The 288358-nt window shown below is 38.0% G+C and overlaps 4 protein-coding genes and 3 pseudogenes across 27 annotated transcripts; 3 read left to right on the top strand and 4 right to left on the bottom strand.

Annotated features, from left to right (window-relative positions):
* The first annotated feature begins 8218 nt into the window (after positions 1-8218).
* Positions 8219-66633, top strand: RNF2 (ring finger protein 2). 2 transcript variants are annotated; one of them, XM_031003771.3, is made up of 7 exons: positions 8219-8567; positions 51972-52060; positions 56011-56171; positions 57498-57713; positions 62481-62753; positions 64199-64370; positions 64610-66633. In XM_031003771.3, exons 2-7 carry the CDS (start codon positions 51974-51976, stop codon positions 64709-64711), a joined length of 1011 nt encoding a protein of 336 aa, XP_030859631.1. In that variant the 5' UTR covers positions 8219-8567; positions 51972-51973; the 3' UTR covers positions 64712-66633. The 2 variants fall into 2 exon arrangements, with proteins under 2 accessions (XP_030859631.1, XP_063566165.1); XM_063710095.1 differs by lacking the exon at positions 8219-8567 and having other exon boundaries at positions 51971-52060; positions 55997-56171.
* A 15850-nt stretch (positions 66634-82483) lies between these two features.
* On the bottom strand, positions 82484-121992 carry TRMT1L (tRNA methyltransferase 1L). Of its 2 annotated transcripts, none has more exons than XM_019027958.3 (15): positions 121893-121992; positions 116284-116394; positions 114844-114957; positions 111663-111727; positions 109919-110048; positions 108360-108483; positions 107806-107885; positions 104426-104675; positions 103820-104032; positions 102063-102253; positions 93101-93179; positions 89375-89541; positions 88274-88336; positions 84789-84915; positions 82484-84677 (listed from the first exon to the last, which is right to left on the bottom strand). In XM_019027958.3, exons 4-15 carry the CDS (start codon positions 111717-111719, stop codon positions 84425-84427), a joined length of 1734 nt encoding a protein of 577 aa, XP_018883503.2. In that variant the 5' UTR covers positions 111720-111727; positions 114844-114957; positions 116284-116394; positions 121893-121992; the 3' UTR covers positions 82484-84424. The 2 variants fall into 2 exon arrangements, with proteins under 2 accessions (XP_018883503.2, XP_004028097.2); XM_004028048.4 differs by lacking the exon at positions 121893-121992 and adding an exon at positions 120936-121547.
* Positions 121519-257042, top strand: SWT1 (SWT1 RNA endoribonuclease homolog). Of its 21 annotated transcripts, none has more exons than XM_055367546.2 (20): positions 121532-121622; positions 125326-125418; positions 131075-131155; positions 132858-132916; positions 138871-139612; positions 144881-144940; positions 146433-146544; positions 148729-148830; positions 149230-149418; positions 155032-155125; positions 167136-167281; positions 169178-169341; positions 171110-171248; positions 178993-179141; positions 186322-186509; positions 196380-196511; positions 236837-236903; positions 242117-242181; positions 250462-250546; positions 250687-250922. In XM_055367546.2, exons 2-19 carry the CDS (start codon positions 125335-125337, stop codon positions 250499-250501), a joined length of 2613 nt encoding a protein of 870 aa, XP_055223521.1. In that variant the 5' UTR covers positions 121532-121622; positions 125326-125334; the 3' UTR covers positions 250502-250546; positions 250687-250922. The 21 variants fall into 21 exon arrangements, with proteins under 21 accessions (XP_063566136.1, XP_063566129.1, XP_055223521.1 ...); XM_031013058.3 differs by having other exon boundaries at positions 146433-146565; positions 250687-250713; XM_055367549.2 differs by having other exon boundaries at positions 121616-121776; positions 250687-250713.
* Positions 135839-136213, bottom strand: LOC109024894 (large ribosomal subunit protein eL22-like; annotated as a pseudogene).
* Positions 191627-192556, bottom strand: LOC101141447 (large ribosomal subunit protein uL18-like; annotated as a pseudogene).
* LOC129528060 (26S proteasome non-ATPase regulatory subunit 7-like) lies at positions 245137-250715 on the top strand (annotated as a pseudogene).
* A 4904-nt stretch (positions 257043-261946) lies between the features above and the next one.
* Positions 261947-284403, bottom strand: IVNS1ABP (influenza virus NS1A binding protein). Of its 2 annotated transcripts, none has more exons than XM_055367581.2 (15): positions 284305-284403; positions 276593-276820; positions 274889-275017; positions 274509-274678; positions 274306-274381; positions 272999-273172; positions 272566-272691; positions 271088-271195; positions 266994-267123; positions 266532-266756; positions 265997-266118; positions 265777-265903; positions 265562-265693; positions 265272-265445; positions 261947-263846 (listed from the first exon to the last, which is right to left on the bottom strand). In XM_055367581.2, the coding sequence occupies exons 3-15, from the start codon at positions 274997-274999 to the stop codon at positions 263593-263595; spliced, it is 1929 nt and encodes a 642-aa protein (XP_055223556.1). In that variant the 5' UTR covers positions 275000-275017; positions 276593-276820; positions 284305-284403; the 3' UTR covers positions 261947-263592. The 2 variants fall into 2 exon arrangements, with proteins under 2 accessions (XP_055223556.1, XP_004028099.1); XM_004028050.5 differs by lacking the exon at positions 284305-284403 and adding an exon at positions 282422-282879.
* Positions 284404-288358: the final 3955 nt, after the last annotated feature.

The raw sequence follows: 288358 nt of genomic DNA, 5'->3' as shown, positions 1-288358 counted from the left end.
CTGCTAACTTGATTTTTTACTTATTAATATATCTTTAATATTTTTCTATGTTAGTGCTTGTGGCTCTATCTTGTTCTTTTTGACAGCTATATGATGTATTCTTTATGGAACCAAAATTTACTTAGCCAAAAAAGTGGGTTATTTTCAATATTTTACAAATACAAGTAACACAAAAATTAACACCCATGTACACATTTCTTTGCACACTTGTGTGGGTACTTCTGTGGGAGAGAGTTCTAGAATTGGACATTTCTTAGGCTAGAAGATATACATATTTAAAATTTTGAGAGGACAGGCACGGTGGCTTATGTCTGTAATCCCAGCACTTCGGAGGCTGAAGTGGGAGGATTGCTTGAGCCCAGGATTTCAAGACCAGGCTGGACAACATAGTGAGACCCTGTCTCTACAAAAATTTCTTTTAAAAAGTATGTTTAAAAGATGAATTTAAAACTTTTTAAAAATTTTGAGAGATAACCACAAAATTGCCCTCTTAAAAGGTTGTATCATTTTTATGAACATCAGTAATGTATGCAATATCTGTGTTTATAAACATTGAGTATTATGATTCCTTTAATATGGTTAAGTAGAGGCCGGGCATGGTGGCTCACACCTGTAATCACAGCACTTTGGGAGGCCAAGGCAGGCAGATCACCTGAGGTCAGGAGTTCAAGACCAGCTTGACCAACATGGTGAAACCTTGTCTCTACTAAAAATACAAAAATTAGCTGGGCACGGTGGCAGGTGCCTGTCATCCCACCTACTAGGGAAGCTGAGGCAGGAGAATCACTTGAACCCGGGAGGCAGAGGTTGCAGTGAGCCGAGATCACACCACTGCACTCCAGCTTGGGTGACAGAGTGGAGTCACCCCCCCCCCCAAAAAAAAAAAAGGTTAAGTAGAAAATTGGTCCTATTTAAATTTACATTTTCTAAATGTTATTGTAATGTTTAATATAAAGCAGATATTTTTAGTGACTGCTTTTTACAAATTGGAGTTATTATTATTACTCAAAACCATACCAAAAGTATCTTGGGGATAAGATATTTGTGTGTGTGTGTGTACACACATATATGCACACACACAGAAAGGCACATATATACATATATTATGTAAATGTATATTGCATTGTGTCAACTGCTGGGACCCATATAAAGATGAATAATGACTGGTGTTGAAAGATGAATAACGACATAGTATCCTCATGCTAGGATTAGTGATATACTACTAATGTATGTTTGCTTGGACTAGTAGTTTGTGGCAGGGCAGGGATGTATTTGCATACTACTAATCCAAGTGAGTGAACAGGGGAAAAAGACAAATGCTAAATGTGGTCTAAGAATAGAACTAGTCGAATTTCAAGTTCCAATTGGAATATAAGGATTAATGTATAGCATTTTAAACTTTTACTTTTAAATGATAGTGTATTTTGATAGGATTCTTTAAAATCAACATCCAAATACAGTTCTACATGTTGATAGTTCACCAAGAATAAACTTTCCTGTTGGTCATTATTTTCCTTTAGGTAGTTGCAACATTATCACGTAACATCACATAGTGACCCAAAATCCTGACCTAAAATCATTCCTCTAGTATTCAATACCAATGATGACAACCTCATTGCTTCTCACTTCTTTTTTCCCACTTCTTTCTGCATTTGTTGATAGAGAAGAAGGTGCTTTTTTCCGTGCCATGAATGGCATAGAGAAGAAGGGTTTTTTTCTGTGCCATGAATGGGAGTACCATGAATTATGTTTGTGACACACGCTTGTAATGCAGTTTACATATACTATGTGTCAAACCCCAAGCTAAAGGCTGGGTTGAAGATATGGCCAAATCAAATTAAAGGGCCAAGTCAGAAAGTGAATAGGTTGGCAACTAGCTAAGAACTGATCATGTGGAAGAAGAGACAGCTGCACTAAGAACAGGCCCACAGCAGTCTTTAAAATTTTAGGAAAGGGTCCAACTAGGGCAGCTAATGTGATAACATCCAAGAACGAAGAATGATAGCTAAGGATGTGTACATGCCAAGAAGTTATGGAATTGGAAATCCGCTAACTGAATATAACACTGTTACAGAACAAGGATTAGTTATAGTTACATCAGAGGAGAAGTGTTAGAGAGGGACACAAGGTGGTGCATTAGGCCCCCATATACCCGTAACAGGACACTATGACAAGAGGAGACATTTACAGCTAGCTTTATGCCATCTTACTCCTTATGTGTTAGTCTTCATAATACATACAGAACGACAGTCAGTTCTGATCTTATAAGCATGACCTATGAAATGTGTTTATTTTTTAAAAAATGATAAAACAAAAATTTTCTATGGAAAGACTACAAGTATAGCACACAAAACCTTAGTATTATAGGTTGACCAGAATGGTTTTTCAAATTCACCTAGATTATAACCTACTTTAGCATGTTTTTCAATATATATTTAAGTGGTTTGCTTTTGTGGGTTATGAAATGCTAATGTCTCAGCAGATGGATACTGCAAGAGTTTCCAAATCTTGATATAGTCTAAAATAAAATTAAATTATCTTATATGGGCGAGATTTGGCAGTTCTTTTAAATTATTTACTAAAAAATATTTCTACGAACTGTATTAGATAGGAGATGTCTTTACCCTCCATTCCCTCACCTCACAAAAAATCATTCTGGCACTATGCTTCTCTTAGGAAGGGAAAAACTAAAATGTCCACAAAGGCAGTCTGAGCGAACCGTAACTTGATTTAAATATTTTGCACTCTTCATCTGTACTTTCCCATTGGGATCTTCTATCCTTCTTTACTGGAGGAATTTCCACTTCAGTGCTGAGTTTCAATCTGAATCATCTATTCCTTATTAACTTCCAGAATGATTGTTGATGTTCCTAGATCAACGCCAAAGCACAAAGCTCATCTCTCACAGTAACCATTTTGAAAGAAAAAAAAATCTGCAAAGGTTTGTGTGAATGGAATGAACTTTCTTCGTACTAGAAGCCAGTAATTACTGAAAGCCAGTAATTATTAAATCATACTTTATTTTATATTTGAAAATGGATATCACAATAGTATACACTTCCATTATGAACTATGAAGAAACAGCTATCCATGCTGCATCAGAATGAAAACTTTAATTCACCCTTTTGGCTTTTCAAACACGTTAGTTCATTATTTTAATAAAATGCACTAACAGATGTTAGGCAGAATGTGGCCACATCTGGGACATATAAAATACCATTCCAAATCTCCATGGGAGGGAAATAGCAATATTGTTTAGTTTTCCTCAAAAGTCTTTCTTACTAGCCCATCTCATTTAACCTGTTTAACTCCTTTAAGTTGGACAGTTAGCAAATAAAATATCACCTATTATTTTGGTTGTTTGGGGAATAGAAAAAGGAATTAAAGTGCCAAGGGAAGTATCACAAATAGAAATGCACTGTGCTGAAATACAAATAAAACTTCACTAGAGCTTGTGGCTAGAGCTATATTTTTTCAGCTGAAAAGGTCGTAAATCTTAAGTTGCCTGCTTCCTGGAGCCACCCTGAATTATAGGTCTCTCTAGGCCTTTCTACAATGTCCCCACTTAACTTGGTTCTTTCAAAGAAAGCACAACACATCTAAAAGATGGCAAATAAAGATTTTGGTAGAGGATATATTTCAACAATAGTATCTATACATAGTGGTTAAATCCCAAGCTCCTCCAGTCTTCTAGCTTACCTTTTACTTTTATTTTTGTTTTTTCTCTAAAAGTAAGTTTTCTAAGAAGATAAAACCAACACCTGCTAGTTTCCTATTAATGTATCAGCTTCTTGAAAATCATCTTGGCTGGGCATGGTGGCTCACGCCTGTAATCCCAGCACTTTGGGAGGCTGAGGCGGGCAGATCACTTGCGGTCAGGAATTCAAGACCAACCTGGCCAACATGGTGAAACCCCGCTTCTACTGAAAATATAAAAATTACCCGGGTGTGGTGGCACATGCCTGTAATCCCAGCTATTCGGGAGGCTGAGAAAGCAGAATCGCTTGAACCGGGGAGGCAGAGGTTGCAGTGAGCTGAGATTGTGCCATTGCACTCCAGCCTGGGTGACAAGAGTGAAAGTCTGTCACAAAAAAAAAAAAGAAAAAAAAAAAAGAAAATCATCTCTAGCTTCTTGAAAAAATACTACACTGAGGATTGGGATAAATAATAATGTTGAGAGGAAACTCCAGAGATGTTTGACTCATATACCACTTACTAGAAAGAAGAAAGATACTGCAGTTGTGTATGCAGCACAGAGTGGCAAGGCAGATGTGGCAGAATGGAATATATCTGGCACTTGGAGTCAAATGACCAAGGTCTGAGCCTCAGCTCTGCCACTTACTAACTCAATGTTTGGGAGAGTTATTGAGCTGCAGAAGTCACATTTCTGTCCTCCATAAAGTAGGAATAATACCTTGGAAAACTGTTCTGAAAATTCATGAAATAACGGATCTAAAGTTTCTTTATAAACTGTGATGCATACACAGCTTAGCATTAACAGGTGATTGGTGGCCTGCAGTCTTCATCTCAGATGAGCTGATAACCATTAAATACTTCGAGCATGGCTGAAAATAAATGTATATGGTAGAGATAGAATAGGCAAGTGTGAATTTCCATTTAAGATACACTGCCTAAGCAGAGAAAGCCTCTGGAGAGACTAAACAAACTCTTGACAGAAACTTCCTCTGTTAAGTAATGAAAGTGAAGCAAACCAAGCTCATATGTGCTATTCTATTTCATATACACACTGGAGTCAAAGAATCCCATTCTTTCATTCTCTTAACACCTATTTATTGAGCATCTACTAAGTGCCAGCACTGTGCTAGTCTCTAGGTATCTGCTGGTTAACAAGATTTTTGCTTTCAAGGAACTCATATCCTAGTTATATTAATGTTTTTATTCCAAGTACTTAACAAAGTGCTTGGCACATACTAGATGCTCAATAAAAGCTGGTTGAACTAAACTAGTTTTAATTTTGTAGCCTGACTACAGCAGAATACCAGTTAAGAGGTAATTTTTTCTTTCTTTCTTTTTTGGATATGGAGTCTGGCTCTGTCACCCAGGCTGGAGTGCAGTGGCATGATCTCAGCTCACTGCAACCTCAGCCTCCCAGGTTCAAGCAATTTTCCTGCCTCAGCCTCCCGAGTAGCTGGGATTACAGGCGCCTGCCACTACACCCGGCTAATTTTTGTATTTTTAGTAGAGACGGAGTTTTGCCATGTTAGCCAGGCTGGTCTCAAACTCCTGACCTCAGGTGATCCACCGGCCTCGGCCTCCCAAAGTGCTGGGATAACAGGCCTGGGCCACCGTGCCCAGCCAAGAGGTAATTTTTATGATCACTTAGAGATACCTACCCAATTCACCATGTAGTTAACCTGATACTACTTCTGAACTGTTAAAGGAAGACAATTTTTTTTTAACTAGAATTCATCTAGTCATCACCCATAATATACTTCTGTTATGTAGTGTTAATTTAATGTTCCTCTACTTAAAATACAAATATCACTTCCAATTAGTACATTTAACATGCAGATAGAGTGTTACTAGAAAATGTTTTTTAGAAAGATATCTGTTATGTCAGGTCAAAACATTAGCAAAAATAATGTGGTCTGGATATGTGAATCACTACTGATATATTTACTATGGAGTTTACATCGATATAATATACGATTAAAACAACAGGGAAGAAAATGGAAAGTCCACTCTATTTACATGACAGTCAACTCTTAATAAGTAAGAGAGTTTACTTTTGAACGCATAACTTTCTTGGGATCACTCAAGAGAACCAGTGTTACAGAGTAAAACCTCTTAGAATTTTCCCATGGCATCTGGAAACCTAGTGGTGAGGTCAGGGTGGCTGACGTTAGCATTGTTCACCAATGTCCCCACTTCTCTTTCTGAACTCAGTTCAAGGACTCAGTCCCTTTGCAGATGTGTGGGGCTGTACAACTAGTTCTGGGCAATGAAATGTGATCAGTGTTCTCTTTTCCAAGCTAAGGCTACGAAAAATTCACAGGGATTCTTTAGCCATTTTCTTCCTCTGCTGCAGAGAATAAGTTTCTGTGTTCCAAGGTGGTACAGCTACAAGATGGTGGTGTCTCTATCAATCTGGTTCCTGGAGTGACCAGAACAGAGTGAGTTGGATCCACATGAAGCATGAAGCATAACCAAACAATAACTTTTGTTGTGTTAAGGCATGTAGATTTTGGAGATGTTTGTTACTATACCATAACATAACCTTTCCTGATTAATATAGTCAGAGAAGATCCAGTGCCAAGTTTCTGAGTAAGAGATAAAATAGATAAAATGAGTTCCATTAATTTGTCCGTAGTGTTTTTCATATTAAGGATGTTAGCCTGAGGTCTAGCTTTTTAATCACATTTAATCCAGATATCCCATAAGTTTTCCGTTTTTCCACTAATTCTCCTGTGAGTCTTTTTTAAGCACTATATTTAACTTTCATCCATAAAGTTCCTGCGCTTTCTACAAATCATCACTTTTCTCAACATCAGTTGAATTGCTTAATCTAACCACACATCATGATTTTCAAAGGCATTTTAATTAGAGCAAAAGTTCTAAATTATGAACACCTGTCTTCCTTTAATTGAACTACACGTGCACTCGTCATGAAGGAAGAAGGGAGATGCTTCTGCAACTGCACTGTTTCTAGAAAGTGGACTTTCACAAGAAGGGAGAAGCAGAGCTTCCCTGATTATTTTGATTTTGTTGTTGTTGTTGTTGTTTTGTTTTGAGACGCAGTCTCGCCGAGACACCCAGGCTGGAATGTCATGGAGCGATCTCGGCTCACTGCAACCTCTGCTTCCCAGGTTCAAGCGATTCTCCTGCCTCAGCCTCCCGAGTAGCTGGGACTGCAGGCGCGTGCCACGACACCTGGCTAACTTTTTTTTTGTATTTTTAGTAAACACAGAGTTTCACCATATTGGCCAGGCTGATCTCGAACTCCTGATCTCAAGTGATCCGGTGGCCTTGGGCTCCCAAAGTGCTGAGATTACAGGCGTGAGCCACCACACCCAGCCTTTTTTTTCCCCCCCACATTGGTGGAAGAGTTTAACCTTGAAGGGCTTGTAGAGTCAGATAATTGTCACTTGTTATTTAAAGTTATAGATAGTAGGCAAAAGTTTTCAAGCCACTGAAAAGGAATAATGCTTGTTTTCTTTGATGGATTGTTAGGTAGCATACATAATGTGCTGTATGTATCACCTGTCCTTTTTCTTTCCACCCATCCAAGGCGTCAAAGACCATCTTAAATCCCGGCTCCTCAGGAAATCATCCCCAAACACACCAGCTGGAATTGATATTTTTCTTTTCCAAATTCCTATGTAAATTCATGTCATTTATTTGGAATTGCTTATAGAGAGTTTCAGAGCGTTAAAGAACTGGAAAGGACCTAGGATTCAATACAATTCTCTCATCTCGCAGACGAAGAAAATGAAGTGCACAGGAGCTACGCAATCTACGTAAGTCACATAGACACACATTGGAGGCTATGAACCTAGTTTGCCCAATTCCCACTGCAGTCCATTGGTTTATGCCTCTATGCCTTCAGATTTACGGTCTGGTATTGCTGGTTATCTTCTCAAGAGAACATGACATCTCAACAATAGTACATAGAGAGATCAGGGAACTTTCAATTCTTCGTTACTTCTTCAGCTCATAATTTATATGCATTAAATGTCGGATAATTTACTGGAGACTAACTGGCTGTGTTTTAGGTAATGATTACATCTATTAATCTATTACTTCGTAAATCCTCAAGTTCAGAAGATAACACTGGAAGGGGCCAAGGAGGTAGGAATAAAGCAGCAGCAAGGTAAATAGTAAGAGCTGATGACCACAATCAGAATGTTAAGCTAAGTTTAGAGTGGAAGGTCATTTTCCCAGGAGTAATTACACTTGCAGTTTTATCCTGCAAGGATGAAAAGTGTATGTTTGTTGTACGAGAGCGGAAGGGTGCCGAAGTTCATGTGAAGTTCTGCAGACCAAAAGCCTGATGAGGATTTCCGCCGGGTGGGATAGGTTTAAGAGGACGAACTAATGAGAAAGAAGTCTGAGCCCAAACCCCAGAAGCCGGCCAGGAAGGTGTAAAGGGTGGGCCGAAGCCAGGGCAGAAGAACCCAAGCAGAAGGTTGAGCACGAGGTGGCGGCGCCGTCATCCGGGCGTTGCCCGGGGGCTACGTCGGGCCGCGGTGGGCGCCGGGGGGGCGTGGCCGGCCAGCCCAGGGCGGGGCGGTGGCGCGGGTTCTCCAGGCCAACACGCGGCGGCGCACCCTCCTCTCGCGCCGCGGGCCTCCCCGCGCCGTGCACGTCCTAGTCCCGCGCCTCCGCCCCTCGCTCGCTCGCTCCTTCCCGCCCTCCCCGCAGCGCCGGCCGAGCCGGCTTCCCCTCAGTCTCTCATGAATATTGAGCGGCCCCTGTTGTATTTCCCGAGCTCCATTGCGGAAGCTGAGGCTCGCCATATTGTGCGGCGGCGCCGGCGGCCGCGGCAGCTGATACCAGAGTCTTGCTCCGGCCGCGACCAGCGGAGCCCCGGGCTGGGGCAGGAGCCGGTGAGTGGGGCGGGCGGGGAGGCGAAGGGCGCGGAAGCGGCGGGCCGGGACACGCGTCTGCTCGGCCGCGTTGCAGGCGACTGACGGGGGCCCCGGAGTGTGGGGGGGGGGGTGTGTGTCCGCGGGGGTGTGAGGGGACATGGCGCCGCCGCCGCCCCCGGCTGCTCTCGCGGCGGAGACGGCGGGTGAAGCGGGTTCTCATTGTTCCCGTGTCTTCGAGGGTCGTGGGAGGGAAGGGAGCTGGTTTGCGGAGGACCCAGTCAGCGAAGCGCCGGGATCCCTTCCTTCGCCGTGAGCTTTCGCTGCCCTTTCCTCTGCGCGGAGGCCGGAGCTGCGGCGCGGCCCCCTCGCCTCCGGGGGCGGGGGCCCCAGCGTCTCTGCAGCCCTACTCCGGAGGCGGACGGAGTGGAATGCGGGTTTTTTCTCTGGGCTTTCGCCTCGCAGCTAGGGATGTGTGTCTGCATCGTGGGGGTGGGGTAGGGGGCACTTTGTGCAGATATCGCTCCTTCCTTCTGGGGGGTCGGAGTCGGGGTTCCAGTGTAGAGGAGCTGCTCGACGTCGGGGTTCCTCGGGGAGACCCCTTCTGCTTCACACATTCCCGGAGTGCCGCCTCCTGCTCTGGAGTATCTGTTGCTGCTTTCTAAAGCCGTGAGCTTACCCAGGAGGAGTCGTGGGGGGAGGGGGTGTCTTGGTTAGTTTCTGCGGGAAGCTTCGCGTTTTGAACCGTGTCGTTTACGCTGAGATGCTAGTACCCACTTTTGCCGGGAGCCCACGTCCTGCTGGTCAGAATCGTTTACCTTCTACAGAAGTCGCCTTCTTGCTTTCAGAGATGGTGTTAGTAAAAATTGATCTCAAACTTTGAGGTTCATTCCAGTTATTTGCCCGCTAAGATCAATTATAGACTCATCTATTTGAAGCCTCTTTGGGTATCTTTTTCGAGGCTGTCGGAAGTTTTAGAGAATGTAACTTTACATTGTAAAATGATTTGAAGATGTCAGGTTTCTTTGAAGTGCCGTGAAAAGGATATAGATATGCACTCAGTATTTTAGTAATACGCTGTTTTTCAATTAAAAAAATTAAGGCATGGTTTCAGTGTTTTAAACCGAGGATATGTTTAAAACGAATGTACGAGCGATTTGCATTACATAATCTACTTTTGGTAATTCCAAGATGATCAGCTGGAATACTTAGTCTAATTGGTAGCTAATCTATCTGTTTTGTATTAAGTGCAGTTGTTGAATATTCTAATAACTGAGGTGGGTGTGAGAGTTTGCTTCTTATAGTGAAATTTGATCCTTGGATTTATAAAGTATTTAAATAGCAGCGATATGACTCTTGGTTATTCCCTTTTTCCCCTGAAATTTCTACTTTTCACAATCAACAAATATCTTTAAAAATCTTGATTGTACTCTTAAACTACTTTTTAGCAAAATAATAGGTAGTTATAGGTGACTCCTTTTTCTAGGGGTAGCACAGCAAATATGGTCCCTCACTTTTTGTAAGGATTGTAGTTATTTTCCTCAGGTATCCTTGCGGCATCCACATTTGAGGTTAATTATAGTAGAGGCAGATTTACGAAGAAAAATTGCCCGAGTCAGCCAATCCGTTTGAGTATTTGAAAAATAAGCTAGTTGTCCTAAAGTGTGTTGCATAGAAAAATTTCCAGTTACAATCACTAACATAATGTAGACCATGCAGATTTTCAGAATACTGGGAATTTGGAGTTTTTCTCTGCCTGTGTGAAGCTCCCAGGTTTGAATGGATAGAAATATAGACCAGGTCAGCAAACATGTTTGGAATTTTATTAGTGACCTACAGTTTGTGGTGTCACGTGTGTGTCTCTAATCTGATTTATTCATGATTTGTGTTTATATTGTGCAGACTTTGGAGTAAAGGTGATATATATGCCTAATGAATAATATATAACCAGATGTTTCAGTGACAGTTTCATTTCTATACATTAGCAAAGAAGCATAATTTCTTCCAGCAAGAGAAATGAGTTAATATTAAAACGCACTTTATTAAAATTATGGCAGTGTTTCTAGTATGACTTAAAGCGCTTCATAATTTTGAAATGACTCATTAAATTCTGGATAAACTAAAAATCCATCAAAGTTTGCAGCTTTTAAAAGAAAAGAGATTATGTACTCTGCGCACGTACAGATCTACAATTGGTTTTTAATTCGTGTTATTGCACACACTGTAGAAGACAGACATTGTCATCAGACAATGGTTAATTTCTCGATTGATTCATTTATTTGACATCTAAGCTGTCATAGTAACTTACTGTTTATTTGCATTTAATACTGAGTAGGTGCCCATATAATTTGGGGTACAAAGGTATAATAGCATTTACACAGTCCATTCCTTAAGGGTCCAGATATCCTGACTGTTTGCCTACTGGTCTTCTACCCTTTCTACCTAATGTGTTTACTGGGTCTTCTGATATTTCTTGTGGGAAGTGCAGTTTGATTGGTCTTACATAAATATTTTGACTGTGGTCATGGGACTCTTGGCATTTAAGTAGAAGCTAGTGTTAGTGTGTTGCCAGGCAGGAGCTAGGTGATGAGTCCCTGACTATAGGTGCTAAGAGCATAGGTGTGACCCATTATCCAGTTTTATGTTGTGTGGAGCAACTCCGGTAGAATTGGCCATGTTCTTAATTCTCCTTTGCTTTACGGTTTTTAGACAGCTGAGGCAGAGTGGTATGATTAGGCTTAGTTATATATCTTGTTGGATGCTCAAGGAGCTATATACATTACTAAAAATTCTAAGATTTCTATTGCTTAAATTTACCTTCTCCTATTTCATTTTGAGAATTAACATGTTTGCCATTTATCATAATTTTTAAAAATCAGTTTATCTGTATTAAGTACAATGGTGAAAAGTTATTTTTGAAATTAACCTTGGGTTAAATTTTCTAATGAGAGCATACTATTAAGTGAAGTAACCAGCCAAATGAAAAACATGTAAGCATTTTGGTCATTTGTTTTCAAAAGATATGTTACTTACGGGCTCTTCTGCAAGGGGGATTTCTTTTTGTTTCTATGCTATAGAGTGGAGTTGTATGAAGAGGTTAGATTCTAAAGTCGATGCATAGAATGAAAATCACATGTAGTTAAAAAAAAATCATGCTTGAAAATCCCTCAGGAAGCAGAACAACATAGCAATAAGTTCAGCTAAGCTTTGGTGTTGGAACACATTGCAGTTTCTTGGTGTTTCTTTGAGCACTGCGTGAAGTAGTTAGCTTGCATTTAGGGACCTTGCATTTGGGGCGGGGATGGGGGAGGTGCGTTGGGAGGGGAGTGCCTTTAAATGTAAGAATCTGGATCCCTTGGGAGGCCGAAGTAGGTGGATCACGAGGTCAAGTGTTCGAGACCAGTCTGACCAACTTGGTGAAACTTCGTCTCTACTAAAAATACAAAAATTAGCCAGGCATAGTGGCGCGCGCCTGTAATCCCAGCTACTCAGGAGGCTGAAGCAGGAGAATTGCTTGAACCCAGGAGGTGGAGGTTGCAGTGCATGCCACTGCACTGCATCCGGGGTGACGGAGCGAGACTCTGCCTCAAAAAAAATCAGGCTCTCATGCCACACTATCAGAGGATGTGAGAACTGGGACCACTGGGGAATAGCAGAACATTTACTTTATCATTTCACATTATTTCTAGGATATGTGCTACATGAAAGGAGGTGAGTGCGTGTGTTTGGAATAACTTGCACTTTTAAAATTATTTCTCATTTTCTCTCATTTAAACAGTGTAGTAGTTTAAATCACAAAAATTATTTTTATGCTGCAGCTTAACAGAAGCAAATTTAGAGGGTTTCACGTTATCCTTTATGAAATAGTTTTTATGAAATAACCCAAATTTTGTTTACTTTCCCCTTCAGTGAAGCAACAAGATATCTGAGAGCAGTTAGAATTATTGTTTTACAATGTGCTAGGGTACAGTAGAGAAAACGGAGACTTTAGTAAGAATTTCAACAGAAAGGATTTAATATAGGGAGTTGGTTAGATGAGTGTAAAAAAAAAAAAAGCGGGGGAGGGGGGAACATTACAGTAATTAGAACCTAAGAGCTCAGAGAAGAGGTTCTATGGACCCGGTGCTGGACTTTTGAGTAGGTCAGCATTGTGTACTTGCTGCTAGTACTTATAAAGGCATGTGTTATTGCTGGTTCTGGGAGAACCACAAAAATCTGGAGACTGGAACCATTTGCTAACTGCCAGGGTCAGGGGCTGCATTTGCTACTGACAGGAACTGGAAAGATGTCCCGTCTCCCATCTTCCTGTTTTCCAGTCTTCACTTACTGCTGCTATTGGCAAAGCCTAAGGAGATCCCAGCTGGCAAAGGAGTTGGTGAAATATAGTTGCGGTCTCAGCCATAACAACATAGAGTCTGGGAGGGTAGTTTTGGAGTTGAGAGACAATAAGTAAATGATCTGGATGAATAGTGTAGGTTAAGATGTAGTAATTTAAATAGGGAATTCTGTGTTAACGTTGCCTTTCAAAAAGTATTTATCTTCTGTATGCCAGACCCTGTGCAAGGGATTAGGAATAGAAAAATGAATCGAAAAAGGTCTTTGTCCTTGAGGAATTTATAGTGTAAGTGGCAATGACAAATAAACTACTGTACAGTGTTTTCAGTGCAATAGCAAATGAGTGCTATGTTTTGGGAGCCCAAAAGACAGCAACCAACTTGCCTCTTCTCTGCCTACCTAACTTTATCACTACTCTTTTTATCTTCTATCCTGATTAAATCCAATTTCATTCTTTCTGACTGCTATGTTCAACCCAACTCCTGTGAAAGCTTTTCCTGAGATGTCTCAATTTCGTCACATAATTATTATTTTGTATTTCTCTGTGCTTTATTCATCTAGATTATAAAGACCATTGCTTTCTTTGCACTTTTAGCTTAGTACTGTGCACATAGATACTTGAGAAATACTTTTTTCAGTGGCTGATGGAAATAAAATATTGATCATTACCTTTTTAGACATCATTTCTTCCTTCCAAGGTCATTAGAAAATAGTCTGGGTAAAGTGTTACTTGATTTTACAGATAGAAAAATTGAAAGGGTAAAATAGTAAATTTAAACTGCATAGCACCAATAGGTGATCTAAAAATGGGGCTTTGGATTTCTGATCAGCTATCTTTCAGAGCCAGCAATTTTGACAGGCATTCCTTTTGATGGCTAAATAAAATTCTCTCCTACTTCTTAGTATTTTATAAACTAATGTTCTCAATCTCAAGGTATTTCGGTGTGGGATGGGGAGAAATTCCTCATTTCAGTTCCCAAAAATGAAACATTATGTAGTTTCTTAATTGTCCACTCTTTGTTGTCTTTTTTTCTCCTTCCTGTATTGATGACCACTACCTCTATTCGCTATTGCGAAATGTGCAAATCGATAGTACTTCATTTTGACTTCTTTTTAGAAGAGTGTTCTGCTTGTTTCCCACACCATTCACACACCATGTTGATTTACTTTAAAACCAACTAATTCTTCACTTAAAAAAAAAGATGTATGCCTCCATGCCAGTAATTGCATTAAACCCTCACTATTTACACTGTTTGCTATATAGAGTCTTATTCAGTCTGGGACGGCTGTCTTGGAACCCAGCCAAATGTTTTCTAGAAGGCTTTACTGTATTACAGAAGGGGTAGTATTGTGTATAGTAGGAGTTGCAGAATTGAATGCAGGAGACTTGGTTTCTAGGTCTGGTTCCACTACTAGCAAGATTCTTGGCCTTTCTGAGTCTCTTTTCTTTTGTTAAAAAAAATAAAAAATGCCAGCCTCACTGACTTTACAGATTATTTGAAAAGATATAAGAAGTAATGTACGTAAAGTGGTCTTTGTAAAGAGTAAAGCACATGGTAAGTGTAAGGGGTGTATGTGAAGAAAAAAGTGAGAGTGAGATCCATTGGTCCCTGGCTTGGATCCTGGGGATTGTTTTGTGTCTATTTTCAAGTTGTTGAGTTTCTATATTTAAAAAAGTGTTTAGGGTGGTAATGGGGTGTGGGAGGAGTTGTGGGTGTCCTATAACCCTACTTGTCACAAATCTGGTTGGTAGTGTAGCATTCCCCCTCCTTAAATAATTCTTTTTTTTCATCTTTCAGAATTTTTTATTGAGGTATAACAACTGTATACAAAAATACACACCAATTTTTACATATATACACACATTTTATGTATATATGTATATACATATTATATATACATGTATATATACATGTTATATATGTACATATTATATATACATGTTTATATATAATATGTATATACATGTATATATAATATGTATATTATAATATATGTATAAATACAAATATGACTTTTTACATACACACATTTTTACATATATATACATACATATATATATATATATATATATATATATGCATGCACCCATGTAACACTTCTCAAATTAAGAAGTGGAACATTCTGTTACCCAGGAAAGTTTCAGTGTTAGCCTTCCCTGCCAATCCTTTTCCCTCACCTGTGACACCCCCCATTATTTTCCTCCTCGTTTGATCTGACATCATGGAATATCTGTTCTTCCTTCAGACCATTTCAGACTCATTCCTTCCTCCCATTCCTCTTCGGAGACCTTTCCTAATAACTGCAGCACTCTTGACCTCTCCTACCACTAAACCGGAGGTATCCAAAGTAGGGCCAGGCAATCTAGCATGTAACACACAGGTTCCTAGCACCGCTATTCATGATACCCCAAAAATGGAAACAGCCCAAATGTCTGTCAACAGATGAATGGATAAACAAAATGTGGTATGAACTTACAGTGGAATATTATTCAGCCATAAAAAGGAATAAAGTACTGACACATGTTACAATGTGGATGAACCTTGAAAATATGCCAAGTGAATGAAACCAGCCACAAAAGGCCACATATTACATGAGTCCATTTCTGTGAAATATCCAGAATAGAAAAATCCATAGATTGGTGGTTGCCAGAGGTTTGGGAGATGGGGATGAAACTGCTTAATGGGTAAGGAGTTTTACTTTGGAGTAATGGAAATGTTTTGGAACTAGGGTTAGTGGCTGCACAAGACTGTGAATGCACTAAATGCCACTAAATGTTCAATTTAAAATGGTTCATTTCACCCCAGTAAGTTTTTTAAAAAAATGAGGTGACCATCGTTTTAGGTGAGCTGAAAAGTTTGAATGAGGCATAGGCTCCTTGAATTTTTAAGCTGTAAAGTGCTGGGCAAATATCAGCTGGGGATGCTGAAGGAAGGAACAACCAGAGGGTCAGCAAGTGTGGCTTCAAAGCTCTGCCTCAAGTAATGACGGTGATAGTAAGAGATGGCTGTACTACAGCTACAATGCTTAATATGAGCCAGGCACTGTTATAGGTACTTTACATCTAAAACTTACTAAATCCTTAACAACTCTAAGAGGTGGTATGACATCACATTTCCATTATAGACAAGGAAACTGAGGAATTAAGAAGTTTAAATGAGGTCTCCAAGACACAGGAAATGCCATAGTCCACATTTGAACCTAGGCAAGTCAGGCTGTAGACATTGAAGTCTCAACCACCAGGCTCTGCTCTAGGAACTCTCCAGGTTTTATCTCATTTAATCCTTTATTAAGGAAGGTAGTATTGTTATTATTCCCATAAAAAAATCCCCTTCATAGTCTCCCCACATTCCATGCCTTCTAGTTTTCCCCCTACATTTATTTTTATGTTGATCCACATACTCCTGTCATTATTTTCTCACTTTGCTTCATTTTCCTTTTTTTCTTTTTCTTTTTTTTTTTTTAAGAGACAGGATCTTGCTATGTTGCCCAGGCCAGAGTGCAGTGAGGCAATTATAGCTCACTGCAGTCTCCAACTTTGGGCTCAAGTGATCCTCCCGCCTCAGCCGCCTTTGTAGCTGAGATTATAGGAGTGTGCCACCATGCACTAATATTCTTATTTTCTTTCTTTCTTTTTTCTTTATTTTTGTAGAGATCGGGGTCTCATGTTGCCCAGGCTGGTCTTGGACTCCTGGTCTCAAGCAGTCCTCCCTCCTTGGCCTCTCAAAGTGCTGGTATTACAGGCTTTGGCCACCACATCCAGCCTGAATTTTATTATTTGCATTTTCTTTTGGTCTCCCATTACTAGAAGGCAGGGATTTTAATTACTGTTGATTTCCCAATATCCAAAACAATGTGTGGTACGTAATAAGCTCTCAATAAATATCTAAAAGGAATAGTGCACGTGACATTAAGTAGTATTAGGTCTTGTGTGCCTGTGTTTTAATAAATAAGATTATATAATGTGCAGTGTTCTGCTTTTTAAACTTAATGTCTTGTATTAAAAAAAAAAAAAGTCAGTACCTAGATGTAGCTCATTCTTGGATGGATGTTAGTAACCCAGATTGGATGTAGCAGCGTTCACTTAACCAGTTTCCTGTTAATCTACATTCCCCCCTCCCCCCCGTGTTTCTCTAGCACGCAAACAATATGGCATTAAACATCTTCACAAATGACTTTTGTATACGTGTACTTTATAACTAGTGTCTAGAAGTGAAACTGCCGGGAAAAAGGATATATACTTTAAAAATGTCTGTAGGTAATGCCAGGTTTTACTCATTATCCACTCCTGGTAGAGCTGCTAGGGCACGCAGCGGGTTTCAGTATGCCTTGGACTAAACTGGATATTATCATTCATTCTTTTTGCTAATCTGATGGCGGAAAATGAACCCCCAGTTTACAGTTAAGGAAATGGCGGCTTAAGTTCAGGAACTGTTCACATACATAACCGGCAAGTGGCAGAGCCGTGTTTTGGCATCAGAAGCGACTCTGGAGAGGACGTGTCAAGGCTGGACACTGTGCTCTGTGTCCTGGGGCACGTCTGGTGATAGCTGGGCCTTGCAATACTGGCAAGCAGGCCTTCTTCTCCCATCTGGGTCTCTGGCCCCTCCGGGCCGGCCGAACGCCGGCTCTTCTCCATTACGAGTGCTCTTCCTGAGAGCGGGTTCCTCAGCTCTGAAATGGCGGCCGCCAGGACCCCGAGGCCACGCCTCTAGAGGCGGGGCCTGAATTGCTAAATAATTGTCTTTCAAGATTGACATGTCGCCTCAGTTTCTTTTTAATCTCTCTTTCTTCGTGGGTTTTAAAAAATTTATTATTTTTTTTTCTATTTTAAGACAGGGTCTCTTTCGCCGGGGTTGGAGTGCAGTGGCGCGATCTCAGCTCACTGCATCCTCCGCCTGCCGGGGTCAAGCGATCTTCCCACCTCAGTTTCCTGAGTAGCTGGGACCACAGGCGGGCGCCGCCAGGCCCGGCTATTTTTTTTCTATTTTTGTTAGAGACAAGGTTTTTCCATGTTGCCCAGGCTGGTCTGGAACTCCTGAGCACAAGCAGTCCGCCTGCCTCGGCCTTCCAGAGTGCTAGGATTACAGGCATGAGCCAATGCACCGGCTGTTTCTTTTCACCAGGGTTGCATGTGTTGATTGTATCTTGAGAGAATACCCCAAAAGTTTCATTACACATGTAGGAGCAAAACTATCACTTTGCAGATTGTTTAAATGACTAGGGCCTTAGGGAGTAGGGAAAGCATGCTCTACAGATCGAGTATCCCTTAACCAAGATCCTTAGGACCAGAAGTATTTTGGATTTCAGATTTATTTTTCCGGATTTTGTGATATCTGCATTATACTTACCAGTTGAGCATTCCTGATTCAAAAATCTGAAATCAGAAATGTTCCAATGAGCATTTCTTTTTAGCATGATTTTTTGAGCATCATGTCCATGTCCAAAAAGTTTTAGATTTTCTTATTGGGGCGATAAACCTGTATCGTTTATTTTGGCTAGAAATTACTGTTGTAGGTTTTTGTTTGTTTGTTTGTTGTTGTTTTTAAATTTAAATGGGGTCTCACTTTGCTCCTCAGGCTGGAGTGCAGTGGTGCTATCTCAGCTCACTGCAGCCTCCGCCTCCCAGGTTCAAGCTATTCTCCTGCCTCCTGAGTAGCTGGGATTACAGGCGAGCGCCACCACGCCCAGCTAATTTTTGTATTTTGAGTAGAGTTGAGGTTTCACCATGTTGGCAAGGCTGGTCTCGAACTCGAACTCCTGATCTCAAGTGATGCATCTGCCTCGGCCTTCCAAAGTCTGGGATTACTAGGTGTGAGCCGCCGTGCCGGGCCTGTAGTTTCGTTTTATATGAGAGTTATATCAGATTCAGAAAATATCTGCTTTTAAAAATATACTTGGTAAGATTGGAAGTTATATCTGTTGTTTAGTTTTAATGAACCTATCCTTTTGTCCTTGATCTTAAAATTTTTAGTTAGCATATTTGTGAAGAAAACAGGGCTCTTTGAATTAGTGCAAAAGTGCTTTTTTTTATGTAGATAGCTGTGGGGTGCTATCCTCTAGTAACATTTCCTCAAATAATTGTAAAGTAACGTATGTTTTTAAAGGCTCTCAAATATTAAAGTACTATCTAGAATAGTAAGTCTAAATTTCTTTATTCTTAATGTTATTAGAATTGTTACAGTTGCATTGAAATGTAGGTCCCATTTATCAGTTTGGATTGCTCTGTGATGATTTGTTAGTCTTCTGAAATATTTTTTTCAGGAGTTCTCCATTACTTGAAGAGTTCTCCATTACTTGGAAAGATAATATTACAGTTGTGTATAGTGTAGATAACATTATTAATGTCAGTTTAATTTGTTCTGAAAGCTTTTGGGTAATCTTTGGCATAATTGATTTAGGAAAATTAAGAATATTGGTTTGCCAGTGAAAAAAAATTTTACAAGGTAAATTATCCATGGTTCTTTTTTTTTTTTTTTTTCTCATTTTTTTTAGAGACAGGGCCTCCCTCTGTTGTGCAGACTGGAGTGCAGTGGCGCGATCATAGCTCACTGCAGCCTTGAACTCCTGGGCTCGGGGGATCCTCCCAACTTAGCTTCGTGAGTAGGTGGAACTATAGGCGTCTACCATCACACCTGGCTCATTTATTTTATTTTATTTTTTATTTTTGTAGAGACGGGGTTTAGCTATGTTGCCCAGGCTGGTCTCAAACTCCTGGCCTCAAGTGATCCTCCCTCCTTGGCCTCCCAAAGTGCTGGGATTACAGGTGTGAGCCACTGCACCTGGCCTATCATTCATTTCTTAAATGGATTGTTTTTATTTTTAATCCCTATGTTCAATATGTTACTTAGTCCTTTTGGAGGTAGTTTAAGAGCTAAGAATGGGGATAAATTCATAAATTATTACTTAAAATGTCTTTGAATACAATATTATAGTATTCAGTTGTTGCTTTATTCATTTTTAAAATTTATTTTTTAAATTTAGGAAATCGAAGAAATAGGAAAAAATGCTTTTGGTACTTAATCAGTCTTATATTTTGCTCTATTTCCCTTTGGAAATAAATTTTAGATTTTGGTTTGATTTTGTTTAAAACATAGTTTTAACTGTATTTTATATGTAGATCTAAATTTATGTGTGTTTTAAAACCTGGGCTGGGTGCAGTGGCTCATGCCTGTAACCCAGTACTTTGGGAGGCAGAAGCAGGAGGATCACTTGAGACTAGGAGTTCAAGACCAGCCTGGGCAACATAATGAAACCCTGTCTCTATAAAAAAGAAAAATAAAATTAGCTGGGTGTGGTGGTGCACACCTGTAGTCCCAGTTACTAGGCAGGCTGACGTGGGAGGATTGCTTGAACCCAGGAGTTCGAGGCTGCAATCAGCCATGATCACACTGTTTCACTCTAGCCTGGGCAACCCTGTCTCAATAAATAAATAAATAAATAAATAAATAAAATCTAAATATAATTAACATTTTCTGTGCCATAGCTAGTTTGTTAACATTTTTAATGATTAATATTTCAGGTGTATGAACCATAGTATATTTAATCATTTCATTGTGGTTCGTTTATAAGTTTTTTTTTAAGATTTGTATTTATGTTCATGATAAGGACGTCCATTATTCATGTGGCGGTGGGATGGAAGTAAAGCAGTACCTGTTGTCCCCCTAAGTTTACCTTTCCAGGAATGAATCTGTAGCTGTCTTTGATGGCAGTAGCTTGTTGTGCAGTAGAGCTGAAGAAAGCAAGGAATGAAAGAAGATAGCCTGTTTCCCCATTTAGGCTTGAGAATTCTTTTTTAGGTAGTGCAGAGCATATGTTCTTGACCTTCAGTCCAGGAGTCTCTAAGGATCCACGAATACAGTCATCCGTCTGTATCCATGGTTTCATATCCTTGGATTCAACAAACTGCAGGTAGAAAATTACTCTAAAGGGGAAAAAAAAAACAAAACAGTAAAACAGTTCAAAAATAATACAAATTTTTGGCCAGGCAAGGTAGCTCATGCCTATAATCCCAGCATTTAGATGGATGGGTCACTTGAGCCCAGATGTTTGAGACCAGGCTTGGCAACATGGTGAGACCCTGTCTCTACAAAAAATACAAAAATTAGCCAGGCTTGGTGGTGCACACCTATAGTCTCAGTTACTCAGGAGGCTGAGGTGGGAGCATCACCGGAGCCTGGGAGGGTTGAGGCTGCGGTGAGCCTTGATTGCACCTTTGCATTCCGGCATTGGTGACAGAGGGATACCCCATCTCAAATAAAAATAGTAATACAAATTTTAAAGATGCAGTCTAGCAACTAGTTACATAGCATTTATATTGTATTAGGTAGTATAGGTAATCTAGAGATGATTTAAAGAATATCAGAGGATGTGTGTAGGTTATGCAAATATTACCCCATTTTATTTATGTAAGGGATTTGAATATCTGTGGCTTTTGGTGTCTGTGGTGTGCGGGGTATCTTCAGAACCCCATGGATACTCAGGGAGGACTGTACTCTGTAATTTTGTGTGCATGTGCTTTTGTATGTCTTTTTTTCTCCCAGAGGTGAGAGTTCCTTACTTTCATCAGATTCTTAAGAGGAATATAGACCCAGAAAAGTTAAAAACCATGGACTTAACAGGAATTTTGTTAAAAGTGGAGGTAGAGGGAAAACTGTAAAAAGTATTTGAAACAGTATCTGTTGTCTTGAATTAATGTTGGTTTTCTTTCCTCTTTATTGTTCGGTAATGTGGAATGAGTTTTGCTTTTGAGAGAATGGATTTTGCTACTTTAACTACTTAAGTTTTTCTTTATTGTGTTATGGTTTTCTCTTTTTAATATTGATTATTTGAAGAACTCACATTAAGATTATCAAAGTCTAGTTGCTTATAAGTAGCTTTGCCCTAATGGGCCTTTCGGTATATGTATTTTTATTGTTTGGAGCTCTTTGCAATATTTCCAGAGCGATAGATTTTTTTTAGATATCACTTAAAACATGCTCATTTTATAGATAAAGAGGTTTAGGTCTGTATATTGACTTGGTTAAAGTCATGTTGATTTCCAGTATATATGAAGTGTGCCATACTTTTGCTGCTTTTGTGAACCTAAATATTGTGCTAATTTTAGATTTATCAGAGCTATAAAACTTCTGCTAGTTTCTGGTTTCTTGTTCTAGCTTCCTCTTCCTGGTCCCTGGCTTGCTTTCAGCCTTTGAAACCTCTGGAGCTACTTCTGCCAGGATTAAGCTTTTTTGTTGCAAGTTGCAGAAATCTGGCGACAAGGCCAGAAGAGAAGAGAGAGATTAAGTTAGTCTACCTTTTGGAATTATTTCAAGAACGAAAAATGAGAATAGAAGTCTCCTGAATCCCAGTCTGGATTAAAAAAAAAAAAACCTCCATAATAGTTTTCCTTTTTCTTTTTCTGCAAAAGAAAATCTACCTATGTGACGGGGGACACAGGAAACACATTCTTTGCTTATCTGTTCTTGGCTATTTTTGCCTTAAAACTGCTAAAAATCTGTGCTTTATTGTAATATGGTAACAATAATAGTGGGAGTTGAAATACTGAGCGAAAAAAGTACCGAGTCCATATCACCTTCTAGAACGTAACTTTTACGTAGCTGTCCTTGTAGTGCAGATGCAAATTAGTGTTATCTCTAATCACATTACCTTACAAGTACTTCCAGTCATTACATATGGTATTAATTGTTATATTTAACGACTGGAAAAGTGTCCTGGTTGCAGCAGACATCTTCATGTTAATGACGTTGTTGTAGTAGCAGTAGTAATAATCATATGTTTGGGGGCTAAGAGCATGGCCTTCTCACTCAGACCTGGGTTTGAGTCTTGCCTCTGACATTTACTATGAGACCATTAAGCACGTTAATAGCATTATTTTCCACAACTGGGATTACTTGGACAAAGAATATGAAAATTATATTTTTATCTCTAGAAATGAATTCCTTAGCTGGTTTTTGAATGGGTTATTCCAGTTCCTGTTAGAAGAGTGTAGATGTATTAGCCTTCAACTTTTCTCTCTCTTACCTTTCTGAATCTGATTATTTTCTTAGGTCTCTACCTGACCACAGATTTAATTTGCCAACAGACTGTGGCCTTCCCAGAAAAATAGAACTTGTTAGTATATTTCCAGTGACACAAGGGAATGTTACTGTGACTTCTTGCGTTGCCACTTGCTAAAGCTAACATTGGCACTTGATGAACATTTCTCTACCCAGGAAAGGATAACAATCTTGGAATATACCACTTTACAGAAGCTGCTGACTTATGCTGTGGCATATGAGGCCCTGGACTAAGAGTCAGTAGTTAGACTTCTCTTTTTGGTTTGTCTTTAATTCAGATCTGTGTAAATCTTTTAGCTTTGCTTTATGCCTTAGTTGTGTTTCACATATCCCTCACAAAGATACAGATAACTGATCTGTGTCATTAAGTCTACAGGTTTATCTATTGGGGCCAGTCATGTGTGGTGTCAGCATAGAGTGGCAGTCAACAGTCAGTAGTAACCTGGATACTGCCACCACATCAGTATACTCCCTTGTTTAGAGGCTCCTATTATCTGAGTAGGGATATGAACTGAAGTTGGTAGTTTCCCTTGCTCACTTAAGGACTCAAAATTTTTCTGTTCTGCTTAGGAAATTATTGACATTCTTTGTTTCTCTTGGTCTGAGGGCACTTGGAGAATTAAAGGTAGTCCTTTATAAGAATGTGATGAATTTAGTGTAGAGTTGATATGTGTTCAGGACTGAGAGCCTGGGTTATGCCAAAGTCTGAGGTTTAGTTGACTAATGGGTCTCTAGATTTAAATAAATTGGATGAATCAGTAGACTGGAAACCCTTTGGCAAGCAGAGGTTGAAACATTCTTGGAGAAAATGAAAAAATCTAGCCTGGCAGATGAGAACCAGGAGGAATGAGTACCAGTGTAAGGAATATGTCTTGTCAGAGGGACAGACAGTTAAGAATTGAGGAAAGGCTGGGCAAGGTGGCCCACACCTGTAATCCCAGTGTTTTGGGAGGCTGAGGTAGGAAGATCACTCGAGGCCAGGAGTTCAATACCAGCCTGGGCAACATAGCGAGATCCCATCTTTATGAAAAGTTAAAAAAGTAGCCAAGCGTGGTCATGAGTCTGTAGTCCTGGCTGCTTGGGAGGCTGACATGGGAGGATCGCTTGAGCCTAGGAGTTTGAGGTTACAGTGAGCCATGAGTCACTGAGCCACTGCACTCCACTCTGGGTGCCAGAGTGAGACCCTATTTCTCTCTCTCTCTTTTTTTTTTTTTTTTTTTTTGAGACGGAATCTCGCTCTGACGCCCAGGCTGGAGTGCAGTGGCGGGATCTCAGCTCACTGCAAGCTCTGCCTCCAGGGTTCACGCCATTCTCCTGCCTCAGCCTCCCGAGTAGCTGGGACTACAGGCGCCCGCCACCATGCCCGGCTAATTTTTTGTATTTTTAGTAGAGACGGGGTTTCACCATGTTAGCCAGGATGGTCCCAAGACCCTATCTCTTAAAAGGGAGAAAAAAAAAAAAAAAAAAAAACGGGAAACAGAAATGAAAGCTTCTGATCTCAGGCAGAAACCAACCCACCAAACAAAAAAAACACACAAGATCACAAAACCCCAAATGTGCAGCCTTTAGCACCAAGGCCAACAGTGTAGAGGAAAACGATAGCTAGCTCATTGTTTCAAATACATATGCAATTATGGCAGGTGGATGTGGAGAAGTATGGAACTAGCTATTCTCTTTAAGACAGAGTGGGAAAAAAACGGCAGGAATCATTAGCTATGACTTGGGGGAAGCTAGATGTGTGAATTTTAATATGCAATATACCTCTTTTTGACTTAGAAGATAAAAGATTAGAGGAAACAACTGGTTGCTGGCTGAAGCATTCAAGTTGAAAGACTAAAGGTAGAGTATTTTCTTAGCTCAGGAGAACAAGACTGTTTTTAGGCAATGTACTGTCAGAAACATTTAGCATGCTTCGATCCACAGAATGTTACAGTTTAGAGAGCTCTTGATGCTACTTAACATAAAGGTTTAAATTTACAAATGAGGAAACTGGACCCTCAGCTATAAGTGACTAGCCCTGTGGTTCACCCAAGAATATAGAAGCAGTGCTTCTTTACCATTCAAGTGTATTTGTATAATAGAAAATTTGTGCTTACTCCTGTTTCAGTAACCAGTATTCCTGTAATCAAGTTATCTCCACCTTGTGGCAGCAAATATTTTACAAGGCTGAGTACAAACATGGAAGAAAACTGCTAGGGAGAACTTTTAACTGCTTTTGAGAAAGAAAGAGGCAGGTAGCTTTGTGACAGTTGTGTTGCTTTTTCAAAGGCAGCTGTGGGGATAGTGTTCTCATTGCCATGTTCATATTTTGTAACCTTATTAAGGAATTTATACACTGTGTATACCTGAATCAGGCAATCATTTATTGTTGACAGTGTAGGAAGTTATAGTGTATTAAGCTCATGTTTTACAGTTTTCAGATAGACACACATGCATATTATATACACATAAAATATATGTGTATATATTCACATATACACATATTTCTCTCTTCCCATCTTTGTCATGAATTAGAAGATAGCATGCTAACTTATCAGTGGAGAAGAGAGAACTAAACAATGATGTTGGGAAACTTGCCCATTACGTGGAATGGAGTAGCTAGATCCTATCCTCTTTACATGTAAAAAAAAATTGCAAGAAAGTATAGGTGGTTGTTTTTTATAATTTTAGAGTATGGCTTCCAAAGATGCCATAGAAGAAAAGTACACTAAAAATATATAAAAGATAAAAGTTGTGTACTGAAGAAGTCAAAGACAAAAGACAAAGCAGCAAACTGGGGAAAATTAACACTCATGACAGGCAAAAGGTCAATTTCCTTAAAAGAAGGAGTTCTTACAAGTTAACTTAAAAAAAAAAAAACCTGACAGAAATGGATATAAATAATTGGTAGACCCCCCCCAAAAAAAAGGCCAATAAAGCTGTGAAAAGATACTGTTTCACTCATGATTGAGGCTTGCCAATTAAAACAACAAAGAAGTATCATTTCCCTCCCACTTATCAGATTGGGCAGGGTTTTTTTTAAAAAATGTTGCTCTTCCCTAATTGGTAGAAATGTAAATTGGTATAATAATTTAGCAGTATTTGTCAGAATAAAAAAATGTACTTGCCCTTTGATCCAGTAATTCCACTTCTAGGAATTTGTCCTGGACAACTTTTTGCCAAGGGTAACTTCTTACTGTTAAAGTTAGCAAAATATACACTAAACCAGTAACTGTAAATGAGTGAATTCTGAGCAATGTCTTTATTTGGGGAAGTACCATTTGGAAATGCCAGATGTTTCTTAGGTCACTGAAACAGTAATTTTTACACAGAATACGTAGAATAGTGGTTCTCAAAACTGGCTGCACATTAAAACCATTTGGCTGGCTTTTAAACTGGTGGTGGATGAGGGGTAAAGATACTGATTCAGTGAGTCTGAAATGCAACCTTGGTATCAGAATTGTTTAAAATTTCATCCAGATGAAAGATGATTCCTTATATATAGCCAGATTTGAGAACTACTTCTCTAGAGGAAGACTCTTTTCCTGTGAGTGCATTTAGTTTTCTTTGGCAGAAGATAAGACTGTTGAGCAAATAAACCGAAGTTCGTGTTTTTTTGTCACCTTCTCCCACTCTTACTATCTTCTGGTAATTAGGGTTCAACTGGTGTATAAGTTTCATATCGTTGCTGTAACAAATTACCAAAATGTAGTAATTTGAAACAACACAAACTTACTGTTTTACAGTTCTGGCAGTAAGAAGTCCAAAATGAGTCTTACGGGATTGAAATCAAGGTGTTGGAAGGTCTGTGACGTTTCTGGAGTCTCTAGGGGAGAATTCATTTTCTTTCATTTTCTAACTTCTGGAGGTTACCTGCATTCTAATTTGCAGCCCCTTCTTCCATCTTCAGGCCAGCTTCCCAGTGTCTTAGATTGCTCTCTTGGACTACTACCCTGGCCTACTTCATCACAGCTTCTTTGACTGTGCTTCTGAGATCACATCGCTTTGTCTGCCTCTTAAGGACCTTTGCAATTACATTGTGCCAAACCTGGATAATCCAGGATAATCTCCCCATCTTAAGAGCTGTAATTTAATTGTATTGGCAAAGTCCATTTTGCCATGTAAGGTTAACATGCACAAATTCTGGGGATTAGGACGTGGACACCTTTGGGGACCTATTATTCACACTGCCATAGTTAGAGACTTAATTCAGAAGGGCATTTAAAATTAACAAATGGAATATTTCAGTCTGTCTTAAATTTATATCATATTCTAGCCCTAAATAAATTAGCTTCTATATAGTAAGTTATGATTAATGTTTATTACCTCAGGAACAATCTTCAATTTCTACTTTATTCTTGGGAATGTAGGTTGGATAGGATAGGGTAGCTAGTCTTATTGCACCAATAATAATAGCTGTTGTTTATTCTTCATAGAATCCTACTGAATAGGTACTTTATTTCAACACTGGCAGGATTTCATACTCTGATTTTTTTGGTAATGCTTTGGATAGTCTAGATGGTCTCCAATTTACAGTGGTTCGACTTACGATTTTTCAGCTTTACAGTGGTACAAAAGCAATATGCATTCAGCATGCTCCTTGACTTGTGATGGGGCTGCATCTGGATAACCCATCTTAAATTGAAAACATTGAAAGTTGAAAACACTTTAAGCTTATATTTTCAACTTACTGTGGTTTCACTTTAGACTTAAGATATTTTCAATTTTTGATAGGTTTATTGGGACGTAACCCCATGTAGGTCAACGAGCATCTTTATTGTTATCTTAATAATATTTTGTCTTCAAGTCCATGAACATGGGATGTCTTTCCATTTATTTATGTCTGTAATGCCTTTCAGAATGTTTTGTAATTTTCAGTATACAAGTCTTGTGCCTCCTTGGCTTAAGTTTATTCCTAAGCATTATTATTTTATGTTGTTGTATATGGAATTTTTTTTTAATTTCCTTTTCAGGTTGTTCATTGTTAGTGTATATGAATTAAACTGATTGTTTTGTTTTTTTTCTTGCAACGTTGCTGAATTCATTTATTCAGCTTTTTACAGTTTTGTGTGTATGTGTGGAGTCTTTAGGGCTTTCTGCATATAAGATCATGTTGAGAGATGAAGCCAGCTGGACTTCTGGGTTGGGTGGGGACTTGGAGAACTTTTCTGTCTAGCTAAAGGATTGTAAGATGCACCAGTCAGCACTCTGTAAAAATGCACCAATCAGCCCTCTTTGTCTAGCTAAAGGATTGTAAACTTACCAATCAGCCCTCTGTGTCTAGCTAAAGGATTGTAAATGCACCAGTCAGCACTCTAAAAATGCACCAATCAGTGCTCTGTGTCTAGCTAAAGGATTGTAAGTGCACCAGTCAGCACTCTGAAAAAATGGACCAATCAGCACTCTGTAACATGGACCAATCAGCAGGATGTGGGCAGGGCCGAATAAGGGAATAAAAGCTGGCCACCGGAGCCCCCAGTGGCAACCTGCTCTGGTCCACTTCCATGCTGTGGAAGCTTTGTTGTTTTGCTCCTCACAATAAATCTTGCTGCTGCTCACTCTTTGGGTCGGCACTACTACCTTTATGAGCTGTAACACTCACCATCAGGGTCTGCAGCTTCATTCCTGAAGTCAGCCAGACCATGAACCCACCAGGAGGGCCAAACAACTCCAGACGCGCCACCTTTAAGAGCTGTAACACTCACTGCGAAGGTCCACAGCTTCACTCCTGAAGTCAGTGAGACCACTAACTCACCGGAAGGAAGAAACTCCTAGACACCTCTGAAGGAACAAATTCCGGACACACCATCTTTAAGAGCTGTAACACTCACCGTGAAGTTCTGCGGCTTCGTTCTTGAAGTCAGTGAGAGCAAGAAACCACTGGAAGGCATGAACTCTGGACACAATGTCATCTACAAAGATACTGTTTTACTTCCTTTACAATTTGGATGCTTTTTATTTCTGTTTCCTTTTTTTTCCCCCTACTTGCTCTAGCTAGAACTTCCACTAGTATGTTGAATAGAAGTGATAAAAATACTACTTTCTGCTATACTGTCTCGTTTTTTTTTTTAGTATCAGCATCTACACAGCCACAAGCTTAGGAGTCCTTTTTTTTCCTTCCTTTCTCATTTCCTATATCCGATGTATTGTTATTTTTGAGCTCTGCCTTTTCTAATTTATTCTTATTAACAGCTCTACTGTAGGCCTTTCTCATCTCTTCTTCAGATTATTACACAGATTAGGATTCTTGATTTTCTCAGATCCATCCTTTACTGTTGGCCAAAGGTGATCTCTTCGTCATTGCACTGTGGATCTTTGTTGATACCTTTGTATTGCATACTAGGCCTCACTGATCTAGTTCACATTTAAATTTTTCAGCCTCACTCTGTGCTGAGGCTGTACTCCCTACCTTCTTTTCCACTCATTTAATAGTGAACTACTTGGAGTTTCCCAGACATGCCATGCTGAGTGACACCTTTCCTTATTATGTTGGTCCTTAGGACTGCTTTCTTTCCTCTCTTGGTTAACTTTCACTTCATCTTAAACTCTTCCTCCAAGAATGAGTCTCTTTCTCCAGGAAACATTTTCTGATTTCTGCTCTCCCATTTGACTGCTTATTTATGCCTTCTTAGCATTTATCAAATCATATTGAAAACATGATCAAGGATTGTCTGCCTCAGTAGCCAATACATTGTTAGAGGTTCTCATTTTCTATCACATGATAGCTCAATAAATGTTTCCTAAATTGTTGAACTCAACTGGTTTTCATTATGGATCTGTTAGCTTCTAATATGGGTAGGCAAAGGGACAGAAAGAAAATAAGGCTGCTGCTGTTATAATTAGTGTTGACTCATATTAGACCTTGATAGGTGTATCTTAAAACCTTAAAAACAGATTAAATTGGGCTATTAAAGTATCTATGTCTGTGGTGGGGGCAGGGGTAGTAGAAGTGTTAGAGGAGATGAGATAGTGATTGATGGCTGATGGGAGAAATGTGGTAGGAAGCACAGATCACACTAAATTATCTAGATCTGCATTTTAAGGGAAGCTTTAAAAATCTTAAAAACATTTCCTTGTAAGACAACTTAGTTATAGAGAGTCTAGAAATGTTAAGTTTATTACTAGTATTCAAAAACTTAAGACCGGATAATGGAGATTTGGCAAATTACCTTTAAGTGCTTTCTGTTGTATGTTCCATATTGTGGAAAAGATACAATCAAATTAGGAATTGGTATTGCTTCTTTAAATAAAGAAGCTATTAGGTTACCAAGAGTAATTTAGATGAGTATTCCAGATGTTTAGTACAGTGACAAGCTTTTCAATAAAGAACACTTTGTGTCTTTAGAAGCTTACAGAAATTAGTGTCTGTCTTACAGCTGTAGTTTTAGATTGAACTGCGGAAAGTGGTTTTTATGAGGTGTTACCGCAGGCAGTGTTATGATGGCAGTTGGATTGCTTACTCAGAATTTATTATTTGCCTAGTCTTGGGTAAATTTCTAAAATATAACACCTGTATCCTGTAAGCAAGCATTGCTTTAATTAAGGAAATTATTTGCTCATTTACATGTTGTGTAATATAACATAAAAGGAAAAGAAAAATGCTAAAGATTGAGAGTTAATTTGATGTGACCTTTATTTTACTGTGTTCAGAAGGGACAGTAACTATGAGAGAAAAACATATCTCATTAAAAGAGAGAGAAGGCATCTTAGTTTTTCTTTGTTTCATAGTGCTTAGGGAAGTGTATGTCAAACAAATGAAAAAAATGCTTTGTAGGGAAATGGGATAATTAAGTAATTTAAAAGTATCCTTTTTTATTTTTTGAGATGGAGTCTTGCTCTGTCGCCCAGGCTGGAGTGCAGTGATGCAGTCTCGGCTCTCGGCAACCTCTGCCTCCCGGGTTCAAGCGATTCTCCTACCTCAGCCTCTCGAGTAGCTGGGACTACAGGCGCCTGCCACCACGCCCAGCTAATTTTTGTATTTTTAATACAGATGGGGTTTCACCGTGTTGGCCAGGATGGTCTTGAGCTCTTGACGTCATGATTCGCCCGCCTTGGCCTTCCAAAGTGCTGGGATTACAGGCATGAGCCACAGCGCCCGGCCTTTTTTTTTTTGGAGACAGAGTCTTGCACTGTTGCCCACGCTGGAGTGCAATGGTGCAATCTCGGCTCGCTGCAACCTCTGCCTCCCAGGTTCAAGCGATTCTCCTGCCTCAGCCTCCTGTAAAGTGGTTACATTTTCTGAAATGTATTTCACATTTGTTGAAAAACAAATTAAGGAAACAGCATGTATGCAGGATAAAGACTTAAGTGTTGTCTGTGGGTAGTTGGTTATATTCATTGGTGGGTTATAGTCACTCTTACCTTTGGTCAGTGTGGTAGGCTGAAAAATGTCCCCCAAAAGATATCTACATTCTAGTCTCTGGAACCTGTAAATGTTAATTTACTTTGAAAAAGGGTCTTTGTATGTGTAATTAAGTTAATGGTATTGAGATGAGATTGTCCTGGATTATCCAGGTAGGCCTTAAATGTTACCACATGTAACTTTATAAGAGAAGGGGCAGAGAGAGATTACAGCCACAGAAGAGCATGAAGCAGTGTGACCACAGAGGCAGATTGGAGTGATATGGTCACAAGCCAAGGCATACTGGCATTTACCCCAACCTGAAAGAGGTAAGGAACAGATTCTCGCCTAGGGCCTCTGGAAGCCAAGTGCAATCCTGCCAGTACTTTTATTTTGGCCCAGTGATATTGAATTAGGACTTCTGGCCTTCAGAACTGTGAGAGAATAAATTACTGTTGTTATAAGTCTTCAAATTTGTGATAATATTACAGTAGCCATAGAAAACTAATATAGCAATCATTGTTCAAAATGTAAATGGACATTTCTAAGTAACTCAGTTTACCTAAACTCTTTCTCCTTTTGGGGAGTATAATTTATAGCTCACTCATATTAAACTATAGCTTTATTTCAGATACTGTCTATAGACCAGAAAAGTTTTACGATTAAAGCAGCTGTTAAACATTTTTAGGTGCAGAACTCTTGACAGTTTTGCTCAAAATGTTATATTTAAAGTTCCTTTTTTGAGTAAAATGTTTCATCCAATTTGGAAGCTCCCTTATTGCTGCCTTCTCCCTCATAACTACTCTGGTAAGAGTACAATTTAGGCTCCTAAAATTTTACAACATAGTGTAAGCTCTTTTGCCTGTTAATCTGCTATTTATTATGAATTCCTCGTTCACCTATACTATTGAAAATATACATTTGGCTGGGTGAGTGGCTCATGCCTGTAATCCCAGCACTTTGCAAGGCCAAGGCTGGCGGATTGCTTAAGCCCAGGAGTTCGAAACCAGTCTAGGCAACATGATGAAACCCCATCTCTACAAAAAATACACACAAAAACCAACTTGGCATGGTGGTGCATGCCTGTAGTCTCAGCTACTTGGGAGGCTAAGACGGGAGGATTGCCTGAGCCCAGGAGGTCAAGGCTGTGGTGAGCCATGATTGCATCACTGCACTTCAGCCAGGGTGATAAGAGTGAGACCCTGTCTAAAAAAAAAAAAAAAAAAAAAAAAAAAGAAATACAGAACATACACATTTGAGGCTATTTATCTAAGAGTTGAGCTATGAGTTCACAGTGATCCAGCACATGCTAGGGTCTCACTTGAGACTTTGGTTTATTGAGAGTCTGACCAAAGAGTAAAGGCCATGTAGATTCTGTATACTTTAGCCCTATACTCTTAATCATCAGACAGCAGTGTGCCTAGCCTATAATATCTTAATCCTCTCAAAGATTGGGTATGTGTTTGGAGCTAGGGAGGAGGGTAATCCAAGAGACATTTTATAAATAATTTGCTAATTTCTAATGAAATTTAAGCCCGAAATATCTCTGTTCAGTATGCTTCTTTTTCCCTTAAGCTTCCAGGAACTGAATATTTAGCCACATACAGATTACTAACAGTTGACAACTAATAAAGAAATCTGCCCTTTCTGGCAAATTTTGTTTGTTATAGAATAAGCCTTAAATGAGTAGTCTTGAATCAGCCATTGATTTTCTGCTTATGAGGCACATTAACCAAAGATTTTAGTACTTTCAGTATTTTCTTCTCTAAAATAACTTATTCTTTTGACAGAGTATTAATGTAAAATTCTCGGTAAGTTGGGGGTAGCTAAATAATTTTCTCCCTGGTCTTTTACATGTTAGGGGACTAGGAAATAGAAATGCTTCTTCAAATTGAAATAATAGAGAAGATGATATCACCTGGTTTATGACTGTCACGTATGGAATGTGCCAGGTACTTCATATGAATATCTCATTCAGTTTTGCTAGTGAACCTGAAAATTTTTATCACTTTGCAGATTAAAAAAAAGCCTTAAGAGGTTGAGAAATTTGCCTATGAATCCACAGCTAGTGACTGCTAGAGCAAGGATGCAAATCCAAGCTGATCCAGTTCCAAAGATCATTTACTGTGCTTTCTGACTGTCTCATTTGTTGTTTTATAACATAAAGGGATCCCTAAAATAGTTCTCTGCCTTTACTCTGGGGGAATTTATGGTTTAATGGATCCGTTTTTCCTTGAATGGTCTTGGGAACAAATGTATGGCCCAGTCAGAGGATTATTTGAGAGCCTTGGGATCTCAAAGAGTTGAATGGGAACCTCAATTAGTATTATCCTCAGTTTTTTTCACATGAACCTTATTCTTTGCTACATCTAACTTCTGTAGACTGCAGTATTTTCTTTTCTTTTTTTTTTTTTTTGAGACCGAGTCTTGCTGTATCACACAGGCTGGAGTGCAGTGGCGTGATCTCAGCTCACTGCAAGTCCCGCCTCCCGGGTTCACACCATTCTCCTGCTTCAGCCTCCCGAGTAGCTGGGACTGCAGGTGCCCGCCACCTCGCCGGCTCATTTTTTTATTTTTAGTAGAGACTGGGTTTCACCGTATTAGCCGGGATGGTCTCGATCTCCTGACCTCGTGATCCGCCCGCCTCGGCCTCCCAAAGTGCTTGTGATTACAGGCGTGAGCCACTGCGCCCAGCCAGACTGCAGTATTTTTATTCCCTCAACTAACTTAAGGATTGTATCTTAAGAGTGGGATAGAAATGGTGTTTTAGGGAACCTCTGCATAAGTATACTTTGTTTGCCAAGTAATACAAAGTGAGTATTTGTGTGGAAATAATGTTATAATTACTGGCAGGTAGGTCCTTAGACTAGTCTTCAGAATATTAACCTGTAATATAATTGAACTAGTATACAAATACAGATTTTTGTACAGTATACAAATACAAATACACGTTACTTAATTTTTTTTTTTTTTTTTTTTGAGATGGAGTCTTGCTCTGTCGCCAGGCTGGAGTGCAGTGGGCTGGAGTGCAGTGGTGCGATCTTGGCCCACTGCAACCTCTGCCTCCCGGGTTCAAGTGATTCTCCTGCCTCAGCCTCCCAAGTAGCTGGGACTACAAGTGTGCACCACCATGCCCAGCTAATTTTTTAATTTTTAGTAGAGACAGCGTTTCACCATGTTGGTCAGGATGATCTCGATCTCTTGACCTCATGATCCGCCTGCCTCAGCCTCTCAAAGTGCTAAGATTACAGGCGTGAGCCACTGTGCCTGGCCAGGTATGTTTTTAATGGAAAAATGTAGAATGAAAATTTTAGTTTCTAGTAGACATACAATTTCTGGAGCAAGGACAGAGTAGTTATTACAGCAATAACTGCACCAGTTCTCCTCTGCCCTAGTTCTTTCCCAGGACAATGTGATGAGAGCGGGATATTCGTTTGATATGTGAGGAACCAGAAAATATTAATCTGGAAACTTGTATATATGTTGTTCAACCCCCCGCTCCTGAGAGAGGGAGATAGACCTTTGCTTCCTAATATAAATCTTAATCCTTAGAGCAGAAGGTGGAGGAGGAACCTAGGTTCTTAATCTTTGGAATATAAATCAATGTTTGGGGTGAGGAGGGAGATCAGACTAGTTTCGGAATTTACAGCCCCTGGAATGTCTCCATAGTCTGAGGTTTCATCCTCTTTGAAATGTAAACACATAGCACCAGAGAGGTAAGTCTCTTACTGTCTACTGTTTAAATTTCCAGTTTTGTCCTTTGAGGGATAGATTTCTTTGCTAAGAAATAACCTGACCATGCAGAAATGTGGAAAATATTTTCTCTTCATATAGAAAATAAACTAACTGTTAAATCTTTCTTTTCTCTTACCCTTTCCCATGTTTTGGCTTGGGGTTTTTTTTGTGCCAAAGTTCTTTATTTGAAGTAATGGTACAAATGAAAGAATTTAAGTGGGTATTTTGGTACGACTTACAGAACAGTTAGGATAACCAAACATGCATGCCTTGCCCTGGTTACCAGGGAAGTCACCCCCATTGGCTATGGGGAAGTGAGCCTAAGGATTCGCTCATCATTTTTAACCAAAAAGTGACTTAAGGCAGGTCTCTGTCATTAGAGGTTTATTTAACCAAAGTTGAGGATGTACCCTGAAAAAAAACAGTCACAGGAGCATCAGTGACCTGTGCTTTTTCCAAAGGGGGTTGGGGGAACTTGATTATTTAAAGGGGAAAGAGCAAGCAGGAGGAATAAAGGAGGGAGGGTAGGCAGTGAGGCAAATGGTTACATTCTTATGAGGCTCTGGTTAGCCTCAGTAAATCTATACTTTACATATGAAAAGAGGGAGTAGAGGAAAAAGTCAATTACGCATTCATCTCAGGGTAGGCCAAGGGATGATTTCTGGTTTTTATCCTTGTCTTCTACCTGTGAAGATAAGCTGGTAATTGACATTGTTAAGGTGAGCTTCAACAGAACTCAGTTTCTGGGCTAGTTTATAGGGAAGATATGTACCCTGAAAGATTAAGATGAGGGAAGCCATCTTGGGAGATACGTGACCCTCTATTGTTGTGGGAACATGGCTTATGGATGAGGCTACGTATGTCTTGGTTGTGAAATTACAGCTATCTGTTTGGGAACAAAAGGAAAGTAGTATTGCCTTACTTAGTTCCTAAGCTTAACTTCCCCTTTGGCATCGTGCGTTTAGAGTCCCGAGATTCTATTTTCTTTTCACATCATTACTGTCTTCCAGGATGTACTTTAACAAAGAGTTACTCTGCCATGCTAGATTCAGACCCACATCCCCGCCAATCTTGGACAAGTTGAACATGGTCACCCAGTTCTTTGATAGATTTCACCTGCTCATTCAGGTAATGCATCTCAATGAAGTCACACAGTGTGTGTGGTTTTGTCAATGGCCAGTTCATACATTTTCAGTAGTGACTGATTCATGCTTTTTTCCAAGTGTAATACATGCTCCATTGTCTTCAACCTGCCCTCCCATTCATTATGGTCTGGTTTCTTGATATCCCGAAGGAATATTAGGCCTCTTTGTTGGTTGTGCAGCTCTGTCACTTTCTCATTATATTTTCTCTCCTCATGACATTGGTGAAGAAATGTCATGGCAAAGCCATATCATTGTGGACAAAGTAGTAAGACATGAATAGGTAGATGTGGAGACAAAGCTAGAGATTAATCTGGCAGTTGATGGTCATGGTGGTAGGGGTTGCTGTCATCATGGGAGGTGGCTAAGAAGAGGTAGCACTGAAGTGGTGGCAGGAGCCTTGGGGCTGCTAGAGGGTGCTGCGAGGAGGTAGCAGGGGGCTGACTCTGAGGTGCTGGCTAGGGTGGGGGTTCCAAGCACAGTTGAAGCAATAAACCAAGGTGACTGTGAAGAATATCTGGACTCTCATGTTGAGGGGTTTTTGGTTATTTTTTTAGGCATGAAAATGTGAAATGTTGAGGTTGCCTAATTTGAACTCCTCTTTTTATTTATTCATCACCATTGATGAGTTCTTAAGCAAATATTTATTGAATGACTACTATATGCCAGGTACAGTGCAAGGTATTGGGGATATTGTAAATAAGAGATAACTACTCTTAAAAATCTTAGAGGCTATAAAAGTGCTATGGTTAAGAAAAGAGAGAACATGAGATAAAGAATTACAAGGTTAGAATTTCTTTAGAATGCATGAGGGAGCTAGCTATGGGAAAATCTTGGGGGGAAGAAATCATTCCTTTCCAAGCAGAAGGACAAGCTAGTGGAAGGACTCTAAAATGAGAATGATCTTTGCAAGACTGATGAAGAGAAAGATGGCAGATGTGGCTAAAACATACTGAACAGCTCATGCCTGTAATCCCAGCACTTTGGGAGGCTGAGGCGGGCGGATCATGAGGTCAGGAGATCGAGACCATCCTGGCTAACACAGTGAAACCCCATCTCTAATAAAAATACAAAAAATCAGGCGGGCATAGTGGCACGCTCCTGTAATCCCAGCTACTTGGGAGTCTGAGGCAGGAGAATCGCTTGAACCCACGAGACGGAAGTTGCAGTGAGCCGAGATTGTACCACTGCACTCCAGTCTGGGCAACAGAATGAGACTCTGTCTCAAAAAAACAAACAAAAAAACGTAGTGAACAGAACTCAGAATGACATGTTTAGGTTGTTTAGATTTCTTTTTTAATTGCTTAAATAGGATGAAATTACACATTTTGCTCTACAACTTGCTTTTTTTTTTTTTTTACTTAATGTGCGTTGTATACATATATTGAGTTCTGTGTCAGTGTTTATAGCTACGTAGTATTCTATACTATGGACATTTCCTAATTAGCCATTTTTCTATTGACATAGATTTTTATGGGTTTTTTGCTACTACAAATAATGCTGTGATGACCATTCTTATGCATATGCTTTTCTATCCCTGTGTGAGAATTTGTGCTGGGTAAATTTCTTTTTATTTTTAATTTTTTTAAATTTTTTTGCTGGGTAAATTTATTGAGAGTTATTACAATGTCAAAACTTAGGAGCCATTTGACAGACACAGGCTGCTTTGAGAGGTGAGGATTCAGCTAAGACAGTAGAGTGACTGTTATTCTTTTATTCAGCCAAAGAGCAGAGATACTTAGCAATTTTTAGAGAGTATTCCAGTCTGTTCTTTTAGTGTATTCTGTTTCATTGGCATCTATTTTTCAGATACTGTCTTTTGATCTACAGCAGTTAATTTTTTGAGTTTTTTAAAAGGATACATAAATGTGATTGTTTTATAGTTTAAGGTACCTGTGTATGTTAAAATGCATATTATACTGTGGTTCTAAGGGCTGATGTGTCTACTGTTACTTATAAGGAATGCAGGTAAGACAATTACATCAGCCAGTACATTTTTATTGTATGTCAATCAAAGATAATAAAAGGGAAATGCATCTACTTCTGTAATCTGTTTCTTCTCACAACATTTCTGACACTAAATATGTGGGTTTTTGCTACACTAACAATTCTGCAACTCTTTAGTCACCAACTGGGTGTCCAACAGTTGATTCAGTTCAGTGGTTACGCTACTCAGAGTGAGTGCCAGACCCCACACATTAAGGGATCAGTCCCACAAGAGACTGCCTCCACTTCAGATGCCATTAAGCCCATGCCTCATGTACTTCTGACCAATTGGCTATAAGTTGGGGATTTCTGCAATCCCCTTCTCAGGTTTGATAATTTGCTAGAATGGCTCACAGAACTCAGAAAAGCATTTTACTTAAATTTATCAGTTTATTATAAAGGACACTATAAAAGATACAGCATATTAAGAGGTAGAGAGAGTGAGGTCCATTGGGGTTCCAACCATAGGAGCTCCTGTCCTATGGAGTTAGAGTGTGTATCACCCTTCTGGCACCCTGACCTTCCACGAGTTCCATCATTTAAAAATTTAATGGAGATTCCATTACATGGACATGACTGGTTAAATCATTGGCCATTGGGAATTAGCTGGATCTCCAAACTCTTTTCCCTCTTTAGTGGTATGGGTAGGATGGGACTGTAGGGGTAGGATGGGAATGAATGTTCTGACCCTCTAATCTTGTGGTTGGTTCTCCTGAAAACCAGTCCCTGTCCTGAATCTATCTAGGGGCCCACCTAGAGTAACCATATTAGCATAAACTTAGGTATGGTTGGAAGGGGCTTACTATGAATAAGAAAAGTGGCTCCTCTCACCCTTATGACTCAGGGATTCCAAAGGTTTTAGATGATCTGTGCCAGGAACCAAGGACTAAGACCAAATACAAAGAAAAAAAAAGACCAGATACAGTCTGCCTTCCTGTATCAGTGGTTTCAACCAACTACAGATTGAAAATATTAGGGAAAAAAAATGGTATGGTTGCATCTGAACGTGTACAGATTTTTTTCTCGTGTCATTCTCTAAACAATACCATATAACAATTATTTACATAGCGTTTACATTGTATTGAGTATTGTAAATAATCTAGAGATGATTTAAAGTACACAGGAGGAGGGTATGTGTAAGTTATATGCAAATGCTGTGTCTTTTTATATAAGGGACTTGAGTATCCATGGATTTTGGTATCAGGGAGGGGGTGCTCAGAGGGTGTCCTGGAACCAATCCCCCTTGGATACTGAGGGACGACTATATTTAGTTCTGTGTGTGTGTGTGTGTGTGTGTGTGTGTGTTATTTATTTATTTTTGAGATGGAGCCTTGCTCTGTCGCCCAGGCTGGAGTGAGTGGCCTGATCTCAGCTCACTGCAACCTCCACCTTCCAGGTTCAAGCCATTCTCCTGCCTTAGCCTCCCTAGTAGCTGGATTACAGGCACCCATCACCACACCTGGCTATTTTTTTTATTTTTAGTAGAGACGGGTTTTTGCTGTGTTGGCCAGGCTGGTTTCGAACTTCTGACCTCAGGTGATCCCCCCGCCTCGGCCTCCCAAAGTGCTGGGATTACAGACATGAGCTACTGTATTGTGTATTTCTTATAGCATGTCCATAGAGATTCTGTAATGGCCCCATATAGCTTGATTCAACCATTTTCCATTTCAAGAAATACATTCCTTATGCTAAATACTGTAATTATGCCTTAACTGCCAAATTGTTCTGTTCCCCAGAACTTTGCCAATGGTTTGACAATTCCTGTTTCTGCACACACTTTTAAACACTAGTGTTCTTGCATTGCTGTGTAACTCCCTGAGACCGGATAATTTATAGAGAAAAGAGGTTTAGTTGGCTCAAGGTTCTGCAAGGCTGTACAGGAAGCATGGCTGGGGAGGCCTCAGGAAACTTACATTCATGGTGGAAGGTGAAGGGTGAGCAGGCAGGTCCTACATGTCTGGAGCAGGAGGAAGAGAGAGCGGAGGAGATACTAGACACTTCTAAACAATCAGCTCTTGTGAGAACTCATTCACACGAGAACAGCAAGGGGGAAATCCACTCCCATGATCCAGTCACCTCCCACCAGGCCCCTCCTCCAACACTGGGGATCATAATTCCACATGAGATTTGGGCGAAGCCACAAATGTTAAACCATATCAACTCAATATTAGTCATCTTAATCTTTGTCAATATCACAGACAAAAAATAAAGCCTATATAGAACGCATTGTTTTGATTTGCAGTTTACTGATTATTAGTGAAGTTTAGCACAATTTAATTTTATTGGTTATGTATCTGTTAATTACTCATCATTTTGCTTATATTGAGTTGTCTTTTAAATTGATTTGATGTAGTACTCAGTATATATTATCGTTATTGGCCTTTGTTAATTTACATATGTTGCACATATTTTTTTCCTAGCTATTGCTTGTCTTTTAAATTTGCTCATGGTGTCTCTAGTTGATTTTGTATGCAGGATTTAAAATTTTGTGAGGCGAAATATGAACCTTTCAGTCTTCTGGGTATTGTATCTTGCTTTTAGGCTGCCCTTCTCTTCTTCTAGATCTTTTATGGGTTGTTTTTTTTTTTTTTTTTTTTTTTTTGAGACAGAGTCTCATTCTGTCGCCCAGGCTGGAGTGCAGTGGCGCGATCTTGGCTCACTGCAACCTCCATCTCCTGGCTTTAAGTGATTCTCCTGCCTCAGACTCCCAAGTAGCTGGGACTACAGGCGTGTGCCTCCATGCCTGGCTAATTTTTTGTATTTTTAGTAGAGACGGGATTTTACCGTGTTAGCCAGGACTCGATCTCCTGACCTTGTGATCCACCTGCCTCAGCCTCCCAAAGTGCTGGGATTACAGGGGTGAGCCACTGCGCCCGGCCTTATTTTATGGTTTTTTTTTTTTTATGTTAATCCTTCCAGAATTTTAAAATTCGCTTATTTGTTTAGGTATCTGATTTATTTGAAAAGGGTTTAAATTTTTTTTGTCATCCCTCTGATTTTAAAATACCCTAAATTCACATATCTGTTTTTGAGCCCTTTGTTTTGTTATATTGATCTGTTTTTCTTTTTCTTGAGATCATAGTGTTGCTTTCTATTAAGCTTTAATGTTTGTTTTAAGGTAAACTCTCTCCTGTTTTTCTTTAAAAATACTCTGGGCATTTTTTTGCATCCTCCAGGTAAACCTTAGAATCATTTTGTCTGCTGGTATTTTGATTGGGATTGCATTGCATTGAATTTATATACATATGTGTACATTAATTCAGTTCATATCCTCTTTAATGTACTTCAGTTAAGTTGTAGCGTTTTGTCTTTTCAATATTTTGTGAAATTATTTTAAGGATTTTATAAACTTTTGTTGCTATTGTGAATGGGATCTTTTAAAAAATTTATTTCTGAATGGTAATTCCTAGTTTATAGGAAAACTGTAGCCTTTTTGGCATTTTTTTATCTTCATTCCACCATGTTACTGCTTTTTATTAGTTCTAATAGTTTTGCATTTGATTTTGTTGGATTTTATAGTTAGCTATCATTATTTGCACTGATACTTTGATCACTTCCTTTTCCCATGTTCCTCTCCCCATCCTCCTCCCCCCTCCCTCCTACTTCTCTCCCTCCCTGTCTATTTTTTTTTCCTACCATAGCATGAGGTAGGACTTTCAGCAGAGTGTTGGGTGGTCTCATTTTGCTCCTGACTTTTTTAACAGGAATGTGTCAAAAGTTTTAACATTGATTGTTTTGGGACTTCCGGTAGATTTTTCATGAGGTTAAGAATGTTTCTATTTATTTCTAACTTATTACGACTTTTATTAGAAATAGTTTATTTATTGGTACAGAGTTGAAGATAACGTTCTCTGACTTAATTTTTTAAATCTCATATCCGTACATATGTGTGGTTTTTTAATTGTTAGGAATTAACTTGTTTTTTTTTTGGCTAGAAATTTAGCTATATTATTGGCTGTACCTGACAACTAAATTGTACTTTCATGAGCAAATCTGTTTTGTTTTTGTTTTTTTTTTTTTTTTGGGCTGTTGTCATTTGATTTCAGCTTTTATAGTGATTATTTTCCCCTTTTACTTTGTTTAGGTTCATTTTCTAATTTCTAATACCTGATTCATTGTTTTTTTTCAGTCATTATTGTTTTATTATTTTAAAATTGCAGGTTATAAATATTTCTAAGGGACATTTTCTCTCACTACATATACCATACATTGTGATAAGGTAGTATTTTCGTTTTATTCATTTATAAAGGACAAGTAAGGGGCCGGGCGCGGTGGCTCATGCCTGTAATCCCAGCACTTTGGAAGGCCAAGGCCGGCGGATCACCTGAGGTCTGAGGTTCGAGACTAGCCTGGCCAACATGGGTGAAACCCTGTTTCTACTAAAAATACAGAAATTAGCCAGGTGTAGTGGCGTGTGCCTGTAGTCCCAGCTGCTTGGGAGACTGAGGCTGGAGAATCGCTTGAACCTCGGAGGCAGAGGTTGCAGTGAGCCGAAATCTTGTCACTGCATTCCAGCCTGGGCGACAGAGTGAGACTCCATCATAAATCAGTCAATCATGTAGTTTCAAGTTTGATTTCCTCTTCAACCCATTCTAACATGTCTTTTGCCCCCAAATTAGTCTTACTTGATTCTTATGAAGATTACCATCTTGGCTTCTCTTTAGCTCTGTAACCTCTTCTTGTCAATGTTCCCCTTTATTTACTAGCCACACTGACCTGCTTTCTTTCCTTCTCTAATATGTCTATTTTGAAAGTTATTCCTTGGTTTCCCTATCTTACATGGCTCCTCTTCTCCCCCTTGATTGAAGGTCCCTAGTTTAACTCATAAAGTATCAGGATTAGTAAGCAGTAATTCTTTCTGAGTGATGTACTTAGTGATCTTCCATATGAATATGAAGGTGGCCTGGCGCAGTGGCTCACTCCTCCACTCATTCCAGCTGGGATTTTACAAATCCCAGCACTTTGGGAGGCCGAGGTGGGCGGATCACCTGAGGTTGGGAGTTCGAGACCAGCCTGGCCAACATGGTGAAACCCCATCTCTACTAAAAATAGAAAAATTCGCCAGGCATAGTGGCTCACGCCTGTAATCCCAGCACTTTGGGAGGCCAAGGCAGGCGGATCACCTGAGGTCAGGAGTTCGAGACCAGCCTAGCCAACATGGTGAAACCTCGTCTCTACTAAAATACAAAAATTTGCCAGGCATGGTGGTGTGCACCTGTAATCCCAGCTACTTGGGAGGCTGAGGCAGGAGAATCGCTTGAACCCGGGAGGCGGAGGTTGCAGTCTCTAAAAGATCATTCTGAATATCTTATTGATATTTTCCCTTTGAGTATTGAAGCTGCCAGCTTTCACGGTCTACTATGACTAGATCTTTTCTTTTTTTTTTTTTCGGATTTATTTTGTTTCTGCCTATGCAGCTAAAGTTATCTCATTCAGACTAATGCTTACTTTTCATTTATACATTCTCTCCACAGATTTGAGCACCTACTTTGTATAGAAGCATTTCTGGTGTTTCGGATATATCTTTTTTTCAGAAGTATAATTAATGAGCTGTAACTGGAAATTGGGCCTGTGAAACAACATTTTTGGGAGGCTGTTGTTCTAGACTAGCCTCTTGCACTGGACCCCACCAGACCAGAACAAACCAGAATGGAGTCACTTATCCTAAGTGCCACATAATCAAACTTGGAAATAGGCCAGTTTTCTAGAAAATAGGAGATTATAGTCAGCCTGAGTCTTCGTAATAAGGAAGTCCTCCCTGTTTTAACCTTTTAAAGGAAAGCATCTTTGAAACAACCAGTCTGCTTTTTGTTCTGTTTCTGCTTTCTTCAGCCTTTTTCTGCTTTTAAAGCCAACCTCCTCTCCTCTCATTGGAACAGTCATTTTATTTTATAAAATGAGATGTTGTCCAATTCCAGGAGCCCAAATAAAAGCCAATTGTGGGCTGCTTGTGGTGGCTCACGCCTGTAATCCCAGCACTTTGGGAGGCTGAGGTGGGCGGATCATCTGAGGTCAGGAGTTTGAGACCAGCCTGGCCAACATGGCAAACCCCGTCTCTACTAAAAGTACAAAAATTAGCCAGGTGTGATGCTGGGCGCCTTGTAGTCCCAGCTACTCAGAAGGCTGAGGCAGGAGAATTGCTTGAACCTGGGAGGTGGAGGTTGCAGTGAGCTGAGATTGCGCCACTGCACTCTAGCCTGGGCAACAAGAGCGAGACTGTCTCAGAAAAAAAAAAAAAGCCAATTGTGTCTTTAAACTTGTTATAATTTTGTCTTTTGATAGGCCCCCAGTAGACCTAGATCTTGTTCAGTTGTGTTGACAAGGATCTTTAGGCTGTTGGGATCTAGGGAGCACATTCTTGTCACTGGAAAAAATCCTTAAGATCATTTTGTGTGGCACCTCACTTCGTATCTTCTTTGCTGGCTTCCACTCTACTCTTCAGCTTTTCAGACTGTATCTTGGCTATCCATTCTTGTTCTTTTCCTCTTTGTCTACTCTGTGTATATGTTAGTATCTATACATAGGTGACTCTCAGATATTGTTCATTGAAATCACTTTTCATTGAGATCTGAAAAACAGAAGCTAAATGTATTTCACATTCTTGGCTTGGGCAAGGGGGAACCACAGGCAGAAATGTAGCTTCTCACTAAACAGAAGAGAAAAGATTAAATCGATTTTGGGGCAGGGTGAATTTAGATTAAATTTAAATGAAGATGTATATTGATCTAAAGCAAAGAGACATTAATTCTCAAGAGTATATCTGTTCAGTGACATGTTCATAAGAATTGAGATAATGATTTTGGCAGTCTGCAAGACTTTGCCCCTATTTTTGGTCTCAGGATCAACTACTGTACTATCTGGTAAGGTAGCATCCATGTGGTAGTATTTAAGACTGTAGATACCAGAGAACATATTACTGTAATGCAGACTTAACAGAAAGATAAGGAAGACTAGAAAATTCTGCAAAGTCATGAAGATTGTAGTTTTTCCAAATGGTACCAGGAAATTCTGGAAATGCAACTAACTTGTCAATCACTCCTAAGTCTTATTTGCCACAGGAATACAGATACCCAAATCAGATATAATTTGGTTATGTGCAAGATAACTAGTATCTCTAGAAATATAATACTTCAGCATAATGTTTTATTTGATAGTTCCTATTAATTTTCCAGGGTAGCGTTCAGTAGGCAGAAGGAGTGTTCTGCTTATAATTAGTCCTAGGGTCACAGTTACAGGTTGGGACATGGGTTAGCATTTGGAATTCTTAGAAATCTCTCCAATGGATTTTTAGAAATTCCTCCTGAGTAGTTTTGGTTCTCTGAAAGATCTGTCTAGGATATATGTTAGAAATAATGGCACATGTGTTAGTTTGGTACAAAAGTAATTGCGGTTTTGGACTGTGAATTTTAAATAATCAAAACTAGGCTCAAACACATCTTTATTAATCAAAATAGGAACCATTACAATCAACACATTTTTGCCAATGAGAAATAAGTTTGTTTATTCCTGTAGTGTAAAAATCCATGCTTTGGGATTCGATGAACTCTTGGAAAGTATTTTCTGCATCCTGCTAGTTGTGGAAGTGTCTTCCCTGCAAAAAGTTGTCAAGATGCTTGAAGAAGTGGTAGTTGGTTGGCGACAGGTCCGATGACTATGGTGGATGAGGCAAAACTGTAGCCTAATTCCATCAATTTTTTTTTTTTTTTTTGAGGTGGAGTTTCGCTCTTGTTGCCCAGGCTGGAGTACAGTGGTGCAGTCTTGGCTCACTGCAACCTCTGCCTCCTGGGTTCAAGTGATTATCCTGCCTCAGCCTCCTGAGTAGCTGGGATTACAGGCGTGTGCCACCATGCCTGACTAATTTTTGTATTTTTAGTAGAGACGGGGCGGGGGGGCGGGGTTTCACCATGTTGGCCAGGATGGTCTTGAACTCCTGACCTCAGGTGATCACCCGCCCCAGCCTCCCGAAGTGCTGGGATTACAGGTGTGAGCCACCGTGCCTGGCCTCTGTCAACTTTTGAAGCGTTGGTTGTGTGACGTGCATTTGAGCATTGTTATGGATAAGAATTGGGCCCTTTTTGTTGATCAGTGCCAGCCGCGGGCATTGCAGTTTTCGGTGCCTCTCGATTTGCTGAGCATATTTCTCAGATGTAATGGTTTTGCTGGGATTCGGAAAACTGTAGTGGATCAGAAAGCTGTAGCGGCAGCAGACCACCAGACAGTGACCATGACTTTTTTTTGGTGCATGTTTGCTGTTGGGAAGTGCTTTGGAGCTTTGGAAGTGCTTCAGTCCAACCACCGAGCGGGTCGTCACTAGTTACCAAATAAAATCCACTTTTGTGGCAAGTTGCAATCCAATGGTTCATTGTTGTTGCATAGAATAAGAGAAGACAACACTTAAAAATGGCGATATTTTTTATTTTCACTCAGCTCATGAGACACCCACTTATCGAGCTTTTTCACCTTTCCAGTTTGCTTAAAATGCTATAACCATAGAATGGTAGACATTGAGTTCTTTGGTAACTTCTAGTGTAGTTATAAGAGGATCAGCTTCTGTGATTGTCCTCAGTTGGTCGTTGTCAACTTCCGCTGGCTGGTCACTATGCTCCGCATCTTCAAGGTTCTTGTCTCCTTTGCAGAACTTTTTTTTTTTTTTTTTTTTTGAAGACAGAGTCTTGCTCTGTTACCCAGGCTGGAGTGCAGTGGCACGATCTCGGCTCACTGCAACCTCTGCCTCCCAGGTTCAAGCGATCCTCCTGCCTCAGCCCCCCAGTAGCTGGGATTACAGGCACATGCCACCATACCTGGCTAATTTTTTTATTTTTATTTTTTTAGTAGAGACAGGGTTTTGCCATGTTGGCCAGGTTGGTCTTGAACTCCTGACCTCAGGTAATCTACCCTCCTTGGCCTCCCAAAGTGCTGGGGTTACAGGCGTGAGCCACCGCACCCAGCATGCAGAACTTCTTTCTTGGACCACCACTGCCCTGTACGTTCGTTAGCAGTTCCTGGGTGGAATGCATTGTCGATGTTGCGAGTAGTCTCCACTGCTTTACGAACCATTTTGAACTCGAATAAGAAAATCACTCAAATTTGTTTTTTGTCTAACAACATTTCCATAGTCTAAACTAAACATAAAATGAACAGCAAGTAACAAGTCGTTAGCAAAAAAACATAAAGTGAGAAATGCCCATTAAAATGATGTATAACATAACCACATTGAAGAATGTGTTCCAGTATCAAATGGTGAATTCCAACAGTGCAAAAACCACAATTAATTTGCACTAACCTAATATCTACAAAGAAGCTGGCCATCTATATTTATACATGGTTCACCTCAAATTCAACAACTAGAGTCATCTTCAAAGCAGCATCATTTGGATAGGCTCTGGCCATTGTTTTTTTCCCCTGCTTCTTTGTTTGCTAATATGGAACAAAGCCTCTTATTTTTCTGCTTGCTTTATCTACTAATATCTTACGAGTAGGTCTTTAATTCTTAGAGGATAAAATATCTTTTGATTTTTTAAAATTATTTTGATAGCTAGATTTATTCGAAGGATTGTATGTTTGTTTTAGTTTGTATTTTGTCAGTTTTCTCAGGTTCTTTGAATGTTTTTAGCTACATGTTGGAGATTGTCCAAATTTGCAATTTTCCACTTTAATTTTATAAGTCCCGTATTGTGTTTTAGCCTATGAACAAGAAGACAGGCTGGGTTTTTATTATACTAACTTGGGTCTGTTCCACAGTATAAAGTCTTGATGGCAGTTTCTCATGTCTCTCCCCTCCACTCTTCACTTTCTCTCTCCTTCCGTCTCCCTTCCCACTCAGGGTCTCTCCTGCAGCCTTGAACTCCTGGGCTCAAGCATTCCTCCTGCCTCAGACTTTTGAGTAGCTGGGACTACAGGCCAACCCTATTTTTCTTACTCTAGTCACTATTATTAGGCGTATTTTTGTTTTTTGGAGACTCGAGCTCAGTCTGTTGCCCAGGCTGGAGTGCAGTGGTGTGATCTCAGCTCACTACAACCTCAACCTCCTGAGTAGCTGGGACTCCAGGTGTGTGCCACCACTCCTGGCTAACATTTTGTATTTTTTGTAGAGAGGGGATTTTGCTGTGTTGCCCAGGCTGGTCTCAAACTCTGGGACTCAAGTGATCTACCTGTCTCGGCCTCCCAAAGGGCTGGGATTACAGGTGTGAGCCACTGTGCCTGGCCTACCTTTTTTTTTTTTTTTTTTTTAAGTCTTTTCCTTAAAAAACAAAAAAAAAACTAGGGGTGGGGTCTCACTCTGTTGCCCAGGCTGGAGTGCAGTGGCACAGTCGTACCTCACTGAAACTTTAAACTCCTGGGCTCAAGCAATCTTCCAGCCTTAGCCTCCCAAGTACCTAAAACTACAGGTACACACCATCACACCCACCTAATTTTTAATTTTTTTTGAGGAGATGGCTTCTTGCTATGTTGCCCAGAATGGTCTTGAACTCCTGGCCTCAGGCAGTCCTGTGAGCCACCATAGCCACCCAGTCTTTAAGTCTTCTTCTAGCTATCTGTTGGCTTTAACTGTTAGCTCAGCCTTAAACCATGCCTTAATTCAGTTTCTGTTGTCTTACCACTCGAATCAGCATTGTAGCAATTTTCAATGAGTATTAGGTCATTGGTTGTTTGGGGGAGAAGACCTTAGGAAAGGATAGTTCATTTAGGATTTTGGGGGAGGGAATAGAGAAGAACAAAAGGAATATGTGCTGATGGTGATGCTAAAGCATGATAATGTTAGATGCATAAGGAGGACACGTTTCAGATAGTTTGAGGGGTTTTGTTTCCCCCTTCTTACTTTTGCAAGAGAATCTTCTAGGGATGCTGTTTTCAAGTCAGTTTTATTTTGAGACCTTGGCATGCTGGTCACAAAAGGCCATTGCATATTTGGTACTTTTTTTCCTTTCCTTTCTAGAGCTTCTCTTAGCTGTATTATCTTTGATGTGCCCCACATTCTTCATAATAGCTGAGGTAACTAGAAACCATCCTTGGAGAAATTGTGCCATCTAGCCTACTAAGCGCAATAATTTAGGATTATAATAAGAATGCATGTAGCAGGAATTCTACCAGGAGAAGCTTGCAGCTTTCACTTTGATTCACAAGAGAGGGTTGCCATAGCAGGTGTCTAATAATGCTTATAAAATGGTGGCTAGGGCCTATGACTGAATAATCAAACTCTGTGATTACCAGTCTGTTAACCATTAGCTCCAGAGTACAGGAATGAGGGACATGTTATGTCTTCAGGGAGGTGTGGGAATTTTTTTTGCCCACATCGTCTGCTGGACCACTCTACCTTAGTGGTCCCTGAGTAGCTGGAACTCAGTGTGTGTAGCAACTGTACTGCTCTTCCAACGCATATTTTTCTTTCTGTGTTCTCTCTCAATAAAAAATGGTGGTTGCTTTCTCAGAGCCATATTTGACCCTTCTTTCTTTTTTTTTTTTGAGACAAAGTCTCACTCTGTCACCCAGGCTGGAGTGCAGTGGCGCGATCTTAGCTCACTGCAAACTCCGCCTCCCGGGTTCACGCTATTCTCCTGCCTCAGCCTCCCCAATAGCTGGGACTACAGGCACCCGCCACCGTGCCCAGCTAATTTTTTGTATTTTTAGTAGAGACGGGGTTTCACCGTGGTCTCGATCTCCTGACCTCATGATCCGCCTGCCTCGGCCTCCCAAAATGCTGAGATTACAAGCATGAGCCACCGTGCCCAGCCTGACCCTTCTTTCTTATACGAGTGTTTTGTATATCATTTAGTGCTCTGTCTAATTCCGTCTCTGTGTCCATGTTTAATTGCTTTAGTTCACATAGTTAATATCATGCAGGTTTTTAACAACTTTCTCTCACTGATTTTATTGTTAGTTGCTTTCTAGTCTTCTACCTTCTATACTACTTGAGTTTTTGTAAACGATTTGATCATGTTACTCTCCTGTTTAAAACTTTTTTTTTTTTTAGACTAAGTGTCGCTCTGTCACCCAGGCTGGAGTGCAATGGCGCGATCTCAGCTCACTGCAACCTCTGCCTCCCGGGTTCAAGCGATTCTCCTACCTCATCGTCCCACATAGCTGGGATTATAGACGCACACCACCACACCCGGCTAATTTTTGTATTTTTAGTAGAGACGGTTTCACCATGTTGGCCAGGCTGGTCTCGAACTTCTCAGCTCAGGTGATCTGCCTGCCTTGGCCTTCCAAAGTGCTGGGATTACAGGGGTGAGCCACCGCACCTGGCCCTGTTTAAAACTTTTAGTATCTTCCAGTCACAAGCATACCCATACATGGTGCTGTAATTTGCTTAGAACCCGCTTTCTTTTGTACTTCCATTCCACTGTAGTAATCAGTATTAATGTATTTTTTTCCTTTAAGCTCTGTTGGATTGATAATCTCTTTCTTTTTAAGGTTTATTTCATCTCTACCAAAGCGTCCTTAACTCCTCAAATTCCCCAATCCACCTCTATAATTCCATATATTTTTGTCTGTACTCCTGCTTAGACTTTGTCTTATCGATTGTTGTTTATCTATTTGCATGCATTTCCTTCTAGACAAGGACCCTGGGGCAGTTCTGCTTGACTAGTGATAAATATTTACTAAATATTAGGATGACTGGGGTCACTTCATTTTTCTGTGCCCCACAAGAGTGAGTTTTTTTTTATCTACAACCCTCTTTCCCATATTTATACTAGATGTCCCCCTACTCAAAGACAAGCAGAGAAGTTGGTCTTATGCTCTTCAGTTCATTTATATCGGGAAAGGAGGCAGAATTAATCAGTGTGGTGAGGAGACTTTGAAATGGTGTCAAATGGGGAACAATAGGAGGAACTAGGATATTTAGCCAAAAGTAAAGGAAAATCAGGTGGGATATGATACCACTTTCCAAATATTTGAAAGGCTGTCATGTAGAAAAATTATAGACTAATTGTTATTATTAGTTTGTCTTCAGAGGGCAGCTATAGGATGAATAGGTAGCAGTTTGGGTCTCAACATTAGGAAGAGCTTTCTGAACATGAGGTCGGGAATTTTTCATGAGTGAAGCTGTGAAAAGAGGCAGAATGACTAGTGGTTTAAAGTGCTCTAAAGTAGATTTTTTAACTTGGACAGCGTTGGACTAGATAGCTATGCTGAAGAATCTGAAGTTTTCCTGATTTAGTTCTAAGTTCCATGACCATGAATTTCATAAAAATATTTATTGTTTTGGGTTAAGACAATCTTCTATACATTCAGCAGTAATTAAGCACTTTTGATATGTTAAGTACTTCCTGTGTGCCAGCTCTTGGGCATTTGGAAGTCAGTAGTAGGCTTTTACTGTCAAGTAGTTCGTATTTATAAGTGTAAAGATTTTGAGTTTTTCTTCTTTTTAATTTTTGAGAACCAGTGAATAATTTGTTTTTATTATTCTCAAGATTAACAGTTCCTAAAAATCAGTTTTGAGATTTACTTCCTATCTTAATCCATTTAGCCTGCTATAAAAAATACTTTAGGCTGGGTAATTTATAAGCAATAGAAATGTATTACAGTTCTGGAGACTGGGAATTCCAAGATCATGGCACCAGCAGATGCAGTGTCTGGTGAGGGCCTATTCCTTATAGCTGCTTCTCTGTGTCAGAACATGCTGGAAGGGCCAAAAGTTTCCATCAAGCCTCTTTTATAAAGGCACTAATTTCATTCATGAGGGTGGAGCCCTCATAACCTGATCACCTCCCAAAGTCCCCACCTCTTAATATTACTGCATCGAGATTAGATTTCAATGTAGGAATTTTGGTGGGACACATACATTCAGACCATAGCACTTCCCTTCCAAATACTAAAATTGTTTTTCTCTCTTCTTTATTTCCAGCAATGTCTCAGGCTGTGCAGACAAACGGAACTCAACCATTAAGCAAAACATGGGAACTCAGTTTATATGAGTTACAACGAACACCTCAGGTAATGACTAAGATGACTGCCAAGGGGCATATGAGACGTGTAAACTGGGATACATTTTTAGAACATGAAAACTTAAATAGAACATACAGTAATAATAAATTTATATTCAAGCATTCCTGACTTCTGTATGTTGGCTAACACTTTATTCATTGATTGAACAAATAATCTGAATACTCTATACAAGCTTTTGTGGTAGGTACTGGGTGAACAGTGGTGAATAAAACAGATGTAGCACCAACCATGGACTTTATAGACATTGAAAAAGTACATATCTATAAAATTCACATGTGAGAAGTTGTAGAAAGTTGGGCAAGTCCTCCTTGCTGTAATAAGTACTGATAAGGCACCAAGGAAGACTGTTTTGAGATGATGGCAAAGACTAGGGGAGGAGCAGGTTTGAAGGCAACAAACATGCTTAACACTGGATTAATTTTGAGATTCCTATACAACAGGCAGGCAGAGATGCCAACTATAGATGATTTTTATATTAGTCTTAACTAAATACAAAATTTTAGGGATTGACAGCACATTTTAAGCAATAAGAATGGTTAAACTCATCCAGAGAGATGAGCAGAGGACCTATAACTTCATCCAGAGCTGTTTCAACATTTAGAAATTAGGTAATGGACAAGGAGCCAGTGAAGGAGACTGAGACGAACATCCAGAGAAAAGGAAGGAAAAACAGGAGATTGAGAGAGAGGGGGGATTTAAAAGCTAAAGGAAGCCTTACCAACATGGAGAAACCCCGTCTCTACTGAAAATACAAAATTAGCCAGGCATGGTGGCACGTGCCTGTAGTTGCAGCTACTTGGGAGGCTGAGGCAGGAGAATCACTTGAACCTGGGAGGCGGTGGTTGCAGTGAGCTGAGATTGCGCCATTGCACTCCAGCCTGGGCGACAAGAACGAAACTCCGTCTCAAAAAAAAAAAAAAAAAAAAAGCTAAAGGAAGTATTTCAAGGAGGATGTAGTTAAAGTGTTTAACACTAGTGACAGGCTTAATAAGATGAAGGTTAGACAAGTGTAAATTAGACTTAACAATACAGTTGGCCCTCCACATACATGGGGTTCTGCATCTGTGGATTCAAGCAACCACAATTGAAAAAATCCAGGAAGAAAAATTTTCACAAAGTTCCAAAAACCAAAATTTGAATTTTCCATGTGCTAATAAGTACTATGTTGAATCCATGCAAGTGAGGTGCTGTATGGGCATTGTATTAAGTGTTAAAGTAATTTAGAGATGATTTAAAGCAGCATGCCCAGGGACCAGTTTCATCCATGTGCTAATAAGTACTATGTTGAATCCATGCAAATGAGGTGCTGAATGGGCATTGTATTAAGTATTAAAGTAATTTAGAGATGATTTAAAGCAGCAGTCCCCAGAGACCAGTTTCATGGATGATAGTGTTTCCATGGATCGGAGGTGGGTGGGTGGGTGGGTGGGTGGGGGATGGTTTCAGGATGAAACTGCACCACCTCAGATCATCAGGCATTAGATTCTAATAAGGAGCATGCAGTCTAGATCCCTTGCATGTGCAGTTGTCAGTAGGGTTCGGACTCTTATGAGAGTCTAACGCCACCACTGATCTGACAGGAGGCGGAGCTTAAGCAGTAATGCTTACTTGCCTGCTGCTCACCTCCTGCTGTGTGGTCTGGTTCCTAACAAGCCAATACCTGTCCATGGCCTGAGGTTCGGGACCCCTGATTTAAAGTACGTGGGAGAATATGCCTAAGTTATATGCAAACATCATGCCATTTTTTTATAAGGGACTTGAGCATCCAAGGATTTTGATATCTGTGGAAGTTCCTGGAGCCAATCCCCCATGGATACCAAGGGTCGACTGTATATACTTGGTGACCTTGACAAGAGCAAGTTCACCTGAGTAGATTGTACAAGTTTGAGGGTTGATTGGAATCATGGTGCATTCTCATCATTGGTTCACGTGATGAATCAAGGATATGATAATTATATATATATGCTCCAGTAAGGGGAGGGTAGAAGTGACAAAAGATGAATAGGCAATTCTTCAGAGAAATTCAGCTATGCAGGGGAGCAGAGAAATGGAGCAAAAACTGGAGACCAATGTGAAATTGAGTTTTCAATTGTGTTTATAAGATGGAGATAGAGGCCAGGCGTGGTGGCTCAGACATGTAATCCCAGCACTTTGGAAGGCCGAGGCCGGTGGATCACCTGAGGTCAGGAGTTTGCGGCCAGCCTGGCCAACATGGTGAAACCCTGTCTCTACTAAAAATACAAAAAATTAGCCAGGCCTGGTGGTGCACACCTGTAATCCCAGCTACTCGGGAGGCTTTTTTTTTTTTTGAGACAGAGTCTCGCTCTGTCACCTAGGCTGGCATGCAGTGGCGTGATCTCGGCTCACTGCAACCTCTACCTCCCAGATTCAAATGATTCTCCTGCCTCAGCCTCCCAAGTAGCTGGGATTACAGGCGTGTGCCACCATGCCCGGCTAATTTTTGTATTTTTCGTAGAGACAGGGTTTCACCATGTTGGTCAGGCTGGTCTCGAACTTCTGACCTTGTGATCCACCCACCTCGGCCTCCCGAAGTGCTGGAATTACAGGTGTGAGCCATCGTGCCTGGCCGAGGCTGGTGAAATTTTTAGTTACACCAAGGTGGTTTTCCCTTTTTCTTTTCCCCTACAGTGCTACACATCTGCACAGGTACAGCCCTGGAGGAGAACATAGATGGTTGAATTTATCCAGGGTTGGGATTTTGTTAGGCATGTTCTAAAGAGGCAGAGGAGAACAGACCTGATTACTCTCTGGGTCATCAATATACTCTGAGTGATAGTTTCCTAAATCAAGTTTGTCTAAGTGTTAAACTAAGGGAAAAATGAAAATTTTTTATTTCATATTTATATAGAGAGGCTGAAATCTAACAAACATATTTTATTAATACTTGAGTCCTTTATGAACAATAGCTATAATTTCTATATTTTTCGTTGTGGAGTAATCCATCTTTGACCATATAAAGAAAGCACAAGTATGATGGACTGCCAGTGGAAACAGGAAGCACAGGAGCGTATTGAAAGCCACTTATTTATACCTGCATCTTCCTTTACAATTCTCGCCATACTAGAACTCTCCTCAATCCATAGGAGTTGATATTGGTGGCATTAGAGCTGAGTAATCTATGTTCTCACTGCCAGCTTGTGGAGAGGGTAGTGAACCAAGTAGGATTCACTAATCATTCTGCAGCAGGGGAGATATGTCCTGAAATTTTACATTGGAACTCCAGATGCATTTTGGAGAGAGACATTTTTAGGCATGACAGTTAGATATAGCAATACATTTTATACTTTGGATATATTCTGGTTTAAATCAGCTCCTGGGTTAGCGTGAGAAGCTACTTTGTATAAAATTGCTCTGTGGAAAAGAATTTTCGGGGTTCAAAAGTATTTTAAAATGAAATTCTGTTAAGCTGTTTATAAACTAGAGAAACTTATTGGAATCTTGTTTTAATGGGCAGCATGAAACATAATTTATTGTGAAAATGGTGTAACTTTTGAAGGTGGATGTTTTCTGAGGGTTAATTTAGCCCTAACTTTCTCATTTTGCAGGTAAGAAGACAATGTTAAATAATTATTTAGACTCAGCTAGTTAATTTGACTAGAACTAGATCTAACCTAAGGTATATGATTCCAAATTCAAATTTTTGTATTATACCAGGCTAATTTCCCACTAGTAAGCTTTTAAATACATTAATATGTTATATTTAGCATTAAAGCAAGAGCATTTTTATAACATAGTGGTGGTGAGGCTGAGGGGAGCTGTAGGCGATTATAGTTGAAACAAAATTAGCTGTGAGTTGACAATGGTAGTGGCTGGGTGATGGGTACATATATGTTTGTTTTTACCATTTCCAGTACTTATATAGCTTGTCCATAATAAAAAATTTAGTAGCTTTTAATTTTAAAGTGACTCTTTTACAGGAGGCAATAACAGATGGCTTAGAAATTGTGGTTTCACCTCGAAGTCTACACAGTGAATTAATGTGCCCAATTTGTTTGGATATGTTGAAGAACACCATGACTACAAAGGAGTGTTTACATCGTTTTTGTGCAGACTGCATCATCACAGCCCTTAGAAGTGGGTATGTTGAAAAGAGTTGTCATACTAGGTACTTAATTGTACCACGAAAGTGCTTTCCAGGGTTTGAGAAATACATTTTCTTTTTTTTTTTTTTTTTTTGAGACAGAGTTTCGCTCTTCCTGCCCAGGCTGGAGTGCAATGGCACGATCTTGGTTCACTGCAACCTCTGCCTCCTGGGTTCAAGCGATTCTTCTGCCTCAGCCTCCAGAGTAGCTGGGATTACAGGCATTGCCACCATGGCCAGCTAGTTTTTTTTTTTTTTTTGTATTTTTAGTAGAGACGGGGTTTCAACTTGTTGGCCAGGTTTCAGCATATTGAACTCCTGACCTCAGGTAATCCACCCGCCTCAGTCTCCCAAAGTGCTGGAATTACAGACATGAGTCACTGCACCTGGCCGAGAAATACATTTCCTTTCCTTTCTCCTTTTTCTTCTTTCCCCTTTCCCCTTTCCTTTCCTTTCCTGAGATGGAATCTCACTCTGTCACCCAGGCTGGAGTGCAGTGGCACGATCTCGGCTCACTGCAACCTCCACCTCCCGGGTTCAAGTGATTCTCCTGCCTCAGCCTCCTGAGTAGCTGGGATTACAGGCGTGTGTCACCACACCTGGCTAATTTTTGTATTTTTAGTGGAGGGGGCTTTCACTGTGTTGGTCAGGCTGGTCTCGAACTCCTGACCTCGTGATCCACCCGCCTCGGCCTCCCAAAGTGCTGAGATTACAGGCGTGAGCCACTGTGCCTAGCCGAGAAATACATTTTCTGTAAGTGTTTGATTGAAAACTAGAAATCTTTCTAAAGCCTAAGTTTTAATTGTAGGAAAATCTTTGTATTGAAATCGTTGATTTTTAGACACTTCATAAGATGAGTATTTGTTTTGAGGAAATTACAACGCATAAAACCACGATTTTTCCACTTAAGTATATAAAATAATATCCATATGAAAGTATTATTTCAGTAAAATAATTTATTACATATAAATTAACATATATATATTAGTGGGTATTTTTTCCTTGCAAAGCATGGATATCAGAAAGGGGAAATTTAAATTAGAAAAAATAGATTTTTATTTCTAAGATGGTTATATATAAATTATCTTGGGAAATACTCAAATTTTTTCTTTCGACGAGTGGTATAGAGGGTTTGAGGTTTCCAAAATCTTGCTTACCCACTAGTCAGATTTTCAAGGAAATTCAGGATAATTGGTTTACATTTCTGTGACTTATTAAAGGTATTGGAATAAAGGTGAATAACTATCCAGAAGCTGGGTATTTTTGTCTTTAGCCCAAAGATACTAGCATTGTTTACATTTGCTTTCCCCTCCTTTTATTTAGCAACAAAGAATGTCCTACCTGTCGGAAAAAACTAGTTTCCAAAAGATCACTAAGGCCAGACCCAAACTTTGATGCACTCATCAGCAAAATTTATCCAAGTCGTGATGAGTATGAAGCTCATCAAGAGAGAGTATTAGCCAGGATCAACAAGCACAATAATCAGCAAGCACTCAGTCACAGCATTGAGGAAGGACTGAAGATACAGGCCATGAACAGGTATATGGGAAAGAGGGTCAGAGAGGGTAGCTATTTTTCTGAATACTTTATTAACAATTAAATTTACTTTTTGAAAAAGGTAAAATACAGTAACAAATAGTAGTACTGCATGATTACCTTTCGTGCAGGTATAATACATGCCTCCAGGCATAATAGGGTATTTCATTTAAAATACTAGAATATCTGTTTTACCTACTTTTTTCTCAACTTATTCTATTTCTTCTCTTCTTTTTATAGCAAAATTCCTTGAAAGAGTTGTAACTCCAATTCTTTTCCTATTCTTTTATGAACCCCCTCCAATCAGACATTCATCCTCACCACCCCGTCATATTGCTCTTATCAATGTTATTAGTGATCTCTTCATTGTGCCATCTAACGGCTGATTCTCAGACCTCGCGTTACTTAGCAGCATTTGACACAATTAATTTCTCCCTTCTGTTTGAATACTTTTCTTCACCTGGCTTTCAGGAGGCCATAGTCTCTTGGTTCCCTTTGTATGTCATTAACTGTCCTTTACTTGTTTCTTTTGTACTTTTTATTTCAATTTCCCCAACTGTGAAATATGTCGTGTCCCAGAGACCAGTGTTTGTTTCTCTTTTCAATACAAAATCTGTCTCCAAATTATCTTACTCAGTTTCATAGTTTTATTTACCATCTGTATGCTGATGACTCCCAAATTTATATATCCAGCCCGGACTTACCTGAATTTTAGACATTTCTCCGTATGGGTATCTAATACGCATCTCAAACTTAACATGATGAGTACTGAACTTACTCCCTACTTCTCTTCATTCTTACTCATTTTGGTTAATGGCAATTCCATCATTCTACTTGCTTAAGCCAAAAACTTTGGAGTCAGTTTTTTTTATTTTTTGAGATGGAGTCTTGCTGTGTCGCCCAGGCCAGAGTGCAGTGGCACCATCTTGGCTCACTGCAACCTCTGCCTCCTGGGTTTCCAGCGATTCTCCTGCTTTAGCCTCTTGAGTAGCTGGGAGTACAGGTGCACGCCACCACGCCCAGCTAATTTTTGTATTTTTTAGTAGAGACGGGGTTTCACCATATTGGCAAGGCTGGTCTCAACTCCTGACCTTGTGATCTGCCTGCCTCAGCCTCCCAAAGTGCTGAGATTACAGGTGTGATCCACCACGCCTGGCCTTGGAGTTGCTTTTAAATCTCTTTTACACATCCTGTATTCCAGTCTGTAAATAAACAAATATTTTTTCCTTTCTCCATAGTATATCCAGATTCATTCAGGCCACAACAATCTTTCATTTGATGTATTGAAGTAAGTTCCCAACTGGTTTTTCTGCTTCCCATGCTTACTCCCACATAGTCTATTCTCAGCGCAGCAGCCAGAGATACTGTTAAATTGAAAGGAAGATCATGGTTTTCCTTTGCTCAGAGCCCTCTAATAGCTTCTATTCACATTCAGGCTAAAAACTAAAAGACTTTAATGATGGTTTTTAAGACCCTATATAAGGTGGGCATTTCCTCTCTGACATTATCGTCTGATTTATTCAGGCCTCAAGGAGAATCATTATTTTCCATAGAAGGAGATAATAGTAAAGTCCATCTCAGTCGAGTGGTTTTCGCCTTGGCTGAACATCAGACTCACTCAGAAAACTTTTAAATCTCATGGCTTTAGGCATCATCCCGGTCCCAGTAATCAGCGTCCAGGCATTTCTGCTTTTAAGTTTCCATAGATTATTCTGGAGTGTAGTCAAGATCAAAAACCACTGGCTTAAAGGTTAAAAGATGTGCTCCATTCTAACAGTATTAAACTGACCTACCACTCTGTTTACCAAAGTATAATGTACTAAATGTTAAATGTATTTATTTTTAAAAGAATTTTACATTCCTAAGCGTTGGAAGGACTTTAATGGTTGTTCAGTTTAGCCTTTTACTAAAAGCAAGACTCTCCTTGTAAATATTCTTTTGGTTTTGCTTGTACATTTCTAGTGGTGGGGCTGTATGATAGGCACTCCTTTCTTTTGTTGGCAACTTTATTACAGCTTCCTTACTGTTCTTCAGACTCACCAAGCATGCTTCTGCCTCAGAGCCTTTGTACTTAGACTACTCTATTTCAGGAACCTTCTTCCAAATAATCCACATGGCACACTACCTCACTTTCTTAGCAGGTATCTGCTTAAGTTCTCATCTTCCATTCTAGGACTCTGTAATTCCTTACCCTCCCTGCCTCATTTTTTTTCCATAGCACGTATCACTCTCTCATGTGTTACGTGCTACACTAGAATTATGACCCCTAAGAGGGAAGAGACTATGTCAGTATCATTGATTCTTATTAACACCATTATTTAGAACCATGCTTGGCTTAAAGTAGTAGCTGCTCAGTAAATATTTATCGATGTGTGAATTTTTAAGTTCTTCCTTTATATTGAATTAAAATTAGTCTCTTGTGTGCAGCAGTCTGGGTTTGTCTTATGTTGAAATACTTATGTTGACTTTTACATACATTTCAGATTCTACTTCTGTGTTTACAAATATTTTTATGTAGGTATATGTTCGTATATGTCCCTCTAAAGGCTTAATATTCACATTCCTCATTTCTTTTTTGTTCCTCATATGACACTCAAGATTGGTGTCATTCTTAAAATGCTACCATCAGGACAGTATGCAGTATTAATAGACGTGATTTGATAAATGTAGGATATAATAGACTTAATGTTCTTTATATGAACATATTCTTTAAACGCTGCCTGCAGTTACATTAATATAGCTCTGTCACATCAATCCTTTTTTGGAAAGAGGTGTGGGATAAAAATAAATATATTGAGTCTTAATAAACCTGTTAGGTCACTGTAATTTATGGTCAACTAAAATAACTTTTCATTTGCTTTAGTTGTGGATTTTAGAATATATTTTAGTCCTTATGTTGTGCTATTAATTTTTTGTCCCATTATTTTAGCCTGTTCATACCTTTTTTTCAAAAATTGTGGTAAAAGACATATAACAGAATTTTCCATCTTAACCATTTGTAAGTGTAGAGTTCAGTAGTGTTAAGTACATTCTTTTTTTTTTTTTAAATGATTGGCTCCTCAAAGCTGAACACTCACAATGTTGTGCAGCCAATCTACAGAACTCTTTTCATCTTATAAAATTGAAACCCTGTATCCATTAAGCACTAACTCCTCATTTCTCCCTCCCCGCAGTTCCCGGTAACTGTCATTCTACTTTGTTTTATGAATTTGACTTCTTTAGATACCTCACATAAGTGAAATCATGCAGTATTTGTACTTTTGGGGTTTTTTTGTTGTTGTTATTTACTGTTATTTATTTCTCTTTTTACTTGACTATAGGCCACCAAGTTACGCATTTGTACTTTTGTGCCTGGTTTATATTACTTAAATGACCTCAGCATGTCTATTCATGTTGTATGTGGCAGGATTTCCTTCCTTTTTAGGACTGAATAATCCATTGTGTGTGTGCTTATGTATTTTTGAATCATAGTTTGTTATTTAACATACTAGTCATCCCCTCTTGGTTTTGCAGTGATCTATGAATTTTATACGCAGGATTTTTTTTTTTTTTTTTTTAAAGCATGAGTTCTTGAGCATCTTTCCTAACCATTGGACTGTTATTTCTTTGTTCTGGCAATAAACATAATGACAGTATTCTTACAAGTGCAAGGCATTCTTTCATATTTCTTTTTCATTATATATTCCTTTTTTCTTATCTATACAGGTAGGGAGACAGGCAGTGTGGTAGGAGGAATGTGGTCTGGTTCACATCCTAGCTCTAGCTCTGGCACGTATTAGCTGTATAACTGTAGGCAAATTATTTAATCTCGTACCTGAGTTTTCTTTGCTTTTCTCAACTAGAAAATGACATTAGTGGTAACTGCCTTGACAGGTTGTTTTGAAGAGTAAACAAGATTGTATGTATAAAGTGCCTTGCCCGGTAATTAGCTTTAGTATCTGAGCTTGTTAGAGAGCAGCTTCTGTATCCACATTGGTTATTTAGATACCATCACATTTTCCTCAGTCATTTTGTATCGCCTTAGCTGACTTGGCGGAAGGTCAGCAGGGAGGAAGTACTTACTATTCTTCTTAACTTTTGTTTCCTTAAGAATTTCTTTAAAGAGGCGTAAATATCTTCCCTAAGAACTTTTACATTTTCATATTTGAATCATGCCTTTCTTCAGACCTGTAACCCCATGAAAGAAAATGATCAGAATATAAAGATTTGTCAGTTAATTCGTATAGTCTTTTGTTTAATAAAGAAAATTATTTTTAAGAGATAGCGTCTTACTCTGGCCCAGGCCAGAGTACAGTGGAGCCATCCTAGTTTACTGCACCCTTCAACTCCTGGGCTCAAGCCATCCTCCTGTCTCAGCCTCCTGAGTAGCTGAGATGATAGGTGCACCACCACGCCCAGCTAATTAAAATTTTTTGTTGTTGGTAGAGACAGGGTCTCACTTTGTTGCCCAAGCTGGTCTCAAATTCCTGGCCTCAAGCTCCTCCCATTTTGGCCTCTCAATGTGTTGGGTTTACAGGTGTGAACCACCGTGCCAGTAAAATTATTAAGTGAATAGAAACATTCGTTAAATTATTTAAATGTTTGCCTGTGAGCAAGAGAGATTTTTTAGACCTTTCAGGAACATGTGGGAAACAATATCATCCAACTCAGAGCAAATTCAGTTACCAGTATTTTTTGGAATTCTAAAGTTCAGTAGCAAACATGCTTCAGATTTGTTGCTTTAAAGGCCTAAAAGTAAATTTTATGCATCCTTTTTTCCCCCTTGACTAGACTGCAGCGAGGCAAGAAACAACAGATTGAAAATGGTAGTGGAGCAGAAGATAATGGTGACAGTTCACACTGCAGTAATGCATCCACACATAGCAATCAGGAAGCAGGCCCTAGTAACAAACGGACCAAAACATCTGATGATTCTGGGCTAGAGCTTGATAATAACAATGCAGCAATGGCAATTGATCCAGTAATGGATGGTGCTAGTGAAATTGAATTAGTATTCAGGCCTCATCCCACACTTATGGAAAAAGATGACAGTGCACAGACGAGGTAAGTGTGTGGATTAGTTTCAGATTATCTAAATTCAGAATGTTTAATTTGGAGGTAAAAGGCAGTCTTGTATAAGAAGTAGGAGCGATATTTGTCATCCCATTGATTGCAGGGGTTCAGTTACTAGCTGCCTAGATTGTTGTTTTCTTCCTTCCTCCCTCATGTGCTTTCCACCCAAAATTGCACATCTGAAAGGAATGACTCTCCTTGGTAGAGAAGGTAAAGGGGCCTATTCAAATTTCTCAGCAATGATACTAGAGTACCAATAGGCTCTAAAACTCATGCTGGCAAGAATGGCTACTTTACCACTGTATCTCCAGCACACTGCCTGCCGTTGAGTACAGATAAGCATCAAATATTTATTGAATGAGGGATTTAATGATATATTATGTTTTAAAAATCCTCAAATTAACTTTTTTTTTTTTTTGAGATGGAGTCTTGCTCTATCGCCAGGCTGGAGTGCAGTGGCGCGATCTCGGCTCACTGCAGCCTCCGCCTCCTGGGTTCAAGCGATTCTCCTGCCTCAGCCTCCCGAGTAGCTGGGACTACAGGCTCACGCCACCAAGCCCAGCTAATTTTTGTATTTTTAGTAGGGACAGGGTTTCACCATGTTGGCCAGGATGGTCTCGATCTCTTGACCTCGTGATCCGCCTGCCTTGGCCTCCCAAAGTGCTGGGATTACAGGCCCAAGCCACTGTGCCCGGCCTCTTTTTTTTTTTTTTTTGAGATGGGAGTCTTGCTCTGTCTCCCAGGCTGGAGTACAGTGGCACAATCTTGGCTGACTGCAACCTTTGCCTCCCGAGTTCAAGCAATTCTCCTGCCTCAGCCTCCCAAGTAGCTGGGATTACGCTTACCACAACACCTGGCTAATTTTTGTATTTTTAGTAGAGATGGGGTTTCACCATGTTGGCCAGGTTGGTCTCAAACTCCTGACCTCAAGTGATCCACCTGCCTCAGCCTCCCAAAGTGTTGGGATTACAGGCGTGAGCCACCACACCCGGCCCAAATGAACATTTCTATGGTTAGTCTTAAAAGACATTTTAATTCTTAGACAATAAGAAATTTGCTTCTATTCTGTTTCTGTTGCTGCTATAGCCAGCAAATTCTGGTCATTAGGGTTTGGGGGGTATGTTCCTTTTTCCCCCTTAGTACTTTGTGTATTTCTGTTTGATTTTTGTCACTGTGTATCTCATTTTGCAGAAGGTAAGGTAGGTAAAGCTTTTGTGACCTGACAGTAAGATATTGAGTATTTACTTTCCCCTCTTGTGTACCTCTCAATAAGAAATTTAGATTGTAGAGCAGTAAATTTCTGATATTATTTTGTCAATAATTGAGACATTGCCATTTTACTTAGTTTTTAAGAAATGTATTAGTTCCATAATTTAAGTACATTTTTCTCATTGGCATATTCTAGAAATGAAATTTTTAATGATTTATTCTTCTAGATACATAAAGACTTCTGGTAACGCCACTGTTGATCACTTATCCAAGTATCTGGCTGTGAGGTTAGCTTTAGAAGAACTTCGAAGCAAAGGTGAATCAAACCAGATGAACCTTGATACAGCCAGTGAGAAGCAGTATACCATTTATATAGCAACAGCCAGTGGCCAGTTCACTGTGAGTATTTAAAATAATAGACTGTTGAAACTGGGAGCACACTGACCAACTAACTGAGTGGCAAGTGGTGGGGTAGAATCTAATAAATAATGTAAAAAACCGTAACAGTGTTAAGTGACGAGTAGTTATTCCTAAGATTTGAAAAAAAAAAGATTCTGTGGACTTCCATTTTAGTTTCATTTCATTATTATTGTGGTTTGTGCAGTTATCATAATTTTTTTCTTTCTTTTTTGTTTTAGGTATTAAATGGCTCTTTTTCTTTGGAATTGGTCAGTGAGAAATACTGGAAAGTGAACAAACCCATGGAACTTTACTACGCACCTACAAAGGAGCACAAATGAGCCTTTAAAAACCAATTCTGAGACTGAACTTTTTTATAGCCTATTTCTTTAATATTAAAGATGTACTGGCATTACTTTTATGGACAGATCTTGGATATGTTGTTCAATTTTCTTTCTGAGCCAGACTGGTTTACGCTATTCAAATCTTTTCCCCTTAATTTAAGATTTCCTTTTTGGAAGGGACTGCAATTATTCAGTATTTTTTTCTTTCCTTTAAAAAAATATATCTGAAGTTTCTTGTGTTTTTTTTTCCCCACAAAGTGTGTTTCCACTTGGAGCACCCTTTTGACCCAGGAATTTTTCATAGTTTCTGTATTCTTATAAGATTCAGTTGGCTGTCCTTTTCCTGCTCCCCTCAAAAGATTTTTAGTCATACAGAATGTTAAATATTATGTATTCTGACTTTTTTTTTCCCCCGGAGTCTTGTATATTTATAGTTTTCTATATAAACTGTAGTATCTTCATGAAGACCCAAGGCTCAAATTTACTGTCCTTAAAAACAATTCTCATAGGATTATTCTTTTCATGGTATTTTCTTCCATAATATCTCATTTTAAAAAGAAGTTCTTTATGAACTTAGTGTCCACTGTCATGCAATGTTTTTTTTTTTTCCATTCTTTTTCCCTGTAATTTTGGAATTTTTGGTCCTGGGAAGAATCAAACAAAATCTTAAGTTCTATGAGAACTTGGTTCATTGACAGATTTTGCTGAAGAAAGAAAAATTAAATTGGTAGTAAAATATAGTCTTCAAGTATACGTTTGAGAGTGCTTTTTTTGTATTAGTCCTGCTGTCACTTCATTTCCTGTATTATATGTGATGTTTTTCCCCATTAAAATACCAGAGATAATGGAGATATTTTGCACTTTAGCCTTGATGAAAAGTACAAGATATGTTCAAAGCTTCCCTAATTTTTTTCTTATTTGTAGCCCCATAAGTTTCAAGAATAACATGGCACACAGAACAATGGAAAAAAGTTTGTTTCCATTGGAAAATGATATCATTTTGGGTTGCCACATCAGTTTATAAATTTGGCGCTCTTTTAATTACACTCTGTAGAAGGTTAATAGAGCTTGAGCCCTGCTTTAATATGTAGTGCAAGATAATTCTGTAGAAAAACGTCAGCCAGTAGGGTAAAGTCATTCTACTGTTCTTAATTTTTATATTGAGGAACAATATTGGGTGTTTGGGAGCCAGAAAGCTTTGTTGACAGATCAGAAATAAGATTGACTTGGGTGTTATATTTCATCTCTCTCCAGACTCTAGGTATATTTCCAACTTTATATATCACAGTATTTAAAAAGACATGTTTGCATTGAGAAATTAACCCTAAAGGGTTTTCAATAGGAGGGTGTAGACCTCCAGTACCTTTGTAACTAAAGTCTGTCTAGTCATTGTAAATATTTATCTGTCAGTTTTGACAGATTGGGGCCAGCTTGATGTTTTAAATCTTCAGCCCGGTATGAAAACTTAAAGGTATATATTCAATTTTTTACCATTTTATGGAAAATATTTAAAATCTGTTTTTAGAGGGTTTTTTTTTTTTTTTTTTTTGGTAATCTGTGCCATGAAATTTGAAAACCACCAAAAATCAAGGGAACTTTTATATATTCAATTCCTTTTCTGGTGTAATGTTAAAGTTGTATAGATTATTAATGCATGCCCACTGAATATAACCCTGGTTTTGTGATAAAACTGCTTAGATTTTGTTGATGACATTAGATTAGTAGTTGCATTAAATAACTAAATTCCCATTGTGATTAATTGAAATTTTGTCTTTAAGCAGAGAGTTATTTGTGACTATAAGCTTTGTGCTTAGAGAATGTATGTGTTTTTATCTGTCAGTATGGGAGGATATAAACTGCATCATTAGTGAAATTATTGGTTGTGTAATCCTTTGTGAAATATAATTCTAGGTATTTGATAGGGTATTGAGTGTATTTTGTGTGTGTGTGTTGGGGTACGGGGAGAGGCGATGCTATTGGCCATCACTGCCAACCAGGGTTTCAAAAAGTATTATCTAAGTAATTTCTTTTATCACTATCTCAACTGAGGAACAAAAGGCTCACCACAAGTGGTTGAAGGCTTTGGGTACTTAGTTCTAAATTTTTTTATGGTAACATATACATAACCAAATTTACAGTTTTAACCATTTTAAGGCATGTAATTCAGTGGGGTTAGGTACATTCACAGTGTTGTGTAATGATCACCGCTGTCTACTTGTAAAACTTTTTCATCACCCCAAACAGAAACTCTGTGTGCAATTAAAGTAATGCATTTCTCTTCTTCTTAACCCCTAGCAACCTCTATTCTACTTTCTCTTTTTGAATTTGTCTATTTTAGATGCCTCATATTAAGTGGAATCACACATTATTTTCAAGGTTCACGTGATAGCATGTATCAGAATTTCATTCCTATTTATGGCTGAATAATATTATATGTATATGCCACATTTTGTTTATCCATTCATCTGTTGATGGAGACTTTTGGTATTGTGAATAATACTGCAGTGAACATTATTATAGAAGTATATAATTGAGTTCTGCCTTCTGTTATTTTGGGTATATATGAAGGAATAGAATTACTGCATCATATGATAATTCTATGTTTAATTTTTTGAGGGACTCCAAACTGTTTTCCATAGCAACTTCATTATTTTATATTCCTACCACCAATGAACAAGTGTTCTGGTTTTTCCGTATCCTCTGTAACACTTGTTACTTTCTTTTCTTCTTTTTAAAATAACTATACTAATGGGTATCCTTATGATAGCTGTCTTATTGGATGTCTCCTTTCATTGTGGTTTTAATTTGCATTTCCCTAACAGCTTGTGATGCTGAGCATCTTTTTCTGTACTTACTGGCCATTTGTGTATTTTCTGTGGAGAATTGTGTATGTGTATTCAAGTCCTTCACCCATTTTTGACTGGGTTCTGTTATTGTTGAGTTGTGGGCATTCTTTATTCTAGTTAGTAATCCATTATCAGATACATGATTTGCAAATATTTTCTCCCATTCTTTGGGTTTTCTCTTGATTCCCTTGATAGTGTCCTTTGATGTACAGAATTTTTTTATTTTGGTGAAGTCTAGTGTATCTGTCTTTTTTCTTTTGGCTGTGCTATTGGTGTCATATTCAAGAAGATTGCCAAACCCAATGTCATGAAGATTTTCCTCTTTTAAGAGTTTTGTAGTTTTAGCTCTTAGTCTTTGATCCATTGTGAGTTTTGTATATGTTGAAAGGTCAGTGTCCAGCTTTGTTCATTTGTATTTGGATATCCAGTTTTCTTAGCCCTTTCTCCACTGAATGATCTTGGTGCTCTTGTTCTAAATCATATGTGAGGGTTTATTTCTGGGTGTTGTATTCCATTGGTCTATATGTTTGTCCTTATGCCAGTACTACACTATTTTGATTACTTTAGCTTTGTAATAAATTTTGCATTATATCATTTCTAACCCTTTGAACCTTAGGAAGACAGTATTTCCTTTGTGTACATTTGAGAAGACAAAGGCTCAGGATTCTGATTTGGATAACTAAATGTGAAGTAACTGAAATGCCAAGTGAGAAAAGGCATCTGTTAAATTCCCATTTCTATTCAGAAAAGTTTAAGTTTCCCCCAAAATAGCCTCAAAACTCCCCAAAAATCACACTCCGGTGAATTATCACTCTTGGCCTTTCTGGAACCTCACTGAAAAGCTCTTTTTCTCTGAGCGTGTCTTTGACTGGACTCAGCTCACTTTGCTTAAAAAGCTCTATCTTCATGGTGTTTGTAAAAAATAGTTCCTGCCGTTGTGTAACACAGCAGTTGCCTGAGGCGTGTGGGACTAAAAAGCCGCTGACTAAAAAGTAGGAAATGTAGAGGGCTTTGAAAAGTTCCATTATGTTCCTGGGAATCTCGAAGGCCACGTATTTGTGCAAGACTGTTGGCATGCCCAAGAAAAAAATATAAGGCACTAACCTCACCTGTAGCAGACACTGAGGCTCTGTACCAGCAGGAAGTGAAAGGTAAGCCACAGTTGTAAACTACATGCTGGAGTTTTGAAGGCATATCCCAGACAGAGCACTTTAGCAAGACGGAGACCTACTGGTTCAAAGCATTTGAGGAAATCTGTCTAGTTATTAGCTGACCACTAAGCTAATGAAGCAGACTTCAGTGGTCACAGCAGAGAATGCAAACATTACAGAGTTAGTCAAAAGAAGGCCACTAAACAGCAAACACAACAAACCCTGGGGACCTAAAGGGATTCTGATTTCCAGAGTTGCCACATTGTATTATAGTCGTCCCCCATTATCCAGTTTTGCCTTCGTGGTTTGTTACCCATGGTCAACCGCACTCTGAAAATACTAAATGGAAAATCCCGGAAATAACTCATAAGTTTTAAACTGTACACCGTTCTGAGTAGCCTGAGGAAATCTTGTGCCATTCCACTTGGGACATGAATCATCCCCGTGTCCAGCATATCTTTGCTGTATATGCTACTCGTCCATTAGTCACTTAGTACCTGTTAACGGTTACCAGATTGATTGTCATGGTATTGCAGTGTTTGTGTTCATTTTACTTAATGGCCCCACATTGCAAGGGTAGTGATGTTGACAATTTGGATATACCAAAGAGAAGCCATAAACTGCTTCCTTTAAGTGAAAAGGTAAGAGTTCTTGACTTAATAAGGAAAGAAAAAATAAATTATGCTGAATTTGCTAAGATCTATGACAAGAACAAAGCTTTTTTCTATGTCAAAGTTGAGACAGATCTCATGAAATTGTGAACAGTATATTATGATTGTATATTATTAGTTGTTGATCTCTTACCATGCCGAATTTATAAACTTTACCATATATGTAGGTGTAGGAAAAAAGAAGTACAGGGTTTGGTACAGCCTGTGGATTCAAGGATCCACAGCGGGGTGGGGGGATCTTAGAACATATCCCCAAGGATAAAGGGGGGACTTTTAAAAGCCTAGTTTTCAACAGAAAATACAAGACCTATAAAGAAACAGAAGTGTCTGTGAGGAAGTCCAGATGTTGGACTAATTAGACAAATACTTTGTCAGCTTTTAAAAACATGTTCAGAGAACTAAAAACCATGTCTGAACTAAATATGAGAGGAATGTCTCACCAAATAAATACCAATAAAGAAATTACGAACAAACCAAATGGAAATGTGGATTGAAAGATAAAGGAATCATAATTTAAAGTTCACTAGAGTCTCAACAGCGGATTTGAACTGGTAGAAGAAATAATCAACTTGAAGACAGGCCAATTGAGAATATCCTGTCTAAAAAACAAGAGTGAAAAAGAGTGGAACCTCAGAGACATGTAGGACACCATCAATTGTACTAGCACCCAGAATTGGAGTTCCAGAAGGAGAGGAGGGAAAGGGGCAGAAAGTGTATATTTGAAGAAATAATTGCCAAAAGCTTTAAAAATTTGATGAAAAACATTACCTGCACACTTAAAAAGCTCAACGAACTACCATATAAATTCAAAGAGATCCGCAAAACTAAGAGTACTATGAACAGTATGAGAAAATCAATTCATAAACAAGGGGTCCTAAATAAGATTAGCAGCTCACTTCTCACAATAAGCTATCACAGAGGCCAGGATGCAGTGAATGACATTCCCAAGTACTGAAAGAAAAAAATAGCCAAGAAATCTGTATCAGTAAAATTATTCCACAGAAACGGAGAAATTAGACATGCCCACATAAACAAAAACAAAGACTATCACTAGCAAACCTTAACCACAAGAAATACTAACGGGAGTTCTTTAGGCTGAAATGAAAGATCAGATAGTAACATGAATCCACACAAAGCAATAACACTGGAAAAGGTAACTGAATAGTTAAATATAAAATACAGTATAAATGTGTTAGCTCAGGCTGCTATAACAAGGTATAGACCAGACAGCTTAAACAACAGATACTTACTTCTCATTCTGAAAGCATGGAGGCTAGAAAGAAGTTGCAGAATATTTTCCAGGTGCTGAAAGATAACTGCTAATCCGGGTACCTTAGCAAAAGTATCCTTCAGTAATGAAGGGGGAAGAATTTGCTGCCGGCAGACCTGCCCAAAAAAGAATGGCTAAAGGAAATTCTATAAACAGGAAGGACATGATAATAGAAGGAACTCTGGAACATGATATAGAGAGAAAGGACGCAATGAGAAAAAAAAAATGACTAAGTTGAATACACCCTCCTCCTAAGTTCTCTAAACGTTGCTTGATGGCTGAAGTAAAAGTTACGCCATTGATGTGGCTCAAAACGTATGTAGAGTTAATATTTAATTATTATAAACAGGAATAAAGGGAGGTAGGTTTTCTATACTTCACTTGAATTGGTAAAATCAGTAGACTGAAAAGTTATTTTTATATAATAGAGCAACCACTAAAAGTGGTTTTATAGTGTTTACAGAGAGATACACTAAAAGTATAATTCTGAAAAATGTTCAAGTAACACAGGCAGAAAATGAAAAACAAGTACAAAACCAATAAAAGCCCACTTAAGCCCTAATATATCAATAATTACATGAAATGTAAATAGTCTATACCAATTAATAGATTGGGAGATTAGTTCAAAAACATGACCCAGCTGAGGCTGGGCGCAGTGGCTCACTCCTGTAATGCCAGCACTTTGGGAGGCTGAGGCAGGTGGATCACGAGGTCAGGAGATTGAGACCATCCTGGCTGACATGGTGAAACTCTGTCTCCAGTAAAAATACAAAAAACATTAGCCGGGCGTGTTGGCGGGTGCCTGTAGTCCCAGCTACTCGGGAGGCTGAGGCAGGAGAATGGCATGAACCCGGGAGGTGGAGCTTGCAGTGAGCTGAGATCTCGCCACTGCACTCCAGCCTGGGTGACAGAGCGAGACTCCGTCTCAAAAAAAAAGCAAAAACATAAGCTAACACAACACACCTGATATTAAAAAGGTAATTTACATAGCCCTCTAGTATTAAGGAAATTGAATTCACAAATCAGTAACTCCTCAAACCTTCAAGCTCCAATGATTTCACTGGAGAATTCTACCAAATGTTTAAAGAGGAATTAATGCCAATTCTACACAATCTCTTTCAAAATATAGGGGAGGAGGGAACACTAACCAATTTATTTCATGAAGTTATTATTGCCCTAAACCAAAACCAGACAGTTAAGAAAATCACAGATCTGCATTTTTGATGAATATAGACTAAAAATCCAAAAAAAAAATTGGTGAGTAGAATTCAATAATATATACAAAGAATTATATGACTTGGAGTTTATTCCAGATGCAAGGCAGTTTCAGTATTCAAAATTCAATTAATCTACCATATTAAGAGGCTAAAAAACAAAATCACAAATCAATTGATGCAGAAAAAGCAGCTGATGAAATTCAACACCCAGTCACAGTTTATAAAACTCTCAGAGGCCTGGCATGGTGGCTCATGCCTGTAATCCCAGAACTTTGGGAGGCCCAGGCGGGTGGATTGCTCAAGCCCAGGAGTTTGACCAGCCTGGGCAACATGGGGAAAACCTGTCTCTACAAAAATCAGCTGGGTGTGGTGGCACGCACCTCTAGTCAGTCCCAGCTGCTTGAGAGGCTGAGGTGGGAGGATCACCCAAGACTAGGAGGTTGAGGCTGCAGTGAACCCTGATTGCACCACTGCACTTCAGCCTGGGTGACATAGTGAGACCATGTCTCAATAAAAACAAACAAAAAAACTTTCAGAACATTAGGAATAGAGGGCAACTTCAACTTGACAAGCAGCATCTACAAAAAAAATTCTATAGCTAACATTTAATTGTGAAACACTTCAGTTCTCCCTGTGATTGTGAACAAGTATGCTCTCATTACTTATTCAACATGAAAATTCTAAACAAGAGAAGAAAGAAAAAAAGAAAATGCATACAGATCAAAAAGGAAAAGCTGAAACTATCCCTATTTGCAGATGGCATGATTGTCTACATATAAAATCTTCAGAAATTTGTAGAAACACTTTTAGAACTAATAAGTAAATTCAGCAAGGTTGAAAGATACTAGATAAACATAGAAAAAAATAATATTTCTATATATTAGTGATTAACACATGGACACTGAAATTTTAAAATATCACTTATAAATTTTTTTTAAAAAAAAGACTTCTTTGTAAATATACAAGTAAAAAAAAGAAAGTAGCTTTTAGCCCAGGAATGCAAGGTTGGTTCAACAAACAAGTCTACTGATGTAATCTACCAATAAAGTACAAAACTGACATAATCATCCATTACAGATCCAGAAAAAGCATTTGAAAAAAAACTTCAGCCTTTTATGATTAAAAAAAAACTCAACAGTATAGGAATAAAAGGAAACATATTTAAAAAAGGGACATTTAAAAAAAACCAGCTAATTTCATACTTAATGGATGAATGTTTACATCCTATCTTAATTTTCTAAGGTTTTCATAAATTATTCCAAACTTGGTGGCTTAAAGTTATTCTCACAATTCTGAAGGCCAGAAATCTGAAATCGAGGTGTCAGTAGGGTTGATTTCTTCTGGAAGCTGTGAGAGAGAATCCATTCCATTATACTGTCCTAGCTTCTTGTGGCTGCTGGCAATTTTTGGCATTCCTTAACTTTTGGATGCATCACTCCAGTCTTTGCCTCCATCTATTTTTTTTTTTTTTTTTTTTTTTTTTAGATGGAGTGTTGTTCTATCACTCAGGCTGGAGTGCAGTGGCATAATCTCAGCTCACTGCGGCCTCTGCCTCCCAGGTTCAAGCGATTCTCCTGCCTCAGCCTCCCGAGTAGTTGAGACTACAGGCATGTACCACCATGCCCAACTAATTTTTTGTACTTTTAGTAGAGATGGGGTTTCACCATGTTGGCCAGGCTGGTCTCAAACTCCTGACCTCAGGCGATCCACCAGCCTCAGCCTCCCAAAGTGCTGGGATTACAGGCATGAGCCACCACGCCCAGACTTTGCCTCCATCTTCACATGGCCTTCCCCTCTGTGTCTATGTCTTCTTTCCTGTCTAAGGACACCTGTCATTGGATTTAGGACCCACCTTAATCCAGGATGATCTCATCTCAAGATCCTTAATTACATTTGCAAAGACCCTTATTCCAAATAAGGTCACATTCTGAAGTCTGGGTAGACATGTCTTTTGAGGGCCACTATTCAATTCATTATAGTACACTCTCAGATCCCTCAAAATTCAGGTCTGTCCCACATGCAAAATACCTTAATTCAATCCAACATCCCCCTGAATCAACCTATTCCAGCATCAACCTGTACATCTAATACCTCTTGTAAATATTTTTAACTCAAAAAGTCCCAAATCTTATCTAAATCAGGTATGGGTGATACTCTGGGTATGATCCATCCTAGGGCATAATTCCTTTCTAGCTGTAGACCTGTGGACTAGAAAACCAACTGTCTGCTCCCTAAATACAATGGTGGGACAAGCACTGGATAGCCAATCCCATTCCAAAAGGGAGAAGGAGGAATGCATAAAGGTATCACAGATCCTAAACAAGTTCAAAACCCAGCAGAGAAAATCCCATTAGGTTTGAAAGCTTGAGAATTACCCTCTGCAGCTTAATCCTCTGCTCTCCAGAATCAGTGTTCCACACTCTGGGTCCATGGAGGCTCCTTTGGCTCTCCAGAGGGGCCAACTCTCTGCCCTCTGCTTCTGCACCTGTGCCTCTGCTTTTGGAGTCATTCTTTTTTTCTCTCAAAAGGTAGCACATGTTTGCAGTTGAGTAGCCCTATCAGCCTGCTCCTGCCTGTAGAATTTTGAGAATCTAACAACCTTTTTTCATTTTGTATAGTCTCAGTCTCTTTCATTCTAAGCCAGCAATGTTTCTGCTGCTATAACATTCTCAAAATCCTTGTCTATCTCCCATGTCTCATCCCATGGAGGTCCATGCCATTAGATAAGAGAGATCTTGTCTTGATAGATAGACCTATCTATCTCTTGACAGATCCTTCCTGGATAACCCCATCTCTATTCCTGGCTTTTGCTAAGACAGTTGATTACATCCATGAGTCACACACCTAATCTCTTCAGCAACAGGTTGTCCAGTCAGTCCCTTGGCCCTCTTTCCACAGCATGCCTTTCCAACAGTAGATTTGTTACTTAGCATACTCTGCAATCAGGATAGGATGAGACTCTTGAAAATCATCAAGTGCTGGTTGCTTTTTGCTTAATAACCTCTTCAATTTATCTCTTTCCTCTCACATTTTACTCTAAGCAGCAAGGAGAAATCAGGCTGCACCTTCAACACTTGTTACTTGAAAATCTCAGTTAAATATCCAAGTTCATAGCTTATAAGTTCGTTTTTACCCAACAGTAAAACATAACTTAGTGGGTTTTTCTGGTTTTGTTTTGTTTTGAGACGGAGTCTCGCTCTGTCACCCAGGCTAGAGTGCAGTGGTGTGATCTCAGCTCACTGCAACCTCCGCCTCCTGGGTTCAATTCTCCTGCCTCTGCCTCCCACGTAGCTGGGACTACAGGTGCACATCGCCACGCCTGGCTAATTTTTTGTATTTTAGTAGAGACGGGGTTTCACCGTGTTGCCCAGGCTGGTCTTGAACTCCTGAGCTCAGGCAATCTGCCCGCCTTGGCCTCCCAAAGTGCTGGGATTACAGACGTAAGCCACCGCACCCCACCTTGTTTTTTTGTTGTTGTTGTTTTGTTTTTTTAAGAGGGTCTCACTATGGTCCCTCTTAACTATAACTATTGTGCAGTAGCTATTCACAGGCATGATCATGGCATGCTACAGCCTCAAACTCTTGGGCTCAAGTGATCCTCCTGCCTTAGTCTTCTGAGTAGCTGGGACTACAGGTGCACACCATCATGCCCCACTAATTTAGCCAAGTTTTATGCCACTTTATATCAAGGATTGCCTTTTCTCCAGTTTCCACTATTATGTTCTTCATCAAAGACCTCACCAGAAGCACTTATTAATGTTCATATTTCTACCAACATTCTGTTCATGAGAATATATTTATTCTCTAAGATAAAAAGCTTTTTATGACATGTACCTCACTTCCTTTTTAGCCCTCTCAAGAGTCACATTTAACATCCATATTTCTTCCAATTTTTTCTGTCTTCAAGGCAATCTAGGCAGGAATTCAAGACCAGCCTGGGCAACATAGTGAGACCGTGTCTCTACAAAAAATAAAAAATTTAGCCATATATGGTGGTGCACACCTATAGTTTTAGCTACTCAGGGGGCTGAGGTGGGAGGATCCCTTGAGGCCAGGAGTTCCGTGCTGCAGCGAATTATGATTGCACCACTACACACCAGCCTCGGTGACAAAGTGAGCCCCTGTCTCTTAAAGAACAAAAACAAAACTCAAAGTGGATTCAAGACTTAAGACCTGAAACTATAAAACTGAACTGAACTACCTGAAACTGTAAAACTAGTAAAAATAAAACACAGGGAAAAGTTTCTTGACACTGCTCTGGGCAGTGATTTTTTTTTATATGACCTCAAAAGCACAGGCAACAAAAGTGAAAATAGACAAATGTGATTGCATCAAACTAAAATGCTTCTGATACAGCAAAGGAAACAATCCACAGAGTGAAAAGACAACCTAAAGAATGGGAGAAAATATCTGCAACCACACATCTAATAAGGAGTTAATATCCAAAACATATAAAGCATTCAAAAAACTCAACAGCAAGAAAACAATCTGATTAAAAAATGGGCAAAGGACTTGGATAGACATTTCTCAAAAGAATACATACAAGTGGACAATAGGTATACGAAAAAATGCTGAGTATTACTAATCATCAGGGAACTGCAAATTACAATGAGATATTATCACCTCACATTTGTTAGAATGGCTGTTGTGCAAAAAGACAGGAGATACGTATTGGCAAGGGTATGGAGAAGAGGGAACCCTTGTACACTGTTGGTGGGAATGTAAATTAGTATAACCCTTATGGAAAACCATATGGAGGTTCCCTACAAAATAACAATAAAGCTGAGTTTGGTGGCTCAGGCCTCTAATCTCGGAACTTTGGGAGGCAGGAGGGGTGCTTGAGGTCAGAAGTTCGAGGTAACAGTGAATCATGATTGTGCCCCTTCATCCCAGCCTGGATGACAGAGCGAGACCCTATCTCTAACAAAACTATATGATCCAGCAACCTCACTCTTGGTATTTATCCAAAGGAAATGAAATCATTCTGTCAAAGAGATATCTGCACTCCCATGTTTATTGCAGCCACTCCCATGTTTGTTGCAGCATTATTCACAATAACCAAGATATGGAATCAACATAAGTGTCCCCTGATGGATGACTGGATTAAGAAAATGTGGTGTATATATACAACGGAACACTATTCAGCCTTTTGAAAGGGGAATTGTCATTTGTGACAACATGGATGAAACTGAAGAATATTATGCTAAGTGAAATAGGCCAGACATAAACGAATACTGCATGTTCTCACATGTGAAATATAAAACAGTCAAACTCATAGAATCAGAAGAATAGTGGTTGCCTGGGGCTAGGGGTTTGGGCATAGAGTGGGATTGGGAGATGTTGTCTAAGGGTTTAATTAAAAAAACTTTTTAAAAAACAATGAAAGATGAAAAGATGAAAGAAGAGATAATGCAATGCCATGGACTAAATGTTTGTGTTCCTGCAAATTTGTATGTTAAAAATCTAAGCTCCAATGTGACAATATTTGGAGTTAGGGGCCTCTGGGAGGTGATTACACATTGTATATACATGTATCAAAATATCCCATGTACCCCCAAAATATGTACAATTATATCAATTTAAAAATACAAAATAACCCTAACAGAAGTACTAGAATGTAATGTGAAATGTATCTCTTAAGTAATAATAGGCCAGGTGTGGTGGCTCACCCCTATAATCCTAGCATTTTGGGAGGCCGTAGAGTCAGGAAGATTGCTTGAGCCCAGGAGTTCAAGACCAGCCTAGGCAACATAGGGAGACCTCATCTCTACAAAAAATTTAAAAATTAGCCAGGTGTGGTGACTCATGCCTGTGGTCCCAGCTACTCAGGAGGCTGAGGTGGGAGGATCACCTGAGCCCGGAAAATCGAGGCTGCGGTGAGCCGTGATTGCACCACTGCACTCCAGCCTGGGAGACAGAGCAAGACTTTGTATGAAAAAAAAAAAAAGTAATAAAAAGATGGAAATATAGTAAAAAAAAAAAAAAAAAAAACAATTAAATAAATCTACCCAGAAGGTCCGAAATCTGAAAGTTTCAGGAAGAGAAAGATGGAATGAAGGAAAGAAAATTATTAAACAATGTAAGAAAATGACTCCGAAGTGAAGGACTTGAATTTTTCTTTTTCTTTCTTTTTTTTTTTTTTTGAGAGGGAGTCTCGCTCTGTCACCCAGGCTGGAGTGCAGTGGCACAATCTTGGCTCACTGCAACCTCCGCCTCCTGGGTTCAAGCGATTCTCCTGCCTCAGCATCCCAAGTAGCTGGGACTACAGGCACGTGCCACCACACCTGGCTAATTTTTTGTATTTTTAGTACAGACGGGGTTTCACTGTGTTAGCCAGGATGGTCTTGATCTCCTGACCTCGTGATCCGCCTGCCTCGGCCTCCCAAAGTGCTGGGATTACAGGTGTGACCCACCACACCCCGCCAGGACTTGAACTTCTAAAAAACCCAGAGAATGCCTAGCACAAATAATTTTTTTTAAAAGATGCACATCAAGCATAATATAGGATAAAAAGATGCTAAAATCTCCAGAAAGCACACACACACACACACACACACACACACATTCCCTCTCTCTTTTCTGTCAAAAAGATCAGAAATCATAGAATAGATATCTCAAAAAATGTTTAAGAAAATTAAATCATCTGTATCTTCTGTAGTTGGATTTTTTATTTTTTTTTTGGAGACAGAGTTTAGCTCATTACCCAGGCTGGAGTGCAATTGCACAATCTCGGCTCACTGCAACCTCTGCCTCCCAGGTTCAAGAGATTCTCCTGCCTCAGCCTCCTGAGTAGCTGTGATTACAGGCATGTGCCATCACGCCCAGCTAATTTTTCTATTTTTAGTAGAGACGGGGTTTCACCATGTTGGTCAGGCTGGTCTCGAACTCCTGACCTCAGGTAATCCACCTGCCTTGGCCTCCCAAAGTGCTGGGATTACAGGCATGAGCCACCGTGCCCAGCCTTCTGTAGTTAGAATTTGATAGATAATGCCTAAAATGGAATACAGGAATACTATTGGTACTATCGGTATATTATTGTTTTTTGTTTTTTTTTTTTTTTTTTAGAGATGGAGTCTCGTTCTGTCGCCCAGGCCGGAGTGCAGTGGCCCGATCCTGGCTCACTGCAACCTCTGTCTCCCGGGTTCTAGCAATTCTCCTGCCTTAGCCTCCCATGTAGCTGGGATTTCAGGTGCATGCTGCCATGTCCAGCTAATTTTTTGTATTTTAGTAGAGATAGGGTTTCACCGTGTTGCCCAGGCTGGTCTCGAACTCCTGAGGTCAGGCAATCCACCCGCCTCAGCCTCCCAAAGTGCTAGGATTACAGGCGTGAGCCATCGCAACCAGCTTGGTATATTATTTTAAAATAATAAGTAGATTCTTAGCTTACCTCTTTCACTCCTAAGAATTTGACTTGCTAAATAATGTATATGTATTGCTTTGGCAAAACCAAACCAAAACTAGATGAAAATAAAACACTTGCACTCGTCTCATTTTTGTACCTAAATATGGTGTAACCTTGGCCAAATATCTTAGTTCCTTAACCCCATTAGCAGTGTTTTCTCTGATGGAGGGGTTGATGTTGTCTATGGTTCTTTCTATCTGTAAAACATGAATGCTTTATCTTTGAAAGTACAGCAGGTCCTTGAAAAAATGTTTTGTTATAATGTTGATGACCAAAAAATAATCACGTCCCTGGTGGCGCCGCTGTCTGTGTGGAGTCTGCCTGTTCTCCCCACATCTACGTGGGTTTTCTCCTGGTGCTCCAACTTCCTCCCACATCCCAAAGATGCCCATATTGGGTTCACTGATGTGTCTACATGGTGCCAGTGTGAATAAGTGTGAGTGTGTGTGAGTGCACCCTGCCAAGGGATGGGCATCCTGTCTAGGGCTGGTTCCTGCCTTGTGCCCTGAGCTGCTGGGACAGGCTCTGGCCATCTGCTACCCTGAACTGGAATAAGCAGGTTGGAAAATGAGTAAATGAACACAAATTCTTGTAAAATAAAAATTTGTAAAGTAAATGATAATCATAAAGGTGTCTGTATTGACAAAAAAAAAAAAAAGATGCAGTACAACAGTGCTCAGCAAGCCCACCATATTTGTTATTGTGTTTGAACTGTGCAGTGGTAGGCGGTGCTCCTTATAATTTTTGCTTTGCAAACACTTATTCCTCAATTTAAACCCCCCACCATTACAATCGCTATCACTCAGGTTTACCAAAACTTGGGTAAATAATTATATTGTTTTTATTGATCTTAGATGTATGCGTGGCTCACATGTATTTCAATGTTTAATATTAGAAGTGTTTGGGGTCTCTACTTAGAAGTTTGGTGATGTTTTTGTGACCAGAAATATGGTGTAGGAACTTGACTCTTGTTTATATCAATTATCCTATGGTTAAGTTGGTTTCATTATAAGTCATTTTGTTTAAAGTCACGGTCTCCAAGAGCCTATCAGCAACGGTAAGTGAAGATTTAACAAAATCTTTACGGATTTGGATTAACTTTAGAGAGTAGATTCTCACCAAATGTATTGAGATTTTCAAGTTGTAACTGATTATTGAGAGAGATCTGGAGTTCAATGGGTTTTTACCTTTTATCTTCAAAAGGTTGAGTTTGCAGTGATTTTTCTATTAATCTAAAACTAAGCTCTGGGACAATATTGGCCATAGAAAATGAGAATGAAGCTAAAAGACAGTGTTTTCTACATAGGGATAGATTATAAAGTATAGTGGTTAAAAGGTTTTAGAAATGGAAAATGTATAATAGGGCAGCGGTTAACTATTCTTTTGTAATTAATTCTGTTCCATAAGTTTCTACCGGACTGCCTTTGGCCAAATAAGTATTACTTTAAAGTAATCTTCTATTTTACATACATCTTTATGTTCTTCAATAAAGGAAGATTACCAAGTGGCTAAAGTATGACCTCTGAAGTTGGCCTGGGATTGGATCCTGGCTCTTTTACTAGCCAGTTTTAGAGTGGCACTGGATGAATAAGTTCATCTTGTTTAGCTTGAGTTTCTTTTTCTATGAAGTGGGAATGATCGTTAACAACTGTTAATGGATTATATAATCTATGTAAAGATAGCACTGTGTAGTACTAAGTCTCATATAAATATAAGCTATTACAATTAATATTCCACTTCCTAGGGAATGTTTTTCCTAGGATTCTGTGAGCTGGTGGAATCCCTATCTTGTTGGGTCTTACAAGAGTAGAGAAGCTGGTCAGGAAAGAGTGGTATTCTGAGAGTAAGAGTTTTGGGAAGACTACGATGAATTGAGTATCCTAAATCCCAACCTCCTCACTTGAAGGGGAAGGAACCCCTTAGATATGCTTGTTACCTTGGCTGACCAGTCCCTTAATAACCTCACTTAAAGGAGTTAGTTACCTTGCACAAAGAAGCCCATATGCCCTATCCCTACAATCCCTCATTGTTTCCAGGACACAGTTTGAGTCAGATCCCAGCATGTCCCAGGGAGACAAATACAAAGTGTGATCTGAATGAGTCTTTTTTTGGATCTTAATATTGATAGGTGGAGAATATCTGTGGAAATAGATTCTCAGTATGTAGGACCTTGGAAGAAAGGACATAAATTGGGTCAAATGATCATTATGGGTAAACCTATAGTAGAGATTTTGGCTCTGTCTATGAGACTGAACAGCTTGAAGTAGTCCTTTTTACTTGGTGGAAAGACATTTTGACTCAGCAGTGGCTCATCTAAATTAGAGATGATATGCCAGAAACTCCTTGGTATGATGTAGAGAAAAGAAATCAAAGAAGAGGGGCCATGTTGGGGAGGATTTAATATGAGTGATCCTCAACTGTATCCCTCATAAGAGTTTAGTCAACTCTCTTTACCAAGGCATTGAGAAAAACACTGGTGAGCAGAGCACCAGCACTCTTGAAAAGCCATATAGTCTGTCTGTAGGCCAGAGATGCCAGTGGGAGATGCTTCAGTTGAAATGGACCCCTTGATTCAATAGGCATTTTCAAGACTGTTTTGTGTCAGAGACAAAGTAGTGCATTTAATTGCTAGACCAGAAAGGTGGGCATGGTTACTGTAATAGACAGCAGGAACCACAGGATAATCAGTATAGTCTGAACATGAGGTCTGGCTTTGGCTGAAGGATCATGTGATCTAAAGAAGGAAAATGGATAGTCCTATTTGGTCTATGTTACTAAAAACTGTTAGTCTGACTTGAGCCACTATAGTAATCATGAGCCCTTAACTGATTCTCAGGTCTGATTTAATTCAATTTCTGGAGGCCTTGGAGAAAGGACTTTGACATAATATCATGATGTCAAAGTATTATGTATTATGTATCTCTTAGCATTCTCCAAAGTAATCTGTGGCCATTTACCAGAGCAGTTACACAGTGCAGAAAGAAATTCCTAGACCTTTCGGGCTCACCAAACATGCTGAATTAGTTCTAATTTTGGGCAACCAGAACATCACACATTTATTCAGAGTGGAGTCTTGTGGAAGTCAGTATAAGTGGAGTTTTGACCCAAGTCCACCACAGTGACCCCTAAACCCATCCCTTGGTTACTTCTCCCATTTCCTGAGTGTATGGCTAGAGTATTAACATTAGCAACTAGCAGAGTCAACACACTGGTTTCCTTAACTCGTTCTTTTGTTTATCAAGTTTCAATGAAAGGATACAACTGATGTTACTTTACAACGTGATAAACATTTGCAGTGTCCCAAATTACTACTATTGTTACGAGAATAAGATTGCTCAGGTTGCTAAAAGGAATTTTTAAAGTATTTCCTCTTTTGGTTGATATAGTACCTGATCACAGAGTTCTAAACTACTGCCTACCAAATTTTTCTTTGAAAAATCTACCTTTATATGTGAAATTAATATGCACATATATTTTAGATAACAGTAACTTACAGGTTTATTAAATTAGGATCTTTGCATTAAGCCCAACTCATCATTGATCAACATATATCATGCTGATAAGCATTTAGCAAAATTTGAGACTGATATTCAATAATATGTATTAAATCAGATAATCTGAGTGCTATAATAGTTTGCCTCCTGGATTTATAGTAATTTTTATTTTTAATTGAACAAAAAAACTCATTTATTCTGCTCATTTGTAAGTTATAATTTTAACTGGTAAGAATTACACAGCAGAATTTTTTTAATGGTCATTATAGAAACTAGCTTGCACTTCACCTATTTCTTGATTTTACCGAAATTTATGACCACATTAATTGGAGAAAGGAAAATAAACTGTCTTGGGAATACGCTGTACTAGCACGAAGAGATTTTCCTTCATTTCTGCAAAATTAATATTCTCTATTCATCTAATGCCTATCCACTAGATTTTTTTGTATATGTCACAGAAGTACTTTTTTCTTTTAGGTAGTATATTTAAACCTTTCAGTTATAATTATTACCACCCCCTCCACCCCCTTCCCCCCACTTAATGATTGTAAAAAGTTACATCCCTTAAGAAATATTTAGGGATAAATATGGATCAAATCCTTGAGACAAAAACCCAAACTTTATACCAAATCCTTTCATCCAAAATCTTATATTCAAATGAAGTGAGAATTCCATTAAGGAAACAATATATTTTTTTTCAACTAATTTTTATAGTTACATCAGCCTGGGCTAATTATACAGAAAATTTATACAAATACACACAAAACCAAAAATACCAAACCAAGCAACAACAAAAAAACAACCCCCAAACCCAAAAACTCTCATTCCATAAGGTGACAAATTTTACTTCTGAGAGGTAGTACAACCAACCAAATGAATACTGTACGTGCATTAACTGAGGCACTTAAGATCACCCAACCTTTTTAATTTATAACCAAATCTCTCCTCTTCAGGATTTCAGTGCTCATGAACAAGTATTATATTAGAATAATGGTCTCAATTTATTCTGACAAAATCTTACTTTGAAGTTTAGTCATTTAGACCTTAAAGTTACAAAAATAAAGTATTTCTATCTCAGGCAAGTATTTAATTTCTTAAAAGCTAGTAAGAAATGAAAAGATCAATGTGGAGAGAAGTATGATTTCTTAAAAATGGGTACATATTTTAGTTTTCTAATTGTGAAATACATTATGACCTGTAAGAACATTGTTCTTCCTATTCTATTCAGGGTCATTTTAATATGTGAGCCTTCAGCTTCATTTTGTACACTACAAACAGGAAAACATAAACATCATGAATCAGTTTAGGCAGAGATGTGATTAAGAATTGTAAAAGATGGCTTTCATAACATACATAAAATTCCAAACACTTTGCATGTGAAAATTTTCTGAATTATTAAGCAGTAGGGTGATCTCAGTGAGACTTGGCTTCATATGAAATGTTTCCATTAAAATTTTAAGTTTGCCTTAAAACAAAAAAAACTTGGAAAGCAAAGCTCCCAAACCAGCTAAGTTAGAAACTGCTCAGTTTCTGAATGAAAATGACACTGTTTTTTATTTTTACTCTACTGAATTGAAAGAAAAGAAAAAGAACTACAGTTGGTATAGAGAACTATTAGGCCATCTATACAGACACCTGAGAACCAATTCTTCTCTACGTTTACCATCTTCTGTAGCCACTTGCTTCTGCTTTGTTATTCACTGACATTTCAACTCTTTCAGTTACTGTATCTTCAGATGCTGACTGGACATGGCTTTCTGACTGTCCTCCAGTGTAGGTGGGGGTGCTGTACTTTAAAAGGATAGATTTAAACTGCATCAGAGGTGCATCTGTGCGTACACCCATTGGGTCAAAATGAGTTCGGCTTACTCGAAAGCCTGCTTGAGATAAATAGCACAAAAACTTTTTTAACCTGCAACAAGGAAAGGAAAGAAAAAATAATCAGGTTCTTGTATTTTTATTTAAATCACAATATTATTAAAATATAAAATATATATACTTTGTCATTCACTGGGTGTCTTACTTTGGCATATTCATTCCTTTAATGCTGTGTCTGTGAATGTTGTAATAAAAGGGAGGATGTTCAGTACTGACATCAGTCTTTTGCTTCTTGCCTAAATTTGTGATTATTTCATTACTTTTTCTCTTTCCTGCAACATACACATACAAAGTTAGCATGCTCTTAAAAATTACAAGCCAAATACTTTTATAACTATATATTTATCTCAAGTCTAAATCCTGACACATTATTTCAACCTGACTATCCAATCTTAATTCTTATAATTTATTCTATTTTCACTGTCCTTCACTTATGTAATTTTCATATTAAACTGCTGAATCAGAACTTCCTTTCTACCTTCTTCAACTTCAAGCCACACTCTATTTCGTCTCCTGTAGGAAGCCATCTGTGAATCTGGGGCTAGTCACTTCATAGATTTCATTGTTGTTAATACTACACTACACTACTCAGAGTTTAAGTTGTCATTTTTTTTTCTTTTCTTATAGTTCCTTAATGTGTGTAAGTCCTTTCTCCCCAAGTTACATTCTAAGTTCCTAAGGACAATGTCTTTCATTTTTATACCTGTATTTCTACTGAGTGATCAGTATTGGATACATAGTGGGTCTTTAGTAATCACAAAACAAAGAAAAACAACACAAAGTCTTGAGAGTTTGGACACAGAAACTGACATAAGGTCAATGTTATGATCTCATTGCCTATTTCTCATCACAGCACTTAGCTTTTTCATTTTGAGTGAAAGGAGGCCAGCTAAGATTCTAGAACTGTATCCTTCCAAAAATCACAACATGAAAACAACTGAGATATCCGATACTATAATGAGATTTTGCCTGGTGTTCAACCCTTGATTATTTATATATGAACGTTATGGTCAAATCTTATTTCTTCAGGGAAAGTAATTAACATCTGCTTAAGCAAAATATTCAGAAGGTGCCAGGAGCAGTAGCGTACACCTGTGCTACTGGGACCCAAGTCCCAGCTACTTGGGAGGCTGAGGTGGCAGGATGGCTTGAGCCCAGGAGTTTGAGTCTAGCCTGAGCAACACAGTGAGACCCTGTCTCTTAAAAAAAAAAAAAAGTATTTAAAAGGCAAAGTTGATACATAAAAATAAATTACATTCAAAATAAATATAAATTATTGCTGAACTGTTGCCTCTTTACATAAAAACATAAAGCAAAAAGGGCAAACTGGGATCCATCCATCAAATCAGAATTATAATTTGAAATCTAAAATTTGAAATTGCATGAAATCTGATGAGGCACCTAGTCAAAGGATAGATATCCAGATTTAGTACAAGTTCTAGGAGCATCTGAGGCAAAAAATCTGATGTAATACGTTAATAGTGAGTATCATCAGCAGTATATAGATTTTTTTTTTTGGCCTGGTAATTTCTTCTTTTTTAAAAAATAATTTCAACTTTCTTTATCCATTAAAGGGTATATGTGTAGGTTTGTTACGTGGGTATATACCCACGTATATACTGGGGTAATGCTGGGGTTTGGGGTCCCAACAACCCCAGCACCCAGGCAGTGGGCATAGTACCCAACAGGTGGTTCTTCAGCCCAGGCCACATCCCATCCCTCCCCCATCTAGTAGTCCCTAGTGTCTATTATTCCCATCTGATGTCTGTGAGTACCCAAAGTTTAGCTCCCACTTGTAAGTCAGAACATGGGGCTTTGGTTTTCTGTTCTTGCATTAGTTTTATTAGGATAATGGCCTAGAGTGCCATCCATGTTGCTGCAAAGAGCATGATTTTGTTCTTTCTTATGGCTGCATAGTATTCCTTAGTACATATGTTCATTTTCTTTATCCAATCCGTTGATGATGGGCACCTAAGTTGATTCTGTCTTTGCTATTGTGAATAGCACTGCAATGAACATATAATGTATCTTTGACAGAATGAATTATTTTCCTTTGGGTTTGCATAGTACTATCATTTTAAGATTTTATGTGTTGACCAATGGTCTTAGAATAACCATATAATTTAAAAGTTACAGAAGAGCCCACAAAACTTAGTCTAATTTCCTTAATTTACTTATGAGAAAGGCTCACAGATTAAAACCAAATTTTTTTTGAGATGGAGTTTGGCTCTGTTGCCCAGGCTCACACAATCCTTACACTATCCTCCCACTTCAGCCTCCTGAGTAGCTGAGATTACAGGTGTGTGCTACTGTGCTCTTGGCTTTTGAAAATATTTTTAAAGCTTATTTATGTTTTACTTTATTCTAAAAAGGATTTAAGACAATTTTGCTGAATGGGAGGGACCTGGCTGAGTTTATATAACAACGCCTGCAGTAAGATAATGCTCTTAAATCTAATTTTTTTTTTTTTTTTTTTTGAGACAGTCTCGATCTGTCACCCAGGCTGGAGTGCAGTGGTGCAATCTTGGCTCACTGCAGCCTCTGCCTCCTGGGTTCAAGCAATTCTCCCACCTCAGCCTCTCAAGTAGCTGGGATTACAGGCTTGCACTGACACACCTGGCTAATTTTTGTGTTTTTCGTAGAGATGGGGTTTCACCATGTTGGCCAGGCTGGTCTTGAACTCCTGACCTCAAGTGATCTGCCCAACTTGGCCTCCCAAAGTGCTGGGATTACAGGCATGAGCCACTATGCCCAGCAAATCTAATATTCTTTACAGTGTATCATAATGCTTCTTTGTCTTCCCTCCAACAGAGAAATTAGGTAGAATGTATCAATTTAAGTTGTCAAATTAGTTGAAGATGCCAAATGAACATGGCTGTTGCAAAGAGTATGCAGTAGTTATTTAAACTATATACTATTAAAAGAAATTTAAGTTTCCTTGTCTTTGAAGGTCAACATTAAACTGTTGAGCAACTAATAAAAAATTATAGCTGATAACTAAAGGCCACTGCTCTTTCAAACTTAACACTCTACAATCTTCTTTTCATCTGTACTCAAAAAACACATCTAGAATCTAAAGTTTTTTAAAAAGCAAAACAAAACCTTAGACATTAGGGCACTGATATTTTAAATCTTAACATCCTTTAATATGAATTTACAGTGTCTACCACAGCTATATTTAAAGTATGCACATATCCTAAATTATATGAAAGGCCATAAAATAAATTCTTTTGGCTGAAGAATGAGGTCTTCTGGTTAATAAATGGAATTGCTATAAATCATATATTAATGAGCAATTTTTAAAAGAATTAGAATAAAATTTTATCTTAACTATAAAATTATGTATAACTTTATCATATATAATTTGATCTTATTTTATTCACATGGTTCAAGATCATACAGTTCGTTCAAAGGGATAACCATATATTAGAGATGTGAACAAAGCATATGTTAACAGAAATTTCCAATGTGTGAATGCTGATAAACAAGTTTTACTACAGTTTTGTTGTCATATAATACGAAATGTATTTTTAAGTATGCTACCATGGCAATCTCTTCTCTTCCTACCCTTTTGCTATATGCCTTTTTGACCTGATATGTACATACGTACACACATATATGCATACATACCTTGTGCAATGTAATTATCTGTTGTGGTGTCATCTGTAGTTTTAATAAATACACCATTTTCTTCTAAAAAATAAAGCAAATGGGAAAAGAAAATTTTACAGAACGACATAAAGCAACAACTCAGTTTAAATAAAAGTTTATGAAATTCCATCCACACTATTTTCACGAATATGCAAGAGATTCTGTGGCCAAACTGAACTGCAAAAATTACATTTTTAACCCTCTATAATAGCAGTTTCTAATTATTTATGAGAACACTAGGATATTCAATAGGCTCATCTTTATATCAATAGTCAGATACAACTACAAAATTGGCTGTTTGTACTAAACAGAAAAAACACATAGCTTTACTGAATGAGAAGTATAAATGTAGTTTCTGTGTCTCCATAGATATAACAATTTTTGGTCACAACACTCCTTGAAATACCAAAAGTTTCTTTCTCTAGAAAGCACATCTAGGGTAATAAAAATCACAAAGGACCTTTAGTGTTTTTTTTTTTCTTTTTTAAAATCTAGTAAAATTAAAAACACACAAAAAAGGAGGTTATCTTTAAAAAAAAATTATCAGGGCATGGTAGTTCACGCCTGTAATCCCAGCCATTTGGGAGGCCAAGGTGGGAGGACTGCTTGAGCCCAGGAGTCTGAAATCCGCCTGGACAATATGGTGAGACCCCATCTCTAAAAAATATTAGCCAGGTGTGGTGTGCATGCTTGTGGTCCCAGCTACACAGGAGGTTGAGGCTGAGGCAAGAGGACTGCCTGAGTCTAGGAGGTTGAGACTGCAGTGAGCCATGTTTGTGCCACTTGTATTCCAGCTTGGGTGAAAAAGTGAGACCCAGTATCCAAAAAAAAAAACAACAAAACCAACAACACTATTCATCATTCACCTATTCATCTCAGGCCTGATTACAAGCCTCAATAAAACTATGTAATTAAAAAAAAAACTTAACCAGATTATGATCAGACTCATTAGAGAAGATTTACTAAAAACACACTATTTATAATTATATTGGTTTTATTATAACATCAAATACAATTGAAAAAGATACAGTATTTTTGGTAAGCAGTTTAAAACTAGTAAGCTAGCATTCAGTTAGTCACCTTGCTTGTTGAGATTTGAAGGTGCATGAATTGAAAACTGACTTTGAGGCGTACACTCTGATTCAAAGATTAATGTCTTTATTAGGGTCTGAATGTCATCCAAACCATGATGAAGAGATTCAAATAGCATTCTTTTGAGGAATCCAGTATTGAAAAGGGAACTTGACCTGAAAAGAAAAGAATATACAGAGAACTGGGTTTGAAAAATGTTTCTCTTTAAAAAGAAAGTCTTCACAATTTAACTATAAGTAAGATATATAATTAATTATATGACAGAGTAATACTTAAATTCAAAAAGAATGTATGATTTAATTTAAAACTGTTTATTTTCTTTATTATTATTATTCTTTTTTGAGATAGAGTCCCGTCCTGTTGCCTAGGCTATAGTATTTTATTATTTTTTAATAGAGATAGGGTGTCATCATGTTGCCCAGGCTGATCTCAAACTACTGGGCTCAAGGGATCCTCCTACCTTGGCTTCCCAAAGTGCTGGAATTACAGGTGTGAGACACCACACTCCTGGCCTAAAACTTTTTATTTTCTATTTGCCACTCATTTTTATCATATCAGTTCTCTAAACTAGTAGCATTAGTCAAGGAAACTTAATTAAGTCAACAAGAATCTATTGAGGCTGGGAAGGGGAGAAGGGAGAGGGTGATGAAGAGGGGTAAAAGAATATAAATGTATTTATTACCACTGAAGTGTATACTTAAAAATGGTAAAGAAGAAAAATGTTATATGTGTATGTTACCTTAATAAAAAAATAATTTATTGAGCTCTCATAAGGTACACAGTACTGTGGTACACAGAGGGTGTGTGGAGGATATACCAAAATATAATATACAATGTTGACCTTATAAAAGCCTATAAATCTAGACAGGAAAATAAAGCAATGAAGAGGTTTTCACAATGCACATTCTAGTCACTAATAGAAAATCTTAATTCTGATGAGTTTATGGTGGTAGGGTGGGGCAGGACAGGGCAGGGGAGCACATATATGAGAATTATATGTGGTGATGGTATGGTTCAGAAATAGTTTGGGGTGAATCTGATATGCTTCCCATTTAATTTAAGAATCACAGGTATAATGGACAAAATATGAAATTCTGAGTACGATAAACTGGATTCCAATCCTGGCTCCACCACTTACTAGTTATGTAATCTTTTTATTAAGAGACAGGGTCTCACTATGCTGCCCAGGCTGAACTTGAATTCCTGGGCTCAAGGGATCCTCCTGCCTCAGCCTCCTGAGTAGGTGGGACTATAGATGTCTGCAACTGTGCTGGGCTAGCTATATGATCCTAATTACTACTTTTCAGTCTTATATTCCTCATCATGAAATGTAAAATAAAACTTTTTTTTTTTTTGGAGATGGAGTCTTGCTCTATTGCCCAGGCTAGAGTGCAGTGGCGCAATCTCAGCCCACTGCATGCTCTGCCTCCCGGGTTCACGACATTCTCCTGTCTCAGCCTCCCAAAGTGCTGGGATTACAGGCATGAACCACCACGCCTGGCCAAAAATAAAACTTCTCTATATATCCTCAATGTATGGTAGCTACTATTGTTAGGGTTAGCAAATATATATGAAAGAATATATGATTTTAAATTATCAAGTATGTGATCAATATAAGATATACTAAAGGGAATTTAGAGATTATATGGGGTTGAGGCACTAAGAAGAGACTTCAAAAAGAAAGTACAATTTGAATTGGAGGTGGTAGAGAGGGGAAGGTGTTCTGGATGAGTGTAAAGACATGAACACAATAGCTTTCATGTGGAAATCATAAGGTTTTATTAAGAATTCATAATCCCAGCACTTCGGGAGGCCGAGGTGGGTGGAGTCACGAGTTCAAGACCAGCCTGGCCAACACGATGAAACCCCCTCTCTATTAAAAATACAAAAATTAGCTGGGTGCAGTGGCACATGCCTGTAGTCCCAGCTACTCGGGAGGCTGAGTCAGGAGATTCGCTTGAACCCAAAAGGTGGAGGTTGCAGTAAGCCAAGATTGTGCCACTGCACTTCAGCCTGGGCAACAAAGTGGGACTCTGCCTCAAAAATAAAAAATAAAAAAAGAATTCAGTCCTGGGAGTCAGAAAACCTAAGTTCTAGCCTTGGCTGTGGTATTAATTTTTTTGGTCAGTTTTAGCAAGCACTTAAAAACACTGTGCCATAGTTTCCTCATGTGTAAAATAAGGCAGTTAGGCTAGAAATCTTCCTTCTGGATTCAGTAACCTGCTATTTTTAATTTCCTCAGTTCTGAATCAGTGAGTAGGATCAATGTGTAGCAGATGCTATAGGTGAGAACTAGTTTTAGAAGAACTAGAAGGTAGGGCTGGCTAGATCTTTCTTAATCTAAGAGTATTTAATAAGATGAAGATAAAATCATGAGCATCAGCACAAAGACATTTACCATGTAGGTCAATTTCTAGGTTTAGTAGGTGCTTAAGCCTTGACCTTATAAAGTAATGAGAAGAAATTTGCAATTCTTGTCACAATGTTGTTAGGAATCTTGAATTTCTGTAAGAATCTCGGCCGGGTGTGGTAGCTCACGCCTGTAATCCCCAGCACTTTGGGAGGCCGAGGTGGGTGGATCACTTGAGGTCGGGAGTTCGATATCAGCCTGACCAACATGGAAAAACCCGGTCTCTACTAAAAAAAATACAAAATTAGCTGGGCATGGTGGCACATGCCTGTAATCCTGGCTACTCAGGAGGCTGAGGTAGGAAAATTGCTTAAACCTGGGAGGCAGAGGTTGCGGTGAGCTGAGATAGTGCCATTGCACTCCAGGTTGGGCAACAAGAGTGAAACTCCATCTCAAAAAAAAAAAAAAAAAAAAAAGAATCTCTAGTAACAAACTTAAGGTAAGGATTCTGATTAAAATAATCTGGCCAGGCGCAGTGGCTCACACCTGTAATCCTAGTACTTTGGGTGGCTGAGCCAGGCAGATCACCTGAGATCAGGAGTTCGAGACCAGCCTGGCAAACATGGTGAAACCCAGTCTCTTATATAAAAGTACAAAACTTAGCCAGGTGTTGTGGCGGGTGCCTGTAATCCCAGCTACTCAGGAGGCTGAGGCAGGAGAATCGCTTGAACCTAGGAGGTGGAGGTTGCAGTGAGCCGATATTGCGCCACTGCACTCCAGCCTGGGTGACAAGAGCGGGACTCTGTCTCAAAAAAACAAACAAACAAAAAAAAACCAATTCAACTTTAAGGTACAATCAGCTGTTACCAATGATGCAAAAGCATATACACATTAAATATTTCCAATTGTGTACCATCTAAATAACTTTATCTAAAACAAAGGCAGACACTTTCACATGGCTTTCTCTCTTAAAACTAATTCTTCTAGGACCTTTTACATGAGTTGGCTCTTCTATAAAAAGTTATTGTGATCATTTAAAAATTACATGCTAGATCTACAATGATCAATTTTAAAAAGCTTCTTTCTTACTATTCAGAAATGAATTATCTAGTTTCCAGATCATCCAGGCTTCTCTTTTACCTCCATTGCCTCTTAGTTCTGTCACAAACTAGAGAGAATAATGGTAGAGAAAAATCTCAAAATATTAAACACCTCAGGTTCATAGGAGGAGAAGAGTCATAATTATTTGCCTAGACTTAACAACTGAATTTAAATTTGTCTTTTACCACACATAATAAAAATCAGCAATTAATAAATCAATAAATACATCAAATTTTAATATGTTCTTATGGCTGGTCACATACCACAGAGGTCCAAGTTCTATTGCTGTCTTTCCAGGCATGCTTCCATGACAGTTACAAGGCAGCTGTCTATATGGGTTTTCTGTAAAAAGATAATAAAAGGAGAAATCAAAGGAGAAATGACTAATACAAATAGTAGTAATTGTTATATTAATAATAATTTGCAGCTACTATATACTGAGGATCTACTATGTGCCAGGTATTATGCTAAGTATTTTATGTATGTATATATGTGTGTGTGCATATGTATACGTATATATGTATACACACACATATATGTGCACACACACATATATATATATTTTTAATTTAAGTCCTTACAACTCTCTGAAGTAGGTACTGTGAAAATCTCAATTATACAGATCAGAGGATTAAAGCTTGAGAGAGGTGGAAATTCATGTCAAATGGCTTATTAGAGGTGTAACTGATATTTACTTACTATACCACATGAAATAATATAAGGAAGGAGAAAGTCTTATAAAGTTTACAAGAGATCCATATTTCAAAATTAACTGATTAAGGTATAATTTATGTGCAATAAAACATATACACTTCATATTAAAAAGCTGATGAATTTTAACAAATGTATACACCCATGTAACCAACATCCCAATCAAAATGTAGGTATTTCTCATAAGTTAACTCTTCTGCAGTTGGAAAGAAAATTCCTTATGCTTGATTCATATTCAGCCTTCAAAATGCAGGCTAGAAGAATCTAATTTGGTTTAAAAAGCAATGAATGAGACGGCTGATATAATCACAAGGAAACTGGGGAGATACTAGCACTATTCTTAGTTTTCAAAATGGGCTAATATTTGACTATGGAACTTTTAAATCCACTCAAGGCCCAAATAGTCATTTTATATCAGATATTCTCCAACTAATTTCCTCCACTCCAGGCCATTCCTGGGTTGATCATTCACTTTCTTGAAATGGCCTGATCTAATCAATCAGTCCCAGATACATTCAGAACCAAAGAATGGTGGCAGGAACACAGGTCGATAGCCTCTTGCTAGCTGATACTATCACTCTGCTATTCAATACAATTATTGGTATAATGCATAGTTATGAGATCTTATTTTACATTTACTTAAAAGTGTCCTTCACTGCTCCTAGGTCTACTTTTCAGTTTAATTCTAAGCTTTGATGAAAGGGTGTGGTTAGCACTGACATATGTTTTGTTGAGAACTATGTTCCTCAAATATGAGTATACTTAAGAAGTCTTCTCTTAAACCATTACATCACTAAACTACAAATACTTGTAAGCAGTCATCATCCAATTCAGGATGGCAATTTATAGTATAGTTCTGTCAGCTACACCCACTTACCACAGGCAGAGAGCACAAATGAATTATTAATCAGTTTGTATCTTGATGCACTTTGCAAAACAATCTTACCATACAAACGTGCCTTTTCCCAAGCCTCTTTGCTAGGATTTCTCAGGTCTAAATTAGCATCAGCAAATTTCCTCTCTGAGGGCCAAGGCTATCAATTCAAGTTACTAGCAGCAAATAATGAAGCGGTAAAGTAGAAAGAAAACTAGTATTTCCGTGTTACTGGTACATAAGCGAGGAAGGCAATACCAGATGAGGAGTTAAAAAATATTCTGAGACTTCTATTTAAATGCAACAGATTAAACATGCACTCTATCTCTGCTGTCTCTTAACGCTTAAATCAAATGACAGGAACAAAAATTAAACTACAAGAATAAATAAAATGGGAGAGGAGGTAACAAAAGATGAGAGATGCCAATAAAATTTCAGAAGCAGGAGTCACATACACAATGGGAGAACTGATTATCAGATCAGAAAAATCTAAAGCATAAGCCTGAAATGGATAGATGGGCAACCAACAAAACAGAAAGTTCATTAGTGTTTTGGGACCCTGCGACGGCCTGAAAATTGAAGGCAATGATTGTCTCTGAAGATGACTACAGAGAGGTATTGCAAATAAGAGGTCTGGTTACAATTTTTTAAAGGGTTCAGTTAAAACTCCAGATCTTCTCTAATACAATCAAGCGTCTGTGTCCTCCCCATTCCAAAAGATGAAGTTAATCTTTGGTGAGGCTAAACTATTGAGGATATGAAACCAGGAGTTTTAGTTACAGTTGAGAGTGAGATGTCTGAAAACAGAGGGATAAAGTAAAAATCTGCTTTCCAGTCTCTGTCCCCAGTGTGGCTCTCCCAGAGCTGCTAAAAGATTGGTCGATTCCTCTCTGGAAAAATTTACCAATCCAAGACAAAAGATCTATATATACTTGTTGACATTTGGGGGTGTCTTACTAAAAAAAGCAGACTGGTATCTTCTTATCACAGTAAAATCCATTGGTTTATTTTTATTTATTTTTTTTTTTGAGACAGTCTCGCTTTGTTGCCTAGGCTCGAGTGCAGTGGTGCGATCTCGGCTCACTGCAAGCTCCGCCTCCCAGGTTCACGCCATTCTCCTGCCTCAGCCTCCCGAGTAGCTGGGACTATTGGTGCCCGCCACCATGCCCGGCTAATTTTTTGTATTTTTGGTAGAGACAGGGTTTCACTGTGTTAGGCAGGATGGTCTCAATCTCCTGACCTCATCCACCCGCCTCAGCCTCCCAAAGTGCTGGGATTACAGCCAAATCCGTTGGTTTATAAGCTCTGCCCCAAGTGCTTCAAAACAATTTTTCACTGTGGACAACCGAAGACCACAAAACATTTGAGATCTACCGTAACAGACAGAGAACAAAATTACAAGACAGAAAAAGTTAAAAAACAGGAGAACTGAACAACAAAACAACAGCAACAATACAAAACAAACAAAAAACCCCTACTCTCCCCTAAATATAAAATATACCCAAGTATAATCAATTCTTAGAAAGGTAAGAGATTTTGTATCCCTGAAACAATAATATGACACTATTAAAAAAGGAACAATAATCACTTGACTAGCCTAAAGAAAAAAAAAGGAACAGTGAAAAAATATGAAATAACTCTTAGAAATGAACAAAATATGACAGAAATTTAAATAAGAGTTGGAAAATGAAAATTAAGGAAAAAGTATAAAGTAGAACTAATTGCCAAAGAGATGAACCGTATAGATATTTTTAAAAATTAAAGGATTAATCTAGAAGATCCAGAATATAACTAAACAGAGTTCCTGAAAGAGACAACAGATACAATTTGAAAGGCAAAACTTGTCAAAGAAATAACATCCCCCAAGGGCCAGGTGTGGTGGCTCTTGCCTGTAATCCCAGCACTTTGGGGAGACGAGGTAGGCAGATCACTTGAGGTCAGGAGATCGAGACCAGCCTGGCCAATGTGCTGAAACCCTGTCTCTACTAAAAATACAAAAATTAGCTGAGAGTGGTGGCACAGGCCTGCAGTCCCAGCTACTCAGTAAGCTGAGGCAGGAGAATCGCTTGAACCTGGGAGGCAGAGGTTGCAGTGAGCCAAGATCACACCACTGCACTCTACCCTGGGCAACACAGCAAGACTCCATCTTAAGAAAAAGAAAAAGAAAAAGAAAAATTAGCTCCCTTGCCCCCAAAATTTATCAGAGCTGAAGAGCTTGAGTTTCTGACTTAAAAGAACTCAGAGGCTGGGCGCAGTGGCTCATGCCTGTAATCCCAGCACTTTGGGAGGCCAAGGAGGGCGGATCACTTGAGGTCAGGAGTTCGAGACCAGCCTGGCCAACACGGTGAGACCCTGTCTCTACTAAAAAATACAAAAGTTAGCTGAGCGTGGTGGCATGTGCCTGCAATCACAGCTACTCAGGAGGCTGAGTCATGAGAACTGCTTGAACCTAGCAGGTGAAGGTTGCAGTGAGTTGATATCATGCCACTGCACTCCAGCCTGGGTGACATAGCGATACTCCACCTCAAAAAAAATAAAATAAAATAAAATAAATAAATAAATAGAACTCAGAGATTATCCAGCAAACTGAATTTAAAAAGATGAACTCATACACATATTATCTCAAAATTATTTTAGAATACTGGGTTTAGAAGAGATATTTTAAGAGCATTCAGAGAGAAAATAATATAACACTACACAAGAAAAGCAGCAGACTTCTCACTGGAAGCTAGAAGACAATGGAATAATACCTTGAACATTTTGAGGAAAAAATGATTTCCATCCTAGAATTTGATACTTAGCCATGCAATACTTCTCAGCAATCTATAGGAAAAAGTGTCCACTCAAAATGAAGAAGCAAACAAGGAAAGTGGGAAAATACACAGGATCTGCGATATGAGATTTATCACAAAAAGAAAGTTAAAGAAAATTTCCAGGATGATGGTTAAGCAGAAGCCCTTGGACAACAGATTTCAGCAGATACAGAAAACAAACAATCCAAACTACAACAGGAGGGCTGTCTCCAGGGGAGTGAAATTTATAGCCAAAGATTACCTAATGTGCTTAACTATGGTGAAAGAAGCATTGAAAATGTAGCAAAGAGTTTAGGGATGGATTATAAAAAGTATTTTTTTAAAAAAGGTAACAAGCACAGTAAGTATTAATTCCAGAGTTACCGAAGAGTTGTATAAGAAAGGAAACATTATTATAACATATATGAATCAGCTTTTATTTTTATTTTTGTAGAGACGGGGTCTTCCTATGTTGCTCAGGCTGGTCTTGAACTCCTGACTTCAGGCAATCCTACCTCAGCCTCCTAAAGTGCTGGGATTACTGGTATGAGCCACCATGGCCGGATTCATATGGTTTATCTGTGCTGTAGCAGCCTTCCAAAATGATCAGCAATAATCCCTGCCTCTTGGTATTCATACCCTTGTGTAATACCCTCCCCATGAGTAGGCACTGGTTCTAGAGACAAATTTCTAACAACTAGAATATGGCAAAAGTAATGGAGTATTACTTTGAGATTAGGTTACAAAAGACCTCTTCTATCTTGCTGGCACTCACTCACTCTCTGGTTCTTCTGACTTGCTTTTTTTTTTTTTTTTTTTTAAGAGATGGCATCTTGCTCTGTCACCCAGGCTGGAGTGCAGTGGTGTAACCATAGCTCACTGCAGCCTTGAACTACTGGGTTCAAGTGATCTTCCTGCCTCAGCCTCCCAAGTAGCTGGGACTAAGGGCACAAACCACTGACCAACACCTTGATCTGTGGCCCTGTGAGAGACCCCGGGCTAGTGGACCCAGCTAAGCCATGCCTAGATTCTCGACTCATAGAAACTATGGGATAATAAATGTTGTTTAAAGCCAATAATTTTGGAGGGATTTGTTACACAGCAATAGACAGCAAATAAAATTTGCGAACAATATTTATCTATTTATAAAAATACAAACACTAAATATTGATGTAGTCCAACGTGGAGGGGGGAAAGCATGCATGTGACTCAATTGGTTTAAAAAGCCAAATACTCTTTTTCCATGGAAGGAAGTTAGATGCATTATAAACATGTTATTTAGAAATATGAATGTAAGCATTATAAGAAACAGTTGTGACATTTTAACTGTTTAGGGAGTCAGGCAGAGGTTATTATTTTATTAATAAGACTTATGGAACTATTTGACTTTTTTTTCTTTCTTTTTTTGAGAGGGAGTCTTGCTCTGTCACCCAGGCTGGAGTGCAGTGGCATGATCTCAGCTCACTGCAACCTCTGCCTCCTGGGTTCAAGTGGTGATTCTCCTGTCTCAGCCTCAGCCTCCTGAGTAGCTGGGATTACAGGTGCCCACCATCACGCCCAGCTAATTTTTGTACTTTTAGTAGAGATGGGGTTTCACCATGTTGGCCAGTTTCGAACTCCTGACTTCAGGTGGTCCGTCCGCCTCAGCCTCCCAAACTGTTGGGATTACAGGCGTGAGCCACCGTGCCCAGCTATTTGACTTTTTAAACTATGTATTACAAATTGATAAAAATTCTGAATAAGATGACTTCTTTGTAGGACATACTTGTTTATTCTAAGTTCTGTATGATTCCAAATAAAATGCAAAAATAAATCATTGCTTTATAGTTATCACTTATCAAGTCAAAAAGTCTTTAAAATGTTTGATTAATGTCACATATATAAGAAAGAAAAATTATAAGAACTTCTATAAGGCACTCAAATTCTTTAACCTCTTTAAGTATACAGGCTATTGGACATGCTTTGGGCAAAGAAAAGCTTTGAACATGAAGGAAACAAAGTAGTATTTTTCTTATGAGCTCTACTGAGTAAACTGAGAGTTAAATTTAACCAAATAAGAGATGACTAGAGAAATTATGGCAAAAAGACTGATGACATATACAGAATATTTTTATATGTAGAGATTAATCTGGCAAAACAGAATGTTAAGTGTTACATATTCTAATAACATAGAGATGGTATAACAAACAAAAATTAGGAAGGGAAAAATGGAAAACAGGAAGCTAATTATCTCAGTTGTGGTATCAAGGAGCCAAAGGATATTACTTAAAACTGATAAATCCAAATTACAGAAGTATATACATATTTACTACTAAAAGTAGACATTAAGAAAAACAAACAGGCCGGGTGTGGTGGTTCACGCTTGTAATCCTACACTTTGGGAGGCCAAGGCGGGCGGATTGCCTGAGCTCAGGAGTTCGTGACCAGCCTGGGCAACATGGTGAAACCCCTTCTCTACTAAAATACAAAAAATTAGCCGGGCGTGATGGCATGTGCCTGTAGTCACAGCTACTTGGGAGGCTGAGGCAGGAGAATTGCTTGAACCTGGGAGATGGAAGTTGCAGTGAGCCGAGACTGCGCCAGTGCACTCCAGCCTGGGCGACAGAACGAGACTCCGTCTCAAAAAAAAAAAAAAAGAAAGAAAAACAAACAATTACAATAAAATATTTAAAGCAGCCTCTTATCTAGTCAAGAAAAATGGAAGAAAGGATAAATAAATGAAAGTATATAAGGGGAATATGACCATAGGAACCAAGGAGATTAAAAGGAATTATTAGACAACACTTAGCTCAACCCTATGTAAATAAAACAGAAATGCTAGGTGAATATTACTCAACCTTTAAGGAACACATAATTCCAATACTAGTTAAACTAGTTCTTAAGAACTAGTTTAAAAAAAAAAATCAGTTTTTCAACTCCTAAGAATTGAAAAAAAGGGAACCATTCCAAATTATTTTTGAAGGGAGTGTAAACTGATGACCAAAGCCCAACTAAAATTATGCTACAAAGGAAAACTATATACCATCTCATGAAACAAGAAAATCCTTTAAAAATTAGCAAATAAAATACAACAACATATTAAAAAAAAACCTGACAATAGTTTATTCTACAAAATCCAGTTTGCTTCTATATTGGAAACTTTTATTACAATTAATCAAATTAGTAAGCCTAAAGAGAAAAACCACATAATCATCTCCACAGATGCTGAAAATGCATTATGACAAAATTCAACATCTTGATAAAATACAGTAAAAACGGAAATGAAGTATTCTTCCTTAATGTGATAAATGATATGTATTGTAGATGAAAAGCCAGTATTATGCTTGAATCAGAAAGCACTAGAGGCTGGGTGCAGAGGCTCATGCCTGTAATCCCAGCACTTTGGGAGGATGCGGCGGGCAGATTACTACAGGTCAGGAGTTTCAGACTAGCCAGCAAACATGGTGAAACCCCGTCTCTACTAAAAATACAAAAAGTAGCCGGGCATGGTGGTGTGTGCCTATAGTCCCAGGTACTTGGGAGGCTGAGGCAGGAGAATTGCTTGAGCCCAGGAAGCAGAGGTTGCAGTGGGCCAAGATTGTGCCACTGAACTCCAGCCTGGATAGAAGACAGAGCAAGACTCCATCTGAAAAAAAATAAAAAAATAGAAAGCACTAGAGGAAACTAAAAATAAGGAACATGACAGAATTCCCTCCATTACCACCACCAGTTAACATTATACTAAAGTACTTGCACAAATGAAAAGCATATCATATTTGTAGGAAGCTTCAAAAATCACAGTATCTATTCTCCCCAATTTAATGTCATCAAAATAATATGCCAACTGGGTTATTATTTACTTTTAAATTAAGGGATTAACAAAAGAGCAATACAGGAACACTGAAAACAAAGAGCTTTGAGTAGGGATTGCCATCACAGATATTAAATGACACTGAAAAGCCACTATAGTCAAAACAGTATGATAGACGTGTATGAATAAATATCCAACCACTGGAACAGAACAGAAAATCTAGAAGCAAACTCAAATACATGTGGAAATTTAGTATAAGATAAAGAAGGTATTCTCAAATCAGTGAAGGAAAGGTGTACTATTCAATACAACCTAATCTACTTCGAATAATCCAGGAGTAGGAAAGCTCTTTCTAACTACAGGCAAAATCCAGACTACATAAACATTCAATTAGCAACAAAAAACTTCTGCAAGACAGATTAAAAAAAAAAAGTGACAAAATGAGAAAAAAATCTGCAACTTAACATAATAAGTGCTAAACTCAAAAATTCATAAAATACCAAGAACCTAACAGAAAACAATAAGCAACTGTTTCCATGTTGCTGAACTGTTTCCAGTTCCATGAACTGAAACAAACAGAAACAGCTTTATGAAGGCATAAACTACAGCTTTTTCCTTGTTTCCCATCCCCAGGCCTGGCATATAGTAGAGGCTCAATAAATGTTTATTGAATGCATTTTATAACTGATGGCTTTTATACACAGCCAGAGACATGAAAATTATTTTTATAAAATTAATGATTTGTAACAGCCTGGAAAAAACGTAATCTGACTTATGTTCCTAAAATTAGTTGAGAGTGGAAACTAAGTTATTTCTAGATGTTTTGATAGAAGGCAGAGCTAGAAAGCATATATTGTACAGCATGAGTAAATAACTTTAATAAACTCACACGAATGTCTTGTCTGTTGACGAAAGGAAATCCAGTATAGGAAATAACAAAGTTAGCACTGTAATCTTTAAAATCAAAGGACAACAATATGTATAATTAGGGATGTGATAAAGGCTTATTCAGTGGAGGATTATAGATAAATTAAACATAATATATAACTTGAATTTACCTTCTACCATATTACCATCCTTCTGAAAAATTCTCTCTTCACACCACTGACAATGGATCAGGTATTGAATCTTCTTGGCTGTTTCATCTGCTGAAGTAGGTCCCCTCAAAACTCTCACAACTACCAACACAAAATGTTCCAGAGCCACTGCAAACAGTACTTCTATGCCTTTGTTGCATCGGGCTGCAGCTCTACAATAAATTTTTTCAAGTTATTTTGTGGGCTTATCATTTTCCCTTGTTTGGCATTATACTGACAATATTAACCTGGGCAGTATACTATGGATAAGTTATGGGACATCAAGAAAAATTCAATTCTCAGTAGCAGTGCTTTTAAAAGATCATTACTGTAACTTTTACAGAAATTGAAACAAGGAAATAAAAGATGCTTGGGAGGGTCTTCAGTTTCTAGACATTTTCCCTTGTGATATCCTCTCAATAGGGCAATATTTTCTGGTTTTCAGTCATTTTCACTTTGTTTCTTATCATCACCACCACATTGCTTCCTTTTTATCTATTTTATTTCCTATAAAAGCTTCTTTCAAACAGTATCTATTTATTGAGTAATGACTATATGCAGGATAGTATGCTAGCTACTGAAAATTGAGTGAAAAAAGAACCAAGTCCTTTCCACCATTAATTTCACAGACTTTTTGGATTAAGCTCTACTATATACCATTTATGTACTCTGCAGTCATATACTAAATTTAATTTATATATATTACTCTGAATTTGCTGATATTACATTATAGACATTTTTAAGTATGTGCAGTTAAGTCCTTAGCATGCATAAAGTAAAGATCAGCTTTCAGGTAATTAGAAACAACCCTGAAGGTCTATGAAGTCTAATAATCTGTATTTATCCTGAGGTAGAAATTTCTACTTAAATGCTCTGAAACTAGTATTGGGGCTGGCAAGTGAGCTGGCTGATTATCCATTATCTATATTCACAATATCCATTTATATTATATTATTCTAGCATAATCTGCATATAGTAAGTGCTCAAAAAAAGTCACCCTTTTAAAAAATAACTGTTTTCAAATTCTGTTTGGAAATCCTGGTGAGAAATGGAGAGAACTTCCCATTTTGTAAGACCATTTTGGAGAATCAAGTTTGTAAGCCATCATTTTATTCAAACTATATAAATAAAGAAGATAAAATAGAATGGATATAAAAGAAATGACTGTTTCTTTCTGAGGCAGAGTCTCACTATGTTGCCCAGGTTGGAGTGCAGTGGAGCAACCTTGGCTCACTGCAGCATGTGGCTCCTGGGTTCAAGTGATTCTAGTGCCTCAACCTATAATCGTAGCTGCGATTACAGGTGTGTACCAACATGCCCAGCTAATTTTTGTATTTTTAGTAGAGACGGGGTTTCACCATGTTGGCCAGGAGGCTTGTTTCATCCTGGGCAACATGGCGAAAAAACAAAACAAAAGTTTTTGCTTTTCCTTTCATATAGCTATCCTTTATCCTACATTGTTCAAATCAACTGGAAATTAACTTTCACTTTTACCTTTTCTTTCTTATACTTTATTTCAGTAACATTTTAATTGGAGAGTAAACTGAATATTTCAGGCATAAGCTTTTAAATAAAATTACAACAGATACCATGTAAGATTAAAAACCAGTATTACAGATAAGGAATACAGAATTTATATTTTGTGCATATTTTGAATAATAAGGTAAGTACTTCTTGTAATATTATCTCTTTTTATCAAATACTGAAACACACTAAGTACACTGTTGGCAATTTGGTACCTTGCCACTGCAGCTACAACAATTCTGGCTGCTAGTTCCTTGTAATATTCAGTTCGGACAATGTTACATCCGTAGTGACGCCGGGCAACATGCTGTGCCTTGGCATATAAAGAACTGATATCTGTAGAAGTCACTGACACTATGCCAAGGTTTCTTATATTTCTGAATGCAGAATCTAGGTAATTCACTGATGTTCCAAAAGGGTCTAGATGTCTAAAATCAGAAAGAATATAGACATTTTAAAGTCATATTAGTAACAAAAATTATACCATTGTAATTATTTCTAATTATAAAATTCCATGGATTTAAAAGTACATTGCAAATATATTTTAAGTACATAATTCTGTTTTGAAATTAAGTAATAAAATGATAGTATGATGTATCAGACATGTAAAAATAAATTCGGGTTAGAGGAAAAGTCACATGCCCAGGCATTTTATTTCAAATACTAGAAAATTTTCATACTGCATACCTTAGGCCAATGTCAAAAAATGGCATTAATTTAAATAAATAAACAACAAAAAACTGTCTTAATTTTTAACTACCCCTCGTCCCCAAAATTTCAGATAAGTTTAGAACGTGACACGGCAAGTCTTTTCTACTTACATGAAATCAAAAGATCTCAAATGCATCAGTACATTGGCATCCATTTTGGTCACCTTAATATTACCAAGATTTTTGTCTCCTTCTTCAAGAATATCATCACTCTTTTCCTTTTCCTTACTGTCCACCACCACTTTCAATTTGTTTAAATGGCAGTTTTCCTGAATCAGTGTCACAGAGTTTTCATTCAAGTCATTGATTGTAACTTTGACTGCACTTCCAAGATGTTTTGCCCACTGTAATCCCATTATCCCTTAGGAAAAATGGGAAGAAAATGAGTTTTATAATTGTAATAATTTTAAAGAATAAAAATGGTATAACAACATTCAGTTTTATAAATAACAAATTATTTCAAAATTTAATGTTTTCATGAATCTTATTCTTACTACAAAGCTTCTCAAGAAAGGTTATAACTAAAAATGTGTCTAACAGATTTTAACTAATACTTCTTCTAAACCTACTTTATGATCCTTGTTCAAATAAAATCTCTATGTTTGCTTTTTATTTTGTTGAATAGTGGAAAATGTTTTCTTTTTTGCTTTTTTTCTGACCATAGAATACTTTATACAATGGGATTACTCTGCTTGAAGGGAGGATGGGAAGTTGGAATACCTCCTGCTGAAGTTTACCATCATGGACCAAAATATGAAAAACTTTTCTAGACCAACACTTCTCAAACACTGCACAATAGCATTGTTGTGAATTAAAAAAAAAAAAATTGTGGCCAGGTGAGATGGCTCACACCTGTAATCTCTGCACTTTGGGAGGCTGAGGCGGGTGGATCACTTGAGCCCAGGAGTTTGAGACCAGCTTGGGCAACACAGCAAATCCCTATCTCTACAGAAAAATACAAAAATTAGCTGGGCATGGTGGCGCATGCTTGTGGTCCCAGCTACTTTTGGGAGGCTAAGGTGGGAGGATCACCTCCTAGAGGTCCAGACTGAAGTGAGTCGAGATGGTGCCAAGACCCCATCTCAAAGCCGAGACCCTATCTCAAAAAAAAAAACACAACAAAACCAAAAACAAAAACAAAAAAGCAAATGATTAGGAAGAATTCAGACCAAAAGGGCCCCTTTTCACAGTTTTTCCATATCTACTAGCTTAAAGTCATAAGGGACATTCATTACAAAATGGGAGATGGCAACACAAGCCCAGCCAACATAGATTAGTAAACCCCTTATGTACTGGAAATACTGACCATCTTCTCCATACACGTGTCTCATGAATGGAAAAATACCATGTGTTATGGACTTCACATATATGCATTTTTCATATTTTCACAACAAGCTTGTGAGGTAAGTTCTGACATCCTCATTTTAGAAATGGCAAAATGTGCAAAATGACTGCTCCAGACCTGATCTAAGTTTACAAAGGCACATTAAAAGAAGAGGCTGGAAATATATTCCTTAGATATTAGCTTTAATGACTTCAGATTTAAAAAAGAGTTAAGAGGCTGCGCGCGGTGGCTCACACATGTAATCCCAGCACTTTGGGAGGCTGGGGCGGGTGGATCACCTGAGGTCAGGAGTTCAAGACCAGCTTGGCCAACATGGCGAAGCCCTGTCTCTACTAAAAATACAAAAATCAGCCAGGTGTGGTGGTAGGCGCCTGTCATCCCAGCTACTTGGGAAGTTGAGGCAAGAGAATTGCTTGAACCCAGGAGGCGGAGGTTGCAGCAAGCTGAGATGGTACCACTGTACTCCAGCCTGGGTGACAGAGCGAAACTGTCTCAAAAGAGTAAAGAAAAACGGTGTATGGTGAAAAATACTGAGAAATAAATTTGGACAAGCAGGTTAGGATCAGATATGGAAGATATCAAATGTAGTCTGAGAAGTCTGGACTCTCGGCAATAAAGATGAATGACTTTTTTGATTGATAAGTAACATTAATGTGGTGCTTCAGAGGAATAGCTGTTTAGCAGTAACAGGCAAGACAAACTGGAGGAGAGAAATGACTGGAAGCAAGGGTACTATTTAGAAGCTACTGCAATAGGCTTGCTATGAAATCACTAAATTGGTGGATATGGAATGGAAAATGTGAGTTATAATAGAAAAAACAAATTAGAACAGACCTGGTGGCTGAGTAGATATGGGAAGAGTAACAGGAAAACAAGGAGTAAAAACACGATTCAAATTTCAAATCCAAGCGACTTGGGAAATAATCAGAAGCATCACCTCATCACTTTTACCATGTTTATACTGAGATGGTACTAATGCTGATCATCATGGTAGCAGCAGTAGTCTCCTCTTCTAATAGATGAGCAAATTGAGGCACAATTTCCTGTGGTCATACAACTATCAAAGCGATAAAGCTGGGATTTGAACTCAGGCAGTCTGGTTCCACAGTCCATGCTTTTAACCACTACTTTTCCCTGAGGAGAGGAGTTTAGGAAGGAGAGCTAACTCATGCTTTCACTCTTTTGGCACAAACTCCCCAAAAGTGTACTCTTATAATCTTTATAAAGAAGGACTTGGATTGGGTACGGAGGCTTTTTAGAAATTTTCTACTGTTTCTATTATCTTTTCTCTACTATTAAGTCTTTTGAGAAGAATATTCTCAATGTTTAAAATTTCACTTTATTCCACTGTCTAAAGCCTAGGCAATGATCGTCACAACACAAAAAAAGAGACACAACCAGACATCAGGTGCTGCCTGATTGCAGCAAACAAGTATTATTGCAAAAAAAAAAAAAAAATTGTATCTGAATATAATTAAATGACCAATTTACAAAAATACAGGAGATAGAAGAACATGTTTTATGAGCCATAACAATACAATCAGCAAAAATCTAGACTGCGGGAAACTCTATAGGTCAAAAGACATGTTAAGTCAACAAATAATTATCACACACACAGAAAATGATAGAAGGACCCATAGATTTAAAAGAGACTTAGATATATCAAACAACTGAAATATAGTTTTTGTCTGCATTCTGATTTGATTTTTAAAACATATTATGAGATAATTGGGCAAACAATTGATATTAAAGAATTATTCTTAATTTTTAAAGTATGATGACAGTATAGTGGTTTTATTTTTTAAAAATCTTTACCTTTTAGAGATCCAACTGAAATACTTACAGATGAAATGAAGTATCTGTTATTTGTTTCAAATTAATGGATATCAAAAGATTAGGATATGAGGTATGAGGACAACGAGAAAACGACTGAGCATGAACCACTCATTTTTGAAGTAAGCGATGGATACACAGGGACTCACTTATTATACTCTAATATACATTTAAAATTTTTCACAATAAAAAATTAAAAATTTTGCCTTGGATCTTTAATTTTTTTACATCACTGCCCATATATATTTTCTAAGAAAAAATACGGTAAAATTGAATCAATAAAATGGGGTTCCAAAAAAGTGTCCTCACTTACCAGTGGCTCCAAAAGCATCTAGACATTCCAAAGGTTTTCGTTCCTCAGCCAAAGCAGCCAATGTACAGAATATTAGCTGCCTAGAAGGAAATCATAATCTGAAATATCTTTACTTTACCATGGCTTCACCATCATAGATTTTATTTCATTTAAGAATAGTGAACTGAAGTTCCTAGTTACTGTACAAACTATTTCAAAAGGAGACCTGAAAACATATTCTGAATTTAATACTATAAGAACTAAATATATGTGAAATTAAACTATGAATCCAGTTGGATTCTATTAACAAGTATTTATTTATTTATAAAGAAAACTTGCTCACCAAAGTACCCGCTTGTTCAGTAATTATATAAAGTTACGCCTATCTTATTCTCTGATAAAGACATTGGCTTGGTAGAAAAAAAGAAACAATCCTTCTGAGAAAAATGTTAAAACAGATGATTTTTATTCTGTATCTAGTTCTAAATTTTAATATATTAGAACATAAAGGTTAAGAGAAGGTATATTTATAATAATTTGAAACATCCCATAACCCTATTTTCAATTTATCTTACCGATTTAGTTTCATTTTGGGGTTAAAATAGGAATCTGTCTTCTGAGGTATAGAATAGTTGGGACAAACTTGTACATCCGTGTCTGCCTCTTTCAAAATTTCCTTAGGTGGTTTAGCAGTGGAAGCTAAGATGCAAAAAAGAAAAGATTTCCAGGGAAACACAAAATAATTCTAAACAAAAGATTTCCAAGAAAACACAAAATAATTATAAACATCTAAAACAATAAATACATAATTTGAAAAATAACTTTATATTATTTTGTGTTAATGCAAACGGTTTGGCAGATGTAAAAAAACCAAAACCAAAGAACTGATTTATTCAGCACTCTCTACAAAAGAGTAACACTCAGTTAAACATCTGATTAATGAAAGTTAATTTACTACCTTGACTGTCCAGCACATCAGTATATCTGTATTATGATACCTAAGAACAATCACCCTAGGAAAGCACAAAATCCTAGAATACCTTTGTGGTTCATCAAACACTACATTGTTTGCTAAATATATTTCACTATGGTATAATTGTTAGAAAATGAGTAACTCCATATGGCTGCATTCCATTAGCTAGCATGGCTTACTAAGAATCACTCTATTTCCTGAACATGGGAGACTTCAGAATATTTTCTCATAATGATTTCAAGTCACAAATTACATTGAAATGGCTACAAACTAATGAAAAAATGATTTTACACTTAGTATGTTAGAATCATTTAGCTATAAACTAATAAAATATTGATGTGTATATACGTGCATATGTTTTAAATATTTAAGAAATGAGATATGGGATGTGTGGGAAAGTTGAGATCCTTTATGTTTGGATTTCTTGATAACATTACAGTTGGAATGTTAACTAAATGGCGACTGTATCTTTCTTTCTAAAATGACAAATAATAGTAACTTTCCCTAGCACTGTGTTACATACCCTTTTCTACCCGTGAGGAGGCATGTCGCATATCTCACAAGGTCAGACTTTCTCAACTTAGGCTCTGTGAGAAAATTATGCTTCATAGAAAAATAGTTCAGTGACTTTTTTTTTTTTTTCAATTCTTAAAGGAATGGTACGTAGTGCCATTCTGGACACAGAGGAGAGAAGTTATTCATTACATATAATACATGCTTTAGGCCATTAGTGCTTAATTTAATTCTTGAGAAGGGATCTCTAAGTAGTAACAAGCTATTAATAATTTCCTATCACTAAGAATAATAGTCTTTATTTCACTGTATCTTTTTTTCTAGTGTTTTCCAACAATACATACATGACAGTGAAGGGTGTAAAAGCTGTCACTGGGAAAACGATTCTATAATCTTTCATTAAAATACCTATAGTCACTTGAGTGTCACTTACTTTTTTCTACACCATTTATTAAATATATACATTGAGAATGTTAAAATGTTTTTGGAGACCTTACAGAAAGAAACCAAAAGCTGAAGGAATGGACTAGTGAACTAAATCATTTGGTTAAATCAGCATTATTTTATATTCCTGATGTCTAAAAATAATAACTGGACCATTATTTAAGGATTTACATATTAATATGTTAATGAGATTGCTCAACTTACCTGCAATATAACTAGATTTAGTCTCTCCTTTATTCATGTGGCGCCTAACATGTCCTAGCATATCAGTTCTTCTGGTGATTGTTGCTGAACAAATGATACAATGATAATGGGCTCCCATTTTACTGGTTATCTATCAAACAGAGTATTTAATTTAAATAAGTTGCTAAGACAATGAAACAGAAGTATATGTTTGCAAATTTAAGTACATTAGTGTCTTGGATTTAATGGTATAGAAGATAATTTTAATTTTGCCATGTGACTTTGAAAGTATCTTAACTTCCTTACCTGTATTTACATATACTTTTAAACCTTACTTTACAATAGGCCAGAAGTTTAATTTCCTAGCTTTTCTCATTCATTCCAATCAGAAAATAATTGTATTTTCTATAAGTTGCATTTAAAAATGGGGTAATGTTAGGAGTGGTGTGCTGGTAAATGCTTATTAACTGGCTCTCCAGGAAAATAAAGCCCTGATTTGTAGTATTTGCAGATTTCTGTGGCATAAATACTCTGCTATAGCCAATTTCAAGCTACAACTGTCATAGATTTTAAGCTATCAATGCAACATCACTGAATGTGAATTTAGGAAAAGATGTGCATTATTACACCATTACAGAGCACTGCCACCCAGCAGACATAACAGATGTAAATAACTGTAAGTGCACAGATAATATTAAAATACAGGAGAAAAATGATATGAAGTGAACATTCATTACCTTTGTTTTTTAATATAACTCATTCATTTTTAGGTTTATATAACTTAATTTTTAATGGAGGCCATACTAAACAACCAGCTTGAAAGATTTCTGAAAATTTGAGCCAGCTCCAGTACCCCACTGAATGTTAGAGACATAATTAGAAGCGTACTTATCCGAGTAAAAAAATTTTCACTTCATAATTTCTCATTTAGCTGAGAACAAAAGACTGCTCCAATGGCTCTTTCCTAGTTTTGATGCCTTTTACTCTTAGTGCTGCTACCTCCTTTTTTACTTGGACCCTTACAGCAAATAGAAAATAGTGAAGCACATTACCCAAGGTTCCTTGTGGTACTGTGATTATCATATTCAAAATATCTTAGACTAGGCTGATGGACCAGGTACTGTTTTGACTACTACTTACAGAATATTTTCTTTTTTGTCAACACTATACTGCTTTTAGTGGCTCAAAAGAAAATGTAATAATGGGAACTCATTACGCCAATATGCATTCAGGATAGTGTCACTAAAAAATTTTATAGTTTGTATTCCCCTTAGGTCAAATCTACCCTAAAAATAAAACACATGTATTTTTTAAAAAGTTACTAAGATTTCTGAAAGTTTCTTGATTCTCTAAGATTGAACTCAAAAGGAAGGACATGGGGAAGATGAATTAAATCAAAACATACTAAGATATTTACTAAATCACAGAAATTGAAGCTCGTATTCCATGACCGAAATTTTAAGAGAAAAAACTACTCTCTAAATTTTCCATTCCAAAATTAGTAAATGACTTAATTTTCATTTTGAACACAAAGGAGCAATTTATCTGACTTAAACTAAAAACTGTAAAATGAGAACTTCAATATAACAATTATTTTTTTCATACATTTCATAGTTTTCCCATTATGATAATCTGAAAGGACTCAGAGAATTTTAAAGTAAACCACACTGCTGAACATACACATTTTAGTTTCACAGTAAGTAAAAATTATGCTTTCTTTAAAAAGGACTAAATTTAAAAATAAAAAAATCTAATATCTGATCACCTGTTCTCCAATAATGTTTGGTTTCACTGGTCGACAAGGTAAGTGACAGATGCACATCCTGTAACCTAAAATAAAGAATGGCTGGTTATCATACACTGTTCATTAAATATTCAATTATCAAAAATTATAAGCAAGTTTTATTTTATAAGAATTGGAATTACCCTTACATTTGTAATGTCATGATTACTCAAATGAGATTGCTTTAGTTTATCCAATTGTTATACATGAGATATATGTGTATGCATATATACATATGTATATGTTATCTATATACACAAATACAGAGGGATCCAGGTTTGAATTCTGGTTCCGCCATGACTATCTGTTTTATCTTGGATTAGTCATTTAGCATCTTTGGGATTCAGCTTTATCCTATTCTCTGCCACCTTGACTTTTTCTTAGGCTTCATCTTTGCCTCACGCTATTGATATATTTGCCATTATACAGACCCTTCTTCATCTATGACATGGTACTATCTTGGTTTTCTTCCCACCTTTCTTCATCTTCTTTACAGATCCTCTTCCTTCTCTCATGCCCTAAAATGTAGAAATTCCATAGGCTTGGGTGGCTAAGTGACTTTTTTTCTCATTTCCTTGGCAACTTAGCTCCTTTCACAATTCCAATTAAAGGAATCCCAAATTATAGCTCTAGGTACAAATTCATTCCTAAGAGCCAGATTCCTATTTCCAATTGCCTATTAAGGATATGTAACTGATTATCTAGTCAGCATCTCAAAACCTACTTGTCAAGACTAAACTGGTAATTTATCTTACATTAGGTTTCTTTACTTTTTTTGAATGATAATGCCTTACAGTTGCTCTTAACTCAAAGCCTGTAAAGTCATCTCTAATGCCTTTTTCTTATACCTTAGATCCGATCATTTCTTACTTGTATATGCTGAAGTGCTCCAAGATTTAGTCCTGGATGACTTCTTTTTTCCATCAATATGTATTCTTTTAGTTACTTATCTGATCTTATGGCTTTAAATACCATGTGTCTTCTGACAACTCCCAAATGCATATCTTTAGCCCCACATTCTTCCTGAACTCCAGATTCATATAACCTATGGGCTACTTGACATCTCCACTTAGATGCATCTCACCCTTTAAATGCCCAAATTTCTGGTTCTGGCCTTCTTTCCCACACTTGGTCCTAATGCACTGTTCTCCAGCTCAGTAAAGGCCAACTCCATTTCTCTACTTGCTCAAGTCCCAAACCCAAGCATTCTTGGCTCTTTCTCTCACACCTCACATCCAATCCTTCGGCAGATTTGGTTGCTTCTACCTTCAATTTTACGTCAACTACTTTGAAACCTGCTCACTGAGACAAAAACTATCATATCTTCACCATCTACCAGAGCAATACCATGTGAAAGAACCCAATAGCCTAATGTACATGAGAGAACCACATCCATGAGTAAGTAAAGAAATATCACAAGAAAATATTTAAGAAAAGAGAATAACTTGGAGGGAGACCAAACCTAAAGGCTAAACAATGACCTAAGTAAAGAATATGAGAGATCCTTTTAATTGAAATGAGACCTTTATTTTCCTAAGAAGTCAGTATGGTTTATCATACATTCTTATATAGAACTAAACTTAAAAGACAAGATGGTCCTTAAATTAGCATCTAATTCCCCTTTCCCTAAATAACTAGTGATAATCTTTTTAGTAGTACTACTAAGAAAATAGTTCCAGCATAGTTCCGACTTCTTTTCTGGGTGTCTCTTACTACCTGCTTTATCAAGGCTGGCTGACACTCCAACCATATTTTACAATTTCTGTGCTCACATAATCATATACAAATATAAATGTATATATGTTTAAGATTGATACTTAGGTTTCTTTTGAGGGTGGGACTTTTTGTTTTACCCAAATGGAATATTATAAAATCTTCCCTATATATTGCTGTTTTCATTAGTAGTTGACCATGGAAATACTTCTAAGTTAGCTGGTATATATCTAATATACTCATTTCAATGGCTACATAATAATATTTCATGGTATGTATATACCATAATTTATTCAATCATCTCTTTTAATTCCAAGTTTTTGTTACTAAGTAAATATTGCAATGAATATCCTTGTACATTTATCCATGCCTGTTGATTCTTTTACTTCCTCTTCTTTTTTTTTTTTTTTAAGAAACAGAGTCTCACTCTGTTGCCCAGGCTGGAATACAGTGGCACAATTATGGCACTGCAGCCTCAAGCTTCTGGACTCAAGCAGTCCTACCACCTGAGCCTCTCTAGCAGTTGCAACTACAGGCACAGGCCACCTCGCCCGGCTACTTTTTTCACTTTTTTATAGAGACAGGGTCTTACTATGTTGCTCAGGCTGGTCTTGAACTCATGGCCTCAAGTGATCTTCCCGCCTCAGCTTCCCAAAGTGCTGAGATTACAGGTATGAGCCACTGTGTCCAACCTCAATTCTTTTACTTCTAAGGCACTCCTAGGAGAGGAACTGCATGGTGGATGGATATGCGTATTTTTAATTTTAAAAGATGTTGTCAGATCTTTTCCCAAAAATGCTATAATAATTCATATAATTCACTTAGGAAGCCCTTTAACTTGAAAAGTTCTTGTTTTCTGTCCTTCGATTTTATTCTTTTCATGATGAGTCCTCTTGTTGAACTTATTTCCTCAAATTGTGTCATTTTTATCATGATTATAATTGAAATATTTGTTTCTGTTTCCATTTATCTGAAGTAGAAAATGGCTATGATTTCTGAATTATCTTGTATCCCACCACCATTCTGAATTCTCTTAACTCCAGTAGTTTTTTTAAGCCATCAGCAGAAAGAGATATCTTGTATTTTCCAATATTCATACAAATTATTTTATTTTCTTATTTTACCACATGTACTATACCTTCCAAAATATGTGTAAAATAAAAGGAAAACTTATTAAAACATTGTTCAAGAAGCAAAATGGACTCCCAGGGTCAGAGTACTCAGTATACAACAGATGCATAATAAATGTTTGCTGAACTAAACTGTGTCATATAGATCTCTACTGCCTATAAAGCTATATGGTGTTTTATTAAATACATTAGAAATGAGGGCATTAAACCCCTCACATTTTAAACTGAAAATATTTGATTATATTCATGATAAAAATGCCAAAACTGGTAATAAATGTTGAATTTCATATATATTACTTTGCAAGCACAAAAATACTAACCTTCAAATTCAACTGAGACTTTCCAGTGTAAATTCTGGAGGTGACGACGAAGCTTATGGCTATTACAAGCTCTGAATTTTTCCTTAGGGCACAATGGACAAGCCTGTCTGTTTCCTTAAAAAGAAAAAAGAATCAATAAACAACAGAATATTCTAGTTATTAATGCCTGGATTCAGCTACAAAGAGGTTAATGGGGGCTCCCCCTCCTACTTCTTAAAGTCTTTCTTAACTTTAGGGAGAAGTCATTATTCTTGACCCAGGAGATAGTTAACAGTAATTGTTGTAGCACATGATCAGCGATTGTTTTTTCACCCTAAAATTTCCCTCTCTGTAGCTAGCGGATGCATTTGTTGTTACTGGGAACAAAGGTTGAAGAAGTGATAAACTGTATGATATCCTTCCGGCCAAATTTTCTACCACTGAGAGCATCACTCTGTATTTTGGACAGCTGAAAGGACAGCAGTTACACTCCCAAAAGGACAGGGATTGGACAAAGAGCAAAAGTATGTGCTGTGGTATTCCTCTACTAAACTGGCAACAACAAAAACAGTTAACATGAGGAGTTAGAAAAATGGAAGAAGGAAGTGGAAGGAATAGATGGGATTTGATATAACTGCTGTTCTGAGACGGGGCGCATAGTTACAGCCACCGTATCCATTACTGAATTTACAAGTTCTGCCTTCTTTATTAACATATTCTCAAAAAGATTATGTATCATCAAAATGTCTTATTTAATTAGAAATATAATGTATCTCAAAAACTTTGATAGTATAGATGAAAGAATTAAATTTCAAATTCAGGTTTAAAGCAATAAAATATACAGCAAGAATCATTAATAACTCATTAAGTAATTTTTTCTTTTTTCTCTTATACCTACATACCTGTCAGCTCATATTAATAATTTTTAACCCAACAAGTATCTTTCACATATAGTACAATGGAGTACAGCTACAATTTTTATTTTTACACTGTCTACTTCAAAAAAACCACGCAGTCAGCGATCTTGAAGATACAAACCAAACACTAAGGAGAGTAGAGCAGAAAGAGAGCAGTGTGGGGCACTGATAACGTGGAACTCTCATACCAGCCCTAAATTGCCTATCTTGGGACTTCATTTACCTGACAGAATATTAACCTCTTAAGACACTGTTTTTTGGAACCTCTGTTACTTGTAGCCAAACGCCATTCCTAACTTGCCGAATAGACAGCCCCTAGACATCCGTGAAATTGTAATTTTCTTGAGGAGAGTTGTAAAATAACTTATTTCCATAGCAACTTTGCACATAAGCGGTTGCCAATTTCCTGAATAAAAAACTGTATTTTACCACTGTTCTAGTTCAGTAAGAATAAACAAGTCTACTCTTACCAAACTTATTTTTGTGAATTGAAAGATGATAAATTATTAGAAACTAAGAAAAAAAAATCCAAACATGGAAATACCTGCATCAAGATTATCTGAGTTCAATGAGCTGGCAGAGTCAAAATTTCCGTCAGTTACAAAAGCTAACTTCTCTAGATCAGCAAGCTGCCTTTGAATTGAGATGTGTCTCTCTGAAAAAAAAAATTGAGAAGATTATGCTTTAACAGTTTGTATTCTAGTTCCATTTTTACTGATCACATCGTATAGAAGTTTATTTCCTATAACACAGTGTTATGGACCTAGATGGGGAATACTGCCACAACTCGGTTTATAAAATAACAAGTGTGCTTTAGAATGAAAAGTTGGGGGGAGACCCCACTGTATAAATTTAGTTTTAAAATTTTATCTAATTAGTCAAAATAATTCTATGAAAAATGTTTCTGTCCTATACAAAATACTGAAGGAAACGTAAGTCACGTTTTCTATCTTCAAAGAACTTTCAATCAGGTGGGAGAAGGCAATACGTCAACTTCTGACTATCATATGAGATAGGATGAAATGAACACTATTAAGTAGAGATTTGCTAACTGGCCTCATGAACTGAAGTAACCTCATGAACAAATCCATGTGGTAGAAAACATACAACCATGCCACCCCACCCTTGGCTGGAATGTGGTATGTTTGGGGGGATGGAGTCAGTAGAAATATGTGCATCCAAAGATGCAGTACAGACCAAGGAAAACATAAATTCTATGCAAGTTAGTTTGAACTTTATTCTTCAGATAATGGTAAGTCTCTGCAGGTTTTTGAGGAAGTGAATTATACGATCTGAATGAGTTTCAGGAGGCTATCTCTGCCAGTAATACCAAAGATCAGTAACAGAGAAAATTAGCAATGGGAAGGGACAGAATAGAAGGTAAAAAAAATAAGCAACAGAACTTGGGATATGAGAAGTAAAGGTGAAGGGTAAAATCAAAGATGATTCCAAGATTTTGAGTTTATGTGGTTGAGAATAATGGTATATTAAGCAAACAAGATAGAAGAAACTCTTATGGCAGAAAGGAAGGGGAAAAGAGAAATGAAAATTTAGTTTTTGACATGGTGTGTTTGATGTACTACTGGTACAGTATTCCAGCAATAATGCACAATAGGCAGCTGGCAATTTGTTTTTGGAGCTCAGGAGGGATTCTAGAGATACAAATCGTAAGTAACACATTAGGTGAAACTATGAGAATAAATAAGAAAGCCTAAGAAAAAAAATGTGAAAAATAAGAGAAAAAGCCAAGACCCAGTCTTACCTAGTTATGACTGATTTCAAACAACTAACTAGGCTACGTAAAATTAACTTTAAAATGTGATTTATATTTTAATTCTAATGCATTTCAAATTTCTCAATCATTACATATTTGTCCCACTAATGCATTTTCAGGTTTCTCAAGCATTACACTCTCTTCAAATTAAATTAAATTTGGAAATACATGAATAAGTCTAAAATAAGTTTAACATGTTCTGACTGGGGTGGGTAGGGGATACATTCCCTACCTGTTGCTGAACCCGCTACTGATTATTATAGATAGATATAATCTGGTAGTGAGGTATGAGAGATGTAGATATTTACAAGAAAAATTAAGTAGAAGGAATCAGGAATGTAGATTCAGAAAGAATAAATGGTAAGGGGAATCAAGGTAATGCAGAAGCCAAGGCAGAAGAGTCTATAAACGCAAAACGTTCAACACTGAATATCACAAACAGTTGTAGAGATCAAGAAAGCACGTCTGGTGACCTTTAAGAAAACAGGTTCAGGGAGGTGTTTCAGAGTAGAAACAGAATTGGAAGGGGAAAGGAAATACAGAAAATTAGGTTTTTCTTTTTTTGAGAAGTTTGATAGTATAAAAAAAGGAAATGAATCAGACTGTAACTTGCTTTTTTTAAGTATGGGGAACCTGAATATATGTGCATTCCAAGAGAAAGGAACAATTACAAAGTGGGGACTGAATATATATTAAGATTAGGAGAAACTGATATGTAAAGAGCCCAAGGAGACAGGAGATGGTGGGATAAACCACAGGGCTCTCTAATATTATGTTATTAGGTTATACAATTTAAAACCTTGAGACTTTAAAATTCAATTCTTGATATTAGCACCTTCTTGACTACTCCTCTCCGAGCTTCACTATCAGTTCATTTGTTTACCCATTTGTATAATTTGTGTCCTTGTTCGCTTTCCCCACAAATAATCAACAGAAGACAAGGCCTATTTCTTGTTCATCTTTCTGATGGCTAAGTGCCTAATGCAGTAACTTGCAGATAGGAGGCACTAAAGTTTGTTAAACAAGAAGTTAAAAAAATCATTAGACTTTTTGGATGCAGTAGTACACTGTGTCAATAATTTTGGAATCCAATTCAGCACTATCAGACACTCCTGCTCAAATTTATTAAAAGGTAATTTTTCATATTATTATTATTTAAAGATGGGTCTTGCTCTGTCACCCAGCCTCCATGGAATGTAGTGGCTCAATCATAGCTCACTGCAGCCTCAAACTCCTGGGCTCAAGCAATCCTCCTGCCTCAGCCTCCTGAGTAGCTGGGAGTATAGGCTGGTGCCTGGTTATTCACCTTATTTTTAAAGAAGCAACAAACAATATTGGTTAATTTCCTATATCAGATACTGGTCAAATGAGTTATAATGAGATATAATTTCTATAAACAGGTAAAACTTTTCCATGTTTCATAAAAATCTTTTGCTAGGTCAGACGGTAATATTCCAGAAATGAATCCATGTGTACAAACTAACCTATCTAATTTGTAACCATAAAGGCTTTTGGTTCCAGAGTTCAAAGATCTGTGTATGTAAAACAAGATAAACAGCAATCAATAAAGACGTGCCTATTGAAATTATTCTATTAAATAGCATAAAATAAGAGAAAGGAGCTTGGTTAAGTTAGAAAACTAAAAATCCTGTGGTCTACTACTGAAGAAACTCTTGAAGATCTGTTTAAAAATGCATGATATGCCTATAAACATCTCTGAAATCACCTTCTGGTTTAAGATAGTGCGTATCAGACAATCTGTATGCAAAATACTCAATCTGCTTTTTGTAACACACTATTAATCCAGAAGTCAAAAGGCAAACTTCTTGTTAAATTAGATGTCTCCAAGATGCTAAGAGGGTCTTTTACAACTTATTCTATTACTTTTTCCTCAATTTTCAATTCTATTTCAGATAGGCTATCTTCATCTTACCTAGTTATGACTGATTTCAAAGGACTAACTAGATCAACTAAAAATAATGTTTAAAATGTGATTAATATATGTATTAGTTCTAATGTATTTCAGACTTCTCAATCATTACATATTTGTCCTACTAATGCATTTTCAGTTTCCCATATAGTATACATTCTTCGAATTACGTATTTGTAAATTTTGGAATATATAGATAAGTCTTTTCTATGTTTAACATATTTTTGATGGTGAGGAGGTAGAGAATGCATGCATTTCCTAAAGCTGCTGAACCACTTCTGACTAATATAAACAAATACAACTTGGAAGTGAGGTAGGAGGCTACTTAGGAGGGTGGAACCCTCTCAGCTCCCCATGCCTCCCCCTTCCCTACCCACTGTAGTTGAAGAAACAACTGGCCTTATTTTGTACCTACAAGCTCTGATCTTATATAATGAGAAGGGGCTTACCTGAAGCATCCTGACTTTTGTCTTTCCTGTGATTAGCCCTGCTCTGAAATCTATAACAATTTGTATGTTGTTTCAAAACTGCAAAATAATCCTATCTATAACTATCTAACGTTTTATAAATATTAAACTCAAAACTGGCCTAGAAGTAGGAAAAATAATGAATTAAAGATTAAGTTCCAATTCAGAAAGCACATAAAGGTCAATTTATGACCACAAACTAAATGTTAAAAGAACTTAAATTATGTCTTTCTTAGACCTTACATTTTAAAATGTTAGAAGATCCTTAAGAAAGTGTTACTCATCAGTCTTTTAAATTCCTATATGGTCCAATAAACCACCACTTAGAAAACATGCAGGCACATTCAGAAGCACAATAATATGGGCCATTAATTCTCAACAGTCTATTTCTGATGGAATGGAGTACAAAACTCAATTGGTATTTATGTATGGGGGAAAACATCCATAAATTTAGTCGATTCTTTCCTAAACTACTACTCAGCCTCAAAATCTCTTCGGAAGCAAGCTGCTAGCGGGGGAAAAGAAAACTGAAATGAGAAAAACTCATCTCCTTGTGGCTGTCGAAGCAGAAAAGCTAGTAGACAGCAATGGTTTAGAAATGTTGGCAGCTAGGATCTACTACCGTAAACAGGTTGCCTCGGTTACTATGTCACATTTGAAAGAACTTAGTTAACCATGGCAGACTGGACTGCGGGAAACTACCAAATTATGTGTAACTTCCTATTTTTGTACCTTAAAAAGACTCCCTTTTAAGAAAAAGCCCTTAACCTCATTATTTTCTTCTATCTGCAGCATTCCTGCTCTCCGCATATCCCTCACCGTGACATCCTCGAGGCTTATGAAGACGCCGTCTCCCATTCTGTACCCCTGCTTTAGCCGCTACACGGGCCCCTCTTTCCTCCCCACCATTTTTCTAAACCTGCCTTGACCCATAAAAACCATCCCGGTGAAGGGCCTCCCCTACTTCCCAGCAAGGCGCACTTTCTCTCTTCTGCAGCAGAAAGATCTGGGCCTTCTGCACTTACTGCTTTTAGCCTCCTCAGGGGCAGAGGCTAGGGACGGGGACAGGGCCGGAGCCTGGGCCAGGGCAGGGGCTGGGGCTGGAGCCGAGGCCGGAGTCGGAGCCGAGTCCAGAGCCGAATCCGGGGCCGGAGCTGGGACCCCAGCCGAGTCCCGGGCCGGGGTCGGGACCTGGACCTGGGCCACCTCCACCTCCTCCTTCTCCAGGGGCAGCAGCTCCTCCTCCGCCATATTCTCCATAGTTACCGCCTCCGTGCCAAGCCCGCCCGGGGACCCGGAGCGGGGCTCACGGCGGGGTCAGAGAACTGACGTGAATGCCCACAGGGCTGGATCCAAGGAGTGGGGAAGCAAGTGGGGAGGGCGGGATGCGTGCAACAGACAAAAGATGAAGAACCAGTGACCAAATCCTGTTAGTAGAAAACAGAAAGCCAGAGGCAGCGATTCCAGATGCCCGTCCGCTTCCCTTTCCCCGAGGCGTTACGACGCCACCACAAACTGCGCAGAAGCGTACTGGGGACGGCGTCCAATTGGGTAAGAGGGTTCGGTTTCTACGGTGCGTCTCCGGCCCACCGGCCAACCACCAAACCGAACAAAGACTACAGCACCCAGGGTACACTGCGCAGTCTGGGGGCGGGGCCGGAGTTCAAGCCTCGGAGGAAGTAAATGCAAATCTAAGCGAACGCTGCGGAGCGGTGAGTAGGTAGTCCGGGTCCAGGCGCAGAACTACCTTTCCCAGCAGGCATACAGTTGGTGGGGCGGGGTGTGTGTGTGTGTTGGGGGGGGGGGGGGGGTCCCTCTGCTTTGGCTTGGGCCTCCGGAGTTGCCACTGCCGCCGGCGCTGGTAAGGTAGGAACTGCGGGGTGCGTTGACGTTTTGCTGGGCAGGTTCCCCCTCGTCCCCCGCCCCAAGTATACTGGCGGGCGGGCGGCCGGCCGGACTGGGGACTCAGGAGTCACCCGGACCTGGGCGGGGCGACTCTGTGGGCGGATCCGCGGACAAGCCAGCTCCGTGGAGGGTGTGGTTCTGGCCCGGCTTCCCTCCGGGGCTGCCCCTTGCCCGGTGTTGGGGTCTGGTCGGTTCGTGCGGAGCCCGCGGGCCGCGGCGGTTTACTAGCAGCTGACGAGCTTGCCTGTCCATCCCGCTGACTTGGAATTAGGGTCTGTTCTTCATTTCGCACCCTTACCTACACCGTGACCCGAACGCTCTTTTCCTTTGTTTTTATTTTTGCTTTAGTCTTCATGTTGCCAGTATCAGCAGTTCTGCGGTGTGGCCAGTGGATAGAAATTAGTTGTTTTGCTCTATTTTGCTTTGTTTTCAGGCTTTTAATAATCAGAGCTCTGAGTGGGTAGAGCTTCGGGGCATTTGATTTTGATGCGTTTCAGATCACCAAAACATATGCTAGCGAGTCCCCTGTCCCCCGTACTTCTCTCCCCTTCACTCTTAGTGCCTACTTGACATTCGAGCCTTTCTTGTTTCTTTCTTCTGCCCCCCGCGATAAATCCACTGGGACAGAAAGGAGAAAAACGTGAACTTTGTGGCTGCCCTGCTTGGGCTTGGTCCGAACCTTCTAGGCATCAGGGCAGGAGAGGGAAGCCCAATTTAGTCTCAAGAACAAGACGCGCGCTTCCAGTTAGCTTTTCTTAGTTAATTAAGTTGATAAACGCCAATCTTCTTGGTCTATTTGTTTCCTACTTGTTTCAGAACCCCGGGGAAGAGATAGCATGATTATTTGGCACTTTGAAGCACTAACTGGAAATTAACTCCTCCCCCTATAGTTAAGAAGTATATACCTGGAGGGGTGTGTGTGTGTGTTTAACCTCTCCCCAGTTTAATGGGAACAGATTATCCCTGTGGAGCTTCTGTGAGTTATAGTCCTAAATCCCTTTTAGTGATCGTCCCGCACAGCTTTTATCTTGATCGTCCCGCACAGTTTTTATCTAGTATTCCTGAATGTGTAGTTGACTCATGGCTCAACAGTCAATTAAAAATGGGATAACACTGACTATAACTTACAGAAATGCTAACTATATCTGTGCATCATCCAATAATTCTTGTTCCCATTTCTTTGTTTTTTTTTTTTTTTACTGTCGTTCATGATGATTTTTTATTTCTAAATGACCAGATGGTTAACTGAAAGCTAGATTCAGTATGTTAATGCCATTTAACACCAGCTGGAAACCAGATTAAAAGGGTCAGATTTTAGTATCTGGATTCTGTGGGAATTTTTGTAAGAATTTCTAAGCATGGTCTCTGCTTGTAAGACATCCTGAAGAAGGAATAGTCAATGTTTGAAGAATTAAAGAAATAATGTTATTCATCTATTGCTACTGCATAAGTTATACCAAAACATAGTAGCTTAAAACAACAGTAAACATTTATTACTCCACAGTTTCTGTGGGTCAGGAACTCAGAAATGACTTTCTGGGTTGATCTGGGTTTGGGTCTCTTGAGGTTGCAGTGAAGATATGTGCCAGGGCTGCTGTCATGTCACTTGATTAGGGGTGCAGGATCATCAGCTTCAAAGGTAATACACTCACGTGCCTGGCTGTTAGTTGGTTCTGGTTGTTGGCAAGATGCCAGTAGTTCTTCCTTTGCGAGCCTTTCCATGGGCTGTTTGAGTGTCCTCATGACACTCTGACTTTCCCTAGAGTGAGCAGTCCAAGACAGAACAAGGCAGACGTCATGATATCTTATATGATTTAGCCACATACCACCATGTAGCAATAATATCTTATTGGTTACACAGGTCAGCCCTATTCATTGTGGTAGCAGATTATATTAAGTGCGTGATTACCAAGCATCAGGAATCATCAGGAGCCATCTTGAAGACTGGCCAGCACATGAAGTCTCCCCTCATTTATGTTTTGATTTGCATAAAATCAATAGGAATTTCACACTAGTATGAATATACAACATTTGTCCGAATAAACCTAAACATAAGTGTTTTTCTGGGATAGTCCACAATACTGTCATCCACTAACAGTATTGACTTGGTCCACAGCAGGGCTGGAAAAGTGAGACGGGGATGGGAGGTGGACAGAGGAACTACAGTGAGTGAATTCGAAGTGGTTCAGAATGAAAGAGTTAATATTCCAAGGAAGAAGAATTCACTCATTTATTCACTCAGTAGGCATTTATGAGCGCCTAAGTTTTTAATACGGCACACTCGAGCTCAGTGTCTAGTAGAAAGACAACCATACAAGCAAGTATGTATGTAGACATTACTGTGTACCAACCTATGCAAGATGTATATGTACATATATATATATATTTTAAATTTTATTTATTTATTTTTTTTAATTTTTGAGATGGAGTTTCGCACTTGTCACCCAGGCTGGAGTGCAGTGGCGCGATCTTGACTCACTACAACCTCTGCCTCCCAGGTTCAAGCGATTCACCTCCCTCAGCCTCCTGAGTAGCTGGGATTACAGGCATGCACCACTACACCTGGTTACTTTTGTATTTTTAGTAGAGATGAGGTTTCATGATGTTGGCCATGCTGGTCTTGAACTCCTGACCTCAGGTGATCCGCCTGTCTCGGCCTCCCTAAGTATTGGGATTACAGTGAGCCGTGGTGCCCAGCCACAAGATGTATTTTACATCCATTGTTTGAGTACCTGAAAAACCCTGTGGGATGGGTTATCTATTTTACGAGTAATGACACAAATACTTAAAAAAAGCATGTGATTTGCCAAAGTCTTGTTCAATGAATGACTGAAGGTATTTTGGGAAAATGAAACTTATGACTAATTGGCTTTGAAGTGTGGGTGGTGAAGAATATAGCAGTCCTGGAGGCAGTTGAAAATGGTGATCTGATGCTTAGGTGAGAAGTCAGGGATCAAGGCATGGTTTGAGACTCATTCCTGGAAAGGTGATAGATGAAGCTGAAGGAGAGGAGTGGGTAATTTTGAAGGAGAATGTAAGTGAGGAAAAGTGGAATAATGAGAGAATCTTGTCGTATTGGGAATGGTTAAAAAATAGTAATCATAGTGCTGGGAGTGGTCACTCACACCTGTAATCCCAGCACTTTGGGAGGCGGGTGGATAACAAGGTCAGGAGGTCGAGACCAGCCTGACCAACATGGTGAAACCCTGTCTCTACTAAAAATACAAAAATTAGCCGGGCATGGTGGCACATGCCTGTAATCTCAGCTGCTCAGGAGGCTGAGGCAGGAGAATTGCTTGAACCCGGTAGGCAGAGGTTGCAGTGAGCTGAGATCATCCCACTGCACTCCAGCCTGAGCGATGGAGCGAGACTCCATCTCAAAAAAAAATAAAATAAAATAAAAAGTGATCATATTGTAAAACTCCAATCTTTATATAACTGAAAGAAGACAAATTTCTATTTTCTTTTTGATTGCAAAAAAAAATCCTATATTTTTAATGTTTATGTTAGCTTTTCAGGATGTCCAGCAAAGAATCCTGTGGGAAAAAAGAGACATCTCAGAGGAAAGACACCACCACCTCATCACCCAATTTTGGTGAAAAAGTAAGAATTTTGATTTACTGACCTAGAGATACATTTCAATTTATTTTTGTTTAATGAAAAAAATATACCTTACTATTATAATGATTTATGTAAATATTTTGTTCTGGTCAGCCGATCCAGGAAAAGTCATTTGCTTTTCCGGTTTTTTACTTGCATTGTTTTATTTATTCCTCACAACTGTATGAGGTGGGTACTATTATTCCAATTACACAGATGAAGAAACTGAGGCTTAGAGAGTAGTTTTGTAGAGGTAAGTAATTTGCTTAGGTATTCCTGACTTCAATTCTAAGCCCCTTAAATTCCCTCATTCTTAGCAATAACTCAACATTGAACCATTTTCCATGTTTTCTCCTTTTTCAATTTCCTCAACGTTGGCTAGGATTGCATTCTTATCAGTCAGAATGACCAGCACTATGTGGCTGAGGCTAATATTGGGGAAGACATACTTACTATGTCTTTCTCTGTTCTCTCAGACACTACCTTAAGAAGTGTTTTGGGGCTGAGTGTGGTGAATCATACCTATAATCTTGGCACTTTGGGAGGCCGAGGCAGGAGGATCACTTGAGCCCAGGAGTTTAAGACCAGCCTAGGCAACATGGTGGGACCCTGTCTCTACAAAAAAAAAAAGCCAGACGTGATGGTGTGCACCTGTGTTCTCAGCTACTCAGGAAGCTGAGGTGGGAGGAGAATCACTTGAGCCACGGAGACCAAGGCTGAAGTGAGCTGTGTTCATATCACTGCACTCCAGTCTGGCTGACAGAGTGAGATCCTGTCTCAAAAAAGAAAAAAAGAAGTAGTGTTTTGGTAGATGAAATTTAGGATATCTCATTAATTGAGCTGGGTATTGTCTCCAGGAAGCAAAACTGCAAAACAAACAAGAAAACCGTGTAATCAGTTTCATTATATACTCTCTGAATAGTATGGGTAGTTGATCATCAGTATTAGAGAGTGTTTATGCTGTGTTACTGTGCAAGATGAGAGACTAATCTGGCAAAGGTGAATATTCACACAAAAAAAAGTGATTTCTGTGGTGGCAGGTTAGTTCATAAGACTTTTTCATGACCTGGATGAAGTTCCAGATAGTGTGCTTTTTGGTGTTTGTTCCTTGCTTACTTACTAACTTTCTGATTACAAATTTGGTCTCGCAGGTATAGCAATATTTGGAAAGGCAACACTGAAGCATGGCCATACAGTACTCTGCGTAATTTATATACTCAGCATCTCCATTTGCCATTATTAACTGGCATGCTGTTTGCAATTAACCCCTCATTCCTTAAACCTACTTAAAACTACTAAACTAAAAAGGTTTAGTCAGACTTTTTCTTTCCATAACTCCTATAGCAGTGGTTTCTGTGTTGCTAAATCCATTGGTCATTTCTAAGACCTCATCTGACATGGCATATCAGCAGTATTTGACATAGCTGGTTACACCTTCTCCTCGAAACACTTTCACGAAGCTTTTTGTTTTTCTCTGAGTCTGCTTGCTAGGGAATTCACCTAGCTTTAGAGATACCATATTCTCCTGATTTTCCTCCTTATTGGTGACTGCTTCTCAGTGTCCTTTGCTAGTTCCTCCTCATCTTATAAAACTGTAATCTTTCAGGTACCCAGGCTTCGTTTTCCCAATTTAATAAATTGTGATTCCATCCTTTGAGTTGCTTAGGCTGAAATCCTTGTGATCGTGCTCTACCTGCACCTATCAGCAAATTCTATCAGCTTTCTTTTTATAATGTATAGGCATACCTTGGAGATATTTTGGGTTCAGTTCCAGACCAGTGTAGTAAAGCAAATAGTGCAGTAAAGTGAGTCACATGAATTTTTTGTTTACCCAGTACATATAAAAATTATGTTTATACTATACGGTAGTCTATTAAGTGTACAATGGCATTATGTCTAAAAAAATGTGCGTATGTTAATTTAAAAATACTATAGGCTCAGGCAGGAGGATCCCTTGAGCCCAGGAGTTTGAGGCTCAAGGGAATCCTCCTGCCTGAGAATCGTGCCACTGCACATCAGCCTGAGCAGCAGAGCAAGACCCCATCTCTAAAAGTAGTAATAATAAATTTAAAAAATACTTCATTGCTAAAAAAATGCTAAAGATCGTTTGAGTCTTCAGTGAGTCATAATCTTTGCTGCTGGAGGGACTTGCCTTGATGTTGATGGCTTGCTGACTGATCAGAGTGGTAATTATGGAAGGATGGGGTGCTGTGGCAGCGTCTTAAGACAGCAATGAAGTTTGCCACATTGACTCTCCTTTCACAAAAGATTGATCTCAGTAGCATGCAATTCAGTTTGATAACATTTTACAGCAGAACTTTCAAAATGGGAGTCAATCTCTCAAACCCTATGTAATATTATTCTAAATCATTTGTTCTCATTTCAACAGCGTGCATGGCATCTTCACCAGGAGTAGAAATCAATCTCAAGAAACCGGTTTCATTGCTCATTTATAAGAAGCAACTCCTAATCCATGAAAGCTTTTTTTTTTTTTTTTGAAACAGAGTCTCACTGTGTCTCCCAGGCTGGAGTACAGTGGTGCGATCTTGGCCCACTGCAACCTCTGCCTCCTGGGTTCAGGCGATTTTCTTGCCTCAGCCTCCCAAGTAGATGGGACTACAGGCACCCGCCACCAAGCCCAGCTAATTTTTTAATATTTTTAGTAGAGATGGGGTTTCACTGTGTTGGCCAGGCTGGTCTTGAACTCCTGACCTTGTGATCCGCCTACCTCGGCCTCCCAAAGTGCTGGGATTACAGGCGTGAGCCACCGCACCCAGCCCCCATTAAAGTTTTATCATGAGATAGTAGAAATTCAGACACATTTTCAACCTCTACTTCAAATTCTAGTTCTCTTGCAGTTATTTTCTCCACTGAAGTCTTGAACTGCTCAAAGTCATTCATGAGGTTTGGAATCAACTTTTCCAAACTCCTGTTAATGTTGGTATTTTGACCTACTCCCACGAATCATGAGTGTTCTAAATGGCATCTAGAATGGGGAATCCTTTCTAGAAGGTTTTCAATTTACTTTGCCCGGATCCATCAGAGGAATCACTGTCTATGGCAGCTATATAGCCTTACAATATGTATTTTTTAAATAATCAGGTGTGAAAGTTAAAGTTAGACTCCTTGATATATGGACTGCAGAATGGATGTTGCATTAGCAAGCGTGAAAACAACAATCATCTCTTTGTACATCTCCATCAGAGCTCTTGGGTGACCACGTGCACTACCAGTGAGCAGTAATATTTTGAAAGGAATCCTTTTTTTTTTTTTTTCTGAACAGTAGGTATCAACAGTGAGCTTAAGATATTCAGTAAATCATGCTGTAAACACATGTGCTGTCATCCAGGCTTTGTTGTTTCATTTCTAGAGCACAGGCAGAGTAGATTTAACATCATTCTTAAGGTACCTAGGATTTTCTGAATGATAAGTAAGTATTGGCTTCAACTGAAAGTCACCAACTGCATTAGCCCCTAACCAGAGTCAGCCTTTCCTTTGAAGCCAGGCATTGACATCTCTCTAGCTATGAAAGTCCCAGACGGCATCATCTTTCAATATAAGACTGTTTGTCTATGTTGAAAATCCGTTGTTTAGTGTAGCAACCACCTTCATCAATGATCTCAACTAGGTTTTTTGTATAACTTGCTGTAGCTTCTATATTAGCATTTGCTGTTTCACCTTGTACTTTTATGTCACAGAGATGGCTTCATTCCTTAAACCTCATGAACCAACCTCTCTGCTAGCTTCCAACTTTTCTTCTGAAGCTTCCTCACATCTGTGAGCCTTCATAGAATTGAAGAGAGTTAGGGCCTAGCTCTGGATTTGGCTTTGGCTAAAGGGAATGTTGTGGCTGGTTTGATTTTCTATCCAAACCACTCAAAACTTGCCCAACTATCAGTAATAGGGCTGTTTTGCTTTCTTATCATTTGTGTGTTCGCTGGAGTAGTGCTTTTAATTTCCTTCAATAACTTTTCCTTTGCATTCATAACTTGTCTTAATTGTTTGGCACAAGACTAGCTTTCAGCCTGTGTTGGCTTTTGACATACCTTCCTCAGTAAGTGTAATCCTTTCTAGCTTTGATTTAAAGTGAGAGACTTATAATTCTTCCTTTCACTTGAACACTTAGAGGTCATTGTTGGGTCATTAGTAGGCTTAATTTCAGTATTCTTTTGTCTCAGGGAATAGAGAAGCCTGAGGAGAGGGAGAGAGACTGGCGAATGGGTGATTGGTGAAACAGAACACACGCAACATTTATCAGTGAAGTTTGCTGTCTCATATGGGCAGTCTGTGGCGCCCCAAAGCAGCTATAATAATAACATTAAAGATCATTGATCACAGGTCCCATAGCAATATAACAACAATGAAAACATTTGAAATACTGTGAGAATTACCAAAGTGTGACACAGAGACATGAAGTGAGCACATACTGTTGGAAAAATGGTGCTAATAGACTTGCCATAAACCTTCAATTTGTAAATAATGCAATTATCTATGAAGTACAATAAAGCAAGCCACAATAAAATGAGGTATACTGGTGTTCAGAGTCTGACTACCTCCTTTACTGCTATGTCCACGATCCAAGCACCTTGTTTTCCTAAATTATTGTAATAGTTTCCAAAATAACCTCCCTACTTCTGCATTTGCTTCCTTATAGTCTGTTCTCAACACACTAGCTAATGTGGTCCTATTAAAATATAAGTACAATCATGTTACTCCTCTGCTAAATACTTTCCAGTGTTTTTCCACTTCATCCAGAATAAAAGCCAAAATCCTTACCAGGGTTGACAAAGCCACCTCCTCTCCCCATCCCATCCCCCTGACACTCTCCTGACATAATTTGCTTTTCTACTCCATGGCCTCCTTGCTGCTGTTCCAACAAGCGAGGCATGTTTCTGCCTCTGGGGCTTTGCCCTTGCTGGCATCCCCTTTGAGTTGAAAAAACTCTTTCCCTCAGTATTCTAATGGTTTGTTTCTTCACTTTATTTAGGTCTCCATTCAGATGTCAGCTCGTACCTGGGGTCAGACTACTCTGTTTAAAATGGCGAGTCTTCCCCACTGACTCCAGCCCTTTCTGTTTCCTTTCTCTGCTTTACTGACTCCCAGCCCTTCCTGTTTCCTTTCTCTGCTTTATTTTTTTCCATAGCATCGTCTGACACACTAAATATATTACTTGTTTATTTGTAAATTTCTGTACTAGATTTTGACCTTCATGAAGAACTGTTATTATTTTTTCATTCCTCTCTCTCCACTGTCTGGAATGTCTTTGGTACATGGTAGGTACTTCAAACAAGTTTGTCCTAGGTCTGTTGAATTCAGAATCCAGTGAAAAATAAGTGGATGTGTGGTTTTGCATTGTAGAAGACTGACTCTCACCGTGGCAGTGCCACCTCACAACAACCTTATCTGAGCTGTCAGCTGGCTTCCTGCTCTGACACCTATATCCTACCTCATCTCTATTTTGTGAGCATTTAGGGGTTCTGGCTTCTAGTTGAATCTCCCTTCCTTTTACCAAAGTTTGTGTATCTGTAAACATTGTTCCCCACCGAAGTTCATTATTGAATGTAAATGTTGATTTGTAATACTAGTGATGAAATAGTTCTGTTTATACTATGCTTTATTTTGTGCTTTTTAAAATTCATTTTCTTTGTTGCATTCTTAGGACAAGGAAGAGAGAAAAACCTCAGCAAGTTCTACTAGTTCATCTTCTATAAGATCAGTTTCATCAGAAAAGAGAAAACTGGTGAGTGTCTAGATATCATAACTAACTAAAAGTTATTTATGCCAAAGTTTTAATCGACAGTGTTTATGATATAAATTCCTCCTATACTTTTTGATAGCCAATAGAAAGTCAGTGTTGTTTTCTTTCTTCTACTCACCAAACCATTTATCAAGTTTGATTATTTCTTATACTGTTAGGCCCTGCCATGTGGGATTAGACAACTGTCATGGCTATAAATTTAGACAGTTTTTAAGTCCTCTCACATATATATGGTTTTTTATATATATATATTTTTTGAGACAGAGTCTTACTCTGTTGCCCCAGGCTGGAGTGCAGTGGTGCCACCTTGGCTCACTGCAACCTCTCCCTCCTGTGTTCAAGCGATTCTCCTGCCTCAGGCTCTTTAGTAGCTGGGATTACAGGCGTGCGCCACCAGGCTAAGCTAATTTTTGTATTTTTAGTAGAGAAAGGGTTTTACCTTGTTGGCCAGGATGGTCTCAAACTCCTGACCTCAAGTGATCTGCCCGTCTCAGCCTCCCAGAGGTTATATTTGTCTCCTTTTGAGGTAGCCAAGGCAGATACATTGTTTGCATTTTCAGATTCAGAAATCGAAGTCTAGAAGGTTAAGTGACCTTTCCAAGGCCACAAAACTGTGTACAGCAACAGAGCCAAATCCAGAGTTCTTTCCACTGTCATACAAATAGTTAAACAGTGACAGCAGATTAAACACAATAAGCTAATCCATAGGTTAGTGGTAATGTACTTACAACATTCAAGTTGAAGTTATGTACATATCCAGGATAGCTACATTGTTGTGGTGGGTATAAGATAAGGTAGTGGAAGTTCCAGGGATGCAGAATTGTGTTTTAAGAATTTACTTGTTTTCATATAATTAAGCTGCGGTTTCTATTTATTTTTGCAATATTAACCTTCTTAAAACACCGATTTCATCCCATTTCTCCTCTGCTGAAAATCTTTACTCACTATTTGCCATTCAGGGCTCTCTCAAATTTGTTCATACCTTAACTATCCAGTTTTCTTTTTTTTGTTGTTTTCCCTTCTCCCTTGAAAGAGGCCCTCTTGCCTTTCGCTAGGCTGGTTTATTTTCTTTCTGCTGAATTTATACCAGTTATCCAGAGTTTCTCAGAATGCCTTCTTTTACCCATCTTTCAAGCTTTATTATTTATTGTTATTTTGTCCACCTGTTTTCCTAGGTACCTTTCCTCTTTAGGTGGTTGATATTTTGAACTGTTTTAGCACTTTTTGACTCTTCTGCTTTGACACTTACTTACATCATTATAGTAGGTTATTTGTACATGTTCTACTTCTCTTGTCTTTATTATTTTATGTTAAACTATAAGCTCTAAGCTCTTTAGGACATGGATTATATTTTATGTCTCTCTTACCTTTCTTGTGCTTGGCCCAGTTTCCTCAGAGTACGTAGAGAGATAGGATGGTAGCGTAGAGAGAGTCAGACAGATCTATTTACAGATGACAGATGACTGCTCTACTGTGGACTTGCTCTGTGACTTTAAGGAAGATGCCTACCTCTGTTTGAGTTTTGTGAAACAGGGATAATGATAATATCCATCTCACCGGATTATTGGAAAGATTAAGTAAAAGTATTGTGTCAGCCTTTTCACTATCATAAACTGTGGAAAAAAATATGTACCAGTGCACAATTTATGTGTCCTAAATGATAGACTTTTTTTTTTAATTTCAGAAATCAGATCATACAGATGTTCTGTACTATAATATAAAAAGAAGACAAGAACTGAAGAGGTAAATTTCTCCTTTTTCTTTTTACTGTTTTGGTTTAGAATTATGAGACTAAATATTTAGATTTAAAAATTTTTTTTATTTACTTTGAAGAGGACTGTTTTGCATGCAAATATCTCTAGCTATATCACTGATTATGATTATAGAATTGTCTTAATATTAACTATATATTTAAGAAAAAGTTGAGTGAAATAAAAATCTATGAAAACTATTGTGTAAATGACACTCAAATGTACATTTTAATCTCAAGTGATTTGATTTTGGCACATGATTGTAACATGCGTAACTTCATTACATACACTAGTGAAGTAAGTTATGAGGCTAATTTAGAGATTTTGGATAAATCATTTTCATATATTACCCGTGAAGAGAGTATGTATCTTATAGAATTGATATGGCTTTAAAACCGTGTTGATTAACCAGTATGTGATTATAGCTAGAGAACTTGGGGAATGATGGTTGGAATAATGGAAATTATTATTCTTTAATTTTTGCACTTTTTGGATAAAAATTTCAGTGAAATTTTGGTGCAGAAAGTACTTGCTGCTAATGGGGATAAATAAGTATACAAAGTTATAACGTGTGATAAAACTTGGTAAGATCAAGGTTTCTCCAAAAATAAGAAGTTAAGGGAAAACAAGTAAGATGGCATTAAATATTATAAATAAAAGCTCTGCTTCCCAATCTCAGTGTTTGCTAAAAACAAAAAAATTCAACTCGCCTCTGTCTTTTCTTCACTTTTTCTTCTGAATCATCTCCTGATACTTTGCTTCTGTGTTATTCTCTGTTGAAGTATATTCTTGCACTAATTTCATATTATGTTGACTATCGCTTGCTACATTTTTTGAACCATTTTAATGCCTTTTACACTGATATCCTTTTTTTTTTTTTTTTTTTTAAATTTTAAGTTCTAAAACACTATTTGACTTTAAACTAGTTACCTTTTGTTTAAGGACACATTTTTTGGCCCTTGATATTATATCAATATATACAAGAGGGTAAAATATAAAATGTTTTGTAAAAATCTCCCTATTAATTCAACTCTAGAGAAGTTTCTGAAATTGGTGTGCAAACAGTGAAAGCCATAATACAGATGAAAAATTAGAGATAATTTTATCATTTGGAAAGGCGGTTACAGTGCACCATTACTGTAATTCCTGTTCCATGATTTGAATACATAGAAATGTATTAGCAATAAAGCAAGAAGCTGGGCACAATGGGTCATACCTGTATTCCCAGCACTTTGGGAGGCTGAGGTGGGAGGAAGGCTTGAGGCCAGGAGTTTGAGACCAGCCTGGGCGATGTAGTGAGACCCCATCTCTACACACACAATTTTTTTTCCAGAACTTAAATGCTAACTTCAGCCCAGGATTAATTTTTTTTTTTTTTTTACAGCTAAACTAAAAATTACTACATGGGAACATCAATGCAACACACAAGTAAAATTTGTAAACTCAAGGCACAAACTTATAGTTAATGAGTTAATGATCATGGTAAGGGACATTGCCAAAGAGCTATTGATGCCTCAGTGAAGTCTGAAAGAAACTGCCTTCTCTGAAGGCAGAGAAGAAATATGCAAGCAATTCTGCTTCAAAGAAATTTGCACAGAAAGAGAAAATGCTAGAGCCGTTACCATAAGTGAAATTGCAAAGCCTCAGCATGTTCAGCTCAATCCACAAAGCACCAAATGTTAAATTGGAGCCAAGGTAGAATTTGAACATTCAATTTTCAGCTTTGCAACTCTCAGAGCACAACAGTTTCAGGTGTGGAAACCAACTGTAGGCAAGCTCTTTTAAAAACCTGAATTTTATACACCGTAAATTCTAAAACAGAGCAGACACTTCTGCGTTATTGTTCCAATTTCTGAAGGGCACCGCAAGGCATCAGGGTCTCTTTCAAAGTCACTCGCTGCAACAATTCTGTCTTCCTAACTTTGGTAGCCCCCTCTGGTGGTTCTGTAGCCTTTGTACGCACTCAGGCACACCACTGTTTGTACAATGACTTCTGACATTAAATCCAGTCATGGCCTAAGTAGCATGAAGCAGCTGTTCCCTGGGTACCTCATGTCTCCTTGGCATGGGAGGTTTCCCAGTCACTTCTTCGTGCCCCCATTCAGGAGAGCCTCCAGAGCTCTCGGCACAAAGGGCCCCTAACTCTGGGTCCCACACAGGAGGCCACATCTGGAAGCTCTATTCCTCTAGCTCCCTCTGCTGGAAACCAAAGTGACAGTTTGTTGCAAAGACTTGTAGAAACATTATGTATAAACTCATTCTTGTACACATTTACTTAATTTAGAACCTGGGACTTTTTACAGTCGCTGTCCAAACCTTTTATGGTGGGTGATGGACTATGCAGCAGTGCTGAAGGAGCACAGTTTCTTTCTATAGGACTATAGGAAGAAAAGGATTAGTATACATAATTGTGTACATCAAGACAAATTTATAATAAAAAAAGAAAGATGAAGGGCCCAGAAACCTGCATTTTATTGACACTGTCATTTTCCACAGAGAATCTTAGGCAGACGTCACCTGGTTTCTTTTAAGTAGTGAGAGAAGCCCACTTGTATTCCTGAATCATTTTTTGAGAAAAGCACCAGAGACGATTGACAGTCACACTTTTTAAAATAAAACAGTGACTACCTCTAGCCTACATCTCCCCACCCTCATCTACCTGCCCAATGGTTGTCAGTTCCCCTAAAGTCACCGTCTCCTTCTATTCTGGTATTACCATGAGAATTGAAATTTTCAAACAGAAAAAAAAAAAGTCTAGTTACAAATGAGTGCATGGCATCCCGAATGAAGCCCTTTGACTGTGATTTCTAATTTTCTGTTCAATCCATACTGCACAGATAACAAGGATGAACCACCATTTTGGTTCCCAAGTTTTATTCAAGAATTCACATAAAATATTCCACATAAATGAATTTTAATCCTCGTCTTCCTCCTCTTGTTTGTTCTGGTTAATTTGGAAGTAACGTAATTCATAACCCCTTTTGCTGTTAGCAGTTATGCACGTCCAATCACGTAGATTGTTCTTCTTCAAATATTTCTTATTTCAAATACCTTTTGGGAAGAGGCATCTCAGAAATCATGGTGATCTTGCCCTTGCTCCTTTTGATCACAACCCCTCCAATGACATTCCTAGCTTTTCTGCTCACTTTGATCCTCTCTTGCAAAAACTGCTCAAAATTGGCAGCATCCATGATCCATCTTCTATGGGGTGGGTGCAATCAAGAGTGAACTTCAGAACCTGCTTTTTTTTTTTGCCCCCCTTTACCACAAGGTTTTTCATGGGTGCCATGGTGGCAGTGAAGGCAGAAAGGGCATTTTTTTTTTCTGTTGCCTAGGCTGGAGTGCAGTGGCACAGTCTCGGCTCACTGCAGCCTCCAACTCCTGGGCTCAAGTGATCCTCCCACTTCAGCCTCCCAAGTAGCTGGGACTACAGGCGCATGCCACCACTGCACTTCAGCCTGGGTGATAGATTGAGACTCTGTCAAACCAACAAAGACATACCTACATTCATGCATGCATATATGATGAAAACTCAGGTGAAACTCCTATAAAAACTCTGTTTATGGTTTGCTCTTACATAATTAATTATTTGAGAAGTCACTTGTTAAATGTGTCTCTCTTGCTGGGCTGTAACCTAATTGAGGGTAAAGACTCTATCTGCTGTGTCCTCTACTGCCTCTTGGGTGCCTACCAGAGTGATGGCACTGAAAAGGCACACATTTACTGATATAAATTAATAGATTGTGTTTGACATTTTTCCGCTTTTTTTCTGACTACAAAGTAATATCTACTTTTATTAAGCAGGAAAATGTAATTATCACCTCTAGCTATTGCTGTTTCTAACATTTTAGCACCTTTCTGGCCTTTTTACTATGCTTGTTTAAGATGTTGAGACCATATTATATGTACAGATTTGTATCCTGCTTGTTTTTGATTTTCAATATGTTTTATGTCACTGAAGACTTTTCATAAACATCCTTTTAAAAAACTGTGATATTCTGTCATATGAATATTTCACTTTTTAAAGTCATTTCCAAAATTTTAGCAGTTACTTTGTACCTGATTGTTTTGCTATTATAGGTAATCCTGAATTAAATATCTTTTAATATTTTTTTCATTTGTGATTTTCTTCACCTTGGTATGGTTTCTAAAATGAGAATTTCAGATATAAAAAAATGACCATTTTTAGAGTTTTAAATTTATATTCAGATTTCTTTGTGGGACTGTTATGTTGTTTTACATTTCTACCAGCAACATGTGAGAGTGTCCATTTTACAACCCCTTGCCAGTATTTGATGTTATTGTAAAATCTTTGCTAATTTGATAGAAGAAAATGGTATGGGCCAGCTGCGGTGGCTCACACCTGTAATCCCAGCACTTTGGGAGGCCGAGGTGGGCAGATCACGAGGTCAAATCAAGACCATCCTGGCCAACATGATGAAACCCCGTCTCTACTAAAATAAAAAAAACTAGCCAGGCGTGGTGGTGTGTGCCTGTAGTCCCAGCTACTTGGGAGGCTGAGGCAGGGGAATCGCTTGAACCTGGGAGGCAGAGGTTGTGGTGAGCCAAGATTGTGCCACTGCAGTCTAGCCTGGTGACAAAGCGAGACTCCGTCTCAAAAAAAAAAAAAAAAGAAGGAAGTGGTATGTTATTGTTATTATTAGCATGTCTGTGATTGCTAGAGAAGTCAAACTTTTAAAAAATGTTTATTAGCCGTTTTCTTTTATTAATTTTCTGTTTATGCCCTATTCTAGAATCTTAGTAGTTTTTGATGAGCTTTTTATCTACTAAGGCTAGTAAGCTTATTAACATTATTTTGCTAGAAGTTAGTACATCTAACAAATACCATTTCCTAGTTCTTTAAATTTTTATTAATTTTTAATATGCTAAAGTTTTAAAGTAAATAGTCACATATTATCAGTGTTATCCTTTGTTATTTCTCTCACTGTTTTTAAGTTTGGGAAGTTCTCTATTAAGAAATCAGGTTGGGCGTAGTGGCTCATGCCTGTAGCCTCAGCACACTGGGGAGGCTAAGGTGGGCAGATCGCTTGAGCCCAGGTGTTCGACCAGCCTGGGCAACATGGTGAAACCCTGTCTCTACAAAAAAAAAAAAAAAAAAAAATCAAAAATTAGCCAGATGTGGTAGTGTGTATCTGTAGTGCCAGCTACTCAGGAGGCTGAGGCAGGAGGATCTCTTGAGCCTGGTGTGTTGAGTTTGGAGTGAGCCAAGATCGCGCCACTGCACTCCAGCCTGGGTGACAAAGTGAGGCGCTGTCTCAAAAAAAAGAAAAAGAGAAATTGGATAGGCCGGGGTACAATGGCTCACACCTGTAATCCCAGCACCTTGGGAGGCCGTGGCAAGTGGATTGCTTGAGCCCAGGAGTTTGAGACCAGCCTGGGCAACATAGCCAAACCTTGTCACTACAAAAAAATTACAAAAATTAGCTAGGCATTGTGGCATGCTCCTGTAGTCCCAGTTACGTGGTAGTCTGGGAGGTAGAAGGATTGCCTGAGCCTGGGAGGTTGAAGCTGCAGTGAGCCATGTTTGCATCACTGCACTCTAGCCTAGGCAACAGAGTGAGAACCCGTCTCAAAAAAAAAAATGAAATCACACATACGTTCTGTTTTTCCTCACTGGTTTTTAAGGGTTTAATATGAAGCACAAAATTATTATGATAATAATAATTATTTTACACTTAAGCATTTAGTCCATTTGGAATTTATGTTGTTTGTTAATATTTAAAGTTGTAATTTTTTTTTCCAAATAGCAAACTAATTATTCTAACACCATTAAGTGAGTAATCCTTTCCACTTCATTCTTAATGTAGCTATTTCTACTTTTTATGAAGCTTAATGTCAGCCCAATTCTGTTATTCTAACTAAAATGATAGAGTGCAACATTATGTATAATTATAATGTAACCTAGGTTTCTGTGCTGTTTTACAGATTGAGTGTAGAAATTGACACTCTCAGAAGGAGAGCAAAAATCGGTTCTTCATCCCAAAGACCTATTAAACTCAAAGAAGCATCATATTCAAATGATAATCAAATTATTTTGCAGAGTCCTTCTTCAAATGGAACTAAAAAAGACATACATAAATGTGTAGACTTTAAACCTAAAGATATCAAATTGACAAATGCTGGGAGCAAGCTTGACCATGGAATTAAAAGCCTTAGTAGTCCTAAGATTGCCAGTGATGTGAAACCTAAAGCCGAAGGCCAGGCAAGTGAAAATAAATGGTCTCATTTACTTGTTCAGAGAGAGAAGATGAAAGAACTCAAGAAAGAAAGAAACAGTAAATTTAGACACAATTCTGAAAAATGTGTCTTAGAGAAATGGAAGAGAAATCAATTTTCTCAGGATTATAACTCCAACAAGATAATTAAGGAACCCTTGGGATCTAGAAGACAGAAGATCAGTTTCAAAATCCCTATAAAATCCCGTGACACCCTCCAGAAACTTGTAGAAGAAAATGTCTTCAACATAGATTCTAATAATTCGAAGACTAAGCAGGAAGAAAGAGAATACCTGGAAAGCTCCCAGGTTTCATTAAATGTGACTAGGCAGAAAACTGAACATTTACTTTCAGATTTCACATATAAGTGGACTGTTCATGAGTGGAAACGAAAACATCATTATGACCATCAAGAAAGTAATGATTCACATTCTAGGGAAAACCTAACCCAGGTAAGGTGGTAAAAAATGAAGAATATAGGTTTTAACTGAGAGTTTATTGATATAGTTAAGTTTTTTCTATATTTCTATATTTTTTTCTGTTTTTTTTTGTTGTTGTTGTTTGTTTTTTGTTTTTGAGACAGGGTCTCACTCCGTTGCCCAAGCTGGAGTGCAGTGGCACGATCCTGGCTCACTGCAGCCTTGACCTCCTGGGTTCAAGCAATCCTCCTGCCTCAGCCTCCCTAGTAGCTGGGACTATAGGCACACATCACCACACTGGGCTAACTTTGGTGTTTTTTGCAGAGATGAGGTTTCACCATGTTGCTTAGGCTGGTCTTGAACTCCTGGGCTGAAGCAGTTCACCCCTGCTCAGCCTCCCAAAGTGCAGGGATTACAGACGTGAGCCACTGCACATGGCCTTTTTAGTTGTTTCTATTACTGATGATAATCATAGATGGCTGATTCAAATTCATGAAGATATATGTTGGTTTCTTTATTTTACTCTCTTTAATTCCAACTTTTTTAGGAAGATATTTTGGCAGGTATCAAGGATTCATAATAGAAAGGAATGTGTAAAAATGTGGTGAGAAGCAGTTATAGACAGTCCTTTGAAAAAAGCATTGTATGCTGGAGAACACTCAGGGGACAATATTCTGAATAGTCTTTAAACATTATTTTTTTCAGTGTCACCGTGTACCAGGCACCACAATAAAATAGCTTGAAAGAGATAACACAGTTTGTTTTCAGGGACTTATTCAAGTGAAGAGAGACACAAGCAATTTCCGTAAATAGGATAAGTATAATACCTATCACTTAATAAGAGAATACACAGCAGGGGATTAATATAGCTTTGGTACATCATGAAAGAATTAGTTTAGAAAGGTATACTGGAGGGGACTGGATACAATGGCTCACGCCTGTAATCCCAGTGTTTTGGGAGGCCCAGGCGGGCAGATTGTATGAGGCCAGGAATTCAAGACGAGCCTGGACAACATACCGAGACGGGTTTCAACAAAAAAATAAAAATTAGCTGGGTGTGGTGGCGTGAGTCTGTGGTCCCAGCTATTCAGGTGACTGAGGTGGGAGGATCACTTGAGCCCAGGAGTTCAAGGTTATGGTGAGCTGATCATGTAACTGCACTCCAACCTAGGTGACAGAAAGAGACCTTGTCTCCAAAAAAAAAAAAAAAAAAAAAAGATTTACTGGAGGCTGGAGGGAGTAACATTTAAACAGACCTAAAGAATGAGTCGAAGTTACTTAAGTGGAAGTGAAGTGAGGTAGAATGGGAGAAGCAGGGATATTTTAGGCAGAGGGAGCTACATGAGCAGGGATCTAGGCTAGAAAGCTTGGCACATCTATTTTGCTTTAAAATTATGTAATGTAATTGGCATTTATGGACTACTTTGAGAACCTAATCTCTATAATTTTGTTTCTATGGCAAATAAAGTTACTTATCTTCAAGAGAACTTTCAGAACTGTGGAACCTCGGAATTTTAGAACTTCAGAAATTCTGAAATGTAGAGACCACTGATAAACAGGGATGGTTAAGCCTACCTGCTTTTAGGTATTAAGACTGTAGACTGTGGCCAGGCCTGGTGCCTCACACCTGTAATCCCAGCACTTTGGGAGGCCGAGGTGGGCGGATCACGAGGTCAGGAGATCGAGACCATCCTGGCTAACACAGTGAAACCTCATCTCTACTAAAAATACAAAAAGTTAGCTGGGCATGGTGGCAGGCACCTGTAGTCCCAGCTACTTGGGAGATTGAGGCAGGAGAATGGCGTGAACCTGGGAGGCGGCCCTTGCAGTGAGCCAAGATCGCGCCACTGCACTCCAGCCTGGGCGACAGAGCAAGACTCCATCTTAAAAAAAAAAAAAAAAGACTGTGGATTGCAATGGTAAGATATTTCTTACGAAAAATGGAGGAATTATAACTAAGGAGGCCAGAAGAGCTTGGGAATTAGTATTTTTAGTTTAAGTGAACTGGAAGGGGCCCAAAGAGGGCAAGAATTGAGTTTGAATTGAGTTTGTTTTCACTGCTTTCTTAAAGGAAAGAACCTCCAGTTTTTCTTCTTGTGTTATAACCATTTCTCTAGAGTAGAATGAAAGAAGGGAACTTGAAGTTGCCAGTATGTTCAGTGAACATCATTGTGTCATTGCCTGGTTTTCCCATTGTGCTATACATCTAAGGAATAGCATGAGAAATCTCTGCAGGGCGTCGTATAGTTTCTTTTGGTCTCTATGTAGAATTACTACACAAACCAAAAGAGGTACATAGCAAGAATATTAAGTTGCAGAAGAAGCAGTTTTTCCATGACCACTTTCCAGTTATTGGAATTTAGACTCTTTATAAACTGTTCTCAGATAGCAGCATTATCAGGCTTAAAGTCATTTAGATACAGAAACAGCAAGTAAATATTGTCCTTATCTTGTGTATATTATCTTCAGCATATTATTGACAGCAGATAATCATCTTAATACCCTGTTTGTTTTTATGTTTTACCCACTAATTCCTCAGTAGATAATTATTTTCCTAAAATAATGAGTGTACTTTACAAGGAAAATAATTGTATTTTCTTTTTCTGGATTTAGTTATGCTTTCTAAAGGAAAAATAATTCTTTTGTTTCTTAGGTTTTATAGTTCTTTGATATAGACCCTTCTCAAATTGCAAACCTCCCTCTCATTGAAAATTAATGTCCTAGAGATTTATAGTTTATTGGCTACTTTTAAAAACAGCATCACATTTAATTCTTACAAGACTAAAGTAGGAATTCTTTCATTTATCAAACATCTATTAAAGGTACCTAGTATGTATCAGGCATTTTTCTAGGTACTAGGTATTTAGAAATGAGTAAGATGATTATTAGCCTCAAGAAGTTCCCAGGGAGGCAGACTAGTAAGTAAAAAAATATGATTGTACTATAGTGAAGTAAATACCACAGTCCTACGAATTGGGTGTGATGTTCGTATAAATCTCCGGGTAAGTTAAAGAAGGGCTCACTAAAGTGGTGGTTTAGTAAAAGCCTCATCTCGAAGGACATGTGGGGTGAGGACTAGATGTGCTGTCCAGCTAGGGTAGAGGGCCAGTGTATGTAATGGCACAGAGTTGTAAAATTGCCTGGAAGGAAGGTACATGAGCACATAGGTTGTCAGTATGACTAGAGTCAAGATGGGTAGAGAATCTATAGGAAAGGAAGTTGGAGAGAAAGCCAGGGTCTCTAGACAATGGATGATTTCGTATCATGGGAAAGACTGGTTTTTATCTCGTAGATGGAAGAGAGCCACTGAACCACAGTCAGGGAAATAATATAATTGTGTTTTCCATTTGGAATCACTTTGGTAGATAGAACCATTATTATCTTTGTTACGATATTCCCTTTTGTCATTCTCACGAAAGCCTTTATCCCAACCTATGTATTTGATAAGGCATGGTGGGGAGGCAAACAGTTAAATGCATTAACTTTTCTGGATTGTTTGGTGGTGGAAAATTCATTGTAGTCACTGTAGGTGGCCCATGAACAGAGAGAGCAAAGGGTAATAGTAACCAAAGGAAGCGAATAAAGAGATGTAGAATGTCAAAAGCCACAAGTTCTGATAATAATCTCTGGCTTGTTTGGCACTTCTTAAAGAGAACTTTAAAGATCAGTGAGATTTAAAGTTATATGGAGAAGGGATTATGAATCTCAGGGTCATGGAATAGTAAAACTATAATGAGCCTATGTGTGTGAAGTGTATGTTGTTATATCATGTGAAGTTTGATGTTGGGTGGAAGCTGATTTCCCAGTAAAGCATTTAGCCTGAAAGTTCAGGCGGAAGCTGAATTCTCAGTAAAGCATTTCTGCGTATGATGTACTTGTTTAAAGAGTGTTTGTGTGGGCGCAGTGGCTCGTGCCTATAATCCCAGCACTTTGGGAGGCTGAGGTGGGGAGATCACTTGGGGTCAGGAGTTTGAGACCAGCTTGGCCAACATGGTGAAGCCCTGTCTCTACTAAAAATACAACAATTAGCTGGGTGTGGTGGCGGGCCTGTAGTCCCAGCTACTTGGGAGGCTGAGGCAGAAGAATCGCTTGAACCCGGGAGGTAGAGGTTGTAGTGACCTGAGATCATACCACTACACTCCACCCTGGGCAACAGAGCGAGACTCTGTCTCAAAAAAAGAAAAGAAGAGTGTTTGTAGTTCATACCAGAAATAGCTTTCCGTAAAATACATGTTAGTTTGGAGTTACCTTGGAGAATTCTTAGAAGGTTATAATTCATTTGTTCTTTTGCTGAGCTTCCTGTCACCTGTATGTAGGGTCAGGTAGGTCTCATCCACTCAGCAGAAATGCCAGTGGAAAATTGGAATTTGGAGGGAGATTTTCAGACTTTGTTTGAAGACAGAATATAAAACAGAAGCCCCTGGTGCTCTAACTACATATAATATAACCGTGCATTGTTCAGCTTTTCTTTTTTAGCCTTATTATAATCCTCAAGTTCCTTCTGTTGTTTTATCATGTCACTTGTAGAAATGACTTAGTTGCTCCTGGATGAAAATTTTTCACCACTGAAGGCCAACTTGTTTACCTTTGCATTCATTATTTCTCTTTTTTTGGGGTGGCATGTAATTTTATTCTTAGAATATAGTATTTTTATGAATCTGTATATGAAGAATTCTACCATGTTTCATGACTTGATAGAATGGGGCTTCTCTATTCTAGGGACAGTTTCTCATCTGGAGGCAATTTTGCCCCTCAGGGGACATTTGGCAATGCCAGGAAACATTTTCGATTGTCAAGATTGAGGGTGGGGCTGGCACTACGGCTCACGCCTGTAATCCCAGTACTTCGGGAAGCTGAGGCGGGTGGATCACTTGAACTCGGGATTTCGAGACCAGCCTGGGCAACATGACAAAACCCCATCTTTACAAAATATACAAAAATTAGCTGGGTGTGTTGATGTGCCTGTGGTCCCAGCTACTCAGGTGGCTGAGGCTGGAGGATCGCTTGAGTCCAGGAGGTTGAGGCTGTGGTGAACCACAGTTGTGCCATTGCACTCCAGTTTGGGTGACAGAGTGAGACCCTGTCTTTAAAAAAAAAAAAAAAAGTTTGGGAGTAGGGGTAGGTGGGTAGTACTACTGACATTCTGGAGGATAGAGGTCAGTGATGCTGCTAACCATCCTGCAATATACAGGGCAACCCCTAAAGTGAATTATCTGACCCTGAAGGTTAATAGTGACAAGGTTGAAGAACCCTATTTAGGTTATGCTTTATTCTTAGCTAATGAAATTACTTTCATTTCAGAGTTTTGAAGCACCATGTTCTTCCGTGTCATCTGAAAGTATCCAGGATGCAGATCAAGAGGTTATTGATATTCTTGTTTACTTTGATATTTTTAATGAAATTAAGTCAAACAGTTCCTACTTTTAATAAAAAATAATGACTGTAGAAACCCTGATAATATGAAAATAACAATGATGTCTCTATTTAAATCAATATGTAGGGTTTTATGAAGTCATCCAAAACTATTCAGAAAAGTATACTTTAGTACTTTTTACTTTTGTTTCTAGTAAGGTTATCTGTTGTGAACAAAGAGCATGAAACCAGTGGCCCACAAGTAATCTGAATTTTGATTTAATATTATGACACTTTCCCTGTTTATGCCTAGGGTTGCCAAAATGCAGTAGGACATTAACATGTTTTTACTTCATTTTAAAAATCATCAATAAGATGAAAACATTATTCCATGAAAATGAGAGTACACGAGTGTTTATCTTTTTACCTGTTGCTTCATTTCCCAACCAGAGTCCCCTGACTGATCTTCATAGAATTTTATGTTGACTTGTCCTAAGTTAAGATGAGATTCGTGGAACACTTTGTAATTGTCTTTTTAAAGACTTTCAGGCAAAGAACCGTGGCTCAAGCCTGTAATCCCAGCACTTTGGGAGGCCAAGGCGGGTGGATTACCCGAGGTCAGGAGTTCGAGACCAGCCTGGCCAACATGGTGAAACCCTTTCTCTACTAAAAATACAGAAATTAGCTGGGCATGGTGGTACATGCATGTAATCCCAGCTACTCAGGAGGCTGAGGCAGGAGACTTACTGGAGCCCGGGAGATGGAGGTTGCAGTGAACCAAGATCATGCCACTGTACTTCAGCCTGGCTGACAGAGCAAGACTCTGTCTCAAAGCAAAACAAAAAACTTTCAGACTATATTAATTGATTTTTATTTGTGACAGTCAATTGTATTTTTCTGTTTTGAGGTGCTCCTTGATAGAAGAAAGATGTCTCACCTCTGATCTAAAGCTAGACTGTATTTTCATTTGTGTCACAATACATCAGAGTATTTCTGTGAAGTGAGAATGGTTTTAAGATCTAGATTTCAGTTTATGATGGTTCATAACAATCTTAGAAATCTCAAGAAGAATGCTTACTGTCAAGATAAAAAAAATTTGACTCCTAAAATGAAGTGAGAATTGGAATGAGAATGAACTTACTTTAATGTCTAGGTATTTGGCTCTGTGCAAGGAGCTTCACCTAGCTTATTTCATTTATTCCTCACAAAAATCCTAAAGGAAATAGATATTAAAGATTCCTACTTTGTGAATTAACAAACTGAGACCCAAAGTTGTTAAATAATTTGCTTGCATGGGTTATGGAGGTAAGAAGAAAACTATTTTGAAAACCACGTGTGTGTTTATAAATCTTTATTCTTTTACTATGCTCCTTCAGAGTTTTATAAAATTTTTTCTTTCCATAAACCATCTCAAGTGAATTAATTAAGAATTAATTGCTTTCCTCTCTTGTCAATCTGCAAAGTAACTCAAAATATTTCACTGGGGTCTTTTACACTTTAGATGCAGATAGTAGAAGAGCTTCATGCTGCACGTGTGGGAAAAAGTGTGGATTTACCTGGAGAGTTAATGAGTATGGAAATTGACTTAGAAGATGATGTACATTCCTCCTCTGGTATACCCTATATGTTGATGTGTATGCTCTCGTATGCTTTCCTAAAAATTAATGTACCAATATTCAATTTTTATAATATTTAGATGAAAAAAGTTAAAATGTGTTCACTTGAAATGAATGATAAAGTAATAGTTTATTTTTTAGGTACAGGAATTAGATCCAATATTTGTCTTATTGGTTTTACATATTTCATATTATTGGATAGTTAGATATATTTTCTCTTTTTCTGTCAAGAGGTAGTAATTAGAATTATGAGTTGTCTTTTATTCTTGCTGTTATAACTTTAACAATTTCAGTGATGTAAAGCACTGATCAGAAATAATGCAGAATAGCTGGTGCAGTGGCTCATGCCTGTAATTCCAGCATTTTGGAAGGCTGAGATGGGAGGATTGCCTGAACCCAGGAGTTCAAGACCAGCCTGGGCAACATAGTGAGATCTCCTGTCTACAGAAAATAAAGTTAGCTAGGTGTGATGGCATGTGCCTGTAGTCGCAGCTACTCAGGAGGCTGAGGTGGGAGGATTGCTTGAGCCTCGGAGGTTGAGGCTGCAGTGTACCAAGATTGTGCCACCGCATTCCAGCCTTGGTGACAGAACAAGACCCTCTCTCTCTCAAAAAAAAAAAAAAAGAAGAAAGAATGCAGATTGCTTGAAGGTATTATATTTATTGATTTCTTATTCATGTTGTGAAATTTTGATCATTTTTTTTGCTACTGGGAGAAGGTAATGATAGAGATTATCCAAAATCTATCAGTGTACTGTTTCAAATTCCATTTTTAAAAATGGCAATGCTGACCGGGCACGGTGGCTCACGCCTGTAATCCCAGCACTTTGGGAGGCCAAGGAGGGTGGATAACCTGAGGTCAGGAGTTCGAGACCAGTCTGGCCAACATAGTGAAACCCCATCTCTACTAAAAATACGAAAAATTAGCTGGGCATGGTGGCCCATGCCTGTATTCCCAGCTACTCAGGAGGCTGAGGCAGGAGAATGGCTTGAACCTGGGAAGCAGAGGTTGCAGTGAGCCAAGATTGAGCCACTGCATTCCAGTCTCGGGAACAAGAGCAAAAATCCATCTCAAAAAAAAAAAAAAAAAAAAAGTAATGCTACCTTACATTCACATTGCAGTTTTCATCTTTCAAGTGTTTTCCTATGTATTATCTGATCCTCAAAATGGTCCTATGCAATAACAATGCTAGAATTATTATGTATTTTCTTTTTTTGTTTGTTTGTGGGTTTTTCTTTTGTTTTTGTGTTTTTGAGGAGTCTCCCTCTGTCATCCAGGCTGGAATTGGAGCTATCTCCACTCACTGCAACCTGTGCCTCCCAGGTTCAAGCAATTCTCCTGCCTTAGCCTCCCGAGTAGCTGGGACTACAGGCGTGCGCCACCATGCCCGGCTAATTTTTAGTAGAGATGGAGTTCCACTGTGTTGGCCAGGCTGATCTCGAACTCCTGACCTCAGGTGATTGGCCCGCCTTGGCCTCTCAAAGTGCTGGGATTACAGGCGTGAGCCACCACGCCCAGCATGTATTTTCTTTTACACATATTCATCTTTCAATTATATTCATTCAGGATATGTTAAAATTAGCTTATAATTACTAAGTGCACAACTACCAGTGATCCATGACAGAAGTTAGAAACATAATTACTCCCCAGGCAAGTCATTTCATAATTTAAAATCCACCTACAAGCAATTTATAGTATTCTACTGGTGGGTGATTAAACATTGATTAGTATTCTTTCTCTTAAGAATCGAAGTAAAAGCAATTTTGTTTTTATTGTCTAAAGGACTTCTCTTAAGAATGCTCTCAAAAACATTCTCCATGGCTGGTTTTTCACAGTCTTGGCCCCAGGTTTCCCGTGTATTTCTGCTTTGCCAACCCTTACCTTCTCTGCCCACTTTGACTTAGACGATTCTCCACCCCACTCCCACTCCAAACAGGGGTTGCAATTCCTATCCAGAGGACCCTTAATTGATTGGGGAGAAATTTACTTGGCAACAAGGATACGGGCCGGATAGATATCAGCTTGAGAGTCTAGCCAACTGTGTAAATCTCTGATACAGTTAACAAGACAAAGAGGCGTTTTAAATTTAATTGAATTTTCAATGCTTCTGTAATATCAAAATTTTAGTCATTATATAAGTCTGTTATCAAGTGTCATAAAATATTTGCTCTTTTTCTTTAGCAAATAATACTTCAGACAGAAAGCTTCTAATTGTTATTGACACAAATATTCTGATGAATCATCTCAAATTTGTTAGAATTTTGAAGACAACAGAAGTACCAGGTATTTACAGAACATATTTAAAGATTCTGATTTTCTTCCTTGAGTTGATATTTTATATTAACAGTGGTGTGGCTTTTTTTTGCCATGAACATGTCTCCATTTAGATATGCTATATATTAAGCATATTCAGTGTTATAAGTTTATAAAAGCCTTTACAGGTTAAACTAGCAATCTTAACTCACTCTTTTTTTGATCTCCAAGAGTAATTATTTTTTTACATTCTTTTGACACGTTATTTTCTTTTTAATTTCCATTTTATAATATATTGTCTCTCAATTTATTGTGAATTTCTTAAAGGTAGGGACTGTGTGCTTTAAAACTTTCACCTCTTGGACAGCAATTCCATTTAGTAGCTCAATAAATGTTTGTTAAATTCTAAGAAATCTTTTTATTTTTTAGGTTTTGACAAACTTGTGTTAATAATTCCCTGGGTTGTTATGCAAGAGCTAGATCGTATGAAGGAAGGAAAACTACTAAAACGTGCCCAGCATAAAGCTATACCTGCAGTTCATTTCATCAGTGACAGTCTCAAAAATCAAGATAGAAAGCTATGGGGTCAGTCAATACAACTTGCATCCCAAAAACATTGTAAGTATTGTTCTCTCAGAGTGCCTCCTGATTAATACTTGTTTGGGTGCAGACTCATTATTGGAGGGAAATGGTGCAAAACTTTTAAAACATTTAAACTCATTGGAATGTGAAATGGAAGGGGCATTGTGATGGTTTGTGGCTTAGTTTAGGAGTCTTTGACTTTTATTTTTCTGCTTCTCCTAGACGTTTTTACATTATGTCTATATTTCACAGATAGTGACTGTATAGTTGTGTATGCATAATTATCTATATCCCAGAACCTTGGACTCCTTTTTTAAAAATACCATTGCTGAGTGATGAAGTCTGTAAGTGATCTAGGTTTCTAGTCTGTTAATATCACCGTATGCAGTTAATGTACTGTGGAGACGATGTTGCTTTCCTGTGGTTTGTCAGAATCGGTAATAATGAATGAGGTGTTTTTACAATATAGTAGTCTATAGATTTTCCCCTCATTTAATTTTTTTCAATCTTAGTTTCTATTAAGTCATTTAAAAAATTGCTTTAGTCTTAGAAGCTAAGGATGTTCTTTATGTTTTATATAATTTGCTGGAAAAATATCCATATATAAAGGAACACTTATTTCTGTGGAGTTTATACATATATTTAGAAGATTTATTTCATTCTTTCAGAATTTGTTTCTTCCCAGCTCAGAATTATTTATATATGTAAGCTTGCATTATTTTAAATACCACGGATTTGTACTGTCCACTGCACCCATATTCACCGTAAGATTTGAAAGAATTCATCTTAAGAGGAATCCAATTATGGTATTAACTATGAGAAGGCTTTAAAAGCCATGATTAGATTCATCTTAAGATGAATTACTTTAGTCTAAAATTTTTGTTTAGTCTTAAAATTTTGAAGAAAAAGGGTCTCTACCATTCATTCATTATCTAAACAAATATTTATTACTTCTTAGTATATTCCAGATATAATGCTTATGAATTTTGAGTGAAGATGATCCATGTCAAGTAGCTTTAGTTGACTATAATTTTAGCCTTGTCCTTAACTATTTGCACAATTATATTTATTTGATATAGTATTGATCTATTATAGTGAGAGGAACATAGGATTTGAAATATGATCAACCTGGGTTTATAGCATAACCTGGGGAAAGTTAAAGGTGAAGAAACTGAATAAATGAAATGAGAGGAAATAAATTCCACGTCATAAAATGGTTGTGAAGATTGGTTGAGTTAATATATTAAACTAATAGCTTATGGTTCAGAATAGGCAGTAATTCTCTTGTGTCCTCATTATATGAAAAGCTTATGCAGATTGATAAGACTCATCTATCTTTTTTTTAATATCTGATTTATTTTTATCACTTCTAAGTTTAGAAAGTTACTCTCTCCCAGCCCACTAGGAAGATTCACAGCACTGCATGGCTTTGAGACTATGAATTGGTAACTTTGTAGAAGAGCAGTATTTAGCAATGTGCTTGAATAAGCCTAAGGATAATAATTGTCTTTCTAGAAATGTATCCAAAAAAAGCGAGAGATGCAGGCAGTGATTTATATAAATAATGTTCATTATAGCATTATTTATGTAACAAAAAAATTAGAATCAACCTGTATAACATTTGGAGAAGTTACATACATTGCTATAGCCACAGGAGGGGACACTATATTTGGAAAAACATTAATGACATATAATTGTAAATAAAAACAAACATAAGATTAAAAAATATGTGAAGTATAATTCTAAATTTATTTAATTATATGTATATACTGATTAATGATGAATAGAGGTGATATTTACCTGATGGGTTTATCAGTTATTTTAATTTTCTTTATATTTTCTGTATTTTCCAGATTTTTAATTACCTTTTTTTTTTTTTAAGATGGAGTCTCGCTCCTGTCACGCAGGCTGGAGTGCAGTGGCATGATCTCAGCTCACTGCAAACCTCCACCTCCCGGGTTCAAGTGATTCTCCTTCCTCAGCCTCCCAAGTAGCTGGGATTACAGGTGTGCCCCACCATGCCTGGCTGATTTTTGTATTTTTAGTAGAGATAGGGTTTCACCATGTTGGCCAGGCTGGTCTCTAACTCCTGACCTTAGGTGATCCACCCGCCTTGGCCTCCCAAAGTGCTAAGATTACAGGCGTGAGCCACCGCGCCCGGCTTTTTTTTTTTTTTTAAAGAGTCTTCCTTTGTCACCCAGGCTGGAGTGCAATGGTGTAATCTTAGCTCACTGCAACCTCCACCTCCTAGCTCCACCTTCAAGAGCTTCTCATGCCTCAGCCTCCTAGAGTAGCTGGGATTACAGGTGTGAGCCACCATACCCAGCTGATTTTTGTATTTTTAGTAGAGATGGGGTTTTGTCATGTTGGCCAGGCTGGTCTCGAACTCCTGACCTCAGGTGATCCGCCTGCCTGAGCCTCCCTCGGCTTACAGGCGTGAGCCACGGTGCCTGGCTAATAAAATTATTTATTTTTTATAATAAGGTAAAAATAATTAAAGGCAATAAATAGTTATCTGCCACTCCCCCAATCAGACATTTGTTCTGTATTTTTATATTTTTCATTGTATTTTTATTGATTCATTTGTTTGCCAAGTATTTGTACCAGACACTGTTCCAAGTGTTGGCCCCGTAACAGTGAATGAGAAAGATAAACCCTACTGTTGAGGAGGTTAAATTCTATTAGATATTAAACATCTTAATAACTATGATTTATATAGAATTTATTTATTCTGTATGTGAGTGAGGTCATTGATGTTAAGGTGCCATTTAAGCTGAATCTTTTAAAATTTTTTTTAATTTTTTTGAGACGGAGTTTTGCTCTTGTTGCCCAGGCTGGAGTGCAATGGCGTGATCTCAGCTCACTGCAATCTCCGCCTCCCGGCCTCAAGTGTCCAATTCTCCTGCCTCAGCCTCCTGAGTAGCTGGGATTACAGGCATGTGCCACCATGCCCGGCTAATTTTTTAAGATATTTTTAGTAGAGATGGGGTTTCACCATGTTGGTCAGGCTGGTCTCGATCTCCTGACCTCAGGTGATCTGCCTGCCTCGGCTTCCCAGAGTGCTGGGATTACAGGTGTGAGCCACTGCACCTTGCCAAGCTGAATCTTAAGTAATAAATACATGGTACTTTTAAGCATTCACTATTGCCATACACTGGGCTAAATACTTTATATACATTTTCATTTACTCCTCATGATTAAAAACTTCACCCAAGGATACATACCTAGTAAGTGGGAAAACAAGGATGCATATCCAGACTGGTCTGTTTCCGGAGTCTTTATTTTGTTCACTTTTGAACAGTACATATACAGGTGCTCAAAAGTATTTATTGAATAACTAAAGATTTCATGAATAGTCTTACAGTTGATTTTTCTGCTCCATATATCTTAGAAAAAGTGGTATTACTGATAATCTTGAGTTTGATACTGTTACAGCAGTGCACTGTTACTTTTAAGCCTCCTTTTATCTGCTGAATTGAATTGTTTAAAGTTAACTAATGATTTTGAGTTACACATTTTGCATTATTCATGGCATTTACCCTCTGAATTTAAGGAAAGTTGACTACTGTGATATATGTCTGTCTGGCTCACTGGTCATCTGATCAAGAAATTTAATCACATCTTCCTCACACTCATGTCCTGACATAGTTGAGCTCTGTCTAGATTTCACCAATATGAACTCCTAAAGAGTTTGTCTTTACATATCCATCTGCTTAGCGTGGCACAAATTAAGCCGTATATAAGTATTTATTGCATGAACGAATGAGTTTTCTAATTTGAAGGATTAGAGGACTAAGTAATATAGGCCAGAAGTTGAGAGAAAAATGATTATAAACTGGGAATAAGGTTGAGATGAATTGGCTGGTATGTCTTAAATTTTAATGTATAAGAGACAGGCCAAGACCTTAAATTATGATCTGGGTCCAGGCTTCAAAGATTCTTACCCAGAAATATATTTGGGGTATGGTCCTGCATTCTGTGTTATTAATAAGTCTAGGGAGTTCTCAGGTAGGTAGTTTATGGACTTGTGGGAAACACTATCTTTGGTCCAATTTCGACACATTGCATTATTATTATTATTTTATTCTTAATTTTTTTAGAGACAAGGTCTCACCCTGTCAACCAGGCTGGAGTGCAGTGGCACGATCATAGCTCACTATAGGCTTGAACTCCTGAGCTCAAGTGGTCCTCCCTCCTCGGCCTCCTGAGTAGCTGAGACTATATGACTACAGGAGTGTGCCACCGAGCCTGGATAATTTTCTTGTTTTTTTGTAGAGGCAGAGTCTCGCCATGTTGCCCAGGCTGATCTTGGAATCCTGACTTTAAGCAGTCCCGCTGCCTCAGCCTCTCAAAATGTTGGGATCACAGGCGCCACCCACCTGGCCTGCATTATTTTTATAAAAACTGAATTTTTGCTACATGTTTTGAGGCTTAGAGAATGCCAGAGGGTACCCTGTCAGCAACTGATTAACATTTGTTAGGAATTACTTCTTGTGTTACCTTCCTAGGGCCCATATTTCTTTCTCTTGTATATCTCTAATTGCATTGCTTTAGAGATTAAGGAAGAGCACACACAGGAAACTAGTTTAGTTGCTGGTAGAACAGTTGCTTATTAGTTCACAGACTTCTTAAGCTGAGAAAATGTTAAGTTACTTATAATCTGTAAGTGACTGAATTGATATTAGAATTCATGGTTTTTGGTTTCTAGTCTGACATTTTAGCCTTCTGATCACATTTCTTTCCTTTGAGTTTACTAATAGCCATATCCTAGACCATTTTAATAGCGAACTAACCACATTAAATCCACAACTGTATGCTATGTAAATTCTAGATTCAGAGTTTTAAAAAAATTATTTTCTTGTCTTTTTATGTAAAAAGTTTTCTTTCTTTTATACATATATAAATATATATGAAATACATATATTTCATATATATGTATATATAAATACATATATACTTTTTTTTTTTGAGATGGAGTCTCACTCTGTTGCCCAGCCTGGAATGCAGTGGCGGGATCTCAGCTCACTGCAACCTCTGCCTCCCGGGTTCAACTGGTTCTCCTGCCTCAGATTCCCAGTAGCTGGGATTACAGGCACCTCTCACAACGCCTGGCTAATTTTTGTATTTTTAGTAGAGACGGGGTTTTACCATGTTGGCCAGGCCGGTCTCAAACTCCTGACCTCAAGTGATCTGCACACCTTGGCCTCCCAAAGTGCTGGGATTATAGGCGTGAGCCACTGTGCCCAGCTGAGATATATTTTTTAATAGAGTTTTTGAGAGTAGTTTTAGTTTCACGGGAAAATTGCACAAAAGACATCAAGATTTCCCACATACTTCCTGCCCCCACACAAGCATAGCTTCCCCATTATCAGTATCCTTCACTGGAGTGGTACGTTTGTTATAGTTGATGAACCTCCATTGACATCATTATCACTCTGAGTACATAGTTTACGTTAGGTTCACTCTTGGTGTTGTACACTCTGTGGATTTGGACAAATGTATAATGACGTGTGTCCACCATCATAGTATCATACCTTAACTACCTTAAATCTCTTAGATATTTTTGTTTTGTAAACACAGCCTAGATTATTTCTGTGGCACCCACATTTCTAGTGTACTTACTGACTGTTGCCTTTACTAAATTTGCAGATGGATTGAGTGATGAGAACAATGATGATCGAGTACTAAAATGCTGTCTCCAGCACCAGGAATTATTCCCTTGTTCTTTTGTTATTCTGTGCACGTGAGTTTCATAGTCATTTGACTTTTTATTTTAAAAAAATAAAACAAATAATTAAAAAAAATCATACGGTATCCAGCATACCAAGGATCAAAAACATACATAATTTTCCAAATCTGCCAGTAAGCATACCCACTTGTATCTGACAGTCTTATAATGTGTGAGCACTAGAGGAATGAGATCTCAACTAGATGAAGTTTCATTTCAGTTTAATTTTTATACGATTCAGAAAACTTGAAAAAGCAGGGGAAAAGGCAACTTAATATCCCTCCAAAATTGTTTAAAAATCAGAATCTGACAGGATGAGACAAGAAATTTATTTACTTACATATTGGTGAGGTGGAGATAAGGTAGTTTATGTTGGAGTTGTGTGCTGGGTGCCTATTATAGAGTTAGACTGCCTGGCTTGGAGTCCTGATCTATCATTTATCAGCATTGTGACCCTGGACAAGTTGCTTAACTTAGTTTCCTCATGTGAAATAAACAGGAATAATATTACCTGCCTCATGAGATTATTGTATTTAATCTGTTAATATATGTAAATGACTTAGAATAGTGCCTAATATATAGTAAGATCTCAGTAAGTTTTCTCCCTCCTTCTCCCTTCCCCCTGCTTCTTCCCTCCCTACTAATATTTCTATAACTTAGTTCAAAGATAAAACTAAGATAATGCTAAACAAAATTTTATTCATCATGTATGAGAAAATGTTCTGAAGGGACAGAAGAGCAATTTTAATTTGCAGTTTTTTTTTAATCAGTCTACATCATGCTTTGAAACTTGCAGTTTTAATCTGTATTTTATTCACTGCAAAAAGGAGTTTTTACAGTTTCATGATCATGCTCAAATTCTTTCTGTGAAATGGAGCTACTATAGAAATCGTTAGCCCTAACATGTTTCTTGCAAACATTCTGGTCAGTGTTACTATTTTAGCTATCTTCAAAGATAATGTGATTCCTTTTGCTATTAAAGGAAATATTGGAGCTTTCTATCTATAAGTTTTAAATTATATTTTGATCTAGGACATATTACTTTGGAGTTTGTTGAAGGCTGAAATAGAATTAATAATATATAAATCATTTTGAATTTGAGATAAATTCGAGAAGTAATTCTTTGCTATGTAATTATTTTTTTAGTTCAGCTTAGAATGAAAATTAAATTGACAAAACTTTATCAATTCTCCATTATTTGTACATTCACTGCTTTTTTTGGGATTAACAGATATACTATTTTTTAGCGACTGAAAATTTATAGCCAAACCTTGCTTTTAGTTCTGGCATAGTCGTGTTCCAAGTGGTGAGCCTGTTTTTCTCTGTCTCTTTTTTTGGTTGGTTTGTATGCATTTTCTTTAAATAGTGATAATCCTGTGTATTGTATAAGTCATACCTACTATTGTGAGGACATATTTATGTTAGTTAAAATGGATGATGATAATGTTAATTGATAGTGATAGTAATCAGAAAAACTTTTATAACACTTATATACTATGCATCATTCTAAGTGCTTACATTTACAATCATAAGTCTGGGCCAGCAATACAAGTAATATCTCCAATCCATATTGCTTTTCTAAACTCCAGGCTAATATATTCAACTATTTATTTGATATCTCTTGGATGTTTCATAGACATCTGAAACCTATCATCTCCATAAATGAACTCTTGAGTTTTTCTTCTCAACTCTTCTACACCTGAATAAAAAGGGTCACCTCCTACCCATTTGCTAAAGCCAGAAACCAGGGAGTAAATTTTGATACCTGCCTTTTCTTCATGATCTATATACAGTGAATTAGCCAGTCCTGTGTGGTCTTCTTTAATTTTATTTTTTAGAAACAGGGTGTTGCTATGTTGCCCAGGCTGGTCTCAAACTCCTGGGCTCAAGTGATCCTCCTTCCTCAGCCCCTGAGTAGCTGAGGAAATGCACAAATCTGAACTATACAATGTTGACAAATGGATGCACTGGTGTAGCTCACATCCTGTTAATATAGAGAACACGTCAGTAACGCCTCTCTTTTTTTTTTTTTTTTTTTTTTGAGACAGAGGCTCACTCTGTCACCCAGGCTGGAGTGCAGTGGCGCCATCTCGGCTAACTGCAGTCTCTGCCTCTTGGGTTCAAGCGATTCTCCTGTCTCAGCCTCCCAAGAAGCTGGGATTACAGGTGAGTGCCACCACGCCTGACTAATTTTTGTATTTTTAGTAGAGATGGGGTTTCGCCTTATTGGTCAGGCTGGTCTCAAACTCCTGACCTCAGATGATCCGGCCACCTCGGCCTCCCAAAGTGCTGGAATTACAGGTATGAGCCACCATGCCTGGCCCAGAAAGTACTCTCTTGCCTTTTTGTGCTCTTTTTTTCTTGTTTCTTAAGGTGGAAACTTAGATCACTTATTTGGTACCACTATAACTGTCCTCTAAGCACTTCTGCAGTTGTATCCCACAAATTTTAATATGTTGTGTTTTCATTTTCGTTCTATTCAATATACTTTATAATTTCCCTTGTGACTCTTTCTCTGACCCATAGGTTATTTAGATGTTTGTTGCCTAATTCTAAGTATTTGCAAAATTTTCAGATACTTGTTTTGTTTTTTTACTGAATTGTAGTTTAATTTCTTTGTGAATTGAGAACATAATTTACATGATTTCTGTTCTTTTAAATTTGTTAAAGTTTGTTTTGTGGCTAAGAATATGGTCTGTTTTAGTGAATGTTTTCTGTGTATTTGAACAGAATGTGTATTCTGCCCTTATGGGTGGAGTATTCTATAAATTTCAATTAGGTCAGGTTGGTTGATGGTATTCTTCAGGTCTTCTGTAACCTTACTGGCCTACTTTTTCTTTTCTTTTTTTTTTTTTTTTTTTCTGAGATGGAGTCTCACTCTGTCGCCCAGGCTGGAGTGAAGTGGTGCAATCTTGGCTCACTGCAGCCTCTGCCTCCTGGGTTCAAGCAATTCTCCTGCCTTAGCCTCCCGAGTAGCTGGGACTACAGTTGCAGGCTGCCATGCCTGGATAATTTTTGTATTTTTAGTAGAGACAGGGTTTCACCATGTTGGCCAGGATGATCTTGATCTCCTGACCTCGTGATCCTCCCGCCTTGGCCTCCCAAAGTGCTGGGATTACAGGCATGAGCCACCTTGCCAAGGCTGGTTGCCTACTTTTTCTGTGATCACTGTGAAAGGAGTATTGAAGTCTCCAACTGTAATTGTGGATTTGTCTGTTTCTCCTTTCAGTTTTATTTGTTTTGCTTCGTGTATTGTGAAAGCCACTAAAGCTATGGCTTTCTGTTGTGGTAAAGGAATTGATGAATTGGAGAATTCCCTCAGGCAAAAAGATAGAAACTTGTAGTGAGATGCATATACATCTAAGGTTGTTTATGCTTGTCTTCTTGGAGAATTGCTTCTTTTATAATTATATAATGTCCTTTTTAGTTCTGACATCATTCCTGGTTCTAAAGTCTTCTTTGTCTAGTATGAATGCAACTATTCCAACTTTCTTTTGCTTAGTATTTGTGTGGTGTATCTTTTTGTATCCTTTTACTTTTAGCCCCTCTATGCCTGTATATTTAAAATAAGTTTCTTGTAGACATCATATAGTTGGTTCTTTTTTGACCAATCTGACAATTTCTGTCTTTTAACTGTTAAGTTTAGACCATACACATTTAATTTGTTGGATTAAAATCTACCATTTTGCAAATTATTTTCTATTTGTTTTGTTCCATCTGTGCTTTTCTTCCTTTTTCTCTTTTCGATTAATTGTGCATTTTTAATGATACCATTTTGTCCCCATTATTTACTTATTTATACTTTTTTGAAAAAACTTCTTATGGTTGTTTTAGTGTTTACAATATACATCTTTACTTATTAAAGTCTACCTTCAAATATTATACTGCTTCACAGGTACCATAAGGATATTGCTGTTGTATATATTGTCCCATAGCTCTTGGATACTTTTTAAAAAAAAAAAAAAGTCTTTTATTATCTTTTTGTTTCAGTTTGGGTACTTTCTTTTGACTTCCCTTCAAGTTTGTTGATTCTTTCCTTGCCTTTGTCAAATCTATTGGCAAGCCTGTTCAAGGCATTCTGCATTTTTGTTACTGTGTTTTTTATTGCTAGCATTTCCATTTTATTCTTATGGTTTTCATCTCTGTGAAACTGCTTGATTTTCCTTTCACCTTTTCCATTAGAGCCTTTAACATATTAATAAAAATTACTTTAAATTTGCTGTCAGATAGCTTCAGTATCTGTGTTGTATTCAAGTCTAGTTCTGTTGATTACTTTGACTCTTGGCAGTATGTTGTTTTTCTCTGGGCATACTTTATATGCAGATTTTGGGGCTCACTTGCTCTGTGGTTTCTTTTCTTCAGTTTCTCCCTTAACTTTCTTTTTATTATTATTATTATACTTTCAGTTCTGGGATACGTATGCAGAACGTGCAGGTTTGTTACATAGGTATACACATGCCATGGTGATTTGCTGCACGCATCAACCTGTCATCTGCATTAAGTATTTCTCCTAATGCTATCCTTCCCCTATCCCTCAACCACCTGACAGGCCTCAGTGTGTGGTGTTCCCCTCCCTGTGTCCATGTGTTCTCATTGTTCAACTTCCACTTATGAGTGAGGACATGCAGTGTGTGGTTTTCTGTTCCTGTGTTAGTTTGCTGAGGATGATGGCTTCCAGTGTCATCCATGTCCCTGCAAAGGACATGAACTCATCTTTTTTATGGCTGCATAGTATTCCATGGTGTATATGTGCCACATTTTCTTAATCCAGTCTATCACTGATGGACATTTGGGTTGGTTCCAAGTCTTTGCTATTGTGAATAGTGCCGCAATAAACATATGTGTGCATGTGTCTTTATAGTAGCATGACTTATAATCCTTTGGGTATGTACCCAGTAATGGGATTGCTGGGTCAAATGGTATTTCTGGTTCTAGATGCATGAGGAATCGCCACACTGTCTTCCACAGTGGTGAACTAAATTTACACTCCCACCAACAGTGTGAAAGTGTTCCTATTTCTCCACATTCTTTCCAGCATCTGTTGTTTCTTGACTTTTTAATGATTGCCATTCTAACTGGCATGAAATGGTATCTCATTACGGTTTTGATTTGCATTTCTCTAATGACCAGTAATGATGAGCTTTTTTTCCATATGTTTGTTGACGCATAAACGTCTTCTTTTAAGAAATGTCTGTTCATATCGTTTGCCCACTTTTTGATGGGGTTGTTTTTTTCTTGTAAATTAGTTTAAGGTCTTTGTCGATTCTGGATATTAGCCCTTTGTCAAATGATAGGTTGCAAAAATTTTCTCACATTCTGTAGGTTGCTTGTTAACCCTGATGATAGTTTCTTTTGCTGTGCAGAAGCTCTTTAGTTTAATTAGATCCCATTTGTCAGTTTTGGCTTTTGTTGCCGTTGCTTTTGGTGTTTTAGTCATGAAGTCTTTGCCCATGCCTATGTCCTGAATGGTATTGCCTAGGTTTTCTTCTAGGGTTTTTATGGTTTTAGGTCTTACGTTTAAGTTTTTAATCCATCTTGAGTTAATTTTTGTGTAAGGTGTAAGGAAGGGTTCCGGTTTCAGTTTTCTGCATATGGCTAGCCAGTTTTCCCAACACCATTTATTAAATAGGGAATCCTTTCCCCATTGCTTGTTTTTGTCAGGTTTGTAAAAGATCACATGGTTGTAGATGTTATTTCTGAGGTCTCTGTTCTGTTCCATTGGTCTATATCTCTGTTTTGGTACCAGTACCATACTGTTTTTGTTACTGTGGCCTTGTAGTAGAGTTTGAAGTCAGGTAATGTGATGCCTCCAGCTTTGTTCTCTTTGCTTAGGATTGTCTTGGCTATACGGGATCTTTCTTCTTTCCATATGAAATTTAAAGTAGTTTTTCTAATTCTGTGAAGAAAGCCAATGGTAGCTTGATCAGGATAGCATTGAATCAATGAATTACTTTGGGCATTGTGGCCATTTTCACAATACTGATTCTTCCTATCCATGAGCATGGAATGTTTTTCCATTTGTTTGTGTCCTCTCTTATTTCCTTGAGCAGTGGTTTGTAGTTATTCTTAAAGAGGTCCTTCGCATCCCTTGTAAGTTGTATTCCTAGGTATTTTATTGTCTTTGTAGCAATTGTGAATGGGAGTTCACTCATGATTTGATTTGCTGTTTGTCGTTTATTGGTGTATAGGAATGCTTGTGATTTTTGCACAATTGATTTTGTATCCTGAGACTTTAGAAAATATTTATATATTTAGAAAATATGCCATCATGTCATCTGCAAATAGAGACAATTTGAATTCTTCTCTTCGTATTTGAGTACCCTTTATTTCTTTCTGTTGTCTGATTGCCCTGGCCAGAACTTCCCATACTATGTTGAATAGGAGTGGAGAGAGAGGGCATCCTTGTTTTGTGCCGGTTTTCAAAGGCAATGCTTCCAGCTTTTGCCCATTCAGTGTGGTATTGGCTGTGGGTTTGTCATAAATAGCTCTTAATATTTTGAGATACATTCCATCTCAAACTCGTTCCGCCGAGTTAATTGAGAGTTTTTAGCATGAAGGGGTGTTGAATTTTACTGAAGGCCTTTTCTGCATCTATTGAGATAATCATGTGGTTTTTGTCATTGGTTCTGTTTATGTGATGGATTACATCGATTGATTTGCATATGTTGAAGCAGCCTTGCGTCCCAGGGATGAAGCTGACTTGATCGTGGTGGATAAGCTTTTTGATGTGCTGCTGGATTCGGTTTGCTCGTATTTTATTGAGGATTTTTGCATTGATGTTCATCAGGGATATTTGTCTGAAATTTTCTTTTTTGTTGCGTCTCTGCCAGGTTTTGGTATCAGGATGATGCTGGCCTCATGCGTTAGGGAGGAGTCCCTCTTTTTCTATTGTTTGTAATAGTTTCAGAAGGAATGGTGCCAGCTTCTCTTTGTTCCTCTAGTAGAATTTGGCTGTGAATCCATCTGGTCCTGGACTTTTTTGGTTGGTAGGCTATTAATTGCTGCCTCAATTTCAGAACTTGTTGTTGGTCTATTCAGGGATTCAGCTTCTTCCTGATTTAGACTTGGGAGGGTGTATGTGTCCAGGAATTTCTCCATTTTTTCTAGATTTTCTAGTTTATTTGCGTAAAGGTGTTTATAGTATTCTCTGATGGTAGTTTGTATTTCTGTGGGACGGGTGGTGATATCCCCTTTATCATTTTTTTATTGTCTCTCTTTTCTTCTTTATTAGTCTGGCTAGCAGTCTATTTTGTTGATCTTTCAAAAAGCCAGCTCCTGGATTCATTGAGTTTTTGAAGGGTTTTTTGTGTCTCTATCTCCTTCAGTTCTGCTGTGATCTTAGTTATTTCTTTTCTTCTGCTAGCTTTTGAATTTGTTTGCTCTTGTTTCTCTACGTCTTTTAATTGTGATGTTAGGGTGTCAATTTTAGATCTTTCCTGCTTTCTCTTGTGTGCTTTTAGTGCTATAAATTTCCCCTAAACACTGCTTTAGCTGTGTCCCAGAGATTCTGTAACATTGTGTCTTTGTTCTCACTGGTTTCAAAGAGCTTATTTATTTCTGCCTTCATTTCATTATTTACCTGGTAGTCATTCAGGAGCAGGTTGTTCAGTTTCCATGACGTTGTGTGGTTTTGAGTGAGTTTCTTAATCCTGAGTTCTAATTTGATTGCACTGTGGTCTGAGAGACTTGTTTATTATGATTTACATTCTTTTGCATTTGCTGAGGAGTGTTTTACTTCAAATTATGTGGTCAGTTTTAGAATAAGTGCGATGTGCTGAGAAGAATGTATGTTCTGTTGATTTGGGGTGGAGAGTTCTGTCTATTAGGTCCACCTGTTCCGGAGCTGAGTTCAAGTCCTGGATATCCTTGTTACTTTTCTGTCTTGTTGATCTGTCTAATATTGACAGTGGGGTGTTAAAGTCTCCCACTATTATTGTGTTGGGAGTCTAAGTCTCTTTGTAGGTCTCTAAGAACTTGCTTTATGAATCTGCTGCTCCTGTATTGGGTGCATATATATTTAGGAAATTTAGCTCTTCTTGTTGCATTGATTCTTTACCATTAAGTAATGCCTTTCTTTGTCTCTTTTGATCTCTGTTTAAAGTCTGTTTTATCAGAGACTAGGATTGCAACCCCTGTTTTTTTTTTTCTTTCCATTTGCTTTGTAAATATTCCTCCATCCCTTTATTTTGAGCCTATGTGTGTCTTTTCACATGAAATGGGGCTCCTGAATACAGCACACTGATGGGTCTTGACTCTTTATCCAATTTGCTAGTCTGTGTCTTTTAATTGGGGCATTTAGCTCGTTTACATTTTTTTTTTTTTTTTTGAGACGAGTCTTGCTCTGTCATCCAGCCTGGAGTACAGTGGTGAGATCTCAGCTCACTGCAGCCTCCACGTCCTGGGTTCATGCGATTCTCCTGCCTCAGCCTCCTGAGTAGCTGGGATTACAGGCACACACCACCACGCCTGGCTAATTTTTGTATTTTTAGTAGAGACAGTATTTCACCATGTTGGTCAGGCTGGTCTGGAACTCCTGGCCTTGTGATCCATCCACCTTGGCCTCCCAAAGTGCTGGGATTACAGGCATGAGCCACCATGCCTGGCCTAGCCCATTTACATTTAAGGTTAATATTGTTATGTGTGAATTTGATTCTGTCATTATGATGCTAGCTGGTTATTATGCCCATTAGTTGATGCAGTTTCTTCATAGTGTAGATGGTCTTTACAATTTGCTATGTTTTTGCAGTGGCTGGTACTGGTTGTTCCTTTCCATATTTAGTGCTTCCTTCAGGACCCCTTGTAAGGGAGGCCTGGTGGTGACAGAATCTCACAGCATTTGCTTGTCTGTAAAGGATTTTATTCCTCCTTCCCTTATGAAGCTTAGTATGCCTGGATATGAAAGTCTGGGTTGAAAATTCTTTAAGATTGTTGAATATTGGCCCCCACTCTCTTCTGGCTTGTAGGGTTTCTGCTGAGAGATCTGCTGTTAGTCTGATGGGCTTCCCTTTGTGGGTAACCTGACTTTTCTCTCTGACTGCCTTTAACATTTTTTCCTCCATTTCAACCTTGGTGAATGTGACGATTATGTGTCTTGGGGTTGCTCTTCTTGAGGAGTATCTTTGTGGTGGTCTCTGTATTTTCTGAATTTGAATGTTGGTCTGTCTTGCTAGGCTGGGGAAGTTCTCCTGGATAGTATCCTGAAGAGTATTTTCCAACTTGGTTCCATTCTCCCTGTCATTTTCAAGTACACCAATCAAATGTAGGTTTGGTCTTTTCACATAGTTCCATATTTCCTGGAGGCTTTGTTTGTTCCTTTTTATTCTTTTTTCTCTAATCTTGTCTTAAGGGTTCATTTCATTAAGTTGATCTTCAGTTTGTGATATCCTTTCTTCCGCTTGATCGGTTTGGCTGTTAATACTTGTGTATGCTTTACGAAGTTCTTGTGCTGTTTTTTTCAGCTCCATTAGGTCATTTATCTTTTTCTCTGAATTGGTTATTATAGTTAGCAATTCCTCTAACCTGTTTTTTCAAGGTTCTTAGCTTCCGTGCATTGAGTTAGAACATGCTCCTTTAGCTCAGAGGAGTTTGCTATTACTCACCTTCTGAAGCCTACTTCTGTCAATTCATGAACTCATTCTGTGTCTAGTTTTTTTCTCTTGTTGGTGAGGAGTTGTGATCCTTTGGAGGAGAAAAGGCGTTGTGGTTTTGGAATTTTCAGCCTTTTTGAGCTGGTTTTTCCTCATCTTCATGGATTTATCTACCTTTGTTCTTTGATGTTGGTGACCTTCAGATAGGGTTTCTGTGTGGATGCCATTTTTGTTGATGTTGATGCTACTCCTTTCTGTTTGTTGGTTTTCCTTCTAACAGTCAGACCCCTCTGCTGCAGGTCTGCTGGAGTTTGCTGGAGGTCCACTCCAGACCTTGTTTGCCTGGGTATCACCAGCAGAGGCTGCAGAACAGCAAAGATTGCTGCCTGTTCCTTCCTCTGGAAGCTTTGTCCCAGAGGGGCACCCGCCAGATGCCAGCTGGAGCTCTCCTGTATGAGGTGTCTGTCAACCCCTGTTGGGAGGTGTCTCTTAGTTAGGGGCACGAGGTTCAAGGACCCACTTGAGGAGGCAGTCTATCTCTTAGCAGAGCTCGAGCGCTGTGCTGGGAGATCCACTGCTCTCTTCAGAGCCGGCAGGCAGGAACGTTTAAGTCTGCTGAAGCTGTGCCCACAGCCACAGCTTCCCCCAGGTGCTCTGTCCCAGGGAGATAGGAGTTTTATCTACAAGCTCCTGAGTGGGGCTGCTGCCTTTCTTTCAGAGGTGCCCTGCCCAGAGAGGAGGAATCTAGAGAGGTAATTTGGCTACAGCGGCTTTGGGGCACTGCGGTGGGCTTTGCCGAGTCTAAACTTTCTGGGGGCTTTGTTTACACTGTGAGGGTAAAACTGCCTACTCAAGCTTCAGTAATGGCGGATGCCCCTCCCCCCACCAAATTCCAGCGTCCTAGGTTGACTTCAGACTGCTGTGCTGGCAGCAAGAATTTCAAGCCAGTGGATCTTAGCTTGCTAGGCTTCGTGAGGCTGAGATCCACGGAGCTAGACCACTTGGCTCCATGGCTTCAGTGCCCACTTCCAGAGGAGTGAATGGTTCTGTCTCGCTGGTGTTCAGGCGCCACTGGGATATGAAAAAAACCTCCTGCAGCTAGCTCAGTGTCTGCCTAAATGGCCGCCCAGTTTTGTGCTTGAAACCCAGGGCCCTAGTGATGTAGGCACCCGAGGGAATCTCCTGGTCTGCGGGTTGTGAAGACCATGGGAAAAGTATAGTGTCTGGGCCGGAGTGCACCGTTCCTCAGGGCACAGTCCCTCACAGCTTCCCTTGGCTAGGGGAGGGAGTTCCCTGACCTCTTGCACTTCCTGGGTGGGTGGATGCCCCACTCTGCTTCAGCTTGCCCTCTGAGGGCTGCACCCTTTGTCTAACCAGTCCCAATGAGATGAGTCGGGTACCTCAGTTGGAAATGCAGAAATCACCTGCCTTCTGCATTGATCTCGCTGGGAGCTGCAGACTGGAGCTGTTCCTATTCAGCCATCTTGCCAGCTGCCAACCTAGAGCACTCTCTCCCTTAACTTTCCAGCTGCCCTGGTCAACCTTGAACATGGTTCTTTGACATTTCACGCCACTAATACTTGTCACACTTGATGAATTGGGAAATGCCCTCCGGTAAAAAAAGACTTGTAGTTCTCGCTATGCATTTTCTGTGTCTTCAGGGTAGACTCCCACTCCAGCTTCTGCCTACATTCTGTTGCTTTCTAGTGTCTTCAAATAGTTAATATATTTTTTTTTTTGGTTTAGATTTTATAATTCTCATTCGTAGTAGGGTTAGTGTGACCAAACTACTCTGCCATTAACAGAAGCTGGAAGCCTACTGGCCTCCAAAACAATTTAATAAACACAGATATGACCATGTCATTTTCCCACTGAAGCCCTTAAGTTTCCTGTTTTTTAATGCCCTTGTCGTTCTCTGTAACCTCATAAACTGGTCTCATGCACTATGTTCTAATCATATTGGCTTCTTTCAGCAAACTGCAAGTTTGTGCTATTTGTCTTATGCTTAATCTGAGTAAATTTGTACTTGTCTGCCTACTGTAAATTATTTCTCATACATAGCTCTCTGTTTATTTCTCTTTGGATAATCACATTCCTGTATTCAAATCCAGCTCCCACTTACTGGGTATAACTTTGGACAAGTTACTTAACTTTACACCTCAATTCCCCGTCTGTGAAATGGGGGTAAAGTTAATACTACTCCTACCTCAGAAGTTTGTTGTGAGGATTAAATAGATTTATATATATATATATATAAAGCACTTTAGAATGGTGCCTAGTACCCAAAGCTCATATTTTTAAAATAAAGTTGTTATTCTTTCTTAAGGTATAGGCTGAGAATCACCTGCCTCTGACTAGATCTCATGTGTTTTGATTTGCCATGTGGTTTACCTTATAAAAAATATTTTTTCCTCCTAATCCCAACCTCCCAACCTTAGGGATGATAGAAACTTAAGAAACAAAGGCCTAATAAGTGGTGTGAAGTCACTCAGTAAAGAAGAATTGAGTGCAGAGTTATTACACTTATCTCTGAACACAGATGTGTGTCATCAGCCTTGTATTCCTAAGCAACAGTTGAAAGCAGGTAGTATTTTTACTATAAATAATTAGAGATATATCTTATTTTATACACTAAGATTATTTATAACATTAGAATCAATAGTAAATTTTTATTTTGTACATTTAAAATAACATCGTTTGAAATACTTGCTGGCATGTAAGTCATTGAATAAATGGAAGTTATGATGGTAATCCAAAAGAAAACATAATTAACATTATTACCTTCTATATGTACTTTTACAAATTAATTTGATGTTTTTGTCTGCACGCTTACATACATTTTTACATTATAATCACTGTGTACATGCTAATTTGTACCTTGCAGAGTGTACCTGTATTTTTCACCTTCATTTTCTTCAAGTGAAACAAGAGTATTCCTTTTAAATTAATAGCAGTTATAGGAGATATTTAGTTGACATAGAGATAATTTTTTAGTTTCTTTTTTAAGTTGGCTTTCTATTTATAACCTTCTATTAATATGATAAAAACTCAGCTAGCAATAGAGAAACTTGTTGGAATCTAGTAATAGTTTTCTTTTTAAAAATTTTAAACTAATAATCAAGAAGTAACAGGCCGGGTGTGCTGGCTTATCCCAGCACTTTGGGAGGCCGAGGCGGGTGGATCACCTGAGGAGTTCGAGACCAGCCTGGCCAGCATAGGGAAACCCTGTCTGTACTAAAAATACGAAAAAATTTGCCGGGCGTGGTGGCGGGCGCCTGTAATCCCAGCTACTCGGGAGGCTGAGGCAGGAGAATTGCTTGAACCCGAGAGGTGGAGGTTGCAGTGAGCCGAGATTGTGCCATCGTACTCCAGCCTGGGCAACAAGAGCAAAACTCCGTCTCAGAAAAAAAAAAAAAAAAAGTAAGGACAATACTATTATTTCATTTTTTTTCACCAGAATAATCTGTTCTGTAGCTTGATATTTGAAGAAATATTATATTAAACCTGACATTATTTATAAGTACATCCCACCTTTCCCCTCTTTGGGGAAAATGATTATTGAAGTCTCTAATATATGTGTATTTTATATATAATTGTGAAAATAGTCATATATACATATATACTACTTATTTACCCTTTTTGGAAATAACGTTTTTGTCATAATATTCAAAATGGCCTTTGAAGGAATAACAGGATATTCTAGTTTACAGTTTTTCAAGGGTAGTGTGCCTTTAGCTTGTCCACTTTGTAGAGATAAGCCACTTAATATTTTTAATTTTGCCATAAGAAAATTACAGTTGTTTTCAAGTATCTAAAAAGTAATGTTAATGAAATGATATCACTTAAAATAATAAAAGCTCCTTTTAAAGGAGGAGGGCATGAAGGTAGTTAAGCTGGAAATTTATTGATGTGGGCTGAGTTTAGAAAAATATTCCGTTTTTGCCAGCTACTCGGGGTGCTGAGGCAGGAGAATCTCTTGAACTCAGGAGGCAGAGGTTTCAGTGAGCCAAGATCACGCCACTGCATCCAGCCTGGGCGACAGAGCGAGACTCCGTCTCAAAACAAAAAAAAAAGAAAAATATTCCATTTTTGGAAAAAAACCCATTTTGATCCATAGTTCTTGGTTTTTTGTTGTGAATAAATCCAAGGCATTCTTGTAACTCTCTTTGGAAAATAATAAAATTAAATTGTAGTTGAAATATCACATACATTTCTTACATTTTTATTTGAGTAAAAATATTATTTAATTGCCTGTTAAAAAGATAAAACATGTGTTAAAGTAATATATTTATGTTGCATCTAAAGCAACTATAATAGAGATACATGTTTCTAAATCGTTTTGAAAATAAAATATTGGTTTGTTTTATATATAATTAAAATATATACATAAAATGTTTACTGTTTATGGCAATATACTAATTATATGTATAATAATTACTGTTAGCATTCTAAATAAAGTCTGTAACTATTTGTTTTAAAGAAACAACACCCTTGAAAGAGAGCTCTAAGGAGGAATCTACAAATTCTGGACTGTCCATTCTGCTTGAGAGCATTGTATCTGATCTTGAAAAATCTCTTGGAACAGGTTTATCTTCAATATTAGAAACAGAAATGAAAATTGCTTTTGGAAACCTTTGGATGGAGGTGATTAGTTGAACTCTATTAGTTGAAAATTTCTTTTTTATTGCTGAAGATTTGTTATCTTAAGAAATATTACTTGTATAAAATGCATACGCTTCATTGAATAATCTGTATCATGTTACATTTTTCTTCAAGTTTTTGAAATAGTTTTTTGACAGTTAAATGATGGACATTTCTTAATGGTTAGGAATATATGTTATTCTTTTTTTTGAGCAAACAGATATTTATTTTGTATCTGCTGTGTGTCAGATGCACTGTCCCATGGTGCTTAAATTGAATGAAAAAAAACTTGTCTATTTAATTTGAGTCAAAATGTCTAATATAAGGAATCTCTCTAGCAATATGTATTCAGAAAAAGAAGTATATATTTTTGCTTGTGCCATGTAAATGTAAGAATCAGAGTATAAGTTGATTGTATTAGTAAGATATTTTGAATTTTCTTTGGATTCACACCTTTTTGACAATCAGTAAAACTCTAATAATAATGGTTTCAAAAGTTCAGTGTTTTTTGTTTTGTTTTGTTTTGTTTTGAGACGGTGTCTCACTCTTGTTGTCCAGGCTTGAGTGCAATGGCATGATCTTGGCTCACTGCAACCTCCGCCTCCCAGATTCAAGTGATTCTCCTGCCTCAGCCCCCCAAGCAGCTGGGATTACAGGCATGTGACATCACGCCCAGCTAATTTTTTTGTATTTTTATTAGAGACGAGGTTTCACCATGTTGGTCAGGATGGTCTTGAACTCCTGACCTCAAGTGATCCTTCTGTCTCAGCCTCCCATAGTGCTGGGATTACAGGTGTGAGCATTTATAGCTAGGAGAAACATGATTTTGCATCAATCATAGCTTGTATCTATTCCAGCTGTTCAGTGAGATTCTAATATTTGCCAGAATGGTGCATTTGCTACTTGATTATATTGACAAAGTTGAACCAAAATGATGACGAATCATCAGAAGATACTAGGAGTGTTGATATCTCATAGTAGAGATAAGGAAAGTAATTGTATATATGTGAGTGATTCAGAAAAGGAAGTGCTGACATCTTATAGAATTAAATGATCAATGTTTTTAATAGGCATGTCTTTGCAAGAGTGTAACAAGTGACAGTTGTCACTGACATCTTTTTTCTTCTCTTTTTTTTTGAGATGGAGTTTGGCTGGAGTGCAGTCGTGTGATCTCAGCTCACTGCAACCTCCTCCTTCCGGTTTCAAGCTATTCTCCTGTCTCAACCTCCCAAGTAGCTGGGAATACAGGTGTCTGCCACCAGGCCCAGCTAATCTTTGCATTTTTAGTAGCTGTGGGGTTTCACCATGTTGGCCAGGCTGGTCTCGAACTCCTGACCTTGTGATACGCCCACGTCGGCCTCCCAAAGAGATAGGATTACAGGCGTGAGCCACCGAACATCTTTTTTCTATGCGGATTTTCACCCAGTTACATGAAATAATTAGATTAATTTTCTTATAGCGATGACTGCGTTGACAAGTAGATTGAAGGACCTTAGCTGATAAAACTATGTTTCCTCTGATTAGATGTATGTTTTTCTTTTTTGCACAGTTTCTGAAACTATTAAGATTAATACTAACATGAGTTTTACAAAAGCAATTTGCAATGGAATTAGCATTTTAATGTTATGATTGACTTTACATCTTTTAATTTAAAAAGAATCCAACTAATTATATTTTGCTCCAAATATATGTAGGAATTCCTAAATAGGTACTTTTTAATAATTGGAATAATAAATCTAGAGATGTTAATTTTTTTCTACATACTCTTTAGATCCTGTACCTGAAACCACCATGGACTCTACTACATTTACTACAGTGCTTTAAAAAACATTGGTTGGCTGTATTTGGATTAGTTATGGAAAAGAACTTGCTTTTAACTATTGAGAGCCTATACAAAAATCTCCGTAAAGGTATGAATCTTTTATTTTTCTCTTTAGCAGTGTTGTATTAAGTCAGACTAGCAGATATATTTCCTGGGATGTGAAGATAAATTAATGAAGAATTTGTTAATTAGTTCTTAATCATTTATACTTCTAATTTATAAAGGTATTTGTGGAAACTGGATGAACAGATGCAGCTCATAGAGCTATGTATTTGTGGAAACTGGATGAATAGATGCAGCTCATAGAGTTTGTGACTGTAAATGGTATTGTTGATATTTCAAAATATTGTGAATATATAATTTTTGATGATGTCTACTTTGAAAACTTTTAAAACCATGTTTTACATTCTGTTCAGATACACCAATAGAATTAATTAGACTTTTTTCGTTTCTTACAGTGTTTAACACAAACTTTGAGCACATTTCATGTACTAATTTTCAGAATAGTGTGTCAAGGTTTCTATTTAAACTATATGGATAAGGAACAGGAAACCTTTGGCTTTGGTGTATAGTGAATTTTAGAACTGGAAGAGACCACAGTGAACAACTTAGTTGGTTTTTAAACTATATTGAACAGAACTTTTGGCTTCTTGAAGTGCCTCTGCTGCCACAGATGGGTGATGGAAAGATTGAAGGGGAGCCCAGTAGGTGGTGCCTTTGGCCCTCAACCCCAACTTTAGCCAGAGCAGCTTTTAAAAATTTCTTTATGGAGATTCTATATAGGACTTGGAAAAAAGTTTATCTGCTGTGAGGAAAAAAATGTGAGAAAAACTGATCTAATGTTATTAAAGCCTATATTTTATGATCAAGTAAACTAGTCTTGAAACAGTAAGTGACTTGTTCAAATAACTAGATTTGTCTTGTTATGCCTTTAAAAGGCAAAGAGTGGGCATGGTGGCTCATGCCTGTAATCTCAGCACTTTGGGAGGCCAAGGTGGGTGAATTGCTTGACCCCAGGAGTTCAAGGCCAGCCTGGGCAACATGGCAAAACTCCCTTTCTACAAAAAATACAAAAGTTAGTCAGGTGTGTGGTGCATGCCTGTAGACCCAGCTACTTGGGAGGCTGAGGTGGGAGGATCATCTGAGCCTGAGAGGTAGAGGTTGCAGTGAGCCAAGATGGTGCCACTGCACTCCGGCCTGGGCAACAGAATGAGACCCTGTCTCAAAAAAACATATATATAATATAAATAAGCAAAGTGTGATTATTATTAAAGGTTCAGTTGGTACTTTGCTTTTTTCAAACTCCTCATATGAAGTGATGTGTTTATTATTTCATATATTAATTATATCCAGCGTACTTCTGAAGCATAACTGTGATGGCTTCTAACAACCTGAGTACAAGAGGGCCGTTAAATAATTAAATTATTAAAGGCACCAAGGCCAGATAATGAAGAATAGGAGATGATTAATCATGAATCATATGCAAATCATTATTGCAGCACTTGAGCCCGGATTCTAACCTTAAAATCTTCATAGAAGCTAGGACAAAAAGGAAAAAAATTGCATATTCTATGATAGGTGTACCTTATTCTCTGTCTTTTCCTTGAAGTGTAAACTCTTTGAAAATGAGTTGTTCTCAGAGGAGTAAAGGGTAGAATAGTTATTACCAGAGGATGGGGAAGGTGCAGTGGTAGGGGATGATAAGAGATTGAGCAATATAAAAAGCTACAGTTAGATAGGAGGAATAAGTTCTGGTGTTCTGCTGCATTGTAGGATGACTAGAATTAACAGTTACATATTGTGTATTTCAAAATAGCTGTAAGAGAATATTCCTATCACAAAGAAATGATAAATGCTTAAGGTCATAGATATGCTAATTACCCTGATTTAATTGTTACACAATTTATACATATGTCAAAACATCACATTGTACTCCATAAATATGTACAATTATTATGTGTCAACCATAAATAAAGTAAGTCAATAAATAAATATTTCCCCTAGGGGATTTAAAGCACCTAGTCATTTCCTTATGTCTCATCCATGTTAGATGTTCGATGAATATCTTTTTTTTTTTTTTTGATCTCCTAACATGATGCATTTACTCAGGAGTAAGGAAAAAGGATTCTAATCTAGGATGCATAGCTATGGCAAGCCACAGGTGCACCTGAAGAAGAGAGAGTAAGGGAAAGCTTTTATTGGGAGAAAGAAGTTCATACAAGCTGCTTAAAAACAGAGTTTATTGGTGCCTGAGGCTCAAAGCCAGAGTTGGCATTAGTTCATTGGTGGAGACACTGTTACTGGGCAAAAGTTTTTTCAAGAGCGTCTTATCTGAACTGCTGTAGTCCTAAAGAATGTCTAGTGATAAACCCGGTTTAGAAATATGTGCATACATGCAAGACGTGGATCATGAAAAGCATGAGATGCATGAAGGACATGGAGGAATTTCTTGTGGGATTCTTTAAAGAAAATCCTTGAGACTGTTGTTATCTCAGAAATGCAAGCATGAGCTCCCCTCCTTCGTGCTATCCTGGCTCCAATTTCTTATTTATTTATTTATTTATTATTATACGTTAAGCTCTGGGGTACATGTGCAGAACGTCCAGGTCTGTTACATAGGTATACACGTTCCATGGGGGTTTGCTGCACCTATCAACCCATCATCTACATTAGGTATTTCTCCTAATGCTATTCTCTAGTCCCCCACCCCCTGACAGGCCCCAGTGTGTGATGTTCCCCTCCCTGTGTCCATGTGTTCTCATTGTTCAGCTCCCACATATGAGTGAGAACATGTGGTGTTTGGTTTTCTGTTCTTGTGTTAGTTTGCTGAGAATGATGGTTTCCACTTTCATCCATGTCCCTGCAAAGGAGATGAATTCATCCTTTTTTATGGCTGCATAGTATTCCATGGTGTATATGTGCCACATTTTCTTTATCCACTCTATCATTGAAGGGCATTTGGGTTGGTTCCAAGTCTTTGCTATTGTGAACAGTGCCGCAGTAAACATACATGTGCATATGTCTTTATGGTAGAATGATTTATAATCCTTTGGGTATATACCCAGTAATGGGATTGCTGGGTCAAATGATATTTCTAGTTCTAGATCCTTGAGGAATCACCACACTGTCTTCCACAATGGTTGAACTAATTAACACTCCCACCAACAGTGTAAAAGCATTCCTATTTCTCCACATCCTCTCCAGCATCTGTTGTTTCTTGACTTTTTAATGATCGCCATTCTAACTGGTATGAGATGGTATCTCATTGTGCTTTTGATTTGCATTTCTCTAATGACCATTGATGATGAGCTTTCTTTCATATGTTTGTTGGCTGCATAAATGTCTTCTTTTGAGAAGTGTCTGTTCATATCCCTCGCCCACTTTTTGATGGAGTTGTTTTTTTCTTGTAAATCTATTTAAGTTCTTTGTTGATTCTGGATATTAGCTGTTTGTCAGATCGATAGATTGCAAAAATTTTCTCCCATTCTGTAGGTTGCCTTTTCACTCTGATGATAGTTTCTTTTGTTGTGCAGAAGCACTTTAGTTTAATTAGATCCCATTTGTCAATTTTGGCTTTTGCTGCCATTACTTTTGGTGTTTTAGTCATGAAGTCTTTGCTCATGCCTATGCCCTGAATGGTATTGCCTAGGTTTTCTTCTAGGGTTTTTATGGTTTTAGGTGTTATGTTTACATCTTTAATTCATCTTGAGTTAATTTTTGTATAAGGTGTAAGGAAGGGATCCAGTTTCAGCTTTCTGCATATGGCTAGCCAGTTTTCCTAACACCATTTACTTGGACAAAATTCAACAGCCCTTCAAGCTAAAAACTCTCAAGAAACTAGGTATTGATGGAACGTATCTCAAAATAAATAAATAGCTCTTAAGCTGTGTATGACAAACCCACAGCCAATATCATACTGAATGGGCAAAAGATGGAAGCATTCCCTTTGAAAACCAGCACAGGACAAGGATGCCCTCTTTCACCACTCGTATTGAACATAGTATTGGAAGTTCTGGCCGGGGCAGTCAGACAAGAGAAATAAATAAAGTGTATTCAGTTAGGAAAAGGGGAAGTCAAATTGTCTCTGTTGCAGATGACATGATCGATATTTAGAAAACCCCATCATCTCATCCCAAAATCTCCTTAAGCTGATAAGCAACTTCAGCAAAGTCTCAGGATACAAAATCAATGTGCAAAAATCACAAGCATTCCAATAAACCAAGAACAGACAGAGAGCCAAATCATGCGTGAACTCCCATTCACAATTGCTACAAAGACAATAAAATACCTAGGAATACAACTTAAAAGGGATGTGAAGGTCCTCTTCAAGAACTACAAACCGCTGCTCAAGGAAGTAAGAGAGGACACAAACAAATGGAAAAACATTCCATGCTCATGGATAGGAAGAATCAATATAGTGAAAATGGCCATACTGCCCAAAGTAATTTATAGATTCAGTGCTATCCTCATCAAGCTACCATTGACTTTCTTCACAGAATTGGAAAAAAATACTTTAAATTTCGTATGGAACCAAAAAAGAGCCCACATAGCCAAGACAATCCTAAGCAAAATGAACAAAACTGGAAGCATCACACTGCCTGACTTCAAACTATACTACAAGGCTACAGTAACAAAAACAGCATGGTACTGGTACTAAAACAGATATATAGACCAGTGGAACTGAACAGAGACCTCAGAAATAACACCACACATCTACAACCATCCAAATATCTATTTTTATAAGTTACCAATTTTTTAAGGAACGGCACTTTCCTGTCATTGCCTTCAGTTGTAGAAGTTGTTTATTAGGGATATGATTATATGAAGGACATGGAACAACATATTGGACATCTCTCCAAAGCAGTTTTATAAACAACAGGTGCTGGAGAGGATGTGGAGAAATAGGAACACTTTTACACTGTTGGTGGGACTGTAAACTAGTTCAACCATTGTGGAAGTCAGTGTGACGATTCCTCAGGGTTCTAGAACTAGAAATACCATTTGACCCAGCCATCCCATTACTGGGTATATAACCAAAGGACTATAAATCATGCTGCTATAAAGACACATGCACACGTATGTTTATTGTGGCACTATTCACAATAGCAAAGACTTGGAACCAACCCAAATGTCCAACAACGATAGACTGGATTAAGAAAATGTGGCACATATACACCATGGAATACTATGCAGCCATAAAACATGATGAGTTCATGTCCTTTGTAGGGACATGGATGAAAGTGGAAACCATCATTCTCAGCAAACTATTGCAAGGACAAAAAACCAAACACTACATGTTCTCACTCATAGGTGGGAATTGAACAATGAGAACACATGGACACAGGAAGGGGAACATCACACTCCAGGGACTGTTGTGGGGTGGGGGGAGGGGGGAGGGATAGCATTAGGAGATATACCTAATGTTAAATGATGAGTTAATGGGTGCAGCACACCAACATGGCACATATATACATATGTAACAAACCTGCACATTGTGCACATGTACCCTAAAACTGAAAGTGTAATAATAAAATAAAAAAAAAAAGCATGTAGAATCTTTTTTCATATCTTTTACCAGGGTCATAATTTAGTTGATCTTTTAAAAGAGAAAGTCCGTAAACTATGTGTGATCTCAAAGTTAGTGTAAAAAATGAGGTGTCTAGTTGCCATCTTCCATCTGTTTTTCCTGTCAGGGGGGTCTGCTCTTAGACGCAGCTGAGAGGTGGTAGGTGGCAGCTCTAACTGCCATTAAGGAGAGAAGTGAAGATGTGATGACTGTATCTTCTGCTGAAAAATCAGTTTTGTGATCATTATAGTTTATTGGTCTTTGATTTCGAAGAATCTGATGCCTAACGTTTAATGAGTTATGAAGAATATGTCATGGGATTATAAAAGTACCTCTTGCCAGGAGTTCATTGCCAGCGTGGCCAACATGGTGAAACCCTGTCTTTACTAAAAATCCAAAAAAAATAGCTGGGTGTGGTGGTGGGTGCCTATAATCCCAGCTACTCGGGAGGCTGAGGGAGGAGAATCACTTGAACCTGGGAGGTGGAGGTTGCAGTGAGCCGAGATTGCGCCATTGCACTCCAGCCTGGGCAACAAGAGTGAAACTCTGTCTCAAAAAAAAAAATAAAAAAATACTTCTTGCTGTAAGATAATTTTGAATGAGAAAAATCACAGTTTATGTTCTTGTGTACTATCTTTTAATACTACCTTCAGCTGTTGAATTATATATTTGTTTAACTTGAGAATAGCACGCATGTATCCTTAGATTAGTTCATAGAAAATTGTGTGGAAAATGACTAGTAACTTTTATGACTTTGTTACCCATATTAGCTTTAAATAATTATTGGCCTTATATAAGCATTAGACTATTTCATTCATGTAGATTTCTTTTTTTGTTGTGTCTGTATACTGGATTTATTATTGTTATTACCCTTTTCCTCATAATCTTAGGAACTTTTGTAAGACAGAAATAAAATGATTAATTCATATATGTAAGCCTCATTAAACATACGTTACATTGGAAAAGCACCCTTAAAAGAAGTTGTGTCCAATTATATCTTCCTCAGGGGATTTACGTAGTTCATCACATCTACAGTCTGTCCTGTGTGTAGCATCTCTCATTACCCACAGGAATTTAAACTAGTCATTGGCTTTAAAAAGAAATGAAAGTTTTCCTGTAAGGAAATACATTGGCTTGCTTTATTATTATTTTTTATATTTTTGGATAAAGGAGAAGCCAGAGGCTTGGCTACAACCATTACATTAGATTAGAGTTTCTGAATATTGTGGAATTAATTATTAAGATATAGGTTTTATTTCACTTGACCCTTCAGGATTTCACAAGCAAGTTCTTGTGTAAGTGATACAGAGGAACTCCTTATTGTTTTTTAAACTCATAGTGCCGTTGAACAGCCATGCTGATATTTCAGAATGCAATAGAGTCTCTGAAACTGTGAACATTAAAACAAAAAGTAAACAACAGTATAGCATGGTTATTTTGAAAACTGTTAGGTAGCATTCTGCTTTAATAATGGAAATAATTTTTTCTGTTCTGAGTTTTATGATATTAGTTACTTAATTTTATTGTTTATAACTTTTGAAATTTTTGAAATTATTGTCACCAGCTTTCCCAACTAGTTTGAGAAGTTAATGTAATTAGTTTTAGTTCCTTGAGATAAAATTGTTATACCTTTAAATTATTGTTTGTAGATTTTCTCACTTTTAATTTACAGGAAAAAAATTCTGCAGGCTTCTTTTGCTTCTCACTGTTGCCCAAACTTTTTTTCTCTCCTGAAGTTGTGTTGTACATATAGAGATAACTCATAGTTTTCAATAAACATAGTATTAAGTTTCATGTAATGGAGTTGAAGATAAATCACTATGTAGATAGCTGAGGTGATGACGAGAGGTACCATATATAACTGACATGCTTACCAGTGTAGTCTCACTCTTCTGATCTCTCCATAGTACTCTTATGTGAAATCACCTCAGCATTGAAATCTGTGGTTCGACTTGTTTCTTTGGTGATTTTCTCTTTTTTCTGGGGAGTGTAATATTCTTTAACTTTACTTTTACTTTGAAGTTGACCGTGCTGACAGAACTCCTGAAATCTGAATTCAGAATACCAGAATCAACTCAAAGGACTTTATCTATAACTAAATCTATTTAATTATTGCTTTTTGTACCAGAGGGATAACTTAGGAGTGGCATATAGGTGTAAATGTATACTCTTCTTAAATTTCAAAATTAATATTAGTGTTCCAAAGACATTTTTATGATGTATACTCATTCTTCCATATTTTTCTGTCTTAATTTTCTGTTACCAGCTAATAAGGCAGTGGATTTTACAACAGTCAAATTCTTGCTTCAGGATTCTAGAAGTTTGTTACATGCTTTCAGTACAAGGTCAAATTATGATGGTATTCTTCCACAGACCTTTGCTCAAGTAAACAACCTCCTTCAGACATTTGCAGAGGTAAGATGCCTTTGGAATGCCAGTTAGAGTACCTAATTATACATGTTCTGAAAATGTGTTTAGCAGACAACAGTAGGTAAAGGATAATTTAATTCTAACTTATTCTAACATACTAAAGGCGTTAAGTAAATGTTAAGTGAATTGAATAGAGAGTAAGCAACTCTACCAAGTTATAAAACCCATACCTCCTTTTATGGAAGCAGTGTCACAGCAGTTGTTCTTATTTTATATTATTTTCACTTATGGATGGAAGAAAGCTATGCATGCTATTTGACTGTTCATTTACAGTGCCCTAGGCCAGTGGATCTCACATACATCAAAAATACCTAGGAAATTGTTTTAAACATACAGATGTCAACACTGTCTGAAACCCTACTGAATCTATTTTTTGACAGTGTTACTTGGTAATGTTGTTGTCCTTGTTTTACTTTTTATTTTGCAATAATTTCAAACTTATAAAATGGTTACAAGAGCAGTACAAAGAATTCCCATATATATTATTTACTCTCATTCTCCAAATGTTAATATTTTGTCACATTTGCTTTATTGTTTTCTTTCTCTACCTACCCACCTGTCTGTCTGTCCATCTATCTACCTATCTATATTTTTTTCTGAGCTATTTGATAGTATGTTGCAGATAGGATGCCCTTTTTCCCCTAGGTGCTCTTTTTCCCCAAGATATTTCCATATGTATTTTCTAAAAATAGGGATATCCTATGTAACTACAGTATAATTAATCAAGAAATTAACATTGATACAATAGTTATCTATGAACCTTATCCAAACTTTGCCAATTTGTGAAGTTTTTAACAAGTTTCATGTGATTCTTATGCAGCCATCTTAGCTGATGCCTTTTTATCTCTTTTAAACTTAACTCTCTAGTTTTTGTACTCAGTAATACAGTCTTATTTTTTTGACACAGGGTTTTACTCTGTCACCCTGGCACGATCAGGGCTCACTGCAACTTCCACCTACTGGGCTTAAGTGATTCTCCCACGTCAGCCCCCCGAATAGCTGGGTCTACAGGCATGGCGCCACCATACCTGGCTAATTGTTCATATTTTTAGTAGAGGCAGAGTTATGCCCTAATACCTAGGCTAGTCTTGACTCCTGGACTCAAGCAATCCTCCTGCCTCAGCCTCCCAAAGTGTTGGGAATACAGGTGTGAGGTACTGTGCCTGGCCTCTAATTTCAAGTCTAGAAAAATCTGAGAGTTTTATGTAGCATAAACAGCTCAAAAAACCTCAGTTATCACTATTACTAAAAGAGATAGTAATGGAACTTTTATCCAGTATAGATATTATGTTCTCTTTTTTCTCTGAGGAACTGAATTGTCCAGGTTTTTCTCATTGATTTTTCATAGTCAGATAGGTCCCCTGCCTATGAAGTGATCAAAGGATTAGATGATACTAACATTAATCATAGTTGATGAGGAAAGCACTTACTTGCTAAGAGAATACTTACTTCATGGAGTAAAGGAAGCAGCTTTTTAAATAAACTGAGTGGAAATATGTGATCATTCTTGAGGAAAGAATTTATTTAAGGGGTGATATGATCTTTTGGTTTGAGATGACCAAAACATTGGTAGTTTTATTTTTTTAATGGCAAGCGTGATTTTTAGAACTATTAGTAGGAAAAAATGGGCCTAGGGATTTAGAGGGTTATAGCATGAGTATTGTACCTTGATCGTGTTGGAAAAGATGTGTTCTCCTTTCCCGTCACAAAATTGAGTCCTAAATCATATCCTTAGTGAATAAAATGTGGTGAACAGATGGAAAGTGCAAGATACTTAAAGTCTTAACAGTCTTTTAATTAAGATTATTGAGAATAAAACAAAATTTAGGATTCATTGAAATAAAAACAATAATGTGTAGTTTTTAACCCTCTTCATCGATAAAAACCTACAGATGGGAGGTACCATGAAAATATGATGTTAAAATTTTGTGTTGTTTGTCAGATAATGATATGCCTACTACGTATATGTTGCCCATTGCATACCTAAAAGTATTGACTTGAGTGGGCATGGTGGTTCATGCCTGTAATCCCAGCACTTTGGGAGGCTGAGTTGGGTGGATCACCTGAGGGCAGCAGTTCAGGACCAGCCTGGCCAACATGGCAAAACCCTGTCTCTACTAAAAATACAAAAATTAGCCAGGCATGGTGGCACACACCTGTAGTCCCAGCTACTCAGGAGGATGAGGCAGGAGAATTGCCTGAACCCAGGAGGCAGAGGTTGCAGTGAGCTGAGATCGTGCCACTGCACTCCAGCCTGGGAGACAGAGCAAGACTCCATTTCAAAAAAAAAAAAAAAAAAACCAGTGACTTGTTAATAAATTATTTATTTCTGGATCTTAAGTTTCATTTGCTACGTTAGCAAGAGATTCATGAAGGCGAGTAGCAAAGAATCTAGCATCCTAATAGTGCTTTCCCCTTAACACTTGGCTTTAGTGTGATTACTTGAAACCATCCACGCTGTTTCCAGGATTAGAACTCTGAAGTGTTGCACCTTTATTTTTGTGTTAGAAACAATTCATTGTCTGAGTAAACGAAGAACTTTATGATTTAGTATAGTCCTCTAAAACAGGGGTCCACAACCCCTGGGCCATGACTGGTATTGGCATAGCAGGAGGTGAGCAGCGGGCAAGCAAGCAAAACTTAATCTGTATTTACAGTTGCTCCCCATCACTCACATTACTGTCTGAGCCCCACCTTTTGTCAGATCAGCAGTGGGATTAGATTCTTATAGGAGCATGAACCCTATTGTGAACTGTGCATACAAGGGATCTGGGTTGCATGTTCCTTATGAGAATCTAATGCCTGATGATCTGTCATTGTCTCCCATCATCCCAGATGGGACTGTAAGGTCAGGGCTCCCACTGATTCTACATTATGGTGAGTTGTATATTCCTTCCCTGCCTCCCTCTTTCCCTCCCTCCCTTCCTCCCTTCCTCTCTAGAGTTCTCTGTTGTTGCCCAGGCTGGAGTACCATGGCACGATCCCAGCTTATTGCAACCTCCACCTCCCAGGTTCAAGTGATTCTCCTGCCTCAGCCTCCCAAGTAGCTGGGATTACAGGCACGTGCTACCACACCTGGCTAATTTTTGTATTTTTAGTAGAGACAGGGTTTCACCATGTTGGCCAGGCTGCTCTGGAACTCCTGCCCTCAGATGATCCACCCACCTTGGCCTCCCGAAGTTCTGGGATTACAGACGTGAGCCACTGTGCCCAGCCAATTATTTCATTATATATTACAATGTAATTATAATAGAAATAAAGTGCACAATAAATGGACTGTGTTTGAATCATCCTGAAACCATCCTCCCACTTACCTGTCCATGGAAAAATTATCTTCCACAAAACCAGTCCCAGTTGCCAAAAAGGTTGGGGACTGATGCTTTAAAATATACTTTTAACAGGAGTTGTTTTATAGAATGTATTCGATTTGATATATGTCTTATATATTTGGTCATGTCTCAGTAACTTGAGCAACAAATAGATTACCTCCAAAGATATGGTATCTCCTAGTAACTGTAAAAACTACCTAATCTTAATTTATTAAGTGTAGAAAATCAGGAAAAGAGGAATATTCATTATTTGATTGCTTTGAGAAACTAAAATGGAGATAAACTAACTTTATCATTTTCCAGATTTTTTTTTGGGAGACAGGGTCTCGCTTTGTAGCCCAGACCTGAGTGCAGAGTTGTGATCATAGCTCATAGCTCTCTGTGACCTTGACCTCGTGTCAAATGATCCTCCAGCCTCAGCCTCCTGAATAGCTGGAACCACAGGCATGTGCCACAATGCTGAGCTAATTTTTAAATTTTTTTGTAGAGACTAGGTCTCACTTTGTTGCCCAGGTTGGTCTTGAACTCCTGGCCTCAAGCAATCCTCCCACCACAGCCTCCTAAAGTGCTAGGATTACACGCATGAACCATCGTGCCCTGCCTTTTCCAGATTTTCATATAAGAGGGGAGAAATAGAAAAAGGATACGTACACTTTCGTTTTATGGGCCTTCTAACCACTAAAAAAAATAGGACTTGCTTTTTGCTAAGATGATAGAGTAATTAAAATCAATCTTGTTAATAAGCTTCAGACTTATATGCCTCAGGATCCTGAGTTGTGGTATTTTTAACCTCTAGTTAATTAAACTCTCTGGACCTTAATTCTCTCTTTTGTAAAATGAGTGTAATAATAATGCTGGCCTTAGAATTGTCACGTGAATTAACAAGTTAATATTTGTGGAGACCTTAATGTCTAGCATGTAGTAAGTGCTATGTAGTATTTGATAAAGAAATCCACTTGCGTAGTATATACACTACTATTTAAGAGCTAAAGAAAAGAGGCATTAGGTAAATGCTGGGCTGTATTTTAAATATATTTGGTGATAAAAAATTATCTCAGGATAAAATGTCTTTTCATTTATATCTATTCATTAAATTCAGAATTTAAGGTAAACAGGCAAAAATGGGAAGAATCATCTTTTTAATTTTTCTTCTTGCCCCAGAAGATAAAGAAGGGTAACATTTACTTTTACAGATGGAGAGAGCTCATAACTTCATTCTAGTCAGATTGCTGAAGGTCAAATCCTGTTCATGCCTTTTATCATCTGTGTGACCTTGGACGAGTTAATTAACCTTTCTATGCCTCAGTTTTGTTGATTATAAGATATGGACCATCATAGTATCTGTTTCATAGGGTAGTTGTTAGGATTAAATGAGCTAATAAATAGAAAATTCTGAGAAAGTACATAACAAATGCTCAATAAATATTAACTGTTACTACTGATAGTATTGGAAATTTTATTTAAAAAAATTTTAATATGTATGAAATTAGCAATCCATGAAGCTAATCCTTTGAAATAATCATTTTATCACAGGGAACTTAAGCCTAGAGAAATGGAGTGATTTTATTTAAGTTTACAAAGCATATTTATAGTAGAGCCAAGACCAAAAAACTAAGTTTTTAAACTTATAGTTAAAATTTTGTACATTCTGTCAGGTACTTTTCCTTTTTTCCTCCGCATGATATATATATTTTAAAAACTGGAATCAGTAGTTTATCTCTTTTACTGTGCTTTAAACTATGCTTAGATCTTTTCCATTCTTAAATACCGTACTTTTCATTGGCCATTCTATTTACTGCACTGGCCTTCCATCAACTACCAAACTTCTTAAAAGAGCAATTTATGGCCAGGCATAGTGGCTTATGCCTGTAATCCCAGCACTTTGGAAGGCCAAGGTGGGCAGATTGGTTGTGCCACAACCAGTCTGGGCAACCAACCAGCCTGGGCAACATGGCGAAACTCTGTCTCTACAACAAATAAAAAAAATTAGCTGGGCCTGATGGCTTGCACCTCTGGTCCCAGCTACTGGGGAGGGTTGAGGATCACCTGAGTCCTAGAGGCAGAGGTTGCAGTGAGCCGAGATCACACCACTGCACTCCAGCCTGGGTGGCAGAATGAGACCCTGTCTCAAAAAAAAAAAAAAAAAAAAAGAGCAATTTCTAACCATTGTTTTCATTTTTGCACTCTTTTTTTTTGTTTTATTTTCTAGTCTCTTTTTCTTTTCTTTCTTTCTTTTTTTTTTTGCCAACTGCACAAGGCTAGAGCACTCACTTACCTGTTAATCCTTTACAAGTAGAATTTTATCTCCACACTCCACTGAAAGAAACTGTAGGTTGTCATTTGCTTTCTGATGATCAAAGTTACCCTTTTCTCTTTCTTATTCTTCTTCTCAGTCCTTCTTCAGCACTTGGTGGTGTCTATCCTTTCTTTCCTGAAACCTGACTCCCTTGGCTTCTATTGTTATTGCATACTGATTCTTCCCCTCTTATTTTTGCTAGTTCCTACTTTTCCCCCTTCAGTTTGTCTATTTCATCTCCTAAGACTTGTCTCCATGAGAATGATTCTTAACTGTATATTTAAGCTGCAGATCTACATATCCAATTACTTGCTAACTGTCTTTACCTGGATAACTTTTTATACCTCAAACTCAACATATACCTAAAAAACAAACATATTCTGTTCATCCAAAGAGGATTCTTATTTGCAAGCAGCCTCTCTTCTTAGCTTTACAACAAGAGGCCATAAAATTTGGAAACATAGACAAATACACACTACAGTTTATTGCTACTACACTATAATATGTGATATGTTCAGTGAATTGTCCCTCATTAGCAATGCATAAGTTAATGTGATGTTTAAAATTGCAGTGATTGTGGAACATCAAATAGTATTTCCATCAATTCCTGTATATGTATGTGAGACGTATTGCTTCCGAGTATTTGTTTGACTTTTACTGAGTAAAACTGTATACATTCCTCTGGGGAAGTAATCAAGAAGGTTCAGTCTACTTAGTGTGCATGTGTGCGTGCACACAGACAGACACACACACACACACACACACACACACACACACTCTTCTAGATTTATGACCACCCTAAGTTCCTATTTATTTGTATCATTCTTCTAACACATTTAGGTTAAAGAATGTCTTAGGGTCTCCCTCACTCCCTGGATCTAGTCTTTGGCCAAGTCTTTATATTTCTTGCATGCATTTTATTTTTCTTTTCATTCTGCTGCCTTTTTATAGCTAATCCATGTTCTCAGGACTCTCCTCTTGGATTATTTCAGTAACTTTCTAACCAGTTCTCTTGCCTCTGCTTTCTTCTGTTTTAGTTTATCTTAGAGTGCACTTCTGAGTATATCACTGCCTAAGTTAGAAACCTTCAGTGGTTCACCATTACCCATAACCTGAGGTTTAAATTATATCTTGATTTTTTTTTAAACAACACTTTCCAGCCCTTTATATTTTCTTAAAACTGGATTGTAAGGTGCTTCAAGGCTTGATTGTACCTCTATACTTTGTATTCTAGGGGTCCTCTATCTCTTTCAGTACTGCATATGTAGAAGTATTCAAGCAGTATTCTTAAATTGACATTAGCATGTTAGCTAAACAAATCATTATAAGTAGATTGGAAATATTGTTTGATTTAAATGGAAAAGGAAAATATCTTTTCTACCTCTGATGCTTTTCTGGGAATATTATGTACATAATAAAAGAAAAAGAATTGCCACCACTTCTCAGAAAGCTAGAACATTTGTAAGCACAGTTGCCACTCTCTTTTTCTGCTCTGCAAATGAAGAACTAGCTGCATTTTATGTAATTCTTATTTCCCCAGGTCAAGGCAAAACTTAAGCCAAATTCTTCAGAAAACACAGTGACTAAAAAGCAGGAAGGTACTTCATTGAAGAATTCTCGTAATCAAGAAATCACTGTTTTCTCGAGTTCTCATCTTCCCCAACCCAGCAGGCATCAAGAAATCTGGTCTATCCTAGAGAGTGTTTGGATTACAATATATCAGAACAGGTACTAAATTTGGGGGAATTTTTTTTTAGTTATTTTTTAAATTGACATTATAATTGTACATATTTACAGGGTACAATTTGATGTACAATTTGACGTTTCAATAGATATATGTGATATATAATCAAATCAGGCTAGTGAGCCTGATGAATACCTCATGCATTTTAAGTGTTAAGTGAAAAAAAAAGCTTTTTTCACTTAACATGATATTCTCCAGGTTTATCCACGTTGTCACAAATGACAGAATAGCGTTCTTTTTTATGGATGAAAAGTATTCCATTGTGTATATGTACCACATTTCCTTTATGCATTCATCCATTATTGGACACTTAGGTTGATTTCATATCTTGGCTATTGTAATGCATTTATCATGTATTTTTTCATGACGTATTCATCAGCTCATGCATTTATCATGATCTTCTTTGTGATAAGAACATTTAGGCCGGGCGTGGTGGCTTACACCCATAATCCCAGCACTTCGGGAGGCAGAGGTGAGTGGATCACTTGAGGTCAGTAGTTTGAAACCAGCCTGGCCAACATGGTGAAACCCCATCTCTACTGAAAAAAGAAAAGTACAAAAATAAGCCGGGCGTGGTGGCGTGTACCTGTCGTCCCAGCTGCTCAGGAGGCTGAGGCAGGAGAATTGCTTGAATCTGGAAGGTGGAGTTTGAGGTGAACTGACTGTGCCACTGCACTCCAGCCTGGGTGACAAAGCAAGACTCCATCTCAAAAAAAAAAAAAAAAAAAAATCAAAAGCCTCTCTTCTAGCTATTTTGTAATGTGCAATACTTTACTTTGAGCCACAGTCACCCTACTATGCAATAGAACACCAGAACTTATTCCACCTATCTAATTGTAACTTTGTACATGTTGACCAACCTCTCCTCATTCTCCCATCTTCGTTCTCTAGTGACCACTGTTCTACTCTGCCTCTGTGAGATAAACTATTGTAAATAGTGCTACAGCAGACACAGGAGTGCAGGCATCTCTTTGACATACGCATTTCATGTCCTTTGGATGTATACCCAGTAATGGGATTGCTGGATCGTATGGTAGTTCAGGTTTTAATTTTTTGAGGAACCTCTGTACTATTTTACATAATGGCACCACTAATTTACAAATCCCACTAACAGTGTATAAAGTGTTCCCTTTTCTGCACATCATTGCCAACACTTGTTTTTTTGTTTGTTGGTTTTTTTGAGGCAGGGTCTCGCTCTGTCACCCAGGTGGTAGTGCAGTGGTATAATCATGGCTCACTGCAGTGACCTCCTGGGCTCAAATGATCCTCTCACCTCATTTTTTTGATTTTTTAATTTCTTATAGAGATGATATCTCACTATGTTGCCCAGGTTGGTCTCAAACTCCTGCAAACTCCTGGGCTTAAGCAGTCCTCTTGCCTTGGTTTCCCAAAGGATTACAGGTGTGAGCCACCGCAGCTGGCCAACACTTTTCTTCTTTCTGATAATAGCCACTCTAACTGGAGTGAGGTGGTGTCTCAGTGTGATTTTGATTTGCATTTCCCTGATGATTAGTGATGTCAAGCATTTTTTATATACCTGGTGGCCATTCAGATGTCTTCCTTTGAAAAATTTATATTAAGGTCTTTTGCCCATTTTTTAAACTTTAAGTTCAGGGGTACATGTGCAAGTTTATTTTATTTGTAAACTTGTGTCATGGGAGTTTGTTGTACAGATTATTTCTTCACCCAGGCATTAGGCCTAGTACCCATTAATTGTTTTTCCTGATCCTCTCCCTCCTCTCACCTTCCACCCTCCAATAGGCCCCAGTGTTCATTGCTCCCCTCCATGTGTCCATGTGTTCTCATCATTTAGCTCCCACTTATAAGTGAGCACAAGCGGTATTTGGTTTTTTGTTCCTGCATTAGTTTGCTAAGGATAATGCCCTGTATACACCATGAAGTATTAAGCAGCCATAAGAAAGAATGAGATCATGTCCTTTGCAGGGACATGGATGGAGCTGGAGGCCATTTATCCTTTTGCACATTTTTAATTGGGTTATCTTGTTTTCTTGCTGTTGAATTAAGTTTCTTACATATTCTGGATATTAATCCCTTGTGAGATGTATAGTTTGCATATATTTTCTCCCATTTTCTTGGTTGTCTTTTCACTCTGTTGTTTCCTTCACTGTGTAAAAGCTTTTTCCCAATGTGTGTTCTTGGTACCCATGTCCAAAATCAGATGGCTTTGGGTATGTTAATTTACTTCTGGGCTCTCTATTCTGTTCCGTTGGTTTATGTGTCTGTCTTATGCCAGCCAGTACCATGCTGTTTTGGTTACTATAGCTTTGTGGTATATTTTGTTGTTTGTTTTTTTTCTTGGTTAATTTTTGGTTGTTTGTGGTATATTTTGAAATCAGGTAGTGTGATGCCTCCAGCTTTGTTCTTTTTGCTCAGGGATTGCTTTGGCTATTCAAATTTGGCATGTGAAATTTATGATTTTTTTTTGTTTCTGTGAAGAATGACACTGGAATTTTGGTAGAGATTGCGTTAAATCTGTAGATCACTTTGGAAAGTATGACCATTTTGATGATATTAATTCTTCCAATACATGAACATGAGATATCTTTCCATTTATTGTATCCCCTTCTATTTCTTTTATCCATGTTTTAGAGTTTTCAGCGTAAGATCTTTCACCTCCTTGATTAGGTTTACTTTTTTGGTAGCTATTATAAATTGAATTGTTTTCTTGTTTTCTTTTTCAGATAGTTCACTATTAGCATATAGAAATGCTATTGACTTTTGTATGTTGATTAGTATCCTGCAACTTTACTGAATTGATTTATTATCTCTAAGACATTTTCGGTGGAGTCTTAAGAGTTTTCCATATATACGATCATGTTGTCTGTGAACAGGGATAATTTGACTTCCTTCTTTCCAATTTGGATGCCCTTCCTTTCCTTTTCTTGCCTAATTGCTATAAGACTTCCAGTACAATATTGAATACAAGTGGTAAAAGTAGGTGTTCTTGTTCCTTCAGTATGATGTTAACTATGGGTTTGTCATATATGGCCTTTATTGCATTGAGGTATGCTCCTTCTGTATCTAATTTTTTGGGAGTTTTTAATCATGAAGGGATGTTGAATTTTGTCAAATGGTTTTTCTGCGTCTATTGAAATGATCCTATCATTTTTGTCTTTGATTCTGTTAATGTGGTTTATCACATTTATTGATTTGTGTATTTCGAACCATTCTTGCATCCCTGAGATGGATCCCACTTGATCATAGTGAACTTTTAAATGTGTGGTTGGATTCAGTTTGCTAGTATCGTGTTGAGAATTTTCGTACCTGTTTATTGAGGATATTGGTCTGTAGTTTCGTTTTCTTGCCGTGTCCTTGTCTAGTTTTGAAATTGGTAATGTTGGCCTTGTATAATGAGTTTGCAAGTATTCCTGCTTCTTCAATTTTCTAGAATAGTTTGAGGAAAATTGGTATTAATTTTTCTTTAAATATTTGTTAGAATTCAGCAATGAAGCCATCAGGTTCCAGAATTTTCACTGATGGAAAATTTTATTACTGATTCAGTTTCCTCACTTGTTATGGATTTGTTCAGATTTTCTGTTTCTTCGTAATTGAATCCTGGTAGATTGTATGTGTCCAGGAATTTATCTGTTTCTTCTATGTTATCAAACTTGTTATCATAGTTATTCATTAATGGCTATTCATAATAGTTTCTTATGATTCTTTGTATTTCTGTGGTAATGTCTCCTTTTTCATCTCTGATTTGCGTATTTGCCCTTTTTTTTATCTAGCTAAAGTTTTGTCATTTTTTTTTTAGCACTTTCATTACAACATTTTGGTCAACAATGGAATATGTATGACAGTAGTCCCATAAGATTATAATACCATATCTTTTACTGTACCTTTCCTATGCTTACATATGTTTAGATACCCAAATATTTAACATTGTGTTACAACTGCCTGCAGTATTCAGTACAGTAATATCCTGTACAGATTTGTAGCTAAGGAGCAATAGGCTATACCATACAGCCTAGATGTCTAGTAAGTCATACCATCTAGGTTTATGTAAATACACTCTAAGATGTTTGCATAACAATGCAATTGCCCAGCAGTGCATTTCTTAGAATGTATTCTTATTGTCTTAAGTGACACAACTGTATTACTGTTATTCATTGTAAGATTTTGTTAAAAGAAGATAAATACTTTTGTTTAAAAGGAAGAAATACTTCTATTTAGTGTACATAAACATAAACTATCTACTGGCTTTATAACCTGTCATGCTAAAGAAATAACAATAAATGGCATGAGGACTAACAATAATATTTACAAATTTATATTTTCATATAAAGCAAAGGTTTTTTTTGTTTCAATCTTAACATAGTTTTAAGGTTTTGGCTAATCAGACATTCTGGTTAGCAGAAAGTTACCATATATCCCTGACAGGGATTACCACTTTCAAAATAAAATAGATTAAAACTATATCTAAGATATTTTAGCTGTCCTTTCATAGAGTTCACCTATAATGTACATGCATTTGTGTTGGATGCTAGGGAGTTTTGTGTAGTTTCTGGATAATATACTCCATGTAATAGCATTTCAGCAAGACAAAAATGCTTATATTGCCTTATTAATACATATTTATTTAGGCCTACTTTACTGTTTCTCAAGCCTGGTTATGTACCAGACACATTATAGAAGTTTTTTGACATAATCGCTCATGGGCCTTTCATGTAAAGATGCTTGTTTGGAAGTCTGGTAGGACCTATGCACAAATAGTCATATAAAACTATACCAGAGCGAGGCTGGGCATGGTGGGTCATGCCTGTAATCCCAGCACTTTGGGAGACTGAAGTGGGAGGATCACTTGAGGCCAAATGTTTGAGACTAGCCTGGGCAACACAACAAGACCCTCTCTTTAAAAATCAGTTGCAGGTTTGTAGCTCATAAGGTCAGGTTTTTGGTATCTTTTCTACTTACAAGGAATTTAGTTAAGTGTTAGATACTACTGATCAAATTAAAACAAACAAAAACAAACAAACAAAAACTTCCCTGCTATTTCTCATTTAAGCTTCTGAGACTTTTTTTTTTTTTTTTTTTTGCTGTCCATAAGTTTATTGTCTTTATCTGAAAAATCCTTATAGAAAATTGTTTGGTTTAGCTCTCAGCAGCCCACTCCTGAGCTCTGAGGAAGCTTGCCTTCTTTTGAGCTACCCGATCTTTCTTCTGAGCAATGGACATTTTGGGACGGTTCCACCTCTTCTTTTTAACTTCTTTCTTCAGCGTCTTTTCATAGACTGGATTCTTTTGTATAGCAGCATGAGCTTTCTTATACATCTCCTCCATCATGTCTGGAGTTATGCTGTTCTTTATGTATTGAGAGAACTGTTTCTTGTAAGCATCTTTATCTTCTTCCATTAAATAGCACATGTAATCTGCAACATTCTGGCCCATGATGTGCTTCCAGTGTACTTCTGCATTAAATTCCTTACTTTCAGAATCATAACCAGAGAATTGTTTGGTACTATGAGGGATAGACAAGCATCCATCCACAGCTCCCTTCAGGGTGCTAAAAACTTTATTGCCAGTGGTAATTCTGGCAAGACCTGCATCCAAATAGCAGGTAAAGGCACCTGGCTGACCATCAGTGCTCTCCACATTGTATTCATTGCCAGTCTCTTCCACTTGGCTTTCATAGATCTTGTCCATGCCAAACCTATTGAGAAGCCTGCGGGCCAGCAGCAGGCCAGTACAATATGCTGCAGCATAATTTTTCAGGCCAACCTTCATACCATTATTTTGGCAGTTTGTGTACATATGCTGTGCAGACTATCATATCCCTCTCTATACGAGCAGAAGCAGTCTGACAAATGATATCTCTGTTTGTTACATGAACTGTCATCCTGTATTTGAGTGTGTTGTATTTATTTTTATCCTATATCACCAAGCGTTTCCAAGTATAGTAATCATTTTTACCTTCTCGTCGTCTTCTACATTTCAATTGGTATCTCTTAAAGTAGGCCTTATTCTTAACAACTTTAACAAACCCCATCCTGCAGAACAGAGACCTGCGTCTGCAGCTTGACAGAGACCTGCAGGCCCAGCAGCTCTAGCGGGGGAAAAAGGCGAGACATTTTAAAAAATGTGTATCCTGAGGCCAGGCATGATGGCTCATGTCTATAATCCCAGCACTTTGGGAGGCAGAGAGAGGTAGGAGAATCGCTTCAGTCGAAGAGTTTGAGACCAGCCTGGGCAACGTGGTGAGACTTTGTCTCTACAAAAAAAATTAAAAATTAGCTGGTCATAGTGGCATGAACCTGTGGTCCCAGCTACTCAGGAGGCTGAGGTGGGACAATCACTTGAGCCCGGGAGGTAGAAGCTGCAGTGAGCTGTAATTATGCCATTGCACTCCAGCCTGGGTGACAGAGTGAGACCCTATCTCAAAAAGAAAGGGTATCAAAAAAGTTTGGGAACCTGTGGTAAACATCTTTAAACAGTATGTCACATTAAAAAAAAATGTATATATATATACACACTCGGGATGTTTTTCTTCAACCTTAAGATACATTTTCTGCTAGATGCAGTGGTTCATGCCCATAATCCGAGCACTTTGGGAGGCTGAGGCAAGAGGATTGTTTGAACTCAGGAGTTTGAGACCAGCCTGGGCAATATAGTGAGACCTCATCTTTACTAGAAATCAAAAAAGTTAGCCTTGTGTGGTAGCCCTTGCCTGTAGTGCCAGCTACTCGGGAGGCTGAGGTGAGAGAATTGCTTGAGATCAGGAGATCAAGGCTGCAGTGAGCTGTGATTGTAGCACCGTACTCCAGCCTGGGCAACTGAGCAAGACACTGTCTCAAAAAAAGATACATTTTCAAGTGAAGGACCTCTAAATTTTAGCCATGGATCCAATAGTTAATACATTGCACAGTGTCTGTAAAAGTCTAGAATCAAGGGAAAATGGTGTATTTATTGTATTTTTTTCATACTTTCAGGCACTTGGTAGTATGTCATTTGATCATGACGCCTTAAGAGGAAAGAAGAAATGGAGGAATAGTAACACGGTTTTAGGGAGGAGTGGTAATTACAGTGTTAGAGAGTGTTCAAGAAAACCTTCAGTTAAAAAATGGCATTTGTACTGTCTTGAAGGAGGTGAGGATGGGAGCATACAGTTATTTACAGGAAAAGCGTTTCAGATAGAAGAATAGAAATTACAAAGAGCTTGAAAGAACATGTCTAATACATTGGGTGAACTGAAAGAAGGCCAGTGTGGCTGGAGCAAGGGGGCAGAGTAGGAGGAGATGAAGTGGGGAGGTACAGTGTGCTAATTGTGTAGGGCCTATAAGCCATTGTAAGAATTTAGGGCTTTTACTCTTAGCAAAAGCTACAGCACAATTTTAAGCAAAGAAATGACAAGATCAGGCCTGCGTTTTAAAAAAGATTGCTTTGCCTTGTTGAGAGCAGGCTGTGAAGTGATGAGGGTGAAGCAGGAAGAGGGCGAGATACTGGTTAGGTGTGTACTGTGATAATCCAGGTGGAAAATGATGATGATTTGGGTCAGGGCAGTTGTGGGAGAGATGATAAGAATTGGTCAAATGCTGGATATATTTTAAAGGTTAAAAACAACAAGATTTGCCGATACAGCTCAAGAGACAGGAGCAAAAATAGTAGTACCCCCAGCAAAAGATGATTGTACCTGGCAATCCTATGACTGGTATGGTTATTTTCATCCTCATCTCATGCTCATTTCTCCCACATTTTGTCATTTAGGATAAACCCTGGAGGAAGAACTTTTAGTGTCCTCATCCTTTTACCTAAATTGTATAAATCTATATAAAAATTATAATGGAAGTTTTTGGAATAATGGTATCTAGTATATAGTACTTTGATTTACTGATGGCTTTCCTGGAAGATGTTGTTTCCTGTTTTCTCTCTCGGTCTCCTCCTGCCTCCCTAGCCACTCTCTCACAACCACACCTCCACACACACAATTTGCTTGTATATCCAGAAAAAGATGAAGAAAGAACCGGGTATGTTAGTAATGCTTATCTCTGGTTGGTAGACTGTGGGTATTACATATTCTCTTTTTACATTCTCTTTTTAGGCTTTAAATTTAGAAAATTTTTTTTAAATGTAAATATTTTTAAATAAAATAAATTTGGTTTTATCTAAAAAATAGCAAATGCACACACACAAATACCCGGAATAGGCAAATCCATAGAGACAGAAAGCAGAGTGGTGGTTGCAGGGGTTTGGCGGGGCAAGAGGAGAATCCTGGGGAGTAACCACTCAATGGATTCAGTTTCCTTTTTGGGTAATGAAATGTTCTTTAACTAGATAGTGGTGATGGTTACACAGCATTGTGAATGTACTAAATGCCACTGAATTATATGCTTCAGAATGTTCAAAGTGGTGAATTTTATGTTAAGTGAGTTTTACGACAGTTATAAAAGGAATACTTTGGAAAGTATAAAGTAGGGGAGGAAATTCCTTTGAGTGCTGCTGCCTAAAGTCTACCGTAGTCAACATTGTGAATTTATTAAGCATACTCATTCTTGTTTTTTAGGAATGTAATTAGTTTCCTACAGCTGCTGTAGCAAAGTATCACAAACTGGCTGGCCCAAAACAACAGAAATGTATTTGCTCACAGACCTGGAGGCCAAACATTTGAAATCCAAGTGTCTGCAGGCTTGGTTCTTCTGGAGTTTCTGAGGGAGGATCTGTTTCATGTCTTTCTCTTTTCTTCTGGTAGTTGCCAGCAGTCCTTCCTTGTAGATGTATCACTCCCATCTCTGCCTTTTTCTTCACATGGAGTAGGGCCCATTCTAACCAGCATGACCTCATTTTAACTTATTACATCTCAAAGACCCTGTTTCAAATAAGGTAACATTCTGAGGTTCTGGGTGAATATATGAATTATGGGGGGACACTAGTCAAACCAAGGACAACATGTTTTGGATTTTTATATGGTTGTTCTTATGTTATAAAGTAAATTTTCTCTACTTTTATTTTTCTATTTCATAGGTGGCATAAGCATCGTTTTAATAGTTTGGTGTTTTGTGTGTGTGTGTGTGTGTCTTTGTTTTGTTTTGAGACAGGGTCTCATTTTGTTGCCCAGGCTGGAATGCAGTGGCACGATGACAGCTCACTGAAGCCTCAGCCTCCTGGGTTCAAGCGATCCTCCCACCTTAGCCTCCCAAGTAGCTGGGACTACAGGCAGTGCCACCACGCCTCTCTAATTTTTAAATTTTTTTTCTAGAGACAAGGTCGAACGATGTTGCCTAGGCAGGTCTCAAACTTCTGGCCTCAAGTGATCCTCCCTCCTCGGCCTTTCAAAGTGTTGAGATTACATGGGTGAGCCATCACGCCCAGCCTAGTTTGGTATTTTATCAAGTGGCCAACTTACTGATTACTTAACACTGCTTATATTGTTATACATTTAAGGTGTTACTACTTGTTGCCTAATTGTGAATAACTATTATTAATATACGATAAATTTCTGCAAGTGAAATTACTAGGATTAACTTCTAGTTTCAACAGGAATAATCTGATCTCTAATTTTTTTCTTCATCGTTCTCATCCTGAGTACTGACTTGAATGCAGATGGATAGCATTACTTCTCCTCTATCTCTTGTTGTCTCTTAGAATGAAACAATATTCACACAACTTTCATAGTATTACTTTAGATTAGACCTGTATAGTGTCTGAACTAGATCCTTTACATGAATCTTATCCCAGACTTTCGTATTTTACTATCTTTTATTTCTAATTTAAAAAGATCAGCATTCTGAGAGATTAGTGATAATAAATACTACTTTACTTTATACATTTGCAGCAGAAATACTTGAATTACATTAAATATGTATGTATACCTATGAGTATCTTTTTTTTCTCTATTTTAGCACGGATGTATTTCAAAGATTGGGCTCAAATTCAGCTCTGACTACTTCAAATATAGCATCATTTGAAGAAGCATTTATATGTCTTCAAAAGTTAATGGCAGCTGTGAGGGATATTCTTGAAGGAATTCAAAGGTAAACACTATATTAATTTTAAAGTGTTATTTACTTATTACTTTTCTCTTTCTCCTAGGCTTACCAACTTTTTTAGAGTTGCTAGGAGTCACATAGCAAATTTTATAAACTAATGACTTTTAGATTCAACTCTTTCTCCCTCTCTTGCAAATAATCCCTATTTCTAGTTGAGATCACAAGAATGTTTCCACCTTTTCCCTTTCTAGAAAAAATATACTAGCTTATAAACTTCATGAACTTTTTCATTATTGTGTAACTATAACTCCTAGAACAGTGCCTGTCATGTAATGGGCACTCCATAATTACTTATGGAATAAATATATGTTAAGGTGATTATCATTGCTGTTGAAAACAAATATGTTAATATTTTAGCATGATTTTTTTCTTCCAATATAGTTTTACAGAACTACAAATTGAAATAAGTTTGAAAAGCAACATAGTTGCTGGGCATAGTGGCTCACGCCTGTAATCCCAGCACTTTGGGAGGCTGAGGTGGGTGGATCAGTTGAGGTCAGTAGTTTGAGACCAGCCTCGCCAACGTGGTGAAACCCTGTCTTTACTAAAAAATACAAAAAATTAGCCGGGCATTGTGGCAGGCACCTGTAATCCCAGCTACTCGGGAGGCTGAGGGAGGAGAATCACTTGAACCTGGGAGGCAGAGGTTTCAGTGAGCCGAGATCACATCATTACACTCCAGCCTGGGCAACAAGAGTGAAACTCCATCTTAAAAAAAAAAAGCAAAAAAAAAAAAAAAAAGCAACATAGTCTTAAGATGCTTTGAAATTTATACATATGTGATTATTTAAAATGTTTGTGATGCATATGGAAAATATAGTGCCAGAAAGCTATAGAATAGACCGTGGCACTTTATAGCATGAAATCAAGTGCTTTCTTTTGTGGCACTAAAGGAGGATACTTCTAACCTTTGCAGTTTTATCGTTATGTACCAAGATTGTTTGACCTGAATTAGATATACAGGTTGATAACACAAAAATACTGTTCTTTGTAAATTAAAACAGAAACAAAACTGAGTTGATTTTGCTATGTTCAAGTTTGAAAAACTTGAATTTTCAAAAATTTTTTTTTTCATTTCTCTTGAATGGTTTTTGCAAACTATTGTTAATATACAAGGCATTTTTGCCTTGTTAATCTAGAAGGCACTTTTGCCTCTTTTTGAATTGCAGTTGGCCTAAATAATTCTTATAATAAAAAGTTATCTAAACTTCTGCCACCCTTAAGTTATTAATGAATTTAAAGTATGGCAGATCCTAACACAAGTTAAATGTTACCTCTAAATGCAAATAGTCCCTTTATAATTTAAAGCCTTATTAAAATAAGGGTGGCTCCATAAGGGTGAACTATTGAGTTCTGATTTTAGCTGTGTAAAAACTTCTGTTCACTCTAGATTGCATAAAAGCCATACTTGACAGTATATTTTCTACAGAAAGTAATAACTCAGCAGATGTTCATTGAGCACCTGCTATACTTGGTATCGTACTAGGCACTGGGGACCAAAGAGAAATAAGATATGACCTCTGAATCCAAACAGCTGTGGAAATAATTCAATCATATTAAAACAGATCTTGCAATCAAAAGGTATTAGTATTTTAATAGAGATATATATGTGCAGTGGCGGGAGGAAGGGTTGGCAAAAGATGAGGCTGGATGGAGGTTGGAGGAGTGTGTCTCAGGCCATGCAAAGCAGTTTCCATTTTATCTGATAGGCCAGTATTTCAGACATTCAGAGCTGTTAATTATGTGCCAGAAGTGTTTCTAGTTCAAAAAACTGGAAATATTGCATACTATACCACCTTCTGGGGAAATCACTTGTATTATTAGCATATTAATGGCTTTATAAACCTCTGCTGTAAGGAAATTTTTTTAATTTTAGGAACTTTAAAACATATTGATGCCTGGATCCTCCACCCTAGAGATTCATATGTAATTAGTCTGGGGTGTGCCTGGCGATGAAGATTTAAAAAATTTCCCCAGGTAATTCATATGTGTCAGCAAGGTTGAGAACCTCTAGCCAATATGCTTATCTAGTGGTTCTCAAAGTGTAATCACAAGACCAGCATCATCACCACATCTAACTTGTTAAAAGTGCAGATTTTCAGGCCCTCTCAGATTTATTCAATCAGAAACTGTGGGTATGAGGCCTATAGGTCTGTGTCCTCTAGGTGATTCTGTTCATGCTGAAGGCTGAGCATCACTGGCCCAAGTGATTCTCAGCCCTAGTGGCAGACTATAATCACCTGGGAGTTTAAAAAAATAGGAATGATCTTTTCAAAAAACCAGCTCCTGGATTCATTGAGTTTTTGAAGGGATTTTCGTGTCTCTGTCTCCTTCAGTTCTGCTCTGATCTTACTTATTTCTTTTCTTCTGCTAGCTTTTGAATTTGTTTGCTCTTGCTTCTCTACTTCTTTTAATTGTGATGTTAGGGTGTCAATTTTAGATCTTTCCTGCTTTCTCTTGTGGGCATTTAGTGCTATAAATTTCCCTCTACACACTGCTTTAAATGTGTCCCAGAGATTGTGGTATGTTGTGTCTTTGTTCTCATTGGTTTCAAAAAGAACATCTTTATTTCTGCCTTCATTTCATTATGTACCCAGTAGTCATTCAGGAGCAGGTTGTTCACTTTCCATGTAGTTGAGCGGTTTTGAGTGAGTTTCTTAATCCTGAGTTCTAATTTGATTGCACTGTGGTCTGAGAGACTGTTTGTTATGATTTACATTCTTTTGCATTTGCTGAAGAGTGTTTTACTTCGAATTATGTGGTCAATTTTATTTATTTATTTATTTTTTGAGACGGAGTCTTGCTCTGTTGCCCAGGCTGGAGTTCAGTAGCGCAATCTCGGCTCACTGCAAGCTCTGCCTCCTGGGTTCATGCCATTCTCCTGCCTCAGCCTCCCAAGTAGCTGGGACTACAGGCACCCGCCACCATGCCCGGCTAATTTTTTTGTATTTTTAGTAGAGACTGGGTTTCACCATGTTAGCAAGGATGGTCTCGATCTCCTGACCTCATGATCCACCCACCTCAGCCTCCCAAAGTGCTGGGATTACAGGTGTGAGCCTCTGCACCCAGCCTAATTTTAAAATAAGGGCAGTGTGGTGCTGAGAAGAATGTATATTCTGTTGATTTGGGGTGGAGAGTTCTGTAGATGTCTATTAGGTTTGCCTGGTCCAGAGCTGAGTTCAAGTCCTGGATATCTTTGTTAATTTTCTGTCTCATTGATCTGTCTAATATTGACAGTGGGGTGTTAAAGTCTACCACTATTATTGTGTAGGAGTCTAAGTCTCTTTGCAGGTCTCTAAGAACTTGCTTTATGAATCTGGGTGCTCCTGTATTGGGTGCAGATGTATTTAGGATAGTTAGCTCTTCTTGTTGCATTAATTCCTTTAGCATTATGTAATGCCTTTGTCTCTTTTGATCTTTGTTTGTTTAAAGTGTGTTTTATCAGAGACTAGGATTGCAACCCCTGCTTTTTTTTCTTTCTATTTGCTTTGTAAATATTCCTCCATCCCTTTATTTTGAGCCTGTGTGTGTCTTTGCACATGAGGTGGGTCTCCTGAATACTGCACACCAATGGATCTTGATTCTTTATGCAATTAGCCAGTCTGTGCCTTTTAATTGGGGCATTTAGCCCATTTACATTTAAGGTTAATATTGTTATGTGTGAATTTAATTCTGCCATTATGATGTTAGCTGGTTTTCTTTGCCCGTTAGTTGGTGCAGTTTCTTCATAGTGTCGATGGTCTTTACGTACAATTTGGTATGTTTTTGCAGTGGCTGGTACCGGTTGTTCCTTTCCATGTTTAGTGCTTCCTTCAGGAGCTCTTGTATGGCAGGCCACTAGCTAGACTAATAAAGAAGAAAAGAGAGAAGAATCAAATAGATGCAATAAAAAAATGATAAAGGGGATATCACCACCAATCCCACAGAAATACAAACTACCATCAGAGACTACTTATAAACACCTCTATGCAAATAAATTAGAAAATCTAGAAGAATTGGATAAATTTCTGGACACATACACCCTCCCAAGACCAAACCGGAAGAAGTCGAATCCCTGAATAGACCAGTAACAAGTTCTGAAATTGAGGCAGCAATTAATAGCCTACCAACCAAAAGAAAAGTCCAGGACTAGACAGATTCACAGCTGAATTCTACCAGAGGTACAAAGAGGAGCTGGTATCATTCCTTCTGAAACTATTCCAAACAGTAGAAAAAGAGGGAATCCTCCCTAACGCATTTTATGAGGCCAGCATCATCCTGATACCAAAACCTGGCAGAGACACAACAAAAAAGAAAATTTCAGGCAAATATCCCTGATGAACATCAATGCGAAAATCCTAATAAAATTATGGCACACCAAATCCAGCAGCACATCAAAAAGCTTATCCACCATGATCAAGTCAGCTTCATCCCTGAGATGCAAGGCTGGTTCAACATACGCAAATCAATCAATGTAATCCATCACATAAACAGAACCAATAACAAAAACCACATGATTATCTCAATAGATGCAGAAAAGGCCCTTGACAAAATTCAGCAGCCCTTCATGCTAAAAACTCTCAGTAAACTCGGTATTGATACAATGTATCTCAAAATAATAAGAGCTATTTATGACAAACCCATAGCCAGTATCATACTGAATGGGCAAAAACTGGAAGCATTCCTGGCAGAAGACAAGGATGCCCTCTCTCACCACTCCAATTCAGCATAGTATTGGAAGTTCTGGCCAGGGCAATCAGGCAAGAGAAAGAAATAAAGGGTATTCAAATAGGAAGAGAAGAGGTCAAATTGTCTCCGTTTGCAGATGACATGATTGTATATTTAGAAAACCCCATCATCTCAGCCCAAAATCTCCTTAAGCTGATAAGCAACTTCAGCAAAGTCTCAGGATACAAAATCAATGTGCAAAAATCACAAGCATTCCTTTACAATAATAACAAACAGCCAAATCAAGAGTGAACTCCCATTCACGATTGCTACAAAGACAATAAAATACCTAGGAATACAACTTTTACAAGGGATTTGAACGACCTCTTCAATGAGAACTACAAACCACTGCTCAAAGAAATAAGAGAGGACACAAACAAATAGAAAAACATTTCATGCTCATGAGTAGGAAGAATCAATATCATCAAAATGGCTATAGTGCCCAAAGTAATTTATAGATTCACTGCTATTCCAATCAAGCTACCATTGACTTTCTTCACAGAATTGGAAAAAACTACTTTAAATTTCATATGGAACCAAAAAAGAGCCCACATAGCCAAGGCAATCCTAAGCAAAAAATAAAAAATAAAAAATCCTAAGCAATCCTAACAAAACTGGAGGCATCACGCTACCTGACTTCAAACCATACTAGAAGGCTACAGTAACAAAAACAGCATGGTACTGGTACCAAAACAGAGACATAGACCAATGGAACAGAACAGAGGCCTCAGAAGTAATGCCACACATCTACAACCATTTGATCTTTGACAAACCTGACAAAAACAAGCAATGGGGAAAGGATTCCCTATTTAATAAACGGTGTTGGGAAAACTGGCTAGCCATATGCAGAAAGCTGAAACTGGATTCCTTCCTTACACCTTACACAAAAATTAACTCAAGAGGGATTAAAGACTTAAACATAAGACCTAAAACCATAAAAACTTTAGAAGAAAACCTAGGCAATGCCATTCAGGACATAGGCATGGGCAAAGACTTCATGATTAAAACACCCAAAGCAATGTCAACAAAAGCCAAAATAGACAAATGGGTTCTGATTAAAGAGCTTCTGCACAGCAAAAGAAACTATCATCAGAGTGAACAGGCAACCTACAGAATGGGAGAAAATTTTTGCAATCTATCCATCTGACAAAGGGCTAATATCCAGAATATACAAAGAACTTAAATAGATTTACAAGAAAAAAACAACCCCATCAAAAAGTGGGCAAATGATATGAACAGACACTTCTCAAAAGAAGACATTTATGCAGCCAACAAACATGAAAAAAGCTCATCATCACTAGTCATTAGAGAAATGCAAATCAAAAGCACAATGAGATACTATCTCACGCCTGTTAGAATGGCGATCATAAAAAGTCAAGAAACAACAGATGCTGGAGAGGATGTGGAGAAATAGGAATGCTTTTTCACTGTTGGTGGCAATTATTTCCACCGTCATGGAAGACAGTGTGATGATTCCTCAAGGATCTAGATCTAGAAATACCATTTGACCCAGCAATCCCGTTCCTGGGTATATATCCAAAGGATTATATGTCATTCCACTATAAAAACACATGCACATGTATGTTTATTGCAGCGGTGTTCACAATAGCAAAGACTTGAAACCAACCCAAATGCCTATCAATGATAGACTGGATAAAGAAAGTGTGGCACATATACACCATGGAATACTATACAGCCATAAAAAAGAATGAGTTCATGTCCTTTGCAGGGAGATGGATGACTCTGGAAACCATCATTCTCAGCAAACTAACACAAGAACAGAAAACCAAACACTGCATGTTCTCACTCATAAGTGGGAATTTAATAGTGAGAATACATGGACACAGGGAGGGGAACATCACACACTGGGGCCTGTCAGGGTGGGGTCCAGGGGAGGGATAGCATTAGGAGAAATACCTAATGTAGATGATGGGTTAATGGGTGCAGGAAACCACAATGGAACGTGTATACCTATGTAACAAACCTGCCCATTCTGCACATGTACCCCAGAACTTAAAGTATAATAAAATAATAATAATAATAATAAAGTAACAGTGGTTGGGCCCTACCTTAATCCTATTAAATCTGAATCTGAGAATGGGACCTGGTCAGACATTTCTACAGACTCCCCAACTGATGTGGGTGGAACCAGGGTTAAGAAGATTTAGCATGTATTGCTTACATAAGCAGTATCTAAAAGAAATAATTACTTGAATTTTAAGGCTAATACAATTTGTTACTCTTTCATCTTAAGGACACCTAGCACTAGGGATAAGAAAAGATTGGTAGCTCTGCTACCTTTTAGCATGTGACCTGGGGTGATTTTTTTTTTTTTTTTAAACAGAGTATTACTGTGTTTCCCAGGCTGGAGTACAGTGGAGCGATCACGGCTCACTGTAGCATCGAATTCCTGAACTCAGGCAGTCTTCCCACCTCAGTCTCCTGAGTAGCTGGGACTACAGGTACATGCCACCACAGTCAGCTAATTTTTGTATTTTTTGTAGAGATGGGGTTTGCCATATTGCTCAGGCTGGTCTTGAACTCCTGGGCTCAAGTGATCCTCCTTTCTTGGCCTCCCAAAATTCTGGGATTACAGGCATGAGCCACCTTGCCTGGCTTGGGGAAAATTTTTAAAGCTATCTTGAGCCTCAGTGTTCATAAAACAGCCGTAATAATACCTTCCCAGAGCATTTCATGGGGTTACTGTTGTGCTTTGAGAGCAAGGTGTTGGTATTACTAACCATCAGCAATTCTTAACTTGTTTGTTGGGGAATTTGTTACAAATGTAAAGTTTAAGGTTTTATCCCAGACTAACTTAAATAAAAATATCTGTAGGTATTTGTGTAGAGCAAGGAAGTTGTATTTTTAAGCTTTCCAGGGGATTTGTATGCAGGTGGTGAGAGATCACATTTAATAAAACTAATGCAATTTTTTGTAATGTTACATTAGAGAATGCTTTTCTCTTGAGCTACCAGTAGGGAGCATTGTGAATAAACTGGTTTGCTTAACTCACCATTCACTTATCAACAGGAAACTACAAAATTGTGAAGTTTTTTTTTTTTAAACCCTGCAGATAATAGGCATTTAAATTAAAATTTAATAAAAGTTAATAATATTTTTTTCAAGTGTACATGTAGTGCTTAAAATCTTTCAAGAAACAAAATCATGTTAAATCAAAAGAAGCTCAGTTTAAAAATTTTTTTGCTAAATATTGATTTAAAATTTTACAATTTAATTTAAATTTAAAATTAAATATTGAAATTGCATGCAATTTGTAGTGACTGCAAATTAGCATTTTTGATGCTTACTAAAATGACCTAGTTTCATTTGGTTTTGAGATGCATGCTCAGTGATTATATGTTAGCTCTATTCCCTTTTATCTTAAAAATAGTAGATCATATATAGTGTTATATTGGGGCTCGATAATCAGGTGATCTTTAGCTTGGCCTTTCAGTTAAAGAAGTGAATGAAAACATATTTGATAGACTAACAGCTTTGGGTTCTAGTTCTAGATTTATCCCCTTGTAGCTGACTTTGGGCATGTCATTTACCCTCTAAGTCACAGTTTCTTTCCTTGTTAAATGAGAATCCTGGTACCTTCTTTAGAAGAGTGTATGAAATGATGTATGTGAAAATACTTTCTAACTATGTTTACATGCGCTAATCTTGCTTTTTCCTTAAAGTTGATATGTGAAGTTTGAAATGTTTAAAATGTGTATTTCAGTTTTAAGAAAGCTCTAAACATGATTGTGGTTAAGATTGAAAACATTAGTGGAGCAGTTGTCGGTACGGTTATACGTTTGGCAGCAAAATACCTAATTTTGCAAAGTTAGAAAAAGGATGAGGATCTTGCAAATTCCTATATTTTCTGAACACTTTCTTTTTAGGTAGGAGAAGAACTTTAATTAGCTTATTTGCTATTCATTTAGAAATTGCTTCTCTCCTCATCTTTTCTTTTATATGTATACAGGATTAATTTGAGCACTTTTGTTAATAGTTTTCTCATCTAACCACTAGATAGCCAAGGACAATGTTGATAATTTTTTTTTTCAGATAGACGAAAGTGTTTTAAGATTTATGTTTGGTCAGTTACTACATAGTCTTAATTTATACTTTTGTAAACTTATGTCTAGATTGATCAAGTAACTCTTAAGACCACAGAAACCTTTTGCTTAGTATATAAAGATGATAAAGTTTCATTTGGAACAAAATTAATTGGAGAGTTGAATTGCAAATTTCTAAAAATAGGGAAAGTTCTACTTTCTATATTGATCAAAAACGTTGTCTACATGTATTTTTGCTTAAACTGTCATCTTTGCAGAGTTAACTAAACAGGTCATGTAATCCAACTCTGAGGCACACTGTAAATGCGTGCAGCTTCAACTTGAAAGCTAATATTCAAAGCAACAGTACAAGTGTTTTAGATATGTTTCTGTGTCTGTGAAATAGATGATGAGCTAGCTGCCTGATTTAGAAGCTAAGAAGGAGGGTGAAGGTGAGAAACTTTAACTTGCTTAGGTTTTATGTTTGTATTTCACCTTTATAAAATAAGGTGGAAATTATGTTTTAAAAAACAAAAAAATGTAATATTTTAAATCCAAAAATATACTAGATCATGCCCAAATATGTTTGGTTTAACATGTAAAACTTTGCATATGTGAGTTTCATGAACTGAAGTAGCTTTATTTGAAATGTTTGAGATAATGAGTGTTTTCTTGGTTTATTATTTTGACTCATATTTGGGGTGGGAAAGAGGCAGAGGGAATTTCTATTCCTTATAAATAGGTGCATTTTGAGGACATGCTTTTATATTAAAAGATATCTCAAGTGTATATAGCTTAGTTTTTTTTCTAGCTGTCATTTTGTTTGGTCATATTTAAATTTAGCAATAAATGACTGCTAACCGTTGTGTTTGGACATGATCATATGCTGCATGGGCATTTGTACTTGATCATAGAACAGGATTTTGGAAAATAAAACCTCAGTTTCAATTTAGGAAAGGAAGATGATTAATTTTTATTGAGTTGTTTAATCTTCTAAGTTTTAATAGCCTCTGTCACATTCTTGTGGCTTTAGTTTGGAATACTTTAGACAGCTATTTTTCTAAAATAATTGCAGTCATGAAGTTTGGGGTTTTTTTGGTGTGATTTGCATATATTTTGTTTTCTTATTAAATCTCTAAAAATTAATTTTCCTTTTAATCTCCTACCCCATTTTAATGTAAGAACAGACCATATATGGTATATTTATGCATTATTTCTGGGAAAAGAAACCTTAAAATCACAGTAGCTTTTCAGATCCACTAATATGCTTCAAAGATACTGATTTTTGCTTTTGAGATAAAATTTTATTAACTTAGCCTCTTTGACTTACTGTATATATTGATAGTTGACCTCTTAAGATTTTGGAAAAGGTTATTTAGAATAGGTCATCCTTTACTTTACACAAAGATAACACACTTTAGGCTACTTCTTTAAACTAGTTGTTGAAACTAAAGATTCTGTCACAGGCATGCTAATGTGTAGAAAATAAAGACCTTAAAAACTTCATCCTTTGAAGTTCAGAAGTGACTTTTTAGACTCTGAACTCATTGCAGTGTGCAAAATATTCAGCCATCGTTATCTAGAGTGGAGGGGTTTATTCATGTTTGTGTCTGACCTACTTTCTTTGAGGCTTGGCCTTTTCACCCTTAGATAATTAGGCTTCACCTCCCACTCTTCAGTTAGGGTTTCACAGTTCCTCAGATATCACTTAGTTACCTTCTCAGACTTTCAACACCTTGTCCTTTCATCACCAAGTATATCAGTTGCTTTGTTGAGTAAGAAAAAATAATACAATTTATTGTTTAAAAATGAAAAGACTTAGTTGCTTCATCCTTCATGCCACCATTTTGTAAAAAATAATTTTATTTTTTATAATTTATTTTATAATCAGTTCCTTAATACTTTGAATGCCTCCAGGGCAGAAACTGTCTTACTTTTCTGTATCTGGAGCCTTGCACAGGTAATGACACATAGTAGATGGTCAGTAAGTGATTATTTAATGAGTGTTTTATAGTCTTTGTGATAGAAGGCAACTTCTTTTAAGGCTGAATACTAATTATACTACATTATGACATTAGATGAATAGTTAATGTAGAGGTTTTAAAAGAGGTATAGAAGAGAGATGAGCAAGCTATGAAAGGTTAAAGAATAAGAAAATCAGGAGGAAGGAGAAAGACTGGAAGAGAGAGAGATTAAGGAGATTAAAAAGGCATTTATGTCTGGAGCAGATGATGGAGCCTCCAGTAATTCACCCAAATGTCTCTTCGGGTTACATTGTTATCCTTGATTACTTTATCAACGATAGATTATTACTTATAGATTACTCTCTAGATCAACTATGTAAAATAGGGCTAGTAGAAGGAAAGATAGGATCTAATGGAAGAGTTAGACTCAGGGAATATAAGCAGACAGTTCTTGTTATAAGATATTATAGACATATATAAGGTCATATGTGTAAAATATAGACAGTTATTAAGAGCTTTTATGGTATCTACATTGCAGTTTGACAAGCACAGTTAATGTGTATATCAAATTTTAAATGTAATATGTAACAAAATTTTTATTAAAGTAGCTGATAAAATACGTGGCATTCACGTATCAGTCGTACTGAATTTTTCAGTAACCAGCTGATTTTTTTAAACCTGGGTCTGTATGTTACTGAAGATAATACATCACTATGACTTAATTTTTAGAATAACTGGATTTCATTTTACATATCTAAAACTCTTATCTGTGTTTCCCAGCATTTGTCATTCAAGAATTGGAAATAAAGACCTTATATTTACCTTTTAAGGTAACCTCCGCTGATATTTATATCAGCGGAGAAATGCTGCAGTTATTCCCATCGCCCCTAGAGTGGACTTAGGCGTTAGTGTTCCCTTGGCCAGTATAATTCAGTTTTGGATGACAGAGTTAAATGTATCCCATCCTAAATTCTCAAATCACATCCAAATTAAGCAATTAAATATAATAGGAAGATTACTTCTTGAAGACAACAAATATTTTAACTTGTTTATGGAGTTTTTATTTATAATCTGTTCTTTTATTTAAAATTTACTTCTTGTTTTATACCTGACTAATTCTACCTAATGATTTATTGTTCTGATATTTAATTAAAATTCCTTGCTATTAAGTCTCGTTTTAAGAAATGCTAAAACCACCAGATGGACTAAATGACCTAATAAGTCAGTGATGTTAAACACCAGTAAAAGAAATGAAATTAGGGAGAAATCAATAGAAGGGTCTGAATAAGGGCTATCATAATAACTTTAACTTAAATAACAAGTATGTATAGTAAGTATATGGGATAAAGCCAGATGATCAGTTCTAATTCCTTCTTACAAAGCAGTTATATAAAAGGCGTAAAGGTAGAGTGTACCCTATACTCTAGGATACATTCTAACTAGTTGGGTTTTTGTTTGTTTTGAAACAGGGTTTCACTCGGATGCCCAAGCTGGAGTGCAGTGCTGTGATCTCAGCTCACTGCAACTTCCACCTCCTGGGCTCAGGTGATCCTCCCACCTCAGCCTCTGGAGTACTTGGGACTACAGGCATGTGCCACCACACACAGCCTATTTTTTGTACTTTTTGTAGGGACAGGGTTTCTTCATGTTGCCCAGGCTGGTCTTGATCTCCTGGACTCAAGCAATGCACCTTCTTCAGCTTCCCAAATTGCTGGGATTACAGGTGTGAGCCACCACATCTGGCCTAGGATTAATTTTATCTATTTTGAGAAATATATTCTTGTGCCTCTAAATAACTTTTAGCACCTCAGTAGGCCAACCAGCTGCCAGTAGTGAGAAGTGATACAATGTCCTTAAGGGTGTTTTCCAATAGTAAGAAAAGGTTGATTCTAACTCAGGACAGTGTTTTCCACATAGATGGTACTCAGTAAATACTTAACCGTATATCAGAAACCTCTGGAATTATTAAACATTTTGATGCGCCAATCCCTGTTAACAGGGCATGTTAAACCTTCTTAGAATCAACATATACACTTTCTGTTAACAATAAGGTAACTGGAACTATAAGTTTAAATTGTCTGATTTTTTTGCTAACATTAAGCTACTTTATTACTGTTTAAATATATGTAGTTAACGTATTATTTTTGACAGCATGTAGCTATATATTTTCTCCAGCCAAATTGTTGAAATAAGACAAATAAGTAAAATAATCAAAATTATGTTTATTATTAAAGATGGTGACTTTACACAGATTTTATTTAAACCTTATTGATAAAAAATGTCAGTAGTTTTGTATGCTATTGGAGTGTAAAATAGTATAGAATGTATCGATCAGCCTTCTTTCATGGACTTTCATCCATTTACCCATGCTGCCTATATTCTAGAGAAAGGGAAATACACTCATACATCTCTCTCTCTTTTTTAATATATATAATTCTTTTTCTTTAAAAAAAAAACAGGGATAGGGTTTACTGTGTTGGCCAGGCTGGTCTTGAACCCCTATTCTCAAGCTGTCCTCTCGCCTCAGCCTCCTAAAGTGCTGGGATTACAGATGTGAGCTACCACACCCAGCTAGTCATACATCTCTTAATGATGGGGATACATGTTCTTGTGTGAGCATTATAGAGTGGATTTACACAAATCTAGATGGAATAGCCCACTAGACACCTAGGCTATATGGTAAATGGCCTGTTGCTCCTGGATTACAAACCTGTATGGCATGCTACTGTACATACTACAGGCAGTTGTAACACAATGGTAATTATTTGTGTACCTAAACATACGTAAACATAGAAAAGGCATGCTTAAAAATACGGTATAAAAGATTAAAAAAAGGTATACTTGTATAGAACACTTACCACAATGTAGCCTGCAGGAGTGGAAGTGCTCTGGGTGAGTCAGTGGGTGAGTGGTGAGTCAGTGGGTGAGTGGTGAGTGAATGTGAAGGCCCTAGATATGACACTACTATAGACTATAAGCACTGTACACTTAGGCTCCACTCAATTAAAAAATGTTTTCTTTCTTCAATAACAAATTAACCTTAGGTTGTTATAACTTTTTAATTTTATGAACTTTTGATTTTTTAATACTTTTTGACTCTTTTCCAGTAACACTTAGCTTAGAACATAAACAATGGCCAGGCATGGTGGCCGGCACCTGTAATCCCGGCACTTTGGGAGGCCAAGGCAGGGGAATTGCTTGAAGCCAGGAGTTCGAGAGTAGTCTAGGCAACATAGTGAGACACCATCTCTGCAAAAAAATAAAATTAGCTGGGCATGGTGTTGTGTGTCTGTAGTCTCAGCTACTTGGGAGGCTGAGGCAGGAGGATTGCTTGAGCCCCCCATGAGTTCAAGGTTAAAGTGAGCTATGATTGCATAACTGCATTCCAGATTGGGCAACAGAGTGAGACCCCATCTCTAAGAACGATTTTTTATATTTAAAAATAAAATAAAGAAGGACCACCCCTTTCAGATCTATGCTTTCTAGAAAACACACACATTGTACAACTGTATAAAAATATTTTCTTTCTTGATATCCTTACTCTGTAGCTTTTTTCTTTTTATAACAATTTTTATTTATTTTTTACTTTTTAAGCTTTTTTGTTAAAAACTAATACACGAAACATACACATTACCCTAGGCCTACACAGGGTCAGGATCATCAGTGTCACTCACTGTCTTCCACCGCCATGTCTTGTCCCACTGGAAGGTCCTCAGAGATAGTAACACACATGGAGCTGTCTCCTATGATAACAATGCCTTCTTCTGAAATACCTCTCAAAGAACCTACCTGAGGCTCTTTTTAGTTAACTTTTTTTATAAGTAGAAGGAGTATACCCTAAAATAATAATAAAAAGTATAGTAGAGTAAATATAGTAAATACAGAAAAGAACCAGTAACATAGTTGTTTATTATCATTATTAAGTATAATGTGCTGTACTTAACTGTATGTGCTATACTTTTAGAGGACTGGCACTGCAGTAGGTTTATTTATGCCAGCATCACCACAACCACATGAGTAATGAGTTGTGCTAGTAGGAAGTTACTAAGTGATAGGAATTTTTCAGCTCTAGTATAATTTTTTTTTCCACTCTTGCTGATAATCTTACATTATAATCTTTTTTTTTTGAGACAGAGTCTCACTCTGTTGCCCAGGCTGGAGCACAGTGGCGTGATCTCGGCTCACTGCAACCTCTGCCTCCCAGGTTGAAGTGATTCTCCCACCTCAGCCTCCCAAGTAGCTGGGATTACAGGCACCCACCATCATGCCTGGCTAATTTTTGTATTTTTGTATAGACGGGGTTTCACCATGTTAGCCAGGCTGGTCTTGAATTACTGACCTGAGGTGATCTGCCCACCTCGGCCTCCCAAAGTGCTGGGATTACAGGTGTGAGCCACTGCGCCCAGTCTTACATTATAATCTTATGGGACCACCATCATATATGTGGTCCATTGTTGACCAAAATGTCATTGTGCAGTGCATAACTGTACTTAGACCTTTTAGGGAATTACTACATACTGGCTCTGAGTTAATGCTAATCTCTACAGCCTAAAATGCCAGTATAGTTGGAGAAATGGCCAGAGGGACAGATCTATCCTGATTAGTATCACATCCTTTAAATTTTTATTTTTTCTTTTCTTGGAGTCTCACTCTGTTGCTCAGTCTGCAGTGCAGTGGCATCATCATGGCTCACTGCGACCTCCACTTCCTGGCTCAGGTGATTCTCCCACCTCAGCCTCCCAAGTAGCTGGGACTACAGGCATACCCTACCACGCCCAGCTAACTTTTGTGTTTTTTGTAGAGACCAGGTCTTGCCATGTTGATCAGGCTGGTCTCGAACTCCTGGGCTCAAGCTATCCACCCTCCTCAGTCTTTCAAAGTGTTAGGATTAGAGGCATGAGCCACAGCACCTGGCCATATCCTTTAATTTGTATATCTTAATTATGTTCATATTTTGGAGAGCTTTTTTTTTTTTTTTTTTTAAATAGAGGGGGTCTCACTTTGTCATCCAGGCTACGGTGCAGTTGTATGATCATAGCTCACTGCAGCCTGGAACTCATGGGTTCAGGTGATTCTCCTGCCTCGGCCTCCTGAGTAGGAAGGACTACAGGCGCACTCCACCGTGTGTGGCTAATATTTTAAATTTTTGGTAGATAAGATCTCACTATGTCCTCCAGGCTGGTCTTGAACTCCTGGGCTCAAGTGATCTTCCCACCTCAGCTTCTTCAAGTGTTAGCATTATAGGTGTGAGCCACCATGCCTGACCAGGGGCTAATTTTTTAAAGATCTTCTAAGATCATTTTTCTTTACATTCTATTGTGACTGGTAAAAACTCAAACTAGAAATAGTGGCATCAGCTCTTTTCTTGTTGATTGCATGTGATTGCCTTATCATTATTACCTTCAGTCCTTAGGTTTCTTGTTGGAATCCTTTAAACTGTTACCCATTTGATGAAGGTTAATTCGATAAGTAATATAATCTGTAAATCATCTAACCAGACATACGTAAAATGCAGTGCCTTGAAGAACATTGAAAGCCAATAAATAAGGTACACACCTCTCCTTTCCTCCCTAATGTGGAACTCCCGCCTTATCCCCTGGATACTTCAACGTGTGTGACCTGGGGCTGTCTGACATACGGACTAAAGTAAAGGCACAAGTTCAGAAGGGATAAAAGAAAGGGGAAGATACAATGTTAGGAAAGTAGAGTCAGCAGTTGGAAATACTGGAGGTTAAATAGTGGGATGTGTAACTGGACAAATGGACTGTTGATGCTTTAGGCTTTCTCTAGACTTATTTCTGCTCTTTCATTTTTTGCATTGAAAGTTGTTTAGAAAAAAAGTTGTTTAGCTATTTAATTTCTCAGTGAGATTCATATTTATGTATCATAAAGATGAAGCTACCTCAATTATAAGGGAAATTTTGTTGTACTGAAACTTGATACATGGAAATTTTCAGTTTGGCTCTGTAGAGGTCTGTCTGGATTCTCAGGGTGATGTAGGGGAAAGCATAAAGAAGGCTGAGTGCATTGTTCTCCAGACCTGCACTTTGCTTCAGTATGTATGGCTCTCCTTTGTCTGTTTTAGAAATATATGAGATTTCTGGGTAAGCTTTCATTTAGGTTTCAACAAGCTCTGCTACAAAATAAAAATAGAATATTTCAGTCATGGAACTAAATTTTATGTAATTTGCTTCTAGAAGTGTTTTTTTTTTTCTTCCTAAAAAGCAGACTATTTGTTTATTTGCTATTACAGTATGAGTTGGTGACAGTGCTTTCTTTTGGGCCTCTTCTTTCTTTGCCTAAATTAATAGTTATTTCAGGCTTTTTTGCATTTTGAAACTCTGCATTCATGGTGCTTTGTTAGGATTCCCTCTGCAATATAGGATCATAGTACATGATTACTATGGTTATTTTCAAAAAGTCAACAGTTCCTTCAGATTGCTTGGAAGCAGTTGTGAACAATTAAGAGAAGTGGATATGACCCTGTAATGTATTTCCCGTATAGAAAGAAGCAGAGGGTATCTGTAGTTCAGTGTGTTTCCACCAATTAAACTGTAATTGTACTCTTTCCTTACATGTTTAATCTTAGGGGCTAATATGCAAACAACAATGTTCTCACACAAAACAAAGAAAACTCAACTTACTTTCAATACAATTAACCAATAATAATTTTTTTCATAAATACATGGATTTTCAGAGAAGTTGCAGGATAGGATTTTATGATCCAGGCCAACATATTTTTCGTATCATGCATTTTCAACTTTATATTGAAAGTCATTCTGAATAGAAGTCCATGTTCAGAAATTTAGTATGTTAATTATTCAACTTAGAAACTTTTGTGCTGGAATGATTCACCTGGGGAGGAATGATTGTTTACACACCCTATTTATTCCTTATGAATTTCTACACTCCCCCTCTGGTCTGTGTCTTTCATTGGTTCTGGGGTGATGGTTCCTGCTGTCACTGTCATATCTGTCTACCATCAATGGAGATACTAATCTCTCTCCTCTCTTCATGCTGAGATATGGAAAATATCCTTCATTTAACTACATGCAGTAGAACTTTCACTAAAAGGAACCTTCACTGAAAAGCTAATGAAGATATGACTAAGCCAAAAAAAAAAAAAAAAGACAAAAGCGGTTCAGCAGTTTTTTATGCTAAACCAATCAAAAGATTAGCTGAAAATAAATTCCATACCATATGGTTTATCTAGCTGATGGTTGATTTCCCTTACCTTTACTCTCATGTTCTGGTATCTATTGCTGTATAACAAATCACCCCAAAACTTATTGGCTTAAAACAGTAACAACCAATTATTTGTTTTTTGTAATGTTTTGGGAGTTGACTAGACTCATCTTGGAAATTCTCACTTGAGATTTCTTGTGTAGCTGCATTCAGATAGTGTCTGGAGATACCTCTAAGGCTGGCTGATGCTGCCTCTCAAGTGAAACACCAATATGTGGCATCTTCATGTAGCCTGAGCTTTGACGCAGACTGCAGGCTGGTTTCCAAGAGTGTCCCACGATATGAGGTGGAAGCTATGTTGCCTGTTATGGCATTGCCTCAGAAATCATATAGTGTCATTTCCCCTACAGTCACAGACCTGCCTAGGTTGAGGGGCCTGCCTGTTGATAGGAATGCCAGTGTTACCCTGTAAGAAGAACATGTGGGATGAGAGATCTCGTGTGGCCATCTTGGAAAATACAGTCTGCCCTCTGGTCACAGCAGTTTACATCCCTCCAACTGACAAGACCTGTACATCCCCAAGTCTTATCCCTTTATAGGATTAGGTTAAAGTCCAGAATCTCATTATTTGAATCAGGTCCAGGTGTGGTTGAGGCAAGGCTCCCTGGGTATGGCTCCTTCAGTAGAGCTCCTTGAGTACCTACCATTCCTCTAGATGGGAAGTGCTGTGAACTAAAGAGACAAACTGATCCCCTACCACCCACCCCATACTTTATAAATACTCTCAACATTCGTGTTCCAAAAGGGGAACACAGGAAGTCACTAGCAATTCTAAAATCCAGCCATGCACATGTTGCTAGTACTTGATAAGGGCTCAGCCTGACTGCCTGGGAATTATTCACCACTGTTGTTGACTCTGCTCTCTGGGCTCTTGGTTTTGGCTTCTGATTTACTTTTCCATAAGAAAAGGAAGCTGCAATTGAGGAGCCTCCTCAAGCTGTGTCCTTCCTGTAAAAGGTAGGGATTCTAAAGACCTTTTTCATTTTGTATTACTTCTCTCTTTTATTCCAAGTGGTAGTACTTTTACCAGAACAATCCTGTAAAGCTGTTTGTTTTCTATGAATCTTTATTGGGATTCACTGTGTTAGACAAAAGTCACAACCACAGATCTCTTTGAGATAAACCACCCTCTCACCTTGGGCTCCCTTTGAACCTGTATGGACAATGCTCTTATGATTTTATTTTATTTATTTTTAAAGACTGGTGTCTCACTCTGTCATCCAGGCTGGGTTGCAGTGATGTGATCATAGCTCACTGCAGCCTCGAACTCTTAGGCTGACGTGATCTTCCCGCCTCAGCCTCCCTCGTAGCTGTCACCATAAGAATGTGAGAGGCAACCATTCTTAAGACCCTTAAAGGGCCTTTTGTGTATCTGAATGATTCTAAGAGGCACTTTAGCTCTTTCTGAGTCTCAACAAAAGGTTTTACAGTAATGCTATTGTCTTCATCTTTAGACCATGTTTTCCTGCCATTCCTGTTAATGGTAAATATTGAATAGTTCTTACACTGCTAAGTGAAGAAAATTTTGGAACATTTCTTACATGTATCTCCAGATGCAGCCTACCACTCCTCTTCCTCTCTCTATACTCCACTCTCCCTTTGTGAGCTCATCCCAACTCCTTCGTGCCCATTACTTGGTTCAGTTGTGAATTTTCAGCTTAGACTCCAAATGTCTAAAACTAAACTCATAATTTATTTAATTTAATTTTAATTTAATTTAATTTTATTTTTTGAGATGGAGTCTTACTGTGTTGCCCATGCTGGAGTGCAGTGGTGCAGTCTTGGCTCACTGCAACCCCTACCTCCCGGGTTCAAGTGATTATTCTTTCTCAGCCTCCCAAGTAGCTGGGACTACAGGCATGCACCACCATGCCCAGCTAACTTTTGTATTTTTAGTAGAAACGGGGTTTCGCCATGTTGGCCAGGCAGGTCTCAAACTCCTGACCTCAGGTTATCTGCCCTCCTCGGCCTCCCAAAGTGCTGGGATTACAGGCATGAGCCACTGCGCCCGGCCTGGAAATATTTTTCTTTGTTTGATATGGTTGATACACTTAAATATAGGCTATCTCTAGTAAATCTAAATTCTTGAAACTGAAAAATCATTCTTTTATGGCTTTAGAAGTCAGTGATTTAATGATGCTCTTCCTAATGGTGGTGTGCATGGAAAAGTTTTTATTAAAGAGCATATGTGGTTTGAATTTGCAAGATGCAAATATCACAGACTCCAAGAAAACCTAAAAAAATAAATAAATTAATAAACCCACAACATCCTGAACTGGTGCCACCTAACTTCTTTCTGTTTTTTCCTTTTACTTTTTATAAAGCTACATCAATTCTAAATGTGTCCATTAGATCAAATTTGTTCAGGCTGGTCTGAGTGCAGTGGTGTTTACAACTAACTGATCACAGACAGTTACAGATTCTTTTGTTCCTTCTCCACTCCCACTGCTTCACTTTAGCCTAAAGAAAAAAATTGATTTTATGTTGTCCATATTATTATATACTTGCTGAGTCTTGTCTTTGATCAGTTTTATGATTTATGTTAAAAATTTCCTACTGTAATTGTGGGATTTTCAATTTCTTATTGTAATGCTGCCAATTTTTGCTTTGCATATTTTGAGGTTATCTCTTCCTGATGAATTGATCCTCTTTACTGCTAGTGAGACTTTCTGCCTTAAAGTTTGTTTTGTCATATATTAATACTGCTAGACCATCTTTTTGTTGTTATTAGTATTTTTTCTTTGCTTTATCATCAACCATTTGGAGCCATTATTTTCTTTAGCTAGATTTTATCTATCCAATCAGACAATTTGTTTTTTGCTTGATAAGTAAAACAATTTATATATATATCTATATTTATTATACTTTAAGTTTTAGGGTACATGTGCACATTGTGCAGGTTAGTTACATATGTATACATGTGCCGTGCTGGTGTGCTGCACCCACTAACTCGTCATCTAGCATTAGGTATATCTCCCAATGCTATCCCTCCCCCCTCCCCCCACCCCACAACAGTCCCCAGAGTGTGATATTCCCCTTCCTGTGTCCATGTGATCTCATTGTTCATTTCCCAGCTATGAGTGAGAATATGCGGTGTTTGGTTTTTTGTTCTTGCGATAGTTTACTGAGAATGATGATTTCCAATTTCATCCATGTCCCTACGGCGGACATGAACTCATCATTTTTTATGGCTGCATAGTATTCCATGGTGTATATGTGCCACATTTTCTTAATCCAGTCTATCATTGTTGGACATTTGGGTTGGTTCCAAGTCTTTGCTATTGTGAATAATGCCGCAATAAACATATGTGTGCATGTGTCTTTATAGCAGCATGATTTATAGTCCTTTGGGTATATACCCAGTAATGGGATGGCCGGGTCAAATGGTATTTCTAGTTCTAGATCCCTGAGGAATCGCCACACTGACTTCCACAATGGTTGAACTAGTTTACAGTCCCACCAACAGTGTAAAAGTGTTCCTATTTCTCCGCATCCTCTCCAGCACCTGTTGTTTCCTGACCTTTTAATGATTGCCATTCTAACTGGTGTAAGATGGTATCTCATTGTGGTTTTGATTTGCGTTTCTCTGATGGCCAGTGATAATGAGCATTTTTTCATGTGTTTTTTTGGCTGCATAAATGTCTTCTTTTGAGAAGTGTCTGTTCATGTCCTTCACCCACTTTTTGATGGGGTTGTTTGTTTTTTTCTTGTAAATTTGCTGGAGTTCATTGTAGATTCTGGATATTAGCCCTTTGTCAGATGAGTAGGTTACGAAAATTTTCTCCCATTTTTTAGGTTGCCTGTTCACTCTGATGGTAGTTTCTTTTGCTGTGCAGAAGCTCTTTAGTTTAATTAGATCCCATTTGTCAATTTTGTCTTTTGTTGCCATTGCTTTTGGTGTTTTAGACATGAAGTCCTTGCCCGTGCCTATGTCCTGAATGGTAATGGCTAGGTTTTCTTGTAGGGTTTTTATGGTTTTAGGTCTAACGTTTAAGTCTTTAATCCATCTTGAATTGATTTTTGTATAAGGTGTAAGGAAGGGATCCAGTTTCAGCTTTCTACATATGGCTAGCCAGTTTTCCCAGCCCCATTTATTAAATAGGGAATCCTTTCCCCATTGCTTGTTTTTCTCAGGTTTGTCAAAGATCAGATAGTTGTAGATATGCTGCGTTATTTCTGAGGGCTCTGTTCTGTTCCATTGATCTATATCTCTGTTTTGGTACCAGTACCATGCTGTTTTGGTTACTGTAGCCTTGTAGTATAGTTTGAAGTCAGGTAGTGTGATGCCTCCAGCTTTGTTCTTTTGGCTTAGGATTGACTTGGCGATGCGGGCTCGTTTTTGGTTCCATATGAACTTTAAAGTAGTTTTTTCCAATTCTGTGAAGAAAGGCATTGGTAGCTTGATGGGGATGGCATTGAATCTGTAAATTACCTTGGGCAGTATGGCCATTTTCACGATATTGATTCTTCCTACCCATGAGCATGGAATGTTCTTCCATTTGTTTGTATCCTCTTTTATTTCCTTGAGCAGTGATTTCTAGTTCTCCTTGAAGAGGTCCTTCACATCCCTTGTAAGTTGGATTCCTAGGTATTTTATTCTCTTTGAAGCAATTGTGAATGGGAGTTCACTCATGATTTGGCTCTCTGTTTGTCTGTTGTTGGTGTATAAGAATGCTTGTGATTTTTGTACATTGATTTTGTATCCTGAGAGTTTGCTGAAGTTGCTTATCAGCTTAAGGAGATTTTGGGCTGAGACGATGGGGTTTTGTAGATATACAATCATGTCATCCACAAACAGGGACAATTTGACTTCCTCTTTTCCTAATTGAATACATTTTATTTCCTTCTCCTGCCTAATTGCCCTGGCCAGAACTTCCAACACCATGTTGAATAGGAGTGGTGAGAGAGGGCATCCCTGTCTTGTGCCAGTTTTCAAAGGGAATGCTTCCAATTTTTGTCCATTCAGTATGATATTGGCTGTGGATTTGTCATAGATAGCTCTTATTATTTTGAAATACGTCCCATCAATACCTAATTCATTGAGAGTTTTTAGCATGAAGAGTTGTTGAATTTTGTCGAAGGCCTTTTGTGCATCTATTGAGATAATCATGTGGTTTTTGTCTTTGGCTCTGTTTATATGCTGGATTACATTTATTGATTTGTGTATATTGAACCAGCCTTGCATCCCAGGGATGAAGCCCACTTGATCATGGTGGATAAGCTTTTTGATGTGCTGCTGGATTCGTTTTGCCAGTATTTTATTGAGGATTTTTGCATCAATGTTCATCAAGGATATTTGTCTAAAATTCTCTTTTTTTGTTGTGTCTCTGCCTGGCTTTGGTATCAGAATGATGCTGGCCTCATAAAATGAGTTAGGGAGGATTCCCTCTTTTTCTATTGATTGGCATAGTTTCAGAAGGAATGGTACCAGTTACTCCTTGTACCTCTGGTAGAATTCGGCTGTGAATCCATCTGGTCCTGGACTCTTTTTGGTTGGTAAGCTATTGATTATTGCCACAATTTCAGATCCTGTTATTGGTCTATTCAGATATTCAACTTCTTCCCGGTTTAGTCTTGGGAGAGTGTACGTGTCAAGGAATTTATCCATTTCTTCTAGATTTTCTAGTTTATTTGCGTAGAGGTGTTTGTAGTATTCTCTGATGGTAGTTTGTATTTCTGTGGGATTGGTGGTGATATCCCCTTTATCATTTTTTATTGTGTCTATTTGATTCTTCTCTCTTTTTTTCTTTATTAGTCTTGCTAGCAGTCTATCAATTTTGTTGATCCTTTCAAAACACCAGCTCCTGGATTCATTAATTTTTTGAAGGGTTTTTTGTGTCTCTATTTCCTTCAGTTCTGCTCTGATTTTAGTTATTTCTTGCCTTCTGCTAGCTTTTGAATGTGTTTGCTCTTGCTTTTCTAGTTCTTTTAATTGTGATGTTAGGGTGTCAATTTTGGATCTTTCCTGCTTTCTCTTGTGGGCATTTAATGCTATAAATTTCCCTCTACACACTGTGTTGAATGTGTCCCAGAGATTCTGGTATGTTTTGTCTTTGTTCTCATTGGTTTCAAAGAACATCTTTATTTCTGCCTTCATTTCGTTATGTACCCAGTAGTCATTCAGGAGCAGGTTGTTCAGTTTCCATGTAGTTGAGGGGTTTTGAGTGAGTTTCTTAATCCTGAGTTCTAGTTTGATTGCACTGTGGTCTGAGAGATAGTTTGTTATAATTTCTGTTCGTTTACATTTGTTGAGGAGAGCTTTACTTCCAAGTATGTGGTCAGTTTTGGAATAGGTGTGGTGTGGTGCTGAAAAAAAATGTATATTCTGTTGAATATTTGGGTTGGAGAGTTCTGTAGATGTCTATTAGGTCCACTTGGTGCAGAGCTGAGTTCAATTCCTGGGTATCCTTGTTGACTTTCTGTCTTGTTGATCTGTTTAATGTTGACAGTGGGGTGTTAAAGTCTCCCATTATTAATGTGTGGGAGTCTCAGTCTCTTTGTAGGTCACTCAGGACTTGCTTTATGCATCTGGGTGCTCCTGTATTGGGTGCATATATATTTAGGATAGTTAGCTCTTCTTGTTGAATTGATCCCTTTACCATTATGTAATGGCCTTCTTTGTCTCTTTTGATCTTTGTTGGTTTAAAGTCTGTTTTATCAGAGACTAGGATTGCAACCCCTGCCTTTTTTTGTTTTCCATTTGCTTGGTAGATCTTCCTGCATCCTTTTATTTTGAGCCTGTGTGTGTCTCTGCATGTGAGATGGGTTTCCTGAATACAGCACACTGATGGGTCTTGACTCTTTATCCAATTTGCCAGTCTGTGTCTTTTAATTGGAGCATTTAGCCCATTTACATTTAAAGTTAATATTGTTATGTGTGAATTTGGTCCTGTCATTATGATGTTAGCTGGTTATTTTGCTCGTTAGTTGATGCAGTTTCTTCCTAGTCTTGATGGTCTTTACATTTTGGCATGATTTTGCAGCAGCTGGTACCGGTTGTTCCTTTCCATGTTTAGCGCTTCCTTCAGGACCTCTTTTAGGGCAGGCCTGGTGGTGACAAAATCTCTCAGCATTTGTTTGTCTGTAAAGGATTTTATTTCTCCTTCACTTATGAAGCTTAGTTTGGCTGGATATGAAATTCTGGGTTGAAAATTCTTTTCTTTAAGAATGTTGAATATTGGCCCCCACTGTCTTCTGGCTTGTAGGGTTTCTGCTAAGAAATCGCTGTTAGTCTGATGGGCTTCCCTTTGTGGGTAACCCGACCTTTCTCTCTGGCTGCCCTTAACATTTTTTCCTTCATTTCAACTTTGGTGAATCTGACAATTATGTGTCTTGGAGTTGCTCTTCTTGAGGAGTATCTTTGTGGTGTTCTCTGTATTTCCTGAATCTGAATGTTGCCCTGCCTTGCTAGATTGGGGAAGTTCTCCTGGATAATATCCTGCAGGGTGTTTTCCAACTTGGTTCCATTCTCCCCATCACTTTCAGGTACACCAATCAGAGGTAGATTTGGTCTTTTCACATAGTCCCATATTTCTTGGAGGATTTGCTCATTTCTTTTTATTCTTTTTTCTCTCAACTTCCCTTCTCGCTTCATTTCATTCATTTCATCTTCCATTGCTGATACCCTTTCTTCCAGTTGATTGCATCGGCTCCTGAGGCTTCGGCATTCTTCACGTAGTTCTCGAGCCTTGGTTTTCAGCTCCATCAGCTCCTTTAAGCACTTCTCTGTATTGGTTACTCTAGTTATACAGTCTTTTAAATTTTTTTCAAAGTTTTCAACTTCTTTGCCTTTGGTTTGAATGTCTTCCCGTAGCTCAGAGTAATTTGATCGTCTGAAGCCTTCTTCTCTCAGCTCGTCAAAGTCATTCTCCATCCAGCTTTGTTCCGTTGCTGGTGAGGAAGTGCGTTCCTTTGGAAGAGGAGAGGTGCTCTGCTTTTTAGAGTTTCCAGTTTTTCTGTTCTGTTTTTTCCCCATCTTTGTGGTTTTATTTACTTTTGGTCTTTGATGATGGTGATGTACAGATGGGTTCTTGGTGTGGATGTCCTTTTTGCTTGTTAGTTTTCCTTCTAACAGACAGGACCCTCAGCTTCAGGTCTGTTGGAATACCCTGCCGTGTGAGGTGTCAGTGTGCCCCTGCTGGGGGGTGCCTCCCAGTTAGGCTGCTGGGGGGTCAGGGGTCAGGGACCCACTTGAGGAGGCAGTCTGCCCGTTCTCAGATCTCCAGCTGCGTGCTGGGAGAACCACTGCTCTCTTCAAAGCTGTCAGACAGGGACATTTAAGTCTGCAGAGGTTACTGCTCTCTTTTTGTTTGTCTGTGCCCTGCCCCCAGAGGTGGAGCCTACAGAGGCAGTCAGGCCTCCTTGAGCTGTGGTGGGCTCCACCCAGTTCGAGCTTCCTGGCTGCTTTGTTTACCTAAGCAAGCCTGGGCAATGGCGGGCACCCCTCCCCCAGCCTCGCTGCCGCCTTGCAGTTTGATCTCAGACTGCTGTGCTAGCAATCAGTGAGACTCCGTGGGCGTAGGACCCTCCGAGCCAGGTGCGGGATATAATCTCGTGGTGTGCCGTTTTTTAAGCCGGTCGGAAAAGCGCAGTATTCGGGTGGGAGTGACCCGATTTTCCAGGTGCGTCTGTCACCCGTTTCTTTGACTAGGAAAGGGAACTCCCTGACCCCTTGCGCTTCCCAAGTGAGGCAATGCCTCATCCTGCTTCAGCTCGCACATGGTGCGCGCACCCACTGACCTGGGCCCACTGTCTGGCACTCCCTAGTGAGATGAACCTGGTACCTCAGATGGAAATGCAGAAATCACCGCCTTTTGTGTCGCTCACACTGGGAGCTGTAGACCGGAGCTGTTCCTATTCGGCCATCTAGGCTCCTGTCCAATTTATATATTTTTTATTGCGATTATTGGTATGCTGTATTTGGACTAATTTCTATCATTTAAAAAATCTTTCCTCTTGTTTTTATTTTATTATTTTATTTTTTTTTAAGTCCAGTCAAGTGAAGTAGTGGGAGTGGAGAAAGAACAAAGAAATCTATTGTAACTGGTTGTGGTCAATTAGTTGTAAACGCCACTACACTTGGATCAGCCTGTCTTTCCTCTTTATCATACTTTTTCTTTGTTCTTTTTGCCTTTTATTGGATTGGGCAAGACATACTGTTGTTAGTTTTTCTAATTCTCCTTTTTATCCCTCTACTAGTTCGGAGGTTGTACCTTTTATTTCTATTTCATTATTGTTATTCTTAACGTAATAAATGTGTACTTGATTTATAAAGTCTGAAGTGTCAGTATCATTCAGATCCTGAATATAGCAAGGATCTTAGAACACTTTGAGTTCTGATCTCCATCCTCTCATCTTTTCCTCTCCTTATTTTCTAACATTATATAATGTTCCATGTTGTTTTAAACCACCACCCCAAATTATTTGTTACTGTATAAAACAGTTTTTGTTGTGTTTAGCTTTATCATGCTTATTTATCATGCTTTATTAGTTTTTTAAAAATTTCCATTGCTTCCTTCATTTTACTCATTTTCTGGGATTCAGCTTCCTATTTAATGAAGCAAAAGTTTAGTAGTTCTTTCAGTGAAGATCTTTTAATGGTAAATATACTGACGTGTTTTTATTTTGCTTTCATTCTTGATTGATAATTTTGCTGGCTATGGATTCTAGATTGACTATTATTTTCCCTAAGTAGTTTGAAAATATAATTTTATTATCTTCTGTCCTCTTGGAAATGGGAAGTCTGCTGTCAGCATGTTGCTTTTTTTGGTAGCTAATGCCTTTTTTTTCTCCTGAATGCTTTCAATATTTTTCTCTGTATGTTTTATGTTTACAATTCTATCACAATATATCTGGGTATGGATTTTGTTTTGCTTATCTCTCTTGAGATGTGGTATGCTTTTTTCAGTCTGAAGACATATCTTCAGTTCTGGAAATTCTCACTTCTCACCTCTCCAAATAGTGCCTCTCTACCATTCTCCTTAGTTCTCTTATACGGAATTCCTATTCCTGGCTCTCCTCATTCTATCAGCCATATCTCTTGACTGTTATTTTATTTTTTCCATCTCTTTTATTCTTTGATGTTGCCTTCTGAATAATTTCCTCAGACTTATTTTCTGATTCACTAAATCTCTTCCCAATTAAAATTTTTTGATCACTTAAAATGTACATAATACCTGTATGTTACTTTAAAATAAAAGGTGAAAGTTTTTCTTTTCACCCTTTTTACCTCAACTCCCTGTTCTCCTCCTCAAAGTCAGCCAATATTAATCAATTTCATATGCTGCCTTTCTCTTGTTTATGTTAACTGTTTTAAAGACAGACTAGCCTGGAAGCTCTTTAATGCAAAGAACTATTTTGCTTTTTGATATATTGCCATCTCCCATAGGAGTTAACATACAATCAATAATCAGTAGGTGCAGGAATAAATAGAGAGGAAGAAACTACGTGGTCATTTGAATCTTCATACCATAATTGCATAGTCATAGGTACAGAGTTTAGTCCCCAGATTTGCAAGTTTAGGAATTTTATTTTACCAGTTTACTGAGAACTTAGATTCACAATAATCAGATTTGAACAAAATGAGGCTGATACATCAGAATGCCCACTTACTTTTATGTTGAGATCAGTAACTGTCAACTGAATCAAAATATTTATAAATTGAGTGACTCCTAGAGGGAAATTTACACTGCAAACTAGATTACTATCAAAGTTTTCTTGCTGACTCCTGGGGACATTGACCTTAAGCTAAAGTACTCTCTTTTCTACTCTAAAGCTTTATTTGCCAAATAGGGCAGACTTTTCCCTGTATAGGGAAATTCTTGTTCTTGAATCCCTTTATCTATTTAGACCACTTACTTCTTGTCAATTATGTCAGCATAATAAAGTTATCTAAAAATACTGAAACATAATTGGACAGATTTCAAGATTATTTATAGTACTTACATTACATTCATATTTCCCTAAAGAGATACCCTGATGACCTTGATTAGAACTGGATGGTCACTAAGGTTCTATCAGCAGTACGTTTGCAAACCATCTCTTAGGGTGGGTATTAATCTAATCTGTTATATAGCAAGAGGCATGGGTGAGTACTGTAGAAATGCCTTGGAACTCACAAAGCATACTTGTTATTTTTAAGCTTAGGATGGGAAAGGAAAACAATGGTTATTTATTTTAGAGGATGAGTGCACATGATGGCTTAGGTGGTACCAAATAGATAAGGGAAATCATCCTTAAGCCCAAGGGGCAACTGTGATGCCAGAAATTTGAGGTAAAAACCAGGAAGGAGTCTAGAAGACACTGGAAAGGATTGGAGAACAAAGGATAAGGGTAGGTACAGGATGAGAGAACCCAAGACATTTATCTTTAAATGGTGCTAGAGTACTCATGCTTTTATTTTACTGGTCAATGGCTGTGCAGTGTAGATAAATTAGTCCAGTTTAATACTACAGAACTGTAAATGAGGATTGAAGAGGAGGAGCAGAAAGAAATGTTCATGAGACTAGCATCACAAATGTCAAGGAAGGAATAAGTTCCCAAAGAAAATGAATCTTTAACAGCATCATGCTACTACTGAGAGGCCAAATAAGATATGGTTTAAAAGTGTCCATTAGATTGAAAAGCACAGAAGTCATTGGTGAATTTGGCGGTGGCAGTTTCATGAGAATGTTGGGGCAAATGTTAGATAGTAGGCCAAGGAGTGACTTGGAGGTAAGGAAGTAAAAATAGCAAAAGAACGTAATTGTAGCTAGAGGAGATCACAAGGTCAAGTGAAAGGGTTGTGTTTATGAATATGTGTATTAAACTTCCTTGGAAAAACAAAGAGTCAAGTCAGTAGTATAAATGTTTCTTAGATTATACATGAAAAGATAAAACCATTCATAATAATATAAATACCAGAGCAAAAGTGATTCTGTAATAATGACACATGAAATTTTTCTTGACTCTTTCCCCACAGTAATTCTACAAAGTCTTTGGTTCCTCAAAAACCTCCTTATTTTTTTGATCGCGGTTTTCCTTCCTTAAAATAATGTTAATATTTAAAATTTTTAATTGTGGTAAAATGCATATAACTTACAGTTTATCTTCTTAACCATTTTTAAGTATATGGTTTAGTGGCATTGAGAACATTCCTGCTCTTGTGCTGCCATCACCACTATCTATCCACAGAATTCTTTTCATCTCATAAAACTGAAACTCTGTACCCATTATATTAACTCCCCAGTTTTCCATTCCCCTTCAGCCCTTGGCAACCACCTGAATTTGACTACTTTAGGTACCTAATATGAGTAAAATCATACACTATTTGTCCTTTTGTGACTGGCTTATTTCACTTAGTGTAATGTTTTAAATATTCATCTATGTTGTGGCATGTGTCAGAATTTCCTTCCTTTTTAAAGCATAATATATTCCATTATATGTGTATACCACATTTTTCCCCATTCATGCATCAGTGGACCCTTAGTTTGCTTCCACCCCTTGGCTATTGTGAATAATGCTGCTATGAACATGGATGAACAAATACCTATTTGAGTCTTTGCTTTTAATTTTTTAGGTGTATAGCCAGAAGTACACTGGACCGTATGGTAATCCTATTTTTAATATTGTCAGGAACTACCATACTGTTTTTCATCACAGCTGGCTGTACATTTTAATTCCCAACAAGAGTGCACAAGGGTTCCAATTTCTCCACATCCTCACCAATGCCTGTGATTTTCTGCTTTTTTTTTTTTTTTTTAAATAGTAGTCATCCTAATGGATTTTGGGGTAGTATGTTGTGATTTGGTTTGTCCTGTTTTTATTAAAAGTCTAATATACAAAACTGTGCACTTTCAAAGTTGATCAATTAAATGTGTATAATAAAAGGATTTTTCTTATGCTTCAAAGTTTTTTTCCTCGAGGTTCTTCTAAATAGAACATTTCTTTAATGTTGTTGATCTATTGTCAAAAGTCTCTGCATCTAGTGAGGTATGCTTGTAATGAGGCAGTAATAGGCTTGTGTCTCAGCCCTGATTGGGTATATTGAGATCTTAATGGCAGTATGAATAAATGGTGGGAGGATACGATCTTTTGTTTCTTTTACTCTCAGCTCTTATCTTCAGTTGCTCCTTCCTTGTTAACGAGAGTGATCCTATTTGTCATATTACAGTGGAAAAATAGTAGATACCTGATAGTGAGGTAAGATTAATCAATTGGAGAAGAACATTCATAAAGTATTTGGAGAATCATTAGGTATTGTGTAGATTTAGCTGGCAGTATCTGGTTTCATAGAGGGCACAGGATTCATTGAGGACCTGTTTGAACCTCACAGGAGCCTCACTAAGTAGAAAAATGAACCCGTTTGTCATACTTGTTTCTGGCTCCCTTTAGTACATTGTTAACCCTGATCATAGAACTGGCCTCCAGCAGTACCAGCATCCCAAGTACTAAGATTATCATCCAAGGAAGCATAATGCTAGAAAGCAAAGCAAAGAAAGTATTTAACAACTAACTACTCAGTGAATTCCACATCATTCCCATATTCTGGGGAATGTTCCATCTTGCTTCTAATCATGAGGTACATGGCTCCCCAAAGCTGGGCCACCAGTATCTGTGGATGGCAGCTGAATGTTAGTTAGCTAGAGCCACCATAACAAAATACCACAGACTGAGTGGCTTAAACAACAGATGTTTTATTTTCTTATAGTTGTAGAAACTGAAGTCCAGGATCAAGGTGCTGGTAGGGTTGGTTTCCTCTGAGGCCTCCCTCCTTAGCTTGTGCTTGGCTGACTCTTCACGTGATTGTTCTGTGCACGTGTATCCTTGGTGTCACTTCGTCCAAATTTCTTCTTTCTTTTTTTTTTTTTTGAGAGAGGGTCTCACTCTCTGTGCCCAAGCTGGAGTGCAGTGGCATGATCTCGGCTCACTGCAGCCTCCACCTCCCCAAGCTCAGGTGATTCTCCTACCTCAGCCTCCTGAGTAGCTGGGAATACAGGCGTGTGCCGTCATCCTGGGTGATTTTTGTATTTTTTGTAGAGACGGGGTTTCACCATGTTGCCCAGGCTGGTCTGGAACTCCTGGGCTCAAGCGATTCACCCGCCTCAGCCTTCTGAAGTGCTGGCATTAGAGGCATGAGCCATGGTGCCAGCCCCAAATTTTCTTTTCTTATTAGGACACTATTGAGATTGTATTAGGGCTCATGCCAATGGCTTCATTTACTCTAAAGTACCTCTTTAAAACCCTGATCTCCTAATATATCCACATTCTGCAGTACTGGAGGTTAGGGCTTCAACATACACATTTTTGGAGAACACAATTCACCCCATAACAACAGCCAATACCCAGTAACAAAAAAAAAAGTGCTGGATTTGAAGAAACTCAGAGTGTTGTGATGAACTCTTGGGGTGCACTGTGGTTGGTGTTTTTCAGAATTTCCTGAATAATGAAGTTAGGATCCCATGGTCCCCCAGCCTAACTTTACCAGCTCATCTCAGATCACTTTGCCAAAAATGTCTCTTTAGTCATGAATGAGGATCCATCCATTGCTTGCCTAGTATATCACAGAAGAGGCTTGAAAACACCTTATCTACATGGACTCACTAGCTAAGATAAGAATATGCTGTTTTGTAGACAGAGTTTTAAAATTTTTTGAAGGTGGTTTCAACTGAACACTAAACCTAATTAATGAGATGGATTTTTGATAACACAAGCTGTCTTTTCATCAGTCAGAGATTTTCAGATATTTCCAGTCCACTTCTCATGACTTTTCTAACAATAAATTGTGGCATTGATTTCAGCTCCCATAGATTGACCCAAAGTCACATAAAGATGAAACTGGGACTAGAATTTTACATCTTTTACCCTGGCAGAAGATTGTATTAGGGCCCATGCCAATGGCTTCATTTACTCAAAATTACCTCTGTAAAGCCCTTATCTCCAAATATATCCATATCCTGGGGTACTGGAGGTAAGGGCTTCAACATATTGATATTGGAGGAACACACTTCAGTCCATAACAACAGCCACTATCACAACTAAGCAAATTTCAGTAATATGGCTGCAGCTGATTATCAGAATATCACCTTTTACTTCTGGGTGTGCTCCTGGATTCTGGTAATGTGAAACGGTCTCTCCTCATTTAGTTGGTAGCCAGTGGGTAGGGCATAGTCCCTGTGTTCCCTCCTGTCCAGAAAATATTTTACAGACTGGGTTCTCTACTAATAACAATCATGGTTTTGTTCACATTTGGCGCCTCTTTTTTTTTTTTAACCTTATTTACAATAATCAATAGGGATGAAAAGTGTAGTTAAGTATATAGTAGACATCTTTTGCTTTTCATTTTTCTTGATTTCTCCTATTGATGTTTATTGTCAATATCAGGACTAAGGAGAGAAGACCATTACTGTTCATATGGATGACATAAAAGTTCATTGCTGGAGATGCCTTATGAGAAGAGAACAAGTCCCCAGACAGCTTGAATTGAATGTTCATTTGGTTCCTAGTTGACAAGCTATGTGATAATTTGTGGTGTTTTCAAAGATAAGAAATAAAATAATAATAGTAGTAGCTAATATTTTATTGAGCCAAGAATTTTTCCAAGTATGTTACCTATGTTAACTCATTTAATCATCTTAATATGCCTGTGACATAAGTACTATTGTTGTCCCTGTTTTACAAATGAGAAACTAAACATAGAGAGGTAAAATAAGTTATCTGATATCACTTAGCTGGAAAGCGGTAAACCTCTGATTTGAACTCTGGCTGGGTGACTCCAGAGAGACTGTGATCACAACCATTATATTATTATGTTTCAATGCTAATGAAGAAAATACAGGAGAGGAGTAGGTTGGTGACCCAAGATAAAAGACAGGATTAGTTGAAAATTTTATGGTGTAGATTGTGTTTTAATCCTTCTGCAAAATTAACAGAAAGCTGTAGTATTTATTAGTATATTCTAATTGTGTGTATGTTTATGTCTAACAAACATGTAAGACATATAATCTATTCTTTTAACAATCAAAATGATATTTTCCTACTCTAGAATTGCTTTAAATCTGAAACATAGTCATTAAAATTACCTATAAACTCTTCCTATTCCCACCACCAACTTAAAAAATAAAAGATTTCTAGTATTCTAAATAGATCAAATTTTAATTCTGAACTTTGTCCAAACTTTTATCAAAAGTTTTTATGTTTAATAGTTATATGTAATTAGTATAGTTAACCTATACGTATTTATTATAGTGAGCTTGCAAATTTTTATCTCTGAAGGGAAAATAGGAACATAAAATTTTAACAATTAATTTTGCTTAAATTGTTTAATTGTTCTTTCACCATTTTAACTATATATGGCATTTTTTTCAAAATCTAGGACTGATGGCTAGCTCTCATTTGCATAGCTGATTTTCCAAATTAACTATAGAAAACGTATAATTTTAGTTTTACTTGTAATAAATAATCCCCCCCAAAAGTGCTCTAAGATCCAAGACTTTTTTTCCTTAGTGTTTCCTCATTGTGGATTTGATACATTTTCACCGAGTTTATCAGTAAGATAACTTAAATTCATCATCAGCAAAATCCAATTTGATAATATCGTTCAGGCATGTCACTGTATTAAAATGAGAAGCACAGAGCTTTGAGCCTCCAGAGTGGTCTGAAGTTGAATTCTGCTTCCATCCATTCACCAGCTTTGTTACCTAGATAGGTTAATTAGCCTTTTTTGTGTTTGTTTCCTAATATGGAGTTAAAACAGTTGCTTTATTAAGCTATTGAGATTAAAGGAGATAGCATTTATTCAGTCCTTTGTATTTAGTGGATGCTCAATAAATGATTTTGTTATCCCCAATAACAATGTAAGTGGTTCATAATATTTAAACCTTGACTCATTTATTAGCTATAGAGAATATAAAAGTGAATTTTTAATATAATATTATAAACATTTCCACTTCTTGCAATTCCTTTTAAAACTTTTTTTCACACTCTACAACTGTTTTAAATATTATATTAATATAAAACATTGTCTTGCCAGAAGGGACCACAATTTATTCAGTTCTGTGGGTTGTAAGTCATTATTTATAAATATCCAAGAACATATTTAAGTTTTTTGAATTTCTAGAATTAAATTTTATTTTATTTTTCTGAGATGGAGTCTCGCTCAGTCGCCCAGGCTGGAGTGCAGTGGCGCCATCTTGGCTCACTGCAAGCTCCGCCTGCCGGGTTCACGCCATTCTCCTGCCTCAGCCTCCCGAGTAGCTGGGACTACAGGCGCCCGCCACCACGCCCAGCTAATTTTTTTGTATTTTTAGTAGACACGGGGTTTCACCGTGTTAGCCAGGATGGTCTCGATCTCCTGACCTCGTGATCTGCCCACCTTGGCCTCCCAAAGTGCTGGGATTACAGGCGTGAGCCACCGTGCCCGGCCTTAGAATTAAATATTAAACTGGAATATTTTAGATTTCTTTCCTTGTTCCTGAATCTGCAACTTTATTTTTCCTAAATAGGAGATAAGTTTTATTTGAATTTTTAAAATTCAAATTGAAAATTTAGTCCATTTTAATTCATCATTTAAAAATTTAATCAAATTATTCTGTTTTGTCTCTAAAAACTTGAGTGGCGGTTTATCACAACCAGTTACAGATTTCTTTGTTCCTTCTCCACTCCCACTGCTTCCTTTGACTGGCATTTGGGGGAAAATTTTTTTTTAAACCTTGAGTGGCATGGTCTTTTTTTTTTTTTTTCTTAGATATATTGATTTGTATTTACTATTGAGCTATATAGAAATGAAATTTGTTTAATTCAGATTAATATTAATGCTAATTGTTCATGGATAAATAGAATACTGAGAGTGCCTATGTGACTGAGTCAGGGCCGCTAGTGAGTGTCAGTTCTGTTAACCAACTTGCTTTGTGGCTCTGATAAAGATAAAACAACTACATTAGTGTTTGAACGTACATGAAATAATTTGCCGGAAGCATTTGATAAAAGACAGCTTTTTTTGCTTACATATAAAAGCAATAGTTTAACTGTTTTAAATGGACTTTATTTCATTTGATTTTGTAAAATAATTTAAAGGCAAGAAGATGGTAGTGGTTGTCCTTTTATTGGTGGGAAAAATATGAGTTCCAGAATCAAACCCAAAGAGATTTGGATACCTACCACCACTCACTGTGTAATCTTAGGCAAGTATCTTAAAACGTTGGACTTTGGTTTCTACATCTGAAAAGTGGTTATTATATAACAGCTAATATTTATTGAGCATGTACTGTGTGCCCTATGTTGTGCTAAACACTGTAGATGCATTACTTAATTCGAACGGTAACTTTATGAGGTTAACGCTGCTTTATCCCCATTTCACAGGTAAGGAGCTGAGATACAGAGAAGTAGGCAACTTGATCAAGGTCGCAAAACCAAATTTAGGGTGTTAAAGCTGGGCTACATAATTAAATTCAGGGGGATAGTGTATGTAAAGCAGGGTCAGACTTAAGTGTTCAGTAAGTCATTATGTGTTGTTATTGATGCTGTCATAAAGGAAACCAGAGCACATCCAGCTGTGAGCTGCAGATTACATCCTGCTTCAACATCTGTTCCCCAAAACTCATTCCAGAATTTAAGAGTGAAATTTGAAGATTATAAACCACTTGAGGATAATGGACCATGTCTTATTTTTTTAAATATTTCATAGCTTCATATGCATTTGAACAAATATGCATTTAACATATACTTACTGTAATTGTTGTGAATTTCTTTTTAAAGGACAAATATGAATATATTTATAAATTTTAAAAATGGCCATTGTCTAAAAAATATTTTTCCCAAGGGCTAATTTCTTGATTCCATCATTCTTTTAAAAGTTGCCATTGAAGGGTGATTTTAGGACTTTCATTCAAAAAGCCTTTTGTCTTCATACTGTACAAGAAAAAAAGAATGAGAAAACTTTAGAGAAGAATGACCTCTCAAGAATTTTGTGTGGGGAATTACTAAGGCATTTTCTCTATTTTATTTTCTGTGTATTTTCAACAAGCTGTATTTCTAGTGAGTAAAAGTTTGCAATTTTTTTGTGCCAGGCCACATTCCATTCTCATATTCAGAGTTCATAGGATGTAATGAAGTCTAAATTCAACCCCAAGTTGACTGCATTTTAATAAAGTTGTCCAGTCCATTCTGGGCTCAGTTTACCTCCAACCATCTTTCAAAATAACAAATTTTATCATATATCCTATAACATATATCCTTGTTTTAAAAAGTCACATATATAGTTTTTATCTGATTATAAAAGTAATATAGCTGTGAATGAAGATGAGATCCCAATAAACCTTTCTTCATTAGAATACAATTCTGTGATATTTTGTGAAATAACTAAATATTTACATTTAGAACAAATTACTTCTTTCTTAGAAACTTAAAATTCCTGTGTTTCTTAATTTGTTTACAAGTAGCCATTGAAAAGTTGGAAGAGATGGCCAGATGGACAAGAATGATATATTTTTCTTCCTTTATTATCTCCCTGTGCCTGGTCAGGATTTGTTTCTTTCATGCCCTCTTTAGAACTGTGAGGCTTTGGGCTACTCTGGATCGTTCACCATTGTATCCAGGGGCCCAGGTCTCAAATAGTTGTTGAATGAGAGAATAAAGGGTCACTTGTTCTGATCTGGGCATCTTTAGTACATATTTTACATTTTTATTTACTCATCAAATACTCTGTGAGGGTTGGACATTCACTAGAGTTTGTCTCATCCTCTGGAGTCTAGTATGTTAAACTTACTAGCCTCTTAATATAGAACATCTTGTTTTATCTAATTTTCTCACCCTCTTTTATGGACAGTTCAGATTATTTCTAAAGCCGTAAAAAAGAATAGGTATAAAATATTCCACATGGCTGATAGTTTGTTTTCTTTCTTTTTCTCTTTTTTTTTTTTTTTTTTTTTTTTTTTGAGACGGAGTGTCGCTCTTTTGCCCAGGCTTGAGTGCAGTGGCGCGATCTCGCCTCACTGCAAGCTCCGCCTCCCGGGTTCACGCCATTCTCCTGCCTCAGCCTCCCGAGTAGCTGGGACTACAGGCGCCCGCCACTACGCCTGGCTAATTTTTTTGTATTTTTAGTAGAGACGGGGTTTCACCGTGTTAGCCAGGATGGTCTCGATCTCCTGACCTCGTGATCTGCCCACCTTGGCCTCCCAAAGTGCTGGGATAACAGGCGTGAGCCACTGCACCTGGCCTGATAGTTTGTTTTCACTTGGTTACCAAGTTAGAACACACTAGTTTGTTTCCCATTGCCTTTCTAAAGGATTGGTTTAACTTATCTAGATAGCTTTGTCTTCATGTTTTAAGCAAATTATGTATGGATCCTTCTCCATATGTATTATCCAAGCAAATTATGTATGGGTCCTTCTCCATATGTAGTATTCCTCAGGGCTTTTTTGGAGGGTTCAGAGGTTTTTTTTTTTTTTTTTTTGTATTTTAAAATTACTTGTTGGGAGAAAAACTTTTTCTGTGAAATAGCATTCTTATGGAGGTTGTCATATATTCTTAAAGATGTTCTGTATGTGTGCCCTCTCCAAGGGACCTTTAAAAATTTGACTGTGTCCCAAAAAACTATTTATAAAAGCTCTCCCACAAGTGTAATAAAGGCCAAATAGTCTAAGGATATAATTAAGATTATTGAGAACAGTTAATTATCAAGTCTGACAGAATCAAGTAGTGGCAAGGATGTGAAGACCCAGAGACAGTGTTGTAATTAAAAGCCATTAGGGATCTAAAAGTTAACCGAAGTGGCTTGATTTTTCATTAGTTAATATCAATATTTACTTATTTTATAGCTTGAAACTACAGATGATTTCCAACTTATAATGGTTTGTTTTAGGATTTTTCAATTCTATGATGGTGCAAAGCATTTAGTACAATCCTTGACTTACCATGGGGTTAGGGTTATCTTCTGATAAACTCATCATAAATTAAAAATATTACAAGTCAAAATGCACTTCTACTTAGGATGTTTTCAATTTACGATGGGTTTATCTGGGTATATCCCCATTATAAGTCAAAGAGCATCTTTATTAGATGATGATGATGATAGTTGTTACTGTCACTGTTATAATTGACATATACTGTATAGTACTTGCTGTATTTCATATGCTGTTGTAATGACTTTTCTTATAGTAATTAATTTAATTCTTGCAGTAGCCCTACGAAGTAGGGACAGTTATCCTAACTTAACAGATAAGAAGATAAATCACATAAAAGTTAAGTAACTCACCAAGGTCACACAGCTAGACAAAACTCACACAGCTGAGGCAGACAGTACTCAGAGGCACTACACTGTACCAAAATGACAGGCTGGTTTACTTTCCTTTTTTTTTTTTTCCCAAAAGAAAAACAATATTCATGCTGAAAGTATGGAAAAAATATTTAGTATAAGAAAATGAGAATTAATACTTTACTACTAGAAGGAAAAATATGTTCTTCCCTTCATTATTTTTATGGCCGGGTGCTGTGGCTCACACCCGTAATCCCAGAACTTTGGGAGCCTGAAGTGGGAGGATCCCTTGAGTCCAGACGTTTGCGACCAGCCTGGGCAACATGGGGAGACCTCTTCTCTACCAAAATAATTTTTTAAAATATTAGCCCGACTTGGTGGCGCTTGCCCGTAGACCCAGCTACTTGGGAGTCTGAGGTGGAAGGATCGCTTGAGCCCAGGAGGTTGAAGCTGCATTGAGCCATGATTACACCACTGCACTACAGCCTGGGTGACAGAGTGAGACCTGGTCTCAAAAAAATAAATTTAAAAAGTTGTTTTATTTCTGTGTTTGTCATTTGTTATTTTTTTGTAAATCACTGTTATTTTCACAATTTATGTAATCTATTGATTTTTCATAGAGCTGTAGGCTGATAGTTCCAGCAATGTTATTTGAATTTAGTCAAAATCTTTTATTAGGATATCTTTTAAGTGGCTAATAGTTTCATCAGTTGTCTGTTTGGACTGGTTGAACATTTCTGTGGGAAATACTCAAGCTTTGTCTGGAGCTTAAAAGATACGAAATATAAATGCACTTCACATTTCTACTTTTTGAGAAATCTGTATTATTGTATCTTAAAATGTGAACTATAACTTCACGTGTAAGAATGCTTATAGTTGTTGATTAATTGATGTTGTAAGCATGAATTTAAATAAGCAAAAACATTTTAATAAGTTGACCTCCGTTGAATTAAGTTTCTGGTTTTATAATTTTTAATTGATTTTTAAAAATATTATAAACCTGTAAGCTTATTAAACAATAAGTTACCTCTTGTGGTATGGGTATGTTTTGGGAGAAAGTTCAAGGTATTGGTTTTTTCTGAATCATTTATTCCCCCCCTTTGTTTTTATTTTATTTTTTAGGATTTTGGCCCCAAACAGTAATTATCAAGATGTTGAGACCCTCTATAACTTCCTAATCAAGTATGAGGTATGGGAAATATTTTAAAATATTTATCACATTTCTACTTTAAACAAGTTTTAATGTAAATAAACAGAGTAGGAGTTCTCAAACATAGTGGAATGCTATTTATTGATATTTGCTTTAAATTATTGAATGCCATAAAAGTTTGTCAGTGACATATTCTTTTTTTCTCACTTTTAAAAAACGGTATATTTAAGGTATATAGCATGGTGTTTTGATATGTTATACATAGTGAAATGGTTTCTGTAGGTAAGTAAATTAACATATCAGCTATCTCACAGTTACCCCTTTTTGTGTATGTGACAAGAGCACTTTAAATGTACTCTTTTAGCAAAAATTTTGAATATAATACAGTCTTATTAACTATAGACCTCATGTTGTATGATCTCTAGGCTTGTTCATCCTACGTATCTGCAGCTTCCTATCCTGTGATCTACAACTGTCCATTTCCTCCCCTCCTCCCTGCCAGTGACATATTCAATTTTTTCTTCGATTCCCTAAGTAAAAATATGAGAGTCCTAAAATAACACGCTTTCCTCAATGCAAAATTGTTTCTCATCAGGGGTGCTGTTGGCATACTGGACAGGTCAGTTCTTCATTGTGTGGAACACTGCAGGATGTTTAACATCCCTATACATCAGGTACTAAATGCCTGTAGCTATACCAGTTGTTGTGACAACCAAAAGTATTCCATCTCCCCATCCAACTTACATACCCAGAATACCTCACAAAGGAAGAACTCCTGGTTGAGAAATACTTATTACTGGAAAGGAAAGCTATAATTTAGTTTCCTCTATAGTGGCAGCATAAACCCTGGAGGTAGAACTATAATGAGGCTTCAGTGTATTTTGTAAATTAACCTGCATGCTCTCCTCATCATTACTGAACCGAAGCGGGTATTCTGTTGTCAATTTCTGTGTGCTTAATGCTCTTTGTTCATGTTTCCTGTAATAGTATTACTTTCAATTTTGTGTGTATATGTGTTTAATTTTTAAAACATTCTAAATGAAGGAATGTGGCATATATTCAGGTCTCAAATTTCTTATGAAGTCAAACTCCTTTAAATATATTTCTTCACTTTTATTCCTGGTTAGCTCTTTGTTTAACTTTTTGTATGCCACATCTTCCATTAAGAACCCAGTGATTAAGAACACAGACTCTGAAGTCAAACTACCCGTGCTTAAATGTTGGTTCTTCTACTTATTAACTGTGTGATCTAGGAAGAGTTATTTAATTCTCCTTATCTCAGTTTCTTCATCTGTGAAATGAGAGTAACAATAGTAGGTAAATTATTTGTATTCTGCAAAGATTAAATAATGTAAAATATGCAAAGTGCTCCAAACAGTACCAGGCACAGAGAACTAGTCTTGGCCAGGCTTGGTGGTTCACGCCTGTAATCCTAGCACTTTGGGAGGCTGAGGTCAGTGGATCACTTGAACCCAGGAGTTCAAGACCAGTCTGGGCAACACAGCGAGACCCCATCTCTCTAAAAAACAAACAAAATTAGCCGGCATGGTGGCATGCACCTGTGGTCCCATCTCCTTGGGAGGCTGAGGAGAGATTATTTGAGTCTGGGAGGTCAAGGCTGCAGTGAGCCATGTTCATACCACTGCACTCCAGCCTGGTTGACAGAGCAAGACCCTGTCTCAAAAAAAAAGCGGGGAGGGGATGGTTAGCTAGTTTTATTTAAGCAATGAATGGTGTTTATATGGGCTTTTTAAGAGTCAGCCTTAATTTGGCTGGGCGCTGTGGCTCACAGCTATAATCTCAGCACTTTGGAAGGCCAAGGCAGGTGGATCACTTGAGGTCAGGAGTTTGAGAACAGGCTGGCCAACATAATGAAACCCCATCTCTACTAAAAGTACAAAAATTAGCTAGGAGTAGTGGCATGGGCCTGCAATCCCAGCTACTCGTAAGGCTGAGGCAGGAGAATTGCTTGGACCTGGGAGGTGGAGGTTGCAGTGAGCTGAGATTGCACCACTGCACTACAGCCTGGGTGACAGAGTGAGACTCTGTCTCAAAAAAAGTAAAAATAGGCTGGGTGCGGTGGCTCATGCCTGTAATCCCAGCACTTTGGGAGGCTGAGGCAGGCGGATCATGAGGTCAGGAGTTCCAGACCAGCCTGGCCAACATAGTGAAACCCCATCTCTACTAAAAATACGAAAAAATTAGCCAGGTATGGTGGCGGATGTCTGTAATCCCAGCTACTCAGGAGGCTGAGGCAGGAGAATTGCTTGAACCCAGGAGGCGGAGGTTGCAGTGAGCCAAGATCACACCACTGCACTCCAGCCCAGGCGACAGTGTGAGACTCTGTCTCAAATAAATAAATAAATAAAAATAAAAGAGCCTTAATTCTTTATCACCACATTATATGATTATTAAGAGAACTTCCTCTTTTGAAATGATTCATATAATTATTTCATCTTACTTTCTGAATTTCAAATCAAAACATTAAGTCTAACAAAAATGTATTTGTAGAACTGGGCATGGTGGCTGTGATCCCAGCGACTCAGGAGGCTGGAGGTGGGAGTATTGCTTGAGGCCAGGTGTTCAAGGCTGCAGTGAGCCATGATCATAGCACTGCACTCCAGACTGGGTGACAGAGCAAGACTCCAGCTCTAAAATATATATGAACAATAGGACAGTTTTAAAATCACATACCCTGGAAAATTCTGGGGCATAGTTCTTTTTAATTTAGTACTTTCTATTGCCAAGAGTATTAGAAGAAAGTACCTAACTTATTAATTATAAGAATATGTGGATCTGTTGCTTCATGATATCTTGTGATATAAAGAAACAAGAAAAAAATTTAAAAATTAAAAAATAAGAATATGTAGATCTAAGAATCATATATGTTATATATATTATATATAGATGTCAGATATATGTAATATATATTATATATAGATGTCAGATATATATATTTTATATATATATTATATATAGATGTCAGATATATATATATTTGTCACAGTCATGACCCACTAGATGCTTGAACTCCTAGGTCAAGCAATCTTCCTACCTCATCCTCCCAGGTAGCTGGGACTACAGGCATGCACCATCGTGCCTGGCTGATTCACAGATTTCTAAAATCATTTCTCTTAAAAGAATTGCTTTTCCTACATCACTTACTACATTGGAGATATTTGTCTAATATTAAAAATGATGGTAGGACTGTCTAAATCTTTTAAGGAGTTTGACTATTTTTATACTTCTCCTTTGCCTTTTCTTGATTTTTTTAATTAAAAAGAAGCCATTTCTAATATCTGGCTTTTACTGTAAGTAGTACAGCTAAAAGGTAATGATACCCATTTCACAATTCGTTTTGTAGTCACAACTCTAATGTTTGCTGACAGTGGCATCTTTTAGCTATTTTTTTCCCCTGGAAATTAAAATTGTTCATTTAAGCATGGAGATGATATTTAACAGTGTAATTTAAAATGTCTCAATATGGGTAAGTGAAAATGTCTTCATAGTCAAAATTAATTAATATGGTGAAACAAGATCAGGCCAGACCATCATGAGACTGTGCTTCAGTTTTTCTTTATTAGTAAAGTAACTGCCTATTTTGTAAATTATCTACTATAACCTGGAATTATGTCACCTTTATACTTCCAGCTGTGTTCTTGGATAAATGTCTAAATGTATGTGGATGGTTGCTTTTACAACTAGAGATAAATCTAGATACTTAAAAAAAGATCTATTAAAAGCTTAATATAAATTATTTTATATTCATATTTAACAGATTCAAAGTCAGTTTTTCAGCTGATTTTTCTCAATAGTTGTAGAAAATGGATCATTCGCTTCATCCTCTGACCAAATGTCTGCAGTGTGTTGACATTTGGTGGCCCGTGTTCTGATACATTGTAGGTCCCAGAATGTGTGGCTATAGTAACAATATCAACAGCCCTTAGGAGAAGGCAGAACATGTAAAGAAGGAAGAAGTGGACTGGTTGATAGTTTAAATGAATTTTTTATAACATTTTTAGAAGATTCTCTTAAAAATTATGGTAAATTATATACCAATTTCATATAATCATTAAATATAATATCAAATATTATATAATTAAATAATACTAAATATATAAATATATACTAATTTTAAGCAGTATATCCATGTTCATTTAAATATTTGAAAACTATATATATCTGTGTACATATATATATATAATTTTTCTTTTTTTAAATAGAGACAGGGTCTCACTATGTTGCTCAGGCTAGTCTCAAACTCCTGGGTTCAAATAATCCTCCCACCTTGACCTTCCAAAGTGCTGGGATTACAGGCATGAACTGTTGCACCTGGCCAAAAAAACTGTATATTTTTAAACTTACAGTGAATGAAACATTTTCTACGCAAAGATGGTAAACTTTCTATGAAAACATCGAAGAAAGTCATGGAATTTTTGCCAATAAGCAATACATTGAATCATATAGAAGACTTTTATGATAAGAATCTTTAAATTAGTAGTAATTAAATTAGTTCTTCCCCACCAAAAAATGCATGCTAGCTAGCAGCACTTAGAAATATTTTTTAAGTAAATTGAATAGAAATTAGCCTTACTGTTTCCTTTTACTAATTCTAATTTTCTGAAAATTTAGTCAATATGTTATTTGTTATCTGATCAAAATAAATTTTCTCTGCAAGTTTTCAGATTCTTCCCTGCATATAAATAGGAATATTGTCTAAATCAATAGTGAGTTTCAAGATTCCTTCACTGTGTCTTCCATATGTGTGCCATAGCTAGTTTTTATATGATGAAAGATTTTTATATTTATGGTATTATAAATTATATCTCTGATATAGATATTTATTAACTTAAACCTATTAGTTTAAACATGTAGACCTCAATAATCTGAAAAATATATTTCTTCAGAAAATGTCTGTAAATCAAACTTTTTCCTAAACCAGATAGAACTGTCTGCAGTTTATAATCTTATTTGTGTTTTTCTGTCCATTTGATCTCTACTGTGTCTAGGCCTATCTCACCTCTGCTGGTTCTACTAACAGATTAAGATATAATAGTGGGATTCATATTTTTGCACACAGTTCCATGTTAGCATTATAGTCGTTGCACTTCTTATTGTTGCTGTTTAATCCTTTTTATGCAATAACTAGAAATTTGAACTTTCCTCTCAGAATATGGGCTACTCTAATTTTGCTGTCATCACTCAGTTTATTTAATATATATTTTTAATAACTATATCTTGGTTCCTTTCAGGTAAATAAAAATGTCAAATTTACTGCCCAGGAAGTTTATGATTGTGTTTCTCAGACTGAGTATAGGTAAGTCATATCTATATATAGATATAAACCATTGTAACAAGCTTTTCCATATACGGCAGCACTTGGTGGTGGTGGTGGTGATGTGTTTTTTCATTGTCTTTTCACTACACTATGTTTTTTTTTTTTACCTTACTAATATGAAATATTTCCTATATACAAAAAGGTCATGTGTTGTGTGTTTATCAGCTATTAGGTTTAAAGTGGTTCTCCAATTTGTTGGCTTCAAGACTTTGTTACATTTTTAAAAATTATCGAAGATCCCAAAGAGCTTTTTTTTGTATGGGTCATTATCTAGCTATATTTGCTGTATTAAAACTTAGAACTGAGAATTTTAAAATGTTTATTTATTACTTCATTTAAAAATAACAACTACATGTTAAGATAAATAACATTATGAAAATATTAAAAGTGACATTGTACATTTTTGCAAATGTTTTAATGACTGGCTTAATAGAAGGCAGTGGGATTCTTACAACTGCTTTTGCATTCAATCTGTTTTGATAAGCATGGCCGGATTGAGGGAAAACTACTGTTCACTTTTGTGAGAGCAAGAGTACAGACGACAAATCACATCTTAGTCTTTATTTATTTATTTATTTGTATATTTATTTGTTTTTTTTATTTTTTCTTTGACACAGAGTTTTGCTCTTGTCGCAAATGGTGCGACAATGTGCAGTGGAGCGATCTTGGCTCACTGCAACCTCTGCCTCCCAGGTTCAAGCGATTCTCCTGCCTCACCCTCCCAAGTAGCTGGGCTTATAGGCACCCACCACCATGCCCGGCTAATTTTTTGTATTTTTAGTAGAGACGGGGTTTCACCATGTTGGCCAGGCTGGTCTTGAACTCCTGACCTCAGGTGATTCACCTGCCTCAGCCTCCCAACATGCTGGGATTACAGGCTTGAGCCACTGCACCCGGCCACATCTTAGTCTTATTATGGAAATAGCTTTTACTTCTTTGACCTCGCATACCCTCTGAGAGAGTCTTAGATTCCCTGTGGTCCCCATACCATGTTTTCAAGAACAACTGATATAAAAAATACCCATCTGCCTACCATTCAACTAACAAACTTGAATTTTACCCATTTCTAGCTGTAACCTACCTTTTATTCTCTCTCAAGGGATTGTATCTTTATAGTTCTCATCTTTTTTTTTATGGTTTTACTGTTATTTATAACAAAAATATGTTGATTTATTTTGCTGATTTTTGAACTTAAATGTATCACACTATATACTTTTTTTTCCAAAATGATTTGTTTTGTAGCATTCATACATAACAAAAAGGGCAAGTATTATAAATCCAATTCTTTTTTTTTAATCTTCTTTTTGTTTTTTTTTTTGAGGCAGGGTCTCACTATGTTGCCCAGGGTGGTCTCGAACTCCTGGACTCAAGCAGTCCTCCTGCCTTGGCTTCCCAAAGTACAGGGATTGATTACAGGCATGAGCCACCACGCCCAGCCACAAATCCAATTCTTATATACACAGGGTATAGTTGTGAAGCCATACACAGGGTATAGTTGTGAAGCCTTTGCTGTGGACTAATGCTTGTGTACCCTCCAAACTTATACATTGAAATCTAATCCCCAATGTGATACTATCAGAAGATGGGGCCTTTGGGAATTGGATTAGTGCCTTTATAAAAGAGACTTCAGAGCATTAGCTAATTCCTTCCCTTCTGCCATGTGAGAACACACAGAAGGCACCATCTGTGAGGAAGAGGACCCTCACCAGACACCAAATCTGCTGGTGCTTTGATCTTGAACTTCCCAGCCTCCAGATCTGTGAGAAATTTATCTTGTTTGTAAGCTCCCCAGTCTAAGATATTTAATTATGGCAGCCTGGACAGTCTAAGATATCCCTCTAATTCTAGGCCCAGGCAAATTCATGAGGAGCTAAAACTGTTTAATTCCTTCACTGTTGCCTTCCAGTACCCTCCACCACTACATATTCCATTTTAGCTTAACATCAGGATTGATCCATGTTGACACATGGGGCAGTAATTGGTTTTCAGTGAGTTCTATTGTAACATGACATGTGCATTCGTAAATGTCGCCACTGCATTGTATAGTCATGCAATAAAAACCACAAGGTTTATGGGAAAAATGGGATTAGGAGCATAACACTTAACCTCATTTGGGACACATTTTCAAAAAGGTAGGAACTTAATAAAAGTATCACTAAACCACAGTTCATTTGCTATTTATAACTTACCTGTGTACCTGTGTGGCTACAAAATATTATGAACAGGCCTAGCAACAAAGTTAACTAGCAAAATGCTTCTACTGTTAAAGCTCCAGACTGATAAATTTGTTTGAGGATATCAGATGTAGGATTGATAGTCATACACAAATGTTTCAACACAACTATGAAAGTTCACCAACTCATTAGGTTAAAATAAGTTTTTCAAGAAAATCTGAAGCCAGTTGGCATACACAAATCTGTTACAGTTGGGGGAGAAAATGTTTTCTTGCCCTAATCTTCAGATTATCAATGAATCGGTTGTACTCATACAGATTTTTACAGATAATCCACATTTAAAATATTGTGTGAGATGTGTCAAAAATATAACATCTTCCAACCTTAGCCGTATTTTTTAGTGTAAAAAGCTTATTGTAGATACATGGAGGCCACAATTTCTTGAAGCATAATCCTAGTAGACGTCTAGAATTGTTTTGATTTTAGCTTACTTTTAGAGTAGTTGGCAGAGTTTTTATTGGGGGAAGTTCAGGAGTCAGGTCAAATGTTCATAGTTAAAGTAGTTGTACTATTTTTTTTCTTTGTTTTCTTTCCGTTTATTATGTCAGGGATTTAAACTATGAAGTTAATCAGTAAACCCTCTTTTATACCCAGAAGGATGATTTTAAAGAGAAATCAAATATAGTTAATATGTTGCAGGCATTGAAAAATGGTAATTGTTGCTCAGCAAGCTTTCAGTTAATACTATTTAGATCTTTTGGGTTTTTTGTGAAATTATTTGCCAATATTTAGAGTACACAGTATCTTCCATATTTGTGTCTGGTGTGCTCCACAACTTAAAATTTTCGAATAAGCTGCCAAAAGAGAGAGGGTTTTTTGGTTTCACTGGTTCATACTAGATATGGGGCCAATTGTGGCAGATGAAAGGTGACACCATTTCCCTGTGACTCAGAGGTGAAAACAGAAGAATGCTTTAACTTGCATATAGATGACTCCCTTTGGGAATATGAAGGACAGTTAATGTTTAAGACAATTATTTAAATTGTCTGAATTTGATAATCTTTGTTTTTGTTTTTTTTAAAGCATTAGTTGTAAACAAGGAAACTGTTGATGTGCCACACCATATTTATTGCAATAAGGAGATGTGAAATAATGAGAAATGTATCTATGCCCTGATATGGTTAGGTTTTGTGTCCCCACCCAAATCTCATCTTGAATTGTAATCCCTATAATCCCTACAATCCCTGCATTTCGAGGGAGAGACCAGGTGAAGGTAATTGAATCATGAGAGCAGTTCCCCCATGCTGTTCTCATGGTAGAGAGTTCTCATTGAAATCTGATGGTTTTATAAGATACTCTTCCCACTTCACTCAGCACTTCTCATTCCTGCTGCCTTGCAAAGAAGGTGCCTTGCTTCCCCTTCCTCCATGATTGTAAGTTTCCTGAGGCCTCCCCAGCCATGCTGAACTGTGAGTCAGCTAAACCTCTTTCCTTTATAAATTACCCAGTTTTGGGCAGTTCTTTATAGCAGTATGAAAACGGACTAATGACAGTCGCTGACTCTGGTTCCTGAGACAGAGCTCCTAAAACCCTAGATAGGACTTCTGGGATAATCTTTTGTTCTAATCTTTGGTCTTTAACCTGGTTTCCTGACACAGAGCTCCTAAATCTCTTGGAATTTCCTAGGTGATAGGAGCATCGTTTGCTCTAATGAGGCAACTCTTGGTGGGCTCCTGGATGGGGGCTGGTCACCAGAAGGACCCAGCCATGATTAGAAGCTTAACACATTCAGCTCTACCCCCTATCCTCTCAGAAGGGGAGAGGGGCTCCAGGTTGAGTTAATAATCCATCATGCCTACAGGATGAAGCCTCCTCCATAAAAATCCCTGAACTGGCAGCAGCTGCCAAACTGGAATAGGAGAAGCTGGGCCTGGAGGAGCTGCGAGAGTTTTTGCCACTGTTGGTGTTGACGAGTGGCAGGGAGCCAGGACTTGAGGGTTGGGGTGTGTTGTGATGCCAGAGCTGGCGGTGCAGAAGGTGGTGGTCTACCCCCTGTTGCTTCTCAGTGTGGTGGATCACTTCAGCTAAATTGGTGAGGTCGGAAACCAGAAGCATATTGGTGTGCTGTTGGGGTCATGGCAAAAGAAAATACTTGATATGTCCAAGAGTTTTGCAGTCCCTTTTTATGATGATGACTAAGTCCTTTTTTATGAAGATGACAAAGATGATCTGATTTTTAGACCAAGATTATTTGGAAAACATTTATGGATTGTTTAAGAAGGTAAATAAATGCCAGAGAAAGAATATTTGGGTGGCACCACACAGGCCATAAACTTTACAGGAATGCCATTGCCATCAATGAAGTAATGAAATGATGCTGCCCTAACTCTTGTTTTGGTCATTATTGATGTGAAACCCAAGGACCTGAGCCTGCCCACAGAAGCATATATTGTGGAAGAAGTTACAGAAACATATACAGTGGAAGAAGTTCATGTTGATAGAACTACAACCACAAAAACATTTGAGCATGTGACTGTGAAACTGGAGCAGAGGAAGCTGAGGAAGTCAGAGTCAAACACTTGTTATGAGACATCAAAGACACTACCATGGGTACTCTTTCCTAGCAGATTATTAACCAGGTCTATGCATGGCTTGAAGGGTAAAAGTGGCGACAGGCAAGCTACCCATAAACCATCAGATCATCTGCCTGCTGTAGGATGTCGTCAGCCTGCTGCCAGATGTCAGCCCGGATGAGTTTGTCAAAGCCTTTCACCTGAAGACCGACAACCAAATAGAGGTGATATACTTGGCCTTGCTGATCTGTTTTTGGTTGCCCTGCGCAGCCTCATCAACGACAAGATTGCTAACCAGGGTGCAGAGAAGAAAGACGGACAGGAAAAGAAGAGAGCAAAAAGGATAGAAAAGGTGACAGAGAGAAAGACAAAGAAAACATAAACAGTGATGAAAGAAGAGAAAAAGGAGAAAAAGTAAAACATGTAGCTTTTAAAATTTGTAAATTAACCTAATAAACTAAATCAGTGTGCTGCTAGAAGGTTCTTGCTTGCTTTTAGTGCTTTTTGAAAAGCTGTTCTGTTGACAACTCTCTGCTTCTGGCCACCCTTGCTGTGGCATTACATGGAAGCAAATGGATAGAGGGACTGATCTTGTACCTAATACTGCAGTTTCAATTGCTGTGAGTTGAGGATGTAATAGTCAGCTCTGGCTTCAGATTGTGTGAGAAAAATTAAGAGAAATCAACATAACATTTTTGGTACTCATTCTTTACCTGTAAAACCAGGAGTTGAGTTTTTCCCACCTTAAAAGACTCTTGGGGTCTATTTCTGGTAATTTACAAAATTGCTGAACGGAGTGCATGAATTCCACCCATTATCTGCCTTTTAACACTTTTGAGTTCTGACCCTTTTGAACTCTGTTGAGAAAAACCACACCACATTTTGGATCTACGTGTAGTTCTGGCATTCTTAGGGCTTGGGATCCAGCTTTATATTTTGTTTACCTTCAAAGACACAATTAAATGGTTTGGTTAAAAAAAAAAATCCCTGAACTACCAGGTTCAGAGAGCTTCCAGGTTGCTGGACCCATGTAGCTGCTTGTGGGGGTGGCACACACAGAGAAGGCATGGAAGCTCCAGCCCCTTCCAACATATACTTGGTAATATCAAGTATTTTATAAAAAATGAGTAAAACATAAATATTCCCCTGAGTTCTGTGAGCTGTCCTAGCAAACTACACCTGAGGAGGGAGTTGTTGTGGGAACCCTCCTGATTTATAAGCCAGTTGGTCAGAAGTATAGGTGACAAACTGTTACTTGTAGTTGTTGTCTGAAGTGGGGGGCAGTCTTGTTTGATGAGCCCGCAACCTGTGGGAGTTGACTCTGACTCCAGATAGTGTCAGAATTGAATTGAATTATAGTACACCGAGTTGGTGTTCACTGGAGAATTGCGTGCTGTGTGGAGAAAACCCCACACACATCTGGGGTCAGAATTGTTGAGTGGAGTATATGAGAGTATAGTAGGAAACCCCACAACCTCCAGGTCGACCAACTACCTATAAATTGGGGGTTCCCATGACTCCCTCTTCAGGTTCAATTAATTTGCAAAAGTGGCTCATAGTACTCAGGGAAACATTTTACTTACATTTACCCATTTATTATGAAGGATAAATTAAAGGATACAAATGAACAGGTAGATGAAGAGGAGATACATAGAGTGAGGTTCAGGAAAGTCCCAAACAGGAGCCTCTGTCCCCATGGAGTTGGGTGTGCCACCCTCCTGGCATATGGATATAATTAAGTAGCTCAAGAACATAAAATTGATGGGTTCTAATAAAGCAAGGAATTAAGATTTTAGATTAAAGTAGCTTTGATGAAAAGTGAATTCCATAAGACACAGAAGAACCTTGGTGCTTATATCTGCAATTCAGCTGGTGGTTTCTCTTCTCCAGTTTTTAGACTCTTTGAAGTAGCTTTTGCTCTTGCCGGTAGAGTGTCTGAGCACTGCTTACCCTGAGCAGATGAGGAGTTTGCTCCAAATCCAGGATGGTAAATTAAGGAGATTATCAAACATTACCAAACAAATCTCTTGTGTGGTATCTTCTATCTTTATGAGAAATTAGGTACAGCATTTAATTCACTTTTTTTTTTCTGTCTTGTAAGTTCTTGATAAAGTGTTTTGACATGTTTGTTAGGCAAGTATGTAAGGTTTTTGTTTGTTTGTTTGTTTTTTCCTTTATGAGATAATAAACTAGTTTGTGACATCAGCCTCAAAGTACCTGACTGTATGAGACGGATACCAAACCAAACTGTTTTTCTTGCTCTGAAACTCATCACAACACACTTCTGACACCAGGAAATCAGATACACCCCATCTCCGATGTATACATGTGACGTTTGTATCTCTCTTTTTTCACTTAGCATAATGTTTTTGAAGTTTATCCACATTTTAGCATATATCAATACTTCATTCCTTTTCGTGGCTGAATAAGATTCCATCACACACACACATATATATACATCACATTTTGTTTATTCATTCATCTCTTGATGGACATTTGGGTTCTTTCCACTTTTTGACTGTTATAAGTAGTATTGCTCTTTGTGTATAAATATTTGAATTCTTATAATTATTTTCCATTTTGGGGGTCATATACCTAGGAGTAGAATTCCTGGGTGAGATTCTAATTCTCAGAAGCTACACTATTTTACATTTCAACTAACAATATACAACAGTTCCAACTTCTCTTCATCTTGGACAACACTTGTTATTTTCCCTTTTTTGGTTTTGGTTAGTTATTGCCATCCTGATGAGTACGAAATTGTATCTCATTGTGATTTCAATTTGTATTTCTCTAATATTAATTAGGGAAGAGGTTGAACTTCTTTTCATGTGCTATTTGGCCATTTGTATATCTTCTGGAGAAATGTCTATTCAAGCCCTTTGCTCATTTTTAGTGGGTTGGCTTTCTTTCTGTTATTAGAATTCTTTATGAGGAATTTGGCCTCAGGCCAAAATCTTACGTGATGTTTGAGCCCACTATAGACAATTACAAGGCTTTATCTGACAAACTCAATGGCGGAAGCTGCTTTCCTCATACCTAAGGAAATGTTGACCTAAAAGGAAGAGTTGAGGCACAAAATATAATTTAAAGAGTTTACTTGAGCCAGAGTGAAGACAGCTGCCCCTGGTGTGTGTTAAAGTTGCCTTGGGGAGTGTACCCTCAGCCCTTGTTACAAGCAAATTTTTAAAGGGAGAGAGAACAAGGAGTGGGCTGATACAAAGTTATTTGACAGGAATTCTCAATAGTTGACAGAGATATCATTGTTCAGTGATTGGCTATACATTGTTGAATTAGAGGGTATGAGTTAGGGTGTCCAGCATATGGCAGTTATGGCTTCTTCTTGTCAGTTAGCCTAGAGCCCACATAGCAAGTGTCTTCAAGAGATACTTATTTAGCTCAAGGGGGAGTGATGTGACTGCTGTTTCATTCCAGTGCCTCTCTGGACCTGATAGTTTAAACAGGCTTGCATTCCTCAGATAAGTGTCTTTTTTTTTTTTTTTCCATGCCAGTGTATGCTGTTTTCTGGAGGTACTTACTGGCAGTGACTGAGACTCCCTGCAGCCACGCTCACACACAGCTGTATTCCTAGCTCAGGTGACTATTTGGAGGCCTTCTTATGAGGAGATGGGGGAGTTGGCTGAGGCACTTCCCAGGTACCTCCACTGAGGCTTCCTTTTGGAGGCTTTGACTAAGGTATTTCTCTCTTATCTGACTCAGTATTTTTCTGCTTCTAGCCCTTCCTCCTCTTCCTCCCCGCGGGCCCCTGGGTTCATGAAGATGCAGAGAGGCAGCAGCCTTCTTCAGAGCTTCTCAGCAGTGAGACAGTGTGCCCCACCCCGACAACCCGGCAGTGCATATTTATCTCACCCTTTCCTAGGGAAGTAATGAAACACTGGAGAACTAGCACCTCTCATTTTGCCCCTTGCTTATACTGTGGCAAGAAGTGAATAAAAACTTGATGGTTACTTTTAATTTGCCTTGTCCTTATTAACCACATCAACACCTGGCGGTTCAACATGTTATATATTCTGGATATTAGACCCTTATCAGATATATAATTTGCACATATTTTCTCCCACTCTGTAAGTTGTCTTCACTTTTTGGTAGTATCCTTTGGTGCACAAAAGTTTTTAATTTTGATTATTTATGTATTTTTTTCTTGCATTGCCCATGCTTTTAAGACTACCTAAGAATCCATTGCCAAACCTAAGGTTATGAAGATTTATCCCAGTGTTTTCTTCTAACATTTTTATAGTATTAGCTCTTACAGTTAGGCCATTGATCCATTTTGAGTTAATTTTTGTATATGATGTAAGGTAAGGGGTCCAGCTTCATTCATGCATTCATCCATCCATATACATGTATGTGGATATCAGGTTTTCCTAATAGTATTATTGTTGAAGAGACCATTCTTTCTCCATTGAATGGTCTTAGCATCCTTGATGAAAATCAGTTGACCATATATGTGAGGGTTTACTTCAGAACTTTTAGTTCTGATCCATTGGATGTCTGTCTGTCTGCTCATACCAAACTATTTTGGTAATAGTTGCTTTGTAGTGAGTTTTGAAATTGACAAGTGTAAGTCCTCTAACATTTTCCTTTTTCAAGGTTTTGTTACTTGGGATGCCTTGCAATTCTATCTGAATTTTAGGATCAGCTTTTCTGTTTCTACAAAAAAGGTTGTTGGGATTTTGATAGAAATTGCATTGACAATGTAGATCAGTTTGGGGAGTATTACCATCTTACTAAATATTACAGTCCATTAACATAGGATGCTTTTTCTCTTATTTAGATATTCTTTAATTTCCTTCAGCAGTGGTTTTTGTTTTTGAGACAGAGTCTCACTCTGTCGCCCAGACTGGATTGCAGTGGCGCGATCTCGGCTCACTGCAACCTCTGCCTCTTGGGTTCAAGCAATTTTCCTGCCTTAGCCTCCTGAGTAGGTGGGATTACAGGTGCATGCCACCAGGCCTGGCTAATTTTTGTATGTTTTTAGTAGAGATGGGGTTTCACCATGTTGGCCAGGCTGGTCTCGAACTCCTGACCTTGTGATCTGCCCGCCTCAGCCTCCCAAAGTGCTGGGATTACAGGCATGAGCCACCGCATATGGGCAGTGTACAGGTCTTATACCTCTTTGATTAAATTGATTCCCGAGTATTTTATTATTTTTGATGCTATCATAAGTGGAATTATTTCCTTTTCTGCTTGTTCATTGCTAATGTATAGAAATACAATTGATTTTGTGTGTTGATCTTTTACATTGCAACTTTGCTGAATTAGTTTATTAGATCTAACAGTTATTTTGTGACTTCTTTAGGATCTACAAATAGAAATTATTCTGTTTCTTTGTTTCCAGTTTGGATCTCTTTTATTTCTTATTCATGCCTAATTGCTCTGGCTAGAACTTCTAGTACAATGTTGAATAGTACAAAGTTGTACAAAATGGTACAAAGTTGAATAGTGAAAGAAGCCTTCCTTATCGTGTTCTTGATCTGAGGAGGAAAGCATTCATTCTTTTACCGTTGATGTTAGCTATTATATACTGCTTTTATATTTATATTTTATATATTACATTGTATTCCATTTTTCTTTTATTTGACATACACATTGCAAATGTAGAAATTTGCAATAGAAAATTCAGAAAATTCAGAAAAATAGAAAAATTCAGAGGGTTGTAAAACACATATCCATTATAGACCTCATTCTTGGATTTTGGAAAAATTGCATCCAGCACTGGAATTAGATCACATAAATTCACTAGTACCATGCCATTTTGACCAAATTGGTTATGCGGAAGCAATCACAAAACTGTGTGGAATTATTTTTAAATTGTATGATAAAATTTCCAGTTATTTTGACCCGAGATTTGGTCAATGCAAATTTGATACCATTAATAGGAAAATCTAGAGAAATAGTGGCTGTTATTTTGCAGAATCTCATGTATCGCAGAACCAGAAGCAACCTCCAGTTTTGAGCTCTGTTCTCGAAAGGATCAGGAATTGGAATAATTCCTCTTGGAAAAAAAGAAATAGGGACATAAAATATTTGTACTATCAGAGGAAGAAGGGAAAGAGAGTTTTTGTTTTAATTTAGGCAGACTCAGGTCAGATAGATGGTTTTTATAGGCCCAATATAAAGGAAGAACTATCTAGCAGTGAACTGCGTCTTACAATAGTGAGTGTCCCATCACCAGGAGGGAAAAGCTGAGGTCAGATGACTCACTGGAGATGCTGCAGAAGACAAGCAGAGGTGTTAAGGTGCCCCTGCAGCCAATATTCTGTCATTCTACAGATTAACCACCAGGTAAAGGAACTTAAGAATGCCTATCACCATGATCTAATAAAAAGTATAGGCCAAGCAGACACTATGAAAAACAGCCAATACTTTTCTCAGCCAGTGATGATGGAACTTGCTACAGGAAGCAAAATCTGTAGGTGATAATCCATTGTCCAGAATACTAACTCACGTGAATTAAGAAACAAATGCCACTAGGAGGAAAAGAGAAGATAGAGCTCACCTCTTAATTACAAGGGGTGAGAGGAAGAAAAACATAAGACACAGAAATAGATTCAAAAGTCTAGTTACTGAAGGATATTTTTTTCACATGTGGAATAAATAAGGACAGGAATAGGGGCCTACCCTTTTAGTTTGTTTCATTTTTAAGTTTATAAGAAAACATTTATATCTCTGCTATTTTGAATCCCTTAAGAGTGTTTCAAAATCATTTTTTTGAGTAGTTGTGAAGAATTGGCAGCACCATAGCCCTATTTTTAAACTTTAAATGTAGAAAATGAGATTAGGGTTACACAAAGCCAGAAGTCAGATTTAAATTTTTTTATTATTATTTTTAGGGAGCAGGTCATACTGTATTGCTTAGGCTGCTCTCAAACTCCTGGCCTTCATGATCCTCCTGCCTCAGCCTTCTGAGTTGCTAGGATTACAGATGTGAGCCACCCAAAAGTCAGGCTTTAATCAGTCTCAGAGAAACCACACATTGTCAAGAAGTGACATTATTCCAAATATGGTACATTTACTTTATTATTATTTACTTCGGTGTTGTCACTACTCCTTGTCCTGTCCTGAGTTCTGATTGTCCCCTCAGTTCTTCTTCCTTTGTACTCTCCATCAAGAGATCTGTCATGTGGGAGGGGCAGTGGGAGAGGTAGCTAGTGGTTCTCTCCAACACCATGAATACGGCAGAGCTATCTCAGAAGCCAAGGAAGTAATGACAGTGTAACTGTTAAAATAAAAATGACTGCCAGTTTTGAATACTTAACATGCCAGATGCTATACTAGATGTTCGGTGCTCTTTGTGAACTTACATAGACCATCTCCCAGTAGATTAAAAGAGTTATATACGGGATTGAATTCTTTGACACTTTGAATTCTAAACGCTAGATATAATGGATTGGTGTCCTACAATTTGGGATTCCACAATTTGTAGTCTCATGTTAGCTTTTGAGAGCCTGGCTGGCTTTGCCTGAAGTAAAATTGTGAAGCAGATATGGCACATATTAAGCACTCCCTGCTTCCCCACCCTTGGTTTAAGGTTACTAACATTCCTTTGGTAACTGCTAGGTAACTTGTCTCAGCAATATTTCTAAGAATTGAAACTCTGTCAACTTCCTTACCCCTCTCAAGTATCTGTTCCTTTCAGGAGGTACATCCTCTTAATATCCTCCAGTCTGCCTCTTCTTTACTCTCAAGCCAAATAAGAGAAAAATAAAAATATAATGGACTAATACTGGGATTTGAAATACATTCTTTGATATTTGAGGTAAAATACCATCAATTATGATTAGCACAAACAAATAACATAGGAAGATAAAAGCACTTAGTTGCACAAATTCTTACATAGCCAACATGAAGACAACCTTGGTGTGATTCCTAGAATTCTGGAATAAGGGCTTCTTCCGTGGTGGACCTGCCACCAACAGGCAAAGCTGGATGCCTAACATAGCCTTTTATATAATGGGCTTGGTTGAACAATCTAGTTCTACCTTACTCTCTGAAGGACCTCTCTTAGTAGGAAATGGGCTTATGTTAAGATGTTTTAATCCAAGGGGTAAGCCACGCAGTTGGAATAGAATTTTTAATATATCCAAAGGAAATGAAATCAGTATGTCAAAAAGATATCTGCACTCCAATGTTCATTGCAGCACTATTCACAATAGCCAAGATACAGAATCAACCTAAATGTCTATCAGTGAACGAATGGATAAAGAGAATGTGGGATATATACACAGTGGAATACTATTCACTCTTAAAAAAAGAAGAAAATCCTGTCATCTGGAACAACATGGATGAACCTAAAAGACATTAATAAACCAGGCACAGAAAGACAGATACCCACATGTTCTCACTGATATGTGGAATCTAAAAAAGTATGAGTAGAAAATAAAATGGTGGTTACCAGGGGCTAGGAGGATGGGGGGCTTTGAGGAGATGGTGGTGAAAGGACACAAAATTTCAGATAGGAGAAATAAGTTCAGAGATCTATTGTACAACATGGTGACTTTAGTTAATGACAATGTATTGTATTTTGAAAATCACTAAGAAAGTAGAGTTTGGCAAGATGCATTGACTCATGCCTGCAATCCCAACACTTTTGGAGGCTAACGTGGGAGAATTGCTTGAGCCCAGGAATGAAACCAGACAGGGCAACATAGTGAGACCCTGTCTCTACCAAAAAAAAAAAGCAAAACAAAACAAAACAAAATTAGGTGTGGTGGTGTGTACCAGTGATCCCAGCTACTTGGGAGGCTAAGGTTAGAGGATCACTTGAGCCCAGGAGGTTGAAGCTATGGTGAGCTGTGATTGCACCACCGTACTCCAGCCTGGACAACAGGAGTGAGACCCTGTCTTTTAAAAATAATAACTAAGGCTGGGCATGCTGGCTCACGCATGTAATCCTAGCACTTTGGGAGGCCATGGTAGGAGGATCACTTGAGCCCAAGAGTTCGAGGCCAGCCTGGGCAAGATGCTGAGACTCTATCTCTAAAAAAAGTTTTTTTTTTTAAATAGTATAGTAATTTTAGAAATGTAGATTTTACATGTCCTCGCCACAAAAATAAGTGTGTGGAATAATGCATATGTTATTTAGCTTGACTGAGCCATTCTACAATATATACCTAGTTCAGAATATCATGTTACACATAATATATATATATAGTTTTTATTTGTCAATTAAAATGTAAAATAAAATGAAAAAGAATTTTTATTTCTCTGACTAGCTGTCTTGCAATGATTTAACATTTCTTTTTCTCCTAGGGAAAAGTTAACCATTGGATGCCGCCAGCTGGTTGAGATGGAATATACCATGCAGCAGTGCAATGCATCTGTTTATATGGAGGCCAAAAACAGGGGATGGTGTGAAGACATGCTCAACTATAGGATATAAGTACTGATTTGTAACTTTAAAGGAGCTGCATTGTCCTTAAGAATAACAGAGTAGTTTTCAATCTGGTCACTCTTTTGGGCCAAACCCAAGAGAATTTTAAGAAATGTTTCATAGGTATAAAAAGGTGATCGCCTATTACTGACAGTCTCATTGTAGCTCTAAAAAGCCTAATGTATCCACTGTGGAATAAACTCCATAGACTCAACTCTTCTGGAGTTCACAATGCCTCCCTACCTCTATTCTTGATAGTGAGCCAGTATCTCTAAGGAAAGGAGAGCCGTATTTTTAGTCATCCTAGGGCAGGAGCCACTGTGGCATCTGAGGAAGACCCAGGGTACAGTATTAGCATTTCTTTCAACCCTAGGTATGGCATGTGACCAGAGACACTGCCAAACCCTAAGAAATCATTAGGGCATGATCATGCTCACCATATTTCACAAATAAAATCTTAACGTGGGCTGTTTTTTATGATCAAACTGTCATCCATGTTGACCTGATGAAAATTACACCCTCCTTCACCTCCCTCAAGGTAATGAAAGTAAAAATTTGACTGAAGCTCCTACTTCCTTATACAGCCTTTCCTTCTGTGGGCTTGTCACTTTTCAGTACATTTCTAGTGGGGAAGAGCAGGGCGACCCCTCTGCTGAGTTTCTCCTTAAATGTGAAGCAAAATAAATTTATATAATGGAATTTGGTGGCAGTGACTGATGTTTGTCTCTAGCTAAAACCAACTGTTTAGTTGACTTTTTAGTTATAGGATAAGTTGGAAGTCCTTGTTTACTGGAATATATTATGCTTTTGTTAACACATTAGATTAAATAGAATTTGGTATTCTATTATAAATGTTTATTTTTTAAAGCAATAAATAACTTATTTTTGGTAAGATTTGGCTTTTTACTTCCAAATTGTTTCTGATATGTACATAAGGTATGATTATAAAAGTGACTGTCTGCAATAAAAGAGAACTTGTTCAGGATATTCACTAGTTGGTGTAGAACCTGTTAAGCTTTGGGTTTGCCAGATTAGGAAACCACACCACCAGCTGCACAGATGGGACTCAAAGTGCTGTCAGAGATATGAGCTTCTGGGCAAATGGAGAAGCTTTAAGAGGGCATCTCTGCTCTCTGCCTCTTTCCTTTTCTTTCCTGAGAAGCCAAATATACATTCATCTGTTGCCTGCTGACCCCCATGAAAAGAAGTTTTTTCAGACCCATATCCTTCAACTTCTAGTTGTTATTGTTGGGTTTTTGTTTTTCCTTGTTCTGGTATTCTGGTAACTCCTTTTTTTTTTTTTTTGTTATCGCTTTAATATAGGTTAATCCTTTCCTTAAAATTTCTTTTTAGTCTTATCACATATTTACCCTTATGCCTACTTCAGTCTTATATAAAAAACTTTTTCAATATTATTGAGATGTGAAGATGTCCTTTTTTAACTTTCTAGTCTTTTTTATTCAAAAACATTGTTTTAAAATTTTTGTTTTAGCTTTTATTTCTTCCATTTGAAATCATTTGAAATGTCAGGTCTTGCTTTTTTTTTTTTTTTCCCTCTCCCTTCTTTGTTGCCTTTTTTTTTTTATGATCGTAAACTTTATTACTTTTCTATTTGTTGTCCTAATCATGTAATGCAGGGGTTGAGAGTTCCTTTACTGTTTTGCAACTTCTTTTTTTTTTTTTTTTGAGGCAGAGTCTCACTCTGTCACCCAGGCTGGAGCGTAGTGGCTCGATCTCGGCTCACTGCAACCTCCGCCTCTTGGATTCAAGCAGTTCTCATACCTCAGCTTCCCAAGTAGCTGGGATTACAGGCATGTACCAGTACGCCTGGCTAATTTTTTTTTTTGTATTTTTAGTAGACACAGGATCTCACCATGTTTGCCAAGCTGGTTTTGAACTCCTGACCTCAAGTTATCTACCTGCCTTGGCCTCCCAAAGTGCTGGGATTACAGGCATGAGCCACTACACTTGGCCTTTGAAACTTACTTTTACAAAAGATAGTTCATTTCTCTCCTGGGAGGACCAGCGAACATCCTCTGGTTTGGAGGGTCTCCAGCTCTCTCCATATTCTGAGCCAAGGAAAAGCTGGCTAAAGAATTGAAGTCTGTTGTGTCCCCACAGGGTCCTCTTGTTAAGACCTGCAGTGGTCAATTGTGACTGCACAGACTAGAACTTCACAGATGGGTTAATCCCACTTTCACATTGTGGATCTTTGACTGTCACATGAAAGACCAGGTGACACAAGACAGATCTGAAGCTCTATTTCCTTGCTATTTTGAACATTATTTTAAGGGAGAATGAAAGTCCTTTCATTGTCAGTCCAGGTTTATTTAGATGGTGTCTTGGTCAGCTTTCAGAGCCTAGGTCACATTGTTCATATTCTTGACTTTTTGCTCTCTTAGCTAGCATGACAGGATGGGATGAATTTCCCTCTTTCCTCAAAGTCTGGTGACTGCATCCAGTCTCTAAGGATGTGATGCTACCCATGGCCCTTTTCTGACTTCGAGATTGGACAGGCCAGTCACACTTCTATTTATTGGGTATCTTGCTAATAAAACCCACTCCAGTGAACAGAACTGAGCTCCATGAAGGCAGGAACTACACTGTGTGTAGTGTCTCAATAGTTGTGGTTAGTTAATATTTTTGACAAATTGACCTGCAGGCTCACCTACTCTAAAACAAAAGACATACTTTACCTTTGCCTACCAAAGTTTGACTTGAAAGCTTTTAAGTTTGTCTGGTCTGCCAGGTGAAAAGCCACTCAGTAAAGCCAAACAGATACACCTCTTAGATCTTGGAATATGGCCCACAGAAATGGATTCTTCTGGAGCCAGAGTACCTCAAGATGTTGGCTTTCCTGAGGGTTTTAGTATTATATATACTTGTATTTTTAAAAATCCATCTCTGTATTCATGGAATTCTTTAATATCTTTGGCTGTTGTTAAAAGCAAGAATTGGCCACCCTGAGGGTTTGTAGACTAGTTTTGGCCTGTGACAGGAATCCTTTTTAATTCTAGCTTTGTTTATGAACTAGATGTAGTTTGTCTCAAATTAATTCTCGATGTTGAAAACACTGAGGACAGATTCTTGAGCAGAATTACCAGTTATAAGCCTGGAAGGTGAGGTGGTGGACACCCAAATCCGAGCTACTAGCTTGGTTCAGTCTTCTTAAAGCACAAACCATTTTCAACATCCTATTCTTTATTTCTAATGAGGTAAAATATGGACATGTTCTAGCCCTTCTTCTAAGCTTGATATTTTAAAGGTTTGGTACCACTTTGGTTAAGCTAGAAAAACAAAACTTTTTTTCCTTCGTAAGTGTAGAGTTCTGTGAGTTCTGTCAAACGTGTAATCATGTAATCATCAGCAGTCAAGATACTGAAGTCACACCACCCCTAAAAATTCCCTCATATCCCTTTGTAATTAACTCCCATTCCCAGCTCAGGAGGCCATTGATGTGTTTGCCTTCCCTGTAGTTTTTCCTATTCCTGAATGCTATATAAATGGAGACTGTTTTTTTAAGAGACAGGGTCTTGCTATGTTGCCCAAGTGCAGTGGCTGTTCAGACATTATAGCATACTACAGCCTTGAACTCCTGGGCTCAGGCAATCCTCTCACCTCAGCCTCCTGAGTAGCTGGGACTACAAGTGCATGCCACTATGCCCAGCTAATGGAGGCTTTTGAGTCTGGCTTTTTATTTAGCATGATGCTTGAGACATCCATATTATCAGTAGTTCATTATTTTATTCCCAAGAAATATTGCATTGCCATGGATGTACAAATTTATTCATTCACCAGGTGGAAGGCTACTTCACTGAATTCAGTTTTTGGTGATTATGAATAAAGCTGCTATATTCACATACAGGTTTGTGTGAATATGTTCCTTCACTTGGGTAAATACCTATGAATGGGATTGCTTTGTCACAGATTATTAGAAAATGGATGGATTGTTTTTTAAACTGCCTGTGCACCTTTGCAGTTCCTCCAGCAATGTATGAGAGTTCAAGTTGCTCTGCATCGTAAGCAGAATTTGGTATATTCAGTTTCAATAGGTGTATGCCATTTTGGTTTTAATTTACATTTTCTTAATGATTTATGATAGTATTTTTCTGTGTTCTTATGGCATCATCTTCTTTTGCAAAGTGTCTTCAAATATTTTACCCATTTAAAAATCGTTTTAACAGATCTCATCTTATTACCTTGCTGGACATTTCATTTCATCTCAGTAGTTTCATTATTCCAAGTTAGGTCTTTCTGTGTGCCTTTTTTTCTGGCTAAAATTATGTTACTTCCTTTGGTCATCCTGAGCAAGTGTGTGGCCTCTATTCAGATATATGCCTCTGTTAAAGGCATTCCACACAGATCCAGCATAATGATTGAGTTTTGCTTCTCACCTTTGTTTAATCCCCAGTAAGGTGTGGAGCTGTTAATAAAGTTCATTATTTTATTGGCCAAGATTATTGATGCTCATAGGTTGAAGAACCCATGACATTCACATGAGTTTGTATGTTCCTGTTTATAAACTCTACTTGTTGTTCAAAGTGTCATTAATATTCTTGAGAAACTGGCAGTTTTATTACGAAGGATATCTGCAATTCATAGCAATTACTCCTTTTTAACCTAGAGACACTGATTTAACTTAATAAAACCTGTTTATAGGATGAAACTTGTAGCTCAGTCTTACCAAGGATTTAAGGATTCATATATGAGTGTTTTTCTTTCTCCTTTACACCTAGTTAATTAATTAACCTTGTATCTTATGTCTCACTTGCTGACTCTTCAGATCTTTTTTTTTTTTTGGAAAAGCAGCTGCGTGTAAATTGCGACAGCAACTGAGTTTTCCATGAATCATATTCACTTTTCTGAAGGCAACTCTGCATGCAGTTACAGAAATGTCCTACTGGGGCTCCTCCTTTGCCTACTTCAATTTTAGGAATTCTGAGGTCAGGAGAGGTAATAATAGGGCACACACCTAATTTGTTAATTAAGCAAGGATTCTAATGATATATCACATACCCAAACCCTGGATTTTCCCTAAAATATGATTATTATATTGGGAATTTGAAAACATGTTGAGCAGTGGTAAAGTACATGACACACTAGAAGCCAAAAATCAGAACCCTACATTTAAAAAGTTCATAATAAAAGATCCACCCCTGAGTATAACCAATAATATTTGGTTTAGATATTTTATAGCTTTTCTACCTTTTTAGGAAATTTAGAGTGTTTTATTAAATTGACCAGAAGTGTGGTATTATCAATATTATTTTGAAACTATTCAAAAATTCCTACTGGTTAAAAAGCTTTTTTTTTTTTTAATTGTGCTGAGGCTATGCCATTTTCTCCCTCTCTGAAGAAAGTATGTACCTTTTAGATACAGATTAACAGTAACAAATGGCCACTGTGCACTGCTTTTTTTCCTTTATGGAAACTTCTCATGTTCATGCAGACTAGCTACAACAGCTTCTTAAAAAAGATACTTTTTGGCCACCAAACTACCTCTTTGGCATCCAAGGTAATGCAGGAAAACTCTGACCCAAAGTATTCCCATATATTATTTGCATTAAGCATGTCACTTATGAAATGAGAAGTGATCTCAAGGATTTTAGTGCTGAATCCTCAACTAAAATTTTATTTCCTTGTGCTGAATAGAACACATACAGATCCATATTAAAAACAGTCATCATATTAGGCAAATTCAATCTGTCAATGTAGTTTTAGTCCAGAACCAAACCAGTGATAGTTAGGAATTACAGAGTTACCAACCAAACTGATTTCCTTTCCTGGTGGTTCTTTGTGTAACAGATGAGAGAAATAAAGTGGCAGAGTACCAGTGAACATTTGGAGAAAATAGCTAATTATTTTCTTCCTAACCCAAGTTAGCCACTGAATAGTCATCTCAGAATAGTCATCTCATCCCAGTTGGCCCATTAGGTTCCTGTGTGCTTCATCTTCTGTGAGAAAAAAAAACCTTATATCATTCCTTATTTCAGATGTAAGATGCCAGGTGAGTTATTTTCCACAAATTTCTTAAGCTCATTACTGGAAAAAAAATTTCTCAAAACTTTTAGTAATGAATGAGTGTACAAGCAGCAATTGGATATTAATCCCATGGTGCAAGGATTTCCTGCAAAGTACCTTTAATGTGTTTGCATCAGCAGCAAGCATTAGGACATGCTATTTTGGCACCATAAGTTAGGTGTGTAGCACTACACATTAGACACCAAGTCATCCCAACCAATATTTATCCATATGAACAGATAAACTGAACAAAAACATAGTTCTGATAAAACCTGCATTCACAACCTAATGTAGTTTAAAGTAATTTTTTTCACAATTGAGGGCTGCTATTTAGGACTGTTTTGTTAATAATAAAAACAGGAATTATATAGAAGATAAAACACCATTTTTTACTGCTATATAATGTCTTGCTATATAAAACATACCCTCAACAAGTCAAAATATTTAAAACCAGTGTTTCAAATACCAAAAATCACAGCTATGTTACTGTTCAGTAACTCCACTCAAATAAATGTTAGTACTGCATTCTTGAAGGAAAAAAACTGCAGCCAAGGCAAGAACTCTGAAGTTTGCACTCAGAGTTTAAAAGACAGACCCCTACTCTGCAAACTGAAGACTGCCACTCTGCTTCAATAACTCCAGCCTGCCATATTTTACTTCAATTGGTAAAGCACTCTGCTGAGAATATAAAAAGTTATAAAAAGGCAATCATAAAAGATTAAATATTGGTAGGCATGTAAGCTTCCTTTTAATAAAAACAAAAATAGTCAATGTCATCTATTTAAATAAGTATCCTTTGTTATAGAGTGTTCCAGTTATTGAAAAAGGGCCCTTAAAAAACCCAACTGTCTACATCTTTAAACCCTACCCCTTTTACCCCATAGTACACATTTGAGGGAAGAGTCATTTAATGTGCAAATTGGCAAAACAAATGTGGAGGAGAGGGGACTTCTTGAAACGATGTGCCCAATCAATTCTTGGTTTATTCTTTTCCAAAAAGTAAAATAACCAAAGTCTTAAAAGTACACAAAACAGACCTTCATCTTTGCATTCCTTTCCAAATAAACACAAAAAGTATGTACAGCATGTTTAATAATATGCAATATGCAAAAGCTTTGTGTTGCTGTTAGCAACATCTATACCCACCCACCCTCTTTATTCACAAGTGTACCTCTACTAACCATAATTACATCACTAAGCCTGTTAGTTTGAGAGGGTCTTAAATTTGTTAAAACTGGAAAATCTTTGTATAGGGGCTCCATTCATTTGACTCAAGGTTATAGACTTCCACCGTATTCAGAAATTCATTGCCATCGAATCCTCCCACTGCATAAATGGTGTTCCCTACAGTTGCAATCCCAGCATTGCTCCTTGGTGAAGTCATATTTCCCATCATCTTCCATTCATTTCTAGTTGGATCATACATTTCCACACAACTGATGGCATGAGAACCATCAAAGCCACCACATACAAACAGTTTTCCTAAAAGAGAAATGAGATGGGGTAAATCCAGAGATTAAAGTGTAATAAGGTAAAACTCCCCTAAATCTGTCTTTTGCTTAAAAATCAGTGGTTTTAAAAATAGAAATGCCTGTTCATTTTGTCAAAAAGAATTTATTAAATGCCTAATATGACAAATACTCTCTAAGAGCTGGGAATCAAATCAATAAAAAAAACCATTCCCACGTGGAACTTAGGCAACTTAAAAGGGGGAGGGAGAGGAAGCAGTAGCAGCATCTAAATAAGTACAATTTTCACCAACTCTGTGGTAGTTACTATTATTATTTCAGAGAAGAAGAAAAGCAGGAAGAAGCTGGACAATTATCCTACAGATGCAGCTACTAAGTAGCAAACCAGAATAGTTCTGTGCACTGGACTTTATATCAGCCCAATGTACAGAATTAAGACTCAGAAGAGATTATAGGAAAGCAGAAAAATATCTTAGGGCTTTCCAACTGTATAAAATGATTTTGGGGCCAGATGTGGTGGCTCATGCCTATAATCCCAATACTATGGGAGCCTGAGGTGGGAGGACTGCATGAGCCCAGGGGTTCGAGACCAGCCTGGGCAACACAGTGAGACCATGTCTCAATTAAAAAAATAAAATGATTGTGGTACAGAAATTTCTTCTGGAAACAGAGTTATGATTATTTTCAAATAGATAAAATGTTAGCAATAAATACTCTGTAGCTTAGAAAAAATTTTATTACTGATTCTCAAATTCATTATTTTTTCATTTGACCATCACTTAACCAGCTTGCATTCTATGTATCTGTAAAGCACGCTGACAAGGCTCTAGGCCAACAGGCTGTGTCTACACTTAAGCCTTCACCAGTTGAGCCATAAGCCTGCTAAGGTTCAGCCTGGTACCAAAAACAATGCTAACTTTTAAATTATGATTATATAATTAGACATTAAAAGTCAATAAAATGGAGGTGGAAAGAACGCTATGTCTACATTTAAAAAGTTTAATACTTTGGAAACTTGTTAAAATAGTCTAAAGGTTGTATTTCCAATTAGGTATGGAGTAGACAGTTGGAAAAGACTAGGGATTTGCATTTGTTTTGCAGATCAGATTCTTTAAATTCTGGCTGTAAAGAAGGGGAAACTCAAAATTCAAGATGATGCATTATGGATATGTTTTATAGAAGAAAATGACTTGGAAATTCACTCAGTGCACCCATCAAAAGACTGGTGAATTAAGTTATATATCAAGTATTATAAGTCTTTGATTAGAAAATATATTTCTAAAGGACAAATCACCCTAATCTCCATTGCATCAAAAGAGATGACTGCTTCTGAATTCTTAACTGTATAACTATAGTCATCATTGGCCTTTTCTCTCAGAGTTTTAGAACAAAGTCTTGCCACTATCTACTCTTCACCTCTCCAAATCCCAACACTCACCATTAAGAACAGCCACTCCAGCTCCTCGCCTAGCCACATTCATGGGTGCAATTAAAGTCCAGGTATTATTTTCAGGATTGTACCGTTCTACTGTGTTCAGACAATTCCAAGATTCTGCACCTCCGATTATGTACAAATAACCACCAAGCTCACAGACTGCAGACTGGTGTCTCCCTACAAGAAAAGTCAAGTCAAGATTATTGCTACATCTCCCAGACTCTAGGTGTATACTACACATACTGTTGATTTGAAGGTCTTTAAAAAAAAAAAAGGAAAAAAAATCAACTTACGAATGTTAAGAGCAGCACAGCTTGTCCACAACTTTGTTACAGGATCAAATACATCACAATTTTTCAGTCCTTTTTGACCATATGGATCAGAGCCACCAACGATGTATAATTTTCCATTCAGAGCACACACTCCTATGTAAGTATAAAATAAAGTTACATATTGATAATTTAATTATCATATTTAAATACTGGATATCTCAGGAGAAAACTATTACCTGCATTACAACGGTTAGTTCTCAATTCTGGAACAGGAATCCAGTCATCTATGTTTGAATCATACATCTCTCCACAACTCAGGTCATCTGAGTGGCCATTTGATCCACCTACCACATAGAGCTGGCCCTGTGCCAAAAGTGAGAGATGAGAATTTCTAACATCCTGAAGTTATGAGGAAAAAGCTAAATAGGGGTTGCTCCTGCAACATAATGCGCTTACCATGAGTACAGCCATTTGAAATCGGGCTCTTGGTGTTCTCATGGGAGCAAGAAAGGACCAGTGATCTGTATGTGGATTATAGCATTCGACTGTTCGAAGACATTCCTCTCTGTTATAGCCACCTGGTAAAAAATAAAACCATAAAGATTTATGTTTAAAATATTAAACTGGACCACGGTTTCCAGTCCTGTAAGTTTAAGAAATCTGCACAATGAGAAAAAGTATTAAAACTTTTTAAGGATGCCTTAGTTGATCTTTTAACTAAGTGCTTGTAATAGCTGAAAAATCACATTATCAGTACAAATAAACTGCTTAGTCTCGGCTTGAATATTAGAAAAATTTAGCCACAACATAATTTTTTTAAAAATTAGATACAGACATTGAACTGAAGGTTAGCCATATTCAATAGTATTGTTATTTCCCTATCTTATTGGATTGCCGTGAAAGATGGCATATTAAACCCTCTCTTTGAAAGTCTGCATGTCACAAAAATGCCCATCTACACGCTTAGCCAGTTGAATGCTTCTGTTCTTACCTGCAGCTATGAGTTTGCCATTCATCTCTGCTGTTCCCAGACCAGATCGTGCGTACTGCATAGGAGACATGGGCTTTTCGATTAGCTCATCTTGTTGCATCTCAAAGCTTAAACTCTTACTTAGTTTTGGAGTACTTGTTGGTGAGCTCTGTGGGCTGTTTCTCCCATGAAGAAAAATGACACAGAATATACCATCCAGCACAGCCAGGCACAAGTAAGTGTTATCTGTAAGCACAAGAGTTCCATGTTTAAGATGTAATTATTACTTTTGGTTTGTGTATATGATCCTGAATTGGACTCCAGTCTCCACATCCCAGACTGGAACAATCTGCTCTCGTTTTCCAAATTTAATTGCTTCTGAGTTTTTTCCTCGAGTAGTCAATTTAAGAGGTATTAAATTGGCAACACTCCTTCTTAAAAATAGGTAAGCTGAAAACAATCTGGCAAGTGTCATATACTTACTTGAAGTCTTTTCTGAAGCAACGATTTTCCACTCATGCTTAGGGCTTTGTACTGTAGCATTTGGAGAAGAGAGACATCCAGTTGAACTGCTACTTATCTGCTTATGGCCATTCTCACGTGGTGGCTTTTTCTGCAAAATCAAAAGGTAGCTACAGAAACCTAGCCAAAGACCACATCTGATGTACCTTTGTTCCTGAGCTATTCCACAACACTGAGTATCCTTCACCTATATATGACATTTATAGGACACTAACTTTAACTCAAGCCAACACTTTCCAAATGACACAAATTACTGGCATACTTCCATCTCCACTCAATGATGAGACAACTACACCTACACAATTAGCCTAGGTAAGAAAAAGCTCAATTTTAACAATTTGAAAAACATGTTGCAAATCAAGACCTCAGAAGAAAAAACCAATCTATAATTATTTTTATATTAAGTATAGAATCTTCTAAAAGAATGTTATAAATTTAAAATAGTGTGAATTAACAGAGAATACATTTAACCCACTATTTTCATGAAATTGTCAAACCTAACTAAATCATATGTACAGATATCCTTCATACAATGCCAGCAAAACGTAAGCAGATATAGATTCATCCAGTTTCTCTGAAAGTACTTGACAGGAAAAAAGTGGCAATTACAAGAAACACTTAAAGAATATTTCTTTAGGATTACCTTATAGGTATTATAGAGTGGTTTTCTAGACAAAATTACATCAAAACACAAGAAAATAGTAATCAGAAATGAAACATTACTAAAAACAACCAAATATTCACAAAAGTAGAATATACAGGAACACTAAAGAGGGAGAAATGAACAAAGCTGCCAATTTCCAAATGATTGTAAGAGAACTACTTTACACATGTGTTCTCATGTATGAGTTTTCCTTGATGGCTTCCTTCCAATTACTTTAGCCTTTGCCACTTCCAAAGGATATGATCATATGGAATTGGAAGAGTAAAGACTACTCTGAGAGGAACTGCCAAATGAACAGGTAGCAACTTCAGCACCTGGCCTAGTTTGCTCATCCCACTTGTGCTGGTCCAGATGGCCAGAACACATGGATAGGTAAAATTTCTAATGGAAATTTCTGGTGCTAGTGGAAGCAAAAAGCCATATAACAAGTAATTGAGAAGAAGATTTTGCTAGCTACTTGAAGCTATTAAGAAAAAGCTATATCAAAAGTTAGGCCTGAGTGTGGTTACAACATACGTAGGCTATTTTGAGAAAAGGCAGGGAATGTATCATTATCAATGGTTATGATTGAATTCCACTTAGATGTTTACTATGTACCTAGGCATAACTAGGTACTTTATTTACATCATCTCTTTTAGTCCAGTGAGGGTGATATTATCTACCCATTTTATAGATAAAAATATTGAAACTCAAGAAGATATGCATTGCTCAAGGCAATACAACTAAAATAAAGATTAGGAATTATGAAGATAAACCCCATCCTTTTTATACTATGACAAGTTATGTCATAGTATAAAACAGATTTACACTATGACAGGCTGTTTTCCACTGTTACTAAAGTTGTGAATGCATCTTTCATATCACTTTTATACTATGAATATTAAGAATAAAAAATAAGGTTAGACTTATCTAACCTTATCTATTATTATGAATTACAAGGTACATAAAACCTCATCCCAACCTATGGGAAGAAGGGATCCAAATATCACAAATGGATGATGCTTACATTGAGGCTGTATTGAGGTAAAAAAACTGTTCTAATGTACAAACTATAATTAAGAGAAAATGACTGTGAAAGAGAAAGGCCCAAAAGCAATGCCTAATAACAAGCCTAATATAGAAATGCTGATTAAATCCTTTATATGTAAAGAATATATCCCTAAACCTTATTTTACATGACCTCCCAGAGAACTTGACAGTGTTTAGTCCTCCTTCAAACTTTCTTCTCCTACCTTAGGTAGCTTTTACAACACGATTAGATTCTTATTGTCCTCTGACTTTTCTAATGGCTTCTTCTCAACCTCCTTTTTCTATTCCTGAAGTCTAACATGTGTCCCTCTCATCCTCTTCATGATCTCTATTCATGGCATCACATTCTAATGAGTCACACATGTCAGAATCCCACTTATTCTCAAATTCTTTCTTTTCCCTAATCTTGCTAAGCAATCACTAAGGCCTGCTAAGTCAACCTTTGTAAATATAAATGTCTATTTATATATAGACATAAATAAAAAATCTATCCTTTCTCCTTCATGCCCCTAGATTAAGCCCTCATCATTTTTTTAAAACCTGAACTACTGCTGGCAATAGTCTATAAACTGGGCTCAAACTTTTATTGATTTTCTGTGTCTGGTTATAAAAATAGGAAAGGTCCAAGGCAACAATTTTAGAAAATAAAACCAGAAATCAGTTGGGATATCCCAGCCCAAAGACTGCCACCTAATAGACTGTTCCCCAGTTTTTCACCATTACTAAAGTGAATGCAAAACTTTCGTATCACTGTATTCTTACCTAAGGCTTCCCACTGCCTATAGGATAAAGTATAAGCCCCATTCAGGGAGCATTTACCTACTTTCCCAGTCTTATGACCTGCAATTCCAAGAGTATCATCCTTGCAGATACTCTTTGCCAACACCTCTCCCTTTATCTGCTATGCAGACTCCTCTAAATCCTAACACTGCTCAAAAGTTACCTCTTGTGTGAAATATCCCTGGCTTCTCTCCTGTCTCACTGTGTCCTCTCCTTTAGGCCTTTCGTAGCTACCTCTTATAAGCCTGTATTGTTTTGCCCACTCTTAGAAGGTCCTACAAGCAGAAACTGTCTCTTACACATTTTTGTGTTGCCATACCGAACATTATGGCCTGCCACTTATTGGGCACTCAACCTCTGCATGTTGAAAATGTACTTTTAAAATGTTAACTCAAAATGTTTAGAGTTAAGGGGGAAAATATCCTCAATATATTCAAAATGCACAAACACAGGTTCTCAACTAATTCAAATTCCAAAACTTTTAGAAATATTCACTCACTGTTGCCACAGGACACCAGAGAGAGCTAACACCTGATAATTTGTAACCATATAGGCTACTACTAAGTCTACCACTTACCCTCTGATTTTTAAAGAAAAGCATTCCTTAGTCTGGGCTGAGTCGACTGCTTTATAGCTTGTCCCTCAAAAACATAATTTGAGCTAAAGGCCAAATAAAAATATATACTATATGACCATTTATATAAATTTTTTCAAGCATAGCCAAACTAATTTAATGTGTCAGAAGGTAGGATAATGGTTTCCTTTGGGAGCACTATACGGAAACGGTTGGGAAGAGGCAAGAGAAAGGCTGCCGGGATGCTAGAAACCTCTTCTTGACTTGGGTAGTGTTTACACTGGTAGGTTCACTATGTGGTAATTATGACTTGTGTACTTTTCTGTATTTGTCCATAAACTTAAAAAATTTATACCTGAGAAGTTTGTTCTCTAGTAATTGTTGATAATGTGTCTGAATAATTATGTGTTTACTCATAGGGGAAAAATGAAATTGGATTTTATAAAAGGCAAAGTAACTCAATCAGCACAGTGGAACTCTACTATATTTTAATTCATCTTGGTTAAAGAAACATCTAGATCAGGTTTTAACATATGATCCACCACTTTTAGACTTATTACATTGTATAGTCCATCTTAACTATACCATTTCTAATTTCCAGTAAGACAGCTCATAGTTAAGGTAACATCCAAAAATTTCTTTCATAGCCATCAACAATTTAAGTCCCCCTGCCCCTTTTTAAAAAAAACTATCAGTCATGCCTGACACAAACAACTGCTTTTCATAATCTTCCCAAATAATTTCTATATTGTTCCATCTTATTGGCCTTTACTGTAATTCCTGCTTTATGAGAAAAAAATTTCAATAGGGTTTCCTAATTTGTTAATATCTTTTCATGTGGCAAAAATACTAACTCTAAGATATGCTTGTTTTCTCCCAGAAATGTTTCTGTCCAGTTATACCAATGAAATTGGTCCACTTTCCTTTATTAAAGGAAAATTTAAGTATGCTATCAAATTCTCTAGTCAAATTTTAACCTGAGGTTACCTCAGACTGTGCAATGTGTACCTGCACAAACTGAATGTGGTCATCATCACTGCCAAACACCTCAGCCTGTCCATCTAGTAGGTTCCCATCAAGCAGCTTGTGATCAGCTGAGTAGTACAAGGTTTGAACCTGCAAAACAGCAACAGAACACCCATGTGGCTACAGTCACCATGGCTACTCCACTAGTATGCAGATTACACAAACGCCTCAAGGTAACCTCCAGTGTGCTTCTTGAGCTTCTTGACATATTACTCTGGCAGGATCCGGAGGTAAAGAAAAATACATGTCATGGTGGTAAAAATTAAAAAACAAAAACAAAAAACCAAAATCAAATACAAAATCTTCCGGTACTGGCTGAAGAGTCGTTGGCTTGATTGGCTTGAAAGAAATCTTCATTTTTTTCATAGCTTCTATCATATAACAGTAAGAAAAAAAGCACTAGTACAATATACACTCTTAAAGAATATACATATTTACAATAAAATACTGAATATAGTTTACACCTTTGCAGATAAGTGGTCTGGTTTGCATAAACATATTTCCTTCCTGTAAGCAATGTCAAGAAAAACAAAGAAAAAACAAATGCAAAAATTCAAGCAAGCTGTAGAGTCATCTCCATTGAGACAGATGCAAATACATAGCAAATGCATCTGACTTTCAAGTGGGAATCATAGAATTTAAAGATAATCTGTTAGCCCTTTTAGAACATAATGATGACAGTGTTTCTGCAGGCCTAACAGATTTGGTAAGCCCTCATAAAGGAACTCTGAAAGGTTTAAGTGGAGAGAGAAACTCAAGGTTACTCCACTGCTCCACCTGCGTGTTTTCAATTCCCACCATTTCTCCACCAACTTTATCTTGTGTATTTTTTTTAAAAGTAGCCCAAGTTAAGTGAGTGACTATATGTATGAACAACACCATTGAAAAACACACAGCTTTAAAGACAAGAATCCTGTAAAGGAGTAAACACCATTAAATCATCATCGTTCTCTGCCCACAGCGGATTTTTCTTAGGAGAACTGGGGCAGGACTGCTGCTTCTTTACGTGTCAATACACTTGAGGTTTCTTCTTGTTTCTTCAGTCTTGGGTATCCTAGTTTTGTTAATAAACCTATGGGGAGATAAATCAATGGGGAGGAACAACCATTAGAAGCTTTTACCTACTTGTCAAATTTAAAGCAAAAACCTGTGAAGAAAAATTAAGAATCTACAGAAAATTTCAGTACCACTTCCCATTTCTAAAGCAAATTACATGCTACTTTAAAGAAAGTTAACAGCACATAATAAGCAAAGAAATAAAAAAAGAAAAGCAGAAGACCAAACTGAACAGTTCATTCAGCTCACCTGGACACCCCCCCTGTTTCTCAGCTTAGGGGTACCTATAGCAAAATTTAAATTCTTTAGGGTCATGGTTATAAAATAAAAGTGAAAGGGAATCCTTCATGTTATAGCAAAATAATTTTTAAAAATGGTTGAATCCCATTTACTTTAAAACTAACCTCTTCCATCAGCTCTTCCAGACTGTCTCCATTCTCCCAGATGCTACGCTGCACCCAGTTGATTACCTTTGTATATAATTTGCCATTGCTGGGCAAGCAAACATTATCTTCAAGCATTACCTCCAACTAGAATTGGGAAAAACAATGACATGGATCAGTGTTGAGCTCCTAGTTCTCAGCTTAATTCCCAGTTTCATAATAAAGTTGTCACAGACGCACAATTCATTCCATACATTTACTCTAATTTGTAAGGAACCAGTAATCAAAAACAAAGTAAACAAACTGGTAGGGAGAAACCCATTACGCTGCTAAGAATAACAATATAATTTCAATGTATTATTTCATAATCATTACTCACTGGCTTGAAACACAGACCAAGATTCCATGCCTGGAACTAGATAGTATACATCTGTTTATAGACTTTACTCCTTACCTTTAGCCTTGGAAGCTTAAGAAACTCCTCCTCTTCCGAAATTTGTAACAAATGCTCCTGAATATAAGCATCAACCTTATTCAACAAACGGGAGTCTCCCATACAACTTGCAAAATTTCGGTAAGAGATGCAGCTGGTAACATCCATTCTAGACAGTAAATAATCACCACAAACCTTGGAAAAGAAATATATGAGTGCCAACACTTACATATCTTTTATTCAACAAATAATGTTCAGTGTGGTAAACACTATGTGAAGATACAAAGAATCAAAAATCACTGTCTTAATACAACAAATGTTAATAGTGGTAATAACACGTATACAAATGATAAACATCTAATTATGCCATACAGATATGTAAGTTTTAGTTTAAGGAGAGGTACAACAAATTGAAATGCTATGTAAGTTCACATAAGTATTTTCAAGTAGAATAATTTGGTAAGGCTTCATGAAACGCAGTATCTGAACTGGGCTCTACAGGAGAGATGATGTTGATGTTGAATGCAGACAGAAGTAGAGAAGATGCTGCAAACAATTTAATTTGGTTGGAGAAAAGATAACTAGGAAATAGTTTTGGAAAGACAGCAACTATATAAGGGAAAATCTAGAAACTAAATGCAGGGATATGTACTGTAAATTAAGGAAGGATTTTTGAACAAAGGAGTGGTATTAGAAGAAGGGCTAGCAAATCAAACTTTTTCTTAAAGGGCCAGATAGTAAAAGCATTTTAGGCTTGTAGGCCATTCTGTTTGTCACAACTGCTCAATTCCGTCACTGTAGCTGGAAAGCAGCCTAGACCATATGTAAATGAACACACATGGCTGTGTTTGAATAAAACTTTATAAAAACAGGCAGCTGGCCAGTAGGCCTTAAGTTTACTGACCCCCATGCATTAGGGGATTAAATGCCTGTTTTCCAAAAGTACTTTTTACTGGCATTAAATTCTAGAAGGAATACTTTTAGAGAGCACAGGAAGTTTAGGAGAACACAGAATTGAGGACATAAGTTATGTGATTAACTCTTAAGAAAAACATTAATTTTAATTCATGCTATCAAAGGCTGACATAGCCACTCTACCAGAGAAGACTGCTGAAAGGGTCAGACTTTAGCCCAAATTATCTGAGAAGAAGTGTGATCTTGCTACATTATTATAGCCAAACAGTTAAAATAACATATTGACTACTCTGAGGGAAAAAAGGGACATGTTCAAGTCCTTGAAACTAACAAGATGTTTTATGACAAATTCAGCATTGCAATCACACAAAATAAGACTCCATAAATGATTTTATTTACTTCTGATACTCTACCTGCTTTACTCGATCCATCTTCAGCTTTTTTGCTGCAGAATAAACATCTTTTACCAATTCCTTATCTGCTTTCAACCTATTTAAAAAAAAAGTTACTTATGATACCAAAGCCTTAAAACACACTTAATTTAAATATATGTAGCAAGACTTGGAATTTTCTGAAGATATTCCCTAATTATATGGTTTACTTCAAATGTACTTACTGAGCAGTGTAGGCATAATTCAACAAGACTTCAACAGCTTCTGGATTGAGATCATCAAATTTAACGTGAGAAATTCCATGAGGATCACTATCACTATTAAAGATTTCAAATAAATAGGGACTGCAGCAAGCTAGCACTGCTCTGTGTGCTAACATTTCATGGCCACAGACCTGAAATTATGAAGAATTATAATTATAAGTTTTGTGGATTATGTGCTTCTCTAGCTAATTACTATATCAGATTCCTTTATCTTACATTTCTCAGTATTCTTTTAAAAAATCATTTCATTAAATGCCTATGAAAAAGAAATAAGTAAATCTAAGAACTTATGGCTTTTAGTAATAAAAAATTCTATAAATTTTGAATTAAGTTTTAAATACCTGAAGTCGAACATCACAGAACTGGCCACTTTTCCTCAGGGCATTTAATTTGGCAACAGAAGACTCAATAAAATTTTCATCCTCAAACATCAAATATCCATTGGGAATCATTTTTCCTTATAAATTTGGCTAGATGATGAAAAGAAAGCTGAGTTATTTTACTTGCAACTGATGGTTTTAAAAATATAATGCTAAAGAGTAATAGTCTCTTTATTCTCAAATTCCATCCTATAAACAACACATAAAAATTTCATCACACAAAAACTTAGCTGAAACAACACCTGTGTTGAATGTCCAAGTCTTTGTTCCCTAATACTTTGGTCATAAGACTTTTAAAGGATTCAAACAGTAGCAGCTATCTCAACAATTTTGGCTGGGTTCCCATGCCTATTAAGCAAATTCATTCTGAAGGGAAGGAAATGAAACTCCATCCTGCCCAAACCCATATAACAAGTAATCTAAAAGCCTGAAAGGGTGAAATAGCCAGTACATATAGGTTTCCTTGGATTTGGGCTCCTGTCATTCCTTTACCCACAAATGAGAAACACTGTTACTTATCCTAATCCTACCCTTTTTCAGTTGTCTTAAAGGGCCCCCAATTTGCTTCTAGTCTTCAAAATTATATATAATCAAGATTTATATGTAGAAAATTGCCTAATTTCTTCCTCCCTTGCCTAATATACAAACTTAAAAAGTCTGATTAGTCTTGTCACTGTATCTACGAAATTATTTTTATAAATGTTTTGAAACATATATAGTGATTTAAAAAGATGAACTTATATTCTGTTCCTTTCTTTCATATATTCTAAATCACTTATCTCATCAGATTATATAAATATAAATGGGAACTTAAAACTTTTTTGCATTTTACCATTACTTATAAACAACTGACTAATGACTACACAAAATGCATAATTAAAAAACAGTGATAGGCTGGGCGCTATGGCTCACACCTGTAATCCCAGCACTTTGGGAGGCTGAGACAGGTGGATCATTTGAGGTCAGGAGTTCAAGACCAGCCTGGCCAACATGGTGAAACCCTATCTCTACTAAAAATACAAAATTTAGCCAGGCATGGTGGCAGGTGCCTGTAATCCCAGCTACTTGTGGGGGCTGAGGCAGGAGAATCGCTTGGGAGGCAAAGGTTGCAGTCAGCTGAGATTGTGCCACTGTACTCCAGCCTGGGCAACAGAGAGACTCCATCTTAAAAAATAAAATAAAATAAAGAACAGTAATAGGGAGGCCAAGGCAAGAAGATTGCTTGAGCCCAGGAGTTTGAGACCAGTCTGGGAAACATAGTGAAATCCTGTCTCTACAAAAAATGTAAAAATTAGGCAGTCATGGTGGTGGTGCACACCTGTAGTCCCAGTTACTAGGAAGGCTGAGGCAGGAGAAGCACTTGAGCCCAGGAGTTCCAGGCTGCAGTGAGCTATGATCCCACCACTGCACTCCAGCCTGGGCAACAGAGACCTTATCTGTTTAAGGGAAAAAAAAAAAAGGCAGTAAGAAATTTTAATTTGAAGTAACTGATTTATTTAAAGTCAAAATATAGAAAAGAAAAATATGAAAATGTTTTTTATACTCAAATGATTACTGACTTCTCTGCCTTTTAAAAAGAGTATGAAAGGTTTACTGTACTCGACATACCGTCTTCAGAAAAACAATGTGTCTTAATACTGGACTAGGCAGAGAACATTCACTTACCTACTCTGTTGGTGGCAAATGTATTTCTGGGAACTCTTAAGTAATCCAAGGACAAAGGAGTGTTAAAAGGTGCACTTCGTCAGGGTATGAAGACAGGTGGTTGAAATGAAGGCAGGTGTGTCTTAAGCTCTAATGGTGATTCCAAAACTATCAGGCTTGAAAATGATGTAATCAAGTCCTTAAAAGCTATAGACACGAATTTCTTCTGTGATAATGATGCATCATAATCTATAACAGTGATAAATTTAAGTTAGATATTCAGAATGATCAAAGACTGTCATTGATCTAGGTAGAGCAGATCATGTAAAACAAGTCCTGATCTTCAAGAGATTTGAGATAAATGGCAAAAATATTCCCATTACATAAAAAAAGAACACAAATGCAATTCCACATAAACATTTTTCATTTAACTTGCAACAACCCAAGTGATTAAAAAAAAAAAAAAGTCCTTTCCCAAAGGGCAGGGGCTAATGACCTATGTTTATGAGAGGTATAAAGGCACAAGACTACAAAACAAATGTCAATACTGTTTAATTCTAATATTCTTTATTATTAATTTCCAACTAATATGCAAACATGAGATCTGTTTTGAGCCAGCAAGCAACCTTAGGCATTATTCCCAAGCATATATACTATGTTACTGTTCCTCAAAATGAACTCTGCACTTCCCAGGCTCTGTTAACTTTGTTCAAGTTCTTCTCTCTACCTGGAAGGCCCTTAACCCAACCTCTGCCAGAGGAAATCTTACAGCCATAGAGCCTCTGCCAAATGCTCCCAGTTGGGAAGCAGTTTCTCCTCATCCTCCACATTTAGAACCCTATCTGAGAGGTATTTATGATCTTCCAGCTGGTCTATTTCATGCTGTATTTATATATACTTGTTTATCTTCCTTGACTCATGGGCAAACCTTCTGTCTTGTTCATCTTGTGTATCCATCCCATCTCCTCTCTACCAGGACTAGCCTAAAAACTTGAACATAAAGATGAGTAATTTGTTGGAATAAACTAAACAGAAGGGAAAATACTGATGCCTGTGCTTTGTATAATCATTTTTCTCATACACAGTAATAAACTATCAATGGAATCATTCTGGTTCAAACCTAATCTTCAAGGTAATCAGTCCTCCTACCTATTCTCCCTCCCTCATTTTCACATCATCAATTACTAGTGTCAAATTCAGATGGTACTTATTTTGTAATCACCTGAACTGCTATTACACCACTATTAACTCTGGAAACCAGAACTAAGGAATAACTTACCTGAAATATGTGCAAATATATTCATTTTTATGGATATCTTAAGATTATCTGCCTTATACATCAATACAACAATTCTAAATCTAACAATTACGTCAAAGTGAATAATCACTTACCACAGGACTCCACTGCAGGCTGGTCCAGTTCGAATTCAACAAACCTATTTTGTTTAGTTCAACATGTGTCCTAACAGGTTTCTCTGTAACAGGTTTCATTTCAAGGAAACCCAATAATGCCAATTCGGGTTGGGATTGTTGTGAATGCTTACCCTTGCACCAAAACTATATCACAGCATTAGGTAATATTGATTTCCTCTGGTTAGTCAATTTGGCTTTTCTCTAAGAAACTAGTTCTAACAAATGTTTTCCAAATATACATAATTCTTTCTACACAGAGAGAACACACTATCCTAAAGAAACCTTCAAACATTTTCAGCCAAGACCTGGCTCAAACTAAGAAAATTTTCATATACATATGATTTATACTGGCATGGTCAACTCACAGGCATAGTTGGCAACTCCTAACTTCAGTTTCATAAGCTGCTCTTAAAATAAGAGGAAGGAGTCCCCATGCAAATTGTTATATTAAAATGCATCCTCTGAAAAGCCAAAAACATTATAATATGAAGGTACTATTTTAAACTTTGACCAGTTTTATTCACTTTTTACTTGTAAACTTGATCTAACAAAAAATAAAAATGGTATCCACTTACTATATTTGACAAATAGAATGTTCTACCTAAAATTTATTTTGGAAAAAAATGGTTAAAATTACTGCAGCCCTTGGAGAAAACACTGGAGAATTTTTGGGGCAATCTGCATCAGACAAATTTGTACAATATTATTATGAGTTTTGCAGTAAAATGAATCCTGTATTTAGTGCTTGATTTTTATTTATTTTTTACTCTAATTCCATGACAGTACCTGATTTTTAGTACATCAAGGTCATAATATGAACCTCATCTCTTTAATATCTACTGATCAGAGTACAAAGCTACTTGATTTTAAAAGCCAGCCCAAATCTAGATGACATTTAAGTTAATGCAAACTTACTTTATTCAATTATTGTCCTCATACACTATATACCTACTTCCCGCCCACCTCAAGTTTGGAGGGGATCAGATCAATTCCTGTCTGTAAAACCATGTTTTTGAAAGTTCCTATTTACTTTCATTAAAGTGAGCTAGGGCAAATCAAGAGTTTTAAACTACTCCCCAAATTGATGGGAGATCTTATTTGGTCTATAAAACTCAAGCACGATAACTAGTGGAATTAAAAAATGGGGAAAATTGTTTTCTTTGAAAATCCAAACCAAAAGTCCAGACATCCCAGAGTCATATAAGAGTATAAAACGTAGAATTGTTTGGTGTTTAAAATACACTTTCAACTAAATCTACACCTAGGTCACTTTTCTTACACATTTAAAATTAAAACTAGGATCAAATACAATATATTCAGATAAATTCAGCATACTTCTATGGCCACTGCAAGGGATACCGAAGACTCATAAATGAGTAATTAAACTGCTTTAATAACACCCAGAAGTTCACAGCCCGGAAAGATTAGCTTAAGTGAAATACAATTCAACAGGTCTTATCAAAGAGTTGTTAAAAAGGTAGGCACAATATGGCCTCTGCTAAAATTTTTCTCTGGCCTTCAGTAAGACCAAGATAAAACAAAAGGCAATCGTTTGAGGGCAGTCAGCTCCCGCCAAGTAGCCATCAGCTGCATTTTTAAAGGAAAGACTTTATAATACAAAGTAAATCAACACATCTTTTTAAAACCAGAAGTTACAGCTTTCCAATGGAACCTCTAAAACCACCATCACCATCCATGTATATGAAAACTCGCTGAACTCATTCATTCCATCCATGCTCATAGTTTTGTAATTCTTTCACTACAACACAAACATATGTAGCACCAAACATATGGAAGGCACAAACTGAAATGGAATGCTCATATCATAACACAATAGAAGTTAACTCAGTTCTCTAGCCTTGAACACTTCACAGGCCAGTCAGAAAGATAAAACAAGCTGTGAAATAGCTTGAGCAGAAAGGAAAAAAGGTATGATAGCAAGTATATTCCAGAAACTGCAGCTATTTCAGTTTCAATAGATTGTAGATTTGCAGGATGCATATGGTAATAGCGGGCGAGGAAGAAAGAGAGCCTAATTCCAAGGTTTAAACAATGCTAAGCATGGAAAGTAGGTGAAGGATTTAAACAAGGAAGCATAGGGCATCCTAGCAGAAGTGTGGGGGATGGTCTAGAGGAATGAGTAAAGCATGGAAACAGGGCAGTTAAGATTCTGTACACCCATGCTCCTTTAAGGCAGTGAGGACTTAAGATATTTTATCTTAGATATGTGGCATCCTTATTAACATCAATTATCAAAATTAAGATATGTGGCATCCTTATTAAAATCAATTACCAAAAAGCATAACACAAAGTCGTTTATAGTTTGCTACATGGAGAAGGGAAGGAAGGAAAGGAAGAATTTGGTTTGAGACGTTCTAATGCTGAGGTATCTGCATGTTAATAACAAAAATATAATAGTATGATGTTAAGTATAGGTTCAGAAACATTTACAAGATATACAACTTGTAGTTTACAAGTATGTATTTTCTGTTGTTTTAACAAAAATCCAGAAATCAATCTCTTAATCACAATACTTCAATTTACACACACACTAGCACATGCACATGACATGGTGCGAAGACCCCCAACCTTTAATAATTCCTACTTGCAGGATTTGACTATACAATTGCACTGCTAAAAAGTGGATGAAATGACTTACTTAGTGTTACTTCATCTTAATATCAATTAAGATACTTCCTTAATAGGAAAACATTTATATTTAAAAACGTATTTGCAAAACTACATTTAATTACCATCTAACAAATCCTTCAAGCAAGAAAAACAAAATCCCACCTCCCAAAAGCAAGTAGCCAAAAAGACACTAATTTAAAACTAAGACTAAAACCTGAAATGTTTTGTCTTGGGGGGAAAGTTAGAAAATCAACTACAAATTAAGACAATGGCTATAGAAATTAGTATCTATTAGTTAACCAGATATATCATCTATTAGGAAAACACAGAGGAAAACCATTCCAGGGCTCTCTTTGGTCAGTGGCTCAAGTTCCGTTTACCTCTGGCTACCAAATTATAAGCTTGATAAGTAGCCTGCCAGCTGGCGTTAAATGATACTAGTCTCAATTCAATTCTAAAGTCCATGTTTACCTCACGCCCAGACTTAACAAATACAACTACTCTTTCAGTATCTTTAAGAGAGAAGTGTCAGCAGGATTTAGCCTAAAAGTAATCGTCAGTATTTTGTTTTTCCTAAATCAATCACTGGTGCTAGAATTATTAAAAGAAAGCATGGCCTGTGGCAGTCTAGTCCATGCTGTACTTATTCATCTGTTAAGAGTGGTACTAGGCTTCCAGAGTTGTCATCTATTAGTAGAAGACCACGACACACTTAACGAATAGCTTGATGCCAAGGTGTTCTAACGCTCCATCACTGCACGCTCCATCACAAAAATGCGCCCTTTTGGACATCTGATTTCTCCTTGAAATGTCAGCTGTCTCAAACCAATAGATATGTCCACTACGTATTGGGGGAAAAAGTAAATGTAGTTCTCAAGTAGTGGTTCAAGTTACCCTAGGTTCAACCCTCAGCCTGATACCTTCCTATCATCAAGAGCTTATAATCAGAGACACTTAACCAAAAGCGTGGAGGGACGGAAAAAGAGCAAATCTTGCCACTGATTTCTTTCATAAAAAAGAAAAAGCGTCCCAGGCCTTCCTCCTCGCGCAGCCAGGCCGGCGCGCACTCCGCAGGCTGCGAGGCGAGGCCCCCAGCACCCGCACACCCCCGCCCCGGATTGGCCAGCCCCGCAGTCACTCAGTACCGACACGTCAGGGCAGCCGCTCCCTCCCTCCTCCCGCCCCCTTCTCCCCGCGCTTGGCAAGAAAAGCGGGCAACGTGGAGCGGGAACAAAGGACCCCGCGGCCCACGGCGATCGGGGACTCCGTGCCACCCTACTCCAGGCCCGGGGCTGGCTGCCCGCCCACACGAGCCGAGTCTCGAGAGCTCTTCCAGAAGAGAATCCCAAACCCCAGGCAAACCCAAGGCGAGGCGTCCGTTCCTGACAACAAGAACGGGGAGTCCCGCGCCCTCCTTCCGACGGGTCATCCCCGCCCCGCGGCGCCCTAACCCAGGCCCCCCAAAACCCTTCGAACAAAAAACTCTTGTTCCTCCCAGCCTGCCTCACCCGCGCCAGTGTAGCAAAGGGGCTCCAGCCTCCGCGCTCTCCGAGGCGACCGGCGCCCGCTCTCGGCCGCCAACGCAACTTGGCAACCATGGCAGCGCTGGAGCGCGGGCCCAGTGCGGCGCGGGCTTCACGTCCCAGAGGGCGGCGGCGGCGGCGGCCGCTTGGGGCTGCCTCCCCTGATGAGGACACCGCTTCCGCGCCTCCCACCCTCTTCCCATCCGCCGGCGCCATCCCTTCTTCTCGGATTCTAGCCGCGCCGTCTCCCTCATCTGTCGTTCGTAGAACCAGCGCGTATTACCTGGTTCATCTCTGAAGAGATGGAAACATTCATCTCTAGAGCTTCGATGGGAAGCAGGAGGAAGCGGGCGGGAATCGGCCCAACGGAAAGCGCCAGAAGGCGGCGGAAGAGGGGAGCGGTCAAGTAGAAGGACGAGGGGCCAGTCCGTGGAGACTGAAAGGAAGGGGGAGCGCCACCGAGAACTCGCGGGAACTCGCTCGCTCGCCGACACAGCCGCGCCGAAGCAGCAGGCGGAGAAACTGCGCCCAGCAGCTCTGAGCGACCGACCTCCACGCGCGACCGGGAGACACTGCCTCCGCCGCCGCCGACCGCTCGCGCCGCACCCCCTCGCACGTCACCACGTGCGCTGCCGCCGCCGACGCCTCCCAGCCCGCTTCCGTCTCGAATCCATCTGCAAATCACAGGCGAGCCCCATAAAGATCCCACTCTAAGCCCCGCCCCGCCCGCGGCCCCGCCCACATCCAGCCCCGCCGTCCTCCCTGGTCTACTGGGGCTCCTTCCGTCTCGGTGTAACTAGGTCAGCGCAAGGTGATCCTGAGGAGATAGGCGGCGCTCGGGGGGCGCCCTCGTTCCTTATCGCGCCTTTGTCCCTCCCTCCGTTCCTTGCCCCGCACCCTCACTTTCGCCGCCCTGTGCGTTGCCTGTCCCGGAACTGGTTCCCTCAAGCCGCCCTCACCTGTTCTGACTTCCCCTCGAGGCACAATAGCTTGAGAGATCAGACGTGAGAGATTGGATTGCTCGGCGTCAGACCTACTTCTAGGCAACCCCCCCTGGACTGGAGCTGCTCGTCGTGGACATTAGGATCTAGCTGGGCATGAGCCCTTAACTTAAGGGTCGGGTGGGGGGAAGTGGCGCGTGCGGAGAGGAGGCGTGGAGAGTGTAAGGAAGAAGAGAGGCACTCTGAGAAGAAGTCGAACAACTAACCCCTCATTTGGCCTGGTTTGGGTGAGAAGATTGAGTCACTTGGGGAAAAAAATATTGGAGAAGTCAGAGAAGGTGTAATACTATCAGTGGTGCCACAAACACCAGTTTACTTCCACTTTTCACCCCCCCGGGTCTGTTTTGTCTGCGTGCAGCTCTCCTCGTGTCGGAGACGCTGATTCAGTTCTCTACTGGTCTTGCCCTCTTCCGGAAAAAGAAAACAGACCTGAGAAGTGGTAGTTCCTATCCTAACCTACTGGGGCCCTTTAGACCAGGTGCCAAACTTCATTATCCACCCCACCACCTCGCCCGGGAGGGAGATCTGTGAAAGCGAAACGTGATTTAAGCTGGGATCTGGCAGCAACTTCGTGGACTCTGAAGGGCACGTGGGAAAGGTGTTTTGATTGAAGGTGAGGGATTTAGTGAGGTAAAATTATATCCAAATTAGAGTTTGGTAAAGGCTTCCAGGTTAATGTCCTGTTAACGCTTATCCTGATTTGTGGAGGACACTTAAGCTGTCTAGGCCTAACCTTGTGTTTGATCACTCACCTTAATTTGTAGACATTCTAGGAGCTCTTTGTCAATGCCTCTTACCATTTTTATCATTAACTATTTATGCTTATAGAAGCAGGAAAAATAAATTGTGGGAGCCTTCATCTGCAATAGGTCTACAACTTTTTTTCTAAAATCTTGAGGCAAGGAGACTTATTCCCCCGCCCCTGTTTTTCTCACAGATTTCTTGTATGTCTCCCTCGCCCCGCCCGCACCCCGCTCCCCCGCCCGCCCCCGGACAATTAATTGTAGGAGGAAACAAGAACTAAGATGTCTATTCGAGTGATTTTTTATATCTTTCTTAAGGAGAAAAAGACTGACATTTGACACTGTGCTCTTGTTTTGTCTTGCTGATAATAACTGACAGCAATGTTTACTTTTCTTACAAAGGAAACTATCAGGGTACGTACCTTTTAAGCTCTTTTAATACAATGGGTTTCATCCTTCCAGTGGGAGAATATGAATTGCCCACTCTGGGTAGAGACATGACTGCGTGGCCTGTTGGACACATGGTCACACTTGCTATACTCTAAATAGTGTCTTTGTGACCTGAAACAGTCAACACTTTTCTTAAAGCTACAGTGTGCCCACACTCATTGTATTTTTGCTTTGTATGGAATTTCAAATTTACTTATTACCTTCTCTATGAATAATAGCATAACTTATGCATTCCATTTATGCCTTTCAGGGAACCTGATGGTTAATTTCTACCTCTTAAAGTAACACATTATGTTGTAAGATTTTGCTCTTAATATAGCAGTCCCCCTTATCCTTGGTTTCACTTTCCAAGATTTTGTCAACCATGGCCCAAAAATGTTACATCACTACTCTTGCATTTGGGGGGTATTATTACATAAAATGATAGTTATATGAACACAAGCACTGTCACACTGCAACAGTCTGACAACCCAGACAGCAACTGACTAATGGCAATCTGGGCAGGGACAGAGCAGACTGTGCTCCTCAGAATGGTGCACAATTTAAAACTTATGAATCGTTTATTTCTGGAATTTGCTATTTATGTCACAATACTTATGTCATTCACCTCATCTCATCATGTAGGTATTTTATCATCTCACATCACAAGAAGGAGAAGGGTGAGTTCAGTACACTAAGATGCTTTGAGAGGGAGACCATACATAACTTTTATTACAGTACACTCTTAAAATTGTTCTGTTTTATTTTATTATTATTTTTTGAGACAGAGCTTCTTGTCTCCCAACCAGGACTATAATGGCACAATCTCAGTTCACTGCAACCTCCGCCTCCAGGTTTCAAGCGATTCTTCTGCCTCAGCCTCCCAAGTAGCTGGGATTACAGGTGCCCGCCACCACGCCTGGCTAATTTTTGTATTTTTAGTAGAGGTAGGGTTTCGCCATGTTGGCCAGGCTGGTCTCGAACTCCTGACCCCAGGTGATCTGCCCACCTCGGCCTCCCAAAGTGCTGGGATTACAGGCATAAGCCATGGCGCCCAGCCTGTTCTATTTTATTATTATTGTTGTTAATATCTTACTGTGCCTAATTTATAAGTGAAATTTTATCATAGGTATGTATGTATAGGAAAAAACATAGTGCATTTAGAGTTCGATACTAAGGTTTCAGGCATTCACTGAGTGTCTTGGAACACATCCACCAGGCATAAGGGGGTGGGGGTGACTACTATACTTAGGTAAGATTTATTTGGAGAGTGCTTAATAAAAATAAAAATTATGAATTTCTTGCATACCTATTTTGTGTCAGGTCCTGAGAAAGATAATCAGGAGTTGGTGTCAACCTGCCATCTTTTCTTTATTCACCCTGATCATGCTTCAGATGTTGTCTCCATCCTTAACTGACTTGTGTTTTGTTTATTCTTGACATATTAGTTTGCTAGGGCTGCCATAACAGACTGAATGGCTTAAACAACAGAAAGTTGTCAAGCATGATGGCTTGCACCTATAAGCCCAGCTACTGGTGGTGGGGAGAGGATCACTTGAGCCCAGGAGTTCAAGACTGCAGTGAGCTATGATCGTGCCACTGCATTCAGACAACAGAGTAAGACCTTGTCTCTAAAAAAACAAAAACAAAAACCCTCCAGAAATTTGTCTTACAGTTCCGAAGGCTAGAAGTCTGAGATCAAGGTATTGTCAGGGCCCTATTCCCTCTGAAGGCTCTAGGCCACTCTCCTAACTTCTGGTAGTTCCTTGGCTTGTCAACATAACTCCAGTTTTCACATGTTCTCCCTGTCTGGGTATCTGCTGTTCACATTTCCCCTTTTTACGTGGACACCAGGGTTAATTGGATTAGGGGCCCACCGTACTCCAGTATGACATCATTTTAACTAAACCTGCAACTACTGTGTTTCCAAATAAGGTCATATTTTGAGATACTGGGGGTTAGGACTTTAACCTACAAATGTTGAGGGAACACAGCTCAACTCATAAAACCTTAGTTCATTTCTTAAGTGTGGTCCACTGAACACATTCGTTGGAATCACCTGTGTATTCTTCCTAGAAATGCAGGTCCTTATGTGTCCAGAATTCGGGGGTTCTTGGTCTCACTGACTTCAAGAATGAAGCCATGGACCCTAGCGGTGAGTGTTACAGTTCTTAAAGGCAGCGTGTCCGGAGTTTGTTCCTTCTGACGTTCAGACTTGTTCAGAGTTTCTTCCTTCTGGTGCATTCGTGGTCTCATTGGCTTCAGGAGTGAAGCTACAGACCTTCGCGGTGAGTGTTACAGCTCATAAAGGCAGTGTTAACCCAAAAAGTGAGCAGCAGCAAGATTTATTGCAATGAGTGAAAGAACAAAACCTCCACAGCGTGAAAGGGGACCCCAGTGGGTTGCCACGGCTGGCTGGGCAGCCTGCTTTTATTCTCTTGTCTGGCCCCACCCACATCATGCTGATTGGTCCATTTTACAGAGAACCGATTGGTCCATTTTACAAAGAGCTGATTGGTCCGTTTTGACAGGGTGCTGATTGGTGCGTTTACAATCCCTGATCTAGACACAAAAGTTCTCCACCTCACCACTAGATTAGCTAGATACAGAGTGTCCACACAAAGGTTCTCCAAGTCCCCACCAGAGTAGCCAGATACAGAGTGTCCACTGGTGCATTCACAAACCCTGAGCTAGACACAGGGTGCTGATTGGTGTATTTACAAACCTTGAGCTAGATACAGAGTGCCCATTGGTGTATTTACAATCCCTTAGCTAGACATAAAGGTTCTCTAAGTCCCCACCAGACTCAGGAGCCCAGCTGGCTTCACCCAGTGGATCCTGCACAGGGGCACAGGTGGAGCTGCTTGTCAGTCCCACCCAGTTCACCCGCACTCGTCAGCCCTTGGGTGGTCGATGGGACTGGGTGCCGTGGAGCAGGGGGCGGCGCTCGTGGGGAAGGCTCGGGCCGCGCAGGAGCCCACAGTTGGGCGGGGGAGGCTCAGGCATGGCGGGCTGCAGTTCCCGAGCCCTGCCCCGCGGGGATGCTGCTAAGGCCCAGCGAGAAGTCGAGCACAGCAGCTGCTGGCCCAGGTGCTAAGCCCCTCACTGCCCAGGGCCGGCAGGGATGGCGGGGCCGGCTGGCTGCTCCGAGTGCGGGACACGCTGAGCCCATGCCCACCCGGAACTCGCGCTGGCCCTCAGGCGCCATGGGCAGCCCCGGTTCCCGCCCGCGTCTCTCCCTCCACACCTCCCCGCAATCTGAGGGAGCTGGCTCTGGCCTTGGCCAGCCCAGAAAGAGGCTCCCACAGTGCAGCCGCGGGCTGAAGGGCTCCTCAAGTGCTGCCAAAGTGGGAGCCCAGGCAGAGGAGGCATTGAGAGCGAGCGAGGGCTGTGAGGACTGCCAGCATGCTGTCACCTCTCACTTAGGCTTTACCCTAGACTAATGATTTTCAAAGGAAGAGAGTGGTTTTCCCCTGGGGAATATTTGGCAATCCCTGGAAACATGACTGGGGGAGACGTGCTACAGGTATCTAGTGGACCTGGAAGGCTGTTGAACATCCTACAAAGCACAGGACACTGTCCCACAGCAAAAAATGATTCCACCTGAAATGTCAGTCGTGCCAAGATTGAGAAACCCTGTCCTAAAATTGGTAAGTCTAGTCTCTAGGAAAGTGACCTGGAAACCTACATTCTGACAAACACCATAGCATCTTGTACCTCTACTAAAGCCTGAAAACCACTGCAAACACAAAAGCATTTTCTAGGCGTATGAACATGCTCCATTTCTCCTCAGATATTAGTCATCTTTCTTATTTATTAACCATGCTAATTATGATAAGCTGATTTTATTCAGTACTGCTACTTAGCAATTCAGTTTACCAGTCATAGTCTTAATTTAAGTTGGAATCTTATTTACATTTTAAAACTTCTATGCCACATTACATTATTTTTGATCAACTGTCTGCATTTTCTGGGTGTCATTTGCCTAATGAAAAACTGTTGCCAGTTTGTGACTTGGCAAAAAAGCAATGCTTTGCCTGCCTCCTC

Source organism: Gorilla gorilla, chromosome 1 (genome assembly GCF_029281585.2).
Source record: "Gorilla gorilla gorilla isolate KB3781 chromosome 1, NHGRI_mGorGor1-v2.1_pri, whole genome shotgun sequence".
Classification (NCBI taxonomy): domain Eukaryota; kingdom Metazoa; phylum Chordata; class Mammalia; order Primates; family Hominidae; genus Gorilla; species Gorilla gorilla.
This window is presented reverse-complemented; position numbering and strand designations above follow the sequence as displayed.

Excerpts from the sequence above, each read along its gene's own strand:
- RNF2 (XM_031003771.3), top strand. The coding sequence starts at position 51,974 with ATGTCTCAGGCTGTGCAGACAAACGGAACTCAACCATTAAGCAAAACA. Across the intron at positions 52,061-56,010 it reads AGTTACAACGAACACCTCAG|GAGGCAATAACAGATGGCTT; the intron begins GTAATGACTAAG and ends ACTCTTTTACAG. Across the intron at positions 57,714-62,480 it reads AAGATACAGGCCATGAACAG|ACTGCAGCGAGGCAAGAAAC; the intron begins GTATATGGGAAA and ends CCCCTTGACTAG.
- TRMT1L (XM_004028048.4), bottom strand. The coding sequence starts at position 121,170 with ATGGAGAATATGGCGGAGGAGGAGCTGCTGCCCCTGGAGAAGGAGGAG. Across the intron at positions 110,049-111,662 it reads CAAACATTATTGGAGAACAG|ATAACCAGTAAAATGGGAGC; the intron begins GTGATCAGATAT and ends TCTGTTTGATAG. Across the intron at positions 84,678-84,788 it reads AAAGGAATGAATATGCCAAA|GTTAAAAAAGTTTTTGTGCT; the intron begins GTAAGACACCCA and ends TCCTTGTTGCAG.
- SWT1 (XM_063710059.1), top strand. The coding sequence starts at position 125,335 with ATGTCCAGCAAAGAATCCTGTGGGAAAAAAGAGACATCTCAGAGGAAA. Across the intron at positions 139,613-144,880 it reads CTAGGGAAAACCTAACCCAG|AGTTTTGAAGCACCATGTTC; the intron begins GTAAGGTGGTAA and ends CTTTCATTTCAG. Across the intron at positions 149,419-155,031 it reads ACTTGCATCCCAAAAACATT|ATGGATTGAGTGATGAGAAC; the intron begins GTAAGTATTGTT and ends CTAAATTTGCAG.
- IVNS1ABP (XM_055367581.2), bottom strand. The coding sequence starts at position 274,999 with ATGATTCCCAATGGATATTTGATGTTTGAGGATGAAAATTTTATTGAG. Across the intron at positions 274,679-274,888 it reads TCTGTGATGTTCGACTTCAG|GTCTGTGGCCATGAAATGTT; the intron begins GTATTTAAAACT and ends TCATAATTTCAG. Across the intron at positions 266,119-266,531 it reads TGGCAAACTCATAGCTGCAG|GTGGCTATAACAGAGAGGAA; the intron begins GTAAGAACAGAA and ends ATTTTTTACCAG.